The following is a 273,650-nucleotide window of genomic DNA, read 5'->3' on the forward strand; positions in this document are numbered from 1 at the left end:
TAGTAATAACCTACAGGGTTTTTAGAGAGTTAAACGGATTTAAGGTAGAAATCTACTATATATTTAGTAACGTAGACGCTTAATAAACTATAGAAAGAAAGCTTCTAGCTCTCTATTAAATAGAATCTACTATCTTCTATACTACTAAATTCTAAAGATATAGAAATAAAATAGGTTAAAATACTATAGCCCTAATAACTCTGTTTAAGAAAGGCTTAAAGAACTACCTTAAGGAGAAACTAGCCCGGTAAGGACTAGTCTATAACGATATAGTTAGTCTAGTAGAAGAAGTTATTAAACTAGATAACTAACTTTATAAGTTTAGAAAGAAAAAATATTATAGATAAGAGAGTTAGAGTTACTATAAAGAGAAGAAGTATAAGTATAATAATAAATTCCTAATAAGATAACTTAATACTATAGACCGATTACTAAAACTCTTAAATAGTAAAAGGACTTATTAATAAGAAAAGAGACTTTACTATAAGTATAGAAAGACTAGCTACTTAGCTAGCTTCTACTACTAGAAAGATAATAAAGGCCTAAGAAAATAGCTTAATACTACCTACTAGGTAGTAATAATATACTATATAGCTCGAACTATACTAGTATTAGTATACTCTAGTACTAATACCTTACCTCTCTATATAGAAACTTAGGGCGATATATAACTATTAGTAACCTAGAAATATTATCTAGAGAACGACTATAATATAATAACTAACTCTAAGACTAGTAACTCTTTATATTCTAAATAAGGAGAAGTTAGGCTAGAGTCGGGAGAATACTAGTACTTTAATAAGGTTACTAAAGAGGGAAACCTTTAGAAGATAAGATATAGTTACTATTTTATAGTAAATAATTAGACTATTAGGAAAAAACTCGAGACTAGTATCTACTACGAGGTTATCTACGTCGATACTAAGAGAGTAGTATTTACTTAGTAAGAAACTATAAAAATAACTACTAAGTTACTAATACTATCGACCTAGCTACCTTAGCTAGTAGACCTACTTAAGCCTAGAGATATCTAGAAAATTATTAATAGATTTCTCTAAAAATAACTATAGGAATAGGCCTCCTTTATAGAAGGACAAGTACTTATATTTACCTAATAAGAAGCCCTAGAACCTAATATAAATACTTTATATCTAAATACACCGTACTACCTAAAGGCTTAGAAATTCTATTACTAAGTTTAGGTCGACTTAATATAAGACGTAAAAGTTATAGAGTTTCTCTTAAACCTATATAAGATTTATATAACTAATAAATAGAGATAGATTATAGTAGAAATAAAGATCTATAGTAAGAAGATTCGAGTTATACTAGACTTAGAAGCTACTAGAAATTATATCTTACTCGATATAGTAAAGGAATTAAATATTTCTATTATAAGTATAAGACTATATATACTCTAACTAGTAGATAGAACTAATACTAACTATAATAAAGAGGTAGTAGACCGGGCTATAGTCCTCTCTAAACTATTCTCTTTAGATAGATATAAGGTAGATATCTAATTTAATATTTTAGATATAGAGGACTATAAGACTATTCTAGAGATACTCTAGTTTTAAGAATATAACCTAGAAATAGACTAGTATACTAATATAGTAACTTATAGAAGATATACCTATAAGGGTTTATAGTAACTAGAAGGCCGGAGAGAGGTTAGTACTACCTTCTCTAAAGCGCCTAGATACCTTAAAAGAATAGAGGGTCCTCTATAGAATACTAGTAAGAGTATAGAAAAATAAATACCTATATAGTATTAGAAGTATAAGAAGTTATTTAAAAACCCGAAAGATTTTCGAGCCTTACCTAAATATTAACTATAGAACTACGAAATTAATTTTAAGAAGAGATTAAAATACCTTTTAAAGACCTTAAGACGCTACTATTTCGATACTACTAGGATACTAGAGGAATACGTTAAAGTAGTACTTAAGAAAGAATAGATTAGAGAATCTAAATTACTAATAGTATTAAATATACTAATTACTATAAAACTAGGCGATAATAATAAAAGGCCTTATATTAACCTCTAATAAGTTAATAATATTACTATCGCTAATAAATATCTACTATCTAACGCCTAGTACTTATAGAATAAGCTAGCTAAAGCTAAGATATTTATAAAAGTAGACTAAAGGAATACCTTTAACCTAATATAAATTAAGAAGGGCGAGAAATAGAAATTCGCCTTCTTAGTACTCTCTAGACTTTATAAACCTTTAGTTATACTATTTAGAGTAAAGAACGTATTAGTAATATACTAAAGATAGAACGATAATATTTATTAGGTTATAAGGTATATAAATATAAAGTATATACAGATATAACGTAAGGAGAATAGCGGTAATTATCGTAGTCGCGAGACTTAAGGTTCGAATATAAAAGACTTAAATTACTTAGAGAGAGAAGCTATCTACTTAGAACTAAAGAACCCTTATATAGTAGAAACCTTAACTCTAGAAGATTCTATTTATTAGAAATCAACTAGTTACTATTATTAATATTAATAAGAATATTAGTAATATCCTTATTCTAGAATATTCGCTTAGAAATTAACTTTACTATCTTAGTAATATATCTTTCTAGAACATTCTATACTTACTATAGACTCTTTATAAGTACTATAGTATAATATAAGTATTTATTACCTAATACTTATAATAATCTAGTTACTTAACTTTAGTTATATTTAATATAGTCATACGCCCTCTTAATAACTACTTATATTATTTATAGTTATTATTAAGATTCTTCTCTTTAATATCTTAGTTTTCTTAGATATTTTCTTATTTTCTTAAATCTTATAACTAAGGTGTTTAAGGTATTCCTTAAATTTAACTTTATCTAAAGGCTTAGTAAATCCGTCTACCTTTTAATCCTTAGTAGGTATATAGATTAAGTCTATTATACCTTCTAATATAAGATTTCTTATATAGTAGTATTTAACCGCTATATGTTTAGTACGTTCGTAGTATATAGGATTATACCCTAATAGTAAAGCCCCGTTATTATCGGTATATAAAGGGAACTTATTTTGTTTATAAAATCCTAGTTCTTTAACTAAGGCTATTATATATATAGCTTCTCTAGAGGCGGTATTTATAGCTATATACTCGGCCTCGGTAGTACTTTGAGCTACTATAGACTATAATTTAGATTTCTAGCTTATAGGCCCTTCGCCTAAGTAAAATATATACCCCGTAGTAGATTTAGAGGTATATATATCTCCGGCGTAGTTAGAATTATAATAGCTACTAAGATAAGGATTAGATTTAGTATAAGTAATACTATAATCTATAGTACCTTTTAAATATCTTAGTATTTTCTTAATAGCTATAAAGTGATCTTTACTAGGATTACTAGCGAATCTAGCTAGTTTAATAGTAGAATAAGCTATATCCGGTCTAGTACCTAGTACTATATATAATAGGCTACCTATAATACCTTAAAATAGCTTAGTTTCTTCTTTAGTAGCTATTTCGGTATTTAGTACTATCTTTATCTTAGCGTCTATAGGTGTATATATAGGGTGACAATTAGCCATATTATATTTTTCTAGGACCTTAGATATATATTTACTTTGACTTAGTTTTAAGGAATCCTTAGTACGAATAATATCGATTCCTAAGTAATCCTTTATTTGACCTAGTCCTTTAATAGTAAAGTACTTTTTAATACTATTAATAAGGTCTTGTATATCGTCCTTATTAGGTCCGATTATAGCTAAGTCATCTACGTATATACAAATATATATATTTGTATTACTATTAGTAAATATATAAGATTCGGTTTTTAAGGGTTTATAACCGAATTCTCTTAGTTTATCTACTAAGGTAAAGTACTAGATTCTAGCCGACTGTTTTAAGCCGTATAAAGCTTTATTTAATAGTAAATACTTAGCTTTACTATTATCTATATTAGGATCTAGTTTAATATATTCTAGACCTAAGGGTAAGGTTAAATATAGTTTATTTATATCTATATTACCTTGTGTAAAGGCTGAAACCATATCTATTTTATAGATATAGTAGTTATTATATAGAGCTATAGCGAAAAAAATTTTCTACGCTATTTACTTAATAACTACCGCATAAGAGTCTATATAGTCTTGGCCATATATTTGCTCAAAACCTTTAGCTACGAATCTAGCTTTAAACTCAATAGTATTTTTACTACTATCTTCTTTTATCTTATAAACCCATCTAGTTTTAATAGGTTTAATATTGTTATTACTAGTAGTTATAATATCCCAAGTATTACTATTATTTAAGGTATTAAGCTCATTTTGTATAGCTTTAATCTATAGTGATTTATAAGGATTATTACTACTTATAGCCTCTTTATAAGATTTAGGCTCTAAAATAATAGTATCTTTAGGTTTAGTAATAATTACTTTATTACTAGTATTACTAGTAATATTAGTTTCGGTATTTAAAGTATTATTACTATAACTACTATCGTCCTCTATTTTAGAGGTTAAATAAGCTATAGAAGCTAAGTTAAATAAAGCTGTATTAGCTTTTTTCTTAGATCTAGTAGTAGGAATAATATATTCCTTAGACTTATTATAGTTAATATCTAATTCGTCTATATCGTCTTTACTACTAGATTCTTCGCTAGTACTATCGTCTTCTTTAGTACTATTATCGTCTTTAGTACTATCGTTATCTTTAGTACTTTTATTACTAGAATCTATAGTTTTCTCTAAGATATCTAGTCTAGTAGGAGAATCGGCTCTAATATTAGTATTAGAGTTGTTTTCTTTACTATAGTTAATATTGTCTTTAGTATTAATAGTAATACTACGTGTCTTACGTATATTATTATTAATATAACTATAGTCTTTAGATTCTTCTTCTAGTAACTTAGTATAATCTTAATTTATCTTATTTTCTTTAAGATAATCTTCTTTATAAACTAAGTTTTCTTTAATAATTACGTCTCTAGTGTTTATAACCTTTTGTAACTTAGGTATATAAACTAAGTAATTATTAGAAGACTCCTACCCTACTAATATACCTATATTAGCCTTATTAGCTAATTTACCTAGTTCTTGTTTATTTCTTACTTCTTTAGGGATTAAAGTATAAGTAAGAGAACCTAGGATTTTAATACTACTAATATCTGGCTTAGTATTAAATATAGAGGTATAAGGGATAGTCTTAGTAGTACTATTATAAGTACGATTTTTAATATATACTATAGATTTAATTAAGTAAGGCTATAAGAATAGAGGTATATTCTTTTCGTTATATATAGTAATTAGCCTTTCTATAATATATCTATTTAGCCTTTCGGCTATCCCTATTTGTTCGGGACTATAAGGACTATTATAATCGTTATATATACTGTTATTAGTACAATAACTAGTCTACTTATTACTCTTAAACTCTAGAGCGTTATCGGAGTATAAACCTTTAATAGATATATTAAGTTAGTTTTTTAATAGGTTATTTAACTCTATTAGTTTATCTATAGCCTCCGACTTATATTTTAAGGCGTATATAAAGACAGCCCTAGTACGTCTACAGGTAAAGGTTATAAAATACTTTTCACCTAGTAGACCTTATATTCTAAAAGGACCGGCTATATCTAAGTCAAAATAACTTAGTATTTCTTTATTACTATCTAGAGGTTTGTAACTAATATTCTTAGTTATTTTACCTAGTATACACGAATTATAGTTATCTAATTCGGTTTTACTAGTTTTATCTAGTTTATAGCCTATAGTGTTTTCTATAGTCTTAATAAGGTAATCCTTATTTATATGATTTAACCTCTTATATAGTAAATCTATATTAAGATTCTTAATACTAGAATCTACTTTATAAACTAGATTTTCTAGTTTATTATAGTCTATACTTAAGTCTAAGTAGTAAGCGTTACTATTCTACTTAGCTAGTATAGTAATATCTTTATTAGATATATAAGTAATATTCTTATTAAACTCTACTTTCTAACCTTTAGAGGTTAGAACTCTAGTAGATAATAAGGTAGACTTAAGACTAGGAACGTAGTTAACTTCGGTAACTAGTATTTCTGTTTTAATCTTATTATTAGCTATAACCGGTATTTTGCCTATACCTAGTAAAGGTAATCGGTCACTGTTAGCTATAGTAATATATCTATTACTAACTGGCTTATAGTCTATTAGCTAGTCTTTATTAGGGGTAAAGTGCTTAGTAGCCCTAGAATCTAATATTATAGTATTATTACTATAGAAATTAGATATAGAATAAGAAATAGAGTTATTTTTACTAGTATCTATAGTACTAGCTTGCATTAAGACTAAGTCCTTAGAACTAGTCTTATTTAGACTAAGCTTATTTTTCTTATTATTAGTCTTAACTAATATAAGGGTTTTATTAGATTCTTTAGTAGAATTACTAGTATTACTAGTATTCTTATTTTTCTTAGAATCCTTATTCTTATTCTTATTCTTATAGTTAGTAGTATTACTACTATTAGAGTTATTTCTTAACTCGGGGTACTTTATAAAACACTTAGATTCTATATGCCCGTCCTTTTTATAGTGTTTACAATAAGACTTATTATTATTCTTATTATATACTTTATTAGCCTCTAGATTAGAGTTTATTTTAGCTTCTTCGGATATTAGCTTAGATATTAACTTATTTAAGTCTATATCACTTAAATCTTCGCTTATATCTTCGTATTTTCTAGAAGCTAAGGAATCGAAAGAACTAGGTAATCCCTTAAATATAAGCTAGGCTATAAAAGGTTTAGGTATAGCGTACCCTAGTTCGCTTAGATATATACTAGCGGATTATATAGTACTAGTATATTCGTCTATATTTTTATAAGAGCTGTATTTAGCCTCTATTAATTGATTTAAATAGCGGCCTATTAGCTTAAAACTACTATTACCGTAAGTATTATTAATAGCTTACTATAAGCTACTAGCGGTAGTTTTATCCTTAAAGCGTTCTATATTGTCTATAGATATAATAGACTTTATAGCGCCTATAGCCTTATTATTATTACGAATAAAGTCACTTATTCTTTCTTTGTATTTAACCCCTAACTCCGGGGTTCTAGGCTCGTTATTGTCGTTATAATATAAAGATTTATTAGGACGAGTTATAGTTTCGTCTATATAAGATATAAAACTATTTATTTCTAAATATAGCTTAGCTTCGTTAAGCCACTCTATATAATTAGATTTGCCTATTAGCTTTTGTCCCTTAAAAGAAGACATCTTTACTTAATAGGTCTTAAATAACTTAAGTTTTTACTTAAGGTAACCTTAGGGATTTTCTAAGGGATTTTTCTAAGAGATTTATACTTAAGCTAAAGCTTAAGTTCTTCTTAGATATCTTAAGTTAATAACTTAAGTTCTACTACTATAGTTTTAAGTTTTTTAATACTTAAATTAGCTTTTACTTAAGTTATACTTTATAACTTAAGTTCTAAATCTTAGATTTAGTTAAGTAGTAGTTATTTAGTTTAGAATTAGTATTTTATCTAAACTAATCGTTTTAATTATTCTTAGTATTTAAGAATAACTTATATACTATATCTTATAAGATTATAGTATATATACCTAACAGCTTATATTAAGTCTATATAGGTTTTCTTAACTATCCTTTTGCCTTAATTACTTAAGATAAGTATTTTAAGGTCTTTAGTAGTATTTTACTACTTATTACTTTTCCTTAGTTTTACTAAGTACTAGGTAACTTTTCTTATACTAATAAAAATATAAATTATATCTTATTCCTCTCCGAGGATAGCTTTTTATAAGATATATAGATATTAGATTAGTTATAAGACAAACTAATAGAACAGCCACTTCCTTCTATATTTATATATATTACTCTATTAGTAATATATATAGTATATATAGGCTTGGGCACCTTAGTTTAAGAAGATAATTATAATACCCGCTATAGGTCGCGTAATCGCTTCTTATAATCGCAAGTATCTTAAGCTTATTCCCTCGCTTAAGGCTTGTCTCAGGGACGCAGGTCTCAGGTTCTACTATAATAGTTTATATATATAATATATAATTATATATATTAGCCGAATCGAGTATATCGAATTCGTAGTCGGATAGTTATAAATATAGAGTATTATAACTCTATTCGTAACGATATAATACCGGAAGTAATCGTATTCGAAGATAATTAGGCTACCGGGCTCATAACCTATTAGGATAGAGTATAAAGTATATATAGATATAACGTAGGGAGAATAGCGGTAATTATCGTAGTCGCGAGACTTAAGGTTCGAATATAAAAGACTTAAATTACTTAGAGAGAGAAGCTATCTACTTAGAACTAAAGAACCCTTATATAGTAGAAACCTTAACTCTAGAAGATTCTATTTATTAGAAATCAACTAGTTACTATTATTAATATTAATAAGAATATTAGTAATATCCTTATTCTAGAATATTCGCTTAGAAATTAACTTTACTATCTTAGTAATATATCTTTCTAGAACATTCTATACTTACTATAGACTCTTTATAAGTACTATAGTATAATATAAGTATTTATTACCTAATACTTATAATAATCTAGTTACTTAACTTTAGTTATATTTAATATAGTCTAGCTAAAGTTTCTATAATATTCTTTTATCTAGATATTAAGTTATTAAGTAGTAGTAATCTAAGTTTACTTAGTAGTATATTATACTTATTTAGTACTTATAATCTAGACTATTAGTTCTTTAACTCTATTTTTATTTAACTAGTTATTTATTACTAGTTAATTAAAGATAGTTTAAATATTATTCTTATAAATAATAGTACTACTAGTTTTTCTAAATATTATTCTTATAAATAATAGTACTACTAGTTTTTCTAAATATTATTCTTATAAATAATAGTACTACTAGTTTTTCTAAAGAGTCTTCTTTTAAGTTATTTTCTATATTATATATTCTTTCTTTTATTACTTCTTTATTACTATTATAGTAATAATCTATAAATCTATAAAAACTCTTATTAAGCTTTTTAATATTTACTACTATAAAGTTCTTTCTTCTATTATTTATAATTTTTAAATAGATAAATAACTTTTAAGTAAAAACTTTAATTTTACTAAATTTACTATATAATCTTAATAACTTTTATTTTATAGTTAAGATTTTTTTACTTTACTTATATTCTAAGTAATATACTAGCTACTTAAATATTATACTACTATTAATAAGTTAATTAAGCTTCTTATTTAATTATTATTATTAAGTATAAAATAACTATTATAGTTTTTATATTTCTAATTTTTATATTTCTAAACTTATATACTATTATATATTCTATAATTATAAAATAAAAGTAAGTAATTATATTATTATTAACTAAATCTTTAGTTAAAGTAGTATAGTTATTTATAATAGTTTATAATTACTAAGAAAGAAAGAGAGATAGAGCTATAGCTCTCTATATATAGATAAGATAAGTTATAAAGAGAAAGTTAACTATCTTCTCTTTAAGTTTATATATAGTATTATACTAATTTACTTAAGCATATTTAGATATAAGTCTATTTACTATACTAGTAAAATCTAGAAATATTATATAGAAGAGTTTAGCTTACTTCTTAATTTCTATAAGTTATAAGATAATAGTCTTTATTACTAAGTTACTAGTATATATACTACTATCTAGATTAAGAGAAAAATAAGAATAATTATCTAGATTTCTTCTTCTTTTTAAAGTTTTATACTAGTTAAAGTTAGATAGTAAGTATATATTCTAAGTTTAAGTAAAGTTATTATTAACTAAGATAATACTCTAGAAGTATAATAGAGTAGAACTTAATATTTTTTAGTAAGATAATCTTTATAACTAATATAAGAAATTCTAGAAAATATATAGTTATTTAGAATATAATAAATAATAAAATAATAAGAGATAATATAATAAGTTAGATTTAAACTAAAGAATCTCTTAGATATAAAAAATAATATAAAGATAAGTATATATATATATAAACTAAATAAAGAAGAATAGTTTAGAATTATACTATAATTATAATCTTAACTAGTAATAATATAGAATAATCTATAACTATATTAACTAGACTAAAAATAAAACTAGTTAATTACTAAAGTTAATACCTTATATATATCTTTTAATAAATTTATTACTTAATTTATACTAAACTATATACTTAATAATATATCTTCTATTTATCTATAGTCTTATAAGTTATTAATTTAACTATAATAAAATAACTCTAATTAAAATAAATAAAATAAAATAAATAAATAAATAAACTAAGAGGCTATTATAAGTAAGTATAGTAGTATAATCTATCTAATATAGCTTTAAAGAAAAGAGAAGTATAAAAGTAGTTTTTATATAAGATATTATAAATAATATATATTTTAATAACTAAAAGTATCTTCTTTATACTAGTAACTACTATAGTATATATTATATAATATTATAGATTAAGTAGTAGATAATATAAAGAAACTTAATATATAGCTTAGTTCACTATTTCTTAATTTTCTCTTAATACTATATTTACTATAATTAGATAAATAGTTTATACTATACTAAGAAATAAGAAATACTCTTACTAATTATACTCTATACCTAGCGGGGTAGTAAAAATAACCGAGGTCTATTCGGCGAACGGTTACGTATACCCTAACTCGTTTAGATTTGTCGTAAAGTCCGAACATTAGAGAATCTTTCACTTATTTCTAAGGGCTAATTCCTATTTCTTTAAAGCAACTATGAAAACATCTGCCAAAGAGATTTTAACGGGAGACACTGTTGGAGACCTCTCTGATGAACCTTTGATTGATACAACAGCAGCTCTCTCGTTGCATTCCAAGCGCACCGAGCGACGACAGAAGAAACGCCACCGCAAGGCGTCAAAACAGCAGGCATCCTTTCTCGATCTTCCGTCTGAAATCATCCTCGAGGTCATATTTCTCTTGAGACCGAGCGATATCTTCAATCTCGCAAGGAGTTCCAAGGGGATTCAACAATTCATCAATGGAGAACCCGAGCGAATCGCTGGAAACGTCATCGCATTACGATACCCAGTCCTTACACAATGTTTCCCTCTCCCCATCCTTCTCAAAAATGTCGATAAAGAAGCTTATGCAGCTCTTATGGACGATGAGAGGCAAACCAAGCATCTGCATATCCATAAGAAACCCTACCAACACGTTTTACCACCAGATCCAAGCAGGATATGCACGTGCTTGACCTGTATTCTCGCGTGGAACAATCTTTGCTTAATTATCGATTTTGCTTTCTGGCAGAATAATCTGGAGAAAGGAGAGCCGATTTCGATGATAGCTAGAGGAAAAGTTCCTCGATGGAATCAGAAACTTATTACCGCCAATGCATCGATCGTTCAGAAGGCTCTGCGTGACCCGTTGTGGTATGCCAGGATACTAGAGCAGCATCTCAAGACCACGGTGAGATCGATCCGCCGACAAGGGAACAACTCCGGAAACAAACGAAGACGATTTAGAATGGCGCCTGAAGATGTTGCTGCAGAAAATGACGAATTCTTGAAAAGAAGTGGACCTCCTACTCTGGATTTCCCGTTTCATAGAGATAATTACTACATGCTAGAAGCGTATTTGCCAAATCGAGGGTGGAATTCAGAGGCGGGGGAGTGGAGGTATATGCCTTCGACACAGCATGATAGGGATATCGAGTATGTGAAAGCTTGGGCAAATAGGCAGGAAGAGATAAGAAAGGGACTGTGTAATAGGGAATCGAAAGATTAGATATAGACGTCATAAAATAAGAATACAAATAGCTCTTTTGATTTATTTCACTTATTTAAAAACGTTAATTATTTACAAATTAACGATAAATTAATGTAAGCAAATGCGGCCTAATACGAATATTTAGGTAATCTTCGACGCATAAACTCGGCAGCCCCCATTGCCGCAACTACTTCAGTATTCGTGGAGATAAGTTTAGGAAGTTTACCCAGATAATCAGACATAGTACTCTTCAAAAAATCCACCAAATACCCGTCCGTCATAATCCCGGTGACAATGATCAGTTGCGGCTTGGTGAACAGGGGGTATTCTTCCATAGTCTGTAGTAGAGTCCCTCTGACGTCGGCCCAATATTCGTTTAAACTTGAATATCCAGAAATGGCGTTGCTCCCGAGAGTAAAATTCTCGACCCGCCGATAGTTTGGCTCCCACGTAGAGAATACTGTTTGAATTTCGGCTAGCGATACGGTGAGCGCATTCTGGCTGTAGTGTACCGATAGGACTGTTGTATCTGGTAACTTCAAATCCTCATCCCTGCATCTGTCCTCGTCTTGCCAATGTTTACACATGCCAAACCCGTGCCCTGCATACGCAGCTGCCGTTTCCCAGAAAATTGGCTGCCATTGATACCGTGGAGTGATGTATTTGATACCAACATTGACTGCAATATCTTCCATGTCGTCCTGGTATAGTGCGAGGAGATGCGAGGAGGTAAAAACTGCCTCGGAAATGCTAATACTGAAGTCGGACTCTAATTGGGACCGTAGGTGCCTGATAGTTTGAGCGAGAACGCCAACCTCAACTGAAGCCGGCAGGCCAGAAGTCCTGAGAAGCATACGTGCAGTCTGCCTGGGCATGTCGGCATAAAATTCCCCGTCATCATTGTACGGCGGTCTTAAGCACAGTAAATTAGCACTCAATTTAGGGCATGATCCACAGAATACATACGCAAGGTGTCGCGAAGATTGCAAAGATAACCTCTCCATCACCTGCTGATACAGTATCCCTGGCTCGTATACTCGCGTGTGTGTTTCTAAACTCCCATCGGCGCTTTCGAAAATGATAGCCGCTGCTCCATAAGAGCTTTGAAGACTAAACCCAACGCTGAAATATGATTCCATGTAGGAGCGGAGCGGCTGTTGCTGGGGATTCTTGGTGGTGAATGCGCTCGCGATCTTGGTAAGAGAAGCCAGGCCTACAACAGTAATTATCGATTTGAAATAATTTCGTGGAGACATTGCTTCGTATACTTGATTGATCTGTGCTTTGGTATATTGTTTATCACGATTGATGTGGTTATGGACAAGGAAACTTGAATGAGCTGAAGTTGTTCGGGTAGAACACTAATAAATGTTGTTGGTGGTAGTTGGCTGCACTGCCCTTACATGTTGTCATGATGAAACGCTATTGCGAGACTCAGCTCAACCGCGACCATCTCTCGTTACGCGCCCCATGAGTAAGCAGCGTTGGACATGTTGGTTTGATATTTGACGTTGTTGGCTTGTAGCCCGTTGACCGGCCTAGAGCAACCTTGTCAACGAACGTCCTTCATGCCGATATATTTATATCATGCATGCTGTATGAGGCAATGGAATTTAAGTCGATGACAGAGAATCTTGGAAGACGGCCAGGGGAAGTGTCCTAAATCCTCCTGGTCTCATTAAATGACTGATCCATAAGCTGATGTCAACGGACGACATGGATTTCAACACATCTCCTTCGCCATGTGGGACTATGTTGTTTTGATACTTGAACTTGAAGGACTATAGGATTATAGGCCGTTTACCGCTCAGCTTATTCTAGTCAGAACCATACAGCTTCGCCATGTTAGCAACATTTGGTTGGTAGTTGGTACAAATATCTGACCTTCGTGGGCTATGGACAGTTCGCCGGCCAAGGTCATTCTTGCCAACATCCTTCTATGGTTCTACTTCGCCATGTTGAAAAACTCGGTTATTGTTTGACCTTGTGGTATGGACTATTGGCTGGCTTGAAGGTTGGATTAAAGGCCCATCTTCAACATGATTTTAAAGCGCTATGGTAAAAGGATTGGGTTGATATTCGACCTCAAAGGATTGCAGACCGACGGCCTTGCTGAGGTCCTTGGCCATTGTCGGCCGATTTAAATCATGTACACCTATACGGGTTTAAGCCACGTCCAACTAGCTGGGTGCTTTAGCGTTTCATCTTCTCCATGGAAGAGTACGATCCTATCAGCCGCGCCGCGGTGCAAACATGTGGAAACAGACCTTGGTCATGAAATATCTGTATAAGTGAGTCTCAATCGTACTAAAGCAGAACTACAGAGTTTCGAAATATTCTGCATACTTTCTTTGTTCTCTGAAATTCAAAAGAGTTCAATCGTTTCGCGATCTTTTCAACAAGCTACAAATTTCCGTTGTGTGAGGTGTAGCCGAAATGAGATTCGTTTACCCAAGACGAGCATTGCTGATATTTCTCGCCCTCTTGGGATCAGTTTTGTCGCTTCCACAACCCATTAAACTCCGGGACAACTCAAAAAACAAAGCCCACTCGGGGGGTGTATCTTTGGAATGGGCTGTTATTGGAGATTCTTGGGCATCTGGCGTGGCCTACAACTCAAGCAACGTCTATCAACCTACCGATGCAGAGAACTGTTTCCGCACCACTGAATCCTGGGGGGCGCAGATGGCGCAGGATAGCTCATGGTCTCGTGATCCTCAAGTGCTGAACTTCGCAGCCTGTGGCGGCACATTAATGGATGATCTTAAGCGTCAAATGGAAGAAAAGGCCGGAAACCCGCAGCTTGTCTGGGGAATGTTTGGAGGCAACAACGCGTACTTCGGCGCAATTGCAAGAGCTTGTATCTACCAGCCTCTTGATCCCGGTCATCCATTTGGCTGGGGCAAAGCCTGGGATGAGGATGAGGATGGAACGGGTGTGTGTAAGCAAAATCTCCAGATGGCCAAAGAGTATCTAGACAAACCCAGTTCTATGCGCAAAGCTTTTACAAATGCGTTGGATGATATTCTCAATGTTGCTCAAGGCAACAGGGCATTGGATTATTCCTTCGACCTTTACGTTAGCTCCTATGTACGTTTCTTCGATGACACCACAGATGATTGTGATGAGTGGACCTTTGCTCACAACAGGCTGAGTGTCGGTCGGCCAAAGCTTGTCAAGGGCCTCAGGAAGACTATCAATGAGAAAATCCTGCAACTAAATAACATCCAGGCCGATGTTATACAGAACTATAAGCCACCTGCTACTGATCCAAAGCTCGTTAATGTCAACATAAAGAATTTCCAGCCTGACTATCTTTTTGATGGACACCGCTTTTGCGAGAAGGGTCGTTCGTTGGAGGATCAGTATTACCATAAGGACCTGTGGCTCTGGAACCTACAGTACAACGACGACAAGACCGGGGAGGAAGGTGGCGCCGTGACTGGGAATGACGGCGTCAAGCAAATGGCCTCCACTTCCTCAGCTGGTGTTAACGTGACTGAAGGTTTCCAAACGGTTCTGGGCGCGGACACGAATCCGGATGCTATCATTCCACCAGATCAGGATGCACATACACAGCAATATGGATTTGGCTGGACTGCTCGGCCGTTCCATCCTAAGTTTGACGGTCATACAGCTCTCAAAGACGCTTTCATCAAGAAAATGCAGGACGACAGGGTCCCCGGAATCGTACTACCAGATGTAGCACCACCACCTGAAGTTCCTGAACTTGTAGCTCCAACGCCACCTCCACCGCCTAACATCGACAAAAAATGCTGGGGCGTCGGGACTGGAAAGTTTTTGAGTCGCGAAATGCTCGCTACTCTTATCGAGACGGAATTCTGTCCCACAGCGGTGAAGCAAGGCGTTTTGGACGTTGGCGCTGGCTCGCTAAGCCGTCGGTACAACGAGGGCTCGATGGAGGATGTCACTATCGCGATCGAATGGGTCCCTGGCCTGCCGTTTCAGCCAAATATGAAAGATTGCGTAGATCGCCTGCTCGGCGACCTCACCGACGGTTGCGATGGCAACGACCCGAACAACATCGATAACTCTAAAGCCGGTGGTTTGGTAAAGGTCGGGGAGGTTACATATCGGATCGATCCGCAAACCTCACGTCAGTCAGCAACACTTACTAGATGGGCGGGCTGTGACTCTGTATATAAAGCGCTCTTTAATGATAATAACGTCTGGGGTCGCGGCTTTGCTAATGCGGATTTTGGGGCTGATTTGAAGCAGACAGTAGCGGATAGATGTGCTCTTTTCCCAGATACCTGGTCCTTTTCGTATGGCTTAGGTCCCGATGGTCGGGAATGGGAGGCCAAGTTCCGAACAGGTATTTGGCAGAACAAGTGTTTAGGACACTTGGTTTCGGATGTTAGTGGTACGGGTGTTGATTGTCAGGGTAGAGGATAAGCTAGAAGGGATTTAAGCGATTTTTTCTTCTTCTTTGAAACTGTTACCGGCAGAGTTTGGTATGAAAAAACAATATATATAAACTCTACAACAACGAGTCTTGTAAATCTAATATTAATAATTAGTGCTTAACTAATAAATGTCTTTACTGTTATGAATACAACCTAAAAGGAGCCACCAACTGCGTCCTACGTTCCAGCCCTCAACATCAGGATCCAGTCTTGCGAACAGCCCAACCTTTTCTCCCCAATCCATCAATAGAACAATTTCCCATCGTTCGAGAACAGGATTCAAAGCGGCTGTGATGCACTCGGTAGTAATTCCTGCCCGCTGAGCCACAGTTTGACTCACAACATTAACAGCCATTCTCCAAATTTCTGGGTTGAGACTTCCAGTAATGCTAGTCCACGCCGGGAGAGCACTTCCTTTATAAGTAAGAGGTGGCGATGAAAGTTTGAGCTTTGTTAGAAGTGGATCAGCCGTGTTGAATGAATAAAACGGGGTTGGATATAGATCCACATCAAAGTGAGCACTCCTCGACGATTTGACTACATCGTTGCCACTATCAGCGCCGAACGTCTCATCGACTGTTTGATCAAGTGGTAAGGTTCGGAGTTGACTGGATGCCTGCAAGCTGGTGATACACATCATCATTCCATCGCTAGCATTCTTAGGGACTTGGATGGGTTTGCTGTTTTGTGAGAGCATAAGATCGAGTTGTTGCTTATAATTCCATGCATCCACAAATCGTTTGAGGGGAATCGGCCGGTCGAACTTGCTCTTGAAGAAATCGGTACAAGCGTAAGCGCGACCTGGTATCGATCTACCTTTAGCACGATGCACGAGGATCCTTTCCTCGACAAGGGATTCACATGCTTGTTCAACTAGCTCAAGTGAGAGAGTCCCTAACTTTGCTGCTGCAAACGACTGGTCCCAGTCCGCGTGTGGTGTTAGAGCTGTTGCTCTGACCCAGGTTCTAGCAATGCTGAGCTCATTGATGTCAAATGTTGTACCAACTCCTATTTGTGGTACTGTCAGCGATTTAGCTCCGGTTGCCAAACAAGCCCAACGGTGGGAATCGGTCAGTCTTCTGTCGAATAACATATCCTTCTGCTTTTCTGTCTTGTCGGGATATCCTTCTGTCAATTGGAAGTTATCATGGATCAGCGCCCTCTTGCTAGGAAAATCCACTAGCTTTTTTGTCAAGTTTAAGTTTAATTTCTCCATCATCCACATGACCAAGGCATCCCAATCATAATCAAGAAGGCAGTTGTAATTTATGATTGGAATCTCGCCGGCCTCGTAGGCTGCAGAGAAGAGACATTGAAATTCTTGTATCATCGAGCTTATCGCTGCACTGTTTGTTGCTTGCAGATTTTCCCAACGTTTCCGAAGAAAAGCGACATCGAACTCAGGAAAGATTCTGTTTACTAACAAAAAGTCGATTTCACTCTCCAGGCCTCCAGCTAAAACGAGTACAGCGATGCAGGTGGCACTGAATCGTCGTTCAAAATCATGATTCATTCGCGCTAGGACGTGTGCAGTATTGGATCCTGCTGGGCCCAGGCGATTCCGTGTAACCTCGACAACGAACCGTGAACTCGCTTCACCAGAACGATCCAGGATGCCATCAAAGTCTTCCGGAGCAGCTGTTTGCACTCGTTTCATCGAGAATTTCATTTCGGTAGAACACGCGTGTGTCTTCGACCGAAGCGGATTTTCATTCTGTGAACCACCTTTGTGACGAGGACTCAGCGAGTCTTCGATTATTTCATCGCAATCTATCAATTCCTCATAGGGAATAGTTTCCATAGTCCAGTTGTGCTTCTTGCTCCATTTGACATTAAAATTCCTCCCGCACGGGATTGACCACCCATCGAATTCCCAAGAGCATTCATCAAGGTGGCTACTTCCTGTTGTCTTGCGTGATGCCGAAAATTGAACTGAATCATACCTAGATGGGCAGTCGGATATTACAGTGTCATTTAATGGTACCGAGAATCCTAGACCAAACCACGGGGGTAAAGACCTAAGACCTGGATTCTCAGCTTTCAAATCCGCCCGTTCCTTTACGGAGCCGGTAGCTTGCAATTTCCTTGCCGGAAATGTATTTGGCTGCAGCGATTTCGTGCCCAGGAGGGGATTGCCCAGAAAGTTAACGTCTGTTTTAATCGAGGCAGGTTCTTCGGGTTCACTTCGAATTTTCTTTCGCTTGTGGGTCCACGCAAGCTGCTCGCTTGCCTCTGGATGGTATGATATATTGCTGCTGTTGATCATTGGGTTTAGAGGCGAGCTTATGGCCGATGACTGAGGACGAAGGATTCGTTTTGGATACGCTGGGTCGTTTTCTTGCTGTTTGTTCGAGGACCCAAAGGGTAAATGATTTCCGCCCGTCTGGTTCGTGGAAGTGGCAGGGCGTAGTCTTCTTCCGCCGATGTGGCTATCTATTTCCAGGCTGGAGGGGACGAAACCGGCGCCGTGGCCGGGGGGCTTTGCCGACCAAGTCCCATCGATTGCCTGGAGAATAGTCAGAGGCTCAGGCAGCCTTATTATCCCTGTATCCTTCAGATTGCTAGCAAGCATTGGGGGCCTATCACTGGATTCTATCTGTGTGGCCCAGGGCCATACAGTTTTAACTGGATCAAGGGCATTCATGATTGAGAGGTCCGGAGCTTCTCGACTTGCAGGTAGCTGCGTTGGCTTTCGTGGTCTATACCCGTTTTCGAATCCTATCTTCCTTGTTGGTGCATTTCTAATGCGCTTCGGTTTAAAATCTGGCCCTCGATCGGGGTGAAGAGAATTGAGCCCTTGGGCGCGAGCGGAATCCCACCTTGCTTTTAGTATTGCCGCTGCAGCCGCCTTGAAAGATGCGCTTCTTGGGCGTCTATTGTATGGCACACGATTTGGTATCGTCTGCAGATCGCCGACCGCGGAGACCCTCGGGGTTTTTTGAGCAGTCGATCTTCTTTTGCTGGTCACGTACTGATCCCCAATAGTAGACCTGGGGCCTCCTGATGAATCATATTCTGAGGCTGATTCTGATACTGAGACATCGGTATCTTTATCTACCACACTAATACCACGGGCATTGGTCTGAAGTTTGTTCATAACGTCGGGAGGCAGAGTAAATTGGGAGGGCACATAAAGGTCTGGCAAAGCCTCCACTGTATATGTTTTGAAAGAGCCTACCAAGGGGGACGTAAGATCAAAGCCAGGTTCGTGCACAAAGCTGCGAGACACTGTTCTTTTCGACTTCCCGTTGTCTTTGAACTCGAATGTTGAGCGGAGAAGTCTACCGCAATCGACCAACTGGTCAAGAGCCTGTTTACAAAACTTCGATTCGGGAAGATTTTCCAGCGGCTCTGTCAAAGGGCCTCGGCTTTTCAACCAAAGACTGACCATCGCAATCCAAAGGCCTTTCTCTCCCGGAAACAATCCCCCGTTACCCCGAACAAGCTCAAGTATGCGCTCTTGAATTTCGAGGAGCGTACTTAGATTCAGGACCGGCCTATCTTCCACACGAACACCTAGTATTGAAGCAGCACTCTTGATGTCAACCGCTAGCTCTTCTAACAACAAAACCTCTTTTGGCAGGTTTTTATACCATCTGTACGTGTTTGAGGGTACTGCAGTTTGTGCCGCAGTACGTTCGGCCCATTCAAAGACAGAGTCCTCGCTCGAAAGACATTCATTCTCGCTAGGCTCTATACGTGATGGTTTCCGTAATGTTCTAGCTGCCCTAGATAACCGCGGGGAATCTTTTGGGCTGTTCCTTTTCGGGGCACCCTCCTTGGGACGGGTTGACACTTTGCGTGGCCGAGGTGTCTTCCGTACGTCTCCTAGGGGAGGGCTCCAATTGGGATTACATGCTCCTTTTGCTACTGTCAAGTGATATTTTAGCCCGATATCATTCTTGAACCGCCTGCCACATTTCTTGCAAGGCCATGGCTTCGAGATCCGCTGGTCAACGTCCTCAAGCTCAGACGCGGCTGTGGTATCTCGAAGATTTTGTACGATCATTGCCGTAATCAGCTTCTGTCGCATGACTGCAGCGGTCTCTGAGCCTTCTGCAGTAGAAGCGTATTGAAAATGATGGGTGCAGATTTTGAAGTCTTGTTTCTTCTTAATGAAAAGATGCAGTGGATAAGAATTTCTAGCAGAGATTGTTGGATAGTCCGCAATTTCACTAACATGTGATTCAAATAAGGGGAGCTCCGGGGGTCGTTGTGTGAGCCCAAAAAATTCTACTATGGTGTTATCGAGTGACAAGACAAGATTACCAACCGAGCTTTCATAATACGAAGTAAGTCGCTGGAGGTGAGAAGGTAGTAGTGAATGTGACTGAGCATGAGCTATTGCAGCATCCCGATTCGCGGCTTCACTTTGCTCATACACCTGACTCACTGCTGCACTTCTCGATACTTCTCGCTGTTCTTTGCTGATTGGGGTGTCAGAGTCGTGCTGGGCAGGTGACTGGCTATTGGCTTTTAGAAGGCCTGTAGCATCTCGAATACCTCTGACGAAATATCCGACATTTGCAGATGGTGCTACGTAAGCGGACTCGGGATTCCTGGTTGAGTCATTCGATATGACATCTAGATCGCACAGGTTAGGAAGGTCTGCGTTGGACTGTTGCTTTGCATTTTGCATGGTTTCTAAACCCAGAGTTTGATATGACACGCTTGAGCCATCATATGACTGCTCTCCAGTTACCCCTGTAAGAAGATTTTGTTGTTCCGTGCTTGAAACTACTTTCCCAGTCACGTTAGGTCTGCCGTTGGGAGGAAGTATGAAGTTTCTAGCTTTGTGCTTTTGAATCATGTCATGAGAAGCTCCAGTCACTTCTTCAAATGGGGGTTTGACTTGGTGACTCAAGCCGACAGATGTGTATGGTGACTTGTAGTGACTTGGGCTCGTGACTCCTTGACTTAAGGAGTTAGATATGCTTGAAAGAGGGCCACATGGAGAATTGCGTTGCGGCTTTGGGGACTGCGACGTCGATTTGTAGAAATTCCCTTGCAGTACAGCTGATTTCATAGTTGTAGATGGCTGGATTATATAGCCAGTCGCTGGACGCGCAACCATATCGTGCGGGTTCTTATGCTCGGATGAAGACGCGACGACTGTGTACGGGCTAGCCTGCTGCGATGAATATTCGGGGATTCTTGAGGCTGAAATTAGTGAAGACTTGGTCGGCGGCAAGTCCTGATTGCCATTCAAAAGATTCGTAGTCAATGCATCATACTGTATGCCTGACTTCAAGTCCCGACGACCTTCGAGCAGTGTAACTGCTGTTAAGTGAGCACCATGCTTAGTGAAACCGTCAGCTTGTCCTTGCTCCGTGCCGAGGGCTGTCGCGGGTTCGAGAGATACTAAATTGGCATTCACATGTCGAGTGTTGGGTGCTGATGTGAAGTGGTCGGTTGCGAATGCGACAATGTCCTGACTTGCACCCATTTCTACCGCTAATGGAAATGATCTGCTGCGAGAACACAAACCGGGCGGCAACTCTGCCACATCTTGAGCCAATGGAAGAACCCGTGAATGGATCTGGCCGCTCTTGGATATCCCCCTCGCTCTTCTAGCGATCGATTGATCCTGCTTTTTGATAACAGCAGCAGTCAAAATATCCGCGTAAGCCGCGTGCCAACTTCCTACATTCTCTTCCAGCCATAGTGGGTTCTGAAATTTGCTAGATCGAAACCGAACAATTAGGGTTTCAGATTCAGAGCCTCCATCTTTGGATTGCATCCCGCCAAGTAAAGACACGCTGGGTAAGGGATGCGGTTGATGCGCTTCCTCTGAGATCCATGGAGTTTGGTCAGCGATTACTCCAGTTCTAGAGGCTTTGGAGCGCTGTGGGTGACAATCACTCTCTTGACGCTTATCGTCTCCATGGGAAGCGCTGACGAGATATGCGCCATCGATGCTAATAGCCGTGGTTTGATCGGCCCTTTCGTTGCCAGGGCCATGCGCTGTAGGTTTACGCGTTTCTGGGAAAGCAACACTTGAAGAGCTTACGAATTCTGCCGCTCTCTTCTTCGGCGGCCGACCTCTCTTCTTCCTGGGCATTGATGGAGGATCTTTCAACGAAGTAAGTGGTTCCACGTACTTGTCCCCGTGTTGGGATTGGGTGTCTGAGACGGAAGTCGACGGGAGCAAATCTACATTTGTGGCACAAGAGCCATGGTAGAGAGTCGGATCAGGTTTTGCACTTTCCTCTCCACCAACAGGACCAACGGGCAACAAGAGGGTGGCCTGAGCGGAGCGTGCAACGTGAGAAATAAAAGCCTTTATCTTGTTCCCTCCTAGACCCACGTCTAGAATGTCATGCAGCTCTGTTGAAGCTTTTGATCCATCCTCATCGACAAAAGCAACCTTATTAGAATCAAGGACATTTTGCCAGAGAAGGCTTTTGTCATAGCTTTCGCTGCTGAAATCCCTGTCAAGGAGACTAAAGAGATTCGCAATAGAGATACCTGTGGTCGGTTGATATCAGCAATGATTTTTCGTATACTAGATGGAAAAGGGGCGGATTTTCGGCAAGCGGGGAGTCATCGGCTTATTATTTAGTGCAGTACAATTGAAACCGCATTTCTTAACCAGCCAACCACGCCTGCAATCGTGTATGGATGGATGCATAGCGAAGCATTTTGTTTGGTTCTTGGGAGCGCCGTGATCACTTGAACTTTCCTACATGCTTCCTCACCGGGAACTTGGGTACAAGGCGGACAAACGAACTCGACAGACGGTCGCAAGACTGACCTTCTACTCCTGCGGCTGCTACGGCACGCAGAAGCCCCTCCAGAATTTTTCCACCCGAGTGTGCCATGCTTGAAAGCGGTTCTCGATCATCTCTTCGGTGACCTCTTCTTTATTTCTTTTTACCCTCTCAGTTGGGGGGATGACATGGTGACAAAGGTTGTAGAGGCGATGCTGGGTTTGGGGGAGAATTTGTGAGGTCGGAACCTCCAGCTAGCCTGGGGCGGGCAGACTCGAAGCGGGGCAGCAAAAGGCACCCAAACGGGCTTAGTGCGGGCACGTCGAAATCAAGTCAACTCACCAGCCTTCACGATTGGAACCTTGGAAGAATGGAATGCATCACATCACAAAAGCCGGGAAAGCAAAATAGTAGAACAGAACTGGTATCCTAACTTAAATTCATGAATACATTTTAACTACGATATTTCAAGTCCGAGGAATTGCTTCCAGTAACAAGGCGAAGCGGGTATCATTCTATGTAACTAGGTTGGCAATGGAAGACTGCTAAACCATCTCTGGAGCGGACTTCAACTTGTTGTCCTTCATCATCTGCCGATAGCCCTCCACCACACTCCTCCTTACTTCTCCTAGCTCCTCTCTCCTTCGTAGACTCCCACTAGCTTTCGGCACATTTTCCACCTCGACCCTAGCCCCCCGGACCTTGAACTTCTCCTTTGGGGTTTGTTTGAAAGTTGGTGGCGCTTGAACGACATCATGTAGTGCAAAGCTCACTTCACCTCTATCTCTCTTGATCTTCGCCCACGGATCTTCTTCTCCATCGTCGATCTCGCCAATAACCTTCTTCTTCTTCCCCCTCTTCGCCTTCCTTTTTCTGTTACTCTCAGATCCAGCTTCTTTCCAAACAACCTGTCCATCCTCTCCTTCTTCTTCCATCTCCTCCAGTTCTCTGGCCTCCTCTCGTTTCTCCTTTATTTTTACGTCCTGTTCTCTCCATTCGGCATACATCCTGTGCATCTTTTTCTCCTTGTACGTTTTCCCGACCTTCAAACCCAACGGATCCTTTCCTCTTTTGCCAGTTTTGTTGATCAATCCACTGACTGGCAGAGCCGCGTCGACGCGGGCATTGAACTCCGCAATGCGCTCACCTGGCTTGATTGTCGGCAGCACAGGCACCGATGGTCCTGTGTCCAATTTGGCCGACACATCACCACTCAGCGGCGACTGCTCAATTTTCGCCTTTTTAGCTTTAGGTTTCTTGACACCGTCATCTAGTCCTTTGGGTAGCTTTTTGCCCTGTTGGAAGAGCATTAATCGTGAGAAGGCTTTTGGCGTATCATCATTGATGTCTGGATTGTGCTTCCTCTTCTTGTTTGTTTTCCGGGGAACCGTCAGCTCGGTAGTGAAGATGCCATTCTCTCTCGACGACTTGGAGACGGACAGCGGTCGTGCGATGGTCGTGGGTGGAAGGTCGATTCTGCGATGAGCGATACATTAATTGACTGGCGAGCGATGGCCGGATGGTTCACTTACGTCGCCTTGTCCGACGCGCCTTTCCTGGTATGCTTGTGAGGCATTTGGAGTGTTGTCGTTGCTCGTGCTCCTTCGGGCTCGGGTTTTTCCACTAGAACTAACAAAAATAAATTGCGTTCTTTTGGGGCACGTGACCCAGCACAGCGGGGTTTGTAGTGGGGGTGGGGTTTCTGGGGGGTTTTGACACAATGGTGATTACCTAGGTACTCGAGTATCTGTCTACCTACCTACATACCTAGGTAGGTATACGAATAGGTACCTAGGTAGATAGATGGGTAACTACAGGTGATGCAGTCAACGTCAAACAATCCAAAAATATTGTTACCGTGCATCGTCCGCAATATCATTGAAGCGCTAGGTACGCCCGTGTCTCGAACGACACTTTTTATACGATGGTTGAAGGGTTGCCTCGAAGCCGCCCACGTGGGCTGGCGGAGAGGGCCTAGACCTGACCCAATCGTTGGTGGTGTACTCCATACGGGTGCTGTGCTTCGTCGGGGGCAGTATCAAAGAGGCAATCGCTATTACTTTTTCTTCTTCTTCTTCTTCTTCTCCTCCCTCTTTTCTTCCTTTCCTCTTTTCCCTCCTGCCATTTTGCGCTCCGTTTCTCCTCTATATATTTCCCAATATTCCTCTCACGCCCAGTTCCTCCGCGGAACCCCTCCTCCCTCCCTCACCGCATCAATGGGTAATGGGTAAATCACGAACGAGTCCACCTCGGTCTTGATGCCATCGACCGCACTCCTCCAACATCATCGACTTGCTCACGCCAGCTGCGCAAGAACCCCTCGAATCCAAACCGTCGCCCCATGTGAATTGGACCCTGCCAAGGGATCTCCTAGCGTCCCTGCAAACTCATCCCTACCCATCCAGCCGAAAATGTCCCGTCAGCAGCGACCATGCGTCGATTCGACCAACTCCCAAGCTCTGTGCTTGCAACCAATCCCTCAACACGATACTAACCCTCGAGGCTATGACGCGGACGTGGAAGCTCAAAGCCTTTGTTCCGAACCCCCCGTGTCGTTACTCCAATCGCACCCCTCCTGTCACCACGCTCGTGAGAATGCCGATGAGAGCGATCTCGACTCGGACGTTGAGAATGACTTCGTCAAAACGATCAATTCGGCGAACAGGCACACTCCTAGGTGGAAATATCTGTTGTCAATGGCAGTGAGGAGACGGCGTTCGCCGGGACAGCTGCATGAGGAGTATAAACACAACACAGATCACCCGCTGCTGGCGTCTGGATTGGCAGCTCGAAGGTCAAGGAGAAGAGGTACGAGCTGGTACAATTGGTGCATATTTGGTGGTATCAGTGGAGCAGGTCTCTTTGTATGTTTCCGCTGCTCTAGCATGGCTACAGTGCTAACCTCCGCGGCGGCAGGCTGTTCTTCTCTCCATCAATCTCACGCTCTCCCTTCTCACGCTATACTGGTACCCGGACATTGATCAGGTACTACGGTACTGGGGAACTGCGGGATCTGGAACAGAAGGGTTGGCATGGTATCCCACTGACTTTACACGCGATGTGATACCTATACCTTGCCACTCTCACAACGATTATTGGCGGAAAGTACCTCTGTTCTCAGCCCTGCGTGCTGGCTGCACAGGCGTCGAAGCAGATGTGTGGCTTTTTGATGACGACCTGTATGTTGGCCATAATACAGCATCGTTGACTAGGAACCGTACCTTCCAATCGCTTTATATCAATCCTTTGGTCAAAATTTTAGAAGGCCAAAACCCAACTACCGATTTCTACAACGGGACAAATCACGGAGTCTTTGACACTGATCCGGAAAAGTCTGTTGTCCTCTTGGTCGATCTCAAGACTTCAGGGCCGGAGACTTGGCCATATGTATTAAGCCAGTTACAGCCACTCCGCGACAGAGGCTGGCTTACATATATGGAGGCTGGCATAGTGTACCACCGGCAAGTTACGATCGTGGGCACCGGGAATACGCCCTTCAATCTTGTGACGGAAAATGCCACTTACCGAGACGCTTTCTTTGACGCACCGCTAGAGACAATGTACGAGCCTTTATATGCCGACTCGAGAACGACTCCATCCTCCGCTTTGAGCTCTTCGCCTGGGATCGAGTTAGATGAGCATGATACGCCTGAACAGACCAAAACCGCCTCAGAGCCTCTCAACAATCTAGGGCAAGGTCTGTCTGGTACCACAGCACTGTCCAATTTTAATCAGCAGAATTCTTATTATGCTTCGGTGGCATTTGGTAAAGCTATAGGTCGAATATGGCGTGGGAGGCTCAGCACGAAACAGATGGCAACCATTCGGGGCCAGGTCAGTGGTGCGCACAGAAGAGGACTGAAAGTCAGATACTGGGATTTGCCTAGCTGGCCGATCGGACTTCGAAACCACGTGTATGACGTCTTAATGCGTGAAGGTGTTGACGTCTTGAATGTGGATGATCTGCGCGCTGCTAGCAGACATGTCTGGTAGCGGACAGTCTTGTTGTATGAAGAGCATGGAAATATACTGGCATGTAAAGGCCATGGGTGTTGGATGTTGGTTTACCGCTGTTCTGGTTATGTACACGCGGTTCTGAAATCATACCACGTGCCAGTATGGTTCAAGGGCATTCAACATTGCGGTGCTTACGGCTTTCTTCTTGGCAACAGAGCTGATTGATAATTGGAAAGCTACTGCTTTTATCGTTCTGTGGCTTAAGGCAAGACCGTAATACCTCTGCATTTAGTTGAAAAGAGGAAAAGAGATCCGCCGTAAGTGTTTTTGACAATCAAAAAGCCGACTTCTCGTTTCGCTCGGACAAGATCGAAAAATAAGCAGATGAGAACCCGAAAATATATTTCAACCCCAGAACACCGGTTGACGTCTTCTCTCTGTCCTAGCGTGTTGTCGTTGATCTTGGGGACATTCCTCGCATGGCTGTGCGGTGGATCATAGCAGGGTCCGTTGGCACCCAATCTGTATAAGTCTACACAAAATCGTACATCCTGTCTATATTTCTCGGTAATTAGACATTTTCAGACAATGTTCAGAGCTTGTCGTAATAATCAAGACGTACCTATGCCTGGTCACAAATTTTCTGTGTCTTCTTTAGTACGTCATCTCGAGTTTGCCTCATTCACGTCTTCGCGAAGTGGTCGCGGATCCATATTCGTCTCGTGCTCAATATCGTTAATAAATTTGTCTTGAGACTTGTGCTGGAATCTTTCTCTGTTTTCAATTGGTCGACTGAGTGCAATATAGGTTTGGGGAAGGCTAGATAAAGGTCAGTCAAAGGTCCTTGGCTTGGATATTAGGAAATGGGTCAATACCCTGGACAGCTGAATTATCTGGTTGGAGGATCAAAAAAAGTATATAGGAGATCTTCATTGATGATAACTATTGACAGCTCCTAGCATGCTTAGATTGGGAAAATGATCTTTGACCTTACATATGTAGGTGACAGTTGATGTAAAGGAATTTCCGCTGTCCATGGACAACTATAATAAAGAGCACATGCTACTAATCAGACGACAAGGACAAAGAAGTGATCAGATGTTTTCCAAAGGGGTACATTAATGGTGCTACCCCGATTCGGACAAAGAAACCTAACTAAGAGAGCATGTCGTTTGAAAATGCAAGAGTCTGGGTACATGACATTTGAGTAGTTACCTCATTACCGGCGTGCTATAAGAGATATTCCTCGCACTCGGGGGGGAAGGGGGTCAGAAAACATATTATAATGTCTGCATCACAAGACAGTGAGCTAGGGTGATGCTCGCTTAGCCAGATGCCTTAATACCTAATCGTCGGCTTTAGTGGGCGCTCCCTCGTCTCAAGTTCCTTAGTCGGAAAAAGCGAGTTTGCACTCTTAGTAACATTATACTCGCTTACTGTCTAGTTAAACTAGGCGTTTTAATAGTATAGTACTACACCTACCTCGTGTACGCAAATTATTTTACTAGAAAGACCCCTCCCACAAGTACTATTAACACTATAGGTTAGTTAAGCGAGTATAAACTTGCTAAGAGTGTAAACTCGCTTTTTCCGACTAAGGAACTTGAGACGAGGGAGCGCCCTACTAACGCCGACGATTACCTACCGTAGGTAGGTACTATTCTACTTTTTTCTACGATATAGAGCGCATTCTGGTGAGGTGTATGGAAGGGCAAAATGCTCTCTATGAGAGACCGAAGTGGGAAAGACAACATGAATAATACTAATTCTAGTTAGATTATAATGAAGGGGGGGACAAGTATAATGCACCAGGGTCTCGACTTTCGTGGTTGGACTGATGGTAAGTAAATACCTGTTGTGCTACCATCGTGGTGCAAGTCTAACGGGATGTCTCCTCTCAATAGCACAACTACAAGCTGCCCAAGATGCAATAATTAGCCAAATTATTTTGAATTACTACACAATAATGTTTCTTTAATGTAGGACAAATATCTCTGTTAGGGGAGGATCGTTGAAATGTCGTTTTCCGACAGTAATTTACCAGGAGGGTGTCCACCTGCAGTCAGTCAACAGTATTAATAGCCCTGCCTGGCAACTTATTTACCTTTGAATCTCATATCGCTCTGGCTTTATTTTCGACAATATGTTATGTTAAAAATGTTAGTATCAAGAGCAAATTTGAAAGTTTGCTCGCCTACAGAAAAATATCGTATAAATTATGGTATTGCTATAATCCCAGTGTAATTACGGGTTCCGATGCAATACGTCACCAGTATCCGAACCTCAGTACTAATGTTGATTTCAAGCGTAAGTCACGATTTTTAGATATTAACCTTCTCTTTGATAGTTTAGTTTCTAGTACTGACATGTGGGATTACTTGTACTTGGACGAAGCATGGTTTGAAACATGTTTTGATTGCGGACACTGGGTAGAATGCAGACACACTTTCAACGATAATCAGCAAGTAGCTCAAGAGAATGCTCTCAATAATCAATCATCTACAAGAAAAAAGAGCCAACAATAACTCCACCCTTAATCCGAATTCCATTCTATTTAACATCCAAAAACAATCACAACGAATCCCAAACCCCTCTACAAGTCCCACAAAACCGTAAACTTCCCACCATTGAATACATGCACAAGTAATGCATTATTGCATCATACAACGACAACCCCAAGTTCATGTTGCTCACTGACACCCGAGATATACTGAAAAATGGACGGCTACAATTTGATGTTGTAATCGTCATGCCTTGCTGGTAATGAGGATACGCACTCCTAGGTCGTGAAAACAGGAGATTGAAGATGAGGAGGCATGTTGAAAAAAATTTCGACGCAGCGTGGGAAATAAGTGATAGATTGACGAGAGGGGTCTTGTGAGATCCGATTAAAGTAGAAGAGATTGTCTGGCTAGGCTGATATTGCGGGCGAAGTACGTCGCTAAGAATTGGCCGCAAGTTATGAAGATGCGATGATGCTCCGACTGAATCACGAAGGGGACATTCTTATAGACGTGAGAAAATAAAGATTCTTTATCTGAGGGACGCCATTGGAGGCTTACGACCTTCATATTGTCCATCCGCTGGGCGCAGTGGTAGTCGCTTTGTCAAGGAATTTTCAACGCTCAACGAAAGCTTGAACCTCGGAACCCTTAATATTGTTCACTGGTCATGGCTGATAAGGGGTACTAGAGACAAAAGCTGCGATGCGCGCCACGATGGTCCAATTAAGCCAAATCTGTCTTTTTGCAAGAAACACGATCAGATGCAAAGAATAGACTGCAAATGATCTCAGCCATATTTAGAATTGGGACAAAACTAGTGCTAAAGATAAATTAAAGACCACGCATTCCTAGACATGGTCGCAAAGCGAAGTACGGATGACACATCAATCAAGAGCGAACCAGCCGCAATGTAATTAACCAAATCTAGTCTCAGGTATCATCGTAAATGTGTAGGAGTTGTAAGTGTAAGGCAAATATATATCCAAGAGCTGGCAGACCCAAGTATCTGCGCCGCAAAAACGCCCTTTTCGCTCATGCCTAGGTCTTTTTCTCTCGTTGCTGAGAATTTCGGGTATGTACAATGCTATCATACAATCATTCAGGGTCGTAGGTCGTGGCAGACATTGATTTGTAGAGGGTGTGATCAGAGATCCGCAGTATAGAGGCGGGTTCTACCAAGTGATGTGCGTCTCATTCGTTCTCAGGTCGTAATCACCATCGCGGGCGCCTCGAGTTCCACATCTCAAAGTTGCCTCCCGGCTCTGCATATTAAACAGAATCTCCTTGACCATCACCCTCCGATCCTGCGGCACGACTGCACCATCCATGGTACCCATACCGTATCCGAGATATTCGCCCATTCCCTCCTCTTCAATCTCCATAATCCATTGCCCCACGCGTCCGCTAAGTATGCTGTCCCACATACCTTCTCTTCTTGGGCTGTTGAGTAACAACTTGATTGCATCCCTTCTAAGTTTTCTATCTCGACATTTTGTGGCAACCACAAACAAGGGTGGGACAATTCCCAAGTCCAACGCAAAGGAAGCCTTAATATGGGTATAATCATCTTCATCTCGATACATCCCTGGTTGATATCCGGTCAATCCAGAGAAATGAAGGCCGTTATTGTGGGGTTGTCGATGCCTGCAGCTGGTAGGGCTCCCACATTTTGATTGTGCTAGCATCAGCTCCTCATCAACAACCACTTCCTTGGCAAGATCGATAATCTCTTTGAACTGTGGCATGTGATTGTCAAAGTCCATCTCAGATGTGCTGAATCCCATCAGGAAAAGGATTGAGGTCATAAGCTGCATCATCTTGAGCACATCAATGCCTGCTCGTTCTGTATTGGTCATTTTGGGTCTGCGGCGTGATTCGAGAAGTGGCTCAAAAGCTGCCGCCCACTGAGCAAGTTGTGTACGGAACCCCAGACCAGAAGCTTTTAGCGACTGAGGGAGAATATTATTTGGTCCTTGATAGTACGAAGAAAGTCCCTCCTGGAACTGCATGATGCGCTCGCAAAGCGAATCTAAAGATGCCCGCGCTTCTTGCGATGTTCTAAACATGTCTGGAATAGCTGACTCCACGGAAGTAGTAGAGGCAGCATCGGACGGAGAAGTTGGCGACTGTGGCGAGCCGGGATTTGCTGCTGGTGTCAAACGAATAACATAAGGTGGAGGAAAATGGAAAGCCATGTCGTAGGATTTGGCTTGAATCGCAAGACGAGTGAACATTTGAACTAGCTCGTCCTCGACTATCTCCTTCTGCTTGACGACCATCTGCTGTCTTGATTGCTGCCGGCGTTCTTCCAGAAGACCGAGTCCATGCTGGATCTGTGAGATGGCCGATGTGTGATTGCCAGTGAAGGATTCGAAGCAGGTGAATAATACTACGGATATTAATATAGTTCGTTGGGATCGTGTCTCATTATTCTGTAAAGCCTCTCGTAATCGTGCGAGGGCTTTGCCATACTGCTGTAATGCAAAGTTATAATGGTTTGGTGCGGTGTCAACAGAATTGCTGTCGGGCGATGATGGTGGTGACTCTGACGACTTCTCCAGCGTCTTGTACAGCGCTCCCAATGCTACGACCGCATGCCGAATTGATGCTTCCGAATGACTCTCCTGAAGCACACTCCGCGTCCAAAATTCCGAATCAAAGAAGCCCGACAGTTCGCTTGCGGTGTGTGTCCTGAAGACCTGAAAATATTGTCCTTCTTGTGCGTCGAATGGTAGCACCGTAGGCGCATAGGTTGTTGGAGAAAATCGGACAATGGGAGTAGGCGGTGGTGTCGGCCTGCTCTGCTCGAGGGGTCTCCGTGGCTTGCGCGCAACGATCTTCGAAACTGCTGGTGTTATGGCATATGAAGCTGGATACGATGGGGCGATCGCCGTGGATGGGATTCCATCTGGTCGTGGAGCAATGGGAACGGCAACTTCCACCGTCCTTTTATATGCAGGGTACCCGTCGCAATGTCGACCCGACCGAACACACTTTATGCATTGTGGCCGTGTCTCGTCGCATTTGACTCTTCGATTTCTGTGAGGCGCCCGAGTCAGTAGGAGTATCGGAGGGGAGATGCTATCCAGGCGGCAGGCGGCAGGCGGTACCTACTTGCAATTATTACAACCCGTTTTGACCTTGGGGCGACTGGCTCTGCGCGACTTCAGCGGCTTGGTTTCCTTCTCTTTATCGCCGGAGTCGGTCATCTTGGGTGATGAGGTCGGCGCCGCGCATCTCCTGAAGACGTGTATTGCGCGAAACGGAGGAGTAAGAGGATGGGTCGCGGTTCCCTATCTGTTCCAATATGAGCTTTGCACAAACGACATTGTCTTTAAGAAAGATAAATCGGGTAGGTGAGGATCGAGAGCAGCGCGACGGGAGGAATCGAAGGTCGTAGAAAAGAGAAAGGTAAGTGGAAAGGGCAGCGCGAGGGGCATTTGAGGGACACACGGGCAGAGTCACACGTAACACCGAGAGGTCATTCCCACCATGCCAATGCCTTCCCACGATGAGGTGGTACCGTGTCGCATCATGGAAGGATTGCCGACCGCGATGAGGCGAAAAAGGTGCGAGGAGTGGAGGGCGACAGAATAAGGGCACTGCGTCCGCAAGCTCTCGTGGGGTTTGAATGAAGAGCTGGCGAAGGAAGAAGCTCATGGCGTCGCTTGCCGCCCGGAAGGGGCGCGAGATGGGCAGGCTCAACATGAGAATAAAGGAAGCAGACTCACTTGGCGATAATTGCCCGAGCAGACACGAGCAGTTCCCAGGTATGGTGCGTCGATGCTCGCAAATCCCGTATCGTCGAGGTTGCTGATGGTGATGGTGGGGAGAGGCTGTCGCACCGGCGGCGGGAGGTCGAGAGGTCGGGAGGTGGTAGAAGAAGATGGTACTGGTACATACGCAGGTAGGTATTCGAGAGACAGGACAAGGTTCTTCTCTGGAATTACCCGGCCTGCTGCTTGTGTGTTGTCGGTAGCGGCAGTCAATGTCGTCTGGTCGAGCGTGTTCCAGATGGACTGCGTAGTTTATTTTTCGTGGCTTGCTTTCGTACCTAGGTAGATACCTCTAATCGATAGGTCGGAAGAGAATCGGCGTAGGATGGAGAAGCAGCTCAGAAGCAGCTTGCTGGTGCAGCCAGTCGAGGAGGTTCAGGACGCTCCCTCCATTGGTGTTATATGGCTGCCCATTTCCTATTTCCTGGAGATGATTCCTGGAATTTGGGGTGGTGCACAGCCTTGGTACCATTCTCGTCCCTTCGTGGATACAACACTCGCTGGATCGATCCCTTTCTCACCGATGCTGCCATGCATACCACCCTCCCTCTTCCTAAGTCGCTGCATGTGCATTGCTTGCGATTCACTCTCAAATCGATCCAAATAATGCATCGCTCGCACTGGTTTAAAGCTCCACAGCCAGTCACGACGCACACCCTTCATTTAGGGCTGACGGGAGTGACGCCTTTCCTGCCTTTCCTCGAGCAACCCTAAATGCGGCCCCTGCCCTCCCTACCACAATATCGAGCCCACACGAATCTCGGCCCCTCAATCTCAGGCGGACGGAGTAGAGCTACCGCTCTTCGCAGCCGTGGCCAATCGTAGCTTAATCCAGGACTGGCGACGCCGAAGTCGAAACAAGTCGACTGGTCACTTCGCTTAAGCCACGGAGGTACGACACTTCGAAGTGACTTTCTTACTATTGGGACGACTGGTGCTACTCGAAATGAGAGAGGCTAGGTTTGAGCGTCAATTCAAAATTGTATGCATCTCTACGGGCAGATTTCCCCATGAGCAAGGCAACTTGGATGATATACATAGATCCCGCCCTATCCTCTAAGAACACCTACGAAGCCATTTCTTAAAGCTCATTTGTTCAATGTTTTTCATACCACTGCTATCATTGACGTAAGACTGGGTTGTTGAATTACAATCGTTCTCATGGTAGAAGTAGTATGGTGTACTCGGCTCCGCTTTTCGTTAAAGACTATCGCTTCCATGGATCTCACCCCCTTTCAATAAGCGAGCCCGATAAATCTGCCACCAACCTGGAAGTCTGTCCTGTTCTGTCTAGAAGAATGTGCACAATGCTCCACTTCTTCATCCCGAAAATTGACGTAGCTAAACGCAGTATAATACTCTTTCGAATCAACGTTACCAAAGCTCGATCAATAATGTTGCAATTTCATTTGACCAAACACGATACCTATGGTATGATTTCAATGTGGCTCCTGTGGCTGAGCCGCCGTTCTCCGACGTATTACAGAGTCACTGGACTGTGAAGCAGCAATCCACAGGGCCGCGGCCGCATGCAAGGACTGCGCATCGCTGATGTCTTCACCTATTTCTCCATACCTAAATTCCATCAAACCGAGGCTAGAAACAAGTCTCCGAGCAGATGGCACACCATGGGCTCTGTGTGTATCTCCAATTCCCAGTATATCATGCCAGCGGCTTCTTAATCTTTCAATTGTACCTCTAAACACAAATCCCGAGAGTCTGTCTGGTGCGGTGGTTGAAAGTGTTGTGATGCGGGGTTACTCGGACATTTCCCGGTATGACATCTACATTTCTGTCGCGGGGTAGAGTATATGAGGAGCTTCTGCCATTGTGACAGTAAACATTACGACGATTTCTCCGACATCCCCAGATTCACTTTGACATCAATTGGCTATACAGAGAAACAACGCCGCAAAAATGGCTGAACGAACACTTGCAACCCTTGATGTACGCTTTATCCTGCCTGACCAGATCTCCCCAAATCATGGACGATGAAATGGCATATCAGGGGAGGTAGTTCTACAAAATATGTACTAATCTTTCGCAGTCATCGATAGTAGATCGTCTCCCCACCTCATCCCGCACCCTCTTTCAAGCCAAGACCCAGAAAGCCCTTACCTTTGAATCCATCGCTTCGTCTCTCGGACGTAGTGAAGTCGCAGTCGCGGCTTTATTCTACGGACAAGCCACCGCCTCAGCAGACGACATCGTCAAGCTCTCCGAGATCCTCGGGGTCGAAAAGTCACAATTAGAGGCAGAGCTCGCGCAAGGATTTCCAGATCGAGGACGAGCTGGACCCATGCCCCCGGTTGAGCCTCTGATTTACAGACTCTATGAGATTGTACAAAATTATGGATATGCATACAAGGCGATATTGAATGAGAAATTTGGAGATGGAATTATGTCGGCAATTAGCTTCAGCACCAAGGTCGAGAAGGAAGTGGATGATAAGGGAGAATGGGCCGTTATCACTTTGAGAGGGAAATGGTAAGCTGGTTCCTCTCTTTTTTTGGTCTCTTCACAAGATAGACAGTGGCGTTAATACTTTGGACAGGTTACCCTTCACTAGATTCTAGTTACTGCGTACAACAAACTTTTCAAATCTGGGATGGGGCTTTGACCTTGTAGAACTATCTATAGGTAGCTCAATATATATGTATACCTGTACTTATCATTAGATACACAGTTCAATCTTTAAGGCTTAAATCTAGGTACTCAAACATGTGACTAGCCCTAGATCGTCTTGAAAATTCGAATCTCATACACCAGGTCTACATGAGGTCTCAGCAATAAGAGCATTATTATAATATTATGCCACTCTACTCTATTCTATCTTTTCGTTGATCACAGCCACCTTTTCCTCTCAGGTACACTTTCCGAACCCCTTCTGGCATCCGGTTCCGCAATGTGTAGCCGTTGCGCCGCTGAGTTTACGTTAGTCGAATTCTGATACCCAGGGAAAATAGTACTAACCAATAACCAAACTCGCTACAGCATTGTCCGTTAAAGTCGCCTCCAGCGCAGGTCAACCCATTGCTCTTGGAGCCACATGATCCATCGACGGTAGGGATGTTAGTTGTAAGACAAGCGCTTGAAGATCCTTTCTGGCATCCGACACCGCAATGTGCGGTGGTGCTCCCACAGGATCCGGTTGTAGAACAGCTAGTGAAATTAGCGTAATGAAGGTGTATGCTAATGGTGATTACATACCAGTTTCCAAAGGTACTTCCTACACACGTTTTCGAGTTCTTGGTTCCACAAACACCATCTGTAGAAATGGTAGAAGAAGCTGTAGAACATGTGCCGAACGCGGACTGACAGCCGGCGTCGCAGAAATCTTTTCCAGTACCGCTATAACATCAGTTAGTGCATATTTTCTACATACATCAAATTTACTCTACCCAGAGATAAATTTGGGGGGGATGGACGAACCAAAAACCAGAGGAAGAACAGCAATCTCCTTTAGCACTCCCTCTACACGTCTTCCCGTTCTTTCCGCAGGCACCATCAGTTGAGATACTCCCAGAACAAAGTCCGAAGTTGGTTTGACTATGAAAGTTAGCAACAAAGCTTCAACGATGAATGCAGAAACTAACCATCCGGCGTCACAGAAATCCTTCCCCGTACCACCTAAGTAGAAGATTAGCAAAACCTCATTAATGGGGATAGTGATGACATACAAAAGCCGCTGGCACTACAACAATCTCCTGGCTTGCTTCCTTTGCATGTCTTCCCGTTCTTGCCACAACTGCCGTCTGTAGAAATGCTTCCCGATCCAGCGTTACAGGTGCCGAAGGCACTTTGGCAGCCAGCACTGCAGTGATCAGTTGTTGCTCCACACTATGATAGGTCAGTATCTACTCCTCCCGTTATAAGAAGCTATATGCGGAATTCTGGCCTGAAAATCCTTCCGATTCGCGGAGAATGGGGATTCCGGGCGGGTGGAAATATGCACAGACTACTTACAAAATTCTGCACTGAGCAACACTAGAAACAGGTCAGTACATATTCTCAATTGACTCTAGAGCCAGCATAGGACGATCCAGGTTCAAGAAGATAACAAAGAGAAAGATCTTTACTTCGCCGAAGGTCGACCCCTTACACGTCTTTCCATTTTTACCACTGTCGACAAGTCAGTATACGTTTTCCTACTTAACCAAGACCTGAGCACACGGATTCTCAATCAAAAGTGCTCTGAATCATGAGTAATCGGGTTAACAGAATGATGAAATACTACGAACCATGCGCCGTCTGTGGAAACATTGTTCGGCCCAAGACATGTTCCAAATTCAGCGTTACACCCTTGAGCAGCCGCACAGAAATTATCACCTATGCCGCACTAAGAGCACATTAGCAGACGTTTTTTTGTTGTAAGATATGTGCATAAAAATCAACGTTGCCCTGATCACTCCTGGTCAAGCTTAGAAGTGGAATAAGGGAAGGACCACTTACGAAGCCGCTGGCGGAGCAACCTAAAACAAAATTAGCATAAGCTTCTCCTCAATTTTGCCAAAGTTGAAACCGTGACCAGCCATAGAGACAGCTTGGCCAGTAAGAGTAGGAAAAGTTAAAGAACTGGAATGCATACAGTCGCCATAAGTTGAACCCTTGCACGTCTTTCCGTTTTTTCCGCAGGATCCATCGGTACTAATGTTGTCTGAACCGGTGCATGTACCAAAGTTTGCTTGACAACCTTGAGCTGCTGAGCAGAAAGCATCACCTGTGCCGCACTAGAGACAAATCAGCACACGTTCAGGTGAATACGGACCTGTGCACAGAGATCCAGCTTTAGTCCGCACATCCCAAATTCAAAGCATTAGAATGAGGAAAAAAAGTGTTGCATACGAATCCAGATGTTGAGCAACTGTGTATAGATATTAGTTTCGTAAACCTCGGAGTGTCGAATATTTGTCTTACCAGTCACCATATGTAGAACCCTTGCACGTCTTTCCATTCTTTCCGCATGATCCGTCGGTCGAGATATTACTCGTAGAAGCAGTACAGCTGCCGAAACCAGCTTGACATCCTTGAGCAGCGTCACAGAATGTAGAGGTAGCTCCGCAAAATCCGCTTTTCGAACAACAATCTCCGAAGGCTGAACCTTTACAGGACCTTTTGCCTGTTCCACCACATGCACCGTCAGTGGAAACTCCAGAGGCCACCGTACAGTTTCCGAAACCGGCTTGACACTACAATGAATTAGAACAGAGGCCGGGAAAGAAACATATAGAAGGATTACTCACTCCTGAAGAGGAATCGCAGAAGGCTGTACCGGCACCACAGAATCCACTGGCGGAACAGCACTATGTAAAGTAATTAGGGCAATTGTAATCAAAAATGTTTGAATCACAAGTAAGAGTCAGAATCATCAAAAGATCCTGATCAGGGGCGGCGAAAGAACAGAGAATCTACTCACAGCACCGAAGTTTGACCCAGAACATTTCTTGCCGTTCTTGGTTCCGCAAGCTCCATCAGTTGATACATCAGTAGCTCCAGAGCACGTACCAAAGCCTGATTGACATCCAGAGGCGCTACTACAGAAGGCATCTGTAGTTCCACACTGCAGCAAGTCAGTATAGGATTTTTTGAATCACTCTTCTACATGGGTCGTGAGTTGGAGGCGTTTCTGCAAAACTGATGTTCTACCAGCCATTGAGTAGTTGGGAGTAGAATAACTAGCACAAGAGTGACATACGAATCCGCTTGCAGAGCAGCACTAGAAGAAGTCAGTATATTGTTTTCTCGACGCCTCTGAGGAAGAGAGATGATGTAGTCAAGGTTTGACAGGCTCCCAACAAGTAGTGAAGGGAGCCTTCGGAACAAATAATAAGATGTAGCTTACAGTTCCATAAGATGATCCGGTACATTTCTTGCCATTCTTGCCACTATGTCTAAAGATTAGCATTTGGTTTCCCTACAAATATAGGTGCCGAATGCAGTGCTCTATAACAGAAACAAAGCCAAAACTTACCAAGAGCCGTCTGTGGAGATATCTGCACTACCGGTGCAGTTTCCGAAACTAGATTGACTGCATGGAATTAGTTGACGTTTTAAAGATTGAAAGTATAGACGTTCCACCCAGCTGCAGCATCGCAAAAGGCAGCGCTAGCTCCGCAAAATCCGCTCGAGGAACAGCTTTAACAAGTTAGTGTATATTTGGGCGAACTAGGATTCGAGAGAAAACTTGATTGACAGAGTTGCTCCAGATCGCCAGAAAATAAAGTTCAAAATGAGGGACAAAGACTGACCATGCTCCGTAGCTACTACCAGTACATATCTTGCCATTTTTACCACACTATATGATATATTAGTAAAGGTTCATCTAAGTGGTCTTGATTCAGGAGCTAACTCGAGAATCCCACACGCTCCTCGCTAGTAAGGAACGTCAACCAGCAAGGGAAAACTTCAAAAATGAAATAGATTTCATACTGCTCCATCAGTAGAAATGTTGTTTGGGAGAGTAGTGCAATTTCCAAAGCCAGGCTGGCATCCAGACCCACAATGGCCAGCGGTATCACCACAGTAGTTGGCAACACTGCAGCAAGCCCCTAAGCCACTACCTTTGCATGACTTTTGATTGGAACCGCAAGATCCGTCAGTGGAAATATTGGTGTCAGTAGTCGTGCAGTTTCCAAATCCAGATTGGCATCCTCCTCCGCAGTGAGCTGCGCTATCCCCGCAAAAGTTACTAGCAGAACAACAGCTTCCTCCTACGTAACCGGTACAGTTGTACTTGTTTATCCCAGAACATGATCCATCGGGAGAAATGGATCCTGGACCGGGAGGTGTTGGTGGCGCAGGTTCAGGTACCAAACAGTTGCCGTATGCGGGCTGACTAGATGTTGGGAATTCGGTTAGCGATCGAGGTAAAAGCTTGAGCAAGCATGACTTGACTTACCAGCCAACATCACAAAATTTACTTGAGCGACCGCAGATACCATCTTTGCTACAGCAAGCTCCCCACGTAGGAGAGCAAACGAAATTTTCAACCCCTCCACAAGTACCATCAATAGTGACCACGCCGGTTTGCCATGGGCTAAGTGCAGCAGTGGTAGTAGTTTGGCACAAACTAAGCTTGGGCAGTAGCCAGAAGAGAGCGAACGTCTTCATTTTCAGTGCTGGTGAGTGATTGGGATTGACCTGGAAAAGCAATGTCACAACAGGTGGTGTGGATGACAACACTGTAGAGGGGAAGCTTTACCCACGATATATACGCCACCTCTAACTTGAGTACCTGAGGGTTTAGATTACCCAATATGTTAGGGATGAATGCTCCACCGCATGATGTTCCGCGCTTTTTGATTGCGGCACAAAAAGAAAATTTCTCTCGCGTGGAAGCTGGGATTCGGGAATCTAGACTGATTTTTTGACTGATCTGATCATGGGGAACAGCATGCTTTGCCGCACAGAACTCTTCATTGCAAGTCTCACTCGATTAAAACCATTTCTCGGTGAGAAGTTAAGACGGAGAAACAACGCCAAGTACCTGCAGGGACCTTCCACGAGGTTGCTTTCATGGAATCAAGGGCACAATGCGGAGCAGCATTAGTGCGTGACAAGGCATGAGATGGCCGTACAACTTCGTATAAATAAGCGATTCGGTTTACCATTCTTAAGCTACCTAGGCTCGCGGTGGACAAAATAAGTGGCAGTTTAAACACGGTATTTCTTCGATTAAGTTAACGAAATCTCGTTATTTAGTGGATTAATTTGGAACAATATGAGATATTTCGTATATTGTTTTGAGTAAATAAAGCTTCTTACGCTCTGTTCGAAGTCGACTTGCATAGTCCAAGTTTACTGCGTAGGTGACTGACATTTATTTTGTCCTCCGCGAGCTAGGTAGTCAACGGCCGCCTGGTTCTCATTAGCGAAAGCTTCGGAAATGTTGAACCTTCTACGCCTCAAAACTTTTCATGATTTGGTTAAGTCCATTGAAAAAATTGTGACAAAGTGCTATTTTTGGAACGGTTGCCAACACCAATGGGCAACAAAACCCCGGAGTACCTGTCTTGCGAGTATGTCATGCGCGCACGCTTGGGTATACAATTAGGCCCTCAAAAACATTGGAAATGACTGAGATGTTTGAAACTTGTCCCTGCTAATTTCTAGTGATGTGACATTGAAAAAGCAGGTTTCTGAGACGGATGAATTGATCGATTAGTGCTCTAGGCTCGGGCAACAAAGTTCGATGTGATGCCTGATCAAACTGAACATTAGACAAATTTAGTGGGCAAGAGTAAGCGATTGGAGAGTAGGTTAGAATCCACGAATATGTGAATGCCCAATGGCCATCGATTGCCCGACGGTTCCGTTCAGGAACTGATTTTGGGGTCCATGGCAAGAATTTTAGAACCCTGACGTCTTCAAATTCTGCAAAAGGGGACCTGAAAGCCAATTGACCCTGGTACTCAGGGTCTTTCTAGAAGCCGGTTACTGCCTTGTGTACGAGGAATTGGACCCGAGATGCTGTACAGGCAGGTGTGGTTGGTCGTGTCGTACTACGTACATGCGCAAGCAGCTGTTGCTGCATAAGATTTGACTCATTTGAGGCTCGTAGTACCGCAATGGGCCTTCTCCGGTTGCGAGTTTTATTCCTGGTACTCAAATCCTCCACGCACAAGGAGAAGCCGTTACCCTTTACCCCGCCCTGAATAGAGGTTGTTTGGCGGTAATTCAGAATTGTAAGGACGACTAAAAGCGGTCGATTCGAAATTCGAGTGACACTTGCGCAAAGACCATGTTGTCAAAGACGAAAAAGTTGCCTCAAATCCCCTATATGAAGGACAACCGACTAGTCAACTGTTAAGCCTTCACAACTCCACTGAATAACCTCTATCCAGTGGGGCGGGGAGAGTAGGGACGGCAACAGACGAACCGCGGCGCCCAGTATATATCTGATGTTTTATGATCTCGGTACTTATCCATATGTCTGGGGAGCTTTCTGTCTGTGCTGGATGTTAGTGGCTTTCTGAAGCTACAATATATCTAAAACAAAGGCGACACTGCTACCCCCGTCAAGACTATTGAGATTGTGAATTGACCAACTAATATCACATCTATTTGAACTCGAGCCTTTTTCAGTTGGGAAGTTGAAGACAGAAAGCATCGGCCAAAGAAAAACCTATTGAAAATCGGGCACTCAGGCAACGTTGTTTGCTGTGCCGCACGATCGACCGTGATAATCGACCCATTCAAGAAATGCTCCGAGCACGAATATGAAGGATATCCGGGCTCGTGGAGTCAAGTTCTGGCCCACGTCGGGTAAGGCAAAGAGCATAGCTTAAAGACATTCAACAAGCTAAGCACCCCGGTGGCGCAGAACCCAAGCCAAGATGTTAATAAGGTTGCTGTTCCAGCTACCTCCGTATGCTGGGCTGGTCCAGAATCTCATGCTGAGCAGCTGAAGACCCACAATTAGCGACCTTGAGACGAGCTCAATCGGGACATATCTCGAAGGACTCCATTATGGGACAATCTCTCATCAAGGCACAATGGATGTGACGGGTTGCTTGTTGCTTGAGCGTCCAGGCTCAATCTGCGCGGATTCGGCCAACGTTGATCTAGGGGGGGAATTGACAGGCAAAATATATAATGATTGAAGCGCGCAGTAACCGAGAGCAAGATCTCAGTCGACAGACCTTTTTTATACTGTGTGACAACGACGTCGAAAATGTGGTTTCTGTCACTGAAGGAGGTCGCCGTCGGCCTCGTTATTTTTAGTTCACTGTCTGCATCACATGATGTTGAGTCACGTGAACCAGGTAAGCACGAGCCCTTCCAACTTCGTGACCTTCAATTACACTAGAAGAGGATGAGGAGCCATATGCTTACACGTTTTGTTTTCCGCTAGATCTCTCATGGCGCGATCATATCAAGCACAGCGTCGGTCACCAAAACCCGGCTGTTGCTCCACCAGTCGTCGCACCACCATTAGAGGACTTGGCTGCTATTCTCGAATCCAAAGTTGCACCATCCCAAGGTGTTAACAATTCGGTTTCTGTAAGCCCCAGAGCAGGTTCTCTTTTTGGCAGAGATGGCGGCCCTTTGTATTGCACGAATGGGCCTTGTGTTGATGACAGGTAAGCTCCAAAAGCCATCAGAATGCCTTTCATAATTCTGCACGTTTATAGCTACTAGCGTGGCCTCGCGTTGTGAACTTTGCTGAACCGCACTCGTCTTGTCTTTACCGCTGCATTCGACTGACAGTTACTCAGCTGTTGTGGACCAAAGGGAATCTGCGGCTATGGGCCCGACTTTTGTGGAACTGGATGTACATCAAAATGTGACGCTCTAGCAATGTGCGGACAGTACAGCGAGGATGCTAATATGCCTTGCGGAATGAACCTTTGCTGTAGTGCTACGGGCTGGTGCGGAGTACGCTGTATCTCTTTCCTGTGTCATCCCAAGACTAACGTTTGGTAGACCACAAATGTTTATTGTAACAATGCTGATCCTGCTCACTTGACCCTTCCATGTCAGGCAGGATATGGTTCTTGTGCAATTTACGGGGCGCCATCTTGTTCTGAAACTAGTGGCAGCTCCTCAAGGCGCAAGATTGGCTACTACCAGTCTTGGAATGTCCGTGAGAGACTCTGTAACAAGGTGTCGCCAAGCCAGCTTAACACTACCGGCTACACTCATTTGTTCTATGCATTCGCATTTATCGACCCAAATACATTCCGGATCACCCCTGGCCACAATGATGATCTCACCCTAATGAAAGACTTTACTAAACTTCAAACAGGCAGTTTAAAAACTTGGATTGCTATAGGTGGCTTTGATTTTAGTGACATAGGACCAACTCATACTACATGGTAAGCAGATAAGGTTCATGTTGTTATTTGGTTTTCCTGACGTATATAACTCGCAGGAGTGATATGGTATCTACAAAGGCCAATCGTGCAGCCTTTATAAGTTCCGTCAAGGATTATATGGATCTTGTAAGCGATGAAACAAATTTGCCTTACTGGAGTTGACGAAATGCTAATTCTGTGACTTAGTATGGCTTCAGTGGCGTAGACTTGGATTGGGAATATCCAGGTGACCCAGTCCGAGGAGGTAATAAACTCGCTGATGTTAGAAACTTCCCAGCGCTTCTACGGGAAATGCGAGCAGCCTATGGCACTAAATACGGTATTAGCTTGACGTTGGCGCCAGATTACTGGTATCTTCGTTGGTTCGATGCAAAGGCAATGGAATCTAGTGTTGACTTCTTCGGTTTCATGGCCTATGGTAAGAGCTCAGTTGCCCTACAAGTTCTTGATATTAAGAGAGACGTCTGACATGTTTTGATTGATTAGATCTTCACGGGTCTTGGGACACGGATGTGAAGGCTCTCGGCAAGATTGTTCGTGGTCAGGCCGATGTTCGCGAAATCAGAAACGACACTATGCCCCTATGGTTCGACAACCTAGACCCTGCGAAGATCAACTTCGGTTTAGCAATGTACGGCCGTGGCTATACTTTAGCAGACCGGACTTGTAATAATATGCTCTGTCCATTTAGCGGCCCAAGTAAGCCAGCACCTTGTACGGGGCAGGAAGGTGTCATGTCCCTTCTTGAAATCAAGCAATTAATCAAGGAACGTAATATCCAACCAAAGTACCTACCAGACGCAATGATGAAACAGCTGACATGGGACGATCAATGGATTGGCTACGACGACGAGGAAACTTTCGCTGCGAAACAGAGATTTGCCAATTCCATGTGCTTTGGTGGAACGATGGTCTGGAGTATAGACTTCCAGGCGTCTGGCTCTGGCGGGTGCGTTTCCGTGATCACGTTATTCTACCTTGATCTCTCTACTGACTCTAACTAGTTTGAATGAAACAAGAGGGGACGTTGTGTATCTCGCACCTGATGTTTATTCCGGAACACCTGCTCAATGCACAGCTCCTTGTCTCTTCGTTCTACCCCCTCGAGCTCTGCCTGCTCCCACGACCATTTCAATCGCACCTTATGTAACATCTCTTGAGCTCGGACCCGGTACTACTACAACGATTACTGTAACAGTACCAGCAATTACAACAGCCTCAATGGATTACTACAACTACCAAATTTCATCTGGCCAAGCCACGACCGGTTATACTTTCACTCCCACCGCCAGTCTTAGTGTATCACCCATTACCACCACACTGAAGCTTCCAGGCGGCGCCACTCAGGTCAGAACTCTTCACCTCCCACCGTGGCCTGCAATCACGAATCCATCTGGGGCGTTGACGACTGTCACTGGTAAACCGCCCAGCAGTTCTTCAAATTCTGCTGGCACAAGTGGCATTGGTGGATTTATTGGATGGCCCGATTTCTCGAATACACCACCTGCCCCCCCTGAGCCAACCGTCGATCTTCCAGTAAAGCCGCCTTATACCCCTCCACCCAATTCTCCTACCACCCTTATCCCTAGTTCTACACCGACTTGGCCAGTCTTTGAGATCATACCCGTTCAGTCGGACGTCCCAGAAGGCGGGCAGGATGATGACGGAGACGGACCGAAGTCAAAATCCACTTGCAAGCTCTGGTTCTTTTTTATATGCGTCAAATGGGACGATTTTAACATAAAAATTGGTGGTTGGGAATGGAATATGCCGGTTGGAATTTGGGGTCCTGGGCCTCCACCGATCGCTAACATCAAGCTACCTCCAGGATTCACCCTCAAGGGAACACTTCCCCGCTGGCCCAAGATCACAGTCCTTCCTGGTGGAAAGGTTGTTCCTCCCAGTCAGCCTGCCGATTGCACACCTGCACAGGCTTCACTTTGTTACACAACTAGCTCGTTTGCAACTACTGTTAGTAAGGGCGCCACGAAGACAACCGCAACACAAGTGAAGTCTACCTGTGCCACGATTACAGGCTGTAATTTCAAAGATGTTGAGGCGACGAAATCCGTTGACGCATGTAAATTGGCTCGTCGAACCGCCGCTTATATGGTAAAGGACGCGCTCCCCAAATCCACAGGCATTGCAGACCCATACGTGGAGAAACGAGCTACGAACAAACCAAAGTGGGTGGAGTCTGGCGCGACGACTGGAGCGTTTCTGATTCCGCGTACTCCCTTTTCAGCCGTTGAGCGGCAAGCAATTGAAGATCTTCTTACTGAACGGGACACTGACCTTATATGTAACGGTAAGCCGTATGGCCATACTGAAGTCTATGCGAAAGGGCCGAAGTGGACGGCGTACTGGCGCGTCGAAAACGTCGGAGCTGAGGTGTTGAAATGGTTCGACTCGCCGAACTTTCCTGAGGTAAAATTATCTCTGCCCACGAGGCTTGACTACATTGCGCGTGACAATCCAACACAGCTAACACTTCTTCGTATTCTAGATTGCCTTCGCCTATGCTCAACGTGCTCGCACCTCTGTGAAGCCCCGCGATACTCACATCAAGGCGGTCGACTTGGCTGACAATGGAAATGTCACTCTTGCATTCTCAGGAGAGAGTTCATTCATCTTAGACAACATGAGTGATGAGCAGAGCCATGTACTGGCCAAACGAGCTTTCCAATCAAAAGTAGATGGGAATTGGCATCTCTCTCAAATTGCTACTCCACCCAACATTTACTTTGACGTTGATGACAACAGAGTTGGGCATTTCCCACATCAAGACAAGTTCTATAGACAAGAAGATGACAGCCTTGGTGTTGGCCAAACAGCGTATATAGTAGAGGCTGGTTGGCTTCCTGGTGCTACGGTATGAATCTCTCTTGACAGTAAGAATACGTCAAAAGAGTCGATGCTGACATTTGGGACATGCAGGAGTACGCTTCATCGATTCTTCCACCACTACCTAAGCCTGCTTGGATTCCGCAAACATTCTACGATGGTAGCCAAGAAGATATTGAGCACGGCTTCTTAGTCATGAGTTACTTTGGCGGGGCTAACGTTGGAGGTATGTAAACATGCCTTTGTCACTCTCTTGACACTTGACCCTCATTGGCTTTGAGTACATAGTCTAATTTGTTTCAGTGGCGAAAAATACTAAGATGGTCCACGTACCATACAGCAGGAGTATCGAATTTGGCATTGAATCGATTCTCTTTGCTTTGGTGTCGATCGCAGATGACCTTGAAGGCAAAGGCAAGAACACGGCCGTGATTAACATGTCATTGGGAAGCCATAATGGAGCCTACCAAAGCATTCTTAACCAAGTTCTTCGTAAGTCTTATCATATCCTGCAAACACCCTCTCGTCGCATTCCTGCCAGGCCAACAATGTTTACTTTTCCTCAATTATTAGAAAATCTTTTGCTAATATCTGCTAATATCTCTAGAAAAAATCATGTTCATAATGGAGGGCCACTACGGGGTTGTTTTTGTAACTGGAGCCGGAAATGACGGCGTCGAAGTCGTTTCATATCCACAAGTGATATCGAGATCTCTCGCGGGTATGCTCGTCGTTGTAGCCAACACAAAGAATGGGGACGATTACTCGGGCAACAACAGAGGCGATGTCGTTAATGCAAGGGCTCCAGGGGTGAACCTACCCAAACCTCCTAATCAACTACTCAGCTTTTATACAGGCCTGTTGACAGGAACTTCTTTAGGTAAGTGATACTTCTTGTGGATTTGAGCGTCCGTGATTTCTAATATTCTAACTTTTTGATAGCTTCCCCTCAGGTTGCTGCTCTTGTTTGCATCTTCCGTAATATGCAGAATGGGCCTAAAGCACCCGCAGAAGTTAAAGTCGCGATCAATCATTTCCATCGTAGATTGATCTACAGTGATATGATTGAAAGGCCGTCATCAATTTGGAGTGGAATGCAGCGTGATCTGGGTGTTCCCACGTGCAAACGGGATCTCTACGGCAGGCAAGCTTGTTCTCTACCGGGTGGGGGAAGTCCAGACACGAGCCCCCTTCTCGCGCCTCCCATCCAGTATCGATATGGTCCACCCGCGCCACTCTGCAAGGAAAAGTGTGGAACTTTATGCTCCGGTTATTTCTGTGCTCCAATTCCAAGAGGTCCTAATCCCGACTTCGTCTTGCCAACGGGCGGTATTCCTGCACCTGTTCCTACGACACCTGTGACAGTACCTACAAAACCTACAACCAGCCCTACAGCTGTAACAAGTGCTCCTGGCGGTGGAGGAAATAATCCTCAACCAACTGTGACGTCTGCTCCAGCTGGAGGCGGTGGACTGTGTACCGCAACCGCAGGAGCAGGCTATACATGGAGCTACTGCTCATGCCCAAGTATGACGTTGCCTACCATGACAGCAACCAACAAACCTTGTGGCTACACCGCTCTACCATCGGCATGCCGACACGGAGGAAGTCCCAAAGAAGGTACAGAGTGGTGCAATTGCGACGACTTTCCCTACACCCTACCAGTCCTGCCTACCTCGACGAATCAATGTGGCTACACTAGTCTACCAAAGCCATATCCATACACATATACTGATGGCTCCAAAAACATCATTGCATGCGCCACCTCCTCGGTTTCAAATGGTAAAACAGACTGCGCCGGCCCGGTCTCTACCGTATCCAAAGCTCCAGACCCAGCTCCAAGCCCTCCGCCACTCGAACCGCTTCCACCTTGTATCACAATCCACTCCTTCCTCTACAACAACTGGGCCACTGGTGATGGTATTGGTGTTGTCGTTTGGGAAAATGGTGAAGTCGTCTGTGATGGTCAAGAAAACGTAGTGGCAATGAGCAGCACCTACGTCTCTCGTTGGGATTGCAAGAATGGAGGCAAACTGGTTGTCACTGATAATGCGCACGATGTCAAGTATTATCCCAAAGACAATGGAGTTGTCGCCCAGTATGTTGAGAAAGACGGCGTACATGATTGGGATCTCTGTGGGGAGACGCCTAATGGTGGCAGTTTGAAGTGTTGGTGGTTTGAGTATACCTTCTTCAACAGCTACTGCAAAACTTGTGCAGTGGCTCAGATGTGTGGAGCAACGGACTGCCCGAAATTTAATCCAAAGTGTTAGTTGAATTGCATGAATTCACAAGCTGAGAGTGCCGGATGTGGACTTGTATGAAGACTTGTGTTTTTCTACAAAAGATGGATGGTTTTCTGGTACGTAGGATTAATAAAGTTGAGAAAATTCTTTAATTACCAATGCCTTTGTTAGTGTGTTGCCAGAATCCAAGACGTGTCAAAATGTACTATCTAGTACCATGTACCCTATCACACTTTCCTCAGTTAAAGACTCAACAAAATGCCTCGGTCGTTCTTTTAAGTCATACAATCAACATTATGTTCCGTCGAATTTGAGACACCGGCGAGCGTTCCAGGGGTTGAGCTCACTATACGTTTGCATTCTCTTGGACACTGCCGATACTGAGAGGGAAAAATAAAATGCTTTTAGTTCTATTCGATAGAGATCCTTTATCATGTCCATATTACCAAAGGCATTATAGTAGAATATTGCTTATCGAAGAGGTCGAGGCAGTTGCCCGTCGCTAACCCCTTTGAGCCTCGAAGCTACCGAAAGTCCATCAGATTCCTCCCGGTTTGCTGTTTCGAAACCACCAACAAATTTACATCAACATTTTACCAAAAAGGGGGGGGGGGGAGGGAAATGGCACGTAGGACGGATAAGAATCTCATTGGAGATACAACTCACGGGTAAATGCAGATCTGCGTGCGTGTTTGGAAGTCCTCTGATGGCTGCCTAGAGCTTGCGTAAGCGAACGGATCTTTACATTTACTTGCTTTACTAGCATGAATTTTGTTGGGTTATTAACATCAAATTAGCGAATTGAGTTTTGACATTGTCATTCTGTGCGTGTTTCGATTTTTCGCTATGGAGAAGAACGTCACAGTAGATCAACTAACTCGATCAAATTTCAACTCTTCAGAATCCGAGGCCAATCATTTCTTCGCAAACAACAAGACCTGTAGAGATACATTACCAAGTTCTGACGCAGTGAACATAGAAGCAATAGTGGATTCGAAGGAAGATAAGAAAGACTTCAAAGTAGCCGTGTTCGAGGAACCTTATGTCGAACCGGGTCCTCCACCTTACTCTGCGCCACTTGCAGTTTTGAAAGGGGAAGAGCCAGAGAAGAAAGTCTGGTGGAAAAGAAGATGGGTGATATTACTCATTCTCGCTATTATCACTCTGTTAGTCGTGCTTTTGGGGGTCTTGCTTGGGGTCTTGCTGTCGAGAAAGGGGAGGCGCTACGAAAACACGAATGGATACTCGAGTAGCGGTGAAGGCGCTGGAAATGGAGATCAGTCGAATAACAGCAGTGATGCTAATACTGGAATATATAGTCCCGATCCTGCTGATCGACCAAACTCAGTAAACGGACCGGGTCGAGTGTAAGATTACGTTTCTTCCACACGTGAAGTCGTACATTAATCACAAAACAGTACATCAACCACATCAAGCTCACTTCCAACCTCAACAGCCGGCAATGCCTTACCCCCCGCTCTCAACACTGTCATCGACATCATCGAACTAGTCGACAAAAATCCAGCAACTCTCAAGCAAACATCACTCGTGAAACTCTTTTTCCAAGACCACGACGGCTATCTTTGTGAGAAATCCTCCTCAGATGGCACTTCCACTTGGGACCTGCCGGATAGCGGCTCACGAATTATGAAAACATACAGCGGAACATCCATAGCTGCAGTCACGTCACCTGATAACCAATTGCCCATCCGTGTGTTCTTTATAACGCCTGAAGGCTATCTCGCTGATATATTCCAAACAGAAAGCGGTGGTGCTTGGGCTGATGGTACACTTAGAGATCAACAGTACAAACCTGGATTTCTGGCACTTGCGACAAGAACTATTTCTATTTCAGCGACATGGTGTAAAGGGGACTTCCCTGTTGTTTTCGTGCAAGGAGACGATCTATCTATTAAAGCATTCCAACTAGTAGACAAGAAGGAGACCACGACAACAAGCTCAACTTACACCTGGGAATCTGTGCCCGGAAACTACGGTGGGCTTAGCGGAATCACTAGTTCTCTGAATTTCGATGCTGTGTGTGGATTACAGCCTGCCGCAGATCCAGAAGAGAATTCAAGTATCGTGTTTTATAACACTTATACTGGTACGGAAACAACAGGACATTTGAATACTGCTATAGACAACGGTACGTACCTTTTACGTTTTAATATTAACATCCAACTAATTCAATCAGATACCGCACCCGTCAGCCTCCCAGCTTCAGTATCCCCTCTCTACCGCCCCAACACCCCCATTCTAACAATCTTCGGCGACCTCCCCTCCCTCTCAAACATAAACACACTCAACAAATCCTTCCTCATCTTCTACCCTCTCCCCACCAATCTCTTGGACCTGCAATCCCCACACATCCACGTAACCCTCGCAACCATATCCCCAACCACGCCACGTACCAAAAGTCTCCCCCGAACCATCTCCTACTCTGAAACCTCTCTCGATACAGGAGTCAAGCCCTTCGCATATGGGAATTCGGCGAAATTTTCTGAAGGTTTGAACGTCGGATCAGGCATTACGGGGACGATGCCGCGGGCGTGGAGACCCTTTCTACTCAAAGGGACTGAGGGAGCGGGTGGGCGAGGGAAAGTTGTTGTGGTTTATCAGCGGGAGTTGGGTGGGTTAAGCATGGATGTCCTAATTGGAGCGCAGGGGAGGAGTTCAATGGTTATCATGGAGGACTGGAGGAGCTTGGGGTCAAGGTGATGGGGTGATGGGGTGTTGGGTGGTTTTGGCAATTGATGGATGTGTTGTAGTGTGCCCATGTTATGATTTGTGTAGTTTTGGTACAGGTTTTGGCGATGAGTACGAAATCCGAAAAAATGTTTGAAAATGATTTCCAAATTAGCAGGGTACGTGCAGGTATATGGAGATTGAGTCGACAGATTCTTGATTTCCCAATATAGGCGATTATAGGACGTAGAACAGAATGATAACTTCCTGCCGTGTAGGCGGAGCTCTATCCAACTATGGTAAATTTATCTAATGTCTTGAACGTAGGTCTAAATAGGATCTTAAAGGTTGTAGTTGAACCCTAGAAATACTAAGCGATATATTTTGTTGCCGCACTAAAAACGCCATTATTCATTAATCTCAGACCATTCAGGCTTAAATTCCTAAGGGGGGTTGGTTGATTAGTCACAAATTTTGTTGGGTTGGCGTCCCGCAGGCAGAAGCCCCCATTAACAACAAAAGTCATACCAAGATAAATTTTGAAGCTTCTACACGATATTCCAGTCCTGACACTTCATTTTACTTGAGAAGAACAAGTTCATTTTCTAAGGGTTCTTACCATCAAGTATATCAGACACCAGCTCAGAATTATTCTTTTGCGCGAACGCCAGTGTTATTACAGCAGTGGCATTATCTTCCATAGTCAAGTGTCGATTGTCGATTGACCTTCCCGAAAATGGCAACCACTACCACGAGATTTATGATAATCTCTGATACTCACAACTTCCAGTTTGGCAATGCTGAGAGATATGACGGCGAGTTCGTTCAACCAACACCAAAGTGCGACGTCCTCCTTCACTGTGGAGACTTGACCATGACAGGTGGAATAGCGGACTACAAAAAGTGCATCCAAATGCTAGGCACCATTGATGCTGAAGTAAAACTTGTTATCGCGGGGAATCACGATCGAGATCTGGACCCTAACTGGGACCAGCATCCGGATGAGTTTGACCAGGAAGTGCAGGATGAACACGAGGAAGCAATTGCTCTGTGGAAGGGGCCAATCGCCAAAGCTGCCGGCGTTACTTATTTGGAAGAAGGACTGAACACATTGAGCTAAAGAATGGCTCCAAGTTCACCATCTATACTTCACCGTATCAACCGGAGTTTTGCAACTGGGCATTTCCCTACGAACGGGATGAAGATCGGTTCAACCCTGAAGACAAAGTAGCACCGGGGATGAAATGTATCGCGAAAAATCCAATTCCTGATTTCCCAGGTATAGACCTCATGATGACCCATGGCCCTTCAAAAGATATACTTGACTGGACGCCTGACCAGAATGTTGGTTGCGAATCCCTTCTCAGAGCCGTCAGTCGAGCAAGACTGAAGCTGTATTGTTTTGGGCATATTCACGAAGCCTACGGAATGGAAATGATATCGTGGGAAGAGGACAAGAGTCTCATCGGCCAGGCCGCTTACAAGAGCAAAGTCGTGCACAAGAACGAATATCCTGAGCCGTCAATTATGCCCATCAAACATGGAGAAGAAACTTTGATGGTTAATGCAGCAATAATGAACATGGGTTACCGACCTACCAACAGTCCTTGGTTGTTGGATATTGAGCTTCCTCGAGTCTAGTGGAGGGTGTGAGCTTGGTCGAAGGAGACTGTTTTCAACGACGAAGTTATGAATGTAGCTGAGTTCGGACGCGATGTTGTGATGTTCCTTAGCAAACAAATAACGAACATTGTTGCCCGCCCTATCTGAGTATCTTGCGGCAATAATTGACTTTTAGTCACTTGCACGCGGGCGTAGAGATATAGGAGTAAATCATTATGTTCCGTTTCAAACGCGGAGCTATGGCACCTCGAATTATTTGCAATACGTTTTGAATCCTTACTGAGGGTATTTGGACCCGGTACACGTGGTGCCGTTGTTTCTGGAGCCGACAGTCATATAGCTATAGTGTAAAACTAAGCTAACTTGTTTCGAAGAGTTGGTAAGAAGGGGTTTTGCATTATCGCAAATTATGGGCTTTCGAATTGGATGTCCTCCCCCGCATCTTTTACGAATGGTTAATACGTAAAACGTCACGTGATTCCTCTTCTTCGTGTAAGGTCTTCCAAATTGGATCTGGTGCTCGTGACCGGCATAACCGGTGAACGGGATGGTCAATAGTCAATCCTGGCTTGCTCTCCAATTGAGTGAAATCGAACCGGCTTTTGGAAGAAATCGTTACAGCAGGTATCACAAAGTTTTAGAGTTCGTGACGGATTTTATAGAACGAGCGACGAAGCCGTGTGTGACATCACGCATGCTCCACGTCCACGGCCCTGAAAAGTGACATTTCGCCTGGGATGTTTCACCAGTGCATCTTCCCGCATTTACCCTCCCGGATTCGTCATTTCCCAGCCGGTAGCGCGGCTTCAACAACGAGATACCTACTGTACCGCACGACTCGAACCCGAGACCAGCGCCAATCTGTCGTGTTTACCGCGGGACGCTCGTGACGTCAGCCCCAGCAGCAATAATTGGCAGACTCCAGGGCAAAGGTTCCTTGCCAGCTGCCAGTATCGCGATGCAGAGTGTGGAGAGCTGACGATGACTAGTGCAACATGGAAACAGGAATTTGGGCAGACGCTCGGGACCCTAGGTAGGCGTTGTGCGTTGTATGTATGCTTATAATGTTATAAAGTGCCAATCCTTCACCTACTGGTCATCTGTCGGTCTTCGTCCTCGCATACGCAATTCTAGACTTCCTGCTATCGTGTCGCGTGGTAGTTCGCAGCATCTCCCAAGGTATGTTTTCCGCTTCAAAGCATCAGACAGACGCTCATCAGACCGTGACACCAGCCAACCCATCAGCATAAATTCATAAACATGTCCGATAAGAAGCAGGCCCAGAACCAGGTCGCCGAGGAAGAGGAAGAGGAAGAGCAGTCGGAGGAAGAGGAGGAATCTCAGGACCAACAAGTCCAGAAATCAACACCTCAAGCGAATCAATCAAACCAACAATCAAACCAATCCCAACCCCAACAAAACGGGCAACAAAATGGCGAACAGTACTTGATCGAAGGCCAGGAGCTTCAGCAAATGCTGCCACCGCGAGCGGAGGGATACCGACCTGCGCCGATCCGAGAATCTAGAATCAAGGACCGTCCATACAAGGAAGTTGAGAGTAGCATGAAGATCAAGATCGAGCTGGATCTAGAAGTCGAGGTACGAGTTCTTGACCACGTCAAAGGGTATATCCTTATTGGGAAAGACGGTGTGACTGATTTACGTGTAGGTTGACCTTTACGCCAGAGTGAAGGGTGATGTGACCATTGGTCTGATGTGATCGGATAGATCCCTTTCGAGACATGATGGTAGGAGATCTTGGGACGACCGCCCGGCTAGTATCGCACGGGCTGTAATGTAATTGAACGCTATGTAATGAATTTCGTTGTGTTATCGAGAAGAAGACGCCATGACCATAGGCATCAGTGGTCAATTGGAAGATATTCCATTGGTGATATTGCGAGGGCCGGATTGACCCTTAACGCATGTATCGCTGGGGCGCAGGTGTATGTAGGATTAGTGAAAATTCTAGCTTATGCTTTCAGCAATTGTTCATGTCTGGGCTGAGATATCGACCAGACCGAGAACCTTCCGTAGATACAATACGAGCTTCAGCAATGGCCTCTCTAGAACAGCCTTTTAACGTGTCTGCAGACGACTAACTTCCGCGCATCAACGGCTATGATCCGTGTTGCTTAGAATGTGTTTCTTCCAATTAGTCGCTGAACCCAGAGAAGCACTGATGCCATAGAAGACAATGGCCTGAAGGAGACAGCTTTGGGCGGGAAATGCGGGAATGGCTACATTGGCAGGACCATGGTCCTAGTGTGACTGCACATTTAGGCCTCGGTGAAGACAAGTGTACTTAGCTTGTTGTGCGGTCGAGCTGGCCATCGTCGACGATTTGAGCGAGGAGTGAACTGCCTTTTCCGATGTCGTCGTCGAGTTGTATTTTTAACTGCCGCGCCAAACCCAAGGGAGACTAGATGCCGAGCTGCACATGCGCTAGTCCTCATAGGGCCTCACTCAACACCTCGCTCTCGTGCAACTTCACAACCGAATCCTACTCATTTTCCAATTTACAGTTTCCTTGTGCGCAGAAGTCAAAGACTCCATCTATCCTCTCTTCTTGAAGACCACTTATCACCTTGTGTTTTACCCTCAATCTCGCTTCAATCTTGCCTGCAATGGCAACGGCTACTCAACATGCCGCCGACGACACGGAGAAAAACAATGCGGTAATTGAGAAATATGAGATTCCAGAGCCAGAACCTTTTATATCTTTTGCGGCGCTGAAAGATCGGATCCGGCATCATTATGAGATGGCATCTGATTACTACTACTCCCTTTGGTAAAACTACTCGCACTCCACTCCACTTGTCCGTCCAATCTGATACACGTAGGGGTGAACACATCCATCATGGTTACTTTCTGACTCCAGAAGATACAAAGGAGAAAGCCCAGTTACAGCTGATTGAGCTTCTCCTGGAACGCTCCGCCTTACCCAAAGGTAGTAAGGTCCTTGATGTGGGATGTGGAATTGGAGGCACCTCGCGCTTCTTAGCTAAGAACCATGACTGTGCGGTAACCGGCGTGACAATCAGTGGTCGCCAGGTCGAAATAGCTAAGAAAATCACCCTTGAAGCTGGCGGGTCGGAGCCATCAGAAGGGAACCAAACTTCAACGCTCGGCAGCGGATCGGTCCGCTTTGTCGAGCTTGATGCCGAAAAGATGGGCGTCTTCTTTACCAGCGCGCCAAACGAGGAGAAGTTCGATTGCGTCTGGATTTCTGAAGCAATGAGTCACCTACCTAACAAAGCTCTCTTTTTTGAGAATGCACATCTCCTTTTGAAGGATGGCGGAAAATTAGTTGTTGCAGACTGGTTCAAGAACGAGGGCCTGTCGGAGAAGGAATTTAAAGACGATATTTCCCCTATCGAAGATGGGATGTTACTTCCCCCATTGTGCACACAAGCCGACTATGTGAATTTTGCCAAAGCTGCGGGCTTAAAAGTGTTCACGGAGCCGTTCGATATTAGTAAACAGGTCTCAAAAACTTGGTAAGGTGTTCCTAATCTCTTCGTTCCATAGTCTTTAGCTAATTGGGATAGGGATATTTCGTGGGCTCTGATCCAAAACCCCTCGCTATGGGCCTTTGCTGTATCTCAAGGTAGAGATGGTCTCGCGTTCATGCAAGCTTTCCGTGCTATGAGAAGAGGATTCGCCAATGGAAGTTTTAGATACGCCGTAATGGCGTACCAAAAGTAATTGATTTGCATATGAGTTCCTGGCCGTTTATTGAGCGAACATAGAAAAGACATGATATCGATATATGTATGGCATGTGTTAGAGAAGCTAACGAGCTTAGACCCTTGTAGCGAGAAAGGATAGGCTAAACAAAACTCTTACATCGGTTGGAAAATAGAACTTCTTGCTTTTGAAACCGACAAAGCCCAAGTAATGGTCTCTCTACCAATTGTGCGCTATGTAAAGAATATCCTTGAATCTTAGTGGAAGCGCGTGACATTGGAGGGGGATTCTCCAATATCGGCCTAGCAGTCTGAATTCTTGATGCTCTCTTCTGTTGCTATCTGGCTGGATGGTATATCCCATCAAGTGCGATTCGGAACACACCAGTGGAGCAGAACACCACAAACAAGTGATGCACCTAGTCAGGCTCTAGTATAGCTTCAACGAATAAACGGTCGTTCGTTTTTGGGTGGTGTCTCTACGCGGACGTATTAAACTTTCTTTTACGTCGCCTTGGCACACTCTCTACTTAGGAAAAACTCAACTTTTATATTTAGCTGCACTATTATGATTTGTAGTACGTTAACGATCTTATTTGTCCTTCTAGAAAGAACAAATATAACTTTACTAACATTAATCGTCTAATAGACCTCAGGATTAAGTATTGTTGATTTGACGTTGTTTGGCTTTAGCCTTAGAAAAAAATTAATTTATCCTCGTAGAGGGTGTTTCCCGCACTTGATGGGATAACCGGAGCAGCTACAAAGTCAGTATTTGAATAACCTTCTTTCTTCCTGACCAGCAACCTTGACACCACCATTCTTCAGAACAGCCCTGTTCAACATCCCATAGTACAATCTCAAGCAAACGCATCCAGCAGCGACAAAGAACAGCAATGCAGCATTGGTCCAATGTCCAGTAGGGTAACCTCTTTTCGCTTCATCGGCTTTATAGATCCAAACACCAGCGATCTGACCTGGTGCACCAAACGAGATATTCAAGGCAATTGCTAGTCCAGCAGCGGCAGTGCTAAAAAGATTGGAGGAGAGGAAGCCAAGTAGTGGAGGAATGCAGGAAAATGCCCCCGAGGCAGCGACGATGAGACAACCATATCTAGAGGTGTACGAATGAGCTGGAAGAATAGCTGAGGCCATAAATCCTGCTGCGCCTATTGTTGCAAACATCGCGGAGTGAAGAGCACGAGCATTGAAATGATCCGCAGAGTAGGAGACCAGGATGGTCACAACATAGGCCACTGCATACGGTGGGACGGTCATGAGCTGGGCTGTCAAGTCATGATAACCCAAGCCAGCTGTGATACTAGGCGTAAATAGCGAAAGACTGGAAAAGGGTGTTGAAATGCCGAAATATATCGCATAATGAGCGTAAAGCCTCCAGTCAGTGAGAGTCTCCTTTGCTTGAGGCCATGTCAAGTTCTGGCCAGTGCCATGACTTCCTTCGGTCAACAACCTCTTCTTCGCCAAAGCCTTTTCATCGTCACTTAACCACTTCACGGTTTCGGGGTAATCCGGTAGGTAGCAAAATACGAAAACAGATGATATACAGGACGGGATGCCTTCGAGGATGAAAAGCCAACGCCAGGCGGAAAGACCGTGTACGCGGTTCATGTGTCCAACACCGAAAGCTATGGCTCCGCCAAAAGCTCCAGCCAAAGTTGCGGAAGCAAGGATGAACGCTACACGAATTGACCGTTCCTCCGTACGGTACCAGAATGTTAAATAGTAGACGAGTCCTGGGAAGAGACCTTCAACGACATCAGCAGCCCGACCAAAGAACTAGTTGGGATGAAAATCTTACCGGCTTCGAATAATCCCAGTATAAATCTGACGGCAGTCACACCAGCGAAACTTTTTGTCCCACCAAGGCCAATCGTGACTGCCCCCCATGAGAACATTAAAAATGCAATCCATTTACTAGGGCTGAGCTTCTTGAGGAAATAGTTTGATGGGACTTCGAAGATAGCATAAGCAATCAGAAACACCATCAAAGCAATACTAGTGGCATTAGCTGCCATAATACATTCTCGTTAAGCATGGCTCACATGTATTGGAAGTTTGTCATGTGAGTCTCTGTAAGGAGATCATTCTTAGTAGAAGAATTAAGAGTTTTAGCATTTCCTGTAAAGATATTAGAATGACAATTTACGTAATTTGCAATTTCACGAATCTCAAACACTATGAGCATGGATAACACTAACCAATATTCGAGCGGTCAAGATAACAAAGCAAGTAAATGCCAGCACTCAAAGGTATAATTCTCAAGTCTTGTCTCCATACCAAGGCCTTATTCTTGACTTCTTCCTCGGCGGTCATGGCGCAGTCAATTCCATGGAGTGAAGTCTAAAAATCAATCAACCTTTATTTCGCTTTAGATAGAGGTGGGGGTAGGTACCTCTTGTCCTTTGCCCTCCTCTGCGCCGGACATCAGATCGTGCTTGGGCATGACGGATGTGTAGAAAGTAGTGACGATTCAGATACGCAACGGATATTACCTCGGAATAGTAACAAGCAATTCGAAAAAAACGAAGTTGAGCTGAGTCTTGATTCAGGACGTAAAAGTGACGGAAATGAATTGCCTACTAATAGGGTAGTCAACCCCACTCACCACGAAAGTTGTTGAGTTCTGGGGTGTAGTGCGGGGTTAGTCTGGCCGAGCGCGGTGTGCGTTGCCCGAAGAGGACGAGAATAGTTGTCTTGAGGAATTAACCCTCTTGGAAGTTGTAACAGATAGGCAACATCTTCTGCTATGGTCACTGTTACTCTCCATTGATCATGGTCGCTGTTTGGAGGGACAAGGAGGGGTGGAGTACAAATGATCATCGCCCTCTGTAGGCCAGGTGCTGGTCGCTTGGATCCACTTGTCAAATTCCAATTCTGGCTACATCATGCCATCGAACTCCTTGTTCTTCTGTGTGTGTATTAGTATGCTTTCTACGTCCTTGTATCCTTAGCGCTAACCTATCCACATAGACGAGATCGAGTTTCGATGTGTATCTACGTAGGTAGCTGCCAGTTTGATAGCCGGGATGACTGAAGCACATCCTGTTGAAGTCAATACTCTCAAGCAAGGTTTAAAAAGGGCCCGTTCAATCTTGCGGAGTAGTCATGGGTGGCGGATGGGCACCTCTGTCTGAGAATTGACAGGTCCGAGGACATCTGAACTAAATGACAGGGCAGAGTCGAAAGTAACACAAGATGAGCGATTTCCAAGGCGTATCTCCAGCGAAAATTGCAAGCAGCGCAGTAAATCAGTCCTTAGTTGCGCATCCAGAGATCAATACAAAGCATATCCTCCCGCCTTCAAAAAGATGCCGCAATATATGAGGCTACCCACAGCCCAATAAACGTCCAACTCAATCACAGACCATATCCATATACAACCCAAGGGGGGAGATTGCTTCATGATCGCGTAAGAGCTGTAATTGTTGGTTGTATGGATGAGATAGCAGCCTGCCACGACACTCGTGAGAAAGAAGAAAAGTTGGTGGAACAGGGGCGGAATTCGAGCTGTGAGACTTGGGAGGATGAGAGACGGAGACGGATGAGGATGGAAAGTGTAGAAAAACAAGAGGAACACTGCATAGGTAGACATCAGCATTCGTGTCTTGCGAAGGATGTAAGGCTTGGCTACCTGGCAGAGCTTGTATGGTCTTTTGGAAAAGCTCGTTCCAATCCAGCTGTACCGCATATTGGTTCATGACCAGCACATCTAATGTGAAATGCAGCATCGTCAGACTAACGCTCCACAGCAGAGACTCGCCGAGCCGTCCTATCAATGGTTCTTCGTCTTCTGTCTTGCCCTTCTGCTGCGGCACATCTAGAATTCCGGCCTTTTCTGCAAAGCCCAGGAGTGTCTCGTCTGACGGGCCAGAGCGATCTGGCTGCTTGAGCTTGATTGCTGCCGGGTCTTTCACCGGTCGAACCATCGTGGATGAGTTGGCCCTTTTTGCGTCCCGAATTCTTTGTCTGGAGCGATGCGATCTTTTCGTTTGGTGGTGGTGGTGGTGTGTACCTAGGTAAGTAGTCGTAGTTGGTAGCTGATGTTGAGGTGATGGGCATGGGCAAAGGGCACGGCTAGCGAATAGAAAAAGTAGTGTTCCTGGCTAGTGAAGAAACCCTAGAACTACCTAGGTACTCCGTCCGGAGGAGACGGTTCAAGGTTGACAACAGCCACACCGACCCAAGCAGCACCTGGCACCTGGGCACTCGCTGGATTCCATTACCATGACGATGATCATCAGCAAGAATGCAATCCTTCCGCCGCCATGCAAGTGCGGTTGCGGTGCATGTCCTTCGTCGCCTTACACCTACAGCATCGACATTCAATACCGGATAAGCTCCTCGGCCGCTGCTCCGATGCGCCTCGAGGAAAGCAACTCTGAAAATCACCAGACGTTTGGCTTCAACGTGGCTTCAACACCCGACCTTTTACCTGTTAGCTCCCGTCACCAGCGCATGGACGCGGACGCAGACGCACGCCGTGCCTTCTCCATATTGACCCCTCCCCCCTCTCACGCACTCTAACCCCCTCGCCGCGCCCAACTCTCCGTGCCAGTTCTTGTACATAACCTTAAATCTTATGCGACAATCGATCGCAAACATCCATAATCCCACGTCCCTCGAAATATACCCACCGCCGCAAACATCATGCAATGGCTGACCCTATTCCTGCTCCCCATGGTTGCGGTTGCTTGTTGGCTGTACACGGTGGGCGTCACTCGCTCGCGGTTCCCAAAGCTGCGTAACAAACGCATATGTTTGCTGATTGCGCACCCGGACGACGAGGCCATGTTCTTTGCGCCGACAGTGCTGGCACTGACGGAGCCGAGCCTGGGGAACCATGTGAAGATACTTTGCCTAAGCAGTGGTATGTTGTCCTTATCTTCTGGATTGTCGCGCATCGAGAACAGGAGAGGTGGCTAGATGGAAATTGTCCCCTCACTTACTGATGGATGCGCTTCTCGACAGGAGATTCAGATGGGCTCGGCGAAACGCGAAAAAAGGAGTTGATCAAGAGTGGTTTGGCTCTGGGACTGCGAAAAGAAGATGATGTTTTTGTCGTGGAGAGCCCGTAAGCCCAATCCCTTTACCCCTCCGTTTCTATCATACAACCGCTAACGGTTATCTTGGTGCAGAGAGTTTCCAGACAGCATGACGACCGAGTGGGACAAAGCCAAAATCGCCACTCTACTCTCGTCCGCGTTCGCGCCGAACCTATCCAAACCGATGAAAAATAAATCAATCGATGCGCCAACCGCGACAATTGATGTGCTCATAACCTTCGACCGCTCTGGCATCTCCTCGCATCCCAATCATATCTCCCTCTTCCATGGCGCGCGGCACTTTATCTCGTCTCTCATCCACAACCGACCAGGCTGGCAATGTCCAGTTGACCTGTACACACTTACAAGTGTCTCGGTCGTACGGAAGTATACTAGTTTCGTGGACAGCATAATGAGCCTCGTGACAATGGCCTTCAGTAAGAGGCGCGCGGGCGAGCATCCGAGCCCTTTGATGTTCATGAGTGGCCCTGGCGATGTGAGGATAGCCCAGAAAGCCATGACGCAGGCGCACCAGAGTCAGATGCGTTGGTTTCGTTGGGGTTGGATAGGCTTGAGTCGATATATGGTGGTTAACGACTTGAAATTGGAGGAGGTTACCGGCGCATAATGGAAATCTACGGCATGGATTGGGAAGTTGGGCTGATGGCATAATAACATTTCCATTTGTTGCAATCTATTTCGGGATCACTGTTGGCCGACACGTGCAAACCGAACTTCTGGCTGTTTGTACTAAATTGTATTGTGTACGAGATACCTCTTAGTTCTCCCACTTTCTGGTGGTTGAGATGATGCTCTGCTCTGCTTTAAATATAATACAACATTTTTCTGCTACTATCGCCATTTGCGGTTCAAAATGAGGACAAGAAGGAATCTGGTTCACAAAGCGTAGGAGTTTTTCAGTATTTCAAGGTTAGTTGAGAAGGTAATTAGTGCACGAGCCTGCAGAAGGATGTCATTGTTAAAGTATGATAACATTAGTTATCTGAACAATTTCATGTAACTGGAGACTAGAGATTTATCTGTAGGTTTTTCAAATTTATGATACTCTGGGGAGACATCTGGAGCAGGTAACCTGAAATGAAAAAGACAAGTGTTGACAACATGTCAACTCCTTTTTTACTTAGGCTATACACATTAGTAAAGAGTCAAACCACACTACCAAACAAGCTTCAATACCAGATTTCACCTTCAGCTTGTGTACTACAATAAGTTGAAAGACTCTCTTACGATTTATGATTGGGACCCCACGAAAGGGGGTCCAGTCACGTGGAAGACTGGGAGTAATCTGAAGCGATTTAAGCATCTTTCGTGAACTTTTCAGTTACATAGTTCCTTTTGATGCATTCCTATTGCCTAATTCGTCAGTTCCGGGTGATCTTGGAGTGATATCATTACCGCAGCTGAGGAGATAGCCTTGTCCAATTTCGAAGACACAATTACTTTGTGTGGAGAAATCACAGTTTATCTAATATTATCCACGTCTTCATAAGTTGTGATCATGTTACGTTTACAGACTCTGTGAGCCTGGCAAGTAGATTTAAGCGTCAACTATATGTGGGAGTCTAAGCCAACTTAAATCCACTTCTAACTTAATAACATATTGCAGAAACGTTGTTTGCCATAGACCGTCGTAGTTGGGACCTGATGAGGTACGATGTCGTGAATGTAGACTTTGCGCAAGGAACTCTCGTTTGATTATGTTCAAGTATCTACAGCGTCTCGCTGAGGCCAGAATAAGTGTCAGTCACCTACCCACTGATCTTGGGCTGAATAATAAGTCGACTTCGAATAAAGCTTAAAAAGTCTTATTTACTTAAAATAATTGACGAAATAGCTATAATGTCCTAAGTTGATCCACTAAATATACGATATTTCGTTAACTTAGTCGAAGAAATATTCTGTTTCGATTGCCACTTATTTTGTCCTCCGCGAGAGCGAGCCCCTAGCTTTAGCAGCTGCAATAATTACATCTGAAGCTTTCTCGCTAATCATATAAATTGGCACTGCGATATAGAATCCAGGAATTTTCGGAAACACCGAAGCATCAACGACCCGCAGGCCCTCGGTTCCTCTCACATTGAAACTTGAGTCTAAGACCGCCATGGGGTCAGAATCAGCACCAATAGGACAAGTACATGAAGCATGATGCCCCCAGGCCTCATTGCGAACAAATGTGTCGAGAAGGTTGCCAGAAATTGACTTCCCAGGCCATACTTCGTCAAAGGACCCTTGGAGTGGAATGAGAGAGTTGAAAATCTTGCGAGAGAGTTCCATTCCTTCCACAATGGCGTCAATATCTTTCGCGCCCCCCAGGGGTTCATTGAAGGAATTAAAGTTGATGAGGGGCGTATCTCTGGGATCAGCAGATCTGAGCAGGACTGTACCTGCTTTGTTGCGAGTGTGTGCCTTTAGAGTAATCCACGACCAGTGATTAGCATCTGACGTTCCGTTGACGGAATACCCTGGATAATACCCAATGAAGTTTGCTGGGGCGCCTGTGATCAAAATGTCAGGGTCGCTATCAGAAAATGATGACTTTTTCACGACGGCCAGTGCAATTCCATTGGATGCGTATATTCCACGGTCCCCACCTCCGGCCCCGTTCACCCATTTCTCATAACATGGATCTGGAGACGTTCGAAGAAACGTGCAATCTTTCGACACGGAAAAAGGAGTCTCGCTCCTCCCTACCACAGATGTCTCATAGCGATCCTGCATGTTTTTGCCCACACCTGGCAAGTCCACCAGAACGGGAATGTTGAATTTGGCAAGCTCAGCAGAAGGTCCGATCCCGCTAAGCTTGAGGAGTTGCGGGGTGTTGAAAGCCCCGGCAGAGATAATAACTTCACGAGTGGCATCGACGCTCCCAGGTAATCCCGAAGATGCACTTCCAGAGCGAGGGTCTGCTCGATATAGAGATTTGCCGACAAGATAATCCACTCCTAATGCGCGGGGCTTTGAATTGGCGGCAGAAGAGAACCGAATTTTAGTGACAAGTGTGTTGAGTTGAAGATCAAGATGGTATCTCCGACTTCCATCTGGATTCTTTGCATTTGCCGTGCTTAAAACAAATTCACGAGGACCGTTACGGCTACCTCCGTCGACAGCTATAGGAACTTGATAAAGCCCCTCAGCCTTGTCGCGGTCTGCGGTATCTGCATTGATGTCTCGAAGTAAGACTTCGCCAAGTCCAGCAATGGTTCCAATGAGAAGACCCAGAGTACTCTTGCCCATTGCTGTTGCCGTAGCAACAACTAGTGAAAGAAGTTTCAAATCAGATATGACCAGCGTAAGACTCGTAACACTTGTCTTTAACCATCCACTAAAACCATGTCCGGCAATGCCGATAGGTAGGTACTGTGCCTTCTCCATCCGCCGGAAGTACTCTCTCATCGCATTCGGTGCCCACGAATTGTCACCAGTGAGAGACTGTATATAAGTCCAATCACTCTTGTGCGGGTAGATTGTTATGAGCGCATTATGCGAGCCACAGCCTCCAAGAGTTGAAGCACGAGGATATAAAATACCAAGAGGAGTAGCGCCCTTTGGGGGGGAAAGTCCAACATAAAGTTCTCCAGATGGGGTGCGGTATGTCATTTTCGAGTCACTTTTTTGTTGTGTGAGAGCACTGTAATGACTGACGTAGTAATCCCATCTCATAGGTGTGTATTCAGTAGACTGAAGATTAAGAGCCGGAACTTGGTATTCTGGTGCGGCTCCTTGGTCGTCACCAGCGTCGAGCAACAGCACTCTGTATCCAGCGACAGCTAAACGCGCTGCCAGGGGGCCTCCACCTGGACCGCTTCCAACAATAATATAATCATATATTTGTTGAGCAGCGAGAGCACCTCGTTTGACGTTATTCGGACTACCAAATAGTTAGACAGGCTGCTTCAATTTGAAAATAAAGTGAGCACTTACAATGCTATAACGCTCGGAAAAGCGAGACAAAGAATTAGACAGATAAGTATATACATGTTGAAGTAAAACTTAGCATTGCTATGCTGAGCTGGACAATCTTTGAAGGGAACGAGGCCCTTTTCAAGTCGCAACATCTATCGAGGAACACAAAGAAAGAGGAGCTCAATCATCAACCGCCAATCAATATCGTTGGCTGGGCCGCATTGGCTTCTCCGTTGGTGACCCATGACCTTATTTCTCGAATAGGGCTCCTGTGGCGGTGTGTCCGGACTACCTAGGTATGCTTTGCTCGTTTGGTACACAAGTATTTCCAAAATTCTTGTCCCACGCTTTTCTGGCTAAATTCAGAACGGCAAGTACTCGTGTTGTAATTGCAAAGTTGAGCTCTGCGCCAGTAAAGTACTCGACCATATCAGATTACTTCTGACTGAGAAATATCAAGTGGTGTACGGGTTTTCGCTTCCTCACACCTCCAGAGACTTAATCCACACAGATGTAAGCTAGAGGCTATGGCCGCCATTCCCTTGAGTCGCAGTATATGAGCAAAGCGATTTCGTCGGCGTGTCCGCGACATCGGTAATTCGATATGAGACCGGAAGGATTATTTTATGATCGTCCAGTTACATACCGAACGTGAATAGGAATACGGCTTGGCGAAGGAGTACCGCCCCTACAACAGGACCGGATGCCATGTTGACGATAGAAGATAACCACGAGTATTTTAACAACTGTTTTTGCTGCCGACACCAGCTCCTAATCAAGATTGGCGTTTGCGCTGGCATCTTTGTTAAACGATGAGGGTACTCCGGGGATAGGCAATGGCGGATCGGTCATTATCACCATCCACGGCGTCGACTTCCGAATTCGCCTGGTAGATACCGTGAAATTTGGGTTCCTCAGCGCTATGTTACTTCATGGCCTCGAGTCAATCAAGCATCCTACGCCAGTGGGAGTCAGCTGAACGAGACGCGAATTGTTCTGGTAGGAGTGCGCAGTGTAAAACCCCGGCGAAAAGCGACATTTCTCGGCCAGAGGGTTTCCCAAGATCACTAGAGTACCTTCGAATATCAAGAAGACTTTGTACCTCGTCGAAACCAGCGAGTTTCGACCTGAACATGTCATGTACAACAGTCGAATAATGGCTAGCAGGAGATTGAAGTGTGCAAGTTAGCAGGATGTTAACCGAATGCGGTTAGCCTCGAAACGACCACCCCTTTTCTTAGTTTTACGGATGCCAAACTCTCATCGTCCCTCTTTTGATTATTCGTACCCGCAGGGCAGGAAGACACAACGAAACAGAGAACGACGCTGACCAGTTTTCTCCAAATTGACGAAAAATATGATCTTGCAACTACAAAGTCATTCCAGGACCACTGTCTTGCGGGCCTTGAAAGTAACTTCTGCGGAAATATACAAGCAACCGATTCAGAACCATTATCTGGCAAGCTGACTGGAACTCAATAATACTCTTCACGCTTTTGCTAGATGATGTCTTACTCCGGCGAATGAAGTCGAAGATCCGAGTTGTTAGCCAGTGGTTTTCCCTCCATTTTGAATTCTTTCAAATCCCAGGCCACGTTGGATGTGGATAGCTGTGGATACATCAAGACTTGGCATTGAAGGGATACACGAGTCCACGACAGCTTTCAACGGGTTGAAACATCAGGCCAACGGTCTAGATGCGGCGGGAGATTCTACACCAAGAGCCATCATCATGAATGCCGTGACGAAGGCCATGCTCGCGGTGGACAAAATAAACGGCAGTCGAAACACGGTATTTCTTCGATTATGTTGACGAAATATCGTTGTTTAGTGGATTAATTTGGAACAATATAAGATATTTTGTCAATTGTCTTAAGTAAATGAGACTTCTTACGCTCTATTCGAAGTCTTCTTATTTAGTTCAAGATTACTAGGCAGGTGACTAGCACTCATTTTGTCCTCCGCGAGCCATGCAACGAGCCCCGTTCAGGGATTGCCTGGACAATATCGACGTCCGATAATATATTTCTTACAGTTCTTAGTCTGCGATCCACAACAAGGGTAGGAGGTAAATCGAAACAAATTAGAAAGTTCTAATCTTTCTCAAGCTAAGGTATTATTTTGATGATTGCATTACCTGAATCGATGTGGAGGCCCACAATGACCTACAAGACCTTATCAGAAATAGCTTATTCGGCATATGTATATCTTGTTCACATCTCCCTCCCATTTTGCTCCTAAAATTTCTTCATCTTCTTCAGTGCAAGATTTCCTTTCTTTCGGTTGCAAACCATCCTACTTTCATTTCAGTCGCCTAGTCGCGCATTACTGCCTCGACGGCATAGCATTGTACACTCATTCTGACATTGAACTTATTTCCGAAACCAGCCACGCACTGGACACTTGACAAGCCAGCGACGATATTGATCTTTACATTTCACCAAAACTACACGACACTTTCAAGATGCGCTTTCTACTCAGTTCCCTGGCTTTTGCAGCCAGTGTTTATTCCCAGTCTGCGGCATTTCTCGATCCCAAAACAGGTATTGAGTTTCAACAACACACCGATGCCACAACCGGACTTAAATTTGGTATTGCGGTTCCCACAACAGTTCAATCAGACTTTATCGGTCAAATAGTAGGTAGCAATCATAATCAGGGATTCGCCAACTTTGCTAACCAATTGTAGGTCCTGCCAACAAATGGTACTGGATATGCGGGGATTTCCTTGACTCCCAAAATGGTTGGAAGTCTTTTCGTACTAGCATGGCCCAATGTTGATTCTGTTGTTGGAGGTCTCTTTATGTCTAGGTAACTACATCTGAACTCCCAATGTCCCTCCATGTCTCACATCAAATAGCGGCTACTCGGCCCCAAACGTATATACCAACGCAAGTGTGTCCGTTTCTCCAATCGCAAATGGCACCTTTGTAAACTCAACTCACATGTCCTATACGTTTTTGTGTACTGGATGTATCACCGGTACTTCGTCTTCATTTTCTGGAAGCACTGCCGACATTTCATTGGGCTTCGCCGTTGGGACTAAATCCCCAACAAATCCAACATCCGCCTCTTCAGCAACGTTCGTCTATCATGATGGCGGTTTTGGTGGCTTTGGTATGACATTGTCTGGATCCGCTGATTATCCTACCTGGGCTGCAACGGCATCTGGCAGTGCAGCAGGTGGATCGGGAAATGCTACCTGTACAAACGTAGGGACAAACACTACGACTACCGTATCAAACTCGACCTACGACTATATAGTTGCTGGTGCAGGACCTGCTGGTATTATTGTGGCCCAGCGTCTGACTGAGAGTGGCAAGTCTGTTCTTTTGTTGGAAGGTGGCAAAGCTTCTACATATGCTACCGGTGGTCGAAGTACTGTATCATGGAATGACACTGTCACCCAGTACGATGTTCCTTCAATGTCTTACTACCTTACAACTGCGTCAGATACTTCTGAGTACTGCACAGACACTGCTAGCCGTATGTATTCTTTCCCTTCATTTTAAACTCATATGCTAACCTATTCTAGAAGCAGGATGTTTACTCGGAGGGGGGACAATGGTCAACGCCTTGATGTTCATTCGTCCACAGACAGCCGATTTTGACGACAAATGGCCTGCAGGGTGGAAATGGAACGATGTCAGTGCAGCCGCCGAAAAGCTCTATTCACGGAATCCAGGAACAACCCTTCCCTCCAAAGACGGCAAGAGGTATGACCAGGGTGCTTTTAATGCCATGTCAAATTTCCTGAAAGGCATGGGCTGGAGCCATATTGATGCCATTGAGCAACCGGATTCAAAGCATGAGGTCTACAGCTACCCCCCCTGGGATATTCAGAATGGACTTCGAGCCGGCCCTGTCACCTCGTATCTGCCACTTGCACAAGCATCACCGAATTTCAAGCTTTCCCTGGAAACCAAAGTTCTCCGAGCTGTTAGAGACGGTTCTTCTATTACCGGTGTAGAAGTACAAACATCGACGGGTGCTCGACAGATCATCAACTTGAAAGCTGGCGGAAAGGTCGTACTCGCAGGTGGCGCAATGTCAAGTCCTCGCATTCTGTTCAACAGCGGCATTGGACCAAAAGACCAAATCTCAACTGTCCAGAGCGGTTGTACGGGAGTCACCCTCCCAGCCGAATCCGATTGGATTGACCTACCTGTCGGCCAGAACCTTCGTGATCACCCAATCTTCACGCTGACATTCAACACGACATCGGCCTCGGCAGCGAATGCTACTTCTATGCTTGCTAGTCAATTCACAAATCCTGGGCAAACTGATATTGACCTTTTCGCAAAGGCCAGTGGGCCCCTAGCCCAGAGTGGTCAGCGCCTCAACTTCTGGTCTAGCTTGAATAGTACCGACGGCATCACTCGTTTCTTTCAGGGAACTGTCAACTCCCCATCTGCAGGCACTGTTCGAGCGAAGGTCTATCTCACTCACGGTGCTACGTCTGCCGGAGTTCTCGGTATCACCTCCACTGGCTCAACGCAATTCAGCACAGAACCTTTGATGAACACCGACGAAGACAAAGCTGCCGTTGTCGAGTTTCTGGATTCCATTCTGAATGCTGCCCGAAACTCGACCATTTTGGTCCCAAGTTCAGCCAGCGCCACTGGTGCATCATTGGTCGCAAGCTACGTCTCAGGAAGTCATTTTGTTGGAACCGCAATGATGGGAGATTCGAAGCAAAATGCTGTTGTCGACACTGACACTAAAGTCTTTGGCACAGACAATCTGTTTGTGGTTGACGCGAGTATCCATCCCGATCTTCCAACTGGCAACACACAAGCCATTGTAATGGTTGTTGCTGAGCATGCAGCTGCAAAAATCTTAGCACTTGGTAGCTCATCCAACTCCACGGCGCCGTCGATAACACCACCATTTGCAAACTCCACGATTCCAGTTACCACTCCATCGAACACTACCCAGCCATTGACTCCTACCGAGAGCTCCCCGGACGCCGAAGATGATTGCTGATTCGGATCCTCACCCTTATCTATCTTCTAGAACTGATTTAGTCGGTGTATCTGACACGATTTTGTTCTCGAACCACGTTCTCATGCCCGGGAGTATTGGTTATGGCTTTCGATACGCCATCGGGTAGCGTGGTGAGATTATTCTTGTATATACTTAAATATTTTTGCACATATAAATTTGAGAGCGAGGTCTCCCCCACAACCCACCTTACCATGCCATTGACACAGCTGCTATGTCGCAAGTCGGCTGGATATATTCACATTATAGCACGTTAACAATAGCGAGGTTCGCTGTGTTATGTGTGCCTGGCGCTGGCTTACGGCCATAAGAATTCCCAAAAAAAAAACAGTTGTCCATGAATAACTGTATCAAATGAGCGTGATCTATAAGAACTTGAAGAGCCAGCAACTTAATAAATTCGAGAATATTGCCCTCCCGATGGTCTCATGGTTCTTATTCACAGGGTCCCTAGCAAAGTTGCCTCAGAGGGAATTATATTTGGATCTACTTCTAGATGAACCCTTGAAGGTGAAGGGTTAAGATATGATTTGTGAACAACTTGATTGCAACAAGGAATATGTTCTGCTACCGAGCAATCTTCTAACAATGGTTCATTTCTGGGAACAGGTAATCCTCACAATTCTTTTAGGGGATACTCCTTAATCACAATACTATCTGGTTGGAGGGGAGGCCAATGCTCAGCATTCCAGTAGTAGCAGTAAGTGAATAACAAATCCATGCTCAATTTGAATCTGTTCAACATTTTACGCTTCTGAATGGTGTTGTTAGGATTCGTCTATGATGTTTGGTAGTATACTTCCCTCTCCCGTCAACAAGAAACCAAAACGTTGGATACATACAATAGCGCAACGACTTCAATTCACTCCAACTTCGAATGAACAGCAATACAACACATTGACACATCACTTCCATGATGCCACCATCGTTGACGATCTGGGCGCTTTCTACCCCGAGATATTCAACCCAGTTACGGCTGATCGAGTTTCACCCGCATCATGCTTCACTTGTCACCCCACTCAGACAACGGCGGCCCAAAAGTGTCTTCAATGTAAGATGTTCTTGAATGATAGTCAAAACAGACTGGTCCTAGTTCTTCAACACCTCGCATACTACAAGGAGAAACTGGACACCCTTGGACCAGTTGCTCAAATCGAACTTGAGAGGCGAATTGATTGGCTTAATGCTCGGGAGAAGGGAATTAGACTAGGAGCTAATCAGATCATCAACCGGCACAATGATATTAGAGGTCAGTGGGCCCGAGAGCAGGTGGTAGAGTCTCCTTGGGGCGCAGAACCTCAAATTACGCCAGAACCGCAACCATATGCATCGCCGTATGCAACTCTACCACCTGTCAAACCGAGCTATCCCGAGCCTACTCTGCAGTCATCTCAGGCCTGGAGACCTTATGGCCCATAATCGAGGGCGAGATCATTTGTGGGAGAGTTCAGTAGTTTGAAAGGCGTAACAAAGTTTGCTTCTAGATCTTGGGAGCCCTCATTTTGATCAGATGTGAGGCCAGAGAAACCGAGAGTTTTTGCTGTCGTTGGCATGCGATTAGTAAGATGCGAGGAATTTGGCTTGTAAATCGAGATACCACTTCAGGTAGACAGACGGCGTTCCAGAATAGACTTTAGGACAACTTCAATCGAAAAACATGAAGTGCATCATCGCACACACATCAGGGCATCTTCCCCAAAGCATTTCAATATCGAGCCTTCCTCTTTTAACATTGCCCCAACCCATAGTCGAGCACCCTCCACTGTGCGAGCTCCAAATTTTATTACGGTGCATCCTCGTACCTTGGCTGCTGACCAGAGAATCCCATCTGCGAGCTCTTGCGCCAGCCTGGCATTTCTCCATTCTTCAAGATGGCCAAGGACCACTGTGCTGTCCATATCTTTCATGTCTTGTGATCTGAAATCTCGTGCTCCTATCCTAGGTAAAGCTGCAAACTCGGCCAAGAAAAACGCGGCGGTGGAGTCGACATTAGGTCCTCTTAACACTAACGTACCAAAGATGTCCATCCTCTGCATTTTATCCTTGATTTTCATTTCCTGGATTTCTGATGTAGACGAATCAAGGATTACATTGTCCCGAAGCAAGAGCCGTGGCTTCTCTCCTGCTGGTCTGATTGCCCACACCTCGTTGCGACCTCGCCAACTCCAAAAGTCCCAGTCTTCTCCTCTTGCGGTCCTTCCGGCAGAAACCCAATCCAGTAAACAAAGCGAACCTTCATCGGCAATCTTGAATATTTGTGTTTGCTGATAGACACTTTCTTTGAACGGCTGGACTGGATCTGGTAATAAGCACAGAGAAGCACCATTTTGTATCGTCACATCCAAAGTTTGGCGGGTAATAACATCCCGTGTTGGGGATTTGAAGATTTTGGTATGACCTTGAGTCACCATACTTAGTTTGGAGGCATCGCCAACGGTAATCGAGAGGTTTACTTGATCGCCTCCAACGAGCCCTCCGCCGTAGGTGAGGAGAAACACGAGAACACTCTTTTGATATGACGTCGGCGATGGTGAGATCAGTTTCAATGGATACTGAAATGTCATGGCCGATAGCGCAGATACCTTCTGGGGAGCGAGAGCAACTACAAGCTTCCCCTCGCCGGGAGCAGACGAGGAGGAAGGAAAAGGAGACCGCATGGCGAGTAGGCCTATATTCCCGATAACAAGGCAGGCTGTTAACTGGTAGATGTCATGATTGGCTTTGCGATATGATTGTCTAGTTGTCGAGCGTGTCAGAGCCTAGAAAGATCTCGTGGTCCCTAGGGGCTGATCGCTGATCTGTGTGTCGGGAACTTGGGCGGAGCGGAGCGGAGCAACGTGTAGTTGTGAAGTAGCGATGAAGGATCTCTATCGGTTTTGAGTCCTGAGGCACCCATCTGTCGAACTAACCGTATGGTACAGAACAATCTTCCCAGCAATTGAGTCTTAGTATCGGAATAATTTTCATTGGTCCTCTCTCTAATTTTCACCTAAAATGTCAATAATAAGCCCATTCTATGAAATGGTTGCTATACCTCGAATTGGAGAAAATGATTGTGCCTCAACCCTAACGTACCGCTCCTGATTCGCTAGCTAGCTTACTGATTTCGAAATTGCAATTGGATCCAAGCCCGAGTAGCTAGTAGAGTGAAAAGAAGAGGAAACAACAGAAAATGACGAAAACATCAATTTATGAGCAAAAGTCTTCTTTCCCGACTAAACCACCTGACGATGGCGGAGTTAACATGCAGCTGGAGAGGGAAGAAGTTCGAATTTAAGCGGCGTTAAGCAGAAACTCATCAACGCGAACCTTTTGGCAGCATTGCCCCAGGTGCCCAGGTGGGTAAGCACTGCTATATGGTATTTGTGAGTCACTATTCCATCGAAGGATACCTAGATACCCAAGCAAGTCTCAACAATGATGTTGACCATACCGTAGACTCAGGTAGTGTTCCCCATTGGCGTTTGTCAGCTATGATGTCTACAGCGTCGGTAACCTAGGTAGCAGTGCAGAAGTGATTACTACACTTGTATTATTCTGTCCAAGTGCTCTCTCTCTTACTCTGGCCTCGGAGTGACCATTCCTACAAGATTTCCTATGCGGATGCCAGCTGGTATTTCGGACAGATTTACAACATTGTTGCCACTGGTGATCTGCTGAATAATCGGATCAAATCGCTCTCACTCGGCTGGAGAGGCACGGAAGGCGACTCATGAGTAATCTATCAGGTTACTGGAAATCTGGAAATCGAAAATACCTCGGTGGCGAGGGCATCTCGGGCTGCGTTGATGAGATAAGCTTGGATTTGCATTGTACCTAGGCACCGCAGGAAGCAGGTACCCCAGACAGCGGGTTATCGGCCACACAGCTCCCCTCCCGAATCGAGAGGCCCCCCCCCCTTCCAGATTGGGGTCCAAGCTTCCAGGGCTGGTGCTGGTCTGTGACTCTGCTGGTGGGGAAATCGAGACGTCGTCGTCGTCCCGCTTTGGACGGTGCGCCAACGACGTACGGCCGGCCGTACCTAGCTTGGGCAGTTCTAGGTCGACAACAACATCCATCCTAACTATTCGCAACTCATTCAACCACCCCCCCCCCCCCCCGATCGTAACGACGCGCCATTTACCAAAATACAACCCCCAGAGTAATCCCACCAGTAACCATCATTGCAACATCAATTTGCTGCATCATCAGCATCATCATCATCATCGTCGTCCCTTCTCGCCTTCTCGATTCTCGCTTCGCATCTTTTCGCGCCGACGTATCGGTTCGGCAAGACAATTGTACGACCCCGAAAGGCAAACACTGTCGATTTCTGACAGCATCACCAATTCTAAATACCTACCTACCTATTCATGCTGTCGGCTCGGAATATTCTTGTAAGATCTGCGCGTCCCTCGTCCTCGAGGCGAACCAGCCAAAGTGGTGCGAACAATCACTCCAAGCACACTTGCTAACGCAAATCGGTAGTAATATCCCCATTATCGGCGGCCGTCTTTACCCTCGAGGGCGACGTCTCTACCTCACAGCCAAGTAGAATAATTTTTTCTCGAACGAAAGAGAAAGTCGGTGACCCCAGCGCCGGTCATTCTTGCCTAACATCCTCCTTTGGCGGGCAACCACATCGTCCATCCTACATTGAACAGGGATATAATCGAACCGCTAGAGATCTCGTTCCATAAAATATACCAAGCTAGATTTGCATTGTTTCTAGCTTGCGATTGTCGTATTGCGCTACGGCCTGGTGGTAATCCAGACGTGCTACTGTTGGTCGGAACGAGGCAGCGTGATTGCCCTGACCCCATCGTGGGCGCTGACGAAACAAGATTGATCGTGCGATCTTCGTCGCTGGTCGACTGGCTCTCCCTGGCGCAGGTGGTAGACGTAGCAAGTCGTGGTGCAGCAGTTCCACTTCACATTTGTTCAGACACACCCCGTCAACAGTGCCGCGGTTGCGAAGAATTAAGAGAAGTGTCCCGAACCTCGCTCTGTCCTGTTGCTGGGAACGAAGATTGTCAGTCCGCCATCGTAGGGAGATAGTGCGAGACTTATAGTCAGCATAAGGCATTGAACTATCGAGTCTTAAGCGTTGAGTGGCTGTAGGGCTGTCTGTCATCTGCATACGCTGCAGACAGATATTATCTCCTTCCCTTGTACTGGCTATCAGGCCTGGGCGAGCCACTTCCCCGTAGAAGGCCTAGCCAAGAGTGGGAACTTATCAAAGGAATAGCGCTCATCCTCGTGGATTGGACCACGGTCATTGGCCATCGTGACCACGGAAGCCTCCTACGGCCCTTGAGGTGGCACTATTTCTCTTTCCTTCACCGACCAAGACCTCCGCTGCTTTGTGCAGAGTGCTACAGGGTCCATTGTGGAAGGGTCTGCAGACACATTTCGTCTCAAGAGGATATTATCCTTCTCTTCCCAACTCGGATTTTAGTTACCACCTCACATTACATTGCGTGTAATTCATAATTCAAGATGACTCCTACACCTCCGTCTACTACTTCGTCAAGCGCTGGTGGCCATTCTCCAGATGCACAATTTCGTGTTGTGCGAAAGAGAAACAGAGTGCCCTTGTCCTGCGGTCCGTGCCGGCATAGAAAGTGAGTACCCAGTGGCCTTGAACCCCCTTTCCCGTCTACAGCACTCATGTTTCAAAGCGTCCTTGACCATATTGACAGAAAGTAGGCTGAAGTGTAATCGGACGCATCCATGCGAGAACTGTGTGAGAAGAGGGGATGCTTCTTCATGCTCGTATGCTGCGCCTGGTTCACGGAAAAAGAACCAAAGTCAAGGAGCTTCCACACCTGATGATATGCAAAATCGTATTGACCGTTTAGAAGGCTTAGTTTTATCTTTGATGACCAATGGCGCCCAGTCCGCTGGTCCAGCAGCAGCTACCGCAGCCATTGCTCGTTCTCAAAGCGATGGTGCAGGTTCCTTCACATCTCCTCTGGGGCTGGATGACGAAGAAGATGGAATGATAAAAGAAGAAGACGAAGATGGAGAGAATAGTGAGGTGGAAGGCGTTACTAACTCGTTAGGACATTTGAAGGTAGATGCAGACAAAGGGAAGTCCATGTATGTGGGAGACTCCCATTGGCATATGGTTTTAGCAGATGTAAGTTTCTGTTCCCTCAAGCCTCCATTTCAGTGTTACGATCTATTTCCTTAAAATTTTTACCCGCAACCACTTTTATCTTAGCACATCATCAGTTGGCGTCGTGTTTGCAAGCCCTATTGCTCGTGGCCAATTGGAGCGAGTGCTACCATGTCACTTCGAAATACATTGACAATCAAGAAGTCGTCATTTGTGTGTAAAGAAGAGCCAAAGATGATCGCTAATCTCAGATCAGATCACTGAAGTCAAGAATTACTTCATTTCCCACAAGAAGGATATCGAAAAGAACTATGAAAGAATTCGACAATCAAAACCAAGTTCCGTAATCGACGGGCCAGCTTTCCTTTTCAATACACATGGTCCAGCTACAGATGGAGAACTTCGTGGAGAAGTTCCCACGAAGTCAGCGGTAGATAAACTCGTAACCCGGTACTTCAACTCATATGATCCTGCCGTCCATATACTTCACTCCCCGACTTTCCATAAGCAACTCCATAATCACTGGCAGGATCCAGCAAAGACATCCATAGTGTGGCTCGGATTGCTTTACTCCATTCTATCCCTTGCCATGCAGTCGTACAATAAGATCGGTGATGAGCCATTGGAATGGAAAGGTGAGTAATCAATTGCCACGGATGACACTTTCAGCCTCGTTAACAGGTTATACAGGCCGAACACTGGAATTAGCCAGCGAATATCGGTTGCGAACGGTGCAATGCTTGGTCAACTCGGATTATACGAAGTCATCTATTTATACAATCGAAACGCTAATTCTGTATGTTCAAGGCGAATACCAGACTCGTTTCGATGCAGAAGTGGGGATTTGGGTTATAGTAGGAATGATTGTACGACTATCTATGCGAATGGGTTATCACCGAGACCCAAGTAATTACCAAGGCATTACGCCCTATCAGGCCGAGATGAGACGGCGCATATGGTCGTTTATACGACAGATGGACACCATGTTCTCCTTTCAATTAGCGCTTCCAGGTATGATAAGAAGCACAGACTGCGACGCGTCGTTGCCTCGAAATATTTTTGAAGACGAATTCGGCCCAGACACTAAAGTCTTGCCGCTTGCAAGACCACTCTCGGAACCCACTCCTGTGAGTTATATGATTGTTAAATCACATATTAGTGTCGAATTTTCTACCATTTTGGAAGAGATAAATGCGGTCAACGGAAAGGCTATCAGCTATGACGAGATATTGAAGAGGGATAATAAGTTACGAGATTTGAGAAGCAACATACCCCCTCATCTACGCCTCCGTCCTCTAGAGGAATGCATGCATGATCCTGCTACATTGTTGATGCAGCGATTCAATATTGATATATTTTGGCAGAAGACTGTCGTTGTGCTCCATCGGAAATACATAGCTCGGGCAAGGCAAAATCCGCGTTACGCACATTCTCGTAGAGCATGCGTAGATGCATCTCTGGAGATTCTACGACATCAAATCAAGCTGCACAGCGAATCCCAACCGGGAGGCCGTCTGCGAGCTATGAAATGGTTCATTTCATCACACACAAAGCACGATTACCTCCTTGGTGCCATGATTGTTTGCCTCGAATTACACTACGATCAAGTCACTGAATCATTGCCCGAGCCTCCTCCGAATCATGACCCGTATTTTTGGACCCCTTCTCAACGTGCTGAGATGCTTTCATCGTTGGAAGCATCCCACTCGATATGGAAGGAATCATCAACTTCATCAATGGAGGCATACAAGGCATCTAACGTACTCACTATCATGCTTGAGAAATTGAAAAGCCCAAAGGAAGCTCCTCTGGAGCCATCTACTACAGCTCAAGCTTTTGCTCAATTTGATGACGAAAACCTTAAGCCGGAGCACTCAGCGGCCATGACTCTAGGAATGTTGTCTGGTGGTTTAACTCCCAATTCTGCAGCCTTCCTTAGCAACATGGCCCAATCTCCTGGAGGAGGCTTATATGCAAACATCGACACGAATATGCGCGATACAACTGGTCTTACACCGGCCCTCCAGATCGATAATCCTTTTGCCTCGATGAACAGCGTTGCTTCACCCTTCGCTGTATTTAATAATGCGACTAGCGGTACCGGAATGATGGATTTGCCAGCGAATTTAGACTGGGTGAGTTGCTATTAAATTAGCCATATATCTATCCTGTACAAGTTGCTAATTATTATTCCAGGAGGCTTGGGACTCGTTTATCCAGAATGGCGGTAATGTCGAGGCTGCATATGCCTACTACCCCCCGAATACCGACCAAACGTTGGTTCCAGACAATCAAGTTGATCTGTCGCAACAGCAATATGATGCAAATATCTTTATGGGAGCCAACACACCTGGTAAATGAACGTCATGATGGAGTTTTGCATACTTGCAATTACAAATGTTGAGGAAGCGAATGAAAATGGGTTATGATAGATTATTATATGTACAAACCTCTACTCTGTGCGGAAGCTTTTTGGTGGGACCGGTACATACCCATTTGGATGTTGGCGTTGTTTCAACCTAAGGAATTGAATTTTGCTATTCATTTTTACATTTGTCGCCCACTTATCGTGTGCTCGTCAATTTTGGACATCATCAGATCAAGGATGCGTTTGTCATCGTTTGCCATCCTACAACCCATAAGATAAGCTCTATCATGATCCAAAAATTATTGAATACAGAAGTGTGCCTTGACGATTTGCTCCTTGATCACAGCCTTTCTGACAAAGATTATGATTAGTTGCACAGGTCTTTCATGATGTGAGCCTCGGTACTCAAACTCAATTTCATTGACTAACAGTTTTTTGAAATATACCTACCATACACCGGGCAAAACCGGTAAGACACACGGACGTATGTCGGGGAGTTGGCTGTCTTGATTTTCACATCTCTGTCTCTCAGATCGAAGAAATCTCATGATTACAAGCCGCGGTACCATGAGATATCTTGATTACTTTCGCTCAGTTTCCGTCACCCTAAAAAATGTTTTGCATGGCTAAATGTTGTTGAATAGTACTGGGATCTCCTACTGGGGGTTTTGAAAGGTCTAAACACAAAATGACGAACCTTTTTAATTGAGAACTCAATATTGTTAGCATGGGAGGTGCACACATTTGATGCTTCAAGCCAGCACAAATGTACTAGATCAACGAGAATCAAACCATCTATCAGAGTAAAGTTGCTCATTCAGGCAGAGAAGTCGAAACAAATTACATCCAAGTAAGACCTCACGTCTATTCCATAAAGGCCAAAAATCAGTAGATGCTTAAAGGAACGCAGGAGAATCAATAGACAAAAATTCTCACAGCTAGGAACGAAAAGAGTTCGTGCTCCTGCTAATCTCAATGCACTACATGTCACGCAAGATGTACCAAGAGATACTGGAAATAGTTTACTACTGTATTTAGGCTTCGCTGGCCTAGTTGTGAAAGACCTATGAAGTCGACGATTTACAATCTGAATCTATTCCGCTATGTATTCTCAGATGTTCAGTGTTTAGGGAGTAGACAGGCAAATTCGAAAGTTCGAAACTGTTTATGTTCGAATTAAGGAATCATGTTCGAATTAGAGAAATACTAGAAGATTGTTGGTAAACTTTCGATGCATCTTCCAACTTTTACATACAGTGCTCGATGAGTCGCGAAAATGACATGTTAGGCAGGTATAGTGCTTGTTGGCTTTAATTTTTTCTCGTGCAAAAAGTATGATAACTAAGGTTCCCATAGCTTACAGCTCAATTTAGTTGCCATTCCACAAAATCCAAGGAACCCTTAAACAGAATTATATGACTGGTCATTGCTGACGTAGCGGGGATGACTAGATTTTAACATAAGACAGACTTATTAATGTCATTAATATTCAATTAAACAAACAAATATTGCTCGGCAGTGAGCTGACTTCCTATAATACAAAACACATGTTTGATGTATCGATTCAAAAACCGTGTCTTTAAGTTGGCTCAAATGTAGCCCAATCTTATTATTAAACAGATCCGTAACCGAGGTTCTAACAAAATATCCTGTAGGGAATAAGCCTGTCAAGTATAATGTACATTGTGGTTTTGATACAAACAGCCAACTGCCAGATAAGCGAATCGCTCAGTTGTGGCTAACATTAAATTTATAGTTCTGGTCAATTCGAATGCTAGAACAAGCTACACTCAAGAGCTTTAAAGAAATAAGCTGGAAGAAAATTGAGCTTCCGAAAAGCAAACTCCACATTTACAATCAGTACCTGCTGGGCTGACGGGCTGTTGTGATAGGGGGTGGTTCCGGATGTCGCGGATCATACTCCTCAAATCGAGGCTCAGATACTCGTTCCACAGGTACCCGAGCGCCATATGATGGACGTCTTTCATGCAACGGCCTTCTAGAGTAACCCTCGTCTTCGTAAGGAGCATAGAAGGGCTCTGGTCCGCGACGGATAGGTCGACGGACAACGTACTCTCCATGCGCATCTGCGACCCGGACGAGCTCATAAGCTTCTGGAGAACGTGGGCGGGGATCAGGTGGGTAGATGCGATAATATTCCTGCCGAGGATGGTCCCCATGGGTGAATTCCTCAACCGCTGGTTGAGGCGTAAGTGTACGATAAGCGGAATCTTGGGGGAAGGGTGGGCCAGCAGGGCTGCGCAGAGAATTATACCCTGATTGCCCACCTGGTTTATTAACGTATGCTGGTGATCTTGAACGTGCGCGGTCGTTCTCCAGTCGAACACTCTCATAACGAGCGTATCTGCTCGGTGTCCGATGAGTGGTATGGCTGTTTTGTCTTTCATCTCGATAGACAACATTATTGACTTTATATCGTCGATCTACTAATTCAGGAGAACGCTCGCGGTATTGGACGCCAACGAGCTCTCTCTGTCGATCTTCGTAGGCGTAAGATCGAGGTTGTGCCGGCAAGTTGCCGTTGTATTGCAATTCAGAATATTCCTCTCTCGTGGGTTGCCGCAAACCCCCTCCAGACAAGGGTCGAGCTTGCGTATCGTTACCACTGCGAGGCCGGCGGGATTCTGCTTCAATTTGATACCCATAGCTGCTTGGATAATCTCGTTGGAAATCCCTATCATATGCTCGCTCAGCGCCAGAATAGCGGATCTTTGCTTGCGAAACATCGTCGCGTGATGGTTCACGAAGGAAAGTGTTGAGAAACCGCTCAGCGGCATCAGAAGATTCGGTCTGTGGTCGAATCTGGTGATCATCAGCTTGCGCTGCGACATGACCTGTGCGTACCTCGCCATCTTCAGAGCCGCCTTCCGCAGGTATATCTTGAGGTAATCTGTCATGCGCCTTTTGAGCTTGTTGCGAGATCTGTGCGACGACATCGAATATCCTATTTCGAGCCGTGACATCCATGGCTGATGAAATATCCCTCACGTTGCTTTGATAAGACTCTACGTTCTGTGCACGATAACCAACATCGGCATAAGCCGCGCCACGTGGTGTATAAGCAGGAACAGGCTCTGCGCGGATTGGATAGTCCCGCTCATCGACATCTCTATAACGAGGGTTGCGGTCTATCTCTGCAGCACGCTCATAGTTATCAGGATGTCTCCCATGAAGATGCTGAGTTCTCGGTCCAGGTTCTGTATATGAGTTCTCCTGCCATTTCGCAGACGAAAGCTCGCGAGCTTCTTCCTCACGGCGGAGATGGCCATACTCCCGGGAAGGCTCGTAGCCATCATCGCGAATATATTCACCACGGGGGTGTTCAAATCGAGGGACAGGCCGTGCGTCTACTGGCAGCTCCTGTGGATTTCGCGGATCATATTCTCCACTCTCATATGTAATGTTGCCGTTGCTCGATGGTTCCGTATCGCTTCTCTTAGCGTAGTAATTGTGGTGGCCGTCTTGACTTGGAACAAGCTCGGGGTATGGATGTGAAGTCGCTTCTGTATGACCATTGGCAGAAAGTGGATGGATGTTTTCGTTATTGCTTATTGGCGTAGGTAAGAGCTCTGGAAGAGCCTCCGTAATAAGCTTGAGCCTTTGGTCATCATTGCCTTGGAAAATGTGTGATATCTTTGATATTTCCGGAAGCTCAACCATCTCCTTTCTCCAATCAGGAGAATAACTGCTGCTGTTTTTAGACGAAGCTTGCTCATGGACAGTATGGAAGTGGTTAACAAGCTGTGGGAAAGAAAAATGCTTCTTCGGCTGGTTTGGCTTGGACCCGGCAAGACCTAAAACACACGCTCTGCACAGAAGTCCGTTGATGTTACGAGCCGGCCGCATCTCTTTGTTGTTAGAGAGACCATCTATTATCATAGAAAGTGTAGGCTCGTTGTCGTTGTTGACTCGAGAATTCTCCAAAAGATGATGGATAATAGTATATACCTTAACACTTCCTGGAATTTCCTTGATCGGATTGATGGTATTCCAAGTATCGCGAACACTTTTACCTACTTCCTTCAGCTGCGCTTTGTACTCTTCACTTTTTTGGGGAGGAGTTTTGTTAACTTGTGGTACCGGCTGACCATGATTGAGTGGGTAGTGGTTGTGCTGAGCATTATGCGTATCTTGGGGTGCTGGGACAACGGGAGCGGTCGCAGGAAAGACCGTTTCGCGGGCCGTGGGATTAAACGCAATATGGCCCGCTACCTGATGAGGTTGGCTGTATCCGTGTTGGGAGTAGTCCTGCGGTGTCTGGTTATATCCCCCGTTAACAGTTGACGGAGCTGAGAAATGCTGCACCGGGTAACCTTGGGAAGTCCCGGAGTATGGTTGGGGAGGTGGATATGGGTTAGACTGATGCTGCTGGAACTGTTCACCAAATCTGGGTGGTCCATAGTAAGGTGCCTGGCTCTGATTGTATCCATGTGGGTTAGATGCGTGCATTGGAGGGGGCATGGGCACAGGTACGGGATTCTGCTGCGAGGCGACCAGAGATCCTGGCATCGGACCTGAGACAGGTGCTGACTGATACCCACCAAACCCAAGATTCTGCTGCAAGACAGGTCCGTTGCCCAAATATTGTGCACTGGCACTTGGTGGGCCATTATAGTATGGAGGAGTCGGAATTGTGGAAGGGTCTGGATTGAAAGGGGGATACTCAGGCCATTCCGATTTCCAGTGAACCACGATGCTTCCTACACTGAGGGTGCTCGTGTGCTTAGCTGCAAAATGCTGAATGACGCCTTCAAAGCCATACCATTTCGAATGAATACCACAATGGGGATCATTACAAAGAAAAAGTTCCTTACGATAGGGCTCAGTATAAGGCTTGATTTTGGTATCAAAAACCCATTTCATGTTTTCCAAAATCAATTTGCGAAGATAGGGCCCGTTTGGAGGATCCGAGTCCGGCTCCCGCCCAGTTGCACGCATAGCGGCTTCATCTTTGGCCATCTCTGCGTAAAACCTCTTTCGGACATAGATGAGGACATCTGCAGCAAACTTCGGAGAACTCTCGTAATTTACTTTGTTGCCTCGATCCCATCCATTGTAAATGGTTTCGTCTGCATACCCACCTATTCTCGCTCGAAGGGGTGCCTGTACGTCGTCCCATTCACGGTCTATTAAATCTTTTGAGTCGGACCTAGCCGAGATATCTTGCTGTTGGCGTTCATCCGAATGTTCCTGGGCTATCCGGATTTGTGCTAATTGGTCATGTTCCCGTTGCTCGGCTTCCTCCCGTTGTGAGAGCAATCTTGGCTTTAGGACTTCCCACGATCCGTCAGTAAGCTGTTGGCTAATTTGAATGGCTGCTCGGAACGAGGGCATGTGTGCTAACACTCCTGGGGTTAGTGGAGGATCCAAAGACATGCAACGCCGTTCTATCTCAGTTCTTCGCGCTGCCTTCATCTGATCTACCTCCTCCCTGGTTCTCTCCTGTCGCTGAGGATTTAGTCTTGCAGGTGCGTACGAAGTAAAGCCGTTTTGAGATGGTGATTCGAAGCGATTGGGTGGGTTCATAGCTAAACAGAGATTTTTGTCGTTAGAAATGTTCCCATTATAACATGCAAGTGCTGCAGACAAAAATTCCGACTCCATGATATCAAGTACCTCCAATACTCAGACGAACCTAGGAGAGGCACCGAATCAATGGTATTGAAAGTATACAATGCTCAATAACTCCTCGTGGCGAAGCAAGAAAATGATATGTTCCGAATCAAAACCTACGCAACACCCCGCAATGGGAAATGACGATATATAACAGCGCAAAGAAGACAACTTACGAAGTGATGTTTGGATGGGCTGGAAAGGACGGCCAGCTGAAAAGGGAGGGAAGTTTCTTGATGGAAGAGGGTTAGCAAGTTGATATTGATTGACCGAGTTTAGGCCATCCGATGTTGATGTCTCGATCTTGACGATTGGTTCTTTCTTCGCTGATATAGGAGCTTCGACAACAGGCGGTTTCAAGATGCCTATGCTCAAGAGACCACCCGAGTTTTCCCATCGCTCCCACCGAGAACCGTCAGATCTCTTCTCCTTCCCACGCTCTTCTAATCCTTTAAGCCATTCTTCGGCAGTGGCAGCTCCTAAGCTCTTGGCATCCTCGAAGTCTTTCTTGATCTCTTCGATTTGAGATTTGAGGAACCTCTTGGTAATTTGAATTGCCGCAGGTGGATGGCCGGATTGTAAAGTATGTGAAGATAGCACATGATATTCATTTGTCATAAATATAAATGGCAAAGCCACCATTAAGGGAGACGCGAACGCTGACGACAGTAGGAGATCAAATTTCCTAGACGAATATTAGCCCATAGCAACACTCGCCGACCTCACGTAGTGAATCAGTTACCTTGACTGTGTTCTTTTCAAGGCAAGACCCGCAACTGCATATACCAAATGACCAAACGCGAGACACCCCGTTTTCACCAGGCCCTGGATGCCATTGATCTGCAGCCCCTGGATTATCTTGCTTCCCACAAAACTGGCATCTGGAGCTGCAAGCTAATTTCCACATTTCCATTTCTGATCTGCCTGCCAGTGGTCCAGGCATACCGTTGCGCAAAAGTAATCGTGAGGCACGCCAAATGACATCTGGCTGAAGCAATTGTATGACATACTCGGGGGAACGAACAACAGGATGAGCAGTGGAAGAAGGATCAATGTAGGCATTGAAAGATTTATTGACTTGCAGCAGCCGGCCCAAGACTCTTGGGTGGCAGAAAGTAAAAATACGGTGCCAGATTTCTGCAGGTAAGAAAGACTTGTCCGAGTGTAGGCGGCCGTTGGGCGTCCGGTAAGGCACTATCGATCCAGCCAACTTCAAGCGCTTTCGCGCCTCGTTACTCATATCGGTTTCCATTTGGCTAGTGGGGGACTCGGACGAGAGCTTTCGCTTTCCGAGGACCTTGGATTGCTCCGAATTGCGATTCGTCAGATGGGTAAGGGTTCGGTCATCCTCCTCATCATCTGTGCCAGCAGACATGGAGACATCAGAGTCTGAGTCCGAGTCATCCGTACTGAGGGCCGGGCTGCTCATGTTCGAATTCTGGCTCCTTTGAATCCTTTCGTCGAGGTTCTGCGAGGGCGAAGAGTCAGCAGGAGTAGGGTTTGCTGTTGAGGATGTCGAGGTATCTGAAGACGCTTCGCTCGAAGGTGTGTCCATTGCCTTCTACTTCGCTTGGATCAAGTCGTCGGTGGCCTGGGATGAGAAAATAGAGGTGACCGACCAACGCGTCTCCGCTGCAAGATGGAGAACGAGGAACATGCAGAAAGAGAAAACAGAAGTAGCTAATCGTAGCGTACAGCACGCAACAGGAAAATAGGAATTTTGCAGAATGCTCAACCTGATGATTGGAAGTTCCAGACAGTCAATTGATAGGACGTTGAAAGAAAGGGACACTGCGTCATGCCGTTCGTTCGCAGATGCGCGATCAAGACCACGCTTGTTCTGTCGCAACGGGAGCACAGCAGAGGTAGAAAGTCGCAGTGGTGAAGAGCGAAACAGAAACACAGAAGAGAAATGGGAGGAAGAGAAGGAGGTGTACTTCGAAGAGGTGATGGCGAATGAGAGATAGTTGTACTTTTTCCCTGGGCGGGAAATGTGGTGGATGTGGTTGAGGGTTGCGATGCGGAGACTTTGGTAGGGCGAACTTGCAAGGCGAGCGAAGGAGAAATTTTTGGTTGGTGATGAGCAGCTGAGAGCGTGCGAGGGAAGCAGAGCTGTTTGTGCCTTGGTGCCTGAGCTGGTATCGCCAGGCAACAAGGGTATCTACTCATCACGTGACAACCTCGCACCTCGTACCCGCTTCGGACTGGTCCTGGGCACGCTAGCTCGTCTGGCAGGATGACGAAGTAGCGCTCTGCAAGGCCGACACTTCTCAGCTGTCAGTCAAGGAGGGACAAGATCTCCAACCTTCCCTTTTCTGACAAAACCGCTTTTTTGCAACTTCCTTCCAAGATGGCCTCTCTAAACACCTCCTCCAATGGCCCCTCTATCAAGTCCTCATACAACGGAGTAATCAATTCTCCACAACCCTCCGGACCAGCCGCCGGCTCTTCTACCTATGGCCAGTGGGCCGTCTTTTCTGTCTCAGCACCTCTGGTGAATGCTTTCCAGCAAGACAGCGGCGGGAAGGAGAGCGTCCTCAAAGTACAGGCCACTGGAGGTATGCGGTCTTGCACCTTCTCTCCCCAATACTGGGTTTGTTTCGTAGCTGACTGGTAATACAAACGGATAGAGGGGGAACTTCTAGATCTAATCGAAGACTTCTCGGAAGGCCGTGTCCAATTCGCCTTTGTGAAAGTCAAGGACCCCAACACAACTCTGCCGAAATATGTTTTGATAGGATGGGTCAGTTTCGAACAATGTGCGGTCCAGAGGGCAGAACTGACAAATTGCCCAGTGCGGAGAGGGTGTGCCTGAAAGAACAAAAGGCTATTTCACAAGCCACCTAGCAGCGGTTTCCAAGATTCTCCACGTAAATAACTCCAGAGCCCTCTTGTTACACCGTCAGGTTTCTCATTTGTTCTCATAGGGATACCATGTGCAAATCACAGCTCGTTCCGATCGCGACCTCACACCCGAAAGCATCATTCAGAAAGTTTCAGATGCTTCGGGGGCCAAATACTCTTCAAGTACAGCACCACCACCATCCTCAGGACCTCCCCCAATAGCTGCCAAATCGAAGCCGGCTTTCAATCCCACACGGTCAGGCGGCACATCGGGTTTCAATCCTTTGGCGGGCTCCCGATCGCGACCCAACCAAGACAGCAATGTTGACGAAGATGGATGGGGAGCTGATGCGCCAGAGGTTACTCGCTCGCAACTCGAAAAGGTCGCTCCGGCGTACAAACCAACAAAGGTAAATATGACCGAACTCACAAAGCAGAAGCAGGAGCCCTCCCGATTCAATGGACGAGAGAAGGAGCAGGATAGTGATGTGGTGAGAGGTGGTTACCAACCGGTTGGAAAGGTTGACATTGCAGCCATCCGTGCAAAAGCACAGAAGAAGGACGATGATCGACCAACGACCGTGAAAGGTGCATATGAGCCAGTTGGCAAAGTAGATATTGCAGCTATTCGTGCCAGGGCCCAAAAGCCTGCAGATGATGGGCCTCGAAGAATTTCCCCTGCCGCAACTGGGGCTTCTGCTACGAGCAATACCGGCGAGGAGCCAAAATCCCTCGCCGATCGATCCTCCGCCTTCTCGCAATCCGAACGCTTGACTTCGATGCCCAAGCCAAAGGTTGCGAACAGGTTCGGATCGGGCGCATCAAATTTCACAGGCACTAAGGCACCTACCCCGGGTGCATATGGCCTTCAATCATCACCTATTACGGCGGCCCCAGCACCTGTAGGTGCAGCAAGCAGGACCTTCGCCGACGAGGGAGGCAAGACGCCGGCTCAAATTTGGCAAGAGAAGAAAGCTCGTGAGAGAGGACTTAGCGGTGCTGGAAACGCTGCTCCAAGCTCCACCCCGCCTATCAAGAGCCAAGAAAGCGGTGGAGGGGAATGGAAGAGTGGCTACAGTGGGAAGTCCTGGGCCCCCGTCGCAACCACTGCGACAGGTCGCTCGGGCTCTGGTAGTATTGGCCAGCAGAGAACCGGGGAACAAGAACGTGAAGACGAGGAACAAGCCCCAGCCTCGCCAGCGGGCGGGATTGGGGCAATTCGGGATCGTTTCAAGGGAGGAGCTCCAATGGGTGCACCCAGTATTCCAAAAGCAACAACTGGAGACTCATCTGCCTCACCACCCCCGATCAACACGTCAAACCGACCTACTGGTGGTGTTCCAATGCCAGGTCTTCCTTCGCGACCAAGTCACAATGACCAAGATGACGAGGATGAGGATGATCAGGGCACTACGAACATGCCAGCAGCGCCACCACGTATTCAACGAAGCCCTACACCACCTACTCCGGAACGTGAAACCTCTCCTGTTCGGATTGCTATGCCTGTTTCTCGCACGAAAGCACCTGAATTCGAAGCACCTGAGGAGCGAAACTCTCCTCCGGCGCTACCGACTAACATTGGTCGACAAATACCCAAAGAAGAAGATTTGACAGAAGAGCCACGCGGGCATGACCCAGCGCGTGGTGCGGGAGCCGCAGTGGCTGCAGCAACATTCGGGGCAGCTGCAGCGGCAGCAACGAATCAAGATTCTGCCCCAAGTGGCAAGCGAGCTGTCATTCAGTATGATTACGAAAAAGCAGAAGACAACGAACTAGAGCTTGTCGAGGGCGAAATTGTCACAAACATTGAGATGGTCGATGACGATTGGTGGATGGGTACCAACCAGAAAGGCGAGAGCGGCTTGTTCCCAAGCAACTATGTCGAGCTCATCGAAGGAGATGAAGAAGAGCAAGAGGCACCTCCTGCGCCAGCAGCTAGGACTCCTGCTCCGGCACCAGAACCTGCTGCCGAGTCAGCCGGCGCAACCGCAATTGCGATCTATGACTATGAGGCAGCTGAAGATAACGAACTAAGTTTCGACGAAGATGCTAAAATCACCGGTCTCGTAAGTTCCTCCCCCAAATTACTCGATCTCTAATCTGCCATCTACTAACACACCTTGTGCAGGAATTCCCAGACGAAGACTGGTGGTTCGGGCATTACAATGGGAAATCAGGTCTCTTCCCTGCCAATTACGTAAAACTCGAAGACTAGAGTTCTTCGATGATTCTTGATATGCCCACAGCGATGAATGATCATGTGATAGATTTCTGTACTTAGGGGGTTGGTCGTTCTGTTTTTCACATTTTCGGTAGCGGTGGATGGACCGGTTCTGGGGCAAAATTCAAAAGTAGAGAAAAAATTCGATTCCCGTTGCGCCTGACTGGTAGTTTGTTTATGTTTACACCCGACGTCAATCGTGATATTCGCTTAAAACCCAGCCCCTTTTTCGAAAGAGAACATTACAACCACGTGAGCTATACGATGTTCAACACAAACATAGTAAAAACTAACACTAGACGGCACAATCATTTGGTTCTCGATGACATACTTAAACTCCTCTGCTTCGCACAATATAGATTTTCAGAAAACCCAACCTTCTCTTAGATCTCTATACCTGTTTCGGTCGAAATGATATTATTTGACTAGGAATTAGACCCCTGATCCACAGCACTTTTAATACACATTAATAGTAGTTGCTTGACAGAATTAGAGCTCTACTTCTACTTACCTCGGTTTGTTTTTGGATCTTTCGATCTAGGTCTATTTGTCGTTTTGCTAGTTCTATATCAAATCTGCTTAAACGCGATAGTACGCCCTCTCCTGCTCGTTCGATTTTCCTTTATCCACGACAATGATGAACAAGCTACCCATTTCGGCTTTACATCCAACTCCAAGTCTCTTTCACTACTTGCAGCTCTCGGTTTCTCAGACGTCGAGGTCAATTGCCACAGGGTCCAGCTCCGAGGTATCCGATATAGGAAATTGGCCATTCTCAGACAGCACTTGATCTTCGACCTCCAGCCCCAGAAAATCAAAAAGGTCCTCAAACTCACTCTCCTCTTCCGGTGTTACACCCGCAGCTTCCGGATGAATTGCTTTCCATTCATTATGAACATCAACATGAATACTCTGTTCCAACTCGGGATAGAACATGCTCTCACCGTGTTCCCAGTACCTGTGATTTCTGTACAATTCAATGTGACAAATTTCGAAGATGTCAGTGCATGATGGACATTTGATTGAGGATTTGACTCGATGGATCGTTGATTGCGGACTTTCGACATTCAACCCGTAATGCTGGACTGGATTCGGTTGTGAATCTTGCCGAGGGGGTGAGAAGAGTTGTAGGGGATCAATTGGAGAACTCTCAACAGTCTCTGTTTCACATAGCAAAGGTGCTGCGAGTTTGATTTCATGTCTGCTTTGAGTTGCAGAACAACCTTGGGGCTGTGTTCTAGGGACTTCTGTGCTGCTCTTGGGAGAAAATCTGGATTGTGTTGCGTCTTCTGGAGCGCTACCTAGAAAAGTAGCACTCTGCTTGTTGCTAGTCTTCGCCTCATCAGACGTTTTTGCCGTATTCAGACATGGTACTGCAGGGGTTCTCAAGGTAGCTACGGCGGCTTATTCTCTGATCAGCCTTACATCACCGCATTGAGGATTACTACTAGGACGACATACAACATAACTTCTGATGTCTCGAAAGATAGAGTTCAGCATGATACCGGGCTCCACAGCGTATGCATGTGAACGTTGACCATGTATCTGGGTTGCAGATATCAGTATGCGTTACTTGAAGAGGAACGGCTGGCTGAGAGCAAATAATCCTATCACGCTTTCGTATTTCGCGGGGGCTGTCTGGCCGAGAGGTGATGACCTTATCACGTTGTCGTAGGTTGCAGGGACTGTCACGCATGCGTCGATTGAATCTTGAGCTCCTTCTAAATGTCGCAGCACTCGCCGAAGCAAGGCAATTTGAGGATCCATCTTGAACCAGTGAGGGCGTGAATACGGATGCTGGGTTTAAGTAAGGACCAAGCTTTGACAAGAGGCTTTGGCAATGCTTAAAAGCTACGTTTTCTCCCTCAGGTAGACCCTCTGCTCCACGGTCTGCACCTTCGAGACCAGGCGTTGGAGCTTGGCTGCAAGCGTTCACTTCCATATGATTTGATTTAATCGATTCTACAGTACCTGAAACACAGCAAGTCTTAGTAGGAGACAAACAGCGGTGCTTTCAGTATGCTAGTTTACGTGAACCTGAATCACACGCAAGGCTCATGCGAGCAATAGCAAATACGACAAGCATCTGATGGTTATTATCCAGAGCGCTTACTCATTAGAAGGGGTCTCAGAGAATAACAGCACCAACTGGAAGCGATTTCAAGGGAGTAGGGAATGGCTTACTACTTGGATTTTCAGTGCTCGACACTTCTTTCATAATGGCTTTTGTTGAACGCATCCGATAATCTTCTACAACGTTGCTTTCGGTCGTCTTAGTTGAACGATCGGAGACTGCCTTTGTGGAATGACCTCTTTTCATGTGCTCAATTTGTACTGGCGCAATCTTGGATTCTAGACCCGAGTTCTCGGTAATAGGGTGATCATGTGCGGGATATTTGACGCTTGAAAAGAGCGTAGCATTTGAACCGAAAGAAAATCCATTATTAGCAGTTGTGGGAGTTCTTTTGGGATCTTCCCACAAAGTGGTTCGAGCTTGATAAGTTCCTACTGAATCAGAGGATTGTTTCTGATAGTCATTAAAGCCTCTCCCCCCCTGCTCAATGAAATAGAGCTTTAAAGGATATGCCCCCAGTCCGCCACCAGCATACATACCAGCTTGCCTCAATTTGTCCAAGGTGCCCCAACTAAAATATGACGAAAGTAGAGAGCAGAAACTGTCGCAAATTGGCTCTGTCTTCCACCGGAATCCTGCAATTGCCGTCTTTCTAATCTGCTGCTGGAAATGTTGTTCAGTCACCAAAAGACAATGTTGGATATGTTCCACCTTCACATGTATAATCGCTAAGTCTTTGCTCGCAAAACAACCTTTGGCAAGACAGCCGGGCCAGAGACATCTGTACGGTCCTGGTCCGCATATCCATCCGGGAGTTTTCTGCCACTTTCGAAGATCTTCAGCCACGTCTTGCTTGCACAACAGGACGTATGTTGAGGGTCCATAGCAGATTTTTGAGAAATTATCTGGAACTACACGGTATTCTCTAGTGGCTCTCCTGAAATCAGTGGCGAGCCGCCTGGTATTGATCGCAATCGGAAATGGTGACCGCACGTTGCAGCTGCCAAATTGAGTATTGACCATGATTTCTTGGAACCATTGAGATTGAGGCGCTGGAAAATCCCATTGAGGCTGCAAAAACGAAGGCTCATTAGTGTTTTGATGCATGATCATCCTTCCATCATTTCCCAATTCGAAGACTCCATGTTGTGCATTGAACATCGATTGCACAGATTTATTCCTAGAAGAAGCACGCTTCAGAGTTCTTGGCTTTTGACTTGGGACTGAGATTAATGCGTTCTCCGAATCCCGTCGTCTCTTTCGAGTTGCTTGCCTCATATAGTGATCCACCACTGGCGAGTTCACATCTTCGGAGCGAGATGAAGAGCTAGAAGTATGTTAGACGATTGACTTTAGACGGATTGCTAGAACATGAATCCTACCTCTCCCATTGGTGGTCTACCTGCGGTCTATCGTTTGATGAAACCTTTGTTGTGTCTGTGAAGGCATTTGCCCACACTGGATGGAGTATGTATGGCTGCGCATTGTCTGAATATGAATACATGCTGGCGGAAATCTGTCCGAGTTTGAAATAACTAAACCAAATCTAACAGAATCTTTGTAACAGTTGTCGTTGAATGTACAGTTCATTGCACGCATGAGGCAAAAATTTAAGAGATACGAGAGCCAGAGTTGCAGAGAAGGAGCGACCAAAGAGTGGTGATTTTGACAGTAGAAACATTCTTCAACCCAATTTTTACGTCTGGAAACTGTTATATTTTTGACGGGTGAAACAATGTACAAAATATTCCTAAGGAAAGGTATAAGTCAAGAGCCCTGAACCCGTCGTAAGTCGTCAAGGGGTCCTCGTTTCTGCATTTCCTTTCTCAACCCGCAACTCATTGTATAGCCTCTGTTCGTATAGGCGCCACTAACGCAATGCTCAAGACAATTATGTTCACGTAGGAAGAGAATAACGGAAAATATCCGTAGACGGGTGAGTTTCTGTGCGGAGCCCCTCCATCAGCACATTTCGCAGCATTCTGGTCAAATGTTAGCCGTGTACCCCCAGATAGTCCATCAGAACGTACCAGCACAATCCGCACAACATTCACAGCCTTCTTCACAAACGCAGCAAATGCACAAAGCGGCAAGACAAGCACCTAAGCAACCCCTGCTTTTTTTCTGTTGCTGAGGAGGCGCGCCCCCCTTGAAAGTAATCAGTACAGAGCAGTTGTCGGCTAGCCCGGGAACCTTACCTGCGAAAAGCCTCCGTTTGGTTGGTAGCCTTGTTGTGGTGGTGGATAGCCTCCTCCTTGTTGTGGGTAGCCTCCTCCTTGTTGCGGGTAGCCTCCTCCTTGTGGTGGGTAGTACATCTGAAATCGAGAATCAGTTTAAGCTACCAGTTGGTTTGGCGGTTTTCCCTACCTGTGGTGGTTGTTGGGGGGGACCTCCCTGCTGATATTGACCCTGAGAAGGGCCTGTTCCATAATAACCTTGGGCAGACATGTCGGAGTGGCAGTATCTACTGTTCTACGGAACAACAACGGTAAGCTTCCATACGCTGAAATGAGTGCAATTGAGGCGGGAAGGATGCACGGTACCTGCTGACAAAATTGTAGGTATCTACAGGATATTGAACCGGCAGGCCAGATGAGCTTGTGGGTATCGAGTCCCGCGACTCTTCGTGAGATCCTCGTTGGGCGATGACGATGCGACCGATGCGACAGTGAAGCGTGTGAGGAAGTCTTAGAGTCTTGAGGTGTTGAGTAAGAAGTTAAGGTTGAAGTTGAGAAAGAAATGGAGGAAGTTGGGGGAGGTTACGGGGTACGAGTCTTCGCGACGCCACGATTGTTCTGTACAGCACTAGTGGGAGATCGGATCGGATTCTCCTCGGGTAACATGCGCCATGGCAGTGCAGTTGAGGTGTTTGAGGAGAGAGTGTCAGGAGTTCCTGTTGAGAAGGCTGTTCTAGGACACTGAGAAAGTCGGGTCTCGCATTCCACAAAAGCAGGACGTATTTCTCTGTTCAAAACATCAACCAAGCATTCTTATGGGTGCTGTATCCTTATCAACCCCAGACTCGCCGATTTGCATTATGCCGGCGCGAGAAAGGCTTGTTTCCGCTTGGCAAAGCCAGCAACGTTGGGGTACTCGAGTAGCGTCGCTGGAGCTCTTTGGCTCCATGAAGAATCATAACTCATGTATAAGTACACCAACTTGTGATCCTAGGGCTGGCACTTCAAAGTAAAGCGCAAAGCGAAGTTAAGGTTATACTTCGTAGTAGACCGGACTGGCCTGGCCGCCTCCAACAACTTCCAATCCAACCAACTCAGTTAGCGCATCCTCCAGCTGGCGTCCTGGCCTACCCTACTACCCTACAAAACTGCGAACCGGCCCCTGTCCGCAGCACACTTTTTCGGTTCGGCGCCCAACTCGGCGCGCTGCTACACAAAAGTGGAGACCAAAACACGTGATCAGTGACTGTCGAATGACGCGATCGGAAGTGATTACAATTCTGGTCGCAAACCACATCAGAAAAAACATTTCCGAGCTGAGAATCTTCTTGAAATCACCGCAACACGACGCCATCACTCACATCGAAACTCGAGTCTACTGAAATACACTCTCTCGACCTCGTCAAGACGACAGCTCGCGCTCATTTGAAAGGCCCTCTTGAGCTGGTTGCATTCTACCTCCGATTTGCCTACCCCTCCACTCGAAATCAGATAAGGCGATAAGAATTGACCGTCCATAAAACCATAAAATACAAAACACAAACCACGCCGAGGACACAGGGAGAGGAAAGTCGCTACATAAGCTGTTCAGCCCATCGCACAGATTGCCATGTCAACTCTATTAGAGATCAAGTCGGAGGAAGAATGGCATAAACATACGGCCTCGTTGCCGTCCTCGACCTTGCAAATCATATCTTTCCACGCACCGTGGGCCGCGCCATGCACTCAAATGCGGACGGTTCTCGAGACCCTTGCGTCGTCATATCCAGTTACCGAGCCTCTTTCAACTTCGTGGGTTTCGATGAACGCTGAAGAGGTCATGGATGTCAGTGACTCTTTCGATGTTACTGCCGTCCCCTACCTCGTTCTCACCCGTAATAACCAAGTCTTGGAGACCGTTAGTGGAAGTGACGCTACCAAGGTCCGAGCCGCGATCGAGAAACATGCCAAATCATCAGGGGGCTCCAGCAACGGAAGCACTGCAGCCGCCAACAATAGTGGAAGCGTAGCAAAGAATCTCAGTTCATATACACCCACGGCGGCAGATCCTGCAACAGCACCTCAGTATTCGTCCGGCGAGGTAAAAGAAGATAAGGAGGCATTACATGAGCGGCTAGCAACCCTGGTCAAGGCTGCTCCTGTCATGCTATTTATGAAAGGAACACCAAGTGCACCCCAATGTGGGTTTTCAAGGTACGGCTCGGCACCTAATCGTAAGTACTTTGATCTTTTTGGGCGCTGACATAAATTCAGGCAAACGGTTGCTTTGCTTCGGGAGAATTCTGTCAAGTATGGCTTCTTCAATATCTTAGCAGATGACGATGTGAGGCAAGGATTGAAGGAATTCTCGGACTGGCCGACGTTCCCACAGCTTTACGTTGATGGCGAGCTTGTTGGTGGTTTAGATATTGTACGTTTCCCGTGACTTTGTAACAAAAAGATGTACTGAGTGCTCACTGATTTTACAGGTCAAAGAGGAAATGGCAAACGACCCGGATTTTTTCAAGGCGTATAGTGTTCCCAAAAGCACACCTGACTCTGCGGCTGCTTCATAGCATGATTCAGACCCAGAGGAATTGCAAAACAATACCATTCGAGATGGAGTTACTCTCTTCACCATGTTCTGCCAAGTTTCTTATCTATCCCGTTTTTGGCACAGCTTTTGGTGTTGTGAGTGACACCAATTGGCATTCAGATCACATACTGGAAATGGTCAAAGATGAGTAAATTCTACCACGCAGGTTCGTTCTGTACTTTTTCACTCGCCCAATCCTTATCACGTAATGTCTTTGGGACCCACCAATAAACTACTCTTCTTACTTTGATACCAAATTCAATCCTTCGGAGATATTTGATAGCTCTCACAGTGTCCTCTCTTCCCAGCCCCCCTTTATGCATGTAAATTGCAACGATCTCTTCCTGCAAGAGTTTTGCCTTTTCTAGCAGGCCACAATCACAGTACACACGAGCGAGCTGCTCCATAGAGAATAAAGTGTTTATACTCGGCTCGCCTTGGTCTTGCTGCCGCGCGAAAGCACAAGCCTTTTCTGAGACGCCTATGCACCTAGCTCTTCTTCGAATGTTTAACATACCCGAATTATGGCGAGTTTCCTCAAAAGCAACCTTCGCAGCCACGGTAGCTCGGTCGTCAGGTCCGTATATCTGACTATATATTTCAACTCTGCGTTCTGCCATTGAACGTGCTTTCTTGGAGCGCTTAAGTTCATTGTACAAATCAGTCAACTGCTCAACGAGTTCGATTTCTTGGAGGGTTGGATGGCCGACCCTGGTCTGCACACGAACCTCAAGGCACTTCTCTAGATGCTTGAGGGCTTCTCTTGGCTGTCCCATTGCCTTCTTAGCGTAACCTATGACTTCGGCCGCCTCGAGTATTGCAGTGTTGTTGTGTTCCAGCGTCTCTCGGAAGTCGGACTGCACCGTTCTGCATAATTCAATAGCTTTTTGATGCCTCCCAATAAGGATATTTGCTGTGGCTGTGGCAATCAGACTTTGTGCAACAATTTCTGGCTCTGCGAAAGAGATTTCTTCTAGTTTCAGGATTTTTTGCCAGATCTCTGCCAATTCATCATACTTACCCAAGTGACTGAGATCCGCAGCGTAACACTTCAGCGTTGGGATATAGTGACTTTGACTAGCGGGTAGATTCGCTTCGACGCTATCCAAACATTGTTTCGTTAGCTTTATGGAGTCGTTGATACGGTTGTTTTCCCGGTATATTAATGCAAACGACAAAGCCGCAGACAAGTGTGCTTCAACGTGGGGATTGCGCCCGGAAAGATCAAAGGCATACACGTTTCTACACGCATCTAAGTGTGGTAGCAATGATTTTCGATGTGTGAATCCCTCTACCCCTGGGGACCAACTAATCGCTGCCGTTATCGTCACAATGGTTTCTAGCCATACCTCTCGTCTTTCTATTTCTATCATTCTTTCCAACGACCACTGGTGGACCAGCGGATGTATCGAAACCCGACGGTCGGCATCCATGGTGATAAGACAGAAAGACAACAGTAGTGCCAGTGCTCTGCCGATCAATAATTGGTCCCACTCATCAGGCATTGTTTGCATCCATTTTGGGACAGACGAAAAGAATACATGGCCTTGGCGTGTGGACTCTCTCCAAGCCATCTCAAACGATTGCTCAGTGATGCCATCGAAATGCATGAATGCGAAGTATTGCAAAATTTCGAGAGCTAACACGGAATGCTTTTCGTTTACCGCCTCGATCATTTTGATTGAAATTTCCCAAGTGGTATATACCGAACACTGAAGCCCAGTTTCTTCCTTTGACCGCCCGCTTTCCAGTAAATCTTTCTTTCTTTGAGTGTACAATACACTAAAGTCTTCGAGACTGACAAAACGCTGGCGAATAGCAGCTCCTGCCTGAATAATTGCAAGCGCGAGGAACCCTAGACTTCTGACAATCTTTAATGCTGTCTCCTTCTTTTTATGATGCGCTGGGCAGTTGTTTCCCAGATCTAACATGTTGTCTAACCCAGAACTCTTGAGTAGCAAAGTCATCGCGTCTTTCTCGCTCATCCTCTCAACAGTAGTGGAGCCGGTAGTCGCATATTTGACGGCTGCTCGGTTTCTAGTTGTGATTAAGATGCTAGAGTTTCCACTAAGTGGAATGAACTGCCACAAATCCAAATCGGGATCATCTGCATTATCGATTATGAGCATCCATCTTGGCCTAGTGGCAAGATGCTCTCTGACATCTTCTACTAGCACCAATGGATCTTGGGACACACGGATCTTCAAGGCCTTGGCGATCGCATCAAACCCTTTGATAGCGTTGTTGATACCTAAAAAGGTAGAGAATCAGCATGATGAAGCCCAAAAACGCGTGTTATATCAGATAAAGTAATTGTTGCAAAGAGAAAGTGTGGCTGTCCCAAAAGCTGCAAAAGTCGATGTGATCAAAACGAGAATATGGTACTTACTTGAACCGTCGATAAAAAATATCCCCCAAAATCTGCTTTATCATTAATATCAGGAGCAACACCCCCAAAACCGACATCCTACAATAGCCTACAATATCCTACAGGATACATGAGGGTATTCATTGTCTTGTTCTAAACACACACGTACCTGTTTCTGTAATCATTTGCGATCTTTAAACAAATCTGCGTCTTGCCACTTCCACCTAATCCCCATAGAACCAAGCGCTTTTGTTCTTTTTTTTTCTGATAATTTTGGTCTATCAGCCCTGCTGTAACCAGAGTTCGGATATCGTTTCTTCCGGTAAAGTCCTTACTCAAGGCCTGTGGTACCAAAAAGACTTGGTTTGTTATCTCTTCATCGGCGTTGCCTCTTCGCAGGCGCTGAATGGTGCGGACGGCTGTCTTGTATGCTGGATTATCGGTGGAAGAAAATCGACACATGTCCCGATGGTCAGCAGCCTATTAAGCATCAAGTCAGTAGAGTTCTGTCGATTTTTGATCGTACGTAATAAGTCCTGAGTCTATCGCGACATGTATCAACAACAGAACTTTCTGGCCTATTACAACCTCAAGCTTGAGGCTTTGATGAAATTTGGCTTGGAATACCCGCAATTCTTGTTCACTATTGAGCTGCCAAAGTGAATGTCGCGGGTAGAACTTCGGAACCAAGTGACTTACTACTGGAATTGGGGTTTCCCACATCGTTTCACACTCGGGCGGGTTTATCAAAGCAGAAGCTTGTTCAACTACCAGACTCCTCCATGCAAGCATCGTTCTCGTCTCATAAAAGCTTGCAATCTCTCTAGATCCTCGATTCTTATCCATCAATTTCCTAAATTTGCCATTTAATTCTCCCAAAATGAAGCTCCCAGTACTGAGTGACTCGAGGAGCTGTGGGGTCGGCTTCATGGACAAAGCAGTTGGTACACGAGCAAGTTGAGCACCGTATGCAGCAAGAGAGCTACCTCTATGAGGAGTACCAAAAAACAATACCCCAATAGTGTTTTCCCATATCGGTTTGTAATGTTTATGTCCAGTCTCGGCTGCAACGAGAAGTGCTTGTTTCAACACCAATCCTCCCAAGGAATGTGCACAAAATAATATAGGGCGATTTCTCTCTTGCTCATTAATTCTTGTTTCCTCTACGCAGCGTAACAAATCTCGAGCATGTTCGAGGATTCCAGCAGTTGAACGTTCAAATGCAGCGGTCGCATCGTAACCGAAGGTCATTATTCGCGCATTCGGTATGTCTTTGGGTAAGAAGTCTCGGAACCAAAGCTTTTGACTTTTAGGTTCGGTCCACGTGTTCAAAGGGTTACCGTTGAGGCCATGGATTGCTAATATGCTATAGAGATGTAAGCTAAGTATCCAAAACCTTCAATTTCTCACTTGTCTGGGGTGAGGCCTAACTCTAGATTGATATTGAGATTAATGTCGATGTCTTCAGCGTCTTCGCCTATTGGGTAAAGAACTTGAATTCCCATGTTCGATGAGACCCCAAAAAGATTTTAAACAAATGATTTCATTACAACAAACAGAGATAACCAGAAATAAAAGAAAGTTGGAAGACGTGAGGCAACCTCGGGGTCTGAGATATTCTCCTCACAGCCTCACCATGCATCCCCCAAACCCAAGATCGGGCCCCTGCAGCTTGTTTCAAGCAAACAGCGGCAAACCATTTTGGTGGTTCAGCATCAGCGATTTATGTAAGCATATTTGTTAGGTTAAGGGTAATCGGTTGCGCAGGTGTTACAGCATCTGCATGTCTCTGGCAAAGCGCTTGGGGTGGGTCATGGCCACTGGGCGCTTATTTTCATACTTGCCACCAAGAAAGGGTAACTGGTTGGACTTCGGGTTAGGGCCAAATTAGACTAATACACCTTTTAGTTTTCTCTGGATAACGCATGTTTGTCGCAATATTCTATCACGATTTGTTGTGCGCATTTGATGATAAGTCGCTGATCGTACGCTAGGCCCCCCTTTCGCCTCGCCAAGAGTCACCGAAGCGAAGCGAGCTAGGCCACAGTACGATCTCCATGAATCTCAATATTTCTAGAAGATAATATGAAGATTTTACAATAGAGCGAAGTTGGAAAAACTATACCTCATCTGATATTTACTTTTTCCGAAAATTCAGGCTCCCGCTCCACAGCGTTTACTACAAAAATCAGTGGTTGCGATTTCTTAGCAAGGTGCGGTAACTTACGTATTCCCATAAACATGATCCCAAGCTCATCGGTCTCCTCAAGCCACATCTCACTTCTTTCATCCATTTGGATACCCTGCTCAATTAGAAGAAATTCACCTTGCAAATAACCACAACGATCCCAATTCTTCAACCACCTCGCATAAAGGAACCGCCATTCCTCTTCGCTCCTCGCCTGCCAAAGCACTTTGGCGGTTGGCGCAGGTAAGAAAGCAAGTTCATCGCAGGCGATTGCAGGAAGACAATGATACACCGAGTAACACCAATTGAGCAGGTAAATAGAAAGCGCCGCGCGCCTCTTCATGTTGACGTTGATCCAATCCTCCCATTTTGGCATAGTGTGCTTTCGTTCTTCAGTGAGGATAAGCCCATTGATTGCTAGATAATAGGCAATGTTCGTTATTTTGACAAATATATAAGGGTCTAGGAAAGAAACCTCAGATGTTGTCTTCGTTGTTGGGAACATAAGTAGGAGTAGGTAGATGACCAAGGCTTGTACACTGGCTGAGAGGGTTTCCTGGTCCATGATGCAGTACTTGAGCGATTAGCTTTGACTTATTAATAGATTCGAAAAGAACTCACGGTATTGAAGATGATTTCCATCTCAGCCAAGACTGCGGTCCGAATCATTTCAGGTGAGGCTTGGTTCTCATTATACCACATCTTTGTGAGCATAAAACACTTTGCTAGAGGTTGTGGGGCATCGCAACTTGTTGTTTGTGAGTGATGAAAGATTGGAGGCAATTGAAAACCGCGGGCTATCATTCGTGGCCATGTTTTCATGACTCTGAATAGGTACTCCATACTGTGTCTCGGAAGTGCAGGAGTTGTTGCTGGGTTGGGATAAAAGTCATAACATGACCTCTGAAGCTGCCCTATACCTGGGTTGTTCACTTCACTTGACAGAGTAACGGCGCCGTCGTACGTGAGATGTGGCATTGAATCCGCCATTCGTATGGACATAGGATCTGGAATTATTAATGTGTCCATCAAGAAGTCTATGTTGTCTGATCTAAGGTCGTGATCGAAATCGAATATCATTGAAGCACTCTTCGACGAAGTTTTCGGTGAACGTCTGACTAAGTCTGTCTGTCTCCCCTTTTCTTCATCACGGTTTGCCGGCGAAGGCTCGACATCTTGGTGTCTTGCATACACGCAAGAGATCTTACGCGACGTACATCTCCCGCAAGCTGTCTTCAAGTCGCACCTGACTTTCGCAACCGCACATTGAATACACGATTTCTGACGCGTGCTCGGTCGAGGGTTCTCAGTACATTTATTTGCATGTCGCGTTAGTGATGATTCTGTGGATTATAAGCCAATTGCTAAGAATAAGGGGGGGTTATAGGGTTGCACTGTACTTTTCGTGAACGTTCTTCGGCAAATGGTGCATCTGAGTTGCTCTACGTCAGCCACCATTATGGTTTTCACAGTTTTGCAAGGAGAGTGGTTTTTCTCGGTCTAAGATGAAAATGACAACTCGGTATCCCGAGTGTTGTCTTTATAACAGATTCGCAGTATGAAATGTCAGCTTAGCTAGGGGTTTTGACACTTCAATGCATGCTATAGGGTTACTCAGCTGCACTCGGAAATCCGAGTGCACCTTTTTGGCTGGGCAAGATCAATCCCCATTTAGCAACTCCGTTTTCTTATCTCCTAATTTTGGTCCGAAAACTTGAGGTATATAACAGACAGTGCATTTCTGTCTTCAGGCGATGAAGATCATTTCTTTTGGAATTAGAACAATCTTCATTATTGTCTCAATCTAGCGGGATAAATATAGAATTCGACGATTTCGTTATCAGTCGCCTGGTCTTGAAAAGGAGTTGAAAAACGTACTTGATGTCAATGTAGTCGCAAACAAAAAAAGAAAAGGAACTTTGTGCATGACGCTTCAAAAGCTTCAAATCACAAGAAAAGCACCCCATATAGGACAACAAAGCAATGTAAATTACTAGGCATTTCTTGTAGTGTAAGAAACTTGATCCAAATACCGTAGAAGAGGTATTCTTCAATGCTCTATGTTAAGGATAGATCACCTTAGTTACCTACGTCCTTTTATTCTAACCTGCAATGAGTCTTCCTTGTTACCTTTTATTAATGATGATATACAGTGTGGTGTATATTCCAAATAAAACATTCTTGTAACCTTACTTGTTTTTTGCTAAATTGTGCAATTTCGAAATGGCACGAGTTAAAGGGTCTCTGTGTTATGTCAGTTGCTTGTACAAGCACATTGCTACGAAGGAACACTCGATCAACGTGACTAGGGGTATTGCTAACGTAGAGGCTATCCTGCAGGAACGTAAGCATCCAAAGCTCAAGCTCAAGCGCGGGTGCTTGTCCTGGGATGCTCACTTCACTACATCTCGACGGGATGTAATATTTGGTCAAGAAGATAAGCTAAAAATCCAACTAGAAATTGTAATAAACCATATTCAATGTTCGCCCTGTAAACACCAATATGGGGGTTATGGAAACGTTCGGCAGTTGGTCATGAGGTAGCCGTGGACCACGACCGATCGCACAGGCACCTTCAAACAGCCGAGAATCTGACAACACTTTACTGATTTCATCACCGATTGGCTTGGAAGGCACACCAAGGCTGTAAGTACAAATACCCTCTGTGCTCATCAACAGTCAAAAATGAGAAATAGCATAACGGTCTCACGTGCCTTAGCGAGGTCTAACTGAAAGCCAGTTTTCAGCAACATCGTGGTCGTTCGCGGTGGTGAAACTCGTAAGAGTCTCTTGATGAGGGGGGAGCGCGAGTATCCCAGAATGGGTCTTCTGTGTAACGCCAAACTTCAAGTCAGTTGCAACTCGTTTGCGCCTCAGCGATGCATGACGAGCTCCAAACTCCTCTGTTCTCCACTTTTCAGATCGATGTGCAACAAAATGAAAATTCCTGGTCCTCTTTCTCAGATATGGGTCTGTGGCGTTAGTAATGTGGAGTTGCCAGTATGAATGTATGTGGAATCAACGTGGATGTATATAGGAAAGAAATATCAGTGACGAAATAAGCGAGATTCCTCGTATCTTGGATGATTGATAGACTGTCACGGCGTGTTACTATCTTGTGAGATCGTTGTGATATGATGAATGATAAATCAACTGCTGATTCCAAGAATCTGGTTCGGGTTGAGATTGAACCATCCATGACTGCCAAGCGATGCAACCAACTTAGCCCGCCTTTTCGCCCCCAATGCGAACCATGGTTTCTCTATTTGATAAGAGACTTTGGATTTGATTGACTGCCTGAAAATGAGAATATTATTACATGGTCTAGATGCGGGAGTCTGAATAGATGAGGCGATGTCAACCAAATCTACTCAATCGGGATAACTTCCAGACAAGTTCTCAAAAAAGGGTTCAAAAAAGGTATTCTGAAAAAATGTAGGAAGCCAGGATAGGTAATCGCCTATTTCTATTGATGTGATTGGGTTCTTTGTCACTTGATTCGAGAATGGCAGAACTCATGTCGTACAGACCCACCGAATCGCGATGCTCCGCCCCAGGCGCATCGAAATACTGCTGATCAAAGGAGTAATTCCATAGCCGACGAGAGATCCTAAGTAGCCAATATAGGTGTTCATCATACAAAGCGCGGCTATGTATTTAATTTTACACTAGTTGGGTCAAGATAGTGGTTGTCACTAGATAATGTCATTTCCAAAGACAATGGCCAGACGCTAAGAAGAAGTAGATCCTAGTAACATCTACTAGTTGACTAATGCCAAATTTTCACCACTCTAAATCTGTCTATTCGCAAAAAGAATCATAAACACGCTTTAACAGTATGCTGTGACCCGCGGTCCTCCGCAAATGAATTCATGCAAATATATTATATTTCAAACCGCGTTCATGTTACATACGATCATAGATTGTGGAAAACTAGGCATCCCGTCCGCTCTGCCATTATAAGCCACAAATCGGCAGGTTAGTAGTTGGGTGGGTGACCACCAGCGAATACCTGCTGTCGTATGTTTTTGCACCTTCTACAAAATGAGATTTTACCTCGTTCAGTTCTATAAATTCTACACAGATCTAGTCTTGAATCCATGGATACTTATGGACAAACGTGAAGTGCGACGACCTTGTAATTTTCAAGCCTGAAGTCAAAATCCAACATCATGATTGTATAGGCTGCCGAGGATATATAGCCGGAAATATAGTTAACTCTGTAAGAAGCTTTTCGAGTCACGATTGGTCATCTCACCAGTTAATATTTACCGCTTTTCATGCCGAGACTCCATACATCCATAACCCTCTGATTATTGTGGGGAAGATGCATCTGTGTGGGAATACCAAGACCAGATATGGTTGCGAAGCACTCGAAATATGTTTAAAAACATTTTTGTTATAAATCTGTCATTGAAAATCTAATCTATATACAATCACAATCTCTGCGGATGCAGAGTCATATTATACTTCTCTAGTTTCCATAAAAATCCTATTCTTCTCCCACGGGTCCGAGAAGTTGTCTCGGTCGACACCGTCGCATAGGCTCAATCCCAGCTTATTTCCATTCCCAGTTCCAAGCTTATCCTAATTCCTATTGCTTGACCAACAACTCAAGACATAGAACGCCACAAAGATTTTCAGACCCCAGTCCAAGCTTCGAACAATCGCCATTGAGGGACATCAGATAGACTTATGCCCGAACTCCAGACGCAAAAAAGAAAACTCATGGTCGCATCAAATGTAACAAATCTGGCCGTTCATGGAAAGTGAACAAAGGCGATCTTGTTTTCCGAACAGCGCTGGCAGTAGTTTTATCCAAATCATACCGCAACCCGCAGAAGCAAAATACAAATAACAGCCGAGTGCTGTCATTCGAGCTTCAAATCTCTTCACCGAGTTTCGACGAGGTGTGCTTGTTGTCGGCGTATTTGCATTGACTCAATGAACGATGAGACACGCGTCCAGACTTGCGGAACACGATTATATAACATGGCGAAAATAACGACAGTGAGAAGTGGAATCTATAACAGTGAGTAATGGCTAATCCAACTGGATAAAATGTGACATACCCAAATGAAGAACAAGTTTCGATCCCGACTTAGCCTCTTAACCTTTTCGGCGTGTGCTAGTCTCAATTGTTCCTGTTGCTCTCGCGTAATCGTATGCTGATTACCGATTCTAACGGTTTCTAAGATCAATGGTCTCTTTTGCGCTGTGGATGAGCTTTCGGCGTGATCGAACAGCTCAGAACACTTATTGTCCGCAACAGCATCGGCACTCGCTTGCGTCGCAGCTCGGGTTGCGATGTCTACCTTCGTGTCCGGTTCACCTTGTGGGAAGATGTCCTCGTAAGCTGGAGGTGCGGTGGGAACGTTGCCAGTAAACAAATCCCACCACTTGTACTCTTGCTCTTTTGTAGTACCTGCACCATCCTGTCGACTAGTAACTAAGTTGCTGATACGCCGCACCATAGGAGCGTTTGGTCCCAGGTAATTCTGATAGCCTGGAAGAGTTGGCATTTGCGGTAGGTTTGGAAGATTCAGATGCATAGTTTGCTGGAACTGCTGTACCTGGGCAATCATGTGATCACGGAAAGCAGTCATAGCCGCCGCAGGTGCCGCGAAGCCAGCTTGGTCCGGAAGCGCCAGAGTCGCAGCTTGCGGCTCGATGACTTCCGGCCTCTGTTTCTGGGTGCTTTGGCGTCTTGTTGACCTCATCCAGAACGCTCCGTCATTAGCAGCGTCCGCATCCTCGTCCTCATATTCATTATTGCCATCGTCGCTGTCAGCTTCATAAGCCTGCTCAACAGACGAGGATCTTGCAAGAGGCTCCCAGACAGATCTCAGTGAAGTGGCACTGTTAGTTCTACTCTTCATCGAAGAACCACTACGCGTCCTTGAGTGATGCTCGATACGGCGAGTCATCCGAATTACCTCTTCGGAAGTTGCCATGTCTGATACTGTGTAGCCCCGCAGACTCCTGATCGAAGGATCGGCTCCACTGAGCATGAGACGCCTGACAATCTGTGGATGATTGTGCAACGCAGCAAAGTGCATTGGAGTGTAACCGCCCTTGTCCGCCGAAATAGGGTTTGCGCCTCGCGCTAGCAAAGCCGCAACAACACGATTGAGACCCAAGGAACAAGCGTAATGAAGCATGGTGTGCTTTGAAGAAGTTCGTTTGAGGTTGAGACGAGGCATGTGTGGGCTGTCATCAAGATCAATTAAATCAAAGCATTTTAAGAGAGTTGCTTCCACGTCGACGCCAAAGGTAGCAGCGCTGAAGCCTGACATCTGTTGGGTTCCTTGTCCACTGGATGGAGACTGATTTGCAGCTCCGCCCCAAGATGAACTCCCGTCCCCAACAATCCTCCGAGCAAGATCTCGAACATCCTCCATCTTCCCAGTCATTTTGTGACCAAGGACAGCAAGCGCGGTCCTAATAAGCTGTTGCTCATCATCGTCGATATATTTGAAGAAGGCTTGTGATTTCGGTAGGCCCTGAGCGTAGTGCATTTGTTGCTGCTGCCGGAAGGTTACAGGGACAGTTCCCGCGAAACCTGATGGTGGCAGTAAACACACGAGCGAATTTTCACCCCAGAACGTAGTTGTGGTAGCTTTTGTTTCACCAAACATTACTTCCAGACCTTGAAAAAATCCGCTGCCCAAGCACGTTACCTCAACGCCACCTGCTTTAGGACCCTCATTGGGAATCAGTTTGTGAATCGTCGGAGGTCGACTTGAATTGAAAGCCATAGGCATGCTATATAACCCGTTTGTAGCAGCTTGGCCCATTTGATGTTGCTGCTGGTACGGTGGCACTCCATTTCTTGGACCATTCGGACTTGGGGCACGACTGGGATGCGCTGACGGTGGCGCCGAAAATAGTGGATGAGCCATAGCAAGGTTTTCCATAGACAAGGATCTGTTGTTATTTCCCAAGAACAACTGCTCGTTGCTGTTTGGCGTTGGCGGTCCAGTGTTGTATTGCTGTTGAATAGTGGACATGGTGGTTGCGGGTTGGCCAAATGGTATGTCCGACATAGGGAATGAGTGCATGTTAGGTGTGAATGGGGATGCCGCTGTAGATACTGGAACTGATATTGGCGCCGGTTGTCCCAAACCTCCGAGTTGTCCAGTCTCTAGACGAGTCATTGCTAGGCCTGTAGGGACCTTCCCGGATCCACTAGCCTTTCTTTTCTTAGAAGTAGGCCCAGACATTGCCGATGGTGACGCCTGACGAGACATGTTCCTGGGAGTCATAGTGGCTGAGGTCGTTTGCGATGGATGGGAAGACGGATTCATGTTCATACCGTGGGGGAATTGTGGATTGAAACCACCCCGCAGGCTCTGTAAATCCGAGGTAGAGAGAGAACTACGAAAAGGGCCCATGTTACCAGCTAGCCCAGCGATATGATCAAAGCCTGGGTCGGCGGAATAAGGCGCTGTTCCGTTAAATAGTTGACCATCTGAGCCGTTTGAACTTTGAGTATTCAAAGACGGTATATTATGTGTCTTGTGATCATCCGTAATCATGATCGAATTTGTCATAGCCTGAGCTATTAAGCGATCCTGATGGTCTTTAATAGTAAATATGACTTGAAAACCGAGCTTCTCATTCTGATGTCGGCAGTAGCAAGCAATACGCATGGGCGCGTCAACTTGCATTGCTCCATCTGGAATAAATGGCTCTTCTCTCTCTGAAATTGAAATCGCGTCTGTCGCTGGTTGGCTACTGGGCGCCTGCCAATCTTTGGTTTCATGTGTGTTGAAAACAATGACGCGCTTAGCTTCATCCTTTATCCATGATTCTTCCTCTTCCACTTTCTTGACCTTCTTTCGTGCCGCGCGTTTACGCTCGCGTGTAATGCACCCAGGACAGATCTTAACATCTCCACCATTCAAAGCCTTATCTTCCTCCTTCTCTTCCACATCTTCATCATCTGACTTTGTTTCTAATTTCACAGGCTTTGAGGCAGCTCTTTCGAAAGCCCGGCGCCTATTTTCTGGGTCCTGCATAGCACTAGTGCAGACTAGGGTGGTATATAGCTCAAGTGTGTCTGGAGCTCGCTCGGGCGTCGGCTTGGCCAGCAACTTTGGCTTAGATATGGTGTGCGTTGGAAGATGAAGCTTTGTAATACCCTTGGGCATTGGGTAAAGGGTTAATTTGATAGGTATTTGTGTCTCAACGCGGGATTTCATGGGTGTAGGATGTATACTCAAAAGAGGTTTGAAAGGGGAGCCCATTGGCGCAAGTCCTTGCGATGCCGTCAATTTAGGTACCTGCTGTTGCTGCTGGTGAACTTGTAGCACCTGGGATTGTGAACTCATGTTTGGCTGCTGTTGCTGTACAGAGGCAAGACCGTGGTTATTATGAAGGCTAAAATTCGTTGACCAGGGTGAGAATTGTGCTCCGTTGGCAGCTATAGTACCACTTAGAAACTCTGTACCCGTCACTGGAGAAGGCGAACTACTGAACCAAGCGGCTGGAGAAGACTCCTGACTCGTGACCATTGCAGAGAGAGGCGATGCTTCTCTCGAGGTGGTTGTAGTAAGATTATTCATAGAATGTGTGACAGAATGTTGTGAAGTTGTCTTGATATGGCTCTTATTGAAACGAGGACTTCTGGCTGGCGACTTCCTTTGAGGCGTATCGTGTCTAATCATTGGCATCTCGGGGGAATCCATACTGACGCTACCAAAAGTGAAGGGACTCGGACTACTTGCAGCGCTCTCAAAATCAAAATCGTTCTCCATGGTTTTGTCGTTGAATTCGTAATTATCTATCGAGGTGGGGTCGATTGTTTCATCACACATTCCAAACACAGCTGATGTGTCGTTCGCACCCAGATCACCCATCAAATCGTCCATTTTCCAATCGGCCATCTCCTCGTCAGTCATTAGGATATCCCCAGCCGTGAGCGCTGACCGAGATGATTCCGAGCTCGACTTGCGCTTGTATCCAGACGATTCTGAAGATGAATCTCGAAGAGAACCTGCAGGAGAGGCTGTCGATGGCGCAGAAATAGGATGCAGGACTGTTGTGTCGATGATTGGTGCTTTACCCTGGAGCGGACTCTTGTATCCAGAAGTCGCTGGTGAGTTAAAATGTACGATTCCCGAGTCGTGTGTCGCTAGGTCTTCGGCGAAGAATATGTCTAAATTGCTCGAAGCGTCTCCCGCCGGATCCGCGTCAAAAAACTCGAAGTCAGGATGCGAGTCTAAAGGCCCTGACATGTCCGGATCGTGAATACAAGGAGGCGAGCCCGTTGAGGAAACACCTTCCACTGAAGCCTGCATTGCCTCCTTCCGTGCAAACTTTGAAGGCGATTCGAACCCGTCGATATGTACCGGAAAGACTCGTCTCGACTGGGGGTTTCCTATGTCGTAAAATGAAATACAAAAATTCGTCTCCAATCGTCTTGTTTTTCTTTGCTCAAATTAGAGCTGCCTCGTGCGATTCGCCAGGCAGCACAACATGTACAGGTCTTCTACAATAGCTGGGAATCTAAGTCATCGAATCCATATGTGTTGTTCGTGGGGTAGTTTAGCTAAAGCGCGAAGTTCGTGATGATTGTCGCCTCGTCACCGCTGGTGCGCTCGTCGGACTCGAAATGCCGACTGCAATTGTCCGTAGAAGGAATCGAAGGTGGCGTATTAAACAATCGGAGACAGGATGTCGAGTTACTGGTGACCTCGAGACAGGCAGACTAGGCTGCTGAGGACACTCAGAGCTTTCTGGGTGGTCGTCGTATATAGAAGTGAGTAAAGTCGCGGAGTGGAGAAATCTGGGTCGGAGTCGTCCTTGCGGTGCACCTTCCCAGGCCGCGAGTTTGGTGCCTCGTAAATCAGGGGTGACGCTCTGGGATTGGATCCACTCCGATTATTGATGTTGGACAGCAGCTGGACTTTGGAACTTTCAAAATGCAACCATTTTTCGACTGAGGTGTCAACTGTGACTTCAATAACAACCGCCGGATGTTTTTGGTTCACTATTTTGGGTTTTGAGATCAGGAAATTCTTTTGGTCCTCAAAGGGTTGTTATCCTTCCTGTAGCCCATGCAAATATACTCGATCGAACGCGACCACTGAGCGTTGGCTGCATACACATCCAACCCTTGGCGAATGCAGGTTCGTTTTCATACCAATACCGATACATCATCCTCGCTGATAGTACACTACATCCCGCATACAATTCTTGTAATATAATAGGGGAAGCCTTCTCAATTGGCCTGGACGGTAGAACGGCGCTGCAGGGACAATTACTGCGCACCGGGGCGCAACTTCCAATGGTGATCGGATTGTGACGTTCGCCATATCTCGAAGACACCTACAGACTCGCCTTTATCGCCCTCATTCGTGATGGTTGTCATGCAGCGCCCAGGTGGTCAGTACAATTACGGATCCTAGCAGTTTGCATATTCCTAGATCTGCCGAGCTTCTCCCAGAGACACTCAATCCTCAATCAAAGTCTTTCTTACTTTCGGATTTGCGCGAACAAGCTATGAATAACAGACGACCAGCCAACAAATAACAGACCATCATCGAACGCTGGTTGAGGTGGCTAGATCTACACCTAGCTAGCTAGGTATCACATTTGACTTCATCTAGTCGCTTAACGATGCGATTTATGGCGTCAAGCCACGCGGGATTGCTCGCCGTTTTCACTGCAACTTCTAATTTCGTACTGCAAGAAACAATCCAGATCAGCGCCTCATCGGCCCTATGTACACTTTACCTAATGATGAGGGAGAACCGTTTTGATGCTTCTGGTTAACTCCATTCGAAACCCGGAGCAAAGGCTTTTCGCTCTGCAGTATGCTCTAACACAAAAAAACCAATCTCTTTCATCTTCACTGGGTATTTCCGCCAAAACTCAAGCCTCAGCGTCCCCGAATGGCCCTCCAATATGTGTGCTTTTCACAACACCAATATGAGCAATGGCGCTTCATCGAAGCGGTACCTCTAGGAGATTTAGGAGGTCCTTAAGATGACTGACAACATGCTAGTGCATCTCGGGCGACGCCTAATTATGGTGACAAAGTCTCTAAATGGAATGGAAGCGGGTCTGGCTCCGACTAGCACAGAGATTGTATGCAGCCTCCTTTAGTTGCACCCGACTTCTTCTCTTGAGAATGCACACTACTGTAACAGCTGGGGTCTCGCTTAGGAACAAGTCTGTTCAATCTTCCCGTACTGCAAAAGGCCCACCTTCTCCTCGGTTCTGCTTATCCACATTCTTATCAGACGATGGCATACAGCTTATGATTGCTACGTATTTCATTCGATGACCCAAGATGGGGGATGGAGACGGGACTCTGGGGAAGAGCGGTCTTCTAGCGAAGACTTCGCTACGCTGGGTTGCTAAGTATCATTGCGAAGTGCGCTTTAATATCACTCCCATGGCAAAAGTTGGAAATATATGGATTCGAGACTCACGCCTAGGAGTATACTTCGCATGAACTCAATACGAGGAGACGAGGTTGAATATTATGTACATATAATATCCCAAACGGCCTGGATATTGTGTGTGGTTCCCAACACAACAGGCAATGAAGAGACACAGTTATTCAGGATATGGAAGAGATTTCCGTTTTCGTTTGCACAAATTTGGTTACCACCTCTCATTATTATTTCCATCTACGTCTGCACCATATTTTATTACGCCTTATTCCCTCTTCCCAACCCCGGAAAAGAAAAAGGTTGTCAACTCCAAAGCCAAGGGTCGCTCTTCTCCGTGCTCGCACCTCGCTTTTTGACGGCTCCATCAGCCTGCATTCCCAAACCACCCACCACCACTTAACAACCAACCACCAACCCTCACACCCAATATAACCTTCATACGCCACCCTGAAATATAAAAACCCTTCCAGAATCCATGCGAAAGATCATGCAAGCCATCTCACCGGCAGCTTACCACGGAACAGTCAATGACGGATTTGTCCCCGTTGATGTGACGGGCGCAGAGGAAATCATCGGGTCCTTTATCCTTTTCCCCGTCTGCGCATGCGGTTGTTGGGTGGGTTTGACGCAAGTTCCAAGATGCTGTCGCGTTTGGGTGATGAATAAGAGCTTGCTTGGGTTTTCGCCCTTTACGAACGTGGGAGGGTAGGACGGGAAGACACGGTTATGGTTAATACGAAATCAGACGATTGACGGAAGGCAATAATCAAATGAATGAGGTAAGTGGCAACAGAGGGTCATATATTGTTAGAGTCGAACAAAATTGCGGATGCCAAACGACTCTTGAAGAGGCAATGCTCATCTTCGACTGTAGGTCAAAGTCCCTATTCCATGTCAAAGCCATACCACTTTAGCAAACCACTAAAGCTGGTTTCTCTTTTGAGAAAGCGATCTTGATACCGACACATTCTTCCTAATCCACGGCTCATGTTGTATACTATTCCGCACGTAAAAGACACACGAGCAATATGTATAGACGACGTATGAGACCAAGAAATTTCATTTCTGTGTAACTCCAGGTTGATTTTCAACCACAACTGCAGACGGGATACTGAAAGCCCGCATGTGCGTACTCTTACGCGTCGAGGTGGATGGCTGATTGGATGAAGTGGCGGAAAAGACGGGCTCAGTGACATGAGAACCGGAGAAGAACGGCTTGTTGATTCATTGATTCACGGGTTGATAACGCTACACACGGTCAAAGATAAGCAATTGTAGGAGATAATGTATAATTAAATACTTCTATGCCTATCTTTTCAATATGTACTTACGCAAAGAGCCCATACACACTATACATAAAGATATTTAGGCGTCTACTTCTAACCAAATCTCCACAACAACTACGACGCTGTTCCCTCTCATCTCTGACTTGTTAAAGATATATCAACAGACGGGTGGCCTGAAGCTACAACGCAATGTCCTCCTCATATATACTCTCTCTCAAGCTCTGCCCCCCGTAGTGGCCGTTGAAATCCCCTCCTCGTCCGGGAACCTAATAGTTCTCTCCGGCAATTGCGGCGGACCATCCGGACCCGCTTCTTGAGGGCCCAACTGAATAGGCGAGCCCGTGGAGTCACTCTCCTTTATGACTGTGCCTCCGATGCGATAGATTGGAAGGCCTGGTGTACTATCATCAGTGACCGAGTGTCGAGAAGAGCGGCTGTTGTTACGTGAGCGGCTGGTGCGTCGATTGCGTCTTTCACGAAGAGCGCTAGCAATGTTTGCGGGCAGAATACGGTCTGCTGTTGTGAAGGACTGAGTGCTTGGGGAATTCGCCTGAGACGTAAATGCCCGGGACAGGGTACGAGGTAAGAAAAACCCTAGCTTCCCCAAAGGAATTGAAAGCCCATGAACAACCTAGAAAGGTCAATAACGTCCTGAAGAAATATGTTATAGAGCTTACAATGCTGCAAATAGCTAAGAACCAGATAACAACTGTCATAACCTCCTTCAGATGTTCGGCGTCTGCACGCTGTACACCATCCACAGTTAATGTCTCCAAAAATTCAAGACTAATATAAAGATAGAATATCGCAGAGACTCCAATTGGACCAAAAAACCCAACGAATATGGCCTGTCGAGGATCTTCTATTTGGTGGATCTTGGTGTGAAAAGCAAAGACGATCGGGAGACGTCTAATGGAATTAGCTTCATTCGGCGAAAGGGGAAGAATCGCATGTTACTCACCTGAAAAGGAGGATCATTATTCCTAAAGGGATCAGTCGATAAATCGGTATGACATCATTCGTCAAAAACGTCGGCCAAGGACAGATGGCACCAAACCAAATGAAAATTGAAAGATTAAGCAACATATCAATGGTAGGTTGCAAAGAATCATCCAATGTCTCGAGGCGAAACCAATCGTCCCAAGTGAACGTATTTCCAGCGATAAAGCAGGCCAATACATCATCACTTCCAATCATACCACAGGTTCCAACAATGAAGAGCGCGAGCGTAATAGCAAAAACCAAAAAGCTTTCGCGGTCGACGTACTTTCTTTCCTCGGCGAAATGAAGCAGCTCCTTGGCAATCCATCCAACAGTTGCACCATAGATCACACTCAGTGCGATAGTATATCCCCAGGTCTCTCCAAACCAAAGACCCATAGCTGTCCTTGCACCTCCGTGCTGACCGGCTCCTCCTTCGCCAGTATATTTGATCAAGTACAAAGCCAAAAACAGGAAGGGGTATCCTAAACCATCATTTGCTCCGGATTCTGCGATGATAATTTTCTGGAGATCTCTCGGGACATTCTTATCCGCGAATTTCCCCTTAACAATACTGTTCGACAATACGGGATCGGTCGGGGTGACACATGCTGCAACAGCAAGGGCATGTAGAAAAGGTATATGAGGTACCAGTGCCCAAATAATAAGACTGCTAGAAAGCCACATCAGGGTCATTATCGGACCCAGCAGAAGCGCTAGGGCTTTCCATTCTGTGTGTAGATATCGACTCGGAAGTTGCACACCTGCAAGGACCAGTTGGACCCCTAAAACGAGGCGAGTGAAGTATAGGGTGATCGCGTCGAGGTTTGCTTCGGAACCTGCGTAATCGAGAGGTTTGATGAAATTGGTTGCATGTGGGGAGAACGTAACTCCAGCAAGCAGCGAGATCACTGATCATCTAGATCAGCCTTCATTCTGGAATCCACATCTGCCGAGGTATACATACGTGCTTCACTGAGGTAGAATTTCTCTTTGAAAAGGTACGAAACTAATCCAAACAGTGTGATGAATCCGCCAAGAACCGAACACTGTACACCAAGAATCATCAGCTTGCCATCACACAAGGCCAAGCGTTCCAAGGGAAACAAGCATTTGCCAGGAAGAATTCATACCACAATGTTGAAGTTGGTGATTGCCAGAGTAGGCATTTTGTCAAGCTACTCGTCAGCCCACACCGGTGTCGTCCTCGCTACTCTTCCTAGGGAGATGAGGCCGGCCGTATGGTGGAGGGAAAGGGATTTCAAGTTGTGTTATTGGATCATTTGGAAATCCGTGCTCGTAGTTGGGGGAGACAATGCCTGCCACTTTGCCAGTATTTGCTGCTATATTCTGGTAGTTCTCGAGGGTATGTTACAATGGGCGAAAGCAGTAACGAAGGAGATTCATAAAAAAGTGTAGAGGTGTGAATTAAGTGGGAGGAAGAGAAGGACGACAAGAAAGGTTTTGAGCTAGCGAGGCTTGGTGAGCTTATCGGCATCACCCTGACATTTCCACCAACCACTGGTGAACCGTGCCATTCCTGCCCCGCGTCATCGTTCCGAACCCCCACCAGCGAGCGTACCAACCCGTTAACGTACGACTCTAATATCCCAAGGGAAGGTTGTTGCGAATCACACCAAATAATCTCGATACCAAAGTAGCATCGATTGAAGAGCTTCTGGAGGGCTTAACATTCAACCCTGAAACGTGATTTCTTTGACGACAAATTCCCAAATGGAGAGATCTTGCTACTTCAAAAGTCAATTCCGAATCCCTCAAACTTTTGGACTAAACCTCTAGACGAGCATACGAAAACGGCATTGCAAAACATGAAAACTTAACAATTAGAGTATAGAGATTATACAATCTCTCGGGCTTTGCCTATATTTCAAAAAAAGCATTAGATGTTTAATGTAATAGTGGCGTAATTTCAAATGGATGTTATGTCCATAAGCGAACAAGATCTAGAGTATATTGTACGTGGAACTTCTTGCTTGAAACATTTATTTTAGAATTAATGATACCGAGTCATGGATTTAGATACAATAATGTCAGCTCCCTCAAATCAAGTCACATTATGTTAATCGATATATACACCACATCACAAGATATAAATAGCCACCATATTTGTTGATATGCCATATTTACAGATAACGGGGGGATTGTCAAATTTCCCAGCAAACATGTTAATTGCAATAGAGTTATTCTTATCTTGCACTGGTTCTAGATAACACGGGTTCAGAGAGTTAATCAGATATAGAAAAATTTCAAAATCATTGCCAGATTGAACAATTCAATCATATACCGAGGAAAGGACACGATCAAGCGGAGACCTCCCTCACAACATCAAAAAGTAACATGAGAGCGAGTTCCGACGAACCGCACTTGAATTCATTATAGTTAGGCATCTATTTCCACAGCAAAATACAACCACTACTAGAAAACTCATTAACTCAAAGATTGCCTACTACAATATACAAAAGATTCTATTCGTCACACCCCAAACTTCTCTTACATTTCTCACCTCCACACGAACAGAGATGCGTGTTCGATTGGTTTAAACAAGCGTTTGACCTCAACAGAAGTGTTGATACACCCGTTTGGAGGGCGTGTTCGAATCGGCAAAGTTTATACTTGAAAGTTCTTTTCCTGGTAGCGAAATTAGGATGAAAGGATTGATCTCCGAGCAGGTAGAAATAGATGGAGTTGCCGACTATCAACTATACGAATGCTTAGGCTATCAGAAGGAGTCTTCTCTAGTAACTACTTTGAAGAAACAATCTTGCAAGAGACGGATTCGCTACCATGTTCCAAACTCGTGTTAAAAGCTCTATGGTGGTCACTTTCAGGTGACGCAGGATGACAGCTGCGCCATTTGAGCGGTGTCAGAAGTCATTTACTGTGAAAAAATCACTTCCCAGTACGCATTAAACGGGAAAGTATACTGAATCAAGGGTGTGTGATTTACTATACACAAAATCCAATCTGATCCACTACCTGTGATGCTATTAAAACAGATTGGACTTAATGTACAAGAAGGTATGTAAATATGGATCTTTACAACAAACATAAGTTCATCCGGATAGGGGTATTCGAAATCATCCCCATACAGCAGATAGAGCCGACTCCTTCGCTATCTCGACCCCCAAGTGGTACAATACTATCGTACCTGTATTCAGATCACAAATCCCAGACGCCGGACCCTGAGTCCCAATTTCCAGCGCTATGTTCAAGCTAATATCAACATACATATCAATACAGACCCCTACTCAACTTTCGGCAACCGACTTCCCTGAACCGCCAAAAGATCCGCACCAATATTGCCTTCATCCTCGCTATGTCCCTTTACCCACGTATATATTGTCCTTGTGCCTTTCGCATCTCTCTCATCCATTTTCTCGCGGATCTTCACAACTAGATCTTTATTCATCACCGGTGCACCAGTGGAAGAATGCCAATCGCGCTTGATCCAGTTCTCGTACCAGACTGAGGCGCAATTGATACCATAATTCGAGTCGGTGATAATCTCTAGGTTCTGAGTTGGGGGAACGAGTTCGAGGGCTCGGAGGATGCCGGTGAGTTCGGCACGCTGGTTTGTTTGTAGGTCGCCGGCGAGACGTTCTGAGAGATTGCTATTTGTACCGTCAGTGAATGATCACAATCCTCCTATTGTGTCAAGTCAAAGAATGCGTACCGCTCATCATCATAACCAAAATAAACACCCACCCCCGCCTCAGCATTAGCCTTCCCATTGCCTCTCGCACTTCCATCCGTCCAAACCTTCAAAACACCCCCCTTGGACCCCGTCTTCGATGTAGCGGTCTTAGCCTTCTTCCGTTCCCTCTCTCCGTCATCCTTTTCCTCCACCACTTTTTCAACTTTCTTCGCCTTGTCAATCTTCCCACCACTATCCACAAACGCCTCTGCCTCCTCTCTGGTGTCGAATTTCCGATATTTAGGTCCCTTGACATTCGTGATTTGTATTTGAGCGTCTGCCCATTCGGTATACACCCCTGGCTGGTGGCCTACTGCTATACCGTAGAACTTGGCTGGGCCTTTGGAAGTCCCCGGAACGACTTTGCCGGCCACGAAATCCTCTGCTTCTTTCTGGGATGGAAACGATTTATCTAGTACGTATCAGCAAAGTTGCGTGGAGATAATTTGGTAATTAGAAAGACAACATACAACTCGCGCCCTTGAAGCCCGTAATCATTTCTTGACAGTCGCTCCAAAGTGTATACACACCAGGTACCTTGCCCGCTCTGACCCCATAATACTTCGTCTCTACCGCACTTGAAGCCTTCCTTTTTTTGGTTACCGTCGCAGACATGTTGAAGAGTAGCCTTCGGTGACGATAGCTAGAAGGTGTGGTGATGAGGTTTCTCGCTCTCTGGACGTGGAAGTGGAGTTGGGTTGGGAAGCTTCTGCAAGGCTGCGTCCTTCTGCCCCAAACAGGGAGGGACGCGCATCTAAATACTGGAATCGTGAGGGGTAACAAAAAAGGGGGCCCTACACCCTGTAAATCTCTCCTCTGGAACGCGATAACAAAGGGTTTGGAGGTCGCAGGTGCCGGATTGTGTAAGGAGATAAAGGAGCTGTTCTTCGATCCGGCAAAACGTGCAAGGCTGAAGTGAAATAAGGTTACCACTTCGGCGTACTTAATCACGGCCAATATTGGTTCTTTAGGGTTGGATAAGTAGCATGCTCCAACAACACGCCGTACCTTTGCATATTTGGTCTTTTGATGAGGCACAAATGCGAAACGAGTGACTTGGGTTGATCCGCTAGAAATGCGGAGTTTAAGAAGCTCCTTAGAACTACGTGTGTACATGGGATACGGCTGTGAACCCAAGGATCATAAAATATTAAGAGGGACGTTAATCTCGAAGTGCGGTTGATCGAATAGTATTATATTCACTCACGAGCAAGAATGCAGACAGGTTGTTATTGAATTAGACCAATACGAGCGTAGCAGAAAGTTGGGAATTTAATATACAGTCCAGACCTCCCAATTTTCAAACAATCGGGTTGCTGGCACAGAGGCATCTCCCCTGGGTATCAGTACACAAGCCCTCATGACCATGGCCCCAATTGCATCGACCCAAAAAGCCATCTAAGGAAACTTTTGTACAAGCCGGACTCCAAAATCAACCCATATAGTTATGCAAAATGCGCCTTGTTACTCCCCAATCCCCTATGGCACCCAAAATAGCAGATGTGTACATGAAAGTTTGCCTCTGTTGGCCGTTATTCGCAGTAAGAACTAGGTATCCCTGATTCCCAAGTTTATCTCTTGGATCCTCTCGGATCGTCAAAAGGGACCTAAGACCCCCAAGCCCCCGCCGATGGCCCCGAGATTCTCTTCAAAAACGCTTGGAGCTGAAGCGCGAATTCGGCCATTCATATCCCGATAGTAGGCAACAGAATACAAGATGTCGTAAAGAAAATCATTCAAAGAGTCGTAGTATCCCTCGTTACATCCAGCGGTTATATCGTGTAGTGAAAATGTACAAGCAGCAGCCACCTGAAAGAGGCTGCTAAAATAGAGTATAGTTGTCATGATCTTGTCATGAATTTGTTGTGAAAGAGAGTGGATCGTTCTGGTCCCTTGAAGACTGGTCAGGTGCCTAATTGCCCTTGACCGTCTCCTTTTGTGGCTTGTAACCGACGAGCTCATCGAACCAGAATTCTTCGTCGTTGTATTTGTAAGCGTGAAATTCGATGCCATAAGGCTTTGGTTCAATCGAGAACAAAAGTCCAAGGGGCACGTCGAGGTCTGCAATATCATCTCGAGTAAAATCCATAAAGTAAGCCATCAGGACACGGGCGACAGACCGGTGTCCAATAATAAGAACATGATCCTTGATTCGCTCCAGTTCACGAACCATATCACGAAGACGACTGATTACTTGGAGGTAACCTTCGCCGCCCACTCCAGGGTAAACATAGTTGAGCTTGTCCTCAGCTCGCTTCGCGAATTCTTCTGGAAAGTTCTGTTGGATGTCGCCGTATGTCATGCCCTCAAATTTGCCGGCGTGGATCTCGTTAAGCATTTCCCAGTTCTTAACATCGTAGTTCTCGTCATCCTCAAAGTCTTGAGCGGTCTGAATGCTCCGCTGGAGCATGGAAGTCCAGACACAAAAGTTCTTCGAATCCAGATCCCCAAGAAGTTCCGGATAGGGAGGGGTACGATCTCCTGGACCTAGAAACTCCTGCGCTGCAAGTGCTCGTGATTTCTGATCGACCTCCCACTCCGTACGCTTCTTGGAGATGAAGTTGTATAGCACGGTCCCATAGTTTCGACCGGCTTGAGTGATGTCGGAGTCCCCACCAAGTTTGCCAAGGTGGTTATCGACGGATTGACCGTGACGAGTGATCCAGATTTGTCTAGGCGAAAGGTTGAATGTCGAGAGATACGATGCAATGCCACTCGTTAAGAAGCCCTGAAGTTGATGGTGAACCAATTTGCGTCCCACGTCGATCATCTGGATGTACTGCATGTTCTGGTCCTCTTCGTATTGCCCAAGTGGTACATAGGCGCTCTCATATGCTTCAACTCGCTTCTTGAAATCCGCAAGAGCACTCTCTGGATCCTTGTCTTTGTAGTCTGGGCCACGAAGCTTTAGTCGCATATTTGCCTCAAGCAACTGTTCTAACGTCAGCGTGAGAGCAGCAGAGGAAAGTATTAAGACGTACCTTTTGGTCCTGGCAAACACTCTCAATGAAGATAATGCCTAATTTGGGTTCCCGCTCCTTTACTCGATTAAACAGCACCTGACGGCGCTCGACGGTGCTATTGGTAGCGTCCAAGATACCGACAGAGCCACCCTGATTCAGAAGGAAGTCCAGAAGTTCGTCGAGCGTGGACATAGCCACCTGCTCTCTCAGCTGAGCTGCCTTTGAGTTCTTAGGATCGAAAAATGAAGCAGACTGGTCCATTCCCTCGGCGCTCGGAAGTTTGGTTAACTCGTTCTGCTCTTGTGTTGGGTCAACGCCGTTCAAAAGAATATGGGCCGCCTGGGTGGGTGCATCCATGGCCGCTCCGATCGATCTTGTCGTGTCGCTTCTCTTTGGCGATCCTGGTGGTGAGTTCTGAGGAGGAGAAACTGGTCCTTGTGTGCTCCCTGCTGCTACACGCCTTCGATTTCCAACATTGAATATTTTACTCTCGTGCTGCTGCCACGACAGGTACCGCTGAAGCTTTTTGGTAATATACGACTTTCCTCTCGCCGGAAGACCAACCATGATGATAACCAATTTTGCACCCACATCTCTTGATGCTATCTTTCCATTTGGCGAAACTCGAGATCTGGTCATGCCAGGTATGTTGAGTGTCGTGGCGGGGGGTCGAACTCGGGGGGTGACGGTGCCAGAATTCTGGCGGACTGGGAAACTATCACAACCATCAGCTTCTGTATTCGAGTGTTGGATGAGTCGAAGCTATAACAAAGAACATAGGTGAAACTCTGCGAAAGACAGCATTCGTAGCACTCCAAGCTGCCGATCCCGCGATGCCTCTGACCTCAAAGATTATGAGAATTACTCACAGTCGTGGGCTACCAGGCGCTGTCGAAGGCGCACTTGGTAGAGGGGTGTCGTTCATGGCGGGTCCATGGTTTTGGCTGCCCATTGCCACTGCTTGAAGAGCGCGTCCTAAGGATGATTTGGGAGGTGCAAGCAGGGTGTCCTTGGATGCTACAGGTTTATCTTTTTCGAGTTGGACTTGTTTGGCGTTTTCGGCGACATCTTCAATGGCAGGTGGTGGGAGCGCGGAGGTAGACATTAATTTTGCGCCCTGGCGAGCGACAAGGACGGCTTTTGCAATGTCAGAATGTTGTGACTGACGTCGCTTCTTCGGGACTAATTTTGACACGAATCGTCAGTTTTATGCTTTGGCGAATGTTGTTTCGCAGAAGTGTGGGAACTGGTGGAGCCTTTCTCTGGGTCGACTTACTGAGGCTGGTGGTGTCGCCCTCACCAGTCGCGATAGCTGTAGGCATTCGTGGAAGGGTTTGGTGGTTTCGCCGAGCCGCAACGTTCTTCTTTGATCTGCAGGCTGCAGCTGCAGGACACTGGTGCTGGGCCTTGGTGTAGCGTCGGTTCGGGCTTTGTGGAAATGTTTCTATTTGTCTGCGGAAATGTTTTTATTTGTCTGCGAGGTACGAGTACAGGTGCAGCAGGCAGAGCTTGGCCGTGCTGTGGCCAGCCGTCCACTGTGCTCCCAGAGCGATACTGGATGGATGCGTAGTGTATGGAGAGCGAAAGTGGGAACCTCGACTCACTCAACCTCAACCAAACGAGGTCAGGAAACTTGCAAGATGCGCTGGTGGGGATGGGTGGCGGAGGCTGCGGTTTATTCGAGGTCGCAATAATTGGCGAGAATGGGATGGTAATGTGATAAGGCGCGTGTGTTTGAAGTTGAAAAGGATTGGAGTGGTGCTGGAAGGAAAGAAAGGTGGGAGATTTGAAATTTCAATCGGCTGGTAGCTTGTGAATGATGGGATGGGCCTTTCCAGAGCTGGACGAGCTGGACGACCCTTTTGGCACAATCTCGATGGTCGAGGCTGCGCGCACTGCAAGGCCGCCGTCGCTTGGCAGGGATAATGTGGAGGCCCGCGTGCGGATTATGATGTCGCAGCCAGAAACAGCCAATGGGATGGTAGCGGAGTCTCGGTCTGATAAGCCGATAAGGAACCTGCAAAGTCGGGACTCGAGCGACCGCCAAACGTGGAGGATGGGCAGAGTACGTCCGTATGAGGAGATGAATGCTCCGAATCCGGTGGAAATGCAAATCAAGTTATCGACACTTATAGAAGGAGACAGACGACATTGACGGATGATGTGAGCAGAGTATCGATACGCGCTCCCACTGTTCGATGTCGACCGCGATGCCAACCCCAACTCCGGACCGACGCTCTCAAGACTCCATCGTGCCAGTCAGTGGAAGGGAACCTAGGAAGTCCGCAAGAACCAGGCGCCCACCGCCGTTTCGTTGGATGAGTGAGTCTAGTCTCGCTGACACTTCTGATGTCACGGGGTCGCTCTGTGTTCCAGGCGACGAGTCGCAGAGAAGGGCTCGAGAAGGGCAAGATCTGTTGCGACGGAGTCTTGGCACCGTCCTCCACGGACACAGCTTCGATGTTGCGTCTCGGTGTCCCTCGTTGCCAAGCAGCCACGAAGCTTCCAAGCAACGCGTTTGGTACGATCAGAGCCGCAGAAGACGAGATGAGAAGCGCACAGATTCAGACGGTGAGTTGGCCGAGGAATTGATGAAGCGGTGTTGAGGTGTTGTGGTGTTGTGGTGTTGAGGTGTCATGGTCAGAGGGCCAGCCTTCCTTTTGAGCTGCCGTGAGAGATGCATTCTGGATGGATCGATAGCTCCGGCCATCATCATGGCAGCGTCGACGCAGCATCGCTCGACGCCTCTCTCCGGCCTTCCCAGGTTCGTTCGCTTCTCACGCAGGCTGAATGCAGAGAATGCAGAGAATGCAGAGAATGCAGAAGAGCATCCTGTCGCTCGTCTCCTATGACTTGCTTCACATCGCAGCGTGCTCCATCAGCAGCCTGTCATAGGCCATTTCCACTTGGGCAACGGTCGTCGTCAGCCAGCAAGCCTCTGCTGGTTATCTCTGGATGCTCTTCAGCCAAGGACCTCTGATCGTAACCACTTGGCATGTGAAACCAACGGAAGAACAGTTTCGTAGCGCTGTCTATCTTACTCACAGGATTACAATCTACAGATCACCGAGAGACCAAGAGGTACGAATCAATAATCCCATATGCTGGACGTTTTGCCGGACTCATGAGCCTCTCCTACGCCAGTATCACCCCAAAGCCTTAAACAGCCTTACAGAAACAAGGCGGAAGCTGGGGAGCTGTTCCGCGGCATATCCGCCTGGATAATAAGAGACGTCTCGTTCATCTGAGCAAAGCAGTTACGGACTCAAGGCTCAACTTGCACCGTCTGGTCGCGACTGGAACGGGTTTTCTACGTGTCGTGTGCCCACTTGCAGAAATGCTATCTATCATAATCCCAGATGGTCGTTTGTCTATATCGGGCTACCAGTAATTCGATGTGGGGGTTCTGTTCGTTTCATGCAGCCAGCCATGTGTGTATCAACGAGTAAGGCGAAGATCCCAACCTTTCAAACAACATCAAGCGCCGACGCCCTAGACTCCTTCTAGCAGTGGCGGGAGAAGCTTCTAAACCCCTTCTTCGCTTCTTCGCTTCTTCGAAGGTTGCCGCCGAGAACTACACTCCTTAGTTCTACAGTACGAGTACAACAATCTAGATGTCTGGGCGTAAGTGGTTGTTTCTTGTACATCTCCTTGGCGTGTTCCTGATTTTAACTGCCGGTTCTCGGCTCTCGTTTCGTTAACAAGCAACATAATTTGTCTCGCAGGCTGACGAGTCTATCACACACTGAAAGCTATCGATTAAGTAGATCTCTAGCCAAGACACGGGTCTTCAATTGGGATCCAGCTTAAGATTATTTGGTGGCCGAGAGAGGCGCACATACTTGGTCGATCATTCTTTAGTGGCGGCTCATGGCGAACTATCCCGCGGATTGTCTTCCCGCGGTTTGTCTGCTCCAAGACTTTCCAAACCTTGCGATCATCCCGAGTTCATACATCACAATAGACTTGCATGTACGATGTCTCAAGATAGAAGAAATTTTATGATCACCTACCTATCCGTCATTGCACACAGGCTCAGGATATATTGATCATCCACTATGGTTGATCCTCACCATTTCGCTACATTTGGTAAAATACAACCCTTCACGCGTAAGGCTCTGAATAGCCGACAAGTTTGGGGTTCGTTGAATGTCAACATTCCTTAGTGAGTATTGCTGGAGAGTGACATTCACAAAAAGGTACTTGGAAGAAGTGACAGGTATACAGGATTCAGAGACTGTATGTGAGTGTTCAGACGAGCTTACGATTATTGACACAATCAGATCTCTGTTACGAGATCATTCACATGGTACTTGCTGTTGAATTTCTCTCTGCTTTGTTTTCTCATAAAGCACTAATGATACCAGTTGGGACATTTCAGGTGCACTTTCTTCCGTTTCTGCATACCGTCTGAAACTCTCGTAGTTGATGAAGCGGATCTCTTCGTGAATACCAGTGCTGAGACTCGAGTACAAGTGGAGCTAGATCCAACAATTGACCAGGTGTGATCAGCATCTTGACTATACATCTATGAAAGAATAATAGAGGTTGAGTACAGCTCTTTCAGGCTTCCCTATTCAACAATTTGGTTTGGTTTCACAAGACAGAGACGAGATTCCTAGTATGAATAGGATGTCATTGGAATTAATACAACTCATTTCAATTGAGGAGTATTCTCGAAAAATGTTCCGAGCATTAAACCTTCCATTGACGTGCTCAACCAAGCAAGCTTCACACCACACAAGCTTTTCCTCTCATACACACAACAATCAATCATCTCTCAACGCAACCTCAAACCCCTCAAACTCAACACTCAACTCATCATCCCCCTCACTCGTAATAGGCTTCGCAGCCGTCATCCCAACCCACATCTCCCCCTCCTCATCCACATCCCAAAAAGCCCACGTAACCTCCCTCACCGGCACCTTCCCTCCCCTCCCCACAACCGAAACCCTCAAAACAGACCCCCAACTCCCATCACTTTCCTTCTCCCTCTCCACCTCAACCGTAACCCGTTTCTCCCTCTCATCCTCGGGGTCTAGCGGCAACAAACTCCAATCTGACCACAGATCCGTCGTCACGGTGCTCATCATCGGTCGGTTCTGGTAGTACTCGAAGCCGGTTTTCACCCAGCGTTTTTCGGGCCTGGGATCGCTTCTTTTGGTTGGGAAGACGAGGACCAACCCGCCTTGGTCGTAGAGGGTCTTGAGGTTTGCGGTGACTGTTACGCGCGCGGATTTGAATTTGGAGATTGTGATCTTTTTGTATATGATGGGAGCGTTGAAGCTGTCGATGGAGGGCGGTTTGCGCCAGATGTCGGTTACGGATGTGGTTGTTATTGTGACATTGCCTTCGGCTGAGGGGGTGGGAAGGGGAGTTGAGGAGGGGAAATTGGCGTATTGGTAGGCCATTTTTGCGTGCGAGTAAATGGGAGTTACTATCCTGTATCTTAATCTATCAGCTGAATGTTCTTTCCAAATGATGTTATGAAGGTCTTTATATAAACTTTTGACAAGGTCATGTGTCAGTGTTTCTTGCTCGGATTCAAAGCGAGGACACTCGGCTAAAGAAAAACGTGAGACCACCTCCCCCACTTCTTACAAATTTCATTACAACAATAATAGCTTCGATATTAGGACCTACCAGAATATCTGCTGTAATCCGTGATACAGAGCTTAAAGCCGACCACGGATTGTACTGGATTACAAACTCTCACGTGTAGTCTACTATTGAAGTTGGAAGGAATTTGTAGGTGGATAATGAGAAGATGAATTTCCAATAGGAATATTTTCTTGACATACGGCTATTTCATTAAACATTATTTCATATTTTCATACACATACATATATACAACGTTATTCTCCTATAACGATGTTTAATCTCACACCAAACTTGGACTCTCTGTTCGGTATAGGGTTTTCACATTGGGTTTCCTGTACGTATAAGAGGAAATGCATTCATAACTGAGGACTTACAAAATCGATCTCCCTGGTCGGCGAGACCGCGATAAATTCCATAATACTGTGTTTTGGGAATACTCAGTCTTGGAACTTTTGTGTGACACAGGAGAAGCATCTTGTGCTGTTCAACACCAGAGTGCTATTGTGTAGTAGTTCTTATGCGAATGAAGCAGTTGTATGACAAGGCCTTTCTACATAGACTTTTTCGTGCTTTACTTAGCCGAGTTTTCAAATTTATCTGATATAAATTCCAGCTTGAGGTACTATGGTGTTGACCTCAGATCATGATGAGGGAAAAGATTTACTTGTATTTCCCATAGAAAATAGACGTCTATTGTCTAGACTCCTTTACCTGTCAAGTACAGAACTTCATAGATAGTAGAACATGGTTCTTCATTTACTTAAAGGCAAACCTGAAAGCAATAAGTTGACCCTTCAAAACCTCGCTTAAAACCTACTTGAACTATTATTATTCTCTTTCATTACCATTCTGAGTAATCTCTAACGTTATCAGTAAAGCCTTCGGTCCGAACCTTGTCCTATCTATATATCTCCTCTTTTTATTACGCTCATTGTTCCCTTGCCACAGTGTATCTAGCAGATTCTCGTCGATGCCGTCCTAGCGTACGCAGTACATGCTGCTAATAACCCGACCGCCCCCCTCCCGAGCCTCCAAGAGCTCCATATCCTCCAGTTGTTCCAAATCCTCCGGGTCCTCCAAACCTTCCACGTCCTCCAAATTGTCCCACGTTTGGCACAAGCCCGGGTCCCAGTGGGAACTCTTCAACGCCTAAGTTTTTTGCCGGAATCCTTTCACCATAAGGAACTTTCCCACTTTCATGTACAAGAGGCTGAAAACCGTGAAACGGTGCACCTCGCATTTGTGCTGCGTATGGACCGGACCAAATCGCGTCCCATTGTTCTGCAAGACCACCAATTAATTGATGAAACCCGCCTGCTGTTTGGTAAAACCATCCAAGTCCAAGAGATAGTAATTGATCGGAAATATAATGATTTCCTCCAGAGCACCGAAATCCGTGTTTCTGGCGCACCCACCCGAAGCCGGCAATGCATGCTCCAGCAAGGTCAATCTGCTCTCGACACCATGTTTCTTGCTTTTTACGCTCCTCGGGAGACATTTTATTGATGCTCAACTGACGAGATGCCATGGTGATATCTCTCTCCGTCTTCAAGAGGGTCTTATGCCGAGTGGAAGTCGGAGGGATGTTACTGTCTCGTTGAAGTTTAGTACCTTGTTGAGGAACGGAAGAGGAGGAGGAGGAGTCCCGATGAAGCTGTGTCCCTTGGTTGTGTGGTGCCAAAGTTCTCGAATCTGTTCTGCTACTCTGCTGTGGAGCAATTGAGTGGTCTCGAGCGAGTCTTGTGCCCTGAACAAGTGCAGAAGAATTCTGTCCCGAAGAGCTGGAATAATTGTCCCGAGCTAGCATAGTTCCGGCATTGTTTCTGCTGAGCGATTGCGTACGGGGATGTGAGCTTGAATTGACATTGTCTCTGTTCAATCTAGTGCCTTGGGGTCGAGAACTCGAACTACTTTCGTAATCGTCAGGTCGTCTGGAGGAGGAAGTCCTGCTGTTTGATCGTGGGCGGTTGCTCATTTTGGAATGAGGGTAATGATATCGACAATGCTTTTTAAAGATTTGATGTTTGTGATAATTGTGCTGCAATGGTTACAATGAGAAGAAGAAGAAAGGGAGAAAGCGGCAGAGTTGATATACTAAGTTTTCGGGAGCGGATGTGATTGACTGAAGACTGATAGAACACAATCAGAAACATTCTGGCATTATCATATCTCAAAGTTGTGATGAAGTGACCCAAGAACTTGGTGAAACGCGGAAGAAGCGAATAACCAGGCTTCTTCGTCTGATTAAAACACCTCTCGAGTTAAAAACATTCACTTTCCGTGGCGCTTCTCAGGGAGAGAAGTCAAGAATAATTCAGGAGATATTCTTGAATCATACAGACTCAACCATGACCTATTGACTAATCATAATACAATATGAAGAGGGTCATCTTTAGAACATCGACCGCTCTGAAGAACTTCCTGATAATGAAAAGTAATGTCGCATCCATTGCTTTTCTTTTGTTTTCGGCGGCATGAGAGTGGAGATGGGCGCTCTAAAACGGTACTGAAATATTTGAAAGTATCTTGGTAACTTCTTGAACTGGTGGTTTCGAAATTGACAGAGACGTCAGTGAAAGCATTGTAGGAAATTATAAACGAGGACTGGGACTGACACTGTAAATCATCAGTGCTACTCCGCCAGCTGCATCACTTAAACCGACCCCTGATTGGACATATTTCCTCTGGAAAAGAAAGTTTTTTGGCCTTTTGATACAAAGACTTCGCTGTGATACGTATTGCTAGGTTCTGTCAAGCTTACATCCAGAATGAGACCTTCCACATCAGCTACCGAGTTTTCTTATACCACCACGGGCACTTACAGCAATACAGTCATCTTTTGATAGGGCTGTGAAATGCTTCTAAACTTCGCAAAGAATTATACGAAGTATAAAGGTGTCGAGTTCAGGTGGTTGAAATGCGATACTCGGTGCAGAGTATATGACGTCATTATCTCAATGTTTTGAATATTCCAATAAATCAATTCAAATACCATCACTGGAGCCTTGAACATGCTTATAAGTAAGATGCTGCGCCAGTTTTCAAAAGCGTTGATGTTGTAGAAGTATTTGAAATGTTAGGGGGCTGTGTTTTCCCGTAAGCGTAAGCGGGGCTTGAGTACATTAGATAACCACCACTTTCCATCATATTTCGTTTGATTCATACATCTAAAGTCTTCGTATGTGTATATGATCTTTATCATTGTTTGAAGTTCCTCGTGTCTTTTGCAATCGTCGATACAGTTGTTACAAGAATTGGAAATCTACAATTCTCGCCACTTCAACCAAACACCGAACTTGCAAGCGAAGAAAGACCATCACGCATTACCAGATATCCAATTGCACCTCCAAAATACCAGATTCACGCAACTGAACAAATAATATCTATTGAGTAGTCCATTTCGACAATCAACCGACCAATTCAATACAAAACTCCATCAAATCTCAAGTCTTGACGACAACCAAACTCACTCTCGCCACACATCAAACTCCCATCACAAAATCCACTTTCATCTCACAACCCACCACAAACCCAACCATGGTCCTTTTAATCCTCATCGGCGCAACCGCCAGTGGTGCCTCCTACGTAAAAAGACGTCGCGCGCTCAAAAAGCTAGAATCCTCAAACGCAGCATCCACACCCCAGAGACGCACGAGTTCGCCACAAGAAGCACCAGAACAAATTGACGATATCACATCGCCGCCACCATATGAGAGGACGACAAACGAAGTGGTGGTCCTGCAGGGAAGACATTTGAGTTCCGTCGAGGGTGTGGAGGTGGATGAGGATGCGCCGCCGGAATATGGAAATGATGTTAATGTTTTTGAGAGTTCACAGACATTGATGGGAAGTAGTGAGGTGGATGATGTGGAGGTGAAGAGTAGGCTTCGATTGCAGTGAGGGATCGGTGTCTATGTATGAGAGAATTTGACCGGTAGGATGCATAGGGAATATTCAAGGATTATGCATTGTAAGATTCAATGTGACACGATGTATGAGAATAACTGTTTATTTTCTAAGATATTTATTAATCAACTTGTAATTATATCTGAAATCAAAGGCTTCATCTCAAGTGAAAGGGTCTTGACTAGCAAATTGTTAGATAGCTCCGTGAAATGCATCGAAAAAAACGCCGCTCAACCAGCCCGCAAAATGCTTCAAAGTCATTCCATCGTAATATGTAACCACCATCAACACCATAACCCACGCAATATGTACCCGTGATGAACTTCTCTGTTGTGTGAGAATCGTTTATGAGTCAGAAGAGGAGCTCAATATCGGTCAAAGTGCACCAAAACCATTCTATCCTCCCAGTTATTCAACGTCGTCAAAGCTCACAAATTTCCACGCGCAGCTTGCTCTCTCTCAATAGCCTCAAAGAGACTCTTGAAGTTGCCGGCACCAAAACCGTTAAAGTCGTTGCGCTGGATGATCTCAATGAAGACGGTGGGACGATCCATGAGTGGCTTGGTGAAGAGTTGGAGCAGATATCCGCCCTCATCGAAATCAATCAAAATGTTGAGTTTTTGGATCGTATCAAAATCCTCTTGCAATTTCCAGTTTGTCTTATCAGTCTTTAGTCGGAGACGCATGGCCGTGTAGTAAGTCTCTGGGACGTTGATGAACTCAACACCACGAGCTCGGAGGTTGGAAACGGCGGCAATGATATCAGTAGTTCGGAGCGCAATATGTTGAACTCCAGCACCTCCATAAAAGTCAACGTACTCCTCGATCTGACTCTTCTTCTTTCCCGGGGCCGGTTCATTCAAGGGCATCTTGACGACGTTATTGGGCGATGCCATGACAATTGAGTTTAGAGCTGAGAATTCGGTGCAGATCTGGGCGTCGTCAACGGACCAGAAGCGGTGGAACGAAAGGCATTTCTCATAGAAGTCACAAGCTTCCACCATCTTGCCCCAGTCTTGGTTACCGACACAGTGATCAATTGCTTCAAGAGTCACTGAAGGAAGGATAGATTGAAGAGGATCAACCTTGTTGGCTGCAATAGCCTTGTATCCTGGGAGGAAAACACCTGAGTAATTGCCGCGAGAGATCATGGTATGTGTAGTGTCGCCGTATGTCTTAATGATTGCTGTTGTGACAGAGCCGAACTCATCCGATCTGGTGCGTGTAGCCTGAACAGATTCAGCACCTTGGTCAACTGCTTGCTTGTAAACACCCTCAACATTATCGACCTCGAATGAAACATCCTTGACTGCATCGCCATGCTTCTCTAGATGTTCATAGATCTCCTTGAGGAGACTTCGATCTTCGGATGATATTGGTTCGTCACCATCGATGCTGGTGTATGACTTGATTGGGGATGTGAGAACAAATCTGATGGCGCCATTTGCAACGACATGCGAAGCAATATACCGGCTTCCTGTTTCGAGACCTTTGTATGCGATAGTCTTGAAACCCATCCGAGTGGTATAGAACGAAGCAGCTTGCTTTGCATTTCCCACATACCAAGTGATGTGATCATATCCGTGGAAGTTTGGGGTACCATCCACCGCACCAGATGTGTTGCTTGATGTTGGGAATGTGAGAGATGTTGGCGTTAGGACCGGAGGTGTGATAGCCGAAGGAGCCATCGTGGAGGGTTGAAAAGTGTATGTGACGATTTTGGGGTATCAGAAAAGTATCAACGATGATATTGAAAGTATGAAAGGATCGGTATTGACAATCGATCTTTGTTTTGATTGCGGAAGGTTGTTATCTTGAGAAGTGATGTGAAAGGAAGTTGTGGAGTTCGCCAGAGAAAAGTCGAAAGCTCACCTTATATCTCTGCCGGACGTAATCGCGGACTCACGCTTTGAGCCCACAATACTTACGAATTGGCCCAAAATCCTCAGGCAAGTGCTGTGGTTCACTTGATATTTCCCTGGTTACTCACGGAATTGGAAAGAGGAAGATATCAGCGGCTCGTCATTGGAGGTTTGGGGAACCAAAAGCGGCTTGGCGCCATCACCCCGACGGAATTTGGGAGGGCGCTTATTTTCGGTTTCCGTCGGCCATGCCACTTCACATAAGAAGTAGGTATTTCGCTGTCTCCCACATTCTGGCGGGGAATACGTGAATGGGACATACTAACATCTGAAATGCCGACTCATCTCTGAGGTAAGTCAGAATCATGCTTAGGTAAATATTCGGATAGCCCAGGTATATCAACTCCGTCCTTTTCAGAACTTCATCACTTCTCGTTGCTATCAGACACCTCCATTTTTCAAACCCTTTGTATGTTCCTCGCTAGTCTTTAATCTGTCATACTCGATATCGATTGGTATTACCTGATCTCTGTCAGTAAACGCGCGTTTAACGATTTGAGTGCTACATCAAAGTCGCACCAACATGGCAACCACTTCAACACTCTCGTCTCACGACATCTCAATCCTCTCCAAAATAGCCGATCCAGAATCCTCACCTTCATCACCACTTCTACTCGACCCGTCTCTTCCAAACGACCCCCATCACAATGCCGAAGAGTACCAGAAAGTGGCCAAAAGCGAGGTCTCAATAATGAGTAAAATCATGAAACTCGAATTCCAGCTCGCCGATCCAAAATCACTTCCATCAACCGAGACAGAACTCCTAGTTCAATACCAATCTGTAATCAGCGAATTAGACAACCTAATCTCAGAACACCCAAAGTACGCAAGCGCAAGAAACAACAGAGTCCAAGCTCTCCGAAGACTTTATGGCGATGCGATATTCATCCAACGCACAGAAAACACCATCTCATCCAACGAACCTCAACCTCTCCTCAAAAACGCAGACCAAACCACCTTGACCAAAATCTCAACCACAATCCTCACCGACCTCTCAACCGGAATCTCACTCCTCACACCCGCTCCCTTCTCCGCACTCTCTCCCAAAGCCGCAAAAACACTCTCATTACTCTACACCCAGCGCGGAGCTCTATACCATCATACCGCAAAACAGCTGAACAGCAACCCTTCCGCGGAATTAGCGCTTGAATCAAAGGAAGTCTCGTGGAGCGCAGCGGATTTTGAGGAGGCGGCGGCGCGAGATTTCATGATGGGAGGACGTTATGGGAATGAAGTTGCTAAGGCGCTAGCTGTGAGCGTTAATCCGACCGCGAAGTTATGTGGTGATATTGTGAGGGATGCGATGAGGAGGGAGTTGAGTGGTACTTCGGATTCTTGAGACGCAGGGCTGTGAATATTGTTTCGGTGTTTAGATGGAGTTGAGGAGTTTGATGAGCGTTGATATACACGAAGTGCACATTTCAAGAGGTGTGTAGCTAACGTGTACTATCGTTAGAGGGCGTCCTGGTTTCACAAATAACAACACATTATACCAATTACCCTTCAACTGAATTGAGGACCCTTATCTAAAATTTAATGTTAGTTGCAATAAAAGTCTCTGATGAAAATATGAACCCACATCCCGCAACTTCTCCTTTTCAAACACAGCCTCCATTCACCTTATTCGCTTGTTTTTGCACTCCATGGCTCTCGTTTTCCTCGTGATTATGATCGATTCTCGACTGAATCACGGTTCTACAAGAAGCCGTCTAATGCCTCATACAGCGGCTTAATTCCACTTGTAGGCCAATTTTCTGTGCGGATGACTTCTATTTTAAGACCCAACAGTGAATCTCTTGGGACCATGAATTCTATATAACGCTTCGCCTGAGTAAGATTTCGGCGCAGAAGTGCACACGTGTATTTGCATCACCTAAAACTCAGAGTTAACCTGGTGGTAAGCACACTTATACTCAGACGGAAGTCGGAAGATGTAATTAAGCTGAGTATCGCACTGCCGAGATCTTGCCTTCTCACGAGTCCTAAAGCCAAAGCATGGCAGTTATACCAAAATACTGCTTCTTTTCACGCAAGTTCAGCAACACTAAGTGAGTATTAACTTTTATTTTTGATTAAGGATCTAAGAAAGAATCTAAGAAAAACATTTGGTATCTTGGTTATGACTCCTGTCCGCGCCGTTCCAAAGAACTAGTCCATTAGATCTAGTAAAGACGAAGGAGCAAAATCATGCTCACAAAATCGTCGTGTTTTCACACTAGCAAAAGCCCAGCGGTCTGACTGTACAATGCAATGCGGCTAACTGTATAAAAACACAAAGAAGCCTCTCACGCGATAACCGTTATCAATGTGCAACGGGCAATCGTGTTCGTGGAGGTAATTTTTACGCCGACTTCTCGTGCTGTGTGGAGACACGTTGAAGCGAGACCACTATAAAATAGATTAGTAAATGTATATAAGGTGATGAATACCGGAAAACTTACCAAAATCCTCAAGAGACCTCTGTTTTTGGTTCTTCTTCGACGATTTACCGTGCATGAAGTTATCGAAGCCAACACTATCTTGGAGGAGATAGTAGACACCACCCATGACACAGAAGACACCGAATGAGAAGATCCAGATACGAACGACTGCAACAATGGAGGTCTGACCTTCGTTGACGAACCAACCAAACAGGGTGAAAAATGTTGCAAGAATGTCGACAACCAAGATGGCACCGGTTAGTTGCCAGGAGGGAATGGAGGACCAGAACGGACCGTTGGCGCGAGTAATGAAGATGAGCCAATTTTCGGTAAGCGAGATCTCGAGGAAAAGAACAGGATCCATGACACCAAAATTTTGTACAATACCAGCATCTTCTCCACGAGCAATCATGGTGGTGAGGGTGATCCAGGTACCAATAGCAAGAATGACACCGAGAAGAACAGACATACCCCAAAGCTTTGGAAGATTCCACTTGACAGGGGACTTGGAGAATGGAGCATTATCATATGCAATAGCCAAGGTGGCGACATCGGCGAAGATAGCAATGAAAACAACCAACTCAATATTGAGAGATCTGTTCAAGATGGCGATCCAGAGACCAAGGAAGATTTCCAAGTGAAGAGACAAGGCGATACGGTAGACGACGTAAGCGTACATACGATGGAAGATTTGTCGGGAAGTTTTAAGAGCATCAATAATCGCACCGAGACCCGGGGCAAGGAAGACGATGTCAGCGGCGGAGCGAGCTGCATCTGATGCACCCTCGACAGCAATACCAGTATCGGCCTTCTTGAGCGATGGGGCGTCGTTCACACCATCACCTGTCATAGCGACAAGATACCCACGTTGTTGGAGAATCTCGACTACGTTGTACTTGTGTTGCGGGAAAACCTCAGCAAATCCATCGGCGGCTTCGACGAAATCGTAGACTTCCGAACCTGGCATGTCACCGCCTCCACTACCAAGACCAAGACGTTCAGCGTTATAAACATTTGTACCGAGACCGAGTTGTCGGGATGTTTCACGTGCGATACCGACAGCATCACCAGTCAACATTTTAATGGAGAGACCGAGAGTCTTAGCTTCGTTGATAGTGCGAGCAGTATCGTGTCGAGGAGGGTCAGAGCATGGCATGATACCAAGAATCTCCCATTGGCCTTCACCACGTTTGCGGGCAACACCAAGAGAACGGAAACCGCGAGTAGCGAATTCAGCTACTTTGTTCTTGTAGGCCTGATCGATATCTTCTGGAATTGGGTGGTCTTCCTCGACAGTCTTGAGAACGAAGAGTGGTGCGCCTTTGACACAGATAATACGCTCGCCTTGTGGTGACTGTACGATAGCTTGGACTTTCTTGGAGACTGGGTCAAAGGGGTGGAACTCAATAACCTTGTACTTTGAGAGGACAGACTTGGCCCGGGGGTAGAATCGAAGAGCCTTCAAGAAAGCCTTGTCAATAGCGTCGATACCCTTCTTCTTGCGAGATGCAGCAAGACAAGCAGTCAGCATAAGATCATCGGCTTCAACACCTGGAACAGTAAAGGGCTCAGCGAGGGAAAGCTTGTTTTTGGTCAATGTACCGGTCTTGTCGGAGCAAAGAATCTCCACACCAGCCAAAGACTCAATGGCGGAGAGCTTCTGGACAATGGCCTGCTTCTTTGCGAGGTATGCGGCACCGACAGCCATAGTAGTGGTGACCACAGCCGGAAGACCGACTGGAACACCAATGATAGTAATGGCAAGAGTGTACTCAAGGATAAGCACGATCGGGTTGGAACGGTAGAAGGAGGAAATCCAGACAATGAGAAGGGTGAAAATGACCAGGACCAGAAGAACCGTTCCAATGCCGTTCAGGACCTCAGTAAAATGCCCAGTTCCGGATGAAGCTTGGTTAACGAGAGCGGCGGCACGTCCAACGAAGGTGTTATCTCCAGTGGCAGTGATGACCATGAAGGCTTCACCACGCTTGATACCAGAGGAGGCATAACATTGATCACCCTTGTGCTTGTCGACAGCGAGTGATTCGCCGGTGATGGCGGATTGATCGACTTGGAGGAAAGCATCGTCCGTCACAATGCGACCGTCGGCGGGAATAATGGTTCCCTAAAAACGCCAGCACATTAGCAGAATAAAGAGAAAGCTGGGAGCATATAAAATGATTCTTACTTCTTCAACTTGGAGGATATCGCCAGGAACAACTTCGGGAGCCTCAACCTCGAAAAGACGGCCGTCACGAAGTACCACTGCCTTGAGGGCGAGGGTCTTTTTTAATTCGTCGACAATGGAGCCAGCTTGGTACTCTTGGATAAAACCAACAGCAGCATTGAGCAATAGAAGAGCGCAGATAACACCGAAATCGACCCAGTCTTGAAGACCGGCAGCGAGAACAGCAGCAGCCTATGGGGAACACGAAGGTCAGCGTGGATTCCAACCAGGGTGTTTTGTGGAGGGGTAATTTTCGCGACAGGGCGCCATGCATGCCAGAACCGAAAATGAGACCGGGGCCTCGGTGCTGCAGCCAGAGCAGAACCAAACATTGGGGTCCAAGTCAGACCATCCGACCTCATGATTAGATATACTAGGTCGCGCTTTGCCTCGGGGGAAGTTAAAAAATAAATGAACTTACCTCCATCACGAATTGAATAGGACCAATAAAGTATCCAAGGAACTTGAGAATCAAGTTTTCCTTTTCCTCCTTCATCTGATTCATGCCGTACTTCTTGCGGCGAGCAAGAACCTCCGATTCTGTGAGACCCATTCGAGTGTCCGTTTGTAGCTGGTCTTCTGGAACAACTCGTCCTGTACTAGGATTGGCAGCATCATCTTCTTCCTCCTCTTCGGCATGGCCGTCTTGTGATTCGAGCTCATCGATCAGAGCGTCCATGTCCTCGTCTTCCTCTTCTTCTTCGCGCAGCTGCTTGCTGGTGGTGATTTCATGGTGCCCTGTCTTCTCGTCGAAAGCGCCCGATTCGATATTCGTATTCAGATGATTTGGATTTTCCGAAGAGGAATTGCTCGAGTGCGTGCCGATTGCACCGTGTTGGAGGTCCGCCATGGGTGCGGTGGAGCGGAGCACTGCTTCCAGCTCCTAGGAGAAGAAATATGAAGGTGCAATTATTAGGTTGCGCGATGTTTATCGAGACTGGGATTGGTAAAGGAAACGATGCAATGTCGATGTAGGAGAAGATGATTGAACCGCGGTGCGCGCATTCAATAAAGAAATGAGGAGATGAGGGAAGTCGTCGACGACGGGGTGGCAGAAGGTGTCGATTTGGAAAGAAGAAAGAGAGCTTTGGGCGACGAGGTTTATTTGAATGAGCTCTCGCCCAACCTTTGAGTGGTGCTTGCCCTGGGATGCGGGAGTGACGCAGGGTGGATGGAGTAGCGCCAAGGATGAGGGCTAGCAAATTGCGAAAGAATGTTGCACTAGATGGGCCAAAGAAGAAGGTATCGTCATAACTAAGGCTTAGACGTGTGTTGAAATCTCATTTATGATAAAATTGTACGACAAAGTTGTCTAGTACCATGCTATTATTTTGGTTGATTTATAGTCCCAGAGCTAGCTCATAACGATATCAAGCTTGAGGCGGAAGCCTAGACCGAGCAGATAGATCCGTGGTAATGAGAATGCAACTTCATTTTTCTGACATTGGACTATCTCTAAAACTGTTGACATTTTTACTCTTACTAGAGCTTCTCTTTGTGCCAGGATTTGGCCAAGAAGTCATTAATTAATTCGGGCGATTGTCGCATTGTACTCTGTTGGACAAAATCATTTGCCAACGAGACTAAGTACTCTGGAAGAATTATCACTACAGTAGGTGTTTACAGGTTGCCGACCCTCAGAACTCCTGTCTATTCTCCCTAGTGATATCTCCTCCTCCAACTTACGGTCTAGTTGGTATTCTCAGTAATATTGTTACAGTCTCCGTGTTCATCGCTGCAGAACCGAAGGTTCACGATTTGTTTGCTTGTGTAACATTTTACTATCTGCACCCCGACGGGTGCTCAATCCCGTCCAATCCACTTTTACGCCGTTCTGGACACAACAAACAGGGTCTCCAAGCTCTCCAAAATGCATCGTGGAATTTTACCCACGGGTGGATCTGCGCTCGCACATCCCAGCAGGTCCAGGGTCTTGATCGCTCACGAAAATTCTCGAATGGGTTTCCACTCCCCCATCCCAACTCCCGTCTTGCAGTAACCTCAAACTTAGTATCAGCCTTCCCGAAGAAGTCACACTCTGAGTGCTGGCATGCTGGAATGCTGCAGTAAGAATTCTTACACCTGCAGACCGTCAAACACAACTGATGTTGGTAAATATAGCTCCTTTGGCCAAATGACCAATTGGGCGAGGAGGGTTCCTTCGAGCGCGAATTGGACAGTCTCATTCATTCGTTTCATCCAATACGAAATATTGACGAGAAAGTAGAAGAGAAATAGCCCAGACTTTACGTACGCTCTAAATACCTAGGTAGGAAAGTTCAGTTACAAATTACTACCTGCGATGCGCTTGGTCTGTCCCTATCATTACCCATCCCTCACATTCTCACTTCTTGCTAGACGCCAGCGCTGCAATATGACATAGACTAAACACCGAAATACATAGATCGTAACAAGAATCTTGAGCGAGGAATGAGTGCAAATGGATTCAGACCGACAATTTCTCAGATCATCCAATACTAGCGTGTACAGTTGCGCTCGTATCGAGAAGCCTAGGAGCTTGTCTAAACGTGGGTTGTAGCTTGAGTGGAGACCTCTAGAACATAATCCATCAAGCATCTCCCCTGCCTTGCACACTTCAACCGTCTGAACGTCTGGACCAATATTTGGGGCTGACAACTGCTACGATGCTACATCGATGAAGTGGACGAACGATTGCTGCTGAGTGACGGAAATAAGTTGGTTATGAGCCTCAAAGCTTAACTCACGAAGCAACCCATTACTCTCGTATCTATCTGGTGGGATCCAGTTATCATGCTCGATATGCGGTAGTCGATGAAAACGTCAAGATCACATGGGCGGCTGAACGAACTCAACTCCAGTACGAAAAGCTAGAATCTTTGGTCGAGGTGGTAGGGCTGTGCACCAGCGACCACCGGCCAACGACCACGCGTGATTGAGATAGTCATGAAGCTTTCAGGAATACTACCGCCAAGAACGCTCTGATTTGAATTTACCTAATGGCAGTATTGGCGAACACAAATCACTCACAGGATGCGTGTCCCGGTGTCACGGAATCAAACGGATTATTGCAGATACGCATCGTGCTTTCGTCACTTGACGGTATCACCACTTGTCTGAAAGGATCGCTTTCGGGATTAACAGGAAAAGAGGAGTAGCAACTATTCTTAGTACTTCTCAAGGTAAGTTTACACTCTTAGCCATCATTCTGTTGCCAGTCCCTGCAATTGTGTCGCTCTAGTCAAGACATTTTTGCGCAGCTAACCACCAGTACATTCAAAGACCAATGGGGCACCCTCCAAGAACAATAATGCCACAAACCGACTTTACAGCGGCCTTCCTCATCAGGAATACTTAGCCTCTGCAACAAAGACAATTATACATTCACAAATTCAATCATATAAGTACATGCAGCTTATTAGGCAAATAATCGTTATTCTACCGAGAGGAGGCGTCCCGTCAGACTCGCAACACACTGGTGAACGGGCTTTGCAAACTCCGAATGAAGTTAACTACCTCAGATACTGACAAATTCAAGCCTGACCATCTGTCGGAAATTCTCAGACATTCGGCAGTTTCAAAATCCTGCCAAAACCTTGGCCCAAAGATTGTCAACTACAAATTTCCGCTTTGGTTGACGAATACCATTCTGTACATCGTCAAAATAACTAGTCAAACCGGAAATTGAGGTCGACTTCTCTGACTGGTCGCGAAAAAATGAATCCGAAACTTCCTATTGTTGAAACTCTGAAGTGAGGCTTTCTGCATTACAAGCCGATCTTACGGGAACGTGAGGTAATTCTCTTTAGCGAAACCTTTTCCTATAACTTCTTCAAATTACTTAGGCGAGTCTAAGTTGTACATTTCATTAACTGCAATCAGCTAACCAATCATCTTTACTAGATTATTCGTGCTTATATATTATCAAATAAGCGTACTTCTCCATTCTCGGGTTCGGTTAATTACACCATTTCTGAATGGTACTCATCGCGGTTACCTATTTCTAGCCTTATCGCTAGGTCTCAAATATGACACTTAAATGTCGGCAAATATAATATATTCGTGAATCTGTATCTGGTTAGATTATACAAGGTAAGTTGCTCTATAAATTACTTCGTATTCTCCTATTTAATACTTGCCTAAAATCCCTCAACATGCTCCTCTTGGTTTTTTTAGCATTAACATGGCTCGCTTTGGTTGTAGCAGGTCCTTCATCGTACGAGCCTAGGATTATACGGCAACTGCAACCCCGAAAACCTGAGCCTGAGCCGGCTTATCCTCCTACTCTGGAAACTTTACGTTTATCTCCAATAGCTGGTGTTTTCCCGAGAACGTTTATCGATCCCACACGTACGGCTGAACAGAAATCGAAACTTACAACCGCTTGGAACGATGCAAAATTACTGGTAGAAGCACAAACTAATGTTATTAACGGCTTTGACTACGACACACCGTATCGAAATTGGTTGGGCAAAGATTGGAATGCAAAGGGTGGTTCCAACCTAGAGTACCAGTCAAAAGTTATCGCCGACAAACTTGACCGGCTTGCAGAGCTGTTCAGAGGAGAAGTTGAGAATAACGATGAATTCATCTGGTGGTGTAAAGACTGGGGCGGGAATTGTAAGCCTCGCTATATGCTATCTCCACGCCTCTGGGACGGAACCGTCTCCAGTGTGGTGAAAAGAGCCCCTCGCAACGGAGACGACACCCAACCTATCATAGCCACGCAGCATGTGCTTTTTTGCCCAGAATTTTCGAGGCACCCGCACTAGGAGAGCAAATTGCTGTCTACAAAGAAGACACGGACGCTCAATTGATAATAGACAATCTCGAGGATGATGCCGGCGTCATAATGTTGCACGATATTTACCATTACCATGCAGTCTCCAAAGGATCACTGACAGCATTGGATTATATTTTGACAGCCCGAGACTGCTTTGGAAGCAAGACGGAACACGCTTATGTAAATGCAGAATCGTACACTTTGTGCACATTGGCTATCTATCTCCAGCAGACTTTCCAGACTGCTGCTTCGCCTGGAGCTGAGCCGCTCTCACATGAAGCGGATTCAAATCAAAACCCAGGTTTAATCTCAGGTTTACCCCCGGATACATTCCCAGATTCAACCCCAGGTTTACCCCAGGATTTAACCCCAGATTCAATCCCAGGTTTACCCCCAGATGCAATCCCCGATTCGAGTTCAGATCCGGGCTTACATCCGGGTTCAGATTCGAATTCACATTCGGGTTCAGACTTGGGTCCAGACTTGGGTCCAGATTTGGGTTCAGGGCGGGAATGGGCTAGATGAACAAGCCGAAACAAGTATCCTGGGTACGCTGCTGTCTTCTGAATAGATACATCGATAAGTCACACCTTTTACGACGCGGTTGGCCGTGTTCTAGTTGAACTTAAGAGACTGGAAGTTGACGCTAAACTACAAACGTCAAGTGTAATATACATCATTAATTGAAATACAAGCTTTGGATCTGGATTTGCGAGATCATGACACTTGCGGATTTCAAAAAATGTGAAAGTCCTCTTGCGGAGAAACCTTAAGCTTAAGCGAAGGTCTGAACGAGATACTCTTTGAAAATGATGTGAACATTTGTAAACATGATGCTACTACCTGTTGTTTTATCGATTTCAAACTACGAGACCTAACATAGTATGTTCTTTCGTGGCGAGCTAACGGCCTCTCACAGTACCACGGCAGCTCAAGGTATCTAGTAACCTAGTACACTCTTCGACAAATGGCTTTGATGGAGTTCAACATTGCTAACTATGTGAAAGTTATGCCGGCAATACGCAATCATCACACAATATCAAGACATCGTTGGAGTTAGGTGCAGTCTGAATCAGGTCCGGGGTACACGTATGTTTATTGAGAAGTATCAACAGGAGTTTCACATACATCAGTTCTATCTTAGCGTTGTTTATATATACGAATAGAATATTTAAATATTTAAATGGGTCTGACTAAATGTGATTTGATAAAATCTTGGTATAATTTAATGGTGATAACGAAGGCTTTCCACTCTCTCTATCACTTCCAGTTAATCCAACACTTCTTTACCTAACCAAATTTGAAATGATACTACGTAACTACAACCAGTCAGGCAGATACGTATCCAATAAATTTGACATTGAAAAGTCACTGTTAGGAGGGACATCGACTAAAACTCCAGCGTTCGATGTCGAGCCCAAGAATATCGGTGCATGAATACCTGACCTGAATTTGTAGCGAAATCAATCATTTTGAACGGAGCAAAAGCTCTTCAAATCACCATATATAAGATCTTAGGCACATATTATATCCTATGACGAATAATCAAGAGTAGTATTGCTTTTTTCGGGGCTCAAGTTTAGATCCAGATGGTGACCCTCAATTCGTAGTGAACGCGTCGAGAATGCAAAATCTACTTCTAAAAATCTAGGTACTTTTGGAATACAGTCTTTATGCAAGACTTAAGTCACGTCTGTTATTTCCTTACGAAAGAAATACCATTAACCACGCAAATCCACCTTCCCATCTCACAACCCTCCTCGAGCCACCCACCACCACCAACCTCCCTCTGCAACCCGCAACTCGCAACCCACTCCATAATCCTCACAGCCTTACATTCCACCCCATTCCATCCTCTTCCATCACTCCCCCCACTTGATCTCACCCTCCAAACCCGGAAGCCATCTCGACAAATCCAGCCACCCGAACTTTTCCGGGCCGCCCAAATTTTTCTTGTTGCAAATCGCAGCTGTGACCTGCGTGTGACGTGCAGTAGACCACTTTTGTTGCACGTCGATGTTGGCTTTCCTGCATGAAAGTTCGGTCATGTGAGGGTTGGTGTAACGTGGTGTTGTGTGACCGAATGCGTCTGGTGCATGAGCTAGATGGAAGCGGCTTGGAGAGGGAAGGATGTTTGTGAGATTAGATGAAAAGAAATTTATATTGGATTAGGTGGAAGTTTTATGAGTTAGTTTTGTTTTTACGTTATGCATTGTGTTTGGCCGACCAGTTTGGTAAAGCATATGGGGTTCTAGAGGCGGAGAAGTTACGTTTCAATTCAAGTGGCCTCAAGTAACATGTTTCAAATTTTAAGCACTTGTGAGGCAATGATGTATATATAATCACCGTGGTCTTTATGAAGTCGTAAGTGAGGCTTGTTGCTATTTTACTTAGCCTTCTGGCCTAACCGAATACTCGATTTCATGGACTAAAGAAATCGAAGCCAAATGTGAGTTTATGAGCTTGCTCCAGATACTCTTGTCATTTCTTTTCATTAAATAGCGACCGCTCAAAACAACGTCGAATTTGACCCGTCTATTACATATAAGCATTCAATCCTTCACGGCTCAGGTATTCATTCGATGATGATTTGAAGACTGTTAACATAGAACGAATCTCATGCAAGGATGAACGTGTGGAAACTCTTTTACATGCTCATTCTTATCCAGGTGAACTGTTAATATTCAGAATGAGTATTGTGTCAAAAAGCATCACCTCACAAGTATGGGAGTTCCCCGCATGAGTAGTCCCTGAAGACATTCATGAGAGTCGTGGAAGTACGCAATAGCGAAAATTTCTGAAGGGGAGCAGGCACAAATTCAATACTCCGAGTCGGGGATGATGCAAGTTGAATGTCAGTAAAAATGCTTTACAGTTTCGTGTTTTTATCGGTATCAATAAATACAAAGGTAAGAAGAACTATTTGAAAATAGGCCGAGAATTGATAGGATTTAATGCGAAAAAAAAGAGCCATAATCGCTAAGCGCAAAGCTAGTAATCGCTCGCTCATTAGAAGATTTTTAAGTATGCTGAAGCAAGATGACAGCTCAGATATCGCGATGTACATCAAAGTCTATATTCGGAGAAACAACAAGCCCTCTGTCCGGGCATACACGCATGCCGTGCCAATGTCTAAAATACCATTTGTGACAACTCCTTCCAGTGGATCCCGTTAACGCCTCTAATGCTTAGCAGTGACAGCCTCTCCGGTGAGTTTTTCAACGTAAGTCTTGGCCCTGTTTCCAAAATCATTAGCTTCGTATCCTCAAGAATGCGCGGAAGCAGAGAAGAGAAAGGCACTTACATATCACCCATTGCAACCATGCAGATTGTTTGCCAAACGCCCAATCCAATACGAGGAACAACGCCACGGTACAAACCCTTAATACCATTTTGCGAATAAACATAGTTCAAAGTATTACCCACAGTCATCTTAGCAGGACGGTTTGGATCGACCGTCTTACTCTGCATTTCAACTCTGATGACCTCAATTGGCTGATTCCAAGCACTGAGACCACCACCAAGACCACTGGCAAGGATCTTCTCGAAAGCGCCCAACTTGGCTCCTTCTTCTTTGCCTGTAGCTTTGCGGATACCCTGTTCTGCAAGACGGGAAAGACCGAATCTGGAACCCCAGTTGGTCATTTGTCTGATGGCTACCGCATTGACACCTTTGTTGATACCCTTAATACCCTCCTTTCGGTAGATATCCATGAAAGTAGCAAATGTGCCTGGTGGCTTGACACCAGAAGCCGCGATCTTGTGTTTTGTGATTTCGACCGTCTTCATGCAAGTGCAGAATCCCATGGTAGCGTATGCTTGCGCAACACCACCAATTACTCCACCACTGATACCTGCTGTGAAGTCACCAGCCCCAAAGGTTCGCGCGTAGTATTCGGCTTCAGATGCGACGAAGAGGAGGACAGCGCCCTTGGTGGACGCCTCGATCCAGGCCCACGGAATGAGTCCTTGGTAGACTAAGAGATGTGTCAGTCGTTGCGCTTGCGGAATTGTATGAGTTCGTGATACTTACAGCCAAGAACACCACCTCTTCCCCAAATTTTGGTGAGAGCGCCAGCAAAGCTATCACCTCTGTTCGCGGCCATCGTAGTCTTCACGACCTCGAGAGGCTGGCCCAGAGTAGTAACCTCGAACATGTTCAGACCAGCTCCAAGGAGCAAGTTACTGAACTTGACGGGCTTCTTCTCTGGAACAGCTGGCTTTGTTGAGATAACGGCCGACATCGTGGGGTGAGTGTGATTGTGAAAGGGCCCTGACCAAGGGATAAGGCTGCTTCGTCGCACAAGAAGATGTAAGTTGAAGAGTTGTTGTTTTGCGAGGGCAGCTGGGATGGAAAGGAAGTTCGGTGACCGATGATAAGGGTCTGGCTTTTAGTCAGGGGGGAGCTGACGAGAACCTGGCCTGGAAGCTTGACAGCCGCGGGAAATCCGAGTCCGGTTGCACAACAACAGCGTTTGACAGACAGCAATGATCCGAGTGAGATACGTGAACTACAATTAACTTCACAAGTATAGAGAGATCTCAACAAGCTCCCAAAACTTCATTTACTTCTCAGTGATAACCAAGACGAGTATGGTCGTGCATTTATTGTTGGCTCAACCGTTACTCGACTACCTCGCTTGTAGCCCAACAACCGGGCGGGACATTCGACGGGACTCCCGCCTCATAATGGGGCCAGCCTCATAGAAAAATGGTCCCTAAGTAAGCGGTCTATAAGCTTAACCACAACCTTCAAAAGAGATGGCCTTCCATCCTAAAAAGGCGTGTTTTGAAGTGGCAGATGAAAGATTCACTTCTGCACGTGAAAGTAGTTGGACCTCCGAGTTCCACCTGCGCTAGTAAATGGCCTCGCTAGCTTCTTAGCTGAAGACCAGAAGCTTCAGAAAGGTAGTGTAGATGAACGACCGGCCAACTGCTGCAGAATGGGGATTCATGTAGCACAGTTGAGCAAGCGACGAGAACTCTGTGCAATTGAGGGATATATGAAACCCGTGCGTAAGACGCGGGATCTGATTACTGGTACGCGAGATAGATGTTGATGTTGATTTTAGATTTTTCGCAGCGCACTGCACGGGTTAGATTTCTTCGCGGGTCGAAACATCCTAAACTTTGACAGCTCCGTATAAGGATGTCACCGAGTTGAAAAATCGCCAATCTTTAACACGAACACGTTCACCAGATCTCTGATAATAGCGTAGATAATATGATAAAAATGTCTAACGATTTAACAACTAAAAAGAGGTATACTGATTAGATAGGAACCGTGGCAGTTGAAGCACAAGAACGCTGAAAGCTAAAATACAGTGACCCGTGCCATTTGCCCTCCAGAAACCGATCTATCCATCCATTTTCGTACATTCCCATACCATCTCTGACATATCTAAAGTATTTACAACTTTGAGACAATCTCCGCCCACTTCTCAGTAGAGAAAGACTTAGGACGCTCAATTGGGGCACCGACGGCCCTGTCAATGATAAGTTGTGGCAACACACCAATGGCTCTCGAAACACCGAAGAGGACGGTGTAGTAGTTGGCCTCAGTCAAGCCGTAGTATTGGAGGAGAACACCGCTGTGTGCATCAACGTTAGGGTACTACGAGTTAAGTTAGCATAAACTTCGATTGAATTTTGAAAAAGGTTGACTTACTGGGTTCTTTGTCTTTCCGTGCTCGGTCAAGACACCTGGAGCAATCTTGTACACCTGGCTGACCAACTGGAACATTGGGTCATCTGGGAGATGGGCCTGAGAAGAAAGTCAGCTTGCTTTCCTATATTATTCGAAAAGTATTTACCTCGGCAAATGTTCGCTGAGCCATGTAACGAGGATCAGTCTTTCGGAGTACGGCGTGTCCGTAACCTGGAACAACTTGTCCAGCTTTCAATGTCGTCCACAGGTAGTTCTTGATTGCCTCGTCGCTAAGATCATCACCGATTGCGGCCTTCATCTTGGTAAGCCAGTTAAGAACCTCCTGGTTGGCGAGACCGTGAAGTGGGCCTGCAAGACCGTTCAATCCAGCGGCGAGAGACAAGTATGGGGAGCTAAGAGCAGATCCAACCAAGTGGGTGGTGTGGGCGCTAACATTTCCACCCTCGTGATCGGTGTGGATAGTGAGGTAAAGTCTCATCAACTCGATGAAGTCCTTGTTTTCGCCGAAACCAAGCTGGTTAGCAAAGTTGAAGGAGTAATCCTTGTCCTTTTGAACTGGGGCGACCTTGCCTCCCTTGAAGACGTTCTGGTAAATTCGGGCCGCAATAGTTGGAAGCTTGGCAATCAAGTCCATCGAGTCCTCGAAAGTGTGTTGCCAGTATTCGCTCTTCTTCATTCCCTTAGCATATGCCTTCGCAAAGGCAGACTCATGCTCCAAAGCATTGACTGCAATGGACAACTGTGCCATTGGGTGGAGGTCGCTGGGGCATCGGTCGATAAGTTCCTCGACGAATTTTGGAACATCGGAACGTGCGGCCCACTCAGCGGACAGATCGCGGACTTGTTGTTCACTTGGGACCTCACCGGTCAAGAGAAGCCAGAAGAGACCTAAAACAGTGTTAAAAGATGTATGCGACATGCCTAGTGACTTTATCTGTACCTTCTGGGAGGGGCTCCTTTCCACCAGGAGCTTTTGGGAGGATCTCTTGACATTCTGGGATTGTCTTTCCTCTGAATCGGATACCCTCCTCGGCGTCGAGAACTGAACCTTCCCATACCAATGACTTGATGCCACGAGCGCCACCATAGACCTGGTCGAGGGTGACCTCGCCAATAACCTTGCTTCCGTGGTTCCTATTTCACGCTATCAGTCCTGGAGTCGCAATCTACGCGCAGCGCTACAAGTGGCTTACTTTCGGAGCGTCTTAATCTCTTCAATCTTCTCAGGTAACTGCTCGGCGAATCTCTCCTTCAAAGTCTGAAGTAGTTGTTAGATAAAGCCCCTACGATAGCTCGGGGTGCAATAGGCCCAACAGGAATCCTACCTGGGTTTTGGACGATGAGTATGAGCGCATGCCATTGAAGGCTGCGGTTCTCATAGTGAATGTTGGTACATTACGAGAAACCCTCAGGGCAGAGGAGCCGAGACGAAGTGTGGATGCCATTATGTTGAGAGGTGTGTTGGTGAAGTTATGGGAAGAAAAGAGGACGCTCGGAGAAGACAGAAAATTAACCTCTGGCAGCTCCAGCCCGGTGATCGCTTCCTCAACGACCCGCAAATCCCTGACGTAGGCTAGGTAAGATATACACACCCCTGCGAAAAGGCGCAATTTTTTGTTTTCGCTCCGTGGACAGAAGGATAGAAATTGGGGACTAGCCGTCAATTGAGGTGATCTTGATTGGGAATTTTGCCGTTGCAATAAGCAAGCATTTATTCCGGGAGTCCTCTGATGCTCTCACTCTTTCATCTTCAACCGTCCGGACTCCGTAGCCCGTGGGTCGAGCTCGCGGCATAAGTCTCATGGTCACGTGAACACTTAGCGGCAGAGCGGAGCGCGCAAAACTGCAGGCGCTCCTCCTCCTCAAAGCCGCCGTGCGCTGATAGTATTTTCAATCTCCACCCGCACAAGTCGACTACCACATTCAAAATCTGCCAGCGTGCTGGCGTAGCACAACTTGAGAAACCGAATTATTCACGTATTCACTCGCAGCTGTAACTGCTGAGCTTATTCACGCTGATCGTATCTACCTTGGGCTACAACTTCGGGCGCTGTGGTTGCCATCCTGTGCAGTAAATTGCGATGAAAGTCAGACCTTCTTTTCCATCCACAGCTCCATCGTAACATCGTATCCTACGACCTTTGGTAAAGGCAGAGAATATAAACTATAATCAGATCGATACCTGCTACCTTTGCGTCTTGTTGATCGTATCTTATTCTCATTGTTCCCGGTGGCCGCTATCACATTCGACGACGTCAACCAAGATGTCTTCTGCAGTAGCAGATCTGGAGGTCGGTCTCCAGGCCATGCTTCAACTTAAACCGCCAGGAGTCTCTGGCTCCCGAATCCAAGGAATCACAACTTTATGCCTATCAAATGTCCAGGTAAGAAACCGTCAGCGTTCAGAAAACCCTTGATTTTCATCGCCCAATGCTGACTCTTTGTCTATTCATAGTCCGAATCCGTTCTCATCCAGAAACTGTATACCCATTTTAGAAAAGCCCCCGGAACCCATAAGCTCGGTGTCTTGTACGTCGTAGATTCTGTAACTCGAAAATGGTCGGAACAGGCCAAAAATGCTGGCCAGCCTATAAACAATGATGCCCAGGACGGCACGTTCGCCGCTGGAGTTAATAGAGTAAAGGAACTGCTTCCAGTTTTGATGAACGACATAATCCAAACTGCTCCCAATGATCAAAAGGTACGCTCAAAATGCTTTAGACACGGGGTTCCAAGAGTAGTTCTATTCGACTCTCCAACTATTTTTAGTCACGGTGTCTTCATTGACATCAAAATCTTGGACATTGCATCGAGACACCCGCTTTTATAAATTTAGAACCCAAACTTACTTGTTATCCGTGCTCTGTAGGAAAAAATCAAGAAGCTAGTTGACATATGGGAGAAAGGCCAAACCTTTCCTACTCACATGCTCAACCAGTTCAAGGAGAAACTCAACGCTCCTCCGCAAAGTAAGACAGCCTAATCTCGTCCCCGTTGTCACTTCGTCTGGTATCTAATGTTTTATTTTCTTAATAGCCTCAACGACACCTCCTGGCAGTCCGCCGGAACATCTGCAACAGGCATTGGGAACGCCTGCTCCCTCCGCTCAACCTGTAGCCTCTAATAAAAATGCCTCTATTTTGGCAGCACTTACGAATCTTGCTCGCCAGAACAACGCTCCTTCCCCCGCCACTTCTCAGCCCCAGGATAATCTATACAGCACATCCAATGCACAGATTAACCCTACTTTTCCAACCGCACAGAATGTTTATGCTGCCCCTCAGCCTGTAAATGTGCCAGCTCCAGCGACGTCCTTTGCATCACAGCCGCACATACCTGCTATGCCAAACTATGCCAGTAGTCAGCCAAACCCCTATGCGGGTGCTCCTCCTGTAGCGGCTACGGCCTCGTATGATCCCGCCATGCAACAGAAGTTGCAGTTGATACAGACGCTAGCAAGTCAGGGCATGCCACCGGATCAAATTGCTACTGTCTTAGCTGCCCTCCCTAACTTGGGGTCCGGGGCCGCTGCACAAGCACCGCCTCAGTATGCTACTCAGAATCAAAATCATGTTGTAGAAAATGGATGGGGCTCAAGACCAGATGAATCACGTGACCGTAATGGGTACTCTGAGCGCGAGGCTGTAAGATCACCACAGGATCGTTACCGACAACGTTCCCGGTCACGATCACCTCCTCGGGGATGGAACGGCCAGGCGTCTCCAGCTGGCCATCGTCGTAACGACTCCAATTTCGATTATGCCGACCGGGATAGAAACTCTCCTGGCCGAAATCGTGGTGATGGTTATGGACGTGGTCGAGGAGGTAGTGAATATCGCCAACGTAGCCCGCCTCGCCGCGGCCAGAGTCCAAGTCCCTCTCACTCTGGCGGAGGAAATGGTGGAGAGAAATGGGTTGGTCACGATGCAACCATTGCAAGAGGAAGTATTAAAGGTATGTTGTTCTTGACGTTAAAAAGTTCTACCCTTCTAACCCGCTCTAGTGCTTAGCCGAACCTTATTCGTAGGCGGTGTCACGTAAGTCTAGCTCCAGGTCTGGAACATGCATCGAGTTCAAGCTAACTCAACCTAGAATGCCTGAACATGAATTGCGAAGAATCTTCGACAAATTTGGTCAGGTACAAACATGCATCGTCAATAAAGACAAGCGACATGCTTTTGTCAAGATGGTAAGCCGGGAAGACGCCGTCCGCGCCAAGGAAGCAATGGAGAAGAACAGAACACCTGATTCTCAGCTTAGAGTAAGTGCGGTAAACAACTACGTTCCTTTTTCGTCGGCATTTTCTAATTATCGCAGACTCGATGGGGAGTTGGCTTTGGACCACGGGACTGTAGCGATTATCAAACTGGCGTCAGTGTTATCCCGATTAGCAAGCTGACCGACGCGGATCGCAAATGGATGCTGAGTGCAGAATATGGTGGCAGCGGCGGAAAGCCCATCGAATCAGGTATGGTTGTTGAAGAGCCAGATATTGAGATCGGTCAGGGTGTCTCTTCGAAAGCCATATCTCGAAGAATGGCGACCGATCAGAGTGGTAATAATGGACCGAAATCCAGCCGTGATCGTGAAAAGGACGACTATGGGAGAAATCGTCGACATGAGCGAAATGATAGGAGAGATGACCGGGAGGACAATGGACCTCCAAGTATGCCTGCGGTGCCGGCCTTCAACGCAGGATTCTCATTCCTTGGTCTACCTCAAAACGGCATGCCAATGCCAATGCCAGGTTATCCCTATGCAGCACAACCACCGCCTCCAGGGCGTCACTAATGTCCTTATCTCCATTGGCCGGACTCTGTCTCCAGGAGAGAGAAAAACTGGCTGTGATACCCAGGGCCGTAAGAACAAAAATATTTACTGGACTACCTTTCACATCTATTTTTAATAGCATTTGCATAGCTACGGCGTTGGGAACATTCATGATGCATTTAACATGAATTCATGGGACTATTTCTGGCATTCTAGTCGTACTCCAAACTAACATCCGGAGCGATGCGGAACGACTGCTGATGGGAGGACACAGATTTGGTCTTCTGCGGTTCGCATTTCAGCCGTAGCCGTTTGATTTTGGTTTATGGCTAGCTGATACGCTTTGATTGCGGTATTATCACGATGGACTTCATAGCACTTATTTAACAGAATTCCGGATCACGAAAATGTATATTCAATCACGATCCAGCTTTTTTCTACCTCGGTTTTTTCTTTTAAATCGTGATATGCTGTGCCGTTTTGCTTCCTACTAGATACCGTTCGGGCTACACACGCCGGGTCAGACACACGCCTTTACTGACACAGCTCGGTCGGCGAAAAGAAGACTTCGCTGTACTCCACCTGACATTTTATATGCATGCAAGTACCATTCATGGTTCTAGAACCGAATACCCATGTACCTCACCTCTTCCATACATCCGAGACCTGCATGGCATAGTTACCGAAAATGCATATTCACCACAGTCCCCGCGTGGTGTCCGGAAGCCGAAGGTGAAGAATAGACTTCGCGCAAAAATGTAACATAGTAACGCTTTTCTTTTGCTATCAAATAAGAATAAAAAATTATAATCATTAAGCCACGTAGCATTATAATGTTGAATCGTTTCTAAATAAGTTTCTAGCTTAAGCCGTATTAAAAGCCCGTTGTTCTATTTATTGTAAATTAGTAAAAGCAATTATTGTGTCGATCCTTAGGAGGTAAGACCTACTACTTAAATCTATAACAGTTTAATTACTGTTTTAAATTGTACGTAAGTGTACGTTAACTGAATAATTATTAAGTAAATACGCTATTATTACAGTATATACCTAAAGGTAGTACGCGATAGCTTAGACTACTCTAGAATATCGTTATTAATAAAGTTAAATAGATAATTCTCTACTTAACAATTATTTTCAATTGTTCTTAAAGAAAAGAGAAGGGCCATAGTTACTCGAAGCTATTTTCGATATAGTATAAGTAGTATAACAGGGTAGGCAAAGCAGGATACGCATGTTAGATTTAGCGCTCCTTAGAAGAGAATCGAATGCTCAAATGCGTAAATGCGCCGGCTATTTATTTTAGATATTTAAGAAATTCTATCGAGGTTTTAAGATAATACTTTATTAAGATTTTTAATTTTATTTTAATATCTTCCATAGTCTATAATTTTTTTAAGGTAAATACCTACTTACCGGATACGGCCTAGCGGGATATTTTGTAATCTTAGTAAAACCTTATTTCTTCTATAACTAGACTAAGAACTAAAAATAATATACTCGCTAGGTATAGCTCTATAAATCGAAGTTATATAGAGCTTTCGAAAGTACTTTAATTTAACGTAGTATTTATTCTTAAAATTTTCAAAATTCTTACTTAAAATTTATTATACGATATTAGAAGAGTTGTTATTATCGTTTGATTATTATATTATCGTAAACTTTACATCTTCTCGACTACTTTCAATAGCCACCTCCTTCTCCGAAAATCTTCGAGAAGCGTGGCGACTGTTCCTTCTTGTAAGTGTAGTCCCAATCTAGCTCTATACCTTGGCGCTCTAATGCGATATCCCTTAACACATTCTGGGCATGTATTTCAACGCTAGAAGAGCTGATTTTTGGCACGCGGCCAACCTTAAATTCCGGCCTAGGAACCCTTACTACAAACTGCTGCTTAACTAACACCTCTTGCTTCAAAGGCAAAGTACTATCGTATGCCTCGTGCGATTGAAGATCAAATAATCTAGTATCAGAATACTTAGGCCCTTGTACAACCCCGATCCTTGGGTCGGAGTGTTTGACAAGTTGGCTGTCCTCGATGAAACCCCTTGCTAAATTAACGCCACTGTCTTTAGGAGTATCGACTTCCTCATTAGGTTGAATTATTGGTCTAGGACGCCTCGAAGTAACTGATCCCACAGCTCTAAGATTGACATCTAGACCAGAAAACTTAGTCGATTCTACCTCTGGCAGAAGCTCACTGTCATCATAACATAAAAGGTGAACCTTGCCAGTAGCATCACCAATTAGTAACTTGGAGAAATCCTTAGAAAATGATCCTGCAGATATGCCACCCGAGACCTCTAGTACATTTCGAACAAAAGCTTTGCCAACAGGGGCTCGGACGTCCCACGCTTTCACTTTGCCATCTGTTGAACCAGTATAGAATCGATCACTACTTTGGCCCCAGGAAGCAAATTTGACCCCTTGGTCTCCTACTTCTCTGTCCACATCAGGTAAAGGATTATCGAGCGATTCACCGTGATTAAGCACGTGGATGGCTTTGTCACCCTGCGCCGTATCATAAACGTAAGTATTACCATCTGTACAACTAGCAGTAACGAAACTCGAGCTAGGTGAGTTCGGCAGCATCGTTAACTCATTGATGTCCAAAGCGGAACAGTCTAGCGCTTTCGTTTGAACAAAATGGTGATCAATGTGGTCGGGAGACTGCGCGAATATTCGAATCTGGGTTCGTGTAGATGGGTCAAAAATGCCACCAGGAGATGTAGCGGCTACGAAACAAGGTTGTGACGGATGCCAAAGAACTTCGAATACATTTTGTGACCGGGCCGAAGGAATCTGAATCCTTCCAGCATTGTTCACCACATCCCACAGACACAATTCGCCAGTATTGCGTCGGTCTTCAGGAATGTCACTGTCCTCGTTCCTGGTACTCCGAGGAGAGTATCCCACGAGAAGAAGATTTTTCGTGCTTTCACATTTTCCCCAGCCTATCGTGGCTGGGAAATACGCCCAGTTGTCTCGTTCCCGAAGTTCAAGAGGTTGCTCTTTTGCTCTCTCTCCCGTGTAGGTATCGTACGGAGAGCGAGAAACATCATTCAAGTCTAAATCATAGACTCGGATGGCATTATCTCCCACGTCAGATGCTGTTGCCACTCGGTTGTGCTTTGTAGAAGTGACAACGAAATTCACGTTATTGTCATGCTCCCACACCCCTTGAAGCTGCGCCGAGGACCCATCGTCGGCAACTCTCCATGCTTTGACAGTTTTGTCAAAACTAGCAGTAAAGGTCAGTTCATTCTTCTCACTGAAAGACGTTGAAACTACTGATGTGTAAAGCCATCGGTCCTGAGTCTCGCGCATCGCGTTCGATGCATTTTGTGCATTCTCGGCAAGTGCAACCAATGGCCGAGGTATTCGATGACCAGGAACAGCCCTCATTTCATTCGACGACAAGGAGCCGAAAATCAAGTTACCAGCCCTGTTGTATTGCATGTTAAAGTTGTCCGAGTGAGCTATGGCTCCGCAAACGAAACTGTTGTTACCGGTCCAGGTAATGGTAGCTATATCACCGCAGCAATCAGTCCATTCACTTTGACGAGTTAGAGAATCCTCGAGACAACTCATGGCTTGGCTCCTGAGCGTTGGTCTTCCACTCTGCGATAGCAAGGGCCCAATGCCAGAAATTTCTCGACCTCTAAGGTGGCGGGCCAGGGCGTAATTGGAATGGCTGGATCGAGTGAAAGATGCTTTTGTGTTGGTCAATTTGCCATTAGCAACATCGCCCAAGAATTCAGCAATAGCGTCCTCTCCCCGATGGTGGAGTAGCTTACAGCCAAGTTCTGCACCAGGCGACTGAACCTTTTCACATATCAGCTTGCTAAGGCGTGCCGCCTCATCTTTACTTTTGCCAGCCATGAAGCTTGACAACTGTTCCAGTGGGTTCAAGCACGAACTAGCATCGTACCTCATCAGCGCCGACTTGATCGAAATGCATATTTGTTCTGTTTCCTCCCGAATAAAGTCAAAGTGGTCAATATCACGTGCTACATAATGGTCGCTGTTGTGATAACGATGGCGCAATTTTCTAGCTCGTCGTTCCCTCTCATCGACACTTAGATATGGGCGAATCAAGGTGTCGTCTACATTAGATACCGCTGGTGTGTTTTGCTCGAGGCTTGGTAATCGCTTTGCGGGCTTCCTTTTCTTCATCTCATGGATTGCACCGAATTCTTTGGCCTCCTGTGCCAGTTGCACAACATCACTCGCTTGCATGGCGGAATTTGTGTCACGTTCCGGCGCGATGTCTTTCCTCAATTCAGGATCCGTGCTGAATGATGTAGCAGGCGATGAAGAATACTCCCGGTCTTTAGCGACAACAATAGTCGGTCGAATTGAAATATCCTCACTCAACTCCGCGTAATCCTCTGATGTTTCCGACGAGCTTCGCAATATATCAGAGTCTGCGATCGGTGCGGCAGATCTGGATAACTGTGCTACGGAGTCCCGATGATTATTAGTTTCTCGTTGCTTCACACATTCTCGCGCAAAGTCAGCAACAAGAACGGTCGCTCTACTAGAAATGAAAGTCTCGTAAATCGCCGATAGCTTGTTTCCATGGCTTTCGAAATCCTTCAAAAATCCGGGGTGCTTAACCAGCTCCCCAGCAGTCTAAGTATGTTAGAGAGAGCTCAAACGATTCAATGAGGCTGAGACCTACCTTTGCACCGACAATAGTATTTTCCTCTGCGCTAAGGTCTAACACGGACGAAAAGCGCTCAATACTATTCCGTATGTGGGGAAAGACTTGCGACTTGAGTACCTGATTGAGCACGATTCGTTCTTGCGTTAATCTGTCCTGGGCTGCTTGTTCACTATCAGTCGATCTCTCTTCTTGTGTATTATAATTTGGTGTGCTCTTCTCGGTAACAGGGCCACTTGATCGGATCATAACTTTGGGCGGATAGGTGTGAAGGTGAGTCCCTTGATTTGGAGCTCGCGGCGAATTGCTTCCACTGCTGGATCCACGCGCGGAATCTGTTGTCACCTTTCTCCTCTTTCTCGGCCCGGCTCCCTGATAGTCGAGTCCAGGACTCGATTGCCCAGGCTGGGCAACGAGTGCGTGCTTCCATACTGTCGGCGCCCTGGGCGGACTCGATCTTGGGGGATAATGTGCGTTTGTTGTTCGCGGCTGCGGATGTTGAAAGCGATGAGGGGGTCGAGGGGGCAGGGACCGCGGTAGTCCATCGTATGACATTGGAAGGTCATCATCGCTTCCTGTAAGATCGATTACTGCAGAGCGTCTAGATGGGATCAGTACGTCTCCCAAGCCAGCGCGTCGCTTTCCCAACTGAACTCACATATCGTGGTCGGTCATGATGATGTGGGCCTGAACGAACAAAAGACGCGTTAATTGGCATGTTCAGTATGTGACTTTGGACATATGGAACAAATGCGTAGTTTGAACTTGTTCTGTACTGTTTTTGGCTGAGGTTGTCTGGGAAGTTGTCGTCCGCGACGTACGGTACCTTCTCAATCAGTCCCGCAAAGCACGTGCGCACGGACGAATTCGCGGTCCTGATCCGTCCAAACTCCAGTTTGAGAATCAACTTGCAAATTATAGAGGATGAGGAGGACGTCCACTTTGCAATGTAATTGAAAAACAAAACATGAATCTGAAAAGTTTTGAAGATGAAGTTAGCTGGCTAAACTTCACTATCGAAGAGATTATGATGGATGCTTGCTGTAAGGAGGAGGGGAAATACTCTAGTAATTCCAACTGCTGAGCATGGGTAAATGCGTGAATTTAATTGATGTAAGATCTACTGCAGAGACTTATGATGTTATGATAACGATTCACAACAGTTGTTTGAGCTGATTACTGTTCCACTCAATCCATAAAATTCACAGCTTGTTAGGGCCAACATGAATATCGCAAAGAGATTTGAGTCCCGGTAATAAGTTATCTGTTTAGAATACCACGCTTCCAATTTGGCAAGTACTCAATACCAAAACATAATGGTTTTACAGCAAGAGCGTCGCGTCCAGTGTCGCAATCATCAGAAGTAGTGTATGAAAGCTTCCGTTATAACGTTACAATTGTCCCGAATAGGTCATCAGACATTTCTGCTACTATCGTTCTACTAAACAAAGCTTTTGTGAGCCTTCAAACAGGAACTTCGACGTCCTGGCTGGTGTCCAATTCTTCATGTCTGCGAAGATCCATTCCTTTGTCGAGGAGCGGAATAACGTAAGGATCAAAAGTCTTCCAATATGGGTTCTCGAGATGATACTTTTGGCTCTAGTGGTACAACAAATGTCAGCGGCGCACAGAAGTTCTAGAGTCTGGTAGCCAAACCCCCTCGTTCTCAAATCGCTCGACAATGGTAAAGGCTCGTGGGTCGTGGACATCCTGCATAACTAGCCAATCGATTGTCTCCTTGTCCTTGCGATAGATTCGTGCAGCTTCAATGAGCTTCGCTTTGATTCGGTCAATTGAGTCTGGCTTCTCGTTTGCGTAGAGGTGGACTGTAAGTGTGTAGACCATGTTGGCTGATCTACTGTATATGACAGTTGTGTCGGTAAATTGAGAACCAGAGGACAATTCGAAAAGAAGAGTACGAAACTGGCTGTATTGTTGAGTTAATACTGCGAGGAAAGTTCTCGTAAATAGACGTACTTTTATTGTTAATCTTGGTGGGCTGGCGGGGTAGAAAGCCTCTTGTGCATAGTTTGGGGTGTAAGAAGTGAATAAACTTCTGCAAGCTAGCTACACCCCAATTTTCTCATGAGTTTGAGAACCGCGTTTCCCACGTTCATTTTACATGCAGCAATATCAACATTTCAAGAATGAAAGAGCCGCGCCTTTCGTGCTTACTATAGAACTACATGGTAACTTCCACCACTGAATAGCCTCATAAGGCTGCAACATGCCCCCAAAAGAAATTCCTGGCTACTATTTTGGTAAGTTGCTCATCCCTAACTTGACTGCCAGCGTATACGTCACAAAAATGAAATTTTTGGAAGGTCTATCATTTATCATGCGAAGCTAATCATATATTGTTTCTTAGACCCAGTGAAGAAGAAATATTTTGCAGTGAAAAAAGGGGCGCCAGCTTCGGCTGCTTATTCTTCTTCCGATGTAAAACGCAGGCGACTGCACGAGGAACAATCTACAAGAGAAGAAGAGACTGCAAAGCTAAGACGTCTCCGAATCCGTCGCTCTAAATTGCTTGAGCACCCCTTTTCGGGAGGCTTTCTATCTCGGGAACAGGGTCAAACCCGTGACTCAATTGCCCTTGATGTCTTCTCCCATGGGCTTGTCCAAAGCACGCAAATTCGTGGAACTGACCAATTTCAAACCCTTCAAAATCCTCTGTTTACGCTGGAGCCTCGGAGGGACCTTGGGACTTCGACAGTGGACTTGCAGATAGGTGAGCTTCTTTTTTGGTCAGTCGGCTTATCTTTTCCAATCAAGCTGAAAACTTATTACGTTCAAGCACAAGCATTTCTCTTATATCCTAAGGTCTTTGAAAATTCTCATATTTTTCACTTAATTATATGGTTGTGGCGTTATTTTGCTGAAACAATCAGCTCAGGGTAACAGCACATTCGGCCTTCGAGCGGACGTAGATGGTCTTGCGCATCCAAGACTAGACTTTCCTGAGACAACATGGGTTTCAGAGAATTGGGAAGCACCTACTTCGATAGTCACAAATCGCTCAAGCCGGCGTCACGCCATAACTTGGTTCTCATCCTTTAATGAGAACGGGATTTCGATTATTCCCATGGAAGACACAAGTAAGCGATCCCCATCCATGAGTGTAACACTTATACTCATGAACTTCTTGGTCCTGCAATTATAGTAGGGCCTGGCCAAAGAACACCCTCAGGGCACCGTGATATTACAATGTATTCGTCCGCAGCAGCCAACGACTTTTCTCCACTTCTCTTCGCCTTTGGGTCCAGCGATGGGATTCTCACCATGGATAAGACGCGTCTGGATCTTAAGTGGATAAAACCCATTGTGATGCGCGATGTTTGGGCACTTGAGTTTCAAAATGATAAGAACGACGTGCTTCTTTCAGGAGGGCGCGGTGGACAACTGCAATGTAATGATCTCAGGGATTCTAGGACTCCAACAGAATCGTCGACACTCATCACACATCCCAGTTCGATTACACATATCAAACAGCTCGATCCCAATCGAATTCTCGTTGCGGGTCTAGAAAGTAGCCTTTGTCAGTACGATATAAGATATCTCAAATTAGATACAGGAAGAGTAGTGTCCCGACAGCGGCCGCCTAACCGCTTAACAACTCGCCAAACCACAGCCAAAGCTTCCACACGTACAATATTGCAATACCCGGATTACCACAACACGGCTACACGAAACGTTGGCTTCGATGTCGACTTAGAAATTGGTGTTATCGCCGCCGCGCAAGAATTCAATGGTGTACAGCCTCTTGTCCGTTTGTTCTCCCTTTGGGGTGGACACACTCTTCATTCAGCGGCTTTGGAGCGCCATTACGGATCAATCAGTAATCCTTACGGAGACCACGTTCGATGTCTTAAGTTGTGCCGAGACATCGATGATAGAATGAAGTCACTATACATCGGCCTGGGAAGTTCCATTCAGCGGTTTGCCTGGGCCGATGAAGCAGAAAACGGCTGATCCCCTGATCATTAATACCATAGAAGGTATAGTCGTATCAACTCTTCCACGAATGACGGAAAAAAAGCTTTCATTATTACTACTCGAAAGATTTACCCAAAGCGAGTGACTCAGGAGACAACGTGTATGGCACTTCTTTGAGCTTCCGTTTTAGGGCGCATAGAACTGGAAAAAACCGTTTAGAACACAATTTCATTTAGCACATCAATGTGCGCTTGGAATGAAGTTACATTACAAACCCAAGGCGTTTAAACGGCTGTGGATGAAATGATCAAATGGAATATTTGAAGAGTACACTTTACAACTAAAACTGTTCAAATTGCTATCTCGACACAGAATTGGATGTACTGGATCTGAATATAGAAATGGCTAGAAATACAGCAACTAAGAGAAGAAATTTCTTGGTGTTCCAGTTATGATGTTGATCGTGACGAGGGGTTCTAGATTCGAATGAGGATAGACCATAGCGTGCACCAAACAGACCTTCATTGCCAGATAAACATTGGAAGGGGTGACGGGAGGACTCATTTCGCTAAATTGTCCGACTTCTGTTTCCTTTCTTTCTTGTGAGCAATTAAAGGAAAAACTTCACAGATGTACAGGGCTCCCCTTTGTATTTTAGCTATGATGATTCGAGTCTAACGACCGTTTTACCCAAAGACCGCGTTACAGGTTTTCAATTAAGCATACAATAGACATATAATTACCTGAGCTCCAATAAGGGAGGAGGATACTTTTGAGAGAAAACACCGGTACTGGATCAGTTGCTTTTGTGACGTGACGTTATGACTTCACTAACGAAAAGAGGTGGCCATCGAAAAGTCGATACAAGGAAGTATCTGTAGTTTGCATTTATAACGGGTATCAATCAAGCATTCAGCCCATTATCCACGTCCCAAGGCAATCGACATTCGTTACCATCATTACCATCTCCTTTCCTCCTGAACTCCCACCCTAACATCGTCCAATTCAACTCCCTTCTCCACCAAAGCCCATGACCCAATCCATCGTTCTTATCGTTCAAATCAGCAGTAATACCACCCTCATCCATCCGCTTCTCAAACACAATCTTCCCAAACCGACTATGTACGATAGCCATCGCACACATCACACATGGTTCGTGCGTACAGTATATTTCCAATTCGTGACACAAATACCCATCTTTGTTAACGGGTTCCTCGACATCCGTTTCCAGAGAAAATAACGGTTGCGAGCGGAATATATCAGTCTCAGTAACGGGTATCGCATTCGGTAGTTTTGCTGTGACCATGGCAATAGCACGCATCGCAGCGTGTGCAGTGACATTCCCATTTCCTCCACAATCCCGAGGCCAATTATCCCAGCGCGCATCTCCAGCGACGGCAAGACAGCGTTCTCCTTGTTCGCTGCGTTCTACAATCACAACGCCTACACCCTCACCTGTTCTAGCAGTCTTCGCTTCAGCAGCAACAGTCCAAGCCAGGCTTAACCATTTCCCTGCATTGCCCTCTATTTCCGCCTGCGCTCTAGCGACGATAGCGGGATGTGGACCGAAAGGATTGCTCTTCTTGTAAACAGTAGGCCAGTATTCATTCGTCCATGCCTTGGCTTGTTCCGCACTAGTTGGTGCATTAAAAGGTATCTGTCCTTCTACCAATACCACCGGCCCCTCCACCCGATCTTTTTGCAAAGAATCTAGCAGTATATCTTTAGGTATGATACTGGCAACCGCCACAATCAAGAAAATAAGCTCGGTGTCAGAGGATTCAGCGGAGGAAGCGAAGTAGGAATTGCGAATGGCGGAGGGTATAAGATCTGGTTTCGCGAAACGACGGAGGTGCTGGAGATCATAGCCCCCATCTCTGGGGATGAGTTGTCTGATAAGTCTTTTCGTGTGTAAGTCATTTCGTTTCAAAGATGTACCAGGACACATAGAGAACATCGATAAATGGGATCGAAGATACTCACGATAAAGTTCCGCTAGCTTTCTTCAGAGGTACAGCGGTTATGAAAACATTTAAAAGTTTCACATCCTTGCTGGTCTCAAGAGTCGTCTTCAAAGGTATTAAGGTCCCTGCCAATTGTGCTACGATGCCATTTGAGGTCGTTGAGTTGCTGGGCCCGTGAAAAGTTGCGCTGGTCATAGTTTTCGTGGAAGTTCTCAGCCTCGTGGCAGCCTTGTACAGACTTCCAGGTTGGTGTGACCAAGATGGCAATCACGTGGCGCTAACACTTTATTACTTGCTCTGAAGGAAACTTTTGCCTATTAGTTTATACTTATTATAGACCTTTATTAGAATTGAGCAGTCTTAGCCAGTAAATGGGGTGATTCGAAAACTCGATCTAGAACCCGAGCATGGCCATCAAAAATTATGAAAGTTTAGCTAGGAAGATAGAGCTGTCAACAAAGCCATTCAAGATGCCACGTTTCACGCCAACGAAAGAAACTATAGTTATCAACTTTTAATTCATATCTAGTTACATTGTTTGGCTCTCAAGACCGGCCAGCAAACAGACCCAAATCTGAAAGTCAAATCGGAAATAATAATATGTCATAAACCACCGCTCCAGTCAAAGCATAAAGAGAAACTGTCCAAACGAAGTAGATGACGATCAGCCAAATGAAAGACAAATGACTTCTTCTATGTCGGAAAGGTTGGAGATACAAAGTGCACCGCTGGCCATCGTCTTCTCGATCGTCGGATAGGCTTCACCCAACCAAGTCGTAGGCATTGGTGGCTGGAAAGAAAGCAAGTATCTTTAGGAACATGACCTCCGCTCAAAGCTGATAGAAAAGAACTGACCCATCGACATGCCGAGGAACGCGATCCACCAAATAACAAAGGAAACTAAAAATTCACGAAGGAGCTCTATGGAATTGATGCGGTACAGGTACAGGTTGAGCTGCGCAGTCGCTCCTGTTGTACCCTGCGCCTAGAGGATTGTCATGAAGATGGCGCCAAGACTTTTGCGACAGAGCTTTTCTTTTATGGTACAAAAAGACGCTGAAAATATGCCGGAACTGGTTTCTGAGAGGACTGGTTGACGATAAAAATGCAATGGAACCAGCACTGAGCAGCTCCCGTGAATGCTAATGTAACACAAAGGGCCGTAAATGTCGTATGCGTAAAAACAATTCTGAAATGGCTGAAGATTACCCTCCTGTCACACGTCCACCGCCAGCAAGATCGAAGAATGTAATTTGCTCATCCAAGGCCAGAATTTTAAGATCGTTTTTTTCGTACCGTTACAAGCGTTAAATAGATCGTATCGTCATGCGAATAGTAATGAACCTGTTTTACAACCAGTTGCCGTTACCTTGTCCAGCAACCCCTTGTCCAGCACCTCTACCGTAGGGTTGAGGAAAGTATTGGGTGTTAGATGGGGTGGAGGCGAGCTCTGTACTAGATGGGAAGGGAATGGCTTTCTGGGGTGATGTGAGAGGGTGGCCATTGGTGGCGCCATTGGCAGGAGTAAAGCCGTTGCTATAAGCACCGAGAGGACTAACAAATGAGTTGCCAGAGGCCGATGCGTTCGAGAGACCACGCTGGTGGCGGACAGGGGTTTGAGTCGGCTCCACCATTTCAGCAGGAGTAGCTTGCCCACTTGACGGACCGCTACGACCTTCATTGCCTTGGATTTTGGCTTGAATGCGGCGACCGTATGGGGTAGTGCGAATAGCGGGTAGATGGGGGCGGATGGCCTCGATAAGACGAGTCTTCATTGCTGGATTAGCATAGTCAAGAGCGGTTTGGATGACATAGTTGGCGAAAGAGTCGCGCAAAAGGCGATCAAGCTCCGTAGGTTGAAGCATCTCTTCGATTAGCATATCCTTTGATGGCTCTTTAGCACAGCGGAGACATTTCTCGATAACATTGGAGCTGAATTTCTGTTTCGAGAGCTGTCCCACTCGACCTTGGAACATGGCGACAAGGGGCTCTGTGAAGATAGGTTCGTTCAAATCAAGAATGTATTGAACAACGTAATTTCCGAAGGGATCTTGGACCAGAACATAAGCATTGTTGGAGATCTGTCGAATCAACCAAGATTTTTGATCTCCTGAGGCATGGTCGATACAGCGCTGTAGAACACAACATCCGTGACGATGAGTTCCAACATCAATGCAGTGAATTCCGACGGCATCGAAGATGAATTGAGACTGTTGTGCTGTCAATCGATTAAGGCACTTTTGGATAACGTGGTTTCCGTTCAGATCTTGGATAAGCTCGACGACACGATTTTTGAGGGAACGGATAATGATGTTGATTTGTGTCTCCGTGCTGATAAACTCGATCATCTTCTGCAGAGCTCTTGTGCCATGTTGGTTGAGGGCGATGCGGACAAGGTCGTGCGAGGCGTTCTCGATAAGGACGGTGCGCTCCTCATCATTGCAATACTCCAAGAGCTTTTGGCAGAGGTAGTTGCCGAACGGATCAGTCATGAGCTCAATGACATGTTGATTGGTCTCAAGCCAGATCATGTGGACTTGATCAGGATTACGGTCCTCGAGTTTCTTTTGAAGGTATCTGCATCCGTGTTGATCTTTGCACAGATTATAGATCTCACCACCCAGTTGTTCCAAAGCCAGATTGGCGAATCGGTTCATAGCTGAAGAATGGGTTAGCAGAGGTCACTTTCAAAGGCTGACTTTGGGAAACTCACCTTCCCCATCATTCTGGCGGCGTTGCTGGATCACACGAGCCTGACTATCACGAGGCTGACTCTGAGGTGAATACATTTGACCGCCATACCCGCTGTATTGGTTAGGACCTGGATAAATTGGTTGATTAAGTGCCATGTTTTGCATTCCCATATTCATAGACATTATCTGCATGTTGTAGTTGTTGTAATATCCAGGAACTGGAGCAGGATACTGTTGTTGGCCAGTTGGAGAAACCATCGGAGCGGGGACTGGTGCCTGAGACATGTTTTGAGAAGGTGAAGGACCAAATGGTGCTGCATTGGCTTGAAGTGCCGACTGAATCGATTGATAACCTCCATTTTGAGCCTCGCGTAAGGTGGCAGTTTCAGGCGAGGTAAGCTCTCGGCTAAGTCTGTTCATTGCGTTTGGAGGGATGCGGCCGAGACTAGCATTATGGTTGTGCAAATGTTGTTGAGCATGCGAATTTGGGGTTGTGGCAACGTTCGATATACCATTAGCAGTCGTTCTCATAGTAGGTACATCGTTGGCGGAGTAGGATGACTGAAGCTTTGGTGGAGTGGCTTGGGCCATTTTTGATGGTGACGTGACTTGGGATGTCGCAGGCTCTTGAGAACCATCGTAATATTGCAAGTCTAGAGAGTGTCGGTATGATGAGGATGGACGAACACTGATTGGCGAAATGGGATCGTTGATCTGAGCAGTCGAAACTGAGCCGTTTGTTGGCGCCTGGCTAATGCTCATCGGAAGCTGCTGCGATTGGGAAGACTTGTGCCGAGTGAACGCATGCCACCCATTACTGGAGGAGAGGCCTTCGGGACCAGGAGATTGAGAGGTCGCAAGGTCAAGAGCAGCCGAAGAGGCGGAGAGCTGCATTTGGCGGTCAGTAACCGAATTATCAGAGAATTTATCAGAACTTACCAAGCCAGGGTATTCATCGCGACGAACGAGAACAGGGAAGTTGTCTTCGGTAGTGTTCATCTGAAGGTATTTATTGACATCTGGAGATGTGGCACCATCATCTTCTCCAAAAAGAAATCGTGTGGTGTTGGAAGGGTCTTGGTTCAAGAAGTCATGCATACCGTTGCGAGACTTGGTAACTGGCATACTGTATCTGTTGAGTCTATTCGAATATTAGCGACCAGCGTCAGAGTAGACTCTGTGTTAAGATCAATTGATAAATGTAGATGTACGAAGGTGAGGGTTAAAGGATAACGAGTATGTTGTAAGTAACTAATTCTGTATTTTGCGGAAGAGATGATGGTACAAGTAGCAGCGCAAGACAATTTGGTTGGGTAAGAACCCAAGTGCGTAATGGTTCGAAGTTTTTGTGGTTGTAAGAATTTTATGAGGAATTGAAGTGAGAACCGGAAGGTATTGCCTCCGAGTGTGGTTTTTAATGAGATAGGTGGCAGGAGGAGGAGAGATAACCATCAATACGGAGTGAATAACAATAACGTCAAGACACGTGAGGAATAGAATAACCGAAAGTGAACTCAGCGCAAGTCATAGGACTTCAAGCTTTGACTTGCAGACTGTCGAAACGTGACGTCCTACTGCTAAAAAGCTGCAATATCGCTTGGGGATGCCTGAACTACACCAATTACAGCTTGGTAGACAGACTGTCAATCCTCAAAAGGCCACCACTAGTGACCGCCCCGACAACCAGATAGAAGAACGAAGCTCAATAGTCTGTATCGAGAATACGAGCGCGACAGGAAGCACATAGACTCAAAGAGAATTTGGGAACTTACGCAGTTGTAGCCCTATGAGAGGTTGGATCTTGTCGAACAGCCTCTTCCTTCTCATCCTCATCGCTGTTGCGTCGAGATCCCGGAACGGACTTGGACGGGAGCTTATCATCCATCATGCGAGATTGTAATATACCTGATTGGGGTGATGTAAGTTGCGATCCTGATCTGCCTGGTCGGTTGTAAATGCCTGGGGGGGAAGTGAGGCTGGAGGTCGAATACCGATTGGGGCGTGAAAAGACAGATGGAAAGCCGGAGCTTGACTCGCGATATTCTGGAGGAGTGGTAGGTTCAGACTGATGACCAGCGTTGGAATTCTTGTTAGATCGACCGAGGTCTTCTTGCATCTGTGCAAGTTCTTGTTCTTCGCGGCGTTGCTGTAGGTCCAGCAGTTGCATCTCAGCCTCGAAGCGTCTCTTCTGTTCGCGTAACCTCTCGTATTCGAGTTTCTTTTTTTCTAACTGTGAGAATAGTAAGCCAAAGCCAAACCTTCCCAATCATGAGGCTGTAGAATTAATAAAATTATGTAGGGTGCTAGGATTCATGTTCCAAGCAAAGATCGATTTGGCGAGTCTAGAATTTCCGATTGGGAGATCCAAAGGAAAAGTATGCTTACCAGTTGGACTTTGTGGTACGTCTAGGAGTGGCTGTCAGCTAAGGTAATTTACAAAAATCTCGCTAGGAAGATCGAAAAGAAATACACGAATGACAGATTGTCCAGGACAATAGGAATTGTAGCCAAATGGGGACAATAGGATAGTGGTCCAGCTTACCGAAGGGCCATACTCCTGAGACTCCTGCACACCGCGCTGATTGGCGAGCGTATTCATTGTAGGAACCCGACCTGAATCCGTAGTGAATCTTCGCATTAATCCACCTCGATTATCTTGCGTATGAAGAGGTTGGGGCAATCTGGTTGTGGTTCGCGGTGGAGAGACAAGCCCATGCAACGAGGGATCGGTTCGAGGTGATTGCTGGCTTCGAAAGCGCAACTCGTCCATTCGGTCACTGGTACTATTGGAATATGCCATATTTGATGTGGTTAAATATATACTACCATCGATCAGTTCCGTGCTCGTGTAGAAAGCGCGCTGAGCGAGGAGAATTCAAGGTGGGGTTTACTTGCGGTGTGCTTCCCAGTGGAAGCACACCGAGCCTCGAGAGGGCTAACGAGCAAAGGACGGATCTGCCTACCTAAATGATATCCAAAAAGAAGAATTGTGACGTCCGCGAGCGTCCTGGAAGCCCAGGCGCGAAGCAAGTGAGTTGTGTATCCAGAGAAGAAAGAACCTGTGTCCTGGGGAGAGTGAGGTAGAAGTCGGTTTGGGGACGGGCTGGCTGGCAAGTTGGGCCAAAGTGCTCTCCAGCAGGGGTGGAAAGGACCCTTCGAGCTAGGTTTAGCGCGGTGCCGAGCTGTGGTCCAGTCGGCAGAGGTGCTAGCAATGGACAGAGAAGAAGACTCGGTACACACACGCACACATAATTCTAAGGGCACAATATAATTACAAGAGTGGAGGGAGAAGGCGAGGCGCGATGGATTGTGGGGGAGGGAGGAGAGCGGTGGTGCTGTGGGCAGAACGAGAGGGAAGCGGAAGTGATGCTCGAGTAGCGAAGGTGCAGATGGCGACTCCAGCCAGCTCATCGTCGGCAGCAGGGGAGAGCAGGGTCAAGGGCAACGAACGCAGCGGTCTCCAGACGCAAGCAGGACCGGTGCAGCAGACAGAAGACGGACGAGCACGAGGGGATTTGGAGGGTACGGGGTACTACTCACGAGGCATCCAGAGCAACAAGCAGCCATTCTCACCGTGATGGTACCAAGTAGGTTGATGGGCAACAGACCACACTCCGTGAAAGGGCAGAATACAGATTCGAATTATCCGACGCCACAAGCGAAGAGGCAGACCTTCTCAGATCCTGTCCTCGAGTACGAGACCTACTTCCGGGAGGTAAGCATGTATCATCGCGGCGGCTCCTGTACTCCATCTGTTGAGTAGCACTTGCAGGACAAAGGTGGTTCACAAGAGGCTACTCGAGTACGGAACCCAAGAACTGTCCCTACATATGAGAACCCCATAAAAAGGGGTCGATATGTACCTCCGCTGCCATCAGACGCCAAAGGTGCTTTGCAGATATCACATCTCGGCGCCAATTGGCCACCTTAACCGGCGCGATTCGGTGTCTTCCAGAACCACTCATTACTCCGGTACAGTACGTAGTACAGGTATGGCAACATGATGATACTCACAGTGAAGCAGCAAGCAGAACGGCTCAGAGCCGCTCAGGCAGTACCTAGGTAGTCTTGCAGCTTGCCATCGCGGAGAATGGCTAAGAAACAGCCCAATGTATATGCCTACATCGACACGGATCTGAAGGCAGTGCATCCGGCCAAAGACGTGCTTATAGAGCTGTCCAAGTTGCTACCAATTGCCCCTCCATCTAATTTTCATCAGTTCAGGCGAATCGACGAGTCTTTGCCCAAGTCGATTGCGGCAATCGAACATGATCACGACCGCTTTCCTGACCAGAACCAGTCAAACGCTTGCGTTGTACGTGGCGAGACGACGAGGGGCTTGGTGCAGGCTCCACGGGGGCATTGAAGATCCCTTGATGGAGAAGCCACTTCAGTTATTCATGGCCGATGATTTTACGAAGTACAATCTGAGGGGTTAGAAGAAGAGAGGGTCATGTGCGATTAAACCGGCCAAGGTGGCAGACTGTTTTATCCTCTTTACCGTTGGAGTGCTGAAAAGGGGCTCTGTGAGTGCTCGGCAAGCAATAAGGAGGCTAGCCATTCGATAATAACGGACCGCAAAGTCACCGTACCAATTCACATAGGGCAACTGCAGGTAAGTTGAATCAAGCTCAGCAGCTTTTGAGGCATGGAGTAGCCGGTGCCCGAATCAGCCAGAATGTTTCCCCAAGCTCGAGATAGATTCTAGAGCCACTGTTGCAGAGTCTTCTGCGAATGAAAGTGTGGTAAAATAGTGGGCGGTTTCGATTCTCGAATGGCGGTGAGCCATCGCCGTGTCTGGATCCGTTGCCCCACTATTTCCCTAGACAGTCGATACTCAATATTTATAAAGCGGTATTGTTGATTTGATGAATTGATCAGAAAATGATCGTTCTCTGTGGGATCGAGGGCTTAGGCTTTTGGAGCTCTACTTCGTACTTATGCACTAGAAGAGTTCTATAGAATCTGTGGCGCTTGCTGACAATAGTTTTCTTCTAACTCTTACTCGCTTACGACGGAGAGCATAACATTCGTGGGTTGAGCAAAACTTACAAGAGTTGTAAATATTGTTCTAATTCTACAAAAGTGCATGGTTTTTCTTCAGTTGATTTTGGGACGTTTTGTTGTATCATTGCTTGGATATGACGGAAGTAGATAGATAAATAGCATACAGTATGAAGCATAAGGTTACCAAGTTTAGACAATTTTATCAACATCAAAATGTGCAACCTGAGTCACGCTACAACGTTTGTATCTCACCTACTAGGTAGACCTCAAACACCAGGGAACATGACAAAAGCACGGAGCTGCCGACAGTCTGCTAAAAAGTGGCTTTGCCTCGCCATCACCACCGGCCCGAGTCACCAACCAGGCCGATCCGATACGGCTGAGGCTTGTGCACAAGCTTCATACCAGATTAGGCGCAGCAAAATGGCGGGGTCCCTGATGAGGTACCTTTCCGACGGAATTTTTTGTAGAACTCTTGCCGAAGATCACACCAGGAACGCAACACCCTATGGACTTTTATACTTTCCATCCCCCACAGTAACAAAATGCCACCAAAGAAGAAGAAGGCTGCTTCAGCTTCCGCAGGTCCTGTTGCTGTACCCGTTGAAGCTCCTTCGGCTGTCCCAACGCCAATACCTGCGCCACCGAAGCCTGTGAGTCTTCTGAGATTTTGCGCGACCCAGAGCTAACAATTTGTCGTAGACAGCAGAAAACGAACAAGATGAGCAATCAAAGGACACAGCTTCAGAAGCCAAACCAAAGCGTTCGCGGGCGCCGAAAGCATCCGTAAAGCCAGACCATGCACCAGCACCAGGAGATGAGGTGCGAAGAAGTTCCCTCGACTCTGCAGATTCTAACTAACTCGACCAGACATTCGCTGCCCTGCTCGAACCGTTCTATGGAGGAAAAAGTCTTACCGACCCTATCGATACTGCCAAAGTCAGCTCTTCCGCTCACCTCCTCGTTGCAATAAAGCTAATGGACCTAGGACAAATGGAATTTGGTTCCCGCTTTCTTGAAAGTCAAGGGTCTAGTCAAACAGCACATTGACTCGTTCAATTTCTTCATCGAAACAGAAATCAAAGAGATTGTAAAGGCAAACAAAAGAATCACTAGTGATGCTGATCCAAACTTCTTCCTCGAGTAAGCTGTGGTCGCTAGATATGTTAGGCATTTGCTAAAGCAGACTTAGATATGAGGACATCACTGTTGGAATCCCCGAGCGACTCGATTATGGTGACCGAAAGGCTCTGAATGAAATTACGCCAAACGAATGTCGCCTGAGGGATATGACTTATGCTGCACCAATTAGGGTCACATTTAGATATACAAAGGGGAAGCAAATGACTCGGAGAAGTCACATACCTATCGGAAGAATGCCCATTATGCTCAAAAGTGCTACTTGTAGGCTGGCTGGAAAGAATGACCGTCAGATGGCGCAAATGAATGAGTGCGCGCTCGACCCTGGTGGATACTTCATCGTAAATGGAACAGAAAAGGTCATTCTGGTTCAAGAGCAATTGAGCAAAAACAGAGTCATTGTAGAAGCTGATCCTAAGAAAGGGATAACCTCTGCATCTGTCACAAGGTGATTAGAGATTCCATGATCAATCATATAGTGCTGACATATCCTAGTTCAACCCATGAGCGGAAGTCCAAAAGTTACGTTACGATGAAAAAGGATAGAATCTGGCTCCAGCATAATATTTTGACGGAGCCTGTACCGATCGTAATTGTGCTGAAAGCGATGGGCATCCAATCCGATCATGAGATGATGTTCTTAGTAGCCGGAGAGGACGAGGATTATCAAGACGAATTTGCGGTCATGTTTGAGGAGGCCGCGAAAGCCGGTGTATTCTCACAGCAGCAGGCTCTCGAATACTTGGGAGCCCGTGTAAAGATGGGATCGAAGCCCAGAGTAGGGGGCGCTCCCCCTCGTAGAAACCACATTCAGGACGCACTCGAAGCTCTTGCCAACATTATCATCACACACGTACCGGTCGTTGGACTTGATTTCAGGCCGAAAGCGTTGTACATATGCTTCATGGTTCGCCGAGTACTGATGGCGGTCAAAGACCCAAAGCTTGTAGACGATCGGGATTATGTTGGAAATAAGCGGTTGGAACTTGCTGGCCAGCTTTTGTCTCTCCTTTTCGAAGATCTCTTCAAAAAGTTTAATACGGATCTGAAAATGAACATCGACAAAGTTCTAAGCAAAAAGAATCGAACGTCAGAATTTGATGCTTTCAATCACATGCAATCTCACGGAAATTATATCACCTTGGGCATGAATCGTGCTATCTCGACAGGAAATTGGAGCGTCAAGCGATTCAAGATGGAAAGAGCCGGCGTTACACACGTCCTTAGTCGGTTGAGTTACATCAGTGCTCTTGGGATGATGACTCGTATTAGCAGTCAGTTCGAGAAGACGCGAAAGGTCAGTGGACCTCGTGCGTTACAACCGTCTCAGTTTGGTATGCTTTGCCCGTCTGATACACCGGAAGGAGAGGCATGTGGTTTGGTAAAGAATCTGGCCTTAATGACGCACATCACGACTTATGATGATGAAGAGCCGATCAAGAAGCTGGTATTCTTCCTCGGTGCAGAGGATATCCTATCCGTGAGCGGACAAGAAATTCATGGCAAGGGGGCATATGTTATATTTGTCAACGGCACACCTCTTGCTCTCACCGTGCAACCCAAAACTTTCTTGACGAGCTTCCGCAATTTTCGACGGCAAGGCCGAGTATCGGCATTTGTCAGTATCTACATCAATCATCATACGAAGGCTGTTCACATTGCTACCGATGAAGGTCGAATTTGTCGACCGCTTATAGTCGTCGAAAACAATAAACCGAAAGTTACCAAAAAATCGCTCGAGGCATTACGAAGCGGCAAAATGGATTTTGATGACTTTCTCTACCGAGGAATGGTGGAATATGTTGATGTCAACGAGGAGAACGATACACTTATTGCACTAACCGAGCATGACGCTCTAACTACCGCAGGAATTACTCATTTGGAAATCGAGCCATTTACTATACTAGGAGCCGTCGCTGGATTAATTCCATATCCGCATCACAACCAATCTCCCAGAAACACCTATCAATGTGCTATGGGTAAGCAAGCTATTGGTGCGATCGCGTACAACCAATTCTCGCGGATCGACACGCTTCTCTACCTCATGGTCTATCCTCAGCAACCAATGGTCAAAAGCCGCACTATTGAGCTGATCAAGTACGATAAACTTCCAGCTGGACAGAATGCAACCGTTGCAGTCATGTCGTTTTCCGGCTACGATATTGAGGATGCTCTAGTACTCAATAAGGCGTCTTGTGATAGAGGATTCGGGAGGTGTCAAGTCTTCCGCAAATATGCTACACAGTTCCGAAAATACCCTAATCGGACTCAAGATCGTATAGGAGATAAGCAGATGGATGAGCGAGACCCTTCCAAGCCGTCGAAAAAGCATGCAATCTTGGGTTCCGACGGAATGGCATTGGTTGGCGAGCAGGTCAACTCCGGCGAGACATATCTCAACAAAGAAGTTCCAATCAACACTGGTGGGAACGGCATCGGTTCTGACGTTGGAACAAATGAGCATAAGCCTGCCCCTATGACTTATCGCCTCCCTGACCCAAGTTACATCGATAAGATCATGATTTCGCAGACGGAAAATGAAACCATGGTTATCAAGGTTCAAACACGCCAAACTCGTCGTCCAGAGCTCGGTGACAAATTTTCGTCTCGCCACGGGCAAAAAGGTGTTGTCGGTATTATTGTGAATCAGGAGGATATGCCATTCGCAGATTCCGGAGTCACGCCCGACATCATCATGAATCCCCATGGTTTCCCCTCTCGTATGACAGTAGGAAAAATGCTAGAGCTCCTATCTGGAAAAGCAGGAGTATTGAACGGGTCCCTGGAATACGGAACTGCCTTTGGAGGAAGCAATGTCGATGACATGGGTGATATTCTTATCAAAAACGGCTTCAGCTATTCAGGAAAGGACTTCGTTACGAGTGGTATAACAGGAGAATCTTTACCAGCCTACATATTCTTTGGTCCCATCTACTACCAAAAGCTCAAACACATGGTTCAAGACAAAATGCACTCTCGGTCCCGTGGTCCGCGAGCTATTCTCACACGTCAACCCACTGAAGGTCGGTCTCGAGATGGTGGTCTCCGTCTCGGAGAGATGGAACGAGATTGTCTTATCGCTTATGGCGCTTCTCAGCTTCTTCTTGAGCGGCTGATGTTGAGCAGTGATGCTCATGAAGTCGATATCTGTGAGGTATGCGGTATGATGGGATTCCAAGGCTGGTGTCAGACCTGTAAGAGCACTGCTGGGGTTACGAGGATGACGATGCCGTATGCGGCGAAGTTGTTGGTGCAGGAGTTGTTGAGTATGAATGTGCTTGTGAGACTTAGACTTGAGGATGAGTTTCCTCATCCTAAGTGATGACTTGGAAGCTGGTGGGACATATTGAGACAGGCTTTGAATTGTTGTTGTTATGTACGACTGATGATTTGCATGGATGGAGTTGAATGGTGTTCTAGATAGATTGGAATTTGCATGGTAGTGGCGTATATATCAAAATGTTGGTAAGTGATCAATATACCTGAGGTCAAAAATGATACCTGAAGAGAAGATCTCTACTCTTGTCTCAATTTGTGCATCCGACATGTCAATTACTACAAATAAACAATACACACTCAAAGTAGCCATATAGTGAACCAGAATATCTCCTATGCCGTCTACTAATCCGCTATGCAGATACTATAAAACTAATCAAAATCCAATAACGTCGCTAAAAATCAGAAGAGACTCTCCACTAAAAGTACTCCAACGCTCATATTCCCAAACCCAATTGCTCCCTTTCTCCGCTATGTAAAACCTCTCACTCCGTGCCAGATCAAAACCTATCCCTGCTCTCGTCCCCAAAGAGATAGCCAGCCTCGAGACAATAAGCACCGCCTCCGACCATCCCCTTCTCACTGCCCCAGCAAACCACGCTCGCATCCACGATTCCGCTTAACACGCCTTCCATGGCACCTAATACTCCCCAACCAATAAAACTAGCCACCAAACCTACAACATAAGCATACGCGCTTCCTCGGATGCCAGCGCCGCCCGGGACGGAAATCGCGAGTTGACGTGCTGTCGCAACCCACCCCCCGAAACCGAGGGCCATAGCCATGATGAAGCGGGTGGCATGGAGGAGGAGCTTGGCGAGTCTGTAGGGGATGAGTGGGGTGTTCTGGTTGCGGGAGTTGAAGGAGCGGGGTGTGAGTGTTGTGGTGGGTGTTTGGGGAGTTAGGAAGGTCATTTGGCTTAGACCTCTGGCGGAGGTTGAGAGGGGTTGTGAGTGGATTGCTGCGTAGGTTAGGGTGAGAGGATTGGTGAGTGCTACCATTGGGGTTGGGAAGAGGTTGTAGGCGAAGATTGAGGCGAGACCGACTAGTCTGGTGGGTAGGATGAGGAGAGGAAGTCGGATTATGAGAGCGACGAAGGTTGAGAGACAGATTGTGCCGAACAGTGTTGTTGCTGAATGTTGAAGAGCAGACGTGACTACGTCCCTTGAAGCTATTGTCGGTGTAGCATTTCGATGGAAATACCACTGAGAAACTGTTGCTGCTGTGGTTGCTCGCTGTATGCCATTGATAACGGACAATGTCCAAATGTACATCAAAACAAAGTATACTCCTAACCACCAAGTCGTAGCATCGATAACAAAGCCCGTCAACGATTTGTTTTGGTGGCCACCAAGGAAGACTCTGGTAAACATGCCCAACCACATCCAAGTCCATGCAACGATCGCAGCTAGAGTGACAAATCCCAAACCAAGAAGGGCTGGTTGCGCCGCCAAAATTCGTGAGGCAAATTCCAATATACCAATAGCCTTGGTCAAAGCATGCCTTCCCTTGTATATGGTGAACAGCCATATCACAGCGAAAATGGCAGGTATAAAAGATAGCCATCGCATGGCTTTATCCTGTAGACTGGCTCCCCCTGCTGCACCCTTATAACTTGATACCATAGGATACAGTGAAAATGATATCAAAATCACAGGTACTGCGAGTACTATTAGGTGTACCAGCGGCCTCACGAAGGACCTCAACAAGGCGAGCCAGACCAAGGAGACGATAACTGATACGACCGTATCTACGGCAAATAAGTGAAAGGAGGAGTGCAAGGTGGTGTATATAGTGTCGCCTAGATTTTTGCCAGGCGATGTGTGTAGAAACACTAGGAAGAAGGTAGCGAAGAGCGATCCTAGACAGATAAGGAACAAGGAGCCCCAGAACATATCATGCGTCGGTGATTCTCCCAGTGTAGCCACTATCGTTGCCGGTACCGTTTCCACGGAGCTAGGCGGTCGAGGGAAATGCCTGCCTGTATTTGCTTCTAAATCTCTATCTCGGGACTCTGACGGTAATCTGATCGGTCCTGTCTTGGGTGTTGACCTAAATTTCTGGAATGGCGGAGGGCTCTCGTCGAGTAAAGCTTCGTTCATCAAGTCATCTGGTGGTTCGCTGTCCTCGATGGTTGACTCCAGTCCAATATCCTCCATTCTATCTTTGCCTTTACTGCTCGCTTCACTTCGACCTCTTCCCAAGTCCTCCGCTTCCTCGCTGACGGTTTCTGGAGCTTTACCGCGCCCTCTCGTGCTTTGACCACCGCCGTTCCAACTTGACCTAATCCCTCGTCCACGGCCCCGGTCATCTGCCAATCTTCCATCGTCCTCTCTACTTGTATCCAGGGAAGCTTGGCTCCCTGCGTGCTCTGTTTCCTCGCTTTCCTCTAATCTTGTAGGGGCAAATACCCTCCTCGACCGCTGCAGCGCAAAGAAGTCTGATGTCTCCCTCTCCCTTTCCTCCTCATCATCCTCTTCTCGGAAATCATCTCGGGCACTGTGAAATAGCGGCGCGTCTGCTGGAGCAGTGCTGTACCGTGATGCGAAGTTGAAGTTCGCCGCGGATTGGTATGGGTTTCCCAGCCGTTGAGGATACCCTCGTGCAGTGCTTTGTAATAACGGATTATTTGAGCGTCGATAGCGGTCGTTCGGGTTTCGAGGGGGCGTCTCGGTGTTGTCGGGTTGGACGAAGTTCGAGATGCGGGACTGGGACTGGGCTAGGAACCGCGAAGCATCTACAAAGGTCAGTCTTCTGAAGTCCACAGCAATTACAATAGTGGCTTGGAGATCCCCTTACATTCTGAGAACATCTTGAGGCACCCTCTTCAAATATTCCGTATGGTGGTGAAGGCAGAACAGGCACACGAGCACCCAAGGTGCTTTGTACCTGATAACGCTTGACCGCCCCAGTGCTCCTGTTTGCAGCTCTTTATCCTCGGGCGTAAACCGAATTTGCGAGTTCTCGTGAATGTTTGACAAAGAGATTATTACTCGTTGTCACCGGGAAATGCTGTTACAGCTAATCGGAATCGTGTCGTAAATGTGCTTTGGTGTTGATGTGGTGATGAGCAGCACCTAGTCATACTGTGGACGAGGCAGAGGCAACGAGGTGTGCACTGTTCAGGTGCCGTAGCCTGCCACTAGCAGCTGAGGCAGAACAGCTTAAATCCTAGACAGAAGAGCTCAGGTCACCGAGGTGAATCACAACCTTGGAACCTGAAGGGAGCGAATGGCCATGACAAAGCAACGTGAACATCGGGTGCTCGATAAGGAGCCGTGAGTGTCAGACTGCAAAATGACCTCCATTCTAAATCCGAGTCTCAGTACTACAATGCGGCAGCTGCATTATATACGACGACTTGATATCTTGACCTCGAAGCGGCTATCCCGCACCCGCATCCCAAGCTGACAGCCTCGTCCGTGCCACATGGTTCGGTGATAGTGGAGGTGCAACCTGGAAGCTAGCTTATCCATGACATCTACCACCAGAGCACAACAACGTGGATTGTACACCAGAAAACAAACAGTGTTACACATTATCAACAATCATTACAATTCGCACCAGTTACGCACATCTTGCACGCTGGTTTAGATTGTATAAACAGCGATTAGATCGCACAACGACGTTGCTCTGGTCATCACGGCAGACTCTTCCAACTTTACCGATTCAACGAACCGAGTCGCGTGCTGCATCTTTCCACGTCCAAAAACAAATGTCGTCGCTGTCATGGGATTATATCGCCAAACTCGTGTGTATTGGAGATAGCGGGACAGGAAAGAGCTCCCTTACCATTCGTCTTTGCGAAGGACGTTTCAGTCCGCATCATGATGTTACCATTGGTGTCGAATTTGGATCTCGAATCGTTCCCGTCGGACCTCCGAATGCAGAACCGCCCAAACCCAAACCAAGTATCTCGCGCGACCCATCCCAGGTAGAAATATCAAGTGGGTTGCCGGAGCCCAGACGCGCAGTACCAGAAGTCGAACAGAAGCATATGAAGCTCAGTTTATGGGATACAGCTGGGCAGGAAACATACAAGAGTGTGACGAGGAGCTACTTCCGTGGAGCTTCTGGAGCGTTGCTGGTGTTTGATATCTCAAGGCGACCTACCTTTGCTCACGTCCAAGATTGGCTCAACGATTTGAGGCAGATTGCGGAGCCAGACATCGTGGTGGTGCTAGTGGGAAATAAGAGTGATTTGGCAGCAGGCGACGAGAACAAAAGAGAAGTGACCAAAGAAGAAGCTGAGGAATGGGCAAAGAAGAATGGCGTGCTTGAATATGTTGAGACCAGCGCCAAGAGTGGTGAAGGTGTTGAGATGGCTTTCGGACGAGTGGCAGAAAGAATTTACCAGAACATCGAAGCCGGGAAATACGACTTGAACGACAGACGATCGGGAGTGAAAGGCTCAAATGTCAAAGGTGCACCACGAGGAAATGTCAAGCTTAGCGCGCCACCGAGAAGTGGTGGATATGGATGTTGTTAAGACTCTTCATCGTTGTTGGTTGGATAAGGTACAAGTACAGTCTTTTCGAGGCGTTGGGAGCATTTAGATACACCAAAGCATTTGGGCTGGCGTTTCAGCGATGCATTTCAGATTGTATACAATAAGTTGGATGAGAGCAATAATAACACGATGGTCTTTGCTTTAGATCATGGGTCTCGAGGTGTTGTGATATTCTTGAACTGGGATTGGTAAGTGAGAGATATTATTCTTGTCACTCCATGAGTTTATCGCAGAAGTGAGTCCCTACCAAACTCCTTGATCCTGAGAAAACTCTGAAGCTCTCTGGACTTGGACAAAATGTCTACCTACTTAGCTAGGCAACAATTTACAGCTGTGCAATTTAGCAAAATTTACTGAAGTCAATGTTGGACGGCAACTAACTAGATATTCCTACAATTCCCAGTTCGCTCCAGAGGTAACAATTTTAAGATTGTTACAGATGTTTCTATGCAGTATCTACTTGGAACAATCTTGCATAGCAAATTCCCAAGTGATGACCTGAACGGTATTGTCTCTTATCGAACTTGGGTAGCACCTTGCGACGTTTTGATTACTTCAAAAATACTTCAACGGCGAGCGTCTCGTTCCAAAATCTGATCGAAGGTTTCACTATGGAATTGCGCACCGCGTTAAATCTATTGTCCGAGAGAATGAACATCTGATACTACTCCCGAGGTCGAGTACGACAAATGGTGTGGCGGAGCTGCTTGTTCTTTCGTACGCCACATTACGCAGGGTGATCTGACGATCCGGCGCCACGGGTATTATGCCAAGGACAACGCGCATACAAATCATCATACGCAAGCAAGGACTCGAGGGGCAAGTATATGTGGAATTCATCATCCGTGAGACCATTTCTCATCTTCTACTTACACATTAATCGTCTGAAAACTCTACATCTCCTCGCTATCCGCAGCTAATTTTTATCAAATTGATCACATCTGTCTATTCATCAGCACTCGAACACATCACTTTTAGAGCTTCGCTTTCTACCCCGCCAGCCGGAGATATATCTGACAACATCAATCCAACTACAAGTACGAGCTTCACATCACACAGCATTATGAGCGAATTTGCGCCGCCCTCTGGGCCACCTCCTCCAAAAGTTCCAGAAGGATATAAAGCAATTTGGAACGCTGAATACAAAGAATGGTTTGCGCCCACCCCGCTTGATCGCATTAGCTATAATCAACCATCTAACAATCACATAGGTTCTACGTCAACATCTACACGAAAAAGTCGCAATGGGATAAGCCTACCGAACCAGCTTATGCCCACGACGAGAGCGCTCCCTTAGGCCCCCCACCAGGATATCAAGGTGGAGGTGCAGGTGCGGGCGTAATGGGCGACACCAAAGGCAATCCCTACGACACTCACAATACACAATCATCAACTGAATCCGACGCCGCATTGGCAGCGCGCTTACAAGCCGAAGAAGATGCTCGCGCCGGCAGCTCAAGTCGCGGCAACGCCTCAAATGATTATTACAATCTATCGTCATCGCCTGGTCTCGGACAAGGATACAACAGTCAACAATCTCAACAACCAAGTTACGGACAACCGGGATACAATAGTCAAACTCAATATGGAGGACAGCCGCAGCAGAATTACCAAGATCAATCGCTCCCTGAACGAGACCAGAAGAAATCAGGCGGTTTTCTGGGGAAGTTGTTGAGTAAAGCAAGTGGTGCGAAGACGGGCGGCGGGTTCGGGTCGCATGGTGGTGGATATCCTCAGCAGCAACAGTATGGATCTCATGGAGGATATCCTAATCAAGGGTATCCTCAACAATACCCGCAGCAGCAGTTTGGTGGAGGTGGTGGGTTTGGTAGACCTGGGTACGGTGGTGGTGGGTATGGTGGTGGATATGGCGCGCCAAAGAAGAGTGGTATGGGCGCTGGTGGTGCGGCTGCACTAGGTGTTGGTGGTGGTTTGGTAGGTGGTATGTTGTTGGCTGATGCGATGGATGATCATGATGATCATGAGTATCAGGAGGGATACCGTAAGTTTGCGTCTGGGATTTGTTGATGTTATATCTTGCTAACAATCTCGTAGAAGATGGTGCCCAAAATGATGATTATGGAGGTGGAGGCGACGATTTCGGTGGAGGTGATGATGGCGGTGGTGATTAAGAGATCTGTTATGAAGCGGTTACATTGTACGATGTAGATAGGTGGATATGCTAGCCTTTGTGATTTTATGCGACGCTGATTTATATAATATCATCTCGTTGACTTACAACTACATTTTCTCCCGTAATGTGATAAACAAGATACATGGGATTCCGTATTGGGTACGCAACTGTTTTACAATACGGTTTGATTTAGTCAAACCAAGAACAGCAGTAGTTGAGCTTTAAAGAGAACATGTATATCGTGGTTCTTCGACTCAGTGCTGAATCTACACCACATGTCATCTTGATCCTCTCCGCTTGAGATTCTATTTCCACTATCTCATCCCAATGTACAACTCCTTCTCGTGTTTCCCTTCCCCCATAGACTACCTCGTAACTCCCTTCTCCGTAATAGCATTTTTCTTCGGCGTACTCGTTCCACTGCCCGAGCTACCAGCCAACCACGCCGCAGCATCAAAGTTCTGAAGCGGATTCGCTGCCTGGTTTCCAGAGAGCGGAGAGGACTTTTGTCGTTCTTCGAATTCGGCGCGGAGTTCGGGGTCCACTGTGATGTATCAGTACTTGGTAGAACAGGGAGATGAGGAGGGAGAGGAGGAGACGTACTGTTATCCATCAAATATGGCATGCCGAACACGAGAAGCATACTTGCTCCTGCGATGAGGATCATTGGGTTCTTGAAAAGACTTAATGGGGAGACTAGATGGGTTATTAGCACATATCCCCTTCACATCGCCTTTGAGCAACACTTACACCCACTCCTCTCAAGCAAATACTCCTTCCCCCCCACACACCTAACCCCAAACCACCTTACTCCCCCCTCAAGCACCTGCACCTCCACAACCGGCCCCTTATTATCCCACTCGTTCCCCCGAAACGTGCCCCATACCTCTACAATCTCCCCTCCGCCTACCCCCTCGCCGGCATCGCGTACGTCCACGCGCAAAGGCGCGAATACATGCGTGTGCGCGTGGATGTCGAGGAGGTAGCTGCCGGTGCTTACGTTGCGGAAATCGAACGTGTTGTCGATGCGTAACGGTGCGGTGTAGGTGTGCAAGAGGGTGGTGAGCGAGGCGTGGGTGCTTGGGGGGAGGAGGGAGGGGTTGGCGAGGGAGGGGGTGGTGGGGATGGAGATGCGGAGGTGGGTTGCGAGGGTTAGGGGGAGGAGCCCGAGGAGGAGAAATGAGATGTGCATTTTCGTTGTTGGTGGAGTGGTTGAGGTTGATGATGGAGAGCTGGGCTGGAGCTTTGGGTGGCTTTACTAGCGTGGTTTTTTCGGGTCGTGGGATTTGGGGTGCATGAGATGGGGATGGGTTGGCGACGCGGAGGTTGGAATAAGGTTGGAGGATTTGAATCCTTTAGATTGATTTCGCTGATCCTGGTGATGTAATACGATACATCATACATATATTATCTAATTTTGGTTGTTGCCAAAAATTTTAATCTTCACGAAAGCCAGTTTCGTGTTCTAAAAGCATGTGAAAAGCCAAATATATGTATATCCCGTCCAAAGGCATCAAATTCATTATCTAATTGCCAGCAAATGTTACACGAAGAGCAGTTACATCTTGCTTCTTCATCGTTACTATTTCCATCTATAGCCCGACACAAATTTACAATATCGCATCCCAAAGCTCCAGGTGTACAAAAATCCAACTTAACGAAGCCACAAAAAAATGCTTCATGAAACCGTCAAGGCCTCATTGTCTAAGAACTCCTCTTTCCAAACCTCCCAAATCTACAACCTCTCTCCGTTCGTGAAATGTGTTCTCGTACCAGTTCTCAAAGTGCGTTGGACTTCATGGAGCAACCTCGCGTTGGATTGGGGTTTGAGTCATGGTCGACTTCTCGTCCTTGAGTCCCTTGAAGCCGCTCTTGAAGACCTGGAGAGCAACGATGGTGGTGCTTCCGGTCCAGAGGAGCCAGTTGAATGCAGCAAAGACGGCATCAGCACGTGCAGCTGCGCAGACCGATCCACGGCAGAAGAGGAGTTTGCCGATGAATGCAGCGAGTGCGACGAAACCTGCGAAGTAGAAGAGGGTGTTGAGGGCTTCAAATGCGAGATGGGCATATGGGTGGGATGCTATGAGGTTTTAGTAATTTGTTGAGTATTTGAGGCTTGGATTTACTGACCCTTTTGCATGAAACGAGGAACAACTTCCAAGTAGATCATTGAGATGAAGGAGAAGACCGGTACAAAGACCAGAAAGTTGATCTGAGAAGGAGAGGTGGTTAAGGTGTCGACATCGTACCAGTGAGCAACTGTAAAGATAGTTAGCATATATTTCTGGGTCGTTTTTGTTCCAGTTCCATACCATATGCTGATAATCCAAGAACCACAACCGAAAAGACGAATTGGGCGATGCGAAGAGGAAGTAATAAACCGAAAGGCATTTTGTGTGATTTGAAAGTTAAGATTTTGTTGATTTGATGGAGTGACAGAAATGCAACCGGTGCCAAATGAATGATAGTAATGAACAGTTAGAAGAAATGGATGGTCTTTGGACGAGATTGAACAAAAGGGGTAGAAATGAATAGGAGTCGCAGACCACCACAAATTAGAAAAGTTGGGAAAAGAACGGATTGTATGGCTCTCTTCTATTAGAAGATCGAGGCATAAATCTGGGGACTTTATTCTTGACCCCTTCTGTGTCATTTCGAAACACGCATGGTCGAGGACCAGCATGGGTTGCGTTGGCGTTGGCGAATGGGGCAACGCTTCGAAACCAATGCGATCAGACCTTTGAGAGGCAAGCGATCTTTTCCCCAAGGTTGGTAAAATAGGACAGGAAGTATGCATATGATTGGTTAAAGCAAAGGCTGTACCTGCTGCTGTTCGACTCGTGAACGATATGCATTTTGAAAGACGGTGTTTCTTCTGGCGCGCGTTGGGGCTCATGAACTCACCAACCTATCTGGTTGATCTGCAATGATAGAGATCAGATACTTCTTTACCATCAACAGCCAGCTCTATCCTTTCACTCCGTAGACTTTGACACTCAACGCTTTCCACAGACCGACAGCCCTGCTCATAGTAACCTCACCATAAGCATTTTTGCCAATACTTTCGTCCGATAGCACTGACCAAATCCACAACCCAAGACTTGTCATGCTTTTCCAAAAGGTTTCACAGACTCTTTTGGTGATGGCGCGAACTTCTTCGCCATACAAATGGACGAGACGGTGAAACGGGGACGCGATGCCAATTTTTGCCCAGAAGTCTCACGGGTTGATGCTATCATTTTACCATGGTTTTCTGATGGAGACTCGGAAAATGTAGCACTGCCGTGAGGCTCAACCGCACGTACCGCTACCTCTTTGAGGTCTTGGTATTCTTGATATGCTCTTCAGGCTGTCCGTCCGAAACGTTGATACACGAAGTTCAATGATCTTCGGAGGCGCCAAGGTAGAATATCAGAGAATGGGAAGTCGAGGATTTGTAGATTACTTCGTATTTGGCAAGAGAGAAGAGCGTGGACACACGACCCGTGAAGAAGTAACAACGTCTTGCCGATAGATGATGCAGCAGAAGAAGAACATCAAGTGCTGACTTCTGCTTTTCACACAGACGTATCTTCTGCAGCTGGTCTCGATGGTAGTCTAGTGTACCTCCGTACCCACCTTACAACCAATGCTCAGCATCCTTGAGACAGCAGAAGTGCAGTGTCCAGACAGGTCGAGAAGACAAGAGTTTTTGACGGCGTCGAGTGTGATGCTTGACCTGCAAGACAAGATTAATTCCTGTGTCCATGCGGCTAGACCAAAGCTTGTCAGAGCCTGAGAGGATGCTATCAATATGTCTCTGTCCTATGGTTGCCCTCCTCGCATGCAAGAGCTTGTAGGTTGCCTGGAAAAATCAATAGGGGCAGCGGAAGGAGAGACCCCGTGACAAGGTATTCTAGCTCCCACGTGATCATCATATCTCCTCGACAGTGGAGACCCGGAGAGGATTTATTCAACAGTCAGCAGGTACTGTACCTTTACAAAATATAAAGGCGTTATCTGCCACACTTTGTTGGTGCGGCAAATATCATCCCATTCAGCCCTATTTCGTTTCCCGAGAGTCGGGGAGACATCTGCAATGTCGGAGCTTGCTAAAGCCAATCGTGGTCCTGTGGGAGTACCCCTAGAGACGTACCTCTTTTTCCAGCTGGAGCTTTCCCCAACGGATCTTTTTTTCTTAAAGTCAGAGCTTCTGGAATTCCCCATCCCTTGGGCACTGAACTTTGTCTGCCACAAAAGCTGCTGAAGCGTGGTCATTCGGCGATCAAAGAAGAGCCATTTCCTTGTGCGATGGCGTGATGCGCCGACTCCGTGGGATTGAGGGGTTCTGGTAAGAATGCACCTAGCTCCAGTTACCCCACACGCTTGGGACCAGCAAGTACAGCTTTTTCTTCAGGTAACATCAACACTTCTCCCACCCGTTCCCCCATTTACTCCAAATTCTCCAATCTATAAGGTAAACGTACCCGCAGATCAGTCTACACATATAAACCTGGGATCCCGTTCTTTACTATAACAACTCAATCACATTCTCTTGAACTTTCACCATGGCTCCTCCCGAAAGCACTCACTTCGAGACTCTCCAGCTGCACGCGGGGCAGGAACCAGATCCTGCTACCAATGCTCGAGCTGTACCAATTTATGCTACCACCGTAAGCATTACATTCATGGAGTTTATTGTTACTGGCAACTAATTTGCAATACAGAGCTTTACTTTCAATGACTCGGCCCACGGCGCAAGACTCTTTGGCCTTAAGGAGTTTGGAAATATCTACAGTCGAATTATGAACGTACGTTGTATCACTTCTCAATATGTGCAACATTGGGTGCTTGTCTCACCACCTTTTTGGTGGCTGAACATTTGCTGTCCAGCTCCGGCGTGGCTTTTCGCGATCAGCACGAGACCAATCTACTTCGGCGTGAATTCGAAGGCTGACAATCCATCCGACAGCCTACAGTTGATGTCTTTGAGAAACGAATCGCGGCATTGGAAGGAGGAGTGGCAGCTGTGGCAGCAAGTTCAGGACAAGCTGCTCAGTTCATGGCAATCGCTGCGTACGGGGTTTTTCCTATCAATAATGGGCGATGTACGTTGGTGTCATTAATGATACGTGCTTACTAGATCATTCCAGGATCGCCCAAAGTGGAGACAACATTGTTTCCACATCAAACTTGTATGGAGGAACCTACAACCAATTGAAGGTGTTCCTGCCACGACTAGGCATAACCACTAAATTCATTGATGGAGACAATCCGGAGGATTTCGCCAAAGCGATTGACGACAAAACAAGAGCCATTTACATCGAGTCCATCGGCAATCCGAAATACAACATTCCAGATTTTGAAGCTATTGCGAAGGTTGCTCACGATAATGGAGTTCCTTTAATCGTAGGTACAAATTCTGTAGGTTTTGACTTGTGCTAATGCGGCTAGGTTGACAACACCTTCGGAGCTGGTGGCTACTTTGTTCGTCCAATTGATCACGGTGCAGATATCGTCGTTCACTCTGCTACAAAATGGATTGGTGGTCACGGCACAACCATTGGGGGCATTGTCGTTGATTCGGGAAAGTTTGATTGGGGTAAGAATGCAAAGCGATTTCCCGCAATGGTGGAGCCATCTCCAGGATACCACGGACTGAAGTTCTGGGAAACCTTTGGTGCTATCACTTTTGCTATTAGAGTTCGAGTTGAAATTCTCCGCGATGTGGGCAGCTCATTGAATCCATTTGCAGCTTTTCAGCTAATCCAAGGAATTGAAACACTTTCACTGCGCGCAGAGCGTCACGCAACCAATTCGTTGGCTCTTGCGAAATGGCTGGAGAGCAATAGCCACGTTGCCTGGGTGTCGTATCCTGGATTAGAGAGTCACAAATCGCACGAGCTTGCCAAAAAGTATCTACCAAGAGGATTTGGTGGCGTTCTTAGTTTCGGCGTCAAAGGAGGTGGAGAAGCTGGAAGTCAAGTTGTTGATGGCTTCAAGTTAATATCCAATTTAGCGAATGTCGGTGATTCGAAGACCCTCGCCATCCATCCATGGTCAACCACCCATGAACAACTATCTGACGATGAAAAACTAGCGTCAGGTGTAACAGAAGTAAGTTTTTGCCAAAATTACCTGACCGTTATTGGATGTTGACATCATCATAGGATCTCATTCGTATCTCCGTTGGGACAGAGCACATCGACGATATTATTGGTGATTTTGAGCAATCTTTTTCAGCTGCCGCCGCTGCCAAAACATCTGGCGGTAAGGAGGAAAACGCCACCAAAACGGGCACGGCGGATACTGACGCCAAATTGGTTGTCTAGATCTCCACATAAAAAGTTCACTTTGATCTCGCCGTTTTCCTGATATACCTTTGAAGCGAATTTGTTCTCCTTTGGGTCGGTGTTCGCGTAGTTCTTATCGAACTGGATGGTGCGGATATGCAGTGATGGGCTAGGATCTATCATACGTTTATTTCAGAGGCTACCAGCAGCAAATCAAATTTGTGACAACCATCTATTCCATCTAGTGAGAATACCGTGGAGCTCTTAGCAAACTGTGCCGAGATTCGGCCTTGTTGGCTTGTTCATAGGTTATCGTTTCTTGATATTTCAACTCTTCCAATCCATCCTTTTCAGACACTTGTCAAGCCCATTCTGCGTTGACGGCGGTCTTGCCGCACGATGTACCGCCAACCTTACAAGCATTGATGAAAGTTAGGGTTATAAAAAAACATCAACTCAAGTGGAACGGATAAAGATTGGCTACGGGTCTAATTATTGCTTTCAAGCTAGCATGGCAGTTTGGCCCCACAATGAGATAGTTAGGCTGACTAGGTAAGTTGGCTAGGTTGACTAGGTAGGCTAACTGATATATAGGAGATCTTGAGTAAACCACGCATTCGGCGCTGCTCTATATTACACCGACCTCGCCTTGATGCACGTCTTTTGTTGGACAAAATAGTTTATCCACAATATCAGCCTCATACGTCTACAGGTAAGCAATCACTTATACGTCGGAATTGTGACAGAATGACACTGTGCTATCGCACCTCCATGCTAGTTTAGGAAAACTCGCCGTTGACGAGCCGAGTTATGAGCATGAGCAAGGGCACCTGCGTTCAGTGGTCAGTAGCATGCAGTTTTTAGTTTACCCGGAGCTCTGGTAAGTTTGGTTGAAATGGCATTGCGGGGTCTTATGTTTTGATGACCCCACATGGTACCTGTTATGCAGAGGTAGGTGGTGTTACACTGGTGGGTGTATAAGGTTCTTGTCGGTCCTCGCATTTTTTGAAGATTAGATATCGCTGTAGTGCTCATTGTCTTTTATTTCCTCCAACGCAAAGAGAACAGACCGACAACATGGGACTCATCAATCTAGGCAACGAAGGAGACCCAGTTCTCACCCGCCTCGTTGAAGAAGACAAAGTCCCCTGGTACAGAAAACGCAATCTTAGGCTGCTCTATCTTCTTTTATATCCTACATGTAAGTACATTCTACCAAATAAATGTGAGTTGAAGCGCTAACGTTTAGACAGGTATGGGTATCGAGATCACATCGGGGTTTGATTCCCAGCTTATCAATGGAGCACAGTTCATCCCTCCTTGGTTGAAATGCAAGTCACATCCCAGAACTACGAATAATCACTTACGATCAGCAGACTTTGGCCATCCGAGCATCGACGTTAAAGGAAACCACGTCCATGTCATTGACGCACCGCTTCTGGGTATCATTTCAGCATGTTACAGTCTTGGTGCCATTTCCATGGTGCCCATCGTTCCTATGGTTGCACAACGGTTCGGTCGTCGATGGTCAATATTCATCGGCTCATTTATTCAATGTGTTGGTGCTCTAATGCAAGGATTTTCCGTTCATGGTAATTACACTCATATTTTTCCAAGTACTTCTGTGCACAGGCTCACATAATCTTCAAGTTGGAATGTACATCGTCGGCCGAATGATCCTCGGCTCTGGAATCATATTCTGTATAGTCAGTGGATCAGCCATGCTCGGCGAGCTTTCGTATCCCAAGGAGAGGCCAATGATGACATCCATGTTCAATGCATCATATTTCGTAGGCAGTCTCATTGCCAGCGGTATCATCGTGCGTACAGCCCTAATCCCCAACGACTGGGGCTGGAGAATTCCAAGTCTGTTACAATGTGTCCCATCTATGCTGCAAATGGGTCTTGTCTTGTAAGGTCGTTTCACCTGACCGCCCGTCCTCGCTGACCTCTTCAAAGCTTTCTTCCAGAATCCCCAAGATATCTGATATCCAAAGATCGCCACGCAGAAGCGTTCAAGATTCTAGCCCATTACCACGCAGAAGGAGACCAGGATTCTATCTTTGCGAAGGCAGAGATGGCTCAGATCGAAACGACCATTAAACTCGAACTCGAATCGGCGAATCTAAGCTGGTGGGATATGGTTAGGTCGCCTGGTATGAGGAGGCGTACTTTTATCGCTATGGCAATGGGATTGTATACACAGTGGTCTGGGAATACTTTGATCTCGTATGCATCCCAACCCAACATTTCGCCACAACATAGACAGAGGTACTAATAGATTTCAGCTTCTACCTCTCAAAGATTCTGGTCTTGATTGGATACACCGACACGTATACTAAGACTATGATCAATCTTGGCCAAGTACACAACATCAAATCACCTTTTCTACGCTCGCTAACTTCTGGCAGACAGCATGGTCTTTTGTAAACGGCACCGTAATAGCTCTAGTAGCACCCCGGTTCCCTAGACGCGTAATGTAATAAACTCTCCGCACTCTCTTTCCCACGCCATTAGACACTCGTTGTTAACATTTATTCAGGTTCCTCACCGGCGCCATAGGCATGCTCTTAGTAGTAGCCAGCTGGGCAGCAGCCCAAGCACAAGCCCAAAAAGCCCTCGAACACGGAACCACAAATCACGGCGCTGGCATCGCCGTGATATTCTTGATCTACTTCTACTCGGTCTGGTATAACATCGGCAATAACGCTCTTACATACAGTCGGTCCTCCCCTCCCTTCCTCCCCTTCTACAACTAACCATCCCAGCCTACCTCATCGAGCTCTTCCCCTACGCGGAACGTTCTCGCGGCATCTCCATCGAACAATTCTTCGGCCGCGGCGCCTCATTCTTCACGAATTTCGTCAACCCCATCGGAGTCGATGCCGCGGGCTGGAAATATCTGCTCATGTACCTTGGACTGCTTGTTCTTGAGATCCTTACTATATGGTTCTTCTATCCCGAGACATATGGACGGACGTTGGAAGAATTGGCTTTTCGTAAGTTGATTATCTTTGGGTGTTTAGGAGGAGTGTGAAGGGGGAGTGCTAATATGTGTGACATAGTGTTTGAGGACCGTGATGTCGCTGAGAAGGCGACCGTTGCTGTGGAGAAGACGATTCATTATGGTGGAGACCATGATAAGGATGCGATGGATGGGGAGCATATTGAGCGAGGACAGGAAGTCGTTGTTGATGGTGGGGAGAAGGGGAAGAAGGTGGATTAGGCGAGGTGGGTTGGTGGTACTGTGACGGGTTTGGTGAGACTATGATGCTGGGGGGAAGAAAACGCATGAGGAGACGGAGGAAAGGGAGAGGGTACTAGCTGAGATTAATGATGAAGTAATGGAACGCCATGAAGTTTTCATACTTGTTGTAAGCAACCACGGTTGATAGAAACGTCTGAAGCGAGCCTATGGCAATCCGTTCTTGCGGTAGTCAAGATAAGTGGCAGTTGAAACGCGAAATTCTTTCGATCAACACATCGTCTTCCTTTCGGTAAACAAGAATTTTCTGAGTTCGTGACAACAAATCAGCAGGTAAGTACCAAGTATTTTTGTGATTACATTTTAGCTTAATAGCATAGCGAGGCGGTTCCGTCGCCGATTCTGTCCGTTGCGAGCAGTCCAACTTGCTCAGTAGTGTAGTAAGTATCTTTGGTCTCGGCATAGTCTTTTGTGGACATTTCATTATCATAGCAAGCTCACACAGATACAAAAGTATGAACACGCTTTTAATACATCTATTTTCACACTATACAAAAATGAAGAAGCCATCAGCCGATTACTGAACGAAGCAGTTCTCGCTAAAGACTTCCAAGTTTCGTTCGCTAACGCCATATCTAAGGACGGCAATCCCTTTCCTCCTACTCCCTTGACACACACAATGGTATGCCGTGTATGCTTTTCCCGGAATAGATGAGAATTTCGACACCTGTATTGGTGTTTGTGACGGGCAAATGAAAGATTTCGAGGATAGTAACACAATGATTAGCAAGAACAATACGCGTATCTATAGCGCAAGTTCCCAGACCGAAGAGCCTTCCTCCTATGCCCCCGTTTTTCCGGCGTCGTATTTTTTAATATCGTTCACTCGTGATATTCGAAGACCAATGCCCCCTTAGTCAGTGACTCTCCAGTTATCGAACCATTTCATGTAGCTGTACTGCTTGTTTGGTCCAACCATACCCCATGAAATAGGCATGAAGAAAATGTAGAGTCCGATGGTAGTGGCGTATAAGATTCCGTACAAAAGATACTGGATGGCCTTAGACTGAGGCTTCAACACCCAATCCACAACAAAGCCGAAATTCAAAATAGCGAAATAAAGTGCTGGGTAATAATGGTGAACATAAGTGACACGGGCCATGGCGACGAATGGAAGGTAGTGGAGGAACCATCCAAGAATTGGGTAGAGTGCCGCATAATGGATCTGGTCAATATCGGCTTGCTTGAGTTCGGTGTAGCCTCTCTGCCAGCGAATCAAGTACCAAACCACCATGAGAGCAGTTACACCAAGAGTAGCAGTAGAACCCCAGTAAACTAATGGGTTTCCGAGAAGGAAGTACTTGACAATAGAATCATCCCAACCGCACATTCGAAGACCGACATGTAGCAGTGGCCATTGCCAGAATTGAGATGCAAGGTCATCTTGCTTGTCGGGATCTGGAACAAGAGCGTTGTTGGACGTCATCATGGCAACATTAAGATGAATGAAATCCTGCAAGAAAGGGGATTTGTAGGCACCAGCATCAGCGGCAGGCACTTGAGGTAAAGTTAGCATTGCGTGATTGAGGGTAAGGAAGAGCACTTACGCTTGTCATTCCAGTGGGCCTCAACGTTCCAGTGAGTATAAACGTCCTTTGGCTTGTTCTCCTTTGTACAGGTGACTTCGATCTGTTTGAAACCCCATTGAGGGAGGTTAACATTGCCCGCACGGAGATAGCAGCCAAGGGCGGTGTGCTTGAGCCTGAAAGCGGTGGTCAAAGTACGGACTTTGCTACGATCATTTGAGGCAACATCCCTAACAACCTCCATAGTCCAGTGATCTTTTTCGTCTCCAACGGTGGTGTTACCGTAACAAGATACTTCCTTATCGGCCTTGGTGACTGGGGCGGATACATCGTGAGAGTGAAGGTTTCGGCCAGTCTGGGAGTGGATCAATCGCAAAACATCACCGTCCGCCACGAACTTGGGATCAGCCTCCGCGTTAAACTCTGGCTGGTCGCGGTTTGGATAAAACCACCATTCGTTGTTGGAATCCTTGTGGTGGTAACAAGTGATTTGCTGTTGAGTAGATCCTTCAGGATATGTCTGTACGTGAGAATGGAGTAAACCACCACCATAACCCATGTTTTTGATGGTCGCTCGGGATCCGTATGCGATTTCGAGAGGGCTGTCTTTTCCAACCTCGGTGCCTCTGAGATTGGCTTGGAAGAGGGAGCTCATTTGAGCGTCGCCAGGACCGCTGTTCTCCAAAATGGCGAAATGCAAAGCGAAAGATACCATGTAGACAATGAGGGGAATGATTATTAACCCAACCACTCTAGCAGCTAAGTGAGTTGCAAGGTCCAACTATCAAAATGTTAGCTCCCAGTCATCTAGATCTCCACAGAGAGTATTCCTTACCTTTGGCATTTTGTAGTCACCAAATTTGTTCCAGAGATCCTCGACGGTGTAAAGGCCGACCATAGCAGTAACAAAGAAACCAACCCATTTGACACTGCAGACACATCCAATGCTGACTCCAGTCAACAGAAGCCAGAGAAACCATTCGGCACTGAAACTCTTGTGTTGAAGACGGTGGAATCTAGCCCAGCAGAGTACTGTGGTGAAGGTAAAGCACAAAAGCATGGAATCTAAGAGGATGAATCGGCTGATAGTGGTATAGGAGTTTTCGCATAGAACCATCAAAGTGACAAACCACACGGCAGGTCTTTTGAAGTTCAGCTCGCGGGCGGTGTAGTAAGCCATTGGGACACAAACAGCTCCGAAGAAAGAGTTGAAAGCTCGCATAAAAGTGTAGTTGAGCTCATCGGGGTATTTCTCTCCAGACTTGAATTCGAATGAGCCATTATATCCTGCCATGTACCCGGACAACCCGACCAACATCTTTCCGAGAGGTGGATGGACATCGAAATAGAATTCGCGTTTGAGGTAATGAGAGCCAAACTTTCCAAAACTGTAGGACGATTGTTAGAGACTTCGAGTCAATGCCACAAGGGGTATATCGTACTGAGCTTCGTCCCAAGTCACAATGGGTGAGAGGCCGATCTTGTATAATCTGGTAAAGAAGGCAAGCACCGTAAAAAGAACTGGCGCTATGATGAACTCCCATTCATCCAGGAACTCGATGAATGATTGTTCTTTCTGTTCGAGAAATAACATTAGTACTGGCACTAATGGACAAGTTGGGTTGGGCTTTTTTTCTAGCTTTACTGACTTTCTTTAACTGAGTCTTTTTCTCATCCAGCTCTATTCTGTCTACGAGTCCCCCATTTGCTGATGTTGAGGGAACATTTCGTCTCCGTGTAGCCGTATCGAAGTCTGCGCCAGTCGCAACAGCCTCTGACTGCGAGGACGCCATGTTGCAATCTGTAGAAGCTCACTGAGCTACGAAGACGCCAAAGAACCCCCTAATGATGGAGTTCGCAGACTGCCGAGATGGTTGGCAGATTTGGGATGTGCAGTAGACAGGATAAGTTTCCAAAGCGTCGAAATGAAGATGAACGGGTCCGGGGTGAAGCCGTCTGGGAATTACAAAGGATATTAATTGGCGAAGTTGACCATTGCCGCAGAAAAATTGCGGATGGGAAGATGAAGGCTCGGGCGGAATCCTTAAATGGTCCTGGCCTGAGATGTCTCTGTTGCTGAAAGAAAGAAAGAAAGGAGACGTATGAACCAGTCGACAAATTTAGAATCGCGTTTACTCTAGCGGCCCCTGCCAGTTTTTGATTGCACGTCCTCCCGCTAAGCCTCGTGTTGATGAGGGGCCAATGGGTTTCCACATGTTGCCAGCAAACTGGTAAAGATTCATATTAAAAATCGCAAATGCATCTGCGAAATGCTTCTCATAATTATCAAAAGTTAACAGTCTATGACTTTGATTCCCTTTCTGTTATGTCTCCTTATTCTCCCTAAAAATTCAAATATACCAACAAGTAGCTGAACCCCTATCGAAGCCGCGTTGGTCCAAGATCTTAGCAGGGTTTAAGCGAGTGTAGTTAGGCAGCTTCCGTGTGGACTTAGCCGGAAAATATAGGACACATCTCGAGTCTTCAGAGCATCCCTCGCAGCGCTGCGATTGCGGCTGAAGACAAGCCTCACATTTGAGCAACCGCCACTCATTGCCAACAGAAATGGTGAAAAGCACTAGTGTACTTAGCAAGGGAACCAAGGATAGTATCCAGACCTGAGAGAGCTTGCTGGAGTTTGGAGGGGCCGTTAGGAGCAACTAGCGTCGACCTAGATACTCCCCTAGACTTGTGGTATTCGACGAATTCCTGTTGATTGATGTATGGATAATCAATAATCATTTGTTTATACAGTATAGTGCTGATTCTAATCATGCTCGAACGTTGCCGCGATGCCCTATCGCAGGCGTGTGAGCGTCCACATTACGCCCGCTGTCTAAATATCCAGTTTCAAACCACATTTTGGGGATACACCTTACTCCTCCTCTTGATCCAGTGGTTTGTATGAACCACTCTTCACACTATCGCCGTCACCTTTGTTTCGAGTGACCATCCGCGAAATCCATCCTCCAACACCTTCACCCCCTTCTTCGTCAGCAGCATACTGCGGTTTTCCGTTCCGGATTGCCACATGAGGAGGGTCAATATCAAGACCTGGAATAGCATTTGCGGGTCCTAGACCGCTGGAAATTCCAGGCGATCGGCCAAAGCCTCCTACTCCTCTTCTGAGATCCATTGAAGGTACTGGAGAGCTTGCGCCTAGTAATGATCCAGTTTCGGCTCTGGTGATAGGAGTCGGCATCGCAGTAGTGGCATCGCCGAATAGCGTGTCCATATCCTCTAATCTGACACCTGCGGTTTCCGGATAAATGAAATAAACTGACTCTTGATTAGCTTGATAGCCAAGCGGGGTCGCAAATACATACCAACAACGAAACTTGTAGCGCAGAAAAAGGCATGCAGTAGATATAGTCGCCACGTGATCCATACTTGTAGGACAGGAGTCATCTCACCAACAAGCCAGTTAAATGCCCAGTTAGTAGCCGTAGACAAACTAGCTCCCTTAGAACGAATGCTCAAAGGCAGAATTTCTGGAGGATACAACCAGGGTATTGGACCCCAGCTGTATCCAAATGCAGCGTTGTAAATCATAACAAAGATGACAACAAGTGTTGGCGTCGAGCGGATATCTAGGTAAAGGAAGTACGAAATCGAAGAGAGTGACAGAACCATCGCCACGGCACCGCTGAGGAGAATAAATCTACGTCCCCATCGATCGACGAGATACCAGGGCGGTACGGAGGACATCAGGTATGTGATACCGTTGATACCAGTCATCAGAATTGCATCACGACCCTTCCAGCCCGCCGATTCAAAGACGTAGGGCGCGTAATAAGAAATGACGTTGATCCCGTTGAGCTGGGCAAAAGCTTGAGCAGACATGGCAATGAATACTCGTGTACGATATCTGCGGAACATATCTCTGTAGGATTTTTCACCTTCTTGACGTTGTAGGAGGACATCCATCTTGATTTCGCGGTATTCATCTCTGGCTTTAGGATTGTGGATATCTCCACCGCCATAGAGGTTGGCAATGACAACAATACCTTCTTCGTCATGATCGTTGTCCAACAACCATCTGGAAATATTAACAAGTGTTTTTGACAGCTATAGATCCTCATGACTTACCGAGGTGATTCCACAATGATCAAGCTACCGACTCCAAGTAAGGCACCCATCACACATTGCATCAATAGAGGGACTCTCCACGAATAGTCGCTTTGGATGTAACTGCAGAAATAATCGACCCAAACGGATGTTGCATATCCAGTGATGTTGCCGGAGAATTCAATACATGCTAGCTTGCCACGATTATGAGGTGGAGAAATTTCGGATTGGTAAACTGGAACGATGGTTGACAACATGCCGACTCCAACCCCAGCAATAATTCTGCCCAACATCATCATTGGCATGCCGGTGGAAAAGCTTTGAAGGGCGCCTCCCACGAAGAAGATACAAGAGCCATAGAGAATGGTCTTCCGTCGTCCAATAATGTCTCCGACTCTCCCGACTACAAGAGAGGACATGAAAGCGCCAACTTCAAGTATGGCAACCATTGTACCAATCTCTCCCCGAGTGGGTTGGTTGAAATAGTCTTTGAAAAAAGGACCTCTGGGAAGACATTAGCTAAATATTCCTAGAGAGTAGCTTTTACTAACGTTATTATACCCGACATGACTCCCTGATCATAGCCAAATAAGAAAACACCTAGTGATACAAATATGCTCGTGAAATATCTGCAGGATGTCAGTAAGAGGTTTCGACAGCTCAGCAGTCATCATCTTCCTTACACTAATGGCTTGCCGGTCAGGCCGTGCATCTGCCTTTCTCCTCCAGACATGATTGCGGCAATCCAGTGTTCGGCCTTGCTGATACGGCGCGCCGCGGAAGCAGGAATCTCAATCTCCTCTTTAACGACTCCAGATCGCTGGCCTTTCTCTCGACCGTCGTCGATATCTTCCGAGTAGTGGACCTTCTTATGCCGAGCCGGTCGTCTCGATGATGCTCCAAACACTTGCTCGTCAAGGGATGCTCTTAATCGGATGTGCAAAGGATCCTCGTCTGCCAACTGCTCTGCCAGATCACCAGTATCACTCCAAGATCCAAAGTCTGAATCCGAAGAGGACCGCGAGAGTGAAGACCGGCGGCCCTGCTTTTCGTCTGAGTGGGTGCCCAGTAAAGAGGCCGTATGCTCGTCCGTCCGGGAGGGTTGGGACGATAAGGTTCTCAGAGGGATATTCGCAGGGCGGCGGGAAGAGGAAGAAGAAGAAATGATGAAGGTCGGTGAGCTGTTATGCAGCAGCCCAATCTGCGCAATTCAAGTTCTAGGTGGGTTGTGTAAATGGGGGAATATGGATCGAGTAATGGAATTCGGGGGTGGAGCTGTTTGTGTGTCCCAAGGCAAGTTGGTTGGGCAGGCTGTGATGCAATCCAGGCACTGACTACTGGCTTTTTTTCAGGGTCTTTCGATCGGTATCGGGCAGTCGGCGCAAAGCTACGAGGTGACCGTACACATGGGGAGTGGGAGAAACGGCGCGTGATAGGATGAATCGCGGTGAGCACTCAGAGAGAGTGAATGTGACCCTTGCGTGAAGCTTTTGATACGAGTCTGTGTGAATTGACGATGTCTTGCGCCGGCGATGTGGTAGAACGCGTATGGTTGAAGGCTGCAGATGATTAGGGGGAATGAGCTGGGGAAGTCCACCTCGAATCAGCCCCAAGGAGATATGACACCTAAGTTGAATTGCCAAGTAAAGCACGTGACCAGAACCTTCAGATGACACAGATACAGAGTAGTCTATGTGATCCACTTCTACAAAATAGTTACCGCCGCCACCAGCGGGAACTACAAATGTCAAAGCTAAGTTGGAACGTATCGGTGTTCGATTTGGTACAGAATATGGAATAGTCGGGGTGGACCGAAACGTCCGCTTACCCACCTCTTTGTTTTTCGGTAGAGCTCGAACTCAACCCCATTATTCAAGTCGGAACACTTTCTCGCGAGCTCTTAAATTTGACGATGAGCGTGAGGATTTCATCTGTTAGGAATATGTGTAATATCTACAAGACAAGATATGGTATGTAATCTTATGCAAATACGTCTCTAGGTAATGTCAGGCTCACGCTGATACCTAATCTGATACATTTCATACTTTCCCTCAAGTGACGACTCAAAAAACAGAATGAGCGAGGACGTTTACTTCCTGCACGAAGTTCCCTGCAGCCCAGATACAGCCATCTATCGTCGGTAAGCGTACTAGGTTTGATAGACGATAAGTCTCCTATCGTAATCAGAGGTAGATCGTTGACGGTGTGTAGTTTAGAGTTTTCAACTAGCCAGTTACCAACCACCTTCGCAACAGAACTAATGGATCTCGGCCCTTATAAATGAAATTCTTACAGAGACAGCCTGTTAGCCTCTGTGGTCTCTTAGTCACTAGTACATAAATACCGTATATAACGTGGCACTTAATTGTCATAGATGGTACGACATATTTAGGTATATGCTCTTGCAGGAAACAAGCGAGCACCAAGACTACACATCTACCGACACAATCGAATGGAAGAACACCCTTTTGCTGACATCGTAGAGGGCTTTTACTTTACATCACTTTAGGTATCTGAGAGTCTTAGTGTACGCGGCAATGAAACACCACTCCTTTATTTTGCTCCTTCTCAGTCGCGGCGAGGCTGTGTGGCCAAAGGTTGCGGTTCCACCGACCCGAGGCATAAAAGGAGGAAATTGAGAAATTGTAGCGATGGATCGTGACACCAAGACTTGTCAGCACGGCAATACAATGTATATGCCACGAAACTCCAATATACAGCCTTACCTGGGAAGTACAACTCTATGTGAAAGGGAAATGTAATTCAATATCGTGCTTGCAGAAGTCTGGACGCTTTCCTAGGCTTTTGCCAGAGTTAAGCGAAAAGATCCATCCCATCTTTCAGATGAATACAACTCGAGCATACGAATCATGATCTACTTCAAGGTACCAGTCCACCATCTATGACTTTCAAACGATGATCTTTGCTAAACATCCTAAATACTGGAGACTTACGACGTTAACCTTGTCTGTGGGAGGGAAACCGTAATAAGTAAACTTGGAGTAAATATTGTCCCGCAGCTAAAAGCATGATGCGATACCAGGTGAACCCCTCAGTCTACATCATGCGATGAGATTGCCCCAGCTCAAGGACATTAACTTTAGAGCCGCGTGCTGATTACCATCATGGTTCGTGATAGTCTATGGCAGATCATTAGGACCCTCCTCTAGAACAGCTGATAAGAGGTCACGATTATCTCTATCTATCGTCCCAACCCAGATTTCCCCATGTTTGCAACATTAGCTGAAAAATACAAGATCTATGCGGTGTTGAACAGCCACAACCAAGATTTCCATCATGCTACAGAGCCGAAGTGTGGCGCCTGCACAGAATCATCCGTTCCAACCATTCGCAGCATTATGGGGAAGGAGGCGAAAAGTTCAACATGAAACACATCTCACGCGATTCTTCCGGTCATAGAAATGTTGCTATTTTCGCCAACACGATAGCCTCGTTTTCGCTCGCCATACGATCGTGGGGATAGCAGCAAAGAAGGGCACAGACTAGAAGAAGGCCCACTAGAAGATGCTTTAGATGCAGACAAGCGGAATAAGATTGCAAGATCAAAAGCATGAAGCGCTTCCTAAAACAGCTATCTGTGAATACGGAGTATATCGTAATCTGAGCTATCCTTCCGAATCTTTAACCAGTCTAGGCAATCGACAGCTGGGTCCAGGTATTATTCAAGAGGCTGGGTATAACTAAAAACCTTGGAAGTGGACACCCTTGGCGTTTTTGGCTCTGTGAGTGGTCTGAGCCGTCAAATTTGACCTCGCTTTAAGCGAAATCAAGTACTCAAGGGGGCTCGTCGACCGTTGTCCATACAACAAGTCGACAGCTGGCACCACTTCACCTCGATACCACTCTACAAACCGTTCTCACGTTTTCGCCTTCCATCTCCCCGTCAAAGTCCAAACGCAAAATCTGTCTTGCGTCTCTACTGCATTGCGTACCGCAATTGCGACCTCATCTACTCGAGTGCCCATCTGCACCTTTCAAGCTTCCAAAAACAATACGACGAATCCTCTCAGATCCTATCCAATTGCGATTCACGCCACACGTCGTTGCAGCCGGTATATCTTTCGCATCGAAATTACCGTGACCGAACTTTGTCGCACCGCACTTTCTGTCGCACGCGCAACCGCGATCGAGCTTGTCGAACGTTCCTGACCTAACAACTTAGGATTCCTAGCGGTCGTCTCGAAAACCGACCTGGGCCAGACTTTGAATTCAGGCCGACGAGAAGATCGTCTGAAGGATAACCACGACGCGAACTGCCACGGGCACACCGATTGATTGCTTTACGACGCGAATCCTACACGATTGTATCGAGTACACATCATCAAATTCCTCTACCATTGAAATAATAAAACGAGCAGTGGACGCGAGGTGGTTCTTCAAAGGTCGACGATTGCATTGTTCTCATCCGACTCGATTGGTCTTCGATAGGAACAATGGGTTCAACACAGTTTGGAAACTTTAATGTGAGTAAATCGGAAGTTGCTCCACATTCCAATCCACGTAGCTTTGCGACGTCGCTCGTCAAGTAAAATTCTAGAACCATGCTGACTGTTAATCATAGGACTTCTGTCGAGACTCAACATTACCTGTCTGTAATGTATGTACAGAACTGCAACACATGGGAACGATAGACTCAGATCACTAATTGATTTGGCAGTTATTTACTATACCACAGCGATGTGCGCTTACCGGAATATCATTGAGCAATGGCCGACACCTTGGTAACTTGGGTATGTGCGATTGAAAGTGACACTGGAGCAAGGCTAACGGCATATAGGGTCGATATTGATTTGTGGCATTGCGATAGCTGTTTCAGCATTCCTCATATGGAGGTCTGAAAGGAAACAAGCAGCTGTTGGGCGAAGGTACTTCCCGCGCTTATTCGGCAGACATCATGGAACCACTGCTAACTTTCACCTTAGGGAAATGCAACTCTTCCTTCTCGGATACATCATAATTGAGATATGTGAGATCTTTACTGTTGGAAGATTCCCTCTGAGTAACGATGTCCGAATTGTAAGTTTTCATTGGCTGTAACACATCGTGCAATGCTTACTGTCTGAAGGCTTTCACTGGAATACATCTTGGAATGATAATTGCCACGTTATGGATCTTGTTGCTCAACGCTGTAGTAGGATTTCAATTACTGGATGACGGCACGCCTTTGTCGCTCGGCTTGATAGTGGCATCTGCAGCAGCACTCTTCATCGGAACCGGCTACATCGCTCTTGACACTGGATACAACTGGACAAGTTATTGGCAAAGCAGCGTAACCGACGAACCCCACCGTAACATTGCACTTTACGTCCTTTACCAACTAGCACCTCTTGTGTTCCTCTTCGCATTCTTCGTTTTGGAGACTGCATTGGTCATTCGAGTTTTGGGTGAGCGCAAACCGATGATATACTTGGCTGCCGCAGCTTTACTCTTCGCCATTGGTCAGATATTCAACTACGTCGCCAGCGTACATATTTGCACTGGAACAAGTGGGAAAATCGATGGAGCACTTTTCGAGACCCTCTTCACTTTACTCTCCGTCGTCGCCATCTGGGCATTCTGGTCCAGCATCACTGAGGATGATTGGCCAATGCCAGTAACCAGTCCCTATAATCCTTGACGATGATTCGCATTATGGCATAGAAATGGAGTTTGGGAGGCATTTTTTACGAGCGGCGCATTGAACGCCTTATACGATATTGTTTGAATTATCACACGCAACATATTGCTAAAATACCAGGACTACAGAGAAGAGATGCGGTAATGGGTGGAATTGCTTGGGATGAGCAACAAGAGGGGCATCATAATTATGTTGCTCCGATTTCATGGTTGGCATTGTATATGATTTTGTGCATTAGTAGTATACCCAAGTCGCGCGAATAATGGAAACAAATCAAAAGTATTTCAAATCATTCTGGAATTCCAAATTGAGGTTGAGTGCAATTACGTACTTTCGAGATACTAAAAGATTTCCAAGTAGAGTCCAGAAATATTTCCTGGACTGAATATGTACTATAGTTTCATGCTACGAAGAACTTCCAGTTGCTTTTATACACTGGTATGAATTTTTACAACTAATATCACCTCTAATCGTATTTACCAATCATATGCTCCATATAAAAACACTTATTATACAGTCAAATGCAGACAAGTTCACCTTTCAGAGACAGAGAAAGTGATGCCATTTTAGACAAAATTCACTTGTCCCTTGACAGAAACAAGTCTCTACATTTGAGTTCTGTTCAACGATTAAACTATATAATGATTGACTACTATAAGAATAGTTAACTTTATATAATCTTATACGGAGTATGCTGAACTGCTACTTCTTACAGGACCCAGCCTAAACTTCTAAAGAGTGCTTAGCGAGGCTTCAAACGCCAAGATGTCGCGCATTCGCAGCCTTGTCCGCCCTCGAGGTATCAACCGCCACTCAGACACTGTCCACCACATCATGTCTAGCTCCGATGAGGACTACGTTGCGGACGATTCAGACGATGACAGAAATGCCCAAACGGCTACCGGTACTCACGGGACCAGAAGCACTGGACCTGTAAGAGATGCTACTAATGGCAGAGGGGTTCGAGGTGGGGATGGCAAGGAAAAGGGAAAGAAGCAAGCTGCCTGGGAGAAGATTAATAGGAGTTGGGACATAGTAATAGAGGGCGCTGACGGGAGCATCAACTCTGCTGTTGACGGTCTTATCAGGCAGAACAAGAGGAAGCGGTTTGTGTCTTGTCCATGTCTTCATCGCATGAGGCTTGCTAACATATCGAGGAAGACTTTTGAGGGATACAACACCGCTACAAAGAGGAATTATAAGACATCTAATTCTGATTATTGATTTATCGTTTGCGATGGTAGAGAAGGACCTGCGGCCTACGAGATACATCTTGACGCTACGAACCGCCACCGAATTTGTCACAGAATACTTTGAGCAGAATCCTATTTCACAGCTAGGCATTATTGGGATGAGAGATGGAATTGCTATTCGAATCAGTGATATAAGCGGAAACCCTACGGAACACATTGAACGGTTGAGAGCTCTGGGAGATCAACAGGGCCAGGGGAACCCAAGTTTACAGAATGCCCTTGAAATGAGTAGAGCCGCGCTGTTCCACGCTCCCTCTCATGGCACAAGAGAAGTGCTTATAATATACGGTGCTTTACTATCCAGCGACCCCGGGGATATCCATGACACAATAGAGAGCTTGATTACGGATCGGATACGAGTATCTATCGTTGGATTAGCTGCGCAAGTTGCCATCTGTGCAGAACTATGCGAAAAGACAAACGCAGGCGACAAAAATAATTATCATGTGGCACTGGACGAGGAACATTTTAAAGCACTGGTAATGGCTACCACCACGCCACCAGTTACTCAAACCAAACAGCAATCTCAGTCGTCTCTACTTCAAATGGGGTTCCCGTCGCGGACCTTGGGAGTTGGCAAGACCATGAGCTTCTGTGCCTGTCATAGCAAATTGAGTAGAGGCGGCTACCTGTGTTCACGTTGTGACAGTAAGGTATGCAGTCTTCCCGCTGAGTGTCCTGCTTGTGGCCTCACCCTGATCCTCTCTACCCATCTTGCCCGCTCTTATCACCATCTCTTCCCTCTCAAAAATTGGGTGGAGGTACCTTGGTCCGCGGCAAGCGTATCGAAAGAGTGCTACTCGTGTCTCGCTCCATTTCCTCCTATGTCCTCTGCTCCTTCTCAGTCTTCGAACAAGGCGAAAACAAGTCGGGAAAATGGCGAAAAGGATAAACTGGACAGCGAGAATATAGCTGCGAATGATAGTGAAAGATACGCTTGTGAGGTTTGCAATAATCATTTCTGCATTGATTGCGATGTTTTTGCCCATACGATCTCTCATAATTGTCCTGGGTGTCAAAGTGATACCCGGGGCTTGATAGAGAATGATAGCGTCGACAGAAATAGAGGGCATGGTACGATTGTTGCTGATGTTGAAATGGCTGGATGAGGGTTAAGGGTCCTAGCAGCTACATGTTTTGGACGGAGTCTTGGGTGGGACTTTGAACGGAAAAGGTGCATGGTATGGCGTTTGGTTGGCATGCTAAGATTTATTACTATAATTTGAGAATATCTAAAAGAGGAAGTTGAGGCTTCCAGGATTTGGAAGGTATCATATCCCAAATTGTCATAAGCAGGCAACTCGTCAACTCTCCAAGTTGCCTAACTTGGTCTTACGATATCAGTATAAGGGGAGGACCGTGAGCTCAAGAAAGGCGCAATTGCTAATGGAGCAAATCGTTACCAGGTTCACTCGCTTCATGTACAAAATGAAGCTGAAAAACTCACTCACTAATTCAACGGCAATTCTTTCATCCTCTCTTATCATCACACACCCAAAAGTGCTTTTACTTCAATACTGTAGACATATCTGTTCTTTAGTCATACTCCGTACAAGCATTTCCTTCTTAGGATACGGTTAAACTGGGAATTGGGTATTTCTTACCGTACCTCGACAGCCTTAAATGGGTAATCACGAATCGCACATCCCGAATATCTGAACCTCGCAACCTCGAGTGGCACAATCTTACAACCCGAGGTGGCACAATCATGATACTTGGAACGAAATTCGACCCGGCACTCACTAGCTTGGGATCTTTGTTATCAACTTTTTGAAGATGTTAGGATTTGTAAATCCTTATATCAATTCGGATTCGCTCTGCAAATTTGGATTGTTCATGTACTTCGCCAAGTTCCTTCATGCTGACGATTTAAAAGAATTTACGAAAAATGAGCTCTGTTTCCGAATCGATCGGCCAAATATAGCGTTCTGACCGCGGCTTATCTTTACGTTTCGTTACAAGTTGGTCATCGATGCCCTCCCGCTGCAGAGCTTTGTAATGCGCCATCATTCAAGTTTGAATCAACTCTTTATTTCTGGCCTTTCGTCAGATGTCAAGTTTTGTGATAGTTATATCGTTACACTGCATTCACGTTTGCGGCAGTCTTGCTCTCCCATATGTATGCCGAATCCTACGGACAGATCCGTCAGTAACTTACCCAGTACCTACGCTTCGTATGTGGAACACCACTGGTTGGTATCGTATCAGCGCGGTCAATTCTTCTTCAGTACTGTCGCATTGCAGACGTTGTGCCGCATCTTTGCGTCTCTCTTCCGTTTTGATTCGTATTTGTCACTGGGACTTCGTCTGATGGAAGTTGCTCGCTGTGTATCACCCTTTTTGGGTCCCTCCACCACAGCCGCGGCGCTCGTCACGCTCAACTATTGCTGATCCTTTGCGTTTTATTTCAACTTCATCATAACACTCTGTTAGGTGTCGGAGTGGCAACATAGAGTTACAGTTTGGAGATACAAATGACAAACTAGATATCTCTTGTAGACAGAGCCAATGGTCATTTAGGAAACGGCTTCCAATGCTGTGCCTGGCTCGTACGTCGCGAATCTTTGGGGAGAAACGCACCTGTCGCGCCTCCACCAGCAATGGTTACATGGCATAGAATTCCAGAAGCGGCCCGCGTTGGCTTGTTTGGGGATTTCTCGCCTTGCAGACATGGACATGATACATGTGCGGCCCTTAAGGCAGTATCATATAACAAGCTTGCCCCACCTGTAAGTACGTACGTGCTAAAACCTTTGCGCAATAATTCCTGGCAGTATGGATGTTCCAATGGCCGCTGAACGGCGAATGGAATTAAGTAGCCGTATGACTCTTTCCCTGTTCTGTATCGTGGTGGTTTTCACTTGCACCTCGACGGTGTCGGTGTTGCTTCGAGTTTACGCGAAAAGGTTGAATAAGATGAGGTTGATGGCGGAGGACTATACGATTTTTGTGGCTCAGGTTCGTTGAACCGGGATTGCTACTCCCGTGGTCTGTTTGTTGATGCTAACTTGTCATAGATATTTGTCTATGGGTTTGCAGTTTGTTGCATGCTCCGTAAGTCAGTGCTCTATAACTCTCGGATGTTTTGGCTAATCAACACTTAGAAATATTCATGGGTTCAGTTGGACATCACGCCAACACAGTTCCACGATCTCATATAGCTAATTTCCTCAAGGTTGGTTACCCCTTGGTATGGCGTTCATTACTAAATCAGACCTCTTATAGATCCTGGTAGCTGTTCAAGTCCTCTATGGTGTCGCCGTCGGACTCGTCAAAATATCCATCTGTCTATTCTACATTCGAATATTCTTCACGAGGAAGTTTCGCATTGCTGGTTGGATATTGATGATAACCATCGCTTTATGGACTGTCGTTATTACACTAAATGCTCTACTGATCTGTAGTCCTCTGGCGTACAACTGGGACATTGGTATCGAAGGCGGCAGGTGTGCGAACAAAACAGTTGCCTATACCCTGATCGGAGCTATCGACTTATTGACCGATATTGCACTCTTTGCTTTACCAGTACCCATGATATACAACTTGCATGTTTCGAGACTCAACAAGATTGCTCTCTTTGGAGTTTTTGGACTGGGTGTTAGGTAAATACACTTCAATCCTTTCCGTTCTCCGCTAACTATGCAGTACAATGGTCTTAGCTCTCCTACGAGTAATCACACTCCCAAAAGTCTCCTACGACGACGTCACTTACACAGCATGCGAGCCGCTAATATGGAGCTTCCTCGAGCCAGCAATCGGAGTGACCGTCGCTTGCGGACCTATAATGGGCCCACTTTTCAAAGCGAATCGCTTTATCAAAAGTCTGTCGAACAGGTCCAAATCGAGTGGAAGAGGCGAGAGGGATTTTGATCGTTTGAAAGAACCTGCACATCAATTGGCGGTGCTGCCACCGAGGAAGACGACGACTACTACTTCGTCCGATGAACCTATTATTATTCAGTCGCCTGACTTGCTTCCTGCTCGACCTGGGGAAGATTTGGAGGACGCGCGTGATGGAGGTAAATATGTATAATATGAGAACATGACGAGATGTATATGAACTCACAGATGGCTGAAGGTTTGGTTCTAATGTTGTTATGCGGATAATTATATCTATTAAATACTGTTACAATGATCGGGTCTTTACGGTATCATAATCATCACGATCCATCTATTGTCACACCTAATCCCCTAGTGTAACAGAATTCTTCTTAACACGCTACATCAGAAAAATTCTCATCACAAGCCGCACCACTTAACTCCGGACTTTGCCTATAATAAGTGGCTCCTGAAAATGGGCTCTCATATGAGTGTTGCGCAGCGATCTTTAGGTTTCCCATATACTCTCGCATTCCATCTCGAAATCAAAGGGATCAATATTGAACTAATCTGCGAATCAGCGAGTATATAGAAGCCCGGTGGAGTACTTTACTGACGTTAGGAGAAATACCAATCACCCAACTCGACTCAGGAACTCTTGATTGCTGGAAATCTATCTCAACGGGTGCAGATTGCTGGTTTCAGTTAGCAAGACTACGATAGAGGTGATATGTAGCATCATTGTGTTGTTAAGTTACTACGGTTTTCATGCTCAAGATGAGACAATTTTGTTGCATGCAAGGACTTAACAGTCACACTCACAGTATCTGGAGCCCCAAGGTATTCAGAAACCGCATGCCGCTCTCTCGGAAAATGTATTTGATGTTTCCTGGTATGCTCATGGAAGAGCTCGAGATATCGTTGGGCACACGATGTCTTTGCGGTCTGCCAAGACTCCTTTCCAAGATGGATTTTGATGAGCATGGTACTTGCATACATGGTAAGAAAACACCAGGGTTCGCTGTACACGTATCCCAGGTATCTTTGTTCAAAGAATGGAAGGCACTTTTCCAAAAGGTCAATTGTGGATGTAGAGCTATCCATAGTGATACTGTTCGACTCTACTGTTCAAGTTAGTATATTGCATGAGATTGCTTTCGAACAGCTCCTCAGCTGCCTAAAATCGACCCAAACATTCATCACAGTAATAGGAAATATACTGACTTTCGGGCTGCTCTATGGTAATGCGGGTCAGAGTTAATGAAGCTGACAAGAGATCTTCTCGCACTGATCTCAGGCTTTGGATACCGGAATTTTCGGCCTTGTAATTAAGAAGAAGTGTGTCTCGCGACATCTGATAACACACGTTTGTAGAAAGCCAGTATTTGTTGTTTTCTCTCTGGAGATACGGCCGATGCATAGTCAAGACACATTCTGTCAGCTGAGAATGAAGGAAGACATAGCAGACGAAGCGTGATTTGGAATAATCATCTCCTTCTGCTATATCTACATCCCACGGCGGCAGAGAATGTACCTCTGAAGTTAGCTCATGAGTGTATCGTAGAACGTCTTCGTAACTAAGTGGCTTCATAGATCCAGTGCTAAACAGTCTCCGAGAGATTTCGAGACGCAGTGCCCAGCTGCGGGAGCTATGATACTGATATGATGCGCTAGTAAAATGGGTTGACGGTTTCTCGGGTGGAAGCGCTTCAGTTGTTTCGTCAAAGTCCTCGTCGTTGAGATTAGCAGGTGTAGCAATATCGGACTCGGTGTTGTGAAGGAGTGTAGGAAGCCCAAACTCGAATGAGTTCTGGAGGTCTAATTCGCGAAGCGAGGTCCAGATCCGCCTCTTGATTTCTCTTGTATAAGGACTCTCCGTGGATATCTCGCAATGTAGCTTGTCCATAATGGCGGTCTGGATCAAAGAACTAGTTTCCTTCCAGAATTCTTTCTTTTTAAGACTGGTCATCCGTTTGGCAAGATATACTAAGCAGGCGATTTGATAGTACAGAATATCACGATATTTAGAGCTTTGTCGACGCACCCACTCCTCATATGCAAATATCCACTGGACTGCCATAGTCTGGTACCTAGGTGGAATTGGCGAGATACTACTGGGGAGTAATGATGTACTAGAAGAAATCGATATAATTGACAAGACAAGCGCTGTCATAGCCGGAGAGCGAGGGCGCTGTGGAATCCAGAATTTGGCATATTCTCTAGTGAAAGTCGGAACATGAATTATATGATGAAGCTGACCTAGATTGGTAGTGAAGAGCAAGATCAAGGCATCTGTGATATTCTTTGGTGGCAGCAGACTCTCCAGGGCGGATTCTTCCTTATTTCTAGCATTGGTTCTCCGATCCAATGGTGCAGGCTTATGCTTTTTCGTATGGGCTCCCAGAGGCTTCAACCATTCATCGGAAGTTTCTTTGATAAACAAAAATAATTGTGGAATCTATTGGAATAGGTGAGCAAGATTATGTCCGAGTTGGCCGCACAGAGAGTCGAACCTCATGAAAGAATTGTAGTAGGGTATGCTGACTATAATACCCACGTGGACACTTCTCTCTAGGATCTTTGAGATCTATATTCTTACTGTCAGCACAGGTTAGATGTCCCTCTGTTTCTATATTCAGTAAATCTGTGTTGTCAAATTCGGGTATCGCAACAGGGGTTATTGACTCTACGCAGTCGTTGTTTTTCGAACGACATGACTGTGAGAGCAGTTCCTTCAATCTAGCAACTTCAGCCTGGAGATCTTGAGCTTCTTGACCATTGTGCAGAATATTCTGTTGCGTATGCTGGCTTGCTGGAGGTGGCTGCGTTGTGTCTGTCTCAAAAGCACATGCCCATGATCTTCCTGACCGTAAACATCTTTGACAAGGCAGATTTCGGTCACACAACAACTACATTGAAGCGCATGAGCAAAGTCCCTTCAATGTAGTAACCGCACAATACAGTACCTTCTTTCGTCTGCATTCCCCGCAACTCAATTGAAGACGCTTCCTCCTTCTCTTTTCGCCAGTGGGGCCGCTCGAGTTTACGGCAGCGGATTGGTTGGGACTAGGACTGGACGCCATATTTATTAACTAAGTCTGGTAAACAGACTCGGAAGATAAGGTTACAGCACAGAGTACGACTCTCTATCGTCAAGATCTTTGTTCGTTGGCAGAAGAGCCGCCTGGTCACGTGGTGAAACTGATGGTGGATACCACCAAGTTCCTTACTAACAAATAACAAAAAGTGGAAATGCAAAACAATCGATTGGTCGGTAGAAAGGACGTTGGGTTGTTCAAAACAGCGAAATGCGGATATCCGATCATCTACGAAGTACGGTGTGCTTCCTGTCTTAAGCCCCCTTAATTGTGGATCGAATCTTCGGAGTTAACGGTGATCTATAGCTTCCATGGTTCTAGGGTACTTGCGAACAACGACTTTGATTTGTTATTTTCGTTCTACAAAAATATATGACTAGTGTGTTGATTTCCCACCTCGTTGTCAAGCTGCGTGCTTGACGCGGAGCTATCGGATATGGCCTTTGTCTCAAAAATCGAAAGAGAGTATATAGACTTGCTAAAGCCAGGTCAGTTTACGAAAGTATCTTCATTATCCTGTACTTTTTTGTTTTTAAGATACAAAAATCGTCCTGTGTCTTTTTGTTTTTAAATTTGAAAGAACAACCAAAAGTTACTTCCCGCGAAACCACAAGTACGGCAAAATGCTCCAGGTCATAATCGTAGGCTCAGGTCTAGCTGGATTGACTGCGGCACGCGTTCTCCGAGAGCATCACAATGTTACTGTTTATGAACGTGGCGATGAAAGGATTGCCACTGGCGGTCAAGGCATTATGATCGCTCCGAACGGGCACAATATCCTCCAGTCTCTAGGATACGAACCTGAACGTGTCGGTGCTGTTCCAATCCACGGGATACGCTTCTACAACAAGCAAGACAATGTCACAGAAGACGTTGCTCTAAATTTGAAAGCTCAATTCGGCGCAGAATACATGTCTCAGAAACGATCTGATTTCAGAGACGAGCTTCTGCGATTGGCAACAACCGCTTCCGATAGCCTTGGTATTGAAGGTGACCCAGCAAAAGTTGTTTTCGGCGTCTCAGTGATAGGTCTGGATCCTGAAAGTGGTACTGTCACGCTCAGTGATGGGTCAACAATGACTGCGGATGTTGTGATTAGTGAGTAACCAAGAGCAACATTATGTCTCTTTAGTTAGAAGGAAAACGCTAACTCAAACCCAGTTGCTGACGGTGTGCATTCGAAGCTTCGCAACATTGTTCTTAACAATGATCAATCCACTACGAAAAAGACAGGACTTACCTGTTACCGCATAGCAGTATCCACGGAAGATGCCAAAACAGCTCTTGGAGACATCCCTCTTCCTCACTGGTGGGAGCCCAGTACTTGCCAGAACCGTTCGTCTCTGCTGCATGCTGCGGATGGCACTTCTCGTATGGTAACCGCATATCCTATTCGTGATCAAACAATGTTCAATCTCTCCTGCATTATTAAAACAGAGGATTCTACGAAGCCTGCCACGGAGTCATGGTATGCAGCTGGAGATTCTGCTACAGTGGTCGAACTATTTGGTGACTTTCATAAGTCCCTCGTAAAGATTCTCGGGTGAGTGCTTTCTACCTCTTCCATAACATCTTACACTAACATACAAAGTGCGGCTAGCGAAGTGAAAGTTTGGGAGTTGCAAGACCTCGACCCCATCCCAACATGGACCCGAGGTCGTGCGATTTTAATTGGAGATGCTGCTCACGCCATGACACCAATGCAAGGCCAAGGAGCGAATATGTGTATTGAAGACGCCGAGAGTTTTCGACTGTTTGCACCGGGAACACGTAGCGAAGAGGTCCAAGATATCCTCAAAACAATCGGGACCATACGCAAAGCTCGAACAGCAGAGGTGTTAGCCGAAACTCGCAAGTCCCACTCAACTACTGGCATAGGACAGAGAGTACTGAAGAACTTGGAGTTCAATTGCGGGTACAAAGGCATTTTCGAAGCAGTTAAATCTTTTGAGGTTAGAGGAAAGTAAGATGAGATGTAGTTGAATTATGATTCATAGAAGCAATTCTACTAGATGTAGATACGTAAATCTGGTTCATATTTGGTTGTAAAGCAAGAGTTGTCTAGTGCAATCAGAATGCTGGGCACCATCTTCTCACAACATATGCTAACTAAATTCGTACAAGGAACATTTGGTGCTGAAAGAGTAACTATGACCGTTTTTTTGCGCACGCGATCTACTTGCTACTTTGCGTAGAAAACACCTCAACTTCTTATCTAGTGCTATAAGTAACAAAGCGATTTATGCAAATCCCAAGTCAGCCTCCGATGCTGTCTAAATGCTCAGGTAACTGTTTGGGTCCTTCTTTGGGGTAGATTCGATCCAAGGCCAGGCCGATTCTTTGTTTGGTCTCTTGGCAAGTTGGTCGAAGAGCTGGTTTCTCGTACAAACATTGGAAGATCAAGTCCTTCAGTTCATCACTATATGCCTCGTCCCGCAGAGACAAGCAATAAGTCCTACCATCAGCTTGTCTACCATCTATCTGGAAGTTGGGCAATATAGGTTCAGGATTTGCCTTTTCCAGACCAGTGGTCCGGATACCCTGGCTATTATGCGCCCCATCTTCATGTGCTTCTTTGAGTTCTGCGAGGAGGACCATGTTCAAGCCGAGCGCCCATACGTTGGTTGCCGGTCCAAATTTTCCAACAATACCGTCATCCCCAGAATTGGCGTGCTGTTTTGCTTGTGCGGTCCATTGCGGATTGTTATATGGTCACAAAAATTGCTCCTAGAGTTTGATTGTAAATGAATGAAATCCTTATTTTGAATAAGGTCAAAACATACTGGCGTAAAAAATCCCGGTGTCCCACGCCTGCTGAAATTATTTCTCCAAGACAGAACGTAATCGCTATTCAAATTCTGCTGTAGATCTGGAACTAGCTCTCCAGTAAAGCCGAAGTCGCCAAGCTGAGATAGTTAAATGCTCAGTCATTAACAATATGATAGGTACTAACTTACTTTGAGGACAGGCATAGCAGGATTCGAAAGTGTAGTCGGATCAATTTTTACGAACCCTATGTCTCAGATTAAACTTCTCAACTCATTAAGTCTAACACTTCGTCACTTACAGTTGCGAAGCTTTGCGTCCAAGTGCACATATGGATACCACACAGAATAAGCAACTGCAGGCCGCACAGCTTTTTGGGTTGCTCGATCATATGCATACTCGAAGACTTCATTTAGGACCGATATGGCATCAACCATACAATCGAAAAAATGCCACAGTGTTCGTTCTTGAAACTTCTGATCGGCCTCATTCTCTCTGGCACGAAATTAATAAGATGCTCTTCTTCAAAATCATGACTTTTTCAAGCCCACACTCAGAACTTACATTTCTAGGCGCCTCAAAATGAGATCGCTCAGATCTCCCAGTTCGCAGTATTCGGTGATGATTCTATGGATGTGACGTAGCCAGTACGAATCGTTTCTTACTCCCATTTCCCTGAGCGTCTTATCCGTAAGCTGGTTCCCTTTTGATGGCAGTTGAACTATATGGGATGAACTCTGAGCATTGAGATGCGCATGTATTCTAGCTCCAACATCCAATTCTTCGATGTGGGGTTGATGTTTCCGGTAGTCTACCATCTGTTTGACAACCACCTGACGCGGCAAGCTTATGCGGTAATAATCACTGCCGGTATATGTCCAAAGCGCAACTATTCCGTTACTAGTTCGCGAATTGTGTCAACAAATAAGGCCACTCGACCAATTAATCCCGGGAATTTGACATACCCTTCCGCTAAGATATCTACAGCCTTCCAGTACCTCTTATATCTATTTTGTGTTCGTTGCGAGAGTTCTTCGATTGGACCCTTTAAGAGAATATCTCGGCATCTTACTTCTCTCTTGCGAGCTGCATCAGCTTTTTCAGCCTCGGTCATTGGCCTAGTTTGGAAGAATGCCGTTTCGATGTTTTGGGAACTGCGGAGGACAGGAGCCATGTTTGAAGGTCAATAAGTTAGTCTATGTCCTAAGGGTATCTCCATAGCGTGAGTGGAGTATTTATTTCCGTTCAGTAGATTCACAGCTGACTATCATGAAGTGTTTTGAATTCAAACAAAGACGAAGAATCATTGTGTGCAACAGCAAGGGGTCGACTTCATGGGCATTTTCTTTAACCAGACCTAAATAACTGCAAACACAAGCAGACGTGCATTATCTATTACTTGTTTTAGTTCTCATTGCGCTGTCTAAGGATATGTTGCGTGTAGTGTTCATCATCTGCTCTTCACAAAGCACTGCGGAGCTTGGATTTTCGCTTCTAAAAAGGGGGTTTAAGCGAGAATCTAAGCTTTCAGAACTTTGAGGATAGTTACACTGGCGGTGGGCAAACAAATGGCAGTCAAAAGAATGAGGCAAAGAAAGTGAGGAACATTAAAGAAATTAATCGGCAATGCTTTCAAAATTAACCGACACGGCGCTCATACCTAACTAGACATAAGGAAATAAGGCAGCTTCACAATACATCTCACAATCCGCAAGAACATTTTCATTGAGGACACACAGAGCATGACCTTTGAGGTAATTTCAGTTCATGATCAAGTACAACTGTGGATGCTCTAATTCTATTGTGACGAACTATGCCTTCAAAAAGAGATGTTGGTCCAACTACGTGAAGGAGACCTAAAAAAGACAAACGAAACCCATGTTTGCTTCATGCCTTTGTTGAAACGCCGTCAAAATACATGTAACTATGTCACTCTTGTTTGCCTGTCGAAAATTTGCCAACGCGTCATCCGCTATTCCTTAAACGCCGATGCTCCATTTGTTCATCAAATTGTTGGCCCCGTATCTGGAGAAATGTATCCTTGTCACTGAAACCCTTTATCGCTTTTGCTCAACCCTAACGCTAGTTCTGTCCACGGTATCCTGCATCGGGTAGTTACTTCCAGCGCTTTCTGCCTCTCTTTCCAGGTCTTTCTTGCCAGCAATAATATGGCTTGGATGTCTCAAGTTGAAGAGAACCATTGTCAAGAACATGAGAGCCGCATCAAAGATGTAAAGATACATCTCCTTGCTCAGTAACACACCATCAGATCCACCCACGTATTCGGCAATTCTGAAAACACTTCGGATGAGGATGAGAATGGATGCAGCGTAGAGAACGTAGATGTACTGTTCCCAAGGGACGCTAAGGGACTGGGATCGAAGTGATGGTGCTTTGCGCATGCGGATGTGGAAGAGAACCGTTACGATCATGAAGAAAACAAAGAATACGACTTGGATTCCGAGTCCGCCGGTGATCATGTTTTGCGCTGTGTCGAGCTTCTTTTGGGTTTTGGCTTGCACCATCAAACCGCCACCTCCAGATTGTACAAGAAAGGACAGAACATCTCCGGTCACGAAAGTTGGAGTAAGCCATTTGACACGGATGACCGAGTGTTCCTCGCCATCGGTCAGTTTCACAATCCGTGCCAAAATCATATAAATCGAGGCGGCGAATAAGGTTGGTGCGAGGAGGAGCATGAGACTTTGGATCGCGTAAGCTGTAACCGACCAGTCTGGAGATTGATTTCCGTTAACAGCGCGAGCTGAGTAACCGATGGTTTCAACTAAAGAGAGATCTGTCAGCCATGAAAGGACTGGAGATGAAGGAATTACATACAGAGACCACCAATGACGAACGGAATAAAGTACCACGTTCGTCTCAGACTCATTTGGGTTGCATGAAGGATCGCTGAAATTCCAAAAACTGCCGCGAAAGCAGCCGCCGCTGCAAGAGATGGATTGTAATGATAGAGAACGTATTTCTCTCCTTGGATTGACATCTTGAAGGTGTTCAATGTGTAAGGGAGTGAGGCTTTGGAGGACGTGTAGCTGGAGATCTGGCACAAATACTCGGCAATGAAGGATTGATTGCGAAAACAAGAAGAAAACGAAGGAAAGACAGATACTTAACTGGGAGACAGAACCTTGATAGATTAGCAATGCGAGTAGCTACGAATGTTACGAAAAAGATGCGAGTTACGAGTAATATGCGAGCTTTAAATCCTTTTATACGAGTCCGAGGAAGGATGCGAGCTCGCTAAGCCTGTGATAAGTGGGAATCGAGACGAGTCAAGACACTTAATTTAGTCGATAAACTTGACCCAGCAACAAACTCCGTCGTTTTATGAGAAAATGATAGGTAATTGATATCTTTTCAGACTGTGCAAATTTTTGAAACTCTATCTCATAACTTAATATTTACCGTATCGTGAGCCAACCAACCCCGACAGTAATTGGGTGGTATATCTCTCATCACGTGCTCGTACATATCTCGGACTCGCATCTCGCACTTAGCGTACGAGCTATTTTCGTTCATCCGAGGTGCCCAAGTGGGTAACAACCGACCACCAGACTTCCCATCCCAACTCAACAAACAGCAGAGCCTCAAAAAATCGTCATACACTGAAGTGCCAGTATCAGCCTTCCCGTTGATTTGGCAACCATCCGTGAAGCTGATAAACACAACTTGGCAGTGACGCGGCCAGAATTTGCTGCTGCACATCAAAGAGTGTTAAAGAATCCAACGGCTATACCTACGCCATGGAAAAAATGAAGCCGGGAAGTCGAAAACCGCACCGGAAAACGAGGACGGGTTGCAAAACATGTAAGCAGAGGAAGATCAAGGTACTTATTGTTTTCGTTACTCAAGATCTTTGATATCACTTCATAGGTTAAGTTACCGAAGACGAACTCGCATTCGCATTCGGATGGGAGGGAACATCCACATCCTGCGTCAAGCATCATGTGACGGCGATCAAGTCGAGTCCCCCTCGAAGCTTGTCCAACCTCTTCTACATCGACTTTCGACTGTACTTTTAAATCAAGGCTGATCTTTTCATAGTGTGACGAACAGCGGCCACAATGTACAAATTGTGTCAAGCATTCTGTACCATGCGATTATCTGAGTCCCGCCGTTGGCAGTACGACCAGTCCTGGTCTGTCTCAACCACCTACGCCTTCCGCTACCACTCCTGGAGAGCTACCAAGTCATGGACCGAGTCCGTTGTCGAACCAGCTGCCCAGCGCCCACCCACCGGATCTGAATATGATCGATCTGGAACTTTTGCACAATTTCTGCACGTCGACCTGCCTCACACTCTACGAGGACGCACGTCTTAAAGACATGTGGAAGATCACTGTTCCTCAGCTAGGTTTCCAATACGACTTCGTGATGCGTGGAATTCTCGCCATATCGGCACTACACATAGCCCGTTTTGTACCGGACAAGAGTGACTATTATATGAGTCAAGCCATGATGCATTACCAAAGCGGTCTCCAAACAGCGTCCGCACTGCTTTCCAAGATCGATGAAACAAATTGCGAGGCAATCTGGATATTCTCTAACTTTCCTCTATTCTGGACCCTTGCTACAGCTCACCAAACCGATGACTTCTTATTGATTGGAAATTCAATAGGAGCAAGCTGGCTAGACCTCGTCAGAGGAGCATCTGCTATCCTGAGCCAAACTCACGAGCAACTCCACGCAGGATCTCTTGGTCCGACGTTTCGACTTGGTGCCATTAGAGCCGACCTGCGTGAGCAAGCTGCTTACGACTTCCCCCCCGACCAGGACCCCACACAGGATTTGCGTAGCCAGATGGCTTATTCGAAACTACCGCCTGAGAGCTACGACCTCTGCATGAAAGCCATCGAAGAGCTCCGCAAATCTTTTGCATTATTCTACAACAATGCAAATAGGACCTCGAATGACTTTGGCGATATCTTCATTTGGCTCTTCCGAGTCAACAACGGCTATCTGGATCTCATCCGCGACCACTGTCAAGAAGCTATAGCAATATTCGCTTATTTCTGTGTGATGCTCAAGGCCCTAGATCATAAGTGGTGGATCCAAGGAGCAGCCGTTCACCTCCTCAAGCAAATCTGGGACGCTCTCGATGAAGACCATCGATTGTGGATTCGTTGGCCCATAGAGCAAATAGGTTGGATCCCCAGTTCTACTGCTTCGAGGATGACTTCTGCAGTGAACACACCCGCGGCAGCACCTACTACTTCGACGACACCAGCTCATATGTCTCCTCCCGCGCCCGCGACTTGAAGCTCAATATCAAATACGTTTCGGATAAGATGCAAACTCTCAATCACATTTCCTAAAGCTGAGCTGAAATCGGCTGCGGGCGGGTGTCCACTCGATTAGATGCAAGGCGGTGGAAGCTTCATTCCGCGGTCTTGCTTCTCGGGTCACACCATAACGGGGACGCAGCTATGATTTGGCGTTACAGATTTAGTGTTCAGTGCTGCGAACTCGTTGGTCGAGTCTGGGATATTAAAATGTCAGTGCTGGGGATGAACACTGCAGGTACTATGGGTAGGGGCGTTGGGATGCTTAGATGACATTTGAGGGGTGTCGGTCTGCCGTTTTAGGCACACGTTTGTACTTGTACTTGAGGAGTTTACCCGGTATTTGCGGCGAGGATTTTGCGCTGATGAGATGTTTGAAATGGAGTATCGTTCTTGGAATGATGGTCTTATGGTTTACCATTCTTTTCTACCAATGGGATTTTGAAAAATCAATTCGGATTGTCGTGTCGTTGAATCCTAACTTGATCTGATCAGTGACTTGTAGTTTCCTGACAATTGATTTCTCGAATTGAATCAGAACGACCTCATCTAAGGATTATTAAGATGTGACTAGAAAATTGTCTATGTTACACTCTCCCGGTGGACAATGTGAGTGGCAGTTGAGACTCGAGGGACTTTATCATTCATGCAAACTGCCAAAATACTTTTTTTTTTCAACCCGGATTCTTAGTAAATATGACAGATAAAACAAGAGTGTTTTAACTTTAGGATTTTCCGGCTCCTCTTCCTCTATACTCTACGAGTTTGCCTCTGAGCAAGTTACTCAAAAGTAGAGAAGTGAAAATTGTTGTAATAGAATGTATTAGTACACAAGGAAGTTGGGAAGTGAGTACTGAGTGATTTTACAATGAGCAGCCCCATAAAGATATGAAGCGAAAGTCTAGACCCAGATGATATATTTAAATATTACTTCTTCTTGTTATTAGCGTAGTCATACTACTCAAACTCATTTCGACGATTTCTATACTCTACTTAAAGCCAACCCAACCAATCCACGAGATGTCTAAGTAAATCGTGAATACACCGCTATTTACCACCGACGCTGGCAGTATACAGAAAAAAGTGAAAATAATTACTGATAGATCATCACAGTTTGAACTTATTTAGAGTATAATCAAAAAAAGGAATTGAGATACAAGATGTTTGTTGTTTGATTTAAATGTCGATATCGGATTCGCATGAGAGGATGTAAGTGGCAGTGAGCTGTGAGTGATTATTTTAACCCATACATGGTAAGTAAGGCTTGGACAAAGTCTGGAATGTCTTCCTGTTTTTAAAATATCATTGACGAAATACATAATAGTCTGATAAGTAGATCGAGCAAATGGCGCCTTTCGCCTGCTATTTATTCTGCGGCTACAAGATAGAGCACCGTGGATGATGTTTCTATTGATTAGAGTAGATGTTCAGTAGACTAGGAATCTTACGTCTGAATGGTCTTCTGATATTTAGGGAGACTTGTTTGGTCATTCTCGCTGCTAGGCCTCCTACCCTACGGGGTTGGAATAAATAGTGATATTCGTTCCACCAAATATCTATACTACATGTCCATGTGACCTACAACTCCAAACGGTCTCTCAGAGGACACAGTATAGAGAGAGAGCTCGGGACGACTTGTCAACTCAGACGGGCATTCTACTTGCTGAAACAGTAGACGAAATACCCAGTATTCCGACAACTTGATCCAAGAAGCATCGTGTATCCACCACCACTTACTGCATCCACCACAAGACCGCTTTGCTTGCAGCACTCACGACAGACTCTCACCTATCAACTGATCCCATCCAACCACGCTCCCTCGCACCCTCGCAGATCCGCATGAATTCAAACCCTCCCGACACACCTCTACCGACATTGATCACCCGGCTTCTAAGAACCGTAATTCCTTACCATACTTACTCACCACTTATCACTCTTACCTGCTACCACATATACACCAAAAACCTACCACACCAGAAAACCAACCTGCCAAACACGGCAGCCCAACTTCCACACCCCACTAACCGGAGCGCTTCTCACCAGCCCCCCGCACCCCTCCAACCCCATCCTATTCGTCACCCACACCCCGCCCACATATGCACACCACCACCCCTCACATGGCCATTGGCCGTTAGAAACCCAAAGACTGTCGTGTCCTGGTTCGTGACCATCCAATGAGTTGCAACCTGAAAGTTGTTCTGGTAAGTGTATTCCTGGTCATAGCCGGTTCAAGCGAACTGTTGGTGGAGGCTGACGCGAAATCCGAATTTCCCACTGCGTTTCCACTGGGATTTCGAGCGGCCGACAAAATGTGTTGGTTTGGGAGCGTGAAAGGCGCTTTATTGGTGTGCGTGGATTTGGGAGTTGGTGGTGTGGGAGACCAGCAGCTGCGGGCTGTGTTACCGTTGTACCGAGTACAGCAGGTTGAACACTGCTGGTGTTTGTGTGTGTGGATGCTTGGATACAAGAATGATGATCTTGAGGTACAAACTGAACATCCTACTTGCCACCTCTATTCTTTCCATTTCTCCCCTCCCTCACCCGTGATCATCCCTTACTTCACCACTACCGAGAAAAAACGTGGTCCACACGCTCCAAAGCCGTTAGAAAGCCAAATAACTTGAGCTATCGAATCTTGAATCCAGACTTGTCACTTACTTGTCTTGTCACTTTCGTAGGTAACTTTCCTTGTTACTGACTTGAACCACTTACATGCTCACGAGGGCTTCAAGTGGTGCGCCAGTCTCGTGCATTGCATATGCGAGATGCGAGGGAGGAAGAAAAAGAAAAACTCTGGATTGGCGACAACGTGGAGGTGATCTAGAATCAAAACCTCAAAACCCTTGAGAGCCTTGTACTCATCGCGCTTCGAGAGACGCGTTTGTTCTGTATTTTATATTGATGTGTGAATCTCGTCGTGATTCCCTCGTTCTCGCGATGTCAACGTCCAGCCATGCGGGGCGATGCAAACAAACCTCAACGGACCAGCCCGTCATCGCAGTGCAAGTGCTCTTTAGGCTTTCGCTTGCCCCTAAACTCTCCGATACACTGATCCGTAGGGACCTTGATCTTCAAGATCCATTTTCCCACTCCGCAGAGTCCACTCCGATGCCGAAATTACCAGTTTGATATCAGAAATTCTTAGATAGGGTGAGCTTGCGAGAGATGTTTATCGCAAATGATGATCACAGATAAACAGATAAACAGATAAACGTGGAGGTTTGGACGTCGGGATTCGGGAGTGGGATTAGATATCGAATCCTCCCGGCTTTGCGAAATTGCAAGACCAGAGCTTTGGGCTTGGAGGATTGTGAAGGGGATGGGGAGAAGGGTAAAGGACCGATGTGATGCACCCTGTGGTTTTGGTGACTAGGATAGTTCGGTAGATATATACTTAACTGCAGGGTATTTGTTTCGATGTGGCTCCTAAGATTCTAGACTCAAGTGCACATGAATAATGGTGTTTCGAAAATGACCTTGGAAGAATCAAGATTTGATGTACTCAGTAGAGTTGATCTAGAAAGTGGTAAGTGAGAAGGTAACTGCAAGTAAGATACTACCTTGGGATCCAGCTTACGAGTACCTCATATTCTTATATTAAACTACATGCTTCTTGCAGCTTGCTGTGCGCATACTCGTACATGCTGTACGGATTTATTTAAGGACTTACCTCACTACCGAGGAGATTCCCTTTTTACCGCGCGTCCGCTGGATTTGATTTCTTAGAAGACACAGGTGCTGTTTTTGTCAATTTCACTCCCGAGGTTCGGCTCGCATCCCCAAAAACAATTGAGACGATCATCCATCCCGAATTTCAATTTCGTTTCAAAAACTTCAATCCTAGAACCCTCCTCCCGAGATCATACGCATTGAGCACCCAGTGCACTGATTTGCACAAATAAGGAAACCAGGAATCCGGTCGTAAGGTGCACATTTTTATGAATGACAGCACGGCCCTTGGTTTAGAACCTCGATGCCGGCATTGTTGGTCTCGATTTGTACGAAGTATCGCGAAGGTTGGTGTTGGTTCCTGCACGCATTTACTGCTCGAACACCCAGTGGTGTGGCATCAGTTTGTTTGGGACCTATGCAACCAACAAATCATCCAGAAGCAGTAACTTTCGTTGAATGACAAGTTGGTTTGGTATCTCACCAACAATGCACCCGTAAGTGGTAACTCTCGCTGCGGGAGAGCGGTTGGAAATGTTGGTGTTTCCCAAACTCGAAAAGCCTCGACATTTGGCCCCCTATTTATTATCGTGTTCGATGACACTCGTAGCTATCGACCCAGAACTCGTATGATAGGTTCTACAAACAACGTAGTCGGTATGATTTCGAGTTGTACGGAGGTTGCGTATCGCATTTGACTGAACTCTGTCACACGTTTCCTGGGGAGCGACTCGTGGCATGGCGTTTTTGGTGACAGAACTGGCTTGTGATGCTATTGGATCCGTGCTCACACCTGCGCATGTGGGTAGAGCGCAGCGCTTGAGGTGCTTACCACCGGTGAAGACTAGAATGTTAGCTTTGATACACCGGTCTTTGGTGTTGAAGTTAGTATTCTTCAAACGCACCTGGCTTTCGTGATGCCTTCAAAGCCCAGAACCTTATTCTTCACATCGCTTAGGAGCAGCAAAACGTCTTCCAGGTCTCTTCATCCTCACTCGCGGAGCACACTCTCATTCAGGCAAGCGGGAATGATTCCATGCGGCAAAGATGCAGCAATGCTGGTGCTTGCCGCCCTTTGGTGTGGGATGTGCGGTAATGTTGCTGGGGTTCGAAATGGGAAAGCCTCCAGGGTTGTGAGTGGAATGCCACAGAGGAACTTCGGGTGAAGAGGCCCTGCTAGTCATCACGGAGAAACCACCTGATGGGTTGACGGTCAGAGCAAATGTGGTTCCAACTTCCATGGGTCAGAAAGGGAAGAAAAGGGTGTGGGAGTGGAGGAGGGGGTGGGATTAGCCTCGTGCAGGTTGGAAAGAGGAGAGTGGGGTTTGATTGGGTACCGAGGGGTATTTAGATGTCAGTTGTGAGAGCGGCATTAACTTCTTGTGCGACTAAGTGAAGATTGAATAAGTGGTAGACTGTCAAGAAAAGTTTGGAAATAACTACTTTACTGATAACAAGAGAGAAATAAACAGTAGATATCTGAGCATTGTGTCAATTTAATTCAGAAATATCGTGCTGCGACTGCCACTTGATTCATCTTGCTAACACAGGTCCCCAATGTATACCTCTTGTCAAACTAGATAGACGTAATTGCAAGTCAAGCGTCGAGCAATAGAAGCCTCAATCTTGTACAGCTATGCTATGCTCATTGTCATTTCCTTCGGGAAGTCGTGATGTAAATAAGACTATGTGATTGTGATGATTGAGGCGTGTATGTGAAATACTGCTCTGAAGAACGGATGCCGCTTTCAACACCGTTTTCTAGTCTCCCAGCCTTTTTCACTATTCCCGCCCTTTTCTGCTAAGACCACCTCGCCATCCCAGATTGGGGAGTCAAGTCAAGGCTGATTCTGGCTGCCGCACGGGCTGCTACTGGACCCGCAGGGTGGTACTGGAGAAGCGAAGTATCGTCCCGACCTGATCCTGCTTCCAATTCCACCCACACTCTCTCTCTCCTCTCGAATGTTGCGTCGACCTCTCCAACATCAACCAAGTCCCGGACTCGAGAGGATCTCGTCGCTCGAGCGACGTCGACAGAGAGTTTTGTATCCTTCGAAACAATAAAACTATCCGCCGGACTCTATCGACAGCTGTAGACCATTCCGACAGTACGGACACTCCGACAGAACAACTATTTCCGAATACCAGCTTGCATCGCTCCAGTATTCGAACGCCGTATAATTCAGAAACTCGATCGCACATCGCACGATAATTCGTTTCTTCGCATTCGTGGGCATACTTGTGAGCATTCCCTAACGTCGCTTGCAGTTCCCAGACATAATCCCAACGAACGGGCTATCGGGAACGAGGCCTCTGGGGCTGGTCAAGGACTGAGCTGACAGTTGGAATAGACACCACCACGACCTCGTCGCCAACAACAGTAGTTATCACCGCCCCGTGATCATTGCATTGACGCGCAGCACGAAACAACTCCATTCTTCGCAATGGCGACTCCAGCTCAGGTTCAGCCTGCGGGCCAGAGCATCACTCGTACGACTCGTGGTATTCCAGGAGACCCGCGCAATCCTTCGAGAAAATTGACATATTTTATCAATGTTATTCAACAGCCAGAACGCGCACGCGCATGTGGCTCCGGTGCAAAGTGTACGTCGTGAGAGACACCATTATTAATGCTTTCTGCTAATCCTCTACAGCTTCCGCCGATCGAAGACCGGTTGATCCTCCACCTGTCGTGCAATTGCGTATCATGGAAGGGGAGAATGCCGAAAATGATATTACCTTTGCCTACGACGCCAACTTCTTCCTGTTTGCGACACTAGAGTCGGTCAGGCAGATCGCTCATGGTCGTGTGCACCCAGCTCCATCGCAAATTCCAGTCCTCACTGGCATGCCAGTATCCGGTATGGCCTACTTAGATCGACCACATGAAGCTGGCTACTTCATCTTTCCAGATTTATCCGTTCGCCATGAAGGTTATTATAACTTGAGTTTCAACTTGTACGAACAAACCAAAGAAGCCAAGGATATGGATGCCGAGCCTTCCAAGAGTCCTGGGCCAGCAATGCCTGAGAATGAGCTGCCTGCTCACTCCTTTCACTGGCGCTTGACCGTCAAGTCCCAACCATTCACAGTATTCAGTGCGAAGAAGTTCCCCGGTCTAGCAGAGAGCACTACGCTTAGTCGAACGGTCGCCGAGCAAGGTTGTCGAGTTCGAATTCGTCGTGATGTTCGCATGAGAAGAAGAGACAAAGCTGAAGAGGAATTCAATGGAAGTCAAGCGCATGACATGTACGCAAGACCCAATCGCCATATCGAACAGCCCCAGGAGCCATATTCACGGGAGCGATCCAACAGCCTGACTGGCGATGATGCAAGGCGTATGTCCTCCGGCTATCACGAGCAACTCGACGCCTACCGATCTCCCAGCGGTTCACCATCCCCACCACTGCAAGAATTGGCGGGTCAAGAGAAGATGTCATGGTTGAAGCCCAATAATGCATCGGGTCCTCAATTCGTGCCTCCTCCAGCACCGCACCAACCTCAACAACAACAACCCTACCAAGGCCAGCCAAGTTATCATGCTGCACCACCACCTCCTCCTCCACAACAACACCCACATCCGCCTGTCCAACATCATATTCCGGCTCAACATCAATATCGCGGTCCACCACCTCCTGCCCCGTCACCGGCTCAGCCATACGCTCAGGAAAGGCCGTATCCTTCCTCATCATACCCACCCCCTCACAGAGAACAATCGCAAACATATGATGATCCTCACAGGAGACACTCAGCTGCTTACCCACCTACCCAGCCTTCAGCCCCACCACCACCAAGCGTATTTCATCCAGCAGTCGATAGCAACCACCAACATCGGCCATCATTCCAGGGCTATAACCACCCTCCTAGTCCATCTTTACACCCCGTTCTCCCGCCTCTCAAGGCGCCTTTGATGAACCAATATTCCGAAGAATTGAGATCTCCATCGGGACCCTTACCACCGGTTAGGACAACTGCACCGTCATTCACAAGTCCAAATTACATACGTCCATCTGAACCCCCATCATACCCTCACTATCCGCGTTCGCAGCCTCCACCGCTTTCTGAACCCACAAGAGTTAAGCGGCCGCATGACACGGCATTCAGTTATCCTTCGCAAGCGCCACTTCGAGATGGTGCTCGTCCGGATAACCATGAGAAGGAAGAAGAAGAAGAAGACGACGAGGAACAACGACCACAACTTGCCTACAGACGTGCAACAGGGCTTATGGCAGTTAGACAGCAGCCAGAAGTGATAAATTCATAAGCTACTATTCAGATTTTGAATGATTATGTTTGGAGTTCATGGGTCGGGCGGCAAGCCTCATATTATTATCGGCGTTCTCGGGAAGAGATGTTAGATACCAAAACTTGGGTTTTATATCGAGACGAGACTTGAAGAAGGACATCCTTCTACACAATACGCGTTACGAACGCGAATCAATTTTCTTTTGATCAATTTTTTTCTGTCACAATTTTCCTATCGACGATTGGTCGAAGAACCATCAACGATTTCTACGCTTCAAATACACGCAACGAACGCACCCCGTTATTTTTCCTTTTAATTGCAATGTCTAGAGGTACACAACTCACCTTGGATTTAACCACACCAATTTCATTTTGTCATAGGGATAAGGAGCTTGGATGGAGGTAAAGGCTCTGTAAGCCTGTTTTGGTGGATGTGTGAAAGGATGCAGGAGGACTCAGGAGAGGGGATGGATGAGGGTGATTTGCTATTTATTGTGTAATTTTGGGATTGAGGAGGAGATGCTTAGGCAGGAGTGACATTTTGGGATGTGCGTGTGCTTTGGTGTGTTGGGAGGATTCTTGCTTCTTTCTCCAACCTGCCTGTGTTTTGGGTGTCGGTGTTTATATTGAGGGATATGTAGGGTTGGTTGTTAGTTGTTTGTAACTATGTATGGATGTAGTTAAGAAATAGAATGGAAAATTCTACTTATAAAGTCTATCCCTGAGTCCCGAGATGAGGTGTCACTAAAAAAATTCATAGTTCTGGATTATTAGATTTCTTTTTAGCAAGCCTATGAAGTTGTTCATGAAATACTACTTACTTTAACTATTTCTCTAAGGAGGATTACTTCTAAGTTTTGTTCGGAGCCTTGCGTAGGCTGGAATGGAAGCCATGTTGAGCGTTTATTGCGCTAGCTTGTCAAGGTCGACTGGTACCTAGACTACAGCCATAAAGCTGACGAATGATGTGTGTTATTAGCTACCTATTCGATGAATGGCTGCGGGGATACGGAAGCTGCTCTTGACTTTACGTCGTCGTCCACACCCTCCCTCCCTTATTGATGCTCGAGCGCAAGAACGCAACAACCGTGACAGAATATTCGATGATTGGATATTATGTTGCTTTCAGCTGGCGTGCTGGGGCTATGGACTCTCCAGCGGTTAGTTCCGCGTTCACTTGGTGTCGATGGAGCCTAGAACGTGGCTGTTTTCTACTCAGCCTTATGCACCGGTACGATATTATGATACATGCATTATACAAATCATAGGCTTGGCTCAGTTGGTGGGCGTATAAGTAGATGAAATGGCTCTTAGACCTAATTTTCTCTTGAAATCTAGCCTGATCTCATATAAGTCTGCTGTAGCCCAAGTATACATGTCTCTTCTAATTGTATATCTCTTGACGGCAGCAAGTCTGTGGAAAAGGGTTGAGGGCGACAGATTCGATGAGTGCAAGATTCGACTTGAGCGTATATTAAACGGGACGGAGAGTTATGGACCATATAACAATGAGACGATACGAAGCTCGGGGATTATATATAATGGAGTGGTAACGGGTATGAATTCTGAGTTTTCCAGGACGTCGAGAGGTCAATTCTTGACGGTCACAACTGAAGGTATGATGATGAACTCCTATCGTACAGCTTTTGGTTAACAAATAGGTTGTCGCGCCATCTGTGGAAAATCCCCAGATTGGTACTGGTCATCCGACGTGGGTTTGAGCTTGAGCATCATTTCCAACTGGGTCTTGCCGATTCTGGCTTTGCTGGCTGCGTTCCCCTTTGACTCGATTCATAAAAGCCATGGGAGGTTGTGTTTCAATAAACAGCCTGGGAGAGTCAGGGGGACGTTGCTGGCTTTGGTTAACTGGATCGGCTCTCCACAACTTGCTCTATCGGCGATTCTGTTTAGTATATATCAGAATGTGGTATGCGCTCGAGATGCTGCTGGAGAACCTAGCGAAGCGGTTTCTGCACTTGATGGGGATTTGATAGAGATGCAACCCCCAGGAAATCCGGGAGCTCAGTTGAATATGACACCGACACAGATACAAGCCCGCAAGAACGCATATTACGTTGTCTCCTGTATGAGCCAGTACAAATATCATCGCGAGATGGATCTCGAGTTCCTGAAAATCTTGATTTACGGCTTGATCACGCCTTTCCACGTCAGGTGAACAGATTCAGACCACAACGAAGATCCTCTCGAGCTCGAAAAGCAAGAAAAGGTTCAACAGTGGACTGGAGAACTCCTACACGCAATGGCATCCCAACTGCGAGTGCTACGGCGTCTAGGCGTACGCCCGGCTTTCCTCAGTATATCGCTTTTCTGTGTCGCCTACGCTATCTCGGTTTTCATGGCTTTTGGAAATATCGGGGATCGAACGACAACGCATTCCCTCGCCGTTGGTATCCTTATTAGCTGGTTGCCGATTCTGCTCCTTTTCGCTATCGTTGATCGCAATCCGATCTCCGCTGAACGAAGCAGGTGAGTCTTGGGCTCCAACGTTTAAATTGACAGGCGCATTGGACTAATCAAGACGCATCCGTTCTTTAGAATATTGTTCATCCGCTGGATATCAAATGTGGAAGCGGTAAAGAAATGGGAGAACCCACCGTTCCAGCCGCTCAGGCTCTCTTTCGAGCCTCGTCCCGAGCGTAATAACGTAGGACATCCCCACACAACCCAACCTATCTGGTGGGCCGAAGATAACATGCGATGGCCGGAAGAAGCAAATTCGACAATGTTTCCCCTGGGAGACTTCATAGGCCAGGGAAGAGAGATGGGCTTTAACGGGCTTGCAGATGCGTTCGCCTATGCCATGCGCAAAGAGCTCGCAAATATGACCGCTACTAACACCCGCGATGGACTAGAGGGCCACCGTTTGTTGCACGCAGAACATTCGAACGTTGCCAAACTTACTCAAGAACGACTCGAATCCCGACCGTTTTCTTATTATGTCTGTGCATTGGTCTCTCTGACCCTCGTCTGGTGGGAAATCGGCATGGCTCTGATGCTCTCGTGCAGTATTCCAACCGTGGGCGTGGGCTGCAGAGCGGCATCGTATCTTTTGTATGGGCTTCTCAGTACCATTCCATGGGCGATCAATGCGTGGCCGTCACGGAATCCTGGGAATCCTAATAGATGGAGGAAGGGATTCAGCATACTCATCTGTGTGGTCTCTACTCTTTGCCTGTTCTTTATCTTGTTTGCCGCTGTACGTATTGCCCTCTCATATTAGAATCCCCATCATGTTCTGTACCATTGTCGCTAATTTGAATCTTGAATCGCAGTTCAGCGGTGTCCTCAAAAACTGCTGGTGTAGGGGCGGATCAAGTCAGTATGTGGACTTCGAAAATGCGTTTTTTTACAGAGATAAGAATCACTTTAATGTTGTGACGTTTTGGAGGGTAGCTGCTAGTGTGGGCGCCATTCCTATATTACTTAGCTTCGTGGTCGCCTGGATTATGTTAATCAAGATGAAGCCTCTATGTCAGGTGTCGGTGGATAGTAACTTGTCGCGAAGTTATCCGAGGGCGGATATGATTTGGTTATCTTAATTTAAACTGTTTGTATCTGGTTACTATTAGCGGAAATTCATAGATTATGGCTTGGGATGTTCCTTATACTTTCGAATTATGCAATTGGGGAGTTGGCTTCGAGCCTCTTTTTGAACTCAATCGGAAGATGGAGGGTACGGCCACTGGCTGGAGGAAGTATAGCACTCTTTGACGATATATCTTCCCACACTTGCTGTTAAGAGCCCGTTTTCAGAAGTCGACGCACTTTTGGGGGAGACACTCAACTCATTTTTCAACCTTCTTGAATCCATGATATGTTGTAAACTATTTTTAAGGGTTACAAAATGTAGTAGTAACTTAGCTCCAAATATATGCTAGCATCATGCATCAAACCTCGAGTTCTGATCCAGGTTGAAATCTTAAGGGATCGACGGGTTATAGCTTTGACTTCCCTCAGAATTACATACTGATGGATGTAGGCTTGGAATTCCCGTTGTTACTTGGTTATCTTCCCGCTTGTGGACACCATGAGTAATGAGGGAAGAGGCGGGAGTTGTTAATTCGTTTGGCTTAGTATGAAATACATTTCCACAGCCTAAAAGCACAGAAAATTAATATCTTCCTCCCATATCTAATAACTTATTTATATATATTGGGAATATCGAGGTACAGTATCGAGGAAGTACATCACAGCATAAACACAAGCTTCGACCGCTCCCAAAAATAGCAAATTCAAATTTAAACTTTCCTCGGCTCCGCAACCGGGGATTTGACGTCCGTGCACTAGCTGACGTTTTTGTTTTGGTAAGGATGTGATTCACGCGTGTCCATTGGTTGTCCGTTGCTGTGGCGTCTTGTTTTCTGTCAGCCTCGTCTGGTCTGATCCAATTTCAATTTCAATTTCAAAATACAACACGGACTACTCGTTGGTACGGCGTACAATATGCGTATTTAAGGGGATCTTCCTTGACGCGTGGGACGATTTCCTTGTTTTGATTTTTCTTTTCAGGCGGTGAGAGTTCTAAGAGTTGTTTTATTGCGACATTTGGATTGCGGTGTGGGGATTGTTTACTTTCTTGATCGTGGGGACTCTTCGAGATGGCGGATTCCAGCGCTACGAAAAGGTCGAGGGTTGATGACGATGAGGTGACGCCTTCGTCGAAGAGATATCGGAATAGCGAGTGGCCATTGCCGTCGACGGCTACGCCCCAAAGACCGAGTAAATTCCTCGAAGGCTCCATGAATGACCGGGTTAGCAAGAAACCGCCCACGCCGTTTATTGAACAGGAGCGACCGCTTTCTATGATCACGAATCACTCAGATGCGCCTCGACAGTCTGGAATATTCAAGTTTGGCAGGTCGATCACGGCGGGGTTTAATCCTGCTAATTGGAAGATTTGGTCGAAGACGCAACCGGCTGTTAGGGACGAGAGGACGGAGCAGCAGCGGTTGTGGGATGCTCAGAAGGAGATGGCAGATAGGAAATATGAGGAGTAAGTTTTAACCTAGATATAAGATCGACGGTTCTAGTTACTAACTTGCGGGCAGGCTCAGAAGGTCCGGATATATTCCTGTTAGCACCAAAACAACCCCAAAACGAGCTAAGCATGACTCTGCAATCTATATGAGCAACGGCCCTATCACGCCTCCTCGACATTCGGTCTCTGCTGCTTCATCACCAGTTGGAGCTCAGTCAAAACATCCCTCCCACATGAAGAAGACATTCGGGTCTAAAAAGTCCTCTCTCTCAAACATGAAGAAGGCTTTCGGCGAGAGTGCTACGAGCCTGCGAGGTGGGGTCACAAAATCAGTCAAGAGGATTAGTTCAAGAAAAGACTTGACAAAGCAACAAAAGCTACAGGAGAAGTTGAGCAAGGCGGAATACAACACTGAGAAATATCGACGCCAACTCGCGGAGTTGATGGATGAGTCCGACTCTGCTGCTCCCACACCTACACCTATCACTGTGGCTCCTCCTCCAGCACCTCCACGTTTCGTCCCTATACTCTCCTCGCTACCTTCTGAACGCCTTCTCGCTGGGTACATATCCGACGATGGTGAGGAGGATGAATTGGAACAGGACACTAATATTGGCCGCGCCGTTTCTGTGTCAAGATCCAACGCACCAGTCCGAAAAACATCGATCCCGCAACTCCAGAAGGAAATCGAGGAGAAGAAACGACAACTTACTCCAATCCGCAGCAGAATCCACATAATCACCGAAGGCGGAGATGTTCCACCCATACCACGATTACCTGAAATGTACAAAGACAGCAAGGTCGCTGAACCGCAGAAAGGACTCCCGAGAGATACCGAGTCGTTCGTCTGGGACCGGGATACTTTTTGATTAATGACGCATTTTTGTGTTTACTTGAGCTGCATTGGATGACTGACGCATTGTTCTTGCTTAAGCGTAAATGAGATTTTTCTGAATTATGAGAACATGGATTTATGTATGGATTGACGACGCCACTTTGTTTTACGATTTTTCTTTGTTTGGCATGCGTGCATGGAACAGCGATAATTTGCATAATTCTCTTTTGGGGGGAAGATTATTGGAGAGTGTAGATATTTGGGGACGGATCTTATCAATCTTTGAACTTTGTCTGCGGTTCCATCTAGAAGCGTGATGTTTGGTGGCCGAATATTCGCACCCAGGTAAGTGGATTTCGACAATTGTTCGTTCCCTTCTTAATAGATTTAGGTAATCGCCTTTCCCTACCTTATCAAGCGACGTCAATTTCCAAGTCCGTCTCTTTCATTCTCTTGATTCTCTTTGTTCCGTACACAAGGTCATTGCTGCAATGGCCTTGAGGATATGAATGCGGCTTGCTACCTGGTCGGTTGTTTCCTCCTTTGTTGGGTGATGAGATATTTTTGTTCAAGGTATCACCCCATCAAGCTTTTGAGAACGCTATCCACCAAATCTACGTGTCCATACTGGGGTCACTTAATTTCTCCTAGGGGTTCCAAGATGGCATTAAATTTGGCCGGCCCACCCCGCCACTATACGAATCCGGAAAGAAACCGAGTACGACTCAAAAGTTACAACACTTTTCACCCCGAAGACCGTGCTTTCATCAAAGGCCTCCCAGAGCACCAGGATGTACCAGCAGGATATCGTACAACACCATGGCCACGCACCCCACCTATCGCTGTCGCTGGAAATGACATATTTCCTGGCTATAGCTCTGCGGGAGTGCTTGATACGCTGAGAAGACCTCACAGGACAGCAGAACGCCGGGATTGGTTGGCTAGCACCATTGAGGAGTTGGCTACGAGAACTGCTGCAGGTGCAGTTGGGCAGTGGAGATGCATTTCAATTCTGGGTAGCGGGTATGTTCATCGTTGTGCATCTGAGCCTTATGTTCGCTAAATGCGTCGATTTGAATAGGATCTCAGGCAAAGTAGGACTTTGGAGATATGACGGCGGCGACGACAATGATATAGCCGTTCCCAGGGAAGTTGCTGTCAAGCAAATCCAAACCCTGAGAATTGGCGGAATGGATTACACCGAAGAAGCGGGCTACCACCAAATGTTTTCAAACACAAATTCTTGTCACATAGTGCATTTCCATGCCTCCGACATAATCACCCCGCAAGATGTTCAGACGATGACGGCTAACCCCAATTCAAAGGAGTACGTCCTTCCTGCAGTTGCAAATACTTGGCTACAACTGCGAAGGAGGATTATTATGGAATACTGTGAATTGGGCAGTTTATACGACTTGCTTGAGAGAAGAGACATAGAGTATGTTTTTGGTTGCCCTTCTTTGAAGTGGTGGCTCCAGCTAACGTTCGAATGCAGGAGTGAGCCATTTCATGAAGAAACCCTTTGGAAGTTTTTTGAATGCTTAGTCGATGGCATATCGGTCCTTTCTGAGGGCGTAAACTATGTTTGGGATCAAGCTACGGATCAAGCCCAAGCCCAAGAACTAGGACCAGCGGGCCCATGGGTACAGCACGTTCATTTTGACATGAAACCCCACAACAGTATGTTGCTGTGGACCTCTGTCCTAACCTCTGCTGAAGGAGATATTTAGTTATGTTGGGAGAACGGGATGCGCAACATCCGGACACCCCAATTCTGAAGGTTGGTCTAAGATGTTGAATATTTGAGATGAGGCTCACATTGAATAGCTTGCCGACTTCGGACTTACCGAAGGTATATACCCGAACTATTTAAATCGGGATACGGCTCAGAATACAAGAAATTGGAGGATATACCGGGAAATTCTTCGGACGCGTGGGACTTGTGGATTCTACACACCCGTAAATTTTCCCATTACCTGTTCATGTGTATATCTTTATAACTTGTACAGGAACAATTCACCGATGCATGGGACTACCGTCAGTATTTTTCCTTTGCTCCCCCACTTGAGCTCTACTCCCTAGTGGCCGAGGGCCTTACGTGATCTTTAGACACAGCTCTCTGTTCCGGAGCAAACAAGAAACACGAATGCTAATTTACTGGATAGAGGACTGGGCAATCTCTGGCATAGCGGGTATCTACGGCACTGCAACTAACGTCTGGTAAGCGTATCTTATCCTCCGTCTGCCATGGCGATTAATAAGTATGTAGGGCCATCGGATTCCTTATGTACTCTATGATCCACCTCGCTACCGGGTGGAGACCACCTTTAGACGCCTTCCTGCCCACCTTCATGATCAACGGTGGTCCAGCTCGCGGGATCACCTACGGAGAATCCATAACCACAGACTCTCCTATCTCGGTTCAGCTCAGAGATCTCATTTTTGAATGTCTATACATGGATCCTGCCCACAGACCCAGTTTGAGAGATATCAAAGAAAGAGTGTGTAGAGGTCTTGATGCACATGTAACAGCGAGGAATCATGTGGGAGACCAGCCAGAAGGGTGGGATCGATTCATCGAGCGGAGGAGGAGACCTTCGTGGTCGAGAGTACGAAGGCGGCGCAGGAGGAGTTTCTTCCCGGGGTGTGGGAGACGTCGGCAGAGGACGAAAGCTGAGGATGATGCAGCCTATGTTCCCGGTGGGATATTTAGTCAGGGAGAGAGGGTGGGGGCTAGGAATAGGGATGATTTGGTGGGCTTTGATTCGGATGATAGTTAGTTGTGGGGATGCTTTGAGAGTCAGATTCACATTTTATGGGGCCCAAAGCATTCGTCTGTCTAGTTGGATGCTGTTAGGCTTGTACAGTAGTGCAAGTTCAAGGTGGCGACTCGAAATTAGGAAATATTTCGAAAGGCAATGATGTAGATACAGACCATTGAGCAATTGGAAATATTGTTAAGAAACAACGGCCTGTCACATGACCAAGGGAAGGTCGCTTAGCTAGGCCGCCCCCTTATACCGTATCAATCGGCAATTTCCACCAATGCTTAGATCCTCTTTGCTTCCTTGGGTGTATTTATTGCACCTAGATGTAACAAAGAATGAAAGCTTAGTAGTCGCGATGAATGCAGTTACTTTCTGAGTTCGATTTTTTCTTTGTTCATTGGTCTACATTAGACTCTCCTTTGTAATGTTGATACATGATGTTTTTTTCCGTATTAAAAATACAATTCCTTTCAGAAATTCTAAGATTACACATCAATGTCTTTTTTAATTTGGTTAATCTATTGCGACGATTAGAAATATATCAAGTATGGCTGCACAACTTCCACATACTGATGCCGAGATGAGGCGCACCCAGCTCTCAAATTTCAATCGTTTCCGCCCCCCAAACGCTGCTTTTGCTAATCCCCCTCCCGTCCCTCGCACTCGATTGCCACCAGGGTATCGGAACATGGGACCATGGCCACACCCGCGCCGAGGTGAAATTCATCCAAACCGCCCACCGAAATATCCATCTCCAAGACCTATGAAGCCTTTGAAGAGATATCGGAGAGACGCGGAGATGATGGCCTGGGGTGAGAGTCGAATCGAGGAACTGGAGATTCGAACTTTCAGAACCCGCCGCCGGGGTCGTTGGAGGGGAGTTAGATCGCTGGGTCGGGGGTAAGCTTTTCTCCTGGAACCTGTATGAGACTTTCTGATGGGTTTTGTGTTTAAATAGTACTGGGGGTAAAGTAGGACTGTGGCGTTACGAAGGCGTCCGTAACGACCTCGTTCAACCCAATGGAGACATCTTGCCGGCCGAACTTGTCATCAAACAAATGCAGAATTATGCTTTGAATGCGGCAAGTTATGATGAGGAAGCAGACTATCATGAGAGATTTTCTCGAAGAAACAATACGCAGCACATAGTCGAATTCCTCTTTTCTGATTCTATTAGTGCTCAACAGCGTGATGAAATGGTCAGCCTTGAGGGAGTTGCTGCTCCAACGGCGGATTATTTCTTGGGAAAGAGACGTCGAATTTTTATGGAATATTGCGAGCTTGGGGATTTGAATGGTCTGCTGGAGAGAAGACGATACGAGTATGCTTTAAACTTTCTTATGTTTTGTTACCTTTCTTTGATTCTCAGTTGCATGAGAATTGAGCTGACGTAGTTGGATAATAGCCGTGAGAAGTTTAAAGAAGAGACACTCTGGATGTTCTTCAGATGTCTTATTGATGGTATATCAATTCTGTCTAAAAGCGCGGAGTACGAATGGGATCCTTCGGCTGGTCCCCCCGTTGACCCCGAAAAACCTGAAGGGGAGCGTATGGGGGTGTCTGCGATACCATCTGAAAATAGACGACCAGACTGGCAAACATGTGTTCATTTTGATATCAAGCCCGAAAATAGTAAGAAAAGGACCTACAGTATATCATTATAATACACTAATGTAATGTTTAGTCATGCTAGGTGAGAGAGAGGCAGCAAATCATCGTCTATATCCGATTTTGAAGGTAAAGGGTTTGTTGCGGAGGTACGACTTATTACTAATGAATCTAGCTTGCGGACTTTGGACTTACCGAACGAGTAATATTCGACAACATGACTTCTGCGAGAGAACGTTGGCAGTGGCGAGAGAAATGGCGTAAATCTGGAACTCCGGGATCTTACACTCCAGTATGGCCCCTCCAATGCTCCATCTATTTCTCACCATCGCTTGTGTATAATTCTTAACATTCCACAGGAACAATTCACCAAAGCTTGGGATTACGAGGACTACGTAACATCAGGGATAGCGGGACGTTATGGAACCAAAACGAACATCTGGTAATCTCCCACTCCATCCGTAAAATCGAATCAAACATTAACCTCACACAGGGGTATCGGTTTCATTATGCTCAAACTAATCTACCTTAAACCAGTAATTGAGCCACCATTAAAACCTTTTCTACCCAGCTTTCTTATCGACGGAGCCCCTGCTAAAGGAATGACTTACGGACAACGCATGATTGCGGCCGGTTATTCCGAGACGCTTACACATCTCGTCCTTGAATGCTTGTACGAGAGGCCGCATGACAGGCCTCGCTTGAGGGTGCTCCATGAGAGAGTGTGCCGGGGATATAAGGATGCACGAAAAGCGAATAGGCCGATTCGAAGAGATGGTTTTGTAGTTGTGAGAGAAGCTACAGAAAGGTGGGACAGATTCATACCACCGCCTCGGCCGAGATGGCAGGGCGGAGTACGTAGAGCACCGAGGAGAGAGAGTGAACAGGACCAGGACTATGATCCTGAGAGTAGAGTATTTAGTCAGGGTGAAAGAGTTGGGGCTAGGAATCTTAACCCGGACCATAAGAAAAAGAAGGTGGAGAAGGATGTGACTCCGACTTGGACGTCTTCACAGCTAACAAGCACGGTAAGCGACTTGAGTACCCAGACTTGGAGTTACGTTAGCCGCACAGGCAACTCAAGCGACTCAGATAGCTCAGACGACTCAGATAGCTCAGACAACTCTGATGATTCAGATGACGGGGATGTTCCAGATACTGAAGTTCCAGTATATGATGTTGGAACATATGATTCGGTGACAGATAGCGAGGAGCATTTAAGTGAAGTGCCCGAGGTGGATAACGGAGATGATGGAGGCGACGATGGCAGAATGGAGCACCCGCACCCACATACTGAAGTTTCACCAGACGTGGGAGAGACTTATTACGGGGCGTATTTCGACGAAGGGTTCGAGGTAGTCCAAGAAGATGCAAATGACGCGGACGTAATGGAGGACTCATCAGATGTTGGAGAGGCGTATGATGGGGAGGCTGTGGCTAGAGCGCATGATTCAGATGATACAGACGAAATGGAGTACCCATCAGATCTCGAAGTGGCGTATGATGAAGAGGATGTGGCTAGGGCGGCCGATCCAGATGACGCAGACGAAATGGAGGATATAGACACTTCAGCTTCAGATTCTCCAGATTTAGATACTCCAAGCTCATCAGATGTTGAAGAGACAGAAAGAGTGGCGGACCTAGATGATGTGGAAGTTGATATGAATGATCCAGATGCTGGAGAGATGTTATGGGACATAGATGACGCACTTGTTGCGGCTGGGGTAGAAGAAGAAGATAGCTCAGATACAGAGGACGATTCGGATACGGAGGGCGATTCGGGTACGGAGGACGATTTGGATACGGAGGACGATTCGGATTCTGAAGATGAGTTAGCTCGTCCGAGATAATCTTGATCAAGCATATTGGAATTGTGCTGTTGTTTAGGGTGTTTGGGGTGTTTGAATTAAGGGGCGTATATGAGAGGGATTGCGGAACGGGGTAGTAATGTTGTAATTCTATTTTTGCTGTTCTCTTGGCTGTTTAGAATCAAAGTTATAATGTTGTAGTGTGGTCAAGACTGGAAATTGAAATGATTTTGCCATGGTATAGGAAGATGAGTGTAATAAATGTAAAGAATATCGGAGCAATTATCCGTCGAAACAGAACGCGGTCGCTTCACTTAATTGCAAAAACATGTGTCGCATTATTTTTTCAAGTCAACGAACCATCAGGAGGTCGAAAAATGGTAAAGGGAAAGAATCAATAGCCAGCAAGTCCTCGGTCTGATTCTCTTTAGCGCAAATATGTTCCAAGAAAAAGGATTCAAGATCGAAAATTTCTCCACAAAACTGTCATCTGAATCTTTCTACTTTCATTCGTCAAATTATAGATCACCAAGTCTCTTATGACGAGTCATTTATCTTCTTACTCTCGACGATCTTTACAAGCTTCGTACCCAAATGCTCGAACCCATCTATCTTACCAAGTTTGCTGATAAGGTGGGAAATGTCACGAAGGACACTGCGAATAGACATTAGCATACTGTTACAGATAGGTTAAACACAATGCCGACAACAAGAAACGATAACTTACTGATCACGGCGAGCTTGATCTCCCAAATTCATGTCAAATGCCTTTCCCAGCTGGTCTTGGTAACTCAGAAAGACCTTCGACATTACTAGCTTCACGTCTCGGCTAGGCAGGTACTTCACAACCACTTTATTCAACTTACCTGTGTTGGCAACTAAGTCAATCATGTACTTGCTAACACCTTCTGCATCGTGACTCTCCTTCTCGTTCTCTTGCAACCGCCTTGCCAATGTCTGCGCCATAATATCAACCATTTTCTGATAGATACTATCTTGGTGTTCTTGAAACGAGTGTTGTACCTTCTCAAAATCGCGGATAACACTCAAATTCGGCGTATGACGGTGGACAAACTTGATGATATACGGGATAAGCGTCGCATAAAAAGCTAACGCTCGCGATGTGACGCTTAGATGCTTCATTGTGATGACTCTAAGACCAGCTGAACGCATAGCTCCAGCACCGAGGACAAGCTGACGGCATCGCGAGTCGTATATTTGGAGGTAGGATACAAGTGACTTGGCAATGTCAGCTGTCATGGAGGGAATTCTGCACATGAGGTGGAGAAAATGTGTGATTCCTTTCAGACAGAGGATGGCGGATCCAGGAAGCAAAAAAGCTTCGTCTTTGATAATAGCAGGTCGAATCTTGTCTTTTGAAATTTTGTTCGTCTGGGTCTTTTCTAAAGTTTGAATATCTTCATTCTCATCCGGTGACAGCGGGATCCAGATTTTGCTATTCTCGCTCCACGTCGGCGGATCACAGAGGCCACAATCAAGAGTCTGATTTAGATAATGCTTGTCTCCATATGTGAAATACGTTTCTTGCCAATTGTCGGTATCTGCTGCCTGGACAAGTATTTGAATCTCTCTATCCTTATGCGATCCGATAAAGTCAGTAATGTGATCGTTTAGAACATTCTTTAGCGATGTTCCCGGTCGCCCCGAGATGGCCTCACACTTGTTGATAAAAAGACGATTGAGTGTAAAGTAGCGGAGAAAGTGAGCTAGTGGTAATTCTTTAACCTGCTCCGATCGAACTCTAAGAATTTTGATTATGGTCTCCTGGGCAATGTCCACTGTCTGGCCCAAAAGATTGGCGATATCAAGCGAACTATGCGCATCATTTTGGCTCCCCCCAATAGCGCAAGCAACATCTAGTAGTAGCTCGGACTGGACTTTTAATCTTCTTAGAAACGCTGTGACGCTAACATATATACTTGAAAACAGAGTCTCCGCATCATTTGGGCTGAGAATGCAAAGATTCTGGCTCAGAATGGACGACTTCTCTTGTATGACGTGATTGCGACTTCCACTCGTAGTCGACCGAGACATCGCTGTCTCATTGTCTCTAGGCGTATTAGGTAACCATTTTTGCACAACGTTGTATATCTCCTGCTTTACTAATTTTCGGTACGTCTTAATTGCACTCAGTGTAGAGGATGACTGATGAAGACCAAAAATTTGAGATATCAGGGTGGTCCGGAAGTCCTCAGACACTGTATGATACCCAGGGGACGTGTCAATCTTGCTATTTCTGTGTTCTTGGGATCGTTGCGAAGCAGCATCCCATCTTGAAAGCACATCTACTGTGTCTATCGATGCGGCGTGATGTCGAAGATCACAAATAAGTAGATCTTGAAACCTAGACTCGAGGAGTTTACCCGTTCGAGACCGGAGAGTCTTTAGATCAGTCAGCACATTCTTCAATTCTGCAACGCCTCGTAAGTCTTGAAATTGACTTTGTGCCATGCCTTCTTCGCCTGCAACATCGCCTGGCGCACCGGAAATCAAAAGCTCGGTGGCACGAATCTCTTTAAGTGCCTCTTCTGCCTCCTCTTGGTCCACTAAAGACTCACAATGCGCCACTTTTTCCATAATTCGCTTCATTTGCAGGACACTATCGCTCATTTGGTGCAGGTTGCGGTACATGCGTCTTTTCTGTATGAGGTGCAGGCCTTGATTAGACACATCGTTATCCAGTGAGATAAGGTAGTTTCGCAGCGTTTTGACTCTACTAACTGATTCTATCGTATCCAAGTGAAGTTCCTTTAGCGACTCGAGAGCAGTGAAAAAAGAGTTAGATGCTAAAGCAATAGAAATTTGTAGATTTGCTTCTACAGTATCCATGTAGTAGGAGAGCTTCTCTTGGAGAATCGCATTTGTAGCCAAGGGTTTTCTTTGAGGCACCGCAGCTCCATGAATTTGTCGTTCGAGAGGGGTTGACGGTACAACATCAGATCGTTCAATAACACTGTCGAATGTCCTGGGATTTTCGAGCCGAAAGTCAGGAGAGAAGTATACCTTTGGAACAGTAGAAAGTGGTGGTGGATCGTGATAGTTTTTGGATATCTCCTTCCCGATAGCGACCTTTTCTCCAGAGTCGAAATGTTTTTTTGCAGTGAAATCCAACTGTTCCCCGAAAGGAAATGAAACCTGGTATTCTTGGAAATTATTGTCCAATCTTTTACTATAGGTTACCTCAAATTCGTTCTCGCCTTTTCTTAGGCGTTGTGACTGCTCGTATAAAGCACCCACTTGCGATATGTATGGCTGGAAGCTGTCAGAGCTAACAATCTCCACATCAGTAAGTGCTACGGAAGGTATGTCTTGTGCTGTCGGCATCTTGTAAGAATTGAAGGATGGCGCTGCAGCCTGAGAATGAAATCGAGGTGGCTCTATTGGCTGCTGTATGAGAGCTGAGATCTCTGAGAGAAGCGTTAGCAGAAGTTCTGAAGTGCGTAGTAGGAGGTACTACTACCATTTCGGGCTACCTCAAACTCATGGGATGGCCTGTTGATTTTCGATGCATCGAGATGACCCATGGGATGAGCGAACGAGTTGCTCTTTGATACTCGCTTCATTTTTGAGATATTTTCGGTCGTTCGTTATCGAACAGAGGTGAGCCAAACTGCCAGGAACTTTATCTCGGGCACCCTGGGAACTAGCGTTAAAGAATGATTAGTGATGGCAGCTTCAGATATAAGTAGTATCTTTGCATTTAGACGTTTATTAGCTGGCTGCCTTGATTGTGGGTAGGCATTGCCATCTTGTTGGTATTGGAGGTTGAGCTGTGTCTTAGTCAGCAGATGTGGCTGTGAATCTCTAAGGTGCAGGGGGGATAAAAGATTTGCGTGTGGAATTCTCTTCAGGTAATAATTGGTTTCCTCCCATTTTCACACTATACATCATATGATTTATATTTGTTTATTGAACCTTTTGATATTATTGTATACGAAGTATGCGGTCGTGAAATCATTGACAGGTAGTGGACCGCAATGAGATGATTGGGTAGGAGAGACCCACAGCCATATACTCCCCTGGACAATAGTGTTGCACCACGTGATTGCGATTATCTATCATTGGATAATTATTTTGATACTTAATTACTCTTTAATCACTTTTGTTGATAATCAAATTGCAAATAATTTTCTTTCTTATCTGAAAGGAACAGTCTGCAAGAGAATGCTTTCAGCTATGCACAGCAACATAATTCTGATGTCTCAGTTTCTCAGAGGCAAACAACTCTTACAGGTGGAAGGACAATACCCGGAAGAGGGTGCCAACAGTAGATAATCAAGGACCAGGAATGAAATTGGTAAGCCATGGGTTAGTTTGAATGGCTGCAGAGCGCAAACTCAATCCTTACAACGCATAAGAAAGGAATTACAATATTTATAAATGAGAACGGCTAACTGCGCATAACCAAAATATGTTTGTCGTGTACAGAATTTTATCCAGAATCTGTTGTAATCTGCGTTTATGATCTGTACGCATTTAACATGCCGTCTTCGGACACGACCCTGCGAGCTCCTTACTTTTGACAGAGCACCCCAAGCTAACAGAGATTTCTTCAACTGGAAGCACATCATACATTGTATCTGGCAATGGAAGCCGTCGTACGAAAAAGAAAAGAAGTAGGTGCAACTACCATCTAAAGGCCCGATCAGAGAACTTGACGACAACGACCTATTAGAAGGGGAATCACAATGGAAGGCTACGAGACTTCTAGACGTGAGGTATGCTACTACCAACCCACACTATCATTGCGTTAGAGGTTGGAGACTCATTGTTTAATAGTCGCCATGTTACAGTAGCAGTTTGAAATTACCAAGGCAATGATCAGAAGATTAAAGAGGATCTCAGTGGGACAAGCAGCTTGATGATCAAAGATCGCATAGACTTCAGGGATAAGATGTACAACCTTGATGCCAAAGGCCAAATCCACGAAAAGCTTTCTAAGCAAGATTCTAAACACATTGTCCGTTTGATTAAGAAGGGGGCTCCCATAGAGCCAAACGAAGCGACAGGTCTTGTTGATGTAGGCGACCCTAAAGACTGGGAAGGCAAAACGAAGAGGCTACTCACGGTGTACTGTGGCCTGGGGGATATGAAAAGACTGATTCAGTCAAGACAAAAACTTCACAGTGATCTGTGGGGTGTGCGTGATAAATCTCATGATAAGATACCGAAGGAAGACCCAGGACTGCCATTTGACGAACTCACTCTATGGCGGTTTTTCGACTGCTTGGCTGATGGAATCGCCGTCATGTCTAACGGACATGAGTGGGTGTACAATCCAAATAGTAAAGAGCCAACTCCTAAAGTGGAACTCGCCCCAGGTACTCAGTGGGTTCCGATCGTGCATTTTGACATAAAGCCGGCAAACTGTAAGTTTACTCTTGGTGGTTCGTCGAAAGCCGCTGATAATTTCAGGTTCTTTAGCCCATGATACTGCCCATCCCCACACTCCGATACTCAAGGTATTTATCAATTACCAGATATCTTGATCATAACAGTAACTCTCAATAGATCGGATGTTTCGGACACAGCCATCAAATACCGCACAGTCTGAAGCCCCGTATCACACGATCAAAACGTGATCTGGGATGGGATTACAAGAAATTAGGCTCGGCAACTTTCCAAACACCAGTAAGCTTGACTTCTTTCATATATGAATCCTGAAAAGTGACAAGTATTTAGGAGCAAATGAATTCCGGCTGGGACAATCTTAAGTCGAACACGACCAACTTGAGAGATAGTCAAGTGGCAGGCATATACGGCTCACACACGAATGTCTGGCAGGTAGGCTTGGTCATGCACCACCTTGCATTGACGAGAACTTACTTGAATATGAACCCTTTTGAACCTGATTTCAAGATCGGTGGAGATGACGCACGGGGTAGAACTTATGGTCCTAGATTGAGAACCACAACTTATAGCGATGAGCTCAAAAGCCTAATATTTGAGTGTCTGTATGAAATTCCCACAAATCTGCCTACAACTGCGGAATTGAAACAGCGAATAGGCCAAGGAATCATCCGCCGGATCCACAGGATATCTGAAGACTTGGGAATTGCTGTCTCCCAAGACTTGGAACGAAATAAATCAGAAAAGCTCGTAGCTCAGTATGTTCAGACATAAAGCGTCATCAAACAAACGTACCGCATGCCAGAAGGAAAGATCACAGACCCCGAGCATCCTGATTTTGATGTGAATGAAATGAAGTGACCTGAGAGTTCAGGGCCACAAGAGAAAGACTGCAAAACACATCCGTCATAAAATTCCTGGAAGGCGAGGACGATTTTCAATTTGGTCTCTAGAGAACTCGCTTAAGCGATTCTCTGCAAAAGGGGGGGAAGTTGTGGTACGCGACTAGTCAAACTCTATACAGCTTCGGACTTGTCTCTTGCAGAAATGGGACGGTCCGAGGAACCCGCGTTCTACATGTGATGCTGTGTGATGCCAACACTGCATCAAAATCCCTCGGACGTCGCTGGTAGATAACCAAGCGCTATAAGTGAGAGGTAAAGAATCGATAAAGAAGAGATAAATGTTTTATTTTCCGTCTGGAAAGTTGCACTGTCGCAATGTAAGCTTATCTTCCTGCCGCGTGTGTTGTGTTTGTTGTTTGCATGAACGGGAGGTCCACTTTTTTGGCCTCGGGAAGTCCAGCTCCAAATATGCCTCGGCACAAACTAGAATTGACCTGCGACAAGGACATGCCACCAGTTAAGTGTTTGGCGGCTCCGAACTATCTGTCTTTCTAAAACCCATTCTGCTCTTTTCACAGACGCACCTTAATTCAAGCCAAAATATCCGGTCATTACTGACACTAAAGTACATCGTACAAAGAGGAGGTGAGCAGTGCCAAGTGAACTCTCGGAAGCCCCAGAGCAGAGTTGCATCTGGGCCGCCTCCCTCCCTCTTGGAGAATTCTCGTGCTGACTGAGATGAACTTCTAGCATACATCCATCATCGAATCTGCTACGCAAATTCCGACCATGGCGCCTATCACTCAAGATCCAGTCAAATGGCTGGCGGAAATGAGAGTCCCTCCGCCACCAGGGACTCCTTACTCTCTGCCAATTCCTGGAACCTCTACCGAGAATCGAACCGCAACATACAGACACTGGCGATTCGTGGATAAGCCTTTACCTACCACTATCGATCCGCAGATTCTCACAGCTCACGACTCGTTCGAAGCTTCCGTTAAGCGCAAGCCAAATGCGAGATGCTTAGGCACGAGGACTTACAATCCAACGACGAAGGAATTTGGCACCTACGAATGGCTGACGTATGCGCAAACTGCGGAACGACGAAAGAATTTTGGTGCTGGGCTCGTAGAAATACACAAGAAACTCGGCGTTACCGAGGAGAAATATGGTGTGGGCTTGTGGTGTCAGAACAGACCGGAATGGCAGGTCACAGGCAAGATAAATGCTCCTCCGCGACACCACCTTGCTAATTCATACAGATCTTGGATGTCAATCCCAGTCTCTGTTCTCTGTTTCCATTTACGATACACTAGGTCCCGAGACCACCGAATATATCATCAATCACTCAAATTTGCGCTGCGTGGTGACCAGTCTACCCCACATCCCGACTTTGCTCAAGCTCGCCCCTCGGATACCCTCTCTCAAACTTATCGTCTGCTTGGACCCACTCGATGATGGCGAGAAACCTGGCTATACGAAGCATGCTCTTCTGAGCTCTCTGGCAGCAGATGCTGGCATCTCAATCTACAGTATTGGTGATGTGGAGTCGCTTGGAGCTCTTTCAAACCTACCAATGAAGCCTCCCGGACGCGAAGATACGCTCACAATCAACTACACATCTGGAACTACTGGAAATCCGAAGGGTGTTGTGTTGACTCATGGAAATGCTGTAGCCGCGATCACAGTAGCCAGAGTCACGTCAGAAGTCCTCCCCTCAGACGTGATAATTTCATATCTCCCTTTGGCACATATCTACCAGCGGCTTTCTGAACATAATGCACTGTCGGCAAACGCCGCGATTGGGTACTTCAGAGGTGATATATTGGGTTTAGTCGATGACATGAAGATTCTCAAACCAACAGGTTTTATCTCTGTTCCTCGACTCTACAATAAATTTGGTTCTGCTATCAAAGCAGCGACTATTGAAGCTCCAGGTATGAAAGGAACGATCGGCCGACATGTCATCAATGCAAAGCTTGCTTCCATGAAATTGCCGGCAGGAAAGGCTACTAACAAACATATGCTCTACGACCGATTCTTCACGCCAAAGGTCAGGGCAGCTGTTGGTCTCGAGAGAGCTCGTGGCATGGTATCCGGAAGTGCCCCACTCGATCCCACTCTACATCAATTTCTTCGCGCTGCCTTTGGAAACGACTTCATTCAGGGTTATGGGCTTACTGAGTCGTATGCAACTGGACTTGCTCAGCACGAGACTGATTACTCTTCTGGGAACTGTGGAGGCATAGGAGCTGCCTTTGAAGCATGCCTGCAATCGGTGCCTGATATGGATTACCTCATCACGGACAGCCCCAACCCTCGTGGACAGCTTCTGCTCAGAGGCCACACCATCTTCAAGGGATACTACAAAAATGAGGCTGAAACTAAGAAAGCTATGACTGAAGATGGCTGGTTCCAGACGGGCGACATTGCTGAGATGGACAGTTTGGGTCGTTTCAAGATTGTTGATCGTGTCAAGAACGTGCTTAAGCTGGCACAAGGAGAATACATTTCTCCAGAGAGAATCGAGAACGTGTATCTGGCGAACAATAGCGTTCTAGCTCAGGGCTACGTCCACGGTGACTCCGTACAGTCCTTCCTCGTATCTATCTGGGGAGTCGACCCAGTCCATTTCTCCAAATTTGCGGGTAACGTCCTCAAGAAAAACATTGAAGCAACCGACTTGGATGCTATTAGAGCGGCCTGTGACGACCCCCGCGTAAAAAAGGCTTTACTGAAGGATCTCGATAGAATTGGGAGGAAGAATAAATTCAACAGCTGGGAGCGCGTTAAGGCGGTCCATCTTTTGATTGAGCCCTTCACTATCGAGAACGAACTTTTGACACCTACGTAAGTCTAAATGATTTCTGGGTAAGTTTTCTATGCTAATCCGCCGTTTCTAGATTAAAGTTGAAGCGCCCGCAAGCGGCGAAGAAGTTTAGAGCAGAATTGGACCGCATGTATGAAGAGGCATCGGCGGAAGAGCCTGTCAAGGCGAAGTTATAGATTGAATTGGACTCTCTAGAGGTTTGTATTTTTTTTGCGGGTAACATAGGTCGGTGTGCATTCTCCGAATCGACATTTTGAGGAGTCTATGCATTTTTTATTGTATCAATTACAACAATTGTCATATTCCAAACTTATCCTTACCTTCGTTTTGCAACTTCGTGCTACTTCAAATTAGACGGGTTTCCCCGTGCATTCAATGCTGACAGTTTACGAGTTTCGAGCATATAGACTTATTCGCACTGGGAAACATCTAGGCATGTATTGTCCCAGGGTAGCTCTATCCACCGTCTGATAGCAAGAACCAAACGGGCAGTCGTGCTGCAAAAATTACGACGAAAATGATCCTTGAGTTATCAATAATGCACAGGAGTTACACTTCGAGGCGTCAGAGTCCAACAATGGCTTCCCGATCATGCCGGGAGCCTGCGAGCACTTTCCAAAGCTTACGCTGGGTATCTAAGGTTGAGTAATAATTGACTGCAGCATTGGGTTGGTTCATGGTGTTGTGGCACAGAATCTGCTCAGGTGGCCATATTAATCCTCGGATCCGGTCTTAAATCCGGGTGCTCCTTGACCGGCCGACTAGTGCTCATTGAAGCTCCGATATAATGTGTTGGAAGTACGTTTCTGCTTTTACGTCAAAGCTGGGCGTAATCAACCTACGTTATACAAACTTTTCCTATAAGTATGTCCTCTCTGACTACTTTTCTGGACCAAAACTTTGAACATTCGTTTCAAACAATTTGCTTGGTCCTGTCCAGAGAGTATTACTTTACAACATTATCATCATGGCCAAAGCAAACAATAATGAGGGTGTTACCATAATTGGCGCTGGACTGGCAGTAAGCAACAGATTGTTTCAAAATCTTTGAGTCGTGCTGATCATGTTCTAGGGCTTAAGTTTGGCACTTTCTCTTAAGGTCCACTCACCAGCGACTGAGACGACTCTCTACGAACTCCGAGAACCAACAACGTCGACAACAGGAGCTCTCATGCTTTCACCAAACGCACTCCGTATTTTAGATACACTAGGGGTCTATTCTCGAATCAAACAGCATGGTTACGAATTCGAAATACTAACATCCCAAAAAGACGATGGCGAGACGACAGATACCTATGCAATGGGGAGTGAAAGCTTATTTGGCTACAAAGCGCTTCGAGTATACCGTCAAGTGCTCCTGGAAGAATTACGCGGAGTTTGCAAAGAGCGAGGTATCAACATAGTCTACGGTCTCAAATTCTCCCATGTCGTTCTTGAAACACCTGAAAATGTTACTTTCGCACTCACAGATGGTACAAAGAAAACCACGTCTCTACTTATTGGCACGGATGGCATCCACTCCCAAGTCCGCAAATATCTCTTCCCGGACATCACGCCAATCTATTCTGGAATTACAGCTGTCACAGCCTCCGTCTCCAGCTCCTCGCTCCGCCTCCCATGCGAAGACTTCCCTATGCCGATATCAAGATCAAGTCCTGGTGGAGTCTTTGTAATGGCGCCACAAAACCCCTCTGGCACCGACATTCTCGTCGGAACTCAAACCCGTCACCCAGAGCTCTCCAAAGAAGGATGGGGTGTTCTCCGCAAGGATCGCTCAAAACTCATGGGTATCCTCACAGCTAATAAAGCTCAATGGTCGGACTTTGTGCAAAGCGCTATGGAAGGTATTGATGAGGAGCATCTCTCCATATGGCCTTTCTACGTTGTTCCACATTTGCAAACTTGGGCGTCGAAGGACAAGAGAGTGGTCATCATGGGTGATGCTGCTCATGCTATTCCGCCTACTGCTGGGCAGGGTGCGAGTCAAGCTTTTGAAGATGTTTACTCGTTCTCTTACTTGCTTTCTAAGGTTCCGGGACCTCAGTTTGGGGAAGTTTTGCCGAAATGGCAGGAGTATCGTATGGAGAGGGTGAAGAGAATTTTGGAGTTGACGAGGAAGTTGAATAATCGACGATTACCAGCGGAGGAGCTGAACAAATTGAGCAAAGAGGATCTGTATGTTGAGGAGGGAAAAGAGGGGCAAGGTTGGTTGTTTGATCCTAAGATCGAGGAAGCTGTGGAAAAGTTGATTGCTGGTCCTACAGATATTTGAGATATTGTCAATGTGCTTCGGATTAGGTGTTAAACGGCAGCAAATTTTGTGTGGGCCAGGAATGAAAGTTTTATTTCATTATGAGCGGTAGATCTCATAGAGCTCATAATTGAAGCTTTCATTAATTCCTTTTGATGATAGTTCATCTGTACATGAATTGTTTTCCCGCCTCAAGGTCTACCGAGTCAAACATCTCTATGAAATATATGTTGTTTGGTCCTGAAAGCACTAGTCCTTTGAGCGGCCACCAACATTATAATCTCACTTATCCTCTTCATCCTCATCATGACGATGATGTCTCCAACTATCCTCCTCTTCATCATCTGACCCCTTCCCAGGCTTCGGCTTCGCAGTAACATGCGGCACCGTACTCGCCTTGCTCGGTCTGGCCGTTGGCTTCACACCCCCCGGCGGCGCCTTCGTCGTCGACTCCGCCTGCAACGCCTTCAAACTCGGTCTCACATACGCCCACCCCGTACAATTATTCCACTGTCTCCACTGCGCCTTTAGCACCTCATGCGGCACCTGGAAAAACGGCTCATAGTTCTTGATCCCGCTTCGTCCCCACCCGGAGCAGGCTCTGAAAAATGGACATGCGGTGCGAAGGGGATCGACGGGTACGAGATTGGGAGGGAGATCGCCGTAGTTCACTGGATGGCCAAGTTCGGGTTCGAGGAAGCGGACGCTGGAGACGGCGGCGGGTGGCAGAGTGAGGGTTACGGCTTCGATTGTTGGGCCGCATTTTCCGTAGCGGGAGAGGACGCCGCTGCCTGCGCTGCTGTAATAGCCGTTCAACGTGTTGAGAACAAGGTAAACGCTAGGAGAGGTGAAAGTGTTTGTTCCAATGACAACGGTGTTTGGGTGTCCTTTTTTCGTCTGGGTGGGCGTTACAGTAGTTCCATTCTGTTCACAGAAATCTCCTGCTGTGGTGGTTACTGGCCAGTAGTAAAGTGTTCCAGCATCAGGCCTGACTGTACACACGCGGTCTTTGAAATCCGGACATGGAACTTCTGGCTCCTCGCAGGGTGGGAGGCCGTCAGTTTGGATTGTGGAGATGGCAAAATAATCATCAGTTGCTGTGGAAAGGGCTGAGCTACTTGCGCTCCATGAGGACCAGAGTTTCGAGCATTGAGGTGAGCTGCGCGAATATGTACACGATGGAGGTTTGAGGGTTTGAGGCACTGACTGTGGGTACCAAGTAGAGTAGTCATAATTTGTGTAGTATGATGTTGCAAGTGTTGTGGTTGGTCTCCTCTCTGTCAGCCAACTCCAGTTCGTGGGGCATAGCGGGACATAAGTGGCGTTGGAGTAATCGACTGTTTCGATGTTGTAGTATGTTTCGACATATGTCGGCAATACTGTCTCAGTTGAGCCTGGAAGGTTTATAATCGACATATAACTTGATGTTGAGAGCGATCTGTAGCTACTCCAAGAACTCCAGCATGCTACAGCGGGATCACCTCTTTGCCGTAACTCTAGCGGTCTTGCTACCGATCCTGGTGTCGGTAGAGTTGCTGGAGCTGTGATTGTGTTTGGAATTGCAGCTATAAAATTATTAATATTGTCTCTCGGCTTGCAGCGGCGCACTTACCAACAAGCACCGGTCCAAGATTGAAACTCAAGACACAAATAAAGAAACCTTTTTCAAGAAATGAGGGCGCCATGACGAAAGACTTGACCAGAATTGAATTCAATTGAGGATACCAAGATCAACTGCTTCCACCACAAAATGTGGCAATTGATTCTCTTTATCCCATCACGATCACGAAAACACCAGGGAAAAGAAAACCCATCATGAAATGCATCCATCCAATATTCCCATGCATACTGTAATGTATCGGGCCTCGCTTCTCGCATTCACGTTTTCAAGATATCAGGCTATTTTGTTATGTCGGGTTTCAGTTGTGTCTTCCGTCCATAGGCTCCAATGCCTTTCCACCTCGTATTGCAAGCCGTTGGAACGTTCCTTTTGGGAGAAGCTGAAATGTCTTGGCGACGCGGAGTCGCTTAAATATTGATATTTCGTCTTCTCCACGGTTGGTGGTGCCTTGCATAATCGTTTAGTTGGCTGTTTTTGTGAGTTTGATGCGGGGTGATATGGTTTGTTACTTCGAGGTGTGTACTTGGAGTGGACGTTCATTTAATCTTGAACGTCTATATATTGAGTTGATCATACCTTCGTGGGTTAAATCCTCCATGGTGATTAAAGCTGAATAAGAACGGGTGGTAAATGTAGTAAATGTACAACGGGATCGAATTAGCCGGCGCGACTTGAAAAGTTCGTTGGGAATCGTGCTTACCTATCAGTGACGAAGTGCCTGTTTGGTCGGTATCTGGTAAGCTATCGCAAAATTGTAGATATGGACGAGAGCTAGTAGCGATAACAAATCCAACATGTGGTTGGAAATTTGGAAAAAAGTCGCACCAGCTGAGACGTTGGCGTGGGCCGTTGAACCTACATGGACTGTTGAGAATACATGTATATCTCCCGAATCATACACGTACAGGCCCGCGCTATCCCATATTCTATTCTATAGGCTTCAGATTATAACGTCTCGCCAAACTTTCTAGAATATCGTTGCAACATCTAGTCGTGCCGACCTTCTTTCGCCAGAGGCAAGTCTTATGTACAATCTATGGAAGACTTTGAAGACTTGAAGTATTAGGGCTGAAACTTCTGGTTCTGCATCTGTATTGTTGCTGTTAATACGTAGATTTGTAGCAACAATTGAAATCTAATCAATCAAGTTAGATTTAATCTTCTGAAGGATCTGTTGTATGACGAGAAGAATTTGCATGAAGCTTCACATTGGTGTTATGTTGATGTTCTGCTCGCAAGCTAGAAATTTCCGCTGGGTTACAAAATTTGTGCACATAGAGCTCGTCGCGCCATCTGCAAAAGGGTCAACTCCATGTCCATAAAATATAGCGAATTAACCGAGCACTGTAGAAACTTGAACCAGTGCTTTGAATGGGGTTGAGTGAAGTTAGGTATTTGGATGTGTAGACTTGATTATTTTCTTCGTTGAATAGGGATTTATTGGTTAGATACACTGTGTATTCTTAGGAAATCCCCCTTAAGGAATGAGGGGCTTTGGAGGCGACGGGACGAGGCGAGTCAGCCGATAGAATTAAGCGAACATTATATGGACTTGAGCTCTCCCATTGGCTAGAACGTCACGTGCACTTGATGTCTGAGATGTTCCCCTCTGTCTTTCATTTCCTGTTTCTGAAATTCTCCTAGATTAATTAAAAGGATTTTGTCAAGTACATAGCATAAGGCAGCTCAACTCAAGACATTTTAATCACGGATAAATTTTCTCACTAAAGTAGCACCAAGGTATGCAATCTGCAGATCAAGATATCCAGGAAGTTTTCTCATTTATTTGCAGCGAGAGAGCTGGGAGTCAATGGCTTCAAATGTAGTTATATTGACGCTGGTGACAAAATAATTGTCTTACTTTCAACGAGCTTTACTCCAACGAGAACAACAACCAACGTGCCATCCGTCCTGCGAATCCGCTTGTGCTTCTTCCATGAAAGCATAAACGTAAATAACCACCCCAGCCACCAGTTACCAGGCAACTCTTTCCAAAAGAGAAGAATACCGAAAAGCCCAACGGTACAAATGAGGTCTTTTCGATGCTTGCTTGAAGGAGTGAAACCGAGCATAAGCGCTTTGACCTCGAGTCTTCGTGGCTAAGATGTAGGCATAATACGAACAAGATCTGGAGTCCATTCCAGGGGTCTTGGATAGCCTGGCAAAACACCATGCTTGAGACAGATACGGCAATAAGGAGTGATAAGGTCATTGGTATCTTCCATCCCGCCAAATGGGCAAAGGCGTCTAAGCCACGGCGAACAATGTACCGGATTGCTCGGCAGCACAATTTCCTTATTGACACAGTCCCTACAAAACCGCCCAATTTCAATCGTCTTCTGCTCGGCTGTCTTGAAATCATTTTCGCACTGGCAAAGGTTTTCGAAATCGGCCCTTGTGGTCATGACCCTACATTGATATAAGTAATCTTTGCAACGACTAACAAATCTCTGGCTTAAAAGTATTGACCTCAGTGTGCTTTCATATTCGCGGTCTGTACCTGGAAGCCTGTTCAGTACCCGTGGGATGTAAGGCACGAAGCAGCGCTTGCAAATTTTCTTATTGCAGCTTGCGCATGGTCTTTGTTCTCTGAGGATCTCTCGAGGTACTCCACATTCGCAACACGTATATTCCTCCAAGTCTCTCCTGCTGTAAACGGCGACTTTCCCCCAGGGAAATTTCACTTGAGCGCCAATCCAGTCGAGTTTGGACAAAGGAAGATCTTCAGCCAAATTACTCAACGCGCCCCACTGCTGTCGGATCCTGTGTTCAGCACATCTTCGGAGCCACACGGAGTATTGTATCCACATAGAATCATCGGGATCTGCAGCCGTTGTGACCATGGATATGGTATCGGATTCGGTGAAACAGGAATGGGCATCTTCGAGTTCGGCGTCAGTGCTAGAATATTCTGAAAGGGTGTCGTTGATCTCTGAACTAGGGAGTTGTGACAAATAATCGTCCAATTCCATCTGACGCTCTTCTGCGATTGCTTTTGCTTCGGCTCCTGGGACGAACGGTGAACTGGAAGGAGCTTCATAGGAGGTTGCCACAAGATCTTTAAACTCGGCCAGGTACTCGTAGTCTCTAGGAACCACTCTGTAGCTGTTAAGGTATAGACATTGGAAGAGAACGCGATCCGGTAGAGATTTGACGTGATGATGATGATGATAAAAATGTCTTCTGGCTGGAAAGTAAAGTGTATCGGATAAAATTATTACATATTTGGATAATTTGAATGTTGATGAAGTGCACTCATTCTAGAAGATAGACCTCCATATCATGGGGTCTTGGCAGACGCTAGTTAACGGCTTTCTTTGGTCTTTCCTTCCTTTCACAGCGAGCTGTCTATTCCACAGTCGTAGATATCGGAGAAACTGACGAGGTCTCTGAACCGTTCTTTCCTCGCGATGTTTATGAGCAACACCAGTCATTTTGCCACATCACAACTTTGGAAGTGGGACCAATAAATAGGGTACACACTACACATTCTGCCAGTTGGGAAACTTTTATCACCACCAAACTTCTTACTTTTGTTTCTATCACAATGGTATATTCATGGTCATCTTACGTGAGATCATGGAGTTCTCTTGGGATACATACTTTCAGCCAGGCAGGCAACTCTGAAAAAAATCGAATTTGAAGACAAATTCTCCATCTTTGAGAATCCGCAAATCTGTCCCATATCCTGAATCACTTTCTCCACCATTGAATCGAAGAGGGAAAATGTTCGAGACCCTTGATCAAGTGGGGCGGCATTGAAATGCAGGACTAGAGCAACGGGTAGGGCTTAGCTCCCCCTTAACCACAACTCGCTTAAACCCAACGACGACCATGCGTCACTTCAAAGACCGTTGCTCCACACCACAACTCCCCATGGAATTTCAGACCTCACGCACACGATTTCCCTTCAAAACCCCCAAAACCGCAACAAATGAGTCGTCACAGCCCACCATGCACTCCCACACGCTTTCCAAATCCACAGATCGTACCGACGACACCAAAACCTCCACCCGCACCGATGACACGGAGCCCTCCTCCATCATGGACAACAGTCCCAGCACGAGAAATTTCCCGGAAAACAACGCGCCCACCACAACCTTCGAAGGCAAGGGAAAATCAACATCCAACGTCCAAACCTACCAAAAACCATCTCCGCCCTATAAAACCGCGCGACGGAATATCTTCCCCAAGTCTGAGGCCGCGGACCAGTTAGTCGAGAAGACCGAGGCCATAATATCGCGCGCCGAGGGAGTGATGCGACAGTCGGAGTACGCGGTTAATCATGCAGAAGAGACGGTCGTGCAGGCGCAGAGTATTGTGAAAGCTGCAGAGGGAATTCTGCGACAGGCGGAGAATACGGTGGTGGCGGCGGAGAGGAATGTTAGGATGCAGCAAATGCCTACGAAGAGGTTTGAGTGGGAGGTTGGTGCGAGGAAGGCGCATGAGGTGGATTTATTTCGTTTGGATCCTGGTGGTGAGTACTCTTGTAAACTGAATGTGATGAGGTCTCGTGACTGACGTGGATGTTTACAGTTGGTCTTTTGTATCTTCTTTTGGTGATTACCTTTCTATGTGGGTGTTGGATATGGAGTGTACTTTCGCGAAATGGATGTCAAGATGAGATCATGATACCGGCGATCTTCTCGTTTTGCTCTTTTGTGACATTTGTTGTTGGCTATTTGCTATTCTATTTTCCACAGCCAAATTCTTAGATCTGCGCGTCGCAGGATTGGTTTGAGGTTGCTCAAAGCTGTATTGTATTAGGTATCTAGAGATCTAGACAATAATTGTAATGTCTTAATTAGCAAACAATTGCTTAATGGTGCAGCTTCTATGGATCTGTCAGTGCCCTCGAATAGTCTGGAGTACGCGTCAACGGCCCGTCGACCTAAAATTCTCCTAAAGTGTTTTGAAAAAATGGTAGATATTCGATGCAGTCACGTTATGCCAGCATCCAGAACAGAAGTACGCGTCCTGGTATTGACGGTTTGATAGTGAACGCGGCTGAAGATCCCTAATAGCGCTCAAAAAGTCAACATCACCATCGTCACTTCAAAAGAGTATTGCAACATGAGAATCGAGCGTTCAATCTACAACACATTTCATTTCAAATAAAGTGTAAAATCCAAGTAAAAAAGCCCCCACCCAGTCCTCATCCCAACTTGTTTGTTTACATTCACCTTCACCCTCGCCAGCCACGTCCCCACCCATCTCGGCAAACGACAAGCGTCCAAAAAACTCCAAAACCAGATCTCATGCCCAAAAAAATGGCAAAAGAAACGATCCGACACCTCCGAGCCTTATTTCAACTCCTCACCGCAGTGCCAGATCGATCAGAAACTCATCTCTGTGCATATCCGCAGTTGAGCTCCCTAATGCCACCGCGGCGTAGAGACCTTCTTATCGTGCATATGGACGTGCTATGATTGGTTTGCTTGGAGGAAATATGCGTTATTGGACGTTATAACTGTTTAAACTGGGAGTGGGGGAGGGAGGGGGACGATAGTGAGGGAAGGGGGAGGTGGGTGAAGGTGAGGGCGTGAGGGTGGGTCTGGGGGGAGGTTGGCTGGCGGCGGTGGGAGAGGAGGGTTCCAAGAATGCGAGAGGAACCTATGTGGTTTGGTTAGAATGTATTCCAGAGTCTTTCTGAGGTGTTGATGGACGGTGGCAAGTGAGGTCATCGATCCCACAGTCATTTCATCCATATCATCAAAATCCATCGAAGTAGCATCTCAGGACGTTGTGATAGATTGTCTGTGATCAAGTCTGAAGAGTTGTATGAACAATTCAAGAAGTTTCACAGATGAAAATTCAGATTATATTTTGATGGGGTTAGCTCTTACGGAATCACGGCATTACTATTGTGGGTTCATGAATCATGTGGCCACATTTACCTGAATTGTCGGCTGTGATCCACATGAATGTATATCCTCGCACCTTCGCTTTCTTCACTTCCCCGCTATTTGGTACTGCGCCACTGAAACTCGCCAGCGCTCTGCATTTTTCCCAATTTAGATACACCAGATCGATTACAATATATCTGTTCATGACTTTTCTTCTACAGACTAGACTTCTTCCCTACATGGATCGAGGCATTTAGCGATGTAGTTCTTTGACACATGAAGTTAGAAATACGGGTTCAGGTGACCGGAATAACTCTGCCTATTCGGAACCTTTCCGAGAATGTGAATTTGATTAAGCTCTCGTGATATACTAAAATGGAATTCCAGAAATAAACTGGCGATTCATGTCCCTCAGCTATACAATTCACAGATTAATAACAAGCGAGGGTGCGACTTAAATATGGGGCCCGGGTTATCCCAGAGATCATGTAGTAGTCAAGAAATAAGAGAACTGATATGAAAAGATGTGGGTATAAAAAAAGCACATGGTGTCAATTAACTTTTCTTTTGCTCGGTTTTTCTCATTACATTAAATACATCAGGACTCGAGATATTGCTAATATGTCCTAATCTCCTACAAAAAGATCCTCCACGCAAATATGATATCGAGAGCTCGTTCAACTCGAACTATAATAAATACAACAACTCCCCAGAAAAATAGCCAACGCAAGGTACCCCCAATTCAATACTCCTCATCTACGGGATCCAAGTCATAGATATCCATGTCATACTCATCCTCGGATCCAAGAACATCCACTTCCATAGAATCATCCTCAACTTCAGTCTCGGGCCCTTCTTCGTGATCAAGTGTGCATGAGCTGACTTCGGAAACACTGTCCTCACGCTCCTCCATGTCCTCGCGGTCAGTTTCTTCTTGCGTATCAGACTCTCCGGCCTCATCATCGCCATAATTGTCAGCAGTATCGTTATTATCGTCGCTGCTATTGTTGTCGCTGTTGCTGTCGCTCTCGCTGCCACTTTCGCTGCCGGTGCTTTCTCCATCGGTACTTTTATCTTCCCTACCAGGATCATTCGTACTTGGTATCTGCGGTGAATGAGTACTGAAGAACATATTCATCAATGACGGGTTCATCTTTCTAGCTTCCGGGTGAGTCGTTTTCTCCCGCAAGGTCTCCGCTTGTTGAATATCGTCCCGCAAAGTCTTCTCCTTCAATACTTCATCTTGTGCAATCTCCTCTCTTGCCATCTCATTCCGTGAAATATTCTCTTGGGTAACCCCCTTTTTTCCCCACCCTGCTTGAATAATTCTTCATCCCGACGCCTAAGCAACTCACTAATCTCCTCATCCGTGGCCCAACGAACCGGAATAGCGTTCCCCGTAGATCTTCGATTTTGTTCCTGTTCAGGAAGCAATTCCTCTCTAAATCTGTGATTGAATGCACCAACTTTAAAGCGGTCCTCTCGAGAGCCAGCCTGAATATCAATATCGTGGCTGGGGAATACTGGTTCTGCTATTTGCTCCTGTCGTGCATGTGAATTGTCTCCAGGCCACAACGATCCTGAGTTTCTCGAAGCCTCACCTTCATAGGGCGTGCCTAGATGATAACAATCGCTTGAGCTATATAACAAGAATCTTGGAGGATATACTGGAAAATGTGGTTGACCCTGTCGTGCATGTGAATTTTCTGCAACCCATGACGGATCTGTGGTTCTCAAAGCTTCGCCTTCATATGATGTGTCCCGATCATTGACGCGTGAACTCAATGACGGGGAACTTGGAGAATACGGTTGCTCCTCTTGTGCTTGTGAATTATCTCCATACCACGACGGATTCGTATTTCCCGAAGCTTCACCTTCATGAGGTGTAGCTCGATCATCGACGCGTGGACTGAATGCGGGGCTTTTTGGGGAATATTCCGGAGAACATGGACGTTCTCGTGAATTTTGAGGAGGTGCCGATTCTGTCATGAGAGAATTGGGTAACATCTGATGACCTCCAAAATAATGCTCGGGAAAGTGATTATGATGATCGTCAGTGAGAAAACGGGGCCCATGCCATCCGCTTGAGGTTTCAGTACGTTGAGACTGGCTCAAAAACTGAAAGTCCCGAGGAGCAGGTGGTCGGACTTCGAGTTCTTGACGGTATTCAGGGCTGACCCAATGTTCAGAACCATGAACTTGAGGCGGATGGAATGGATTATGAGCAACACCGAATTCTCTGTTCTGCAGTGTATATCGCTCTGCACTTTCAGAGATCGGCATTGAGGCCTGAAAGAAACAAGAAGAATCGGGGTAGTGTGGTGCAGCCGAATAATTGACCATGTTTGGTTGATAAGACAGTTGCCGTTGGTGCATTTGGACAAAAGATGGCGGGGCGAAGTTGAAAAAATCGAAGAGCCCGGTGGAAGGAGCTGCAGGAGCATTCAGCTGCAACATAATCCTGTTCAGATTTCGTGATTCGTGCATTGTCGGTCCATCTAGCGCAGAAGTTGAATCCCCCCAGATTTCCTCCTCATAGCTTGAATCTGGTCCAGACGCCTCATAGACACGTGGTTGCATCCCCTGCCGATCTACCATCGAAATACCAGGAACAAACGGGATAGGTTTATGAGATGTCGCCGTATTTTTCACTGCTGCTAGAATCTTAGAGTTGAGTGCTGCTGCAACAGGGCTACCGCTGGACTCAAATTCAGCTTTTGACTTCGACAATATCCATTGCACTTCGGGACGTGTGACTGAAACTCTTGTACTTTTGTAGTCTGGTACATTCATGAAATGATTGACACCTGGCTGAGGAGTTCCAGACAACGCTTTATTTCGAAGATTATTTTCCATCGACTCATCGAAGTCTGGAAAGGGTTCGTTGCCAAGGTGACCAGTAATGACAGCGGGCTGAGTAGGCGTATTGACTGGTGGTTGGTGTTCAGGCTCGCAGGCACGAAAAGACGGAGTGACGACTTTGTCGTTCTCCGTGGGAGTATGGATTTCTGCTCTAGTCATAACTTCGAGCTTTTCCTTATCTGCTTGCGCGATCTCTTTCTCAACTTCCATTTCTTCAGAAATCCGAATAAGCTCCGAATCAGAAAGTGGTGATGATCCTCGATCGTATGGCGATGTCGCCTCCGTTGCTTGGGAATCTGGTTGGGCAGAGCTAGTAGCTCCATCCCCAAAATTTGCCTCCATTGTATGCTTCTTTTTGGTGATATGTAGTTGCGGAAGATCGAAGTCGGAAACATCTCTCAAACGTTTTGGTACCCGGGATGACTGACAGTTGGCATCGTGACGGTTGCGTTGGTCTTGGACTTGGGATGCCGTCAATTGTTCCATCACCTCCGAAAAGCCTGGAAGTTGCTTGGTACCAGCTGAGTTTTGAATGTTCGATGTGGTGTTGACATCATCTGATCTGACTGGAGAATTGGGCTTGTCAAGAGCATTGCGTTGCCAATGACGGAAAGCTTCTCTTCCACTCTTGAAATTAGAAGGAGATGACATTTTGGAAATTGAATTGTGCTGTTTATGGTATCGGATTAATGTGCGCCAAAGGTATCCAAGGCTGATAGAAGTCTGATGCAAAATTACAGGTCGGAGGATCTGAGGTCCTTAATTTATAGACGTGATAGCGTATGACGGGTGGAGTCATAAAACTTTCTCGTCTATTTACTTGCTCATTCACTTTCAGTTCATTGCCCGAGAGCAGATTGAACAGGTCGCGAAAGATATATTTCGATATACAAGTGAAGCCGAACAGCACCACGCCCCCAAAACAAAACAGGTACAGCGACTACGAAATAAAAGGGTTCTAACCGATAACCTTACCGACCAGGTTAGACCGAGAATTTTGCCGGCGAATGAGCCGCATTGTGAGTTTTCAAATGGCTATTATCGTGTTAGTATTCGCTTGGCAAAGGTTCAGTAGATAGGTAGGAAAGCGAAATCGGGGCTCGGATACTGAGCCCTTTATAACCCTTTTTGAATATAATTCACTTCCATCTGTCATGAAGCAATATACTCGATATAGCGCTATGATATCGTAAATCCGCAGGGAAAATATCAGGGCGACAGCTCGAGCTTCCGCCCGAGAAGCTTTGGAAAACCTGATTATGATGAATTGAGCACAATCCAACAGTCTGATCGGCAAGATCAAAGCCAGAGATAACAGTTCCGATTACAAAATCTTCCTGAATATTGGAGCCAAGGCCGAGCATCCCCAGTCAATCATGATCTGATGATTTAGCGTGTGTCATGCATAGGTGAATAATTTTTGAATTTAGATAAAACAACGGATATAATTCCGCGGTGTTGCTCTCAGGGCGATGGAATGAGCGCGCGGCTTATTCACTTGTGAATAGATCAGGGTCGACAGTCGATTTGGGAAGACAACAAGGGTCGTGTTTAAAAACGGCGTATTTAATATTACCTCACCCACCACGCGTAATCAATGATACGGTAACCTCTGTAAATAGAGGAAAACAACTGCGTAACATCCACTATAATCGGATTCCCAACGATCACCTACACGCAGAATTATCTCAATGTGTTACAAAATCCTATCCGCAACACTCAATAGCATATTGCTTTGAAACCACATGCCATAATTCTTACTCTCCCATGGTTTATCGGGGTTGATAAGTTGAAACTCGAAATTCTTCAGAAGCTAATAGAAGTGTTAAATTTTACTACCACCGAGGATTTAAAGTAGATAACTTACCTCAAAGAATATCTTGTCCAACTCCATCAAAGCAATATTCTTACCCAGACAACCATACTTCCCAGTCCCAAACACCAGTCCCATCGTACTCTCCATTTTAAGCAAGTATTCTCCTGAATTTTCGAGCCACCTTTCAGGTCGAAATCGGTTAGCATCATAACCGTATATTGTTTTGCTATGTTGCATTCCCCAGATGTCATTTCCAATTTCCGTGCCGCCGGGTAAGAATATACCGTTAAAAGTATCACCGCCTGGAGGGACAACTTTCGGAACCGGTAGTGAACCACCTGGCCACATTCTAATTCCTTCTTTGATCACAGCCTGAAGGTAGGGAAGTTCCCTGGCTATCGAAGATGGAATGATATTGCCGGTAGTAAGGGTCGAGTCGATTTCTAAGCGCAACTTGTTGTACACTCGAGGATTGGAAACGATGTATAGTAATGTTGCTCGGATAGTTGCGGCAGTAGTGTCACTTCCAGCAATGCTAAGGAATGATTAGCTGAGGGGAAAAAGCCATGACATACAGACTCACATTTGTAGTGAAGTCTCAGAAACAAGTTCCGACTTGGTAAGACCGTGTCGAATGAAAGATCCCAACATATCTCTCTTTTGAATCTTATTGCCATATCGTTCATTGACAACGTTCTTGATGTTTCTAGATGAAATTGGTAAGCGGTTATGTTTTCAACCGTCGATGGAAGAGATCAATATACCTTAGGAGCTTGCCGGGGCCCATTTCATCCTTATCGGAAGGCATGACCATCTGAGATATAATGGGAATGTTTAGGAAGTAGGAAAGCCATGGAAGTGTTGAAATCATATTTGCCGCTGGAATGACTGACTCGATCGATTTACACCACTCACCAATATCATCGTCAGCTTCGATGAACCCCCAAGGTTCTCCGAACGCAATGTCTGTAATAGTGTCCATGGTAAAAAATGTAACAGCCTGAGCGAAATCAAGTGGTTTGATCGTGGAACTCGTGATGTACTTTTGTCTGATCAAGTCGACAAAGGCAGTGACATGTTTATCAATCATAGTCTCGAGCCCATCGATTTCTTTCCCAGAATACTAAATGCGTTAGAAACAATCTTGAAAGTAAGGAAAAGGCATTACCCCAATAGCGACCTGGGCCCTTCGCTTCGTGTGCTCCTTTTCATCAACCATTGAAAATACCTGGTGACTATGTGCTTCAACTCTCTGCCCGCCATACCACGGCGACCTAACATAACCAGATCTCACAGCGTTCACTGTCATGGAATGAGAAAAGAATAAACGTGTAGATTGTAGTCCATTACTTACTTTGATGAATGAGATCTGGATTGGTTGTAAAAAGCATGTTCGGTCCAACACGAACCAGCTCACCTGTATCAAGTTAGCCTCCTCTATGTCAAATCATTCGATCGCTGCCCACCATATTCCTCCATCGTGCTGGAAACTTTCTTGTGTATTTCCCCAGAAGCCATGTTCTTTGCCATCCACAAATTAGTTATTGAAGCCCAGAACGGGCCTCTGAATTTCGCTAAACGTTGATACGAAATCCATTGCTTCCAAAACTGATAGATGATTACGAAAAAAACAATTATGAGATATTTATTATCCCAGAATTGAGCATAAAATGAATCCATCGTATGACCGGCAGAAGATGTAGGCAAAAGAATGGGAAGGAGTATAGATAGAAGTATATAAATGAAGCAAGACCATTATTTCACCAGCACAGCCAAGTCTTAATAGCGCTTACTCTTGAACTTAGGTGGTACCCTCGAATAAGATACCGGATCGAGTAGCAATCCCGGTTGTCCAGGATGTGGCAACGATGACATGGCAAGTGTAACGCTATGACCTAAGCAATGCTTCCCAAGGTTCTTCCTATCGTATATCGGTGCACTTGCAATTCCGATAGAGATGTGGAGTGATGCACTCAATTCTTAACCATCATATGTTTGCTGACAAAAAAATTGACAGAATGATATTGTGAACCTGGGAGTGTCAGAAGTGCTTATGTGTAACATTTACTCCGTTTGCTATTTCGTTTGCTTCCTGCCTGGGAATTAAGGATTTGCAACCGCCATGGAGTTGTTAATTTTCTTTCCTCTCTAACTCTAGCTTTAGCATCTTTCTCAACAGGTAGCCGAATTTCACAAAACATCTCTACGGGCAAGGTCGATTCCCTGCGATCGCGACTGATCCGTACGTACCTCATCTACTACCACATAATCGTATCTGTAGCACAACAACGACGATCACTTATCTTCAAGCTGTCGATTTACTGTAGTTACACAGCTTGACATGGCCGACTCTCAGGCAATAGGTACGGTGTCGAGTACAACAACTGCACATGAGCAAATAACTAATACTAGTGGAGCAGATCTAGAGAAAGAAACAGCGCAAGCTCAAACCGAAGACCAAATCCTCGTACAAACATGCGCCGCAATGGTCAACAACCCTCATGAATCAGCCTCTCAAATAAGTGGCTTTACAGCTAGTCCGATAACACCACCTCTAGGCACGGGAGTCCCTGGCCAGAATAAGTGTATCGTCGATTACAATCACCAGCCGTACTCGATGACTTGGTCGGGTTCGCCGCACGAGTACCCTGATCTTGAGAGATTCCCCCACCTTGAAAATGTCGAGGTTTCCTTGATAAACCAAAATCCCACAATAGCTGCAATCTGGAGAGACTCGGAGTTACTGGACTATGGCACCCACGCATCTGTTCGAATCGCCGAAAGCGACTTATTTCCTATCCTCAAATTCGCCCACCACGACAAGCTGTCTATACATCTGATCGCACATGAATTCGATGTGCTTGCTGCTTTGAAGAAGAAAGGGCTGTCCGTTGTAGACTTCGATCCGCAGCCCATCATGGATAGCGGAACATTTTGCGGCTACCGAATGGAAAAGCTCTTCAGAGTTGAACTTGATGAGTTTCGTTCAAGAATTGACGATATCAAGTATGAGCTTGATCGGTTCCATTCTGCAAGCTTCTCGCACGGGGACTTTAGTCCTAGCAATGTCATGAAAGACAAAAATGGTCATATTGTTTTGACTGACGCGAGCTGTTGGGAAGTGCGGTGCCTTCATTTTTCCCGCGCTGGCGCTGTTTAAACAGTGTTTACAGCATTGAGTCTGATATAGACTCTTTTGATAGATTCGCAAAACTGTAGGCTGGATTCTCCGTCTAGATCCTCGTTCAGGTCATTGCAAAGCCCCTTCCGCTGTGAAGACATACATTGAAAGAAATTAAAAGATTGATTTGACACCTTCAACGGTCAATATCCGAACTTTTCATGGATGTAAGCACAAGATGCATCAGATGTCGTTAGAGAGAGTGGAGCTCCATCGCCTCGGTGTTCTCCACTTTTATGCTGTCAGCAACAGACATCGAAATGTTGCCGCCAAGGGTTGGAAATGTGTCATCGATGAGCCAGACTTGAGATCGATACGTACAAGCCCAGACAAGACGCATATATCTCGTGGACTTGGACTTGATCTTCTTCGTCCTCCACAGATTCTTGCCTACGCATAATCTATTCTTACTCGATGCCCAAGAAACGAAATCCAAATCTATACACGAATCTATACGCGAAATCTCAACCTCCAACAGCGGGGTCTTCAAAGAGTAAGCAGCAATGGCAGATGACCCCACCGCATCTCTCGGTCGGTATAGAAAGAAGTTTAGCTGATTAATTTTCTCTTCTTCCCAGATAACGACACCCAGCCAAACTCCGTAAACGATCTTATCCATTCCCTCCGAAGAACCGCAGTCACCCCCTCCAACTACGCTCAACTTCCCCAAACCGTCACATCCCAAACACTTCCCCCGCAGACACGAAGTCTCCTCTCCTTACCAGAAACACCAGCGCCGCGCCCAAGATATCGAAGCAATGGCACAATCCAAGGCTCTCCTTTCCGCGCAGCACGAAGGGTTGTTGGTCCCACGCCACGCAGCTGGCTCGAAGGATCGCAGAATGTTGCTCCGCCCGATTTGAAGAATCGGCCTGAGCGCTTATATCCTACCGAATTGAATCACCTACCGGGTCTACCAGCAGATTACGATGGTGATAAGAAAAGCAGGAGACTGCAGGATGTTTGTCTCAGGACGATGGCAAGCAATTGGGAGTACATTCAGGGATACGAAAGGAATAACCTCGCAGATATACCAACATCTTTGCGGGTGCTTTTGCTCAGCAACATCGCCCTTTACGGTCCCGAACAAGGCGTGGGCTACGAAGGATTGAAGAACTTGTTGATCTTCCCAACTGCCGACGGCGCAGACGCGGATAGGGCTTCCACCCCGGTTGATCTGAACGAAGGATTTCTGCGTCTCGACCTCTCCGGTTCCATTGGGCGGTCCGTGTGCTTCAAACACCTTTGCGAATTCCTGGAGAAGCCTGTCTCCCTTCCCGCTGAAGAAGACGCTGACGATCTGACCTGGGAGGAAACGATCGCGCGGCCGCTCAACGCCACGATCCCGCATCTCACACATCTCTCCCTGTCTCATCCCCCATCGACCATATCCTGGCCCAGACTGCTCAATGTGGCGAAACATATCCCTACGCTAACGCATCTATCACTTGCATATTGGCCTGTCCCGGCTTTGACGCCGAACAGTAGGACGGCTGTTGTCGCTTCGAAATATGCTAGGGATATCCAGTATGGTGGAACCAACTACTATTCCCATAGCCTCGACGATGATTACCGCGAGGCTGTCACTGTATTGAGGAGACTTGCCGATAGACTGTACAGTCTTGAGTTCTTGGATCTTAGTGGCTGTCATAGTTGGCTTCGTGCTCTCTCGTGGCAGGGAGGTGAAGAAAAAGGCCCTGGTATTGATTGGTCTCATACCTGGCCGAAACTCACTACTCTACGCCTGTATTCTGGCATTATGATCAATCTTGACAGTAGCTACTCCAACGTCCTTACTTTTAGTACGGCGTGGAAGCAAGCAAGAATCGTGGAAGAGGAACTGCACTGGTGGACTCACAAAGACGCCGTCAGACGTAGATTCTCATATGTGGATGTTGAGAAAGACGACCCTACGGTGTATCAGGATTTCTGGAAGGGAATGGATGATGAGGAGAGTAAGAAGAAGAGAGGGGTTATGGTTGAGCTGTCAGGAAGAAGGAGGAGAGAAGCTCCAGCTCATATCTTCGGGGCAGTTGAGGAAGGGAGATCGTTCGCTTGGGAGGATTGATGGGAATTCGAACTTCAAGACTTGATAACGTTACAGGATAGCGCTAGCGAAGGAATGAATATTGATATGGAAAAAGCATTACAAATTCGAGAGTAAGTGAAAAAAAACAAAACATGATCACATCGAACATAAATTATCAGGTAAACCACTATCCCTTCCCCAAGTGAATTGCCCAATGCAACATCAATATATCCTGCTGTGGTGTCTCTGAAGCCATTAATACTCCTCTCCTCTGATATAGCATAAAGCTTCATTTACACCTTTCCATGTAATTTCAGAGCCTCCTCCTATAGACGAAACTATAGAGGAAAGTTGAAGTTTCTCTGAAGCCTTCAAGTGCAGTAGAAAGTACTACAACGATAAGTCTTTTGATTTCTCCATTTGATATTCAATCAGACCCATTTTGCTAGATCCATCACGATCAGATTTACCTGCGTAGATTGTCCAATGTCTAAAACCACACTTCATGAGGCCTCGAAATAGAACAGAGAAACACAGCAAAGGAAACATAAAATGAATGAATATGATCTACAAGATTTTCCTAGGTTAAAATATACAGTCCATGCACCAAAACTAAACTCCATCACCATCCCAAAAAACACCGTCAAAGCTCCCTCACAATTCCGAAGCCACCAAAACCAAAAACAAACAAACAATACTAAACAGTAACGTTTCCTCCCCCAATCCGTTCCCGCTCTCCACGCTTAAAGATACGTATCATCCTAACTATAGCTCCTCTTTCCCCGGGAACCCACTCCGGGCACAGCTCAGCCTCCTCACAGTACTATTTTAGTCGCGTACCCTTACCGAGTTAGGGCTGCAAAAGGGGGCACTATGGCAGTAACAGGGCGAAAGTTACTACAATTAAGCTTAACACTATTAGCCACTTCACAAAGATAACGATGGCCAAAGATAGCGATCGATCAATACGACCTTTGAGGGTCCATCACGAGGATGAGAAACGCCCATTCATGAGATCGTGATTCTTCACATCACAAACAGACGGAAGACGTTATCCGTCTGGAAAACAAATTTCCCCTTCTAATCTGTCACATCCACCGGGAATAGGTTTCAAGATCTTGATATCCTGATATCATAGACAAACGAAAATCTTCGTACGGTGTTGCCGAAGGCTTGTTCTCGTTTATGGTTGTTGGAGCCATACCATGGTTCTGTCGGGATGGTTCAGTAAAGAAACAAGACTGCAGAAAGTAGGTCACTGTAACAACAACAGCGTCGAGCCTAAACCTCGCGCTCCGGAAGATCTCGGTACTGAATTAGAGACCTTGACCTTGAAGTGTGGAGAAGCAGGGACTCGTTTAGCGTGTGTCGATAGCGTCTTGTCACTGGGCAAATACCGAAGCTAACCATACCGTATCCAGCTCAGCTAATTTAGCTGTATCCAGTAGCTGAGAAGTCTGACTTCAAAGCAGTAATGCAGCAGAAACCACTTGGCTATGTTTTCTGGACTCCAAATTGATTTGAAGTGGAGACTAGTATGAGGCAGGCGACGCTCAACTCTGACTGCGCCAAACAACCGAGAGATGAAAATAACGAATAAGAATACCCAACCATCAACGGAGGATGCTCCGTCAGCCTTGTAGGACCTTAGACATAGCCAGCAAAGCCCAACAACCAAGATCTGCAGTTCCACATTGTCTATGCAAGTCATACTGCCACTTCCTAGGGTACGGAATGGTGTAGATAGCCCAAGGCAAATGAAACAACCTCAAACCATGTGCGTGTACCCAACACAAATTCGAACACTTCACTCTGCTTCTCCTCCGCAGGGCAAAGCACTCGCCTCCTGAATCTCAAGACGAGAAAGGGAAAGTGGGCAGCGAACACTGTTCACCTGACATGGTCGTGCCGTCTATCCAGCAATAAACGGGAAGCCACTTCATAGATTTGGGCCAGACAGAAGAAAACCAAGAGAGAATCATGTCGGGTGAACAAGACGATGAGGGATATTGCTGGCAAGACCCTCATCATTACTAACATGCTTGGGTGACTGGTGAATAGGGTTATCCGCGTTGCTGCGCCTTGGGGATTCCCGACGGGACGAGCATTTATGAGACAGATAGTCCAGCAATCCGGGTTTTGCTTCGCGGTTTCTGAAAGACCGAGAAAGTTAAGGCGTAGACGGGCGTCGATAGAGGAAAACTGGTGTGAAATGAGCGAGAACCAAGACGTGGTGTAATGGTTACGCCACAGATAACCGCGTGATATGTTATGACTTACCAGCCCCGAGAGTACAACGGCACACAAAACAAACGAGAATAGGATTGTGGGCTTTTAGAGAGAAGATCTGTATCTCGCCATCGTGCTTGAGCTGCCTTTGGCCAGCGGGTGTCTTATATTGTCCCTTGAACCATCCATGACCACCTCCCGAGACAGTGGATTGCAAATTCGTTGGATGTTGCCAGCTGCCAAATTCGGTGGGTAGGTGAGCTATTGATGTTGTACCTTTGTACACAGAAACGATCAAGGGTTCGTAGATTTGCAGTGAGGTGTTCATCTGCCTCGCTTGATGGCTTAGCATGGCGCTCACCTGCTTGTAAGAGGTACGAAGTGACCTTGATTTCGGCTACCAACAATCAGAAATATGCGAGACAAGACACTCACCGCCAACTCAGCAAGACGGGCCAATACCGAGATAACTTGGCATAGCGTCGATCCCAGCGGGAATGGCTCGAGCGTGCATCCATTGTCTTGGCTTCGAGCTTGTACTAACATCATCAAAACAAGTACCTATGTACATTTTGTAAACTCGTACGCGGTGACAACTGCAAAGACTTACCTGGCCAGGTAATTTGCGATGAAGCGAGTCAGTGACCCGCTTAAACGTCAATGGGGATTTATCAACAAGGAAATACCATATCTGTGATAGCAAGAATCTTTTCTATCCTAGCAGTAATGGCACTGATGATGAAATATTAGACCAATAGATCGTCTCCTATTAAACACAACACCAACGGCTTCTAGGGTCAAAATTGGACAAAGGAGCTCAGACCACATCCCGCCGTTGATTGCCTTGAACTGAACAGCTGTTAAATGACATGTTAGCATTGTTTCAATGGAACGATGGATGGTGGAGAAAAAAGCAGTGGCTAATTGAAAGGTATCCTGCTACGATCAACCATTGGAGGGACGATCATAATGGAAGCATGTCAGCCCTTGGCGTGCTGTCCCGATTGTCTGCATCGAGCGCGGCGCATATGCTAAAACCACTCTCTCCCATCCTTCGATAATTAGTAAAAGTTCATGATGAAAACAGGTTCCGTAGTTTTCGAGATAACAAATGAGCATTTGCAGCATATGACCGACGTCAGTGGAGCGGAAGGCACCTCCGTCTTTATAGAGAGAAACAAAGCCCATATGCATGAACCTTGATGCAATCGTGAGCTTCCGGAAACGCACGCATTGCATCTCTTCTTTTTGGCGATGTATCAGGAGGGCAATTGGCTCTGCCCGATGGCGTGTAACGGCTGGTGGGTCCCTGCACATAGGGTTGAGGCAGACGGATAGAGGTGAGTGAGTTGTCATATGGCACAAGATCTTTGGCCAGTACAACATCGCAGCCGAAAGGTTGATCAATGTTGTGCGACGACCAAGGATGCTCGAATGAGGTATCGTGGGCTTGTAGAAGGAATTGGGGACTTGAAGGGAACTTAGGGGACCTTTACCAGCAGAGCTGTCTTGGGGACTGCCGCGTTTGGGGCCAGATCGCCAGTGGCCACTCTGTATCGAGATTCTGCATAATGAAAGCGTAATGATGAGGGTTGGAAAGTGGAGAAGTGTCGAGAATAATTGACGCGATATCGAATCGTAAGAGAATTGCTTTTGGATGGCCGGCTAAAGAGCATGAAATCAATCCCCACGCATCGTAGTGAAGTGAGGAGAAGGAGAAGAGAGGAGGTGCGGCCACCACGGAAACTGACATGCATGTCAAATTTGCAACGGCCCGTGGGTTTTCCGAAGTTCTGCATCCAGGGCATCGAATTCGTGTGGACCTCGAACTTGACCGCGTCGTCCACACCTACACGGCGCAAGGAGCTTCCTCCGCGAAAGAAGCAAACATAAGGACGGATTCAACTCGAATGCGAATCTACAGATCGGATTCTATACGAGTATGCAATTGGCATTCCCAAGACCCGCAAGCAATTCCTTCCCGTCGGTGAAGCTCAGCAGCCGGCAGGAGGTGGTTTGCTTCTTGACATCGCAAAAGCGGCATTAGCTAGAGTCTGAGATGGACGCGTTGATATATTGTTGTTGACTTCCGGTCAACTCCCACTTTGTCAGAGGTCTTGCGTGCCGTATCCATGTTAGAAGAGTGTCCAAGGACTAGTCTCCAGTGGGCGATTGCATGATGACTTTGATGTTTCTAATTTACCAGTCTTTCTTCTAACGTTGCTTCTTCCAGACTGGAGCTCACTTCAGCACCCCGAAAGCCATAATGAAAAAGAAATCATTTAAGACTTTCGAATCCACTTGCACGTGGATTGCGGGATGATGCACGGAAGAGGGGAATGCTCGGATTTGTGCAGACGATATCAAGTTGCATACCAACTATTGACTGGGGCTGGTTGTTCAGGTAAAGACAAAGTCATTGCAGATTGCAACCGTCGAATCATGTGGGTGAGGAAAATGGAAAGCGTCTGAGAACTGGTAACGATGCCATCGCAGACTTGCCATTTGAAAGTAGGTCTAATTGGCCTTATAAGATGGGGTCGTCTTTTCATCTATTGTAAGATGAAAGGTGCTTGTTATTGGGTCCTTGGCGGTCGATGGACATACTCTTGTGGGGTTATTGGCGTACGGTGCGGCTATTCGAACCGAAGGACAATTGACGATGTTCGCAGAGAATCCCATCTAGGATTTGCTCATTTAGCCACGGTGCAGCAAGCAGTTTGCTTCACTTGTCGACCGCATAAATGGGCAAACCCAGATGCCCAGCTCTCTTTAGAAAGATTGGTAGATTCGATTCATCTTGTTTTCTGCTCAAGGCTATTTAGTTTACTAGGTTGTATTCTTCAAACCGAGCCTCTATTGGACGATTGGGAAAGCCGGTTACGGGATGTAATGCATCGTTTGAAATTCCTAACGTCAAGGTCCGTTGCAAGTGGTAAGAGATGTCTCACTTTGGTGAAAGTACTAAGGTGATGTATCTTGCTGAAGCGAGAAAAGAGAGGGTCGAAAGGTAAAAGCCAGTCTTCAGATCTGCAGGTCTCCAGGTACCTACGTCTTCATGACAAGAAGCATGTGATGCCATTGTGCATCTTCCTCCAACTCACTGACCGCTCTGCGACAATTGCAGCGACGGAGGAGGCGTGATCAACTCAACAAACTCACAAAGGTACTTCAAGACGAAAATGAAAGCGGTTTCTGATTGGGTCGATGCAGAGGCGTTCTTATTTTCGCCCGGGGAGTGAAGCCACAGCCACGTTTAGGAGCGGATGATTGTCGTGCTGCTGTGAGCGCAGTCAGCAGAGCTTGCTTCTTACCCCTCCTAAAGAA

General features: G+C 45.9%; 81 protein-coding genes across 81 annotated transcripts; 41 read left to right on the forward strand and 40 right to left on the reverse strand.

Moving 5' to 3' along the window:
* Positions 1–10,737: 10,737 nt before the first annotated feature.
* Positions 10,738–11,751, forward strand: GLAREA_03797 (uncharacterized protein; the record flags this gene model as incomplete). Its single annotated transcript, XM_008084050.1, has 1 exon — positions 10,738–11,751. One exon carries the CDS (start codon positions 10,738–10,740, stop codon positions 11,749–11,751), a length of 1,014 nt encoding a protein of 337 aa, XP_008082241.1.
* A 110-nt stretch (positions 11,752–11,861) lies between these two features.
* Positions 11,862–12,989, reverse strand: GLAREA_03798 (uncharacterized protein; the record flags this gene model as incomplete). Its single annotated transcript, XM_008084051.1, has 2 exons — positions 11,862–12,645; positions 12,700–12,989. 2 exons carry the CDS (start codon positions 12,987–12,989, stop codon positions 11,862–11,864), a joined length of 1,074 nt encoding a protein of 357 aa, XP_008082242.1.
* Positions 12,990–14,169: 1,180 nt separating this feature from the next.
* Positions 14,170–16,149, forward strand: GLAREA_03799 (SGNH hydrolase; the record flags this gene model as incomplete). The annotated part of the gene is made up of 1 exon (XM_008084052.1): positions 14,170–16,149. One exon carries the CDS (start codon positions 14,170–14,172, stop codon positions 16,147–16,149), a length of 1,980 nt encoding a protein of 659 aa, XP_008082243.1.
* An 85-nt stretch (positions 16,150–16,234) lies between these two features.
* Positions 16,235–22,981, reverse strand: GLAREA_03800 (uncharacterized protein; the record flags this gene model as incomplete). The annotated part of the gene is made up of 3 exons (XM_008084053.1): positions 16,235–16,257; positions 16,311–22,628; positions 22,915–22,981. The coding sequence occupies 3 exons, from the start codon at positions 22,979–22,981 to the stop codon at positions 16,235–16,237; spliced, it is 6,408 nt and encodes a 2,135-aa protein (XP_008082244.1).
* Positions 22,982–23,415: 434 nt separating this feature from the next.
* Positions 23,416–24,446, reverse strand: GLAREA_03801 (uncharacterized protein; the record flags this gene model as incomplete). The annotated part of the gene is made up of 2 exons (XM_008084054.1): positions 23,416–24,346; positions 24,403–24,446. The coding sequence occupies 2 exons, from the start codon at positions 24,444–24,446 to the stop codon at positions 23,416–23,418; spliced, it is 975 nt and encodes a 324-aa protein (XP_008082245.1).
* Positions 24,447–25,281: 835 nt separating this feature from the next.
* GLAREA_03802 (PLC-like phosphodiesterase) lies at positions 25,282–26,863 on the forward strand (the record flags this gene model as incomplete). Its single annotated transcript, XM_008084055.1, has 2 exons — positions 25,282–25,734; positions 25,787–26,863. 2 exons carry the CDS (start codon positions 25,282–25,284, stop codon positions 26,861–26,863), a joined length of 1,530 nt encoding a protein of 509 aa, XP_008082246.1.
* A 3,640-nt stretch (positions 26,864–30,503) lies between these two features.
* On the reverse strand, positions 30,504–32,540 carry GLAREA_03803 (Zn2/Cys6 DNA-binding protein; the record flags this gene model as incomplete). The annotated part of the gene is made up of 2 exons (XM_008084056.1): positions 30,504–32,370; positions 32,446–32,540. The coding sequence occupies 2 exons, from the start codon at positions 32,538–32,540 to the stop codon at positions 30,504–30,506; spliced, it is 1,962 nt and encodes a 653-aa protein (XP_008082247.1).
* A 2,484-nt stretch (positions 32,541–35,024) lies between these two features.
* On the forward strand, positions 35,025–35,598 carry GLAREA_03804 (Cyanase C-terminal; the record flags this gene model as incomplete). Its single annotated transcript, XM_008084057.1, has 2 exons — positions 35,025–35,054; positions 35,155–35,598. The coding sequence occupies 2 exons, from the start codon at positions 35,025–35,027 to the stop codon at positions 35,596–35,598; spliced, it is 474 nt and encodes a 157-aa protein (XP_008082248.1).
* A 372-nt stretch (positions 35,599–35,970) lies between these two features.
* GLAREA_03805 (Plant lectins/antimicrobial peptide) lies at positions 35,971–40,217 on the reverse strand (the record flags this gene model as incomplete). Its single annotated transcript, XM_008084058.1, has 21 exons — positions 35,971–36,031; positions 36,081–36,269; positions 36,318–36,458; positions 36,509–36,656; positions 36,704–36,737; positions 36,788–36,947; positions 37,074–37,094; positions 37,128–37,229; positions 37,349–37,446; positions 37,560–37,579; positions 37,696–37,837; positions 37,953–37,971; positions 38,025–38,296; positions 38,351–38,410; positions 38,524–38,667; positions 38,803–38,823; positions 38,950–38,992; positions 39,079–39,135; positions 39,356–39,402; positions 39,537–39,942; positions 40,006–40,217. 21 exons carry the CDS (start codon positions 40,215–40,217, stop codon positions 35,971–35,973), a joined length of 2,397 nt encoding a protein of 798 aa, XP_008082249.1.
* Positions 40,218–42,780: 2,563 nt separating this feature from the next.
* On the forward strand, positions 42,781–49,041 carry GLAREA_03806 ((Trans)glycosidase; the record flags this gene model as incomplete). Its single annotated transcript, XM_008084059.1, has 13 exons — positions 42,781–42,871; positions 42,961–43,189; positions 43,325–43,484; positions 43,533–43,924; positions 43,981–44,050; positions 44,111–44,342; positions 44,411–44,873; positions 44,929–46,351; positions 46,431–46,796; positions 46,862–46,994; positions 47,072–47,260; positions 47,376–47,648; positions 47,711–49,041. The coding sequence occupies 13 exons, from the start codon at positions 42,781–42,783 to the stop codon at positions 49,039–49,041; spliced, it is 5,352 nt and encodes a 1,783-aa protein (XP_008082250.1).
* An 819-nt stretch (positions 49,042–49,860) lies between these two features.
* Positions 49,861–51,735, forward strand: GLAREA_03807 (Fucose-specific lectin; the record flags this gene model as incomplete). Its single annotated transcript, XM_008084060.1, has 3 exons — positions 49,861–50,381; positions 50,433–51,163; positions 51,212–51,735. The coding sequence occupies 3 exons, from the start codon at positions 49,861–49,863 to the stop codon at positions 51,733–51,735; spliced, it is 1,776 nt and encodes a 591-aa protein (XP_008082251.1).
* A 703-nt stretch (positions 51,736–52,438) lies between these two features.
* GLAREA_03808 (Metallo-dependent phosphatase) lies at positions 52,439–53,343 on the forward strand (the record flags this gene model as incomplete). The annotated part of the gene is made up of 2 exons (XM_008084061.1): positions 52,439–52,783; positions 52,837–53,343. The coding sequence occupies 2 exons, from the start codon at positions 52,439–52,441 to the stop codon at positions 53,341–53,343; spliced, it is 852 nt and encodes a 283-aa protein (XP_008082252.1).
* A 1,242-nt stretch (positions 53,344–54,585) lies between these two features.
* On the forward strand, positions 54,586–55,045 carry GLAREA_03809 (uncharacterized protein; the record flags this gene model as incomplete). The annotated part of the gene is made up of 2 exons (XM_008084062.1): positions 54,586–54,924; positions 54,995–55,045. The coding sequence occupies 2 exons, from the start codon at positions 54,586–54,588 to the stop codon at positions 55,043–55,045; spliced, it is 390 nt and encodes a 129-aa protein (XP_008082253.1).
* Positions 55,046–55,952: 907 nt separating this feature from the next.
* Positions 55,953–57,033, forward strand: GLAREA_03810 (S-adenosyl-L-methionine-dependent methyltransferase; the record flags this gene model as incomplete). Its single annotated transcript, XM_008084063.1, has 3 exons — positions 55,953–56,116; positions 56,169–56,825; positions 56,877–57,033. 3 exons carry the CDS (start codon positions 55,953–55,955, stop codon positions 57,031–57,033), a joined length of 978 nt encoding a protein of 325 aa, XP_008082254.1.
* Positions 57,034–57,782: 749 nt separating this feature from the next.
* Positions 57,783–59,460, reverse strand: GLAREA_03811 (MFS general substrate transporter; the record flags this gene model as incomplete). Its single annotated transcript, XM_008084064.1, has 5 exons — positions 57,783–58,780; positions 58,834–59,030; positions 59,078–59,153; positions 59,234–59,375; positions 59,428–59,460. 5 exons carry the CDS (start codon positions 59,458–59,460, stop codon positions 57,783–57,785), a joined length of 1,446 nt encoding a protein of 481 aa, XP_008082255.1.
* A 928-nt stretch (positions 59,461–60,388) lies between these two features.
* Positions 60,389–60,961, reverse strand: GLAREA_03812 (uncharacterized protein; the record flags this gene model as incomplete). Its single annotated transcript, XM_008084065.1, has 1 exon — positions 60,389–60,961. The coding sequence occupies one exon, from the start codon at positions 60,959–60,961 to the stop codon at positions 60,389–60,391; it is 573 nt and encodes a 190-aa protein (XP_008082256.1).
* A 751-nt stretch (positions 60,962–61,712) lies between these two features.
* Positions 61,713–62,705, forward strand: GLAREA_03813 (LmbE-like protein; the record flags this gene model as incomplete). Its single annotated transcript, XM_008084066.1, has 3 exons — positions 61,713–61,902; positions 62,004–62,106; positions 62,171–62,705. 3 exons carry the CDS (start codon positions 61,713–61,715, stop codon positions 62,703–62,705), a joined length of 828 nt encoding a protein of 275 aa, XP_008082257.1.
* Positions 62,706–64,012: 1,307 nt separating this feature from the next.
* GLAREA_03814 (FAD/NAD(P)-binding protein) lies at positions 64,013–66,430 on the reverse strand (the record flags this gene model as incomplete). The annotated part of the gene is made up of 2 exons (XM_008084067.1): positions 64,013–65,966; positions 66,294–66,430. 2 exons carry the CDS (start codon positions 66,428–66,430, stop codon positions 64,013–64,015), a joined length of 2,091 nt encoding a protein of 696 aa, XP_008082258.1.
* A 2,035-nt stretch (positions 66,431–68,465) lies between these two features.
* On the forward strand, positions 68,466–70,987 carry GLAREA_03815 (FAD/NAD(P)-binding protein; the record flags this gene model as incomplete). Its single annotated transcript, XM_008084068.1, has 4 exons — positions 68,466–68,639; positions 68,691–68,806; positions 68,862–69,487; positions 69,537–70,987. The coding sequence occupies 4 exons, from the start codon at positions 68,466–68,468 to the stop codon at positions 70,985–70,987; spliced, it is 2,367 nt and encodes a 788-aa protein (XP_008082259.1).
* An 801-nt stretch (positions 70,988–71,788) lies between these two features.
* Positions 71,789–72,424, forward strand: GLAREA_03816 (uncharacterized protein; the record flags this gene model as incomplete). Its single annotated transcript, XM_008084069.1, has 1 exon — positions 71,789–72,424. One exon carries the CDS (start codon positions 71,789–71,791, stop codon positions 72,422–72,424), a length of 636 nt encoding a protein of 211 aa, XP_008082260.1.
* Positions 72,425–72,672: 248 nt separating this feature from the next.
* Positions 72,673–73,662, reverse strand: GLAREA_03817 (uncharacterized protein; the record flags this gene model as incomplete). The annotated part of the gene is made up of 1 exon (XM_008084070.1): positions 72,673–73,662. The coding sequence occupies one exon, from the start codon at positions 73,660–73,662 to the stop codon at positions 72,673–72,675; it is 990 nt and encodes a 329-aa protein (XP_008082261.1).
* A 2,821-nt stretch (positions 73,663–76,483) lies between these two features.
* Positions 76,484–79,466, forward strand: GLAREA_03818 (Zn2/Cys6 DNA-binding protein; the record flags this gene model as incomplete). The annotated part of the gene is made up of 5 exons (XM_008084071.1): positions 76,484–76,608; positions 76,694–77,126; positions 77,362–77,740; positions 77,796–79,240; positions 79,302–79,466. 5 exons carry the CDS (start codon positions 76,484–76,486, stop codon positions 79,464–79,466), a joined length of 2,547 nt encoding a protein of 848 aa, XP_008082262.1.
* A 1,864-nt stretch (positions 79,467–81,330) lies between these two features.
* Positions 81,331–86,662, reverse strand: GLAREA_03819 (uncharacterized protein; the record flags this gene model as incomplete). The annotated part of the gene is made up of 4 exons (XM_008084072.1): positions 81,331–85,022; positions 85,284–85,792; positions 85,850–85,994; positions 86,053–86,662. 4 exons carry the CDS (start codon positions 86,660–86,662, stop codon positions 81,331–81,333), a joined length of 4,956 nt encoding a protein of 1,651 aa, XP_008082263.1.
* Positions 86,663–87,457: 795 nt separating this feature from the next.
* Positions 87,458–90,166, forward strand: GLAREA_03820 (Actin depolymerizing protein; the record flags this gene model as incomplete). The annotated part of the gene is made up of 5 exons (XM_008084073.1): positions 87,458–87,665; positions 87,738–87,850; positions 87,903–87,977; positions 88,035–90,017; positions 90,080–90,166. 5 exons carry the CDS (start codon positions 87,458–87,460, stop codon positions 90,164–90,166), a joined length of 2,466 nt encoding a protein of 821 aa, XP_008082264.1.
* Positions 90,167–90,880: 714 nt separating this feature from the next.
* GLAREA_03821 (uncharacterized protein) lies at positions 90,881–94,694 on the reverse strand (the record flags this gene model as incomplete). Its single annotated transcript, XM_008084074.1, has 7 exons — positions 90,881–91,575; positions 91,634–92,143; positions 92,357–93,573; positions 94,122–94,228; positions 94,277–94,348; positions 94,445–94,561; positions 94,614–94,694. The coding sequence occupies 7 exons, from the start codon at positions 94,692–94,694 to the stop codon at positions 90,881–90,883; spliced, it is 2,799 nt and encodes a 932-aa protein (XP_008082265.1).
* Positions 94,695–96,032: 1,338 nt separating this feature from the next.
* Positions 96,033–96,978, forward strand: GLAREA_03822 (Thioredoxin-like protein; the record flags this gene model as incomplete). The annotated part of the gene is made up of 3 exons (XM_008084075.1): positions 96,033–96,616; positions 96,677–96,833; positions 96,892–96,978. 3 exons carry the CDS (start codon positions 96,033–96,035, stop codon positions 96,976–96,978), a joined length of 828 nt encoding a protein of 275 aa, XP_008082266.1.
* Positions 96,979–97,153: 175 nt separating this feature from the next.
* On the reverse strand, positions 97,154–100,871 carry GLAREA_03823 (alpha/beta-Hydrolase; the record flags this gene model as incomplete). Its single annotated transcript, XM_008084076.1, has 5 exons — positions 97,154–99,249; positions 99,388–99,419; positions 99,536–99,846; positions 100,066–100,732; positions 100,777–100,871. The coding sequence occupies 5 exons, from the start codon at positions 100,869–100,871 to the stop codon at positions 97,154–97,156; spliced, it is 3,201 nt and encodes a 1,066-aa protein (XP_008082267.1).
* A 621-nt stretch (positions 100,872–101,492) lies between these two features.
* On the reverse strand, positions 101,493–102,544 carry GLAREA_03824 (C6 finger-containing protein; the record flags this gene model as incomplete). Its single annotated transcript, XM_008084077.1, has 3 exons — positions 101,493–101,545; positions 101,594–102,128; positions 102,176–102,544. 3 exons carry the CDS (start codon positions 102,542–102,544, stop codon positions 101,493–101,495), a joined length of 957 nt encoding a protein of 318 aa, XP_008082268.1.
* Positions 102,545–106,446: 3,902 nt separating this feature from the next.
* GLAREA_03825 (E set) lies at positions 106,447–110,856 on the reverse strand (the record flags this gene model as incomplete). The annotated part of the gene is made up of 2 exons (XM_008084078.1): positions 106,447–106,578; positions 106,627–110,856. The coding sequence occupies 2 exons, from the start codon at positions 110,854–110,856 to the stop codon at positions 106,447–106,449; spliced, it is 4,362 nt and encodes a 1,453-aa protein (XP_008082269.1).
* A 3,603-nt stretch (positions 110,857–114,459) lies between these two features.
* Positions 114,460–116,395, reverse strand: GLAREA_03826 (uncharacterized protein; the record flags this gene model as incomplete). The annotated part of the gene is made up of 5 exons (XM_008084079.1): positions 114,460–114,876; positions 114,923–115,154; positions 115,207–116,137; positions 116,194–116,275; positions 116,360–116,395. 5 exons carry the CDS (start codon positions 116,393–116,395, stop codon positions 114,460–114,462), a joined length of 1,698 nt encoding a protein of 565 aa, XP_008082270.1.
* A 2,096-nt stretch (positions 116,396–118,491) lies between these two features.
* Positions 118,492–119,556, reverse strand: GLAREA_03827 (Ribonuclease H-like protein; the record flags this gene model as incomplete). The annotated part of the gene is made up of 3 exons (XM_008084080.1): positions 118,492–118,858; positions 118,921–119,353; positions 119,412–119,556. The coding sequence occupies 3 exons, from the start codon at positions 119,554–119,556 to the stop codon at positions 118,492–118,494; spliced, it is 945 nt and encodes a 314-aa protein (XP_008082271.1).
* Positions 119,557–120,853: 1,297 nt separating this feature from the next.
* Positions 120,854–123,226, reverse strand: GLAREA_03828 (Phosphoglycerate mutase-like protein; the record flags this gene model as incomplete). Its single annotated transcript, XM_008084081.1, has 4 exons — positions 120,854–121,873; positions 121,923–122,619; positions 122,774–123,086; positions 123,181–123,226. The coding sequence occupies 4 exons, from the start codon at positions 123,224–123,226 to the stop codon at positions 120,854–120,856; spliced, it is 2,076 nt and encodes a 691-aa protein (XP_008082272.1).
* A 3,447-nt stretch (positions 123,227–126,673) lies between these two features.
* Positions 126,674–127,315, reverse strand: GLAREA_03829 (uncharacterized protein; the record flags this gene model as incomplete). The annotated part of the gene is made up of 1 exon (XM_008084082.1): positions 126,674–127,315. One exon carries the CDS (start codon positions 127,313–127,315, stop codon positions 126,674–126,676), a length of 642 nt encoding a protein of 213 aa, XP_008082273.1.
* Positions 127,316–128,505: 1,190 nt separating this feature from the next.
* GLAREA_03830 (uncharacterized protein) lies at positions 128,506–129,480 on the reverse strand (the record flags this gene model as incomplete). Its single annotated transcript, XM_008084083.1, has 1 exon — positions 128,506–129,480. The coding sequence occupies one exon, from the start codon at positions 129,478–129,480 to the stop codon at positions 128,506–128,508; it is 975 nt and encodes a 324-aa protein (XP_008082274.1).
* A 1,562-nt stretch (positions 129,481–131,042) lies between these two features.
* GLAREA_03831 (uncharacterized protein) lies at positions 131,043–131,405 on the forward strand (the record flags this gene model as incomplete). Its single annotated transcript, XM_008084084.1, has 1 exon — positions 131,043–131,405. One exon carries the CDS (start codon positions 131,043–131,045, stop codon positions 131,403–131,405), a length of 363 nt encoding a protein of 120 aa, XP_008082275.1.
* A 434-nt stretch (positions 131,406–131,839) lies between these two features.
* GLAREA_03832 (Glyoxalase/Bleomycin resistance protein/Dihydroxybiphenyl dioxygenase) lies at positions 131,840–133,099 on the reverse strand (the record flags this gene model as incomplete). Its single annotated transcript, XM_008084085.1, has 1 exon — positions 131,840–133,099. The coding sequence occupies one exon, from the start codon at positions 133,097–133,099 to the stop codon at positions 131,840–131,842; it is 1,260 nt and encodes a 419-aa protein (XP_008082276.1).
* Positions 133,100–133,856: 757 nt separating this feature from the next.
* GLAREA_03833 (uncharacterized protein) lies at positions 133,857–134,672 on the forward strand (the record flags this gene model as incomplete). Its single annotated transcript, XM_008084086.1, has 1 exon — positions 133,857–134,672. One exon carries the CDS (start codon positions 133,857–133,859, stop codon positions 134,670–134,672), a length of 816 nt encoding a protein of 271 aa, XP_008082277.1.
* Positions 134,673–135,674: 1,002 nt separating this feature from the next.
* Positions 135,675–138,830, reverse strand: GLAREA_03834 (Calcium ATPase, transmembrane M; the record flags this gene model as incomplete). The annotated part of the gene is made up of 4 exons (XM_008084087.1): positions 135,675–135,721; positions 135,775–137,878; positions 137,942–138,172; positions 138,402–138,830. 4 exons carry the CDS (start codon positions 138,828–138,830, stop codon positions 135,675–135,677), a joined length of 2,811 nt encoding a protein of 936 aa, XP_008082278.1.
* Positions 138,831–142,113: 3,283 nt separating this feature from the next.
* Positions 142,114–143,267, forward strand: GLAREA_03835 (Metalloproteases (zincins), catalytic; the record flags this gene model as incomplete). Its single annotated transcript, XM_008084088.1, has 2 exons — positions 142,114–142,579; positions 142,783–143,267. The coding sequence occupies 2 exons, from the start codon at positions 142,114–142,116 to the stop codon at positions 143,265–143,267; spliced, it is 951 nt and encodes a 316-aa protein (XP_008082279.1).
* A 2,656-nt stretch (positions 143,268–145,923) lies between these two features.
* On the reverse strand, positions 145,924–146,986 carry GLAREA_03836 (Mitochondrial carrier; the record flags this gene model as incomplete). Its single annotated transcript, XM_008084089.1, has 3 exons — positions 145,924–145,978; positions 146,047–146,719; positions 146,776–146,986. The coding sequence occupies 3 exons, from the start codon at positions 146,984–146,986 to the stop codon at positions 145,924–145,926; spliced, it is 939 nt and encodes a 312-aa protein (XP_008082280.1).
* Positions 146,987–148,152: 1,166 nt separating this feature from the next.
* On the reverse strand, positions 148,153–149,855 carry GLAREA_03837 (Citrate synthase; the record flags this gene model as incomplete). Its single annotated transcript, XM_008084090.1, has 6 exons — positions 148,153–148,356; positions 148,411–148,506; positions 148,556–149,298; positions 149,351–149,544; positions 149,604–149,668; positions 149,736–149,855. The coding sequence occupies 6 exons, from the start codon at positions 149,853–149,855 to the stop codon at positions 148,153–148,155; spliced, it is 1,422 nt and encodes a 473-aa protein (XP_008082281.1).
* Positions 149,856–150,674: 819 nt separating this feature from the next.
* Positions 150,675–153,201, forward strand: GLAREA_03838 (RNA-binding, RBD; the record flags this gene model as incomplete). Its single annotated transcript, XM_008084091.1, has 7 exons — positions 150,675–150,794; positions 150,866–151,111; positions 151,280–151,379; positions 151,447–152,364; positions 152,414–152,447; positions 152,503–152,671; positions 152,728–153,201. 7 exons carry the CDS (start codon positions 150,675–150,677, stop codon positions 153,199–153,201), a joined length of 2,061 nt encoding a protein of 686 aa, XP_008082282.1.
* Positions 153,202–154,863: 1,662 nt separating this feature from the next.
* Positions 154,864–158,521, reverse strand: GLAREA_03839 (WD40 repeat-like protein; the record flags this gene model as incomplete). Its single annotated transcript, XM_008084092.1, has 3 exons — positions 154,864–157,815; positions 157,865–158,447; positions 158,505–158,521. The coding sequence occupies 3 exons, from the start codon at positions 158,519–158,521 to the stop codon at positions 154,864–154,866; spliced, it is 3,552 nt and encodes a 1,183-aa protein (XP_008082283.1).
* A 789-nt stretch (positions 158,522–159,310) lies between these two features.
* Positions 159,311–159,691, reverse strand: GLAREA_03840 (Dimeric alpha+beta barrel; the record flags this gene model as incomplete). The annotated part of the gene is made up of 2 exons (XM_008084093.1): positions 159,311–159,445; positions 159,503–159,691. 2 exons carry the CDS (start codon positions 159,689–159,691, stop codon positions 159,311–159,313), a joined length of 324 nt encoding a protein of 107 aa, XP_008082284.1.
* A 382-nt stretch (positions 159,692–160,073) lies between these two features.
* Positions 160,074–161,818, forward strand: GLAREA_03841 (WD40 repeat-like protein; the record flags this gene model as incomplete). Its single annotated transcript, XM_008084094.1, has 4 exons — positions 160,074–160,107; positions 160,215–160,577; positions 160,738–160,944; positions 161,013–161,818. The coding sequence occupies 4 exons, from the start codon at positions 160,074–160,076 to the stop codon at positions 161,816–161,818; spliced, it is 1,410 nt and encodes a 469-aa protein (XP_008082285.1).
* Positions 161,819–162,686: 868 nt separating this feature from the next.
* GLAREA_03842 (Cytidine deaminase-like protein) lies at positions 162,687–163,941 on the reverse strand (the record flags this gene model as incomplete). The annotated part of the gene is made up of 2 exons (XM_008084095.1): positions 162,687–163,683; positions 163,766–163,941. 2 exons carry the CDS (start codon positions 163,939–163,941, stop codon positions 162,687–162,689), a joined length of 1,173 nt encoding a protein of 390 aa, XP_008082286.1.
* Positions 163,942–165,095: 1,154 nt separating this feature from the next.
* GLAREA_03843 (ARM repeat-containing protein) lies at positions 165,096–169,239 on the reverse strand (the record flags this gene model as incomplete). The annotated part of the gene is made up of 6 exons (XM_008084096.1): positions 165,096–166,405; positions 166,460–167,327; positions 167,379–167,580; positions 168,212–168,669; positions 168,825–168,845; positions 168,982–169,239. 6 exons carry the CDS (start codon positions 169,237–169,239, stop codon positions 165,096–165,098), a joined length of 3,117 nt encoding a protein of 1,038 aa, XP_008082287.1.
* Positions 169,240–171,991: 2,752 nt separating this feature from the next.
* GLAREA_03844 (beta and beta-prime subunits of DNA dependent RNA-polymerase) lies at positions 171,992–175,908 on the forward strand (the record flags this gene model as incomplete). The annotated part of the gene is made up of 6 exons (XM_008084097.1): positions 171,992–172,099; positions 172,149–172,268; positions 172,317–172,385; positions 172,435–172,589; positions 172,639–173,034; positions 173,082–175,908. The coding sequence occupies 6 exons, from the start codon at positions 171,992–171,994 to the stop codon at positions 175,906–175,908; spliced, it is 3,675 nt and encodes a 1,224-aa protein (XP_008082288.1).
* A 454-nt stretch (positions 175,909–176,362) lies between these two features.
* Positions 176,363–178,674, reverse strand: GLAREA_03845 (uncharacterized protein; the record flags this gene model as incomplete). The annotated part of the gene is made up of 2 exons (XM_008084098.1): positions 176,363–178,599; positions 178,662–178,674. 2 exons carry the CDS (start codon positions 178,672–178,674, stop codon positions 176,363–176,365), a joined length of 2,250 nt encoding a protein of 749 aa, XP_008082289.1.
* A 903-nt stretch (positions 178,675–179,577) lies between these two features.
* Positions 179,578–180,351, forward strand: GLAREA_03846 (P-loop containing nucleoside triphosphate hydrolase; the record flags this gene model as incomplete). The annotated part of the gene is made up of 1 exon (XM_008084099.1): positions 179,578–180,351. One exon carries the CDS (start codon positions 179,578–179,580, stop codon positions 180,349–180,351), a length of 774 nt encoding a protein of 257 aa, XP_008082290.1.
* A 1,084-nt stretch (positions 180,352–181,435) lies between these two features.
* On the forward strand, positions 181,436–182,504 carry GLAREA_03847 (WW; the record flags this gene model as incomplete). Its single annotated transcript, XM_008084100.1, has 3 exons — positions 181,436–181,524; positions 181,584–182,374; positions 182,428–182,504. 3 exons carry the CDS (start codon positions 181,436–181,438, stop codon positions 182,502–182,504), a joined length of 957 nt encoding a protein of 318 aa, XP_008082291.1.
* A 367-nt stretch (positions 182,505–182,871) lies between these two features.
* On the reverse strand, positions 182,872–183,698 carry GLAREA_03848 (uncharacterized protein; the record flags this gene model as incomplete). Its single annotated transcript, XM_008084101.1, has 3 exons — positions 182,872–183,050; positions 183,110–183,202; positions 183,257–183,698. The coding sequence occupies 3 exons, from the start codon at positions 183,696–183,698 to the stop codon at positions 182,872–182,874; spliced, it is 714 nt and encodes a 237-aa protein (XP_008082292.1).
* Positions 183,699–184,302: 604 nt separating this feature from the next.
* Positions 184,303–184,897, reverse strand: GLAREA_03849 (uncharacterized protein; the record flags this gene model as incomplete). Its single annotated transcript, XM_008084102.1, has 3 exons — positions 184,303–184,586; positions 184,637–184,765; positions 184,819–184,897. The coding sequence occupies 3 exons, from the start codon at positions 184,895–184,897 to the stop codon at positions 184,303–184,305; spliced, it is 492 nt and encodes a 163-aa protein (XP_008082293.1).
* A 2,156-nt stretch (positions 184,898–187,053) lies between these two features.
* On the forward strand, positions 187,054–188,817 carry GLAREA_03850 (PLP-dependent transferase; the record flags this gene model as incomplete). Its single annotated transcript, XM_008084103.1, has 6 exons — positions 187,054–187,158; positions 187,213–187,296; positions 187,458–187,561; positions 187,639–187,894; positions 187,940–188,602; positions 188,656–188,817. The coding sequence occupies 6 exons, from the start codon at positions 187,054–187,056 to the stop codon at positions 188,815–188,817; spliced, it is 1,374 nt and encodes a 457-aa protein (XP_008082294.1).
* Positions 188,818–189,855: 1,038 nt separating this feature from the next.
* On the forward strand, positions 189,856–192,004 carry GLAREA_03851 (MFS general substrate transporter; the record flags this gene model as incomplete). Its single annotated transcript, XM_008084104.1, has 9 exons — positions 189,856–189,979; positions 190,032–190,370; positions 190,429–190,690; positions 190,738–191,007; positions 191,067–191,142; positions 191,190–191,257; positions 191,321–191,499; positions 191,547–191,777; positions 191,844–192,004. The coding sequence occupies 9 exons, from the start codon at positions 189,856–189,858 to the stop codon at positions 192,002–192,004; spliced, it is 1,710 nt and encodes a 569-aa protein (XP_008082295.1).
* An 892-nt stretch (positions 192,005–192,896) lies between these two features.
* Positions 192,897–195,362, reverse strand: GLAREA_03852 (MIR; the record flags this gene model as incomplete). Its single annotated transcript, XM_008084105.1, has 5 exons — positions 192,897–193,540; positions 193,591–194,350; positions 194,405–194,957; positions 195,012–195,145; positions 195,219–195,362. The coding sequence occupies 5 exons, from the start codon at positions 195,360–195,362 to the stop codon at positions 192,897–192,899; spliced, it is 2,235 nt and encodes a 744-aa protein (XP_008082296.1).
* Positions 195,363–196,444: 1,082 nt separating this feature from the next.
* On the reverse strand, positions 196,445–199,506 carry GLAREA_03853 (MFS general substrate transporter; the record flags this gene model as incomplete). The annotated part of the gene is made up of 6 exons (XM_008084106.1): positions 196,445–196,848; positions 196,896–197,608; positions 197,659–198,141; positions 198,189–198,266; positions 198,321–198,818; positions 199,466–199,506. 6 exons carry the CDS (start codon positions 199,504–199,506, stop codon positions 196,445–196,447), a joined length of 2,217 nt encoding a protein of 738 aa, XP_008082297.1.
* A 2,585-nt stretch (positions 199,507–202,091) lies between these two features.
* GLAREA_03854 (uncharacterized protein) lies at positions 202,092–203,275 on the forward strand (the record flags this gene model as incomplete). Its single annotated transcript, XM_008084107.1, has 6 exons — positions 202,092–202,121; positions 202,220–202,255; positions 202,316–202,388; positions 202,436–202,523; positions 202,581–202,674; positions 202,724–203,275. The coding sequence occupies 6 exons, from the start codon at positions 202,092–202,094 to the stop codon at positions 203,273–203,275; spliced, it is 873 nt and encodes a 290-aa protein (XP_008082298.1).
* Positions 203,276–204,040: 765 nt separating this feature from the next.
* On the forward strand, positions 204,041–205,637 carry GLAREA_03855 (Cysteine-rich; the record flags this gene model as incomplete). The annotated part of the gene is made up of 2 exons (XM_008084108.1): positions 204,041–204,381; positions 204,437–205,637. 2 exons carry the CDS (start codon positions 204,041–204,043, stop codon positions 205,635–205,637), a joined length of 1,542 nt encoding a protein of 513 aa, XP_008082299.1.
* Positions 205,638–207,128: 1,491 nt separating this feature from the next.
* On the forward strand, positions 207,129–208,561 carry GLAREA_03856 (uncharacterized protein; the record flags this gene model as incomplete). Its single annotated transcript, XM_008084109.1, has 5 exons — positions 207,129–207,257; positions 207,546–207,582; positions 207,633–207,703; positions 207,754–208,130; positions 208,174–208,561. The coding sequence occupies 5 exons, from the start codon at positions 207,129–207,131 to the stop codon at positions 208,559–208,561; spliced, it is 1,002 nt and encodes a 333-aa protein (XP_008082300.1).
* A 294-nt stretch (positions 208,562–208,855) lies between these two features.
* GLAREA_03857 (Zn2/Cys6 DNA-binding protein) lies at positions 208,856–211,430 on the reverse strand (the record flags this gene model as incomplete). Its single annotated transcript, XM_008084110.1, has 6 exons — positions 208,856–208,912; positions 208,965–209,042; positions 209,170–209,468; positions 209,572–210,805; positions 210,861–211,256; positions 211,314–211,430. The coding sequence occupies 6 exons, from the start codon at positions 211,428–211,430 to the stop codon at positions 208,856–208,858; spliced, it is 2,181 nt and encodes a 726-aa protein (XP_008082301.1).
* A 638-nt stretch (positions 211,431–212,068) lies between these two features.
* Positions 212,069–213,412, forward strand: GLAREA_03858 (FAD/NAD(P)-binding protein; the record flags this gene model as incomplete). Its single annotated transcript, XM_008084111.1, has 3 exons — positions 212,069–212,543; positions 212,607–212,988; positions 213,037–213,412. 3 exons carry the CDS (start codon positions 212,069–212,071, stop codon positions 213,410–213,412), a joined length of 1,233 nt encoding a protein of 410 aa, XP_008082302.1.
* A 289-nt stretch (positions 213,413–213,701) lies between these two features.
* GLAREA_03859 (Protein kinase-like (PK-like)) lies at positions 213,702–215,385 on the reverse strand (the record flags this gene model as incomplete). Its single annotated transcript, XM_008084112.1, has 6 exons — positions 213,702–214,118; positions 214,229–214,351; positions 214,403–214,458; positions 214,513–214,706; positions 214,776–215,111; positions 215,177–215,385. The coding sequence occupies 6 exons, from the start codon at positions 215,383–215,385 to the stop codon at positions 213,702–213,704; spliced, it is 1,335 nt and encodes a 444-aa protein (XP_008082303.1).
* Positions 215,386–216,268: 883 nt separating this feature from the next.
* GLAREA_03860 (uncharacterized protein) lies at positions 216,269–217,212 on the reverse strand (the record flags this gene model as incomplete). The annotated part of the gene is made up of 2 exons (XM_008084113.1): positions 216,269–216,996; positions 217,050–217,212. 2 exons carry the CDS (start codon positions 217,210–217,212, stop codon positions 216,269–216,271), a joined length of 891 nt encoding a protein of 296 aa, XP_008082304.1.
* A 769-nt stretch (positions 217,213–217,981) lies between these two features.
* On the forward strand, positions 217,982–219,488 carry GLAREA_03861 (Zn2/Cys6 DNA-binding protein; the record flags this gene model as incomplete). Its single annotated transcript, XM_008084114.1, has 2 exons — positions 217,982–218,056; positions 218,274–219,488. 2 exons carry the CDS (start codon positions 217,982–217,984, stop codon positions 219,486–219,488), a joined length of 1,290 nt encoding a protein of 429 aa, XP_008082305.1.
* A 6,136-nt stretch (positions 219,489–225,624) lies between these two features.
* GLAREA_03862 (uncharacterized protein) lies at positions 225,625–227,444 on the forward strand (the record flags this gene model as incomplete). The annotated part of the gene is made up of 2 exons (XM_008084115.1): positions 225,625–225,784; positions 225,835–227,444. The coding sequence occupies 2 exons, from the start codon at positions 225,625–225,627 to the stop codon at positions 227,442–227,444; spliced, it is 1,770 nt and encodes a 589-aa protein (XP_008082306.1).
* Positions 227,445–228,800: 1,356 nt separating this feature from the next.
* Positions 228,801–230,985, forward strand: GLAREA_03863 (uncharacterized protein; the record flags this gene model as incomplete). Its single annotated transcript, XM_008084116.1, has 5 exons — positions 228,801–229,041; positions 229,087–229,509; positions 229,612–229,912; positions 229,982–230,642; positions 230,719–230,985. The coding sequence occupies 5 exons, from the start codon at positions 228,801–228,803 to the stop codon at positions 230,983–230,985; spliced, it is 1,893 nt and encodes a 630-aa protein (XP_008082307.1).
* A 1,059-nt stretch (positions 230,986–232,044) lies between these two features.
* Positions 232,045–233,293, forward strand: GLAREA_03864 (uncharacterized protein; the record flags this gene model as incomplete). The annotated part of the gene is made up of 2 exons (XM_008084117.1): positions 232,045–232,439; positions 232,495–233,293. 2 exons carry the CDS (start codon positions 232,045–232,047, stop codon positions 233,291–233,293), a joined length of 1,194 nt encoding a protein of 397 aa, XP_008082308.1.
* Positions 233,294–233,920: 627 nt separating this feature from the next.
* On the forward strand, positions 233,921–236,039 carry GLAREA_03865 (Protein kinase-like (PK-like); the record flags this gene model as incomplete). The annotated part of the gene is made up of 7 exons (XM_008084118.1): positions 233,921–234,282; positions 234,341–234,697; positions 234,755–234,939; positions 234,990–235,039; positions 235,087–235,111; positions 235,425–235,479; positions 235,529–236,039. 7 exons carry the CDS (start codon positions 233,921–233,923, stop codon positions 236,037–236,039), a joined length of 1,545 nt encoding a protein of 514 aa, XP_008082309.1.
* Positions 236,040–236,574: 535 nt separating this feature from the next.
* On the forward strand, positions 236,575–239,485 carry GLAREA_03866 (Protein kinase-like (PK-like); the record flags this gene model as incomplete). Its single annotated transcript, XM_008084119.1, has 7 exons — positions 236,575–236,927; positions 236,986–237,348; positions 237,433–237,659; positions 237,712–237,764; positions 237,811–237,927; positions 237,995–238,077; positions 238,129–239,485. 7 exons carry the CDS (start codon positions 236,575–236,577, stop codon positions 239,483–239,485), a joined length of 2,553 nt encoding a protein of 850 aa, XP_008082310.1.
* A 495-nt stretch (positions 239,486–239,980) lies between these two features.
* Positions 239,981–243,027, reverse strand: GLAREA_03867 (uncharacterized protein; the record flags this gene model as incomplete). Its single annotated transcript, XM_008084120.1, has 4 exons — positions 239,981–240,098; positions 240,171–240,225; positions 240,310–242,871; positions 242,925–243,027. 4 exons carry the CDS (start codon positions 243,025–243,027, stop codon positions 239,981–239,983), a joined length of 2,838 nt encoding a protein of 945 aa, XP_008082311.1.
* Positions 243,028–244,358: 1,331 nt separating this feature from the next.
* GLAREA_03868 (Protein kinase-like (PK-like)) lies at positions 244,359–245,587 on the forward strand (the record flags this gene model as incomplete). The annotated part of the gene is made up of 4 exons (XM_008084121.1): positions 244,359–244,833; positions 244,889–244,926; positions 244,976–245,095; positions 245,147–245,587. The coding sequence occupies 4 exons, from the start codon at positions 244,359–244,361 to the stop codon at positions 245,585–245,587; spliced, it is 1,074 nt and encodes a 357-aa protein (XP_008082312.1).
* An 860-nt stretch (positions 245,588–246,447) lies between these two features.
* On the forward strand, positions 246,448–248,664 carry GLAREA_03869 (Acetyl-CoA synthetase-like protein; the record flags this gene model as incomplete). The annotated part of the gene is made up of 3 exons (XM_008084122.1): positions 246,448–246,844; positions 246,921–248,508; positions 248,562–248,664. The coding sequence occupies 3 exons, from the start codon at positions 246,448–246,450 to the stop codon at positions 248,662–248,664; spliced, it is 2,088 nt and encodes a 695-aa protein (XP_008082313.1).
* Positions 248,665–249,455: 791 nt separating this feature from the next.
* On the forward strand, positions 249,456–250,760 carry GLAREA_03870 (FAD/NAD(P)-binding protein; the record flags this gene model as incomplete). The annotated part of the gene is made up of 2 exons (XM_008084123.1): positions 249,456–249,509; positions 249,561–250,760. 2 exons carry the CDS (start codon positions 249,456–249,458, stop codon positions 250,758–250,760), a joined length of 1,254 nt encoding a protein of 417 aa, XP_008082314.1.
* Positions 250,761–251,021: 261 nt separating this feature from the next.
* GLAREA_03871 (uncharacterized protein) lies at positions 251,022–252,424 on the reverse strand (the record flags this gene model as incomplete). Its single annotated transcript, XM_008084124.1, has 2 exons — positions 251,022–252,304; positions 252,352–252,424. The coding sequence occupies 2 exons, from the start codon at positions 252,422–252,424 to the stop codon at positions 251,022–251,024; spliced, it is 1,356 nt and encodes a 451-aa protein (XP_008082315.1).
* A 2,035-nt stretch (positions 252,425–254,459) lies between these two features.
* Positions 254,460–255,794, reverse strand: GLAREA_03872 (uncharacterized protein; the record flags this gene model as incomplete). Its single annotated transcript, XM_008084125.1, has 3 exons — positions 254,460–254,769; positions 254,830–255,459; positions 255,634–255,794. 3 exons carry the CDS (start codon positions 255,792–255,794, stop codon positions 254,460–254,462), a joined length of 1,101 nt encoding a protein of 366 aa, XP_008082316.1.
* A 400-nt stretch (positions 255,795–256,194) lies between these two features.
* Positions 256,195–256,881, forward strand: GLAREA_03873 (uncharacterized protein; the record flags this gene model as incomplete). The annotated part of the gene is made up of 1 exon (XM_008084126.1): positions 256,195–256,881. The coding sequence occupies one exon, from the start codon at positions 256,195–256,197 to the stop codon at positions 256,879–256,881; it is 687 nt and encodes a 228-aa protein (XP_008082317.1).
* A 2,067-nt stretch (positions 256,882–258,948) lies between these two features.
* GLAREA_03874 (uncharacterized protein) lies at positions 258,949–261,719 on the reverse strand (the record flags this gene model as incomplete). The annotated part of the gene is made up of 2 exons (XM_008084127.1): positions 258,949–259,520; positions 259,562–261,719. 2 exons carry the CDS (start codon positions 261,717–261,719, stop codon positions 258,949–258,951), a joined length of 2,730 nt encoding a protein of 909 aa, XP_008082318.1.
* A 1,045-nt stretch (positions 261,720–262,764) lies between these two features.
* On the reverse strand, positions 262,765–264,759 carry GLAREA_03875 (Cytochrome P450; the record flags this gene model as incomplete). Its single annotated transcript, XM_008084128.1, has 7 exons — positions 262,765–262,881; positions 262,936–263,419; positions 263,468–263,590; positions 263,649–264,007; positions 264,053–264,186; positions 264,239–264,301; positions 264,678–264,759. 7 exons carry the CDS (start codon positions 264,757–264,759, stop codon positions 262,765–262,767), a joined length of 1,362 nt encoding a protein of 453 aa, XP_008082319.1.
* A 466-nt stretch (positions 264,760–265,225) lies between these two features.
* On the forward strand, positions 265,226–266,044 carry GLAREA_03876 (Protein kinase-like (PK-like); the record flags this gene model as incomplete). The annotated part of the gene is made up of 1 exon (XM_008084129.1): positions 265,226–266,044. One exon carries the CDS (start codon positions 265,226–265,228, stop codon positions 266,042–266,044), a length of 819 nt encoding a protein of 272 aa, XP_008082320.1.
* Positions 266,045–266,568: 524 nt separating this feature from the next.
* On the forward strand, positions 266,569–268,133 carry GLAREA_03877 (uncharacterized protein; the record flags this gene model as incomplete). Its single annotated transcript, XM_008084130.1, has 2 exons — positions 266,569–266,596; positions 266,644–268,133. The coding sequence occupies 2 exons, from the start codon at positions 266,569–266,571 to the stop codon at positions 268,131–268,133; spliced, it is 1,518 nt and encodes a 505-aa protein (XP_008082321.1).
* Between the last annotated feature and the right edge of the window lie 5,517 nt (positions 268,134–273,650).

This window comes from Glarea lozoyensis (assembly GCF_000409485.1).
Source record: "Glarea lozoyensis ATCC 20868 chromosome Unknown GLAREA2, whole genome shotgun sequence".
Taxonomy (NCBI): Eukaryota; Fungi; Ascomycota; class Leotiomycetes; order Helotiales; family Helotiaceae; genus Glarea; species Glarea lozoyensis.